The sequence below is a fragment of the Lepidochelys kempii genome, chromosome 20, assembly GCF_965140285.1.
Source record: "Lepidochelys kempii isolate rLepKem1 chromosome 20, rLepKem1.hap1, whole genome shotgun sequence".
In the NCBI taxonomy this organism is placed as follows: Eukaryota; Metazoa; Chordata; order Testudines; family Cheloniidae; genus Lepidochelys; species Lepidochelys kempii.
Genome location: NC_136399.1, coordinates 20,851,816 through 21,134,899, shown reverse-complemented (window position 1 = coordinate 21,134,899; position 283,084 = coordinate 20,851,816). Strand labels below are relative to the sequence as shown.

General features: G+C 54.4%; 5 protein-coding genes across 14 annotated transcripts; 3 read left to right on the top strand and 2 right to left on the bottom strand.

Annotated features, from left to right (window-relative positions):
• Window positions 1-81,982: 81,982 nt before the first annotated feature.
• On the bottom strand, window positions 81,983-100,257 carry COPZ1 (coat protein complex I subunit zeta 1). Its single transcript, XM_073318555.2, has 9 exons — window positions 100,135-100,257; window positions 90,212-90,280; window positions 89,385-89,466; window positions 88,718-88,809; window positions 87,897-87,952; window positions 85,242-85,319; window positions 84,411-84,462; window positions 83,484-83,522; window positions 81,983-82,131 (listed from the first exon to the last, which is right to left on the bottom strand). The coding sequence occupies exons 1-9, from the start codon at window positions 100,150-100,152 to the stop codon at window positions 82,084-82,086; spliced, it is 534 nt and encodes a 177-aa protein (XP_073174656.1). The 5' UTR covers window positions 100,153-100,257; the 3' UTR covers window positions 81,983-82,083.
• A 3,442-nt stretch (window positions 100,258-103,699) lies between these two features.
• On the top strand, window positions 103,700-108,131 carry LOC140900656 (protein mono-ADP-ribosyltransferase TIPARP). Of its 2 annotated transcripts, none has more exons than XM_073318251.2 (6): window positions 103,700-103,953; window positions 104,725-105,080; window positions 105,491-105,662; window positions 106,418-106,605; window positions 106,696-106,956; window positions 107,392-108,131. In XM_073318251.2, exons 2-6 carry the CDS (start codon window positions 104,737-104,739, stop codon window positions 107,831-107,833), a joined length of 1,407 nt encoding a protein of 468 aa, XP_073174352.2. In that variant the 5' UTR covers window positions 103,700-103,953; window positions 104,725-104,736; the 3' UTR covers window positions 107,834-108,131. The 2 variants fall into 2 exon arrangements, with proteins under 2 accessions (XP_073174352.2, XP_073174353.2); XM_073318252.2 differs by having other exon boundaries at window positions 104,586-105,080.
• Window positions 108,132-129,348: 21,217 nt separating this feature from the next.
• NFE2 (nuclear factor, erythroid 2) lies at window positions 129,349-159,169 on the top strand. Of its 2 annotated transcripts, none has more exons than XM_073318744.2 (4): window positions 129,349-129,737; window positions 141,510-141,591; window positions 142,930-143,133; window positions 148,530-159,169. In XM_073318744.2, exons 2-4 carry the CDS (start codon window positions 141,541-141,543, stop codon window positions 149,640-149,642), a joined length of 1,368 nt encoding a protein of 455 aa, XP_073174845.1. In that variant the 5' UTR covers window positions 129,349-129,737; window positions 141,510-141,540; the 3' UTR covers window positions 149,643-159,169. The 2 variants fall into 2 exon arrangements, with proteins under 2 accessions (XP_073174845.1, XP_073174844.1); XM_073318743.2 differs by having other exon boundaries at window positions 129,349-129,741.
• On the bottom strand, window positions 157,710-167,666 carry HNRNPA1 (heterogeneous nuclear ribonucleoprotein A1). 8 transcript variants are annotated; one of them, XR_012155731.1, is made up of 12 exons: window positions 167,162-167,311; window positions 166,690-166,806; window positions 165,720-165,866; window positions 164,361-164,571; window positions 164,114-164,206; window positions 163,924-164,019; window positions 163,493-163,564; window positions 163,014-163,133; window positions 162,485-162,610; window positions 161,633-161,791; window positions 158,117-158,191; window positions 157,710-157,825 (listed from the first exon to the last, which is right to left on the bottom strand). XR_012155731.1 is itself a non-coding variant. In XM_073318747.1 (11 exons), exons 1-10 carry the CDS (start codon window positions 167,294-167,296, stop codon window positions 161,640-161,642), a joined length of 1,269 nt encoding a protein of 422 aa, XP_073174848.1. In that variant the 5' UTR covers window positions 167,297-167,311; the 3' UTR covers window positions 157,710-158,191; window positions 161,633-161,639. The 8 variants fall into 8 exon arrangements, 6 of the variants coding, with proteins under 6 accessions (XP_073174848.1, XP_073174851.1, XP_073174852.1 ...); XR_012155732.1 differs by having other exon boundaries at window positions 161,633-161,695; XM_073318747.1 differs by having other exon boundaries at window positions 157,710-158,191.
• A 603-nt stretch (window positions 167,667-168,269) lies between these two features.
• CBX5 (chromobox 5) lies at window positions 168,270-229,360 on the top strand. The gene is given in 6 exon segments (XM_073319461.2): window positions 168,270-168,339; window positions 168,342-168,418; window positions 204,829-205,007; window positions 206,167-206,353; window positions 210,686-210,783; window positions 219,935-229,360. Coding segments are annotated over 6 exon segments (747 nt in total). The 5' UTR covers window positions 168,270-168,284; the 3' UTR covers window positions 220,086-229,360.
• The last annotated feature ends 53,724 nt before the right edge of the window (window positions 229,361-283,084 follow it).

Here is a 283,084-nt window from a genome sequence, read left to right as displayed (position 1 = left end):
CCCAACCCCCTGCCCTGGCCCTGAGCTCCCTCCTGCACCCAAACTCCCTCCTGGAGCCCACATCATGCACCCCCTCCCACACCCCAACCCCTGTGCCAGGTTGGAGCCCCCTCCTGCACCCCAAACCCCTCCTCCTTGGCCCCACCCCAGAGCCTGCACCCCCAGCCAGAGCCTTCATTCCCCTGCACCCCAATCCATTTCCCCAGCCTGCATCCCCTTCCTGCACCCTGAACCCCTCATTTCTGGCCCCACCCCAGAGCCTGCACCCCCAGTTAGAGCCCTCAGCCCCTCCCGCAGCTCAACCCCCTGCCTCAGCCCAGTGAAAGTGAGTGAGAGTGAGGGTGAGGGAGAGTGAGCGACGGAGGAATGGGGGCTGGAGTAAGCAGGGGCAGGGCCTCGAAGTGGCGGGGCCTCCTGACCCCCAACCCTGGCACCTTTCCGCACCAGAATGCCCCATCCTTCCAGCCCCTGGTTCCAGCCCCAGCCCCACTTCACCCTCCTGACACCCCCACCCACCCTGCTCACGACCCACTCTCCATACTTCCAGCCCTGCTGCTCTCCCCAGCCCCACTCTTCCCCCTCTGTCTCCCCCCTGGCTCCCTGCTCAGCCCCCCCACTCCCCATCCTTCCAGCCCCTGCTGCTCCCCCAGCCCCACATTTCACCTTCCTGCTCCTCATCCCCACTTCCCCCCACACTCTCTCCTCTCTTCCCAGCCTGCTCCCCCCTTCCCCCATTGCACTCCTCCCCCAAGGCGCTTTTCTGTCTGCTGAACCCCAGGCCGCACTAGCTCCCCACCCAGCTGGGACCTGTGCAGTGGGGTGAGATGTGAGGGGCAGCGACGCAGCAGGGAGATTCCTCTGCCTGCAGTCCACCACGGGCCCCTGCGGTTCCCCTCTGCCAGGCTGCTCCTCAGCAAACCCCTGGGCTGGACACTGCCCCTGGGGCAGCCCCAGCCAGCATGGGGGTGGTGGGGACGTGGCGTTCGGGGGATTTCAACCCACAGCAACTTTACTCTGCACCCCCAAGGGCTGCAGATCCCTGCAACCAGCACAAGTGCTGAGTCGCCCCCTCCCCTGCCCTGAGCCCCCTCGGTGAGCCCTGGGGCCAGCAGGCATCAGACTGGGCTCGTGCACAGGGCAGCCCAGGCTCTGCTCTGTACCACATGCTGAGCTGTGAAGCTCCAGCACCCCCCGCCCCATACTGCCCCACAGGGAGGCCCCTGTGTAGGGAGCCCAGTGATCCAGGGGCTAGGCCAGCAGTTGGGAGACAATCCACATGGATCCCTCCAGACTGCAGCCGTGATGGCTTCTCCGCATGGTCCTTCTACCAGCAAACAAGGCCCATTCGTGGGCAAGGCCCTGCTGGATGCAGCCGCCCCAGGTTGCTTTGGGAAGCCAGGTCTGTGCAGTCACAGACAAGCCCAGACAATTGATCCAGCCCCTTCCCACCACGTCCCCCTTCCTGGGGTGTTTCCCGAGCTCCTGAAGGGGAAGGGTCAGGCCCTGCCAAGCCCAGGCAGCACCAGGAGGGCAGCTGGACTGCTGGGTCTCATCAGCCAGACCCGAGGCCTCTGTCACTGGGGCCATATTGAGGCAGTTGCCCAGCACCAAGCCCCTGGCCAGGCAGCATCTCCTGCTGGGCTGGCACCTCCAGGGGACTGGCCTGACCAACCATAAGCCAGCTCTGGCCAAGGCTTCCCCCTGGGTCCCTGACCCAGAGATCTCAGGGATCTGCTCCCCCGCCCTGCAGCTGTCCCCAATGGGGAGGAGACCCCCATCCTCATTCATACTCTGGATTCAGCTCTCGCTTCCCCCCAGGGCCTAGTTGTTTCTCCAACCCTCGTACATCTGCAGCACTGTGATGAGAGGCCCATGGGCTGCCCAGCTGGCAGCAATCTACTGGGAGCCAGAAGGAGCAGTCAGCGGGAGGCGACTGGGGCAGAGTCTTCATGGGTGAAAGAGACCAGGAGCCGGGGCAGGGGGTCTGTCTGTGCAGGGGCAGCTCACCACGGGTATTACAACAACCCTCCCAGGCCACACAGCAGAGCTGCCGCAGGCAGGTCACACACACTGATCACCGCAGCCACCCACCTCCTCACCAGGAGGTGCCCCTGTTCCCTGCAGGGGTCAGTATTAGCCTCTTTTCACAGATGGGGAACCTGAGACAAAAAGAAGGGAAGTGAGTCAGTGCTAGAACCAGGCCTAGAACCCAGGAGTCCTAACCCCCAACCCTAACTTGAACCCATTAGACCTTACTGCCCTCCCCAAGCTAGGGACAGAACCCAGGAGTCCCGGCTCCCGGACCCCCGGTGCTCATCACCCCCCGAGGCTGGTTCCCTGAGCCCCCTGCTAGGATGTAGCTATTTCTTGCTGGCTTTAACATGAGCGGCCGCAGCCTGAATCCTCCAGCGTGTGTGGCTCAGATCAGATGGGGGGTGTCTTTCAAATGCCCCCCCCCTTGAGCCCAGCGCAGGGGGCAGGGGGCAGCCCAGGTTAGCTCCCAGTGAGGGGAAGCCGGGGAATGCCACAGGACAGGGCAGTTTGTGCAAAGAGCCACACGGTGGCGACCACTCCCCACATTTCCATCCCCGCTGCAGCCTCAGCACCCGGCCTGGGGCTGGGGAAGGGGCCACCGGAGCCAGGCTCGGTGCCAGCTGGGCAGGAACCCCCACACAGACTCTGACAGACCCTGCGCTCCCTGTGCCTGACGGTCATGGAGCCAGGCCACAGGAGCATGAGACCCCCGCCCAGCAAACGCCCTCGCTGGGCCCCAGCACCTTGTTGTCCATCACGCCCAGTGAACCAGCCAGCACCCGTCATGCCCACTGAACCCCAACAGCACCCAGTTACCTGTCATGCCCACTGCACCGCACCCCAGAGCCCCAATACCCGTCACACCCACTGCACATCTCCCCAGGGCCCCTGTTACCCGTCACGTCCACCGCTCCCCACCCCAGGGCCCCTGATACCCGTCACGCCCACTGCACCCCACCCCAGAGCCCCTGATACCCGTCACGCCCACCGCACCCCACCCCAGGGCCCCTGATACCCGTCACGCCCACCGCACCCCACCCCAGAGCCCCTGATACCCGTCACGCCCACCGCACCCCACCCCAGAGCCCCTGATACCCGTCACGCCCACTGCACCCCACCCCAGAGCCCCTGATACCCGTCACGCCCACTGCACCCCACCCCAGAGCCCCTGATACCCGTCACGCCCACCGCACCCCACCCCAGAGCCCCTGATACCCGTCACGCCCACCGCACCCCACCCCAGAGCCCCTGATACCCGTCACGCCCACCGCACATCCCCCCAGGGCCCCTGATACCCGTCACGCCCACTGCACCCCACCCCAGGGCCCCTGATACCCGTCACGCCCACCGCACATCCTCCCAGGGTCCCTGTTACCCGTCACGCCCACCGCACATCCCCCCAGGGCCCCTGTTACCCGTCACGCCCACTGCACCCCACCCCAGGGCCCCTGATACCTGTCACGCCCACTGCACCCCACCCCAGAGCCCCGATACCCGTCACGCCCACTGCATATCCCCCCAGGGTCCGTGTTACCCGTCACGCCCACTGCACTCCACCCCAGAGCTCCCAACACCCATCACGCCCACCGCACATCCCCCCAGGGACCCTGTTACCCATCACGCCCACTGCACATCCCCCCCCAGGGCCCCTGTTACCCATCACACCCACTGCACCCCACCCCAGAGCCCCCGATACCCGTCACGCCCACTGCACATCCCCCCAGGACCCCTGTTACCCATCACGCCCACTGCACCCCACCCAGGGCCCCTGACACCTGTCACACCCACTGCACATCTCCCCAGGACCCCTGTTACCCATCACGCCCACTGCACCCCTCTCCCCCAGGGCCCCTGTTACCCATCACACACACACCCCAGTACCTCTGTTGCCCATGACGCCCACTGTACACCCCTGTTAACTACCACGCACACTGCACACACACCCCAGGGCCCCTTTACCCATCACACCCACCGCACACACACCCCATAGCCCCTGTTACCCATCATGTCCACCTCCCCCTTCCCCCCAGGGCCCCTCTTAACCGTCACACTCACTATGCCCCCCCCAGAGCCCCTGTTACCCATCACACCCACTGCACCCTCCTCGAGGGCCCCTGATACCCATCACGCCCACTGCACATTCCCCCTGGGCCCATTACCCATCAAGCCCTCTGCACATCCCCTCAGGGCCCCTGTTATATCACGCCCACCGCGCACACCCCCCAGGGCCCCTCTTACCCATCACACCCACTGCACACACACCCCAGGGCCCCATTACCCATCATAGAATCATAGAATCATATAAGATTAGGGTTGGAAGAGACCTCAGGAGGTCATCTAGTCCAACCCCCTGCTCGAAGCAGAACAAATACCAACTAAATCATCCCAGCCAGGGTTTTGTCAAGCTGGGCCTTAAAAACCTCTAAGGATGGAGATTCCACCACCTCCCTAGGTAACACATTCCAGTGTTTCACCACCCTCCTAGTGAAATAGTGTTTCCTCATATCCAACCTAGACCTCCCTCACTGCAACTTGAGACCATTTCTCCTTGTCCTGTCCTCTTCTACCACTGAGAATAGCCAAGCTCATTCCTCTTTGGAACCTCCCTTCAGGTAGTTGAAGGCTGCTATCAAATCCGCTCTCACTCTTCTCTTCTGCAGACTAAATAACCCCAGTTCCCTCAGCCTCTCCTCGTAAGTCATGTGCCCCAGCTCCCTAATCATTTTCGTTGCCCTCCGCTGGACTCCCTCCAATTTGTCCACATCCTTTCTGTAATGGGGGGACCAAAACTGGACGCAATACTCCAGGTGTGGCCTCACCAGTGCCCAATAGAGGAGAATAATCACTTCCCTCGATCTGCTGGCAATGCTGCTACTAATGCAGCCCAATATGCCATTGGCCTTCTTGGCACCAAGGGCACACTGCTGACTCATATCCAGCTTCTCATCCACTGTAATCCCCAGGTCCTTTTCTGCAGAACTGCTGCCCAGCCATTCGGTCCCTAGTCTGTAGCAGTGCATGGGATTCTTCTGTCCTAAGTGCAGGACCCTGCACTTGTCCTTGTTGAACCTCATCACATTTCTTTTGGCCCAATCCTCCAATTTGTCTAGATCACTCTGGACCCTATCCCTACCCTCCAGTGTATCTATCTCTCCCCCCAGTTTAGTGTCATCTGCAAACTTGCTGAGGGTGCAATCCACACCATCCTCCAGATCATTAATGAAGATGTTGAACAAAACTGGCCACAGGACCGACCCCTGGGCACTCCGCTTGATACCGGCTGCCAACTAGACATGGAGCCATTGATCACTACCCGTTGAGCCCGACAATCTAGCCAGCTTTCTATCCACCTTATAGTCCATTCATATGTAACCCTTCTGCCCGTCAGAGTTGGCAGCAACAAGGGCCGGGTTCAATATCTAGGGGTTCCATTCCAATAACACAATGCAAACCGGCTCGAGCCCCCACCCAGTGACCTGGGACAAATATATACCACCCCCGCTGGGCGCCTCCAAGAGGCAATACTTCCCTTCTCGCAAGCACAGAGTCTGAGGGTAGCAAAAAGCCTTTTAATAACAGAGAGAAACAATGTGGCATTATGTTGGGGAAACACCACCAACAGGATTCATAACACAACCCATGAGCAAAAAAAAACCCACCCCAAGCAAATTGGGGCATGTCCTTTCCCTTTGGTTCTTGAGTCCAGGAACCCCAAATCACCCAAAGTCCCAAAAGTCCAATGACCCAAAAGTCTCTGTCCCTGGTCTGGGCCTGCCCTGTCCAGCTTTTCTAAATAGTCCTTAACCTGTTCTTTCCCCACAGAGAGCTGCTCACCTCCTCCCCATACTGTGTTGCCCAGTGCAGCAGTCTAGGAGCTGACCTTGTAACCGAGGCAAAAAAAGCATTGAGTACGTCAGCTTTTTCCACATCCTCTGTCACTAGGTTGCCTCCCCCATTCAGTAAGGGTCCCACACTTTCCCTGACCTCCTTGTTGCTCCTTGTAGTTGTTGCTAACATACCTGAAGAAACCCTTCTTGTTACCCTTGCTAACTGCAACTCCAGTTGTGCCTTGGTCTTCCAGATTACACCCCTGCATGCTCGAGCAATATTTTTATATTCCTCCTGAGTCATCTGTCCAAATTTCCACTTCTTGTAAGCTTCCTTTTTGAGTTTAAGCTCACTGAATATTTCACTGTTAAGCAAAGCTGGTCGCCTGCCATATTTGCTGTTCTTTCTGCACATTGAGATGGTTTGTTCCTACACCCTCAATAAGGCTTCTTTAAAATACACCCAGATCTCCTGGACTCTGGCCCCCATCACACCCACGGCACCCCCCCAGGGCCCTTCTTACCCATCACACCCACCACACATCCCCCCAGGGCTCCTGATACCCATCATGCCCACCGTGCTGCCCCCCGGGCTCTTTTACCCATGATGCCCACTGCACACACACCCCAGGCAGGGCCCCTGTTACCATCATGCCCACCACACCCCCCCCAGAGCCATTCATACCCAAAACTCTTTAAAAACATATTCCCCTCCTCTGAGATCTAGCCCAGCTCCCTTTGCCCCCAAGCCTCGGTTCAGGGTTTTCCCTTCTTCCTGGGGATCTCTGGTTTCCATCCTGGCTTCCTCAGCCACCAGCCAGGGACCCCAGAGCCCCAGGACTGTGCCCTGCAGAATCCTCCTAGCAGCTGCTCCCCCTTGGCTGGTTTGGAGCCTTCTTGGGAGTCACTAATCCCAGGGGGTCTAAGGTCCCCAACCCCTGGCTGGGCTGGCTGGGAGAGGGGATTCTGGCCCTGCACTCTCTCCAGGGCTCCTTGGCTGTGGCATAGAGGCTAAGGCTGCTGCAGGGGGGCCTGCTGGGACTGGGTTCAATGGCGGGGGGGCTCCTCACAGCACCTCCCACAAACTCGCTCCATTGCCCTTTATCAGTATTCTGCAAGGCTGCGGGCCCTTGAAGGCCCTTGAGGCCCTTGAAGGCCCTCTCCCAGATGTGAGACCCTCTTCCCCCCCCCCCCCCCCCCGTGACTGCTTCCCTCACACTCAGACCTTCAACCGCTTCCCCAGGACACGGTGGGTGGGGTAACTTGACCCCCCTGAACAATCAGCGGCCAGGCCCCCATCCCTGCAGTATCTAAGCACCCCAGAGGATCCCCTCAGGTCATTTCTAGGCAGCATCTGATTCCACCGCGCCAGGCGCTGTACACACCCACTGCCGGATTCTCCGGTGAACTCAGCATCCCATTTGAGCATAGAAATGTGGGGCTGGAAGGGACCTAGAGAAGTCACCTTGTCCATCCTTCTGCACTGAGGCAGGACCTAGCAAACCTAGACTGTCCCTGACGGGTTTGTCCAATCTGTTCTTAAAACTCTCCAGAGATAGAGATTCCATAACCGCCCTGGGAAGCCTGTTCCTGAGCTGGACTGCTCTAGGGATAGGGAGTTTTTCCTAATATCTAACCTGCCATGCTGTCTGGAGTGGCTCATGCCTGTGGGAGCCAACCCCAGGGCAGACTGGTACAAACCAGGACACAAGCCCCAGACTGGCTGTGTGTTCTACAGTTAGATTTCACCAACCACGTGTCAAGAGTGAACTCCTCACGTACTATAACAGCCTCAACATGGAGTCACTGACAGGCTATCCTGCCACCCAGCAAGCTGGCCTTTGGAACACACAGTTCCTTTCACCAAAAATTACACCAATATTCAGGTTACTCCCAGTCCCAAAGGGCCAGTCACTGACCCCAGCTCAAGTCCATCCAAGATCTCTAACCCAAGACAACGCTTGTAGCCAGTCCTATTGTGACATATGAAGGGGGGGGAGTAGCTCCCTTTGATGGACACCCAGCCAGCCAGTTAGCTGTAAAATCCCTCTTGGTCTGTTCTCTACTTGATTTACCTGTAAAGTGTTAACCAGCGCACAGGTAAAAGAAAAGGAGTGGGCATCTGGCCAAAAGAGCCAACGGGAAGGTAAAACTTCTTAAAATTGGGAAAGAAACTTTCTCTTTGTCTGTTGTTCTCTGGGCTGCAGAGACACGGAGCAGCAATGCTATAAGCAGAAATGCTGTGTAAGGTTTGAACCAGGTATGAAAAAGTATTTTCCATCCCTAGAAGAAATTATTTGGACAGGGAATGCTTAGTTAGACACTATCAGATTTATTTCTTATTTTGGCTTGTGGATCTCCTCTGTGTTAACCCCAGATGCTTTTGTTTGCTTGTAACCTTTAAGCTGAACCCTCAAGAAAGCTATTTTGGGTGCTTAATTTTTATAATTGTTTCATTTAAGATCTAGCAAAAAGCCTAAGTTCCAGATGTATTTTTCCCATTTTGTTTTTAATAAAATTTACCTTTTTTAAGAACAGGATTGGATTTTTGGTGTCCTAAGAGGTTTGTCCATGTTGTTTGATTAGCGGATAGAGAACAAAGGAGATTAGCTGCGGCTTTCTCACCTCTTCCCGGGGTGGGGGTGGGGGGTGAAAGGACTTGAGGGTACCCCACAAGGAGGAATTCCCAAGTGCGCCTTCCTGGGTTCAAAGGGGTTTTTTTGCATTTAGGTGGTGGCAGCGTTTACCAAGCCAAGGTCAGAGAGAAGCTGTAACCTTGGGAGTGTGATACAAGCCTGGAGTGGCAAGTATTAATTTTTAAAATCCTTGCAGGCCCCCACTTCCTGCACTCGAAATGACAAGGTGGGGATTCAGCCTTGACACCTATTATAAACTAAACTAAAGGTTTAACTAGGAAAAAGAAATGAGCATTATTTACAAGGCTAAAGCAGGTAAACGGACGCACACAAATGAGTTACAGTCTTAGGTTCCAAACAGTACTAGAAGCTGCTGCAATCTACAAGGGTTCGATGTCTTCTAGGGTTAACCCAAGCCAAGCAGCTGGGGATCCCTTGCTTATGTTTAGAAATCTTGCCCTCTTCAATGCCAAGGAGCACAGTGATAACAATTCCTCCTGGGCAGGGATTTGTGTTCCCTTCCCGCAGCAGTCAAGCCAGGATGTGCACGTCCCCACTTCGTGGGTGTGAGAAAAACAATGCACAAAGTCTTCTGACCACTGCTGTTCCTCAATGGTTTCTCAGGTGTCTAGGGGCCTTCTTGTGTAGGGCATGAGATGACACCTCTTGTGCTAAGCTGACATTTCACATGCTTCTCTCCGGATGGGGGGTTTCCAGTTTCAGAGCAAATACTTTTATGTTACCTGGTAACAGGAGGACAGCTATTGTAAGTGAGATGAATGCAGGCAGCAACTCACAAGCCCTTCATAAAGTCCAAATACGAAACCCGTCTCTATAAATCTAATACCAATTTTAACCATCCTAACCCCCGGCGAGCCAGCCTGGTTCCCAGCTCTGCATTTGGTGTGGTTTGGTGAGGCCCGGGGGCCTTGGCATGAGCTGGCACCTGGGTCTGGCAGCATCACAGCCCCTCATTGCAAACAGCTGATTCCTACCTTCAGTGGACATGGAGAACAGCTGATCCTCATTCTCTTTATAACGACCTTTGCCATGCCTGATGCCTGTGGCCAGGTCCCCCCTTCAGCCTTCTCTGCTTGAGACTCAACGGGCTCAGTCTTTCCTCGGAGGCTGCGTCTTCTGAACCCCGGATCATTTGTGTTGCTCTCCTCTAGACTCTCTGCAGTTTGTCCACATGGTTCTCGAAGTGCAGCGTTCCACGCCGGACCCAGCGCTGTGGCAGGTCCTGCAACAAGCGGCTGGGTTTTCCAAAGCGCCCAGTGCATTTCAGGGAGCTCCTGCTGTTTGGTGTTTTCCTTTAAATCCCCACTCATGGGTGGAAAGCACAATCTCAGCTCTCTGTTTCCACAGGAAAGGCAGCATCTAGCCCAGGCCTCGTGGCTGGGGAGGGGGGCTGAAAGAATGACCCCGTACAGTGCCGATCCCAAAGGCAAAGAAAAAGAACCCAACAGTTCGTTATTTGGGGGGGGCAGGGCAGAAATATCATGATTTCTAAGCCAGACTTTGGGGGTCTGACTTGCCAGGGAGAGAACTGGGGAGACCATGCCTGGGGGCTGAGCATTTGGGGATACCAGTCCCAACTGGGGGTGCTCGTGCCAGGAAAATTCTGGGGCACAGGCTAGAAAGGAGGATGCTCAACCTGCCGCAATGAAAGACTGCTGCTTTGGTTACACACACACGCTGCAAATGGCTACTGTAATGCAGGGGGTACGCATGGATGGGCATGTCAGAACGGACCATCATGGTCACATCCGACCCAGCAGGGCACAGGGCAGAGAATCCTGCCCAATAACTCCTGCACCAGCAGCCGGCGATATATCGAGAGGGAGGGAAGATGAGGTTGTTGGTAAAAAGAAACCTCGTGCTACAAAATTCCTCTCAAGATCCAAAGCCTGGGGAGCTGGGTTTGGACGCTGCCCTCCGGCCCCAGGGTCTGGGGGGTCTATTGCCCTGCACAGGTGTCAGGTATGGCTCTGGAGAGAGACGAATGTTCGTGTTATAGAACCAAGACTGGTCACCATGGAGCAGCCCACAATGCCCAGACGGGAACCACTGCAGGAGTAGGACATTGCAGCAACATGCTCACTATGGTCATCTCTGGATAGCGGCTTTCTGGCTTTGGGGCTCTGGGAGGGGAATAGAGTCTAATGGTTAGAGCGGGGGGAGGTCTGGGAGCCAGGACTACGGGGTTCTATCCAGAGCTGTGGGAGGGGAGTGGGGGTCAGGGTGTGTGAAAGCCAGAACTCTTGGGTTCTATCCCAAGCTCGAGGAGGGGAGTGGTGTGACGAAGTGGGACTGTTCTTAATGTTTCCTCTGAATAGTATGTGGGTGCCTCAGTTTCCCCTATGCAGTTCTTAAGTATCTAGGTGGTGGGGTAAGGGTGTATGATCATTGCAGAGCCTTAGAGGGCAGGTGTGTGCACAGGTCTGGACACAGAGAATGGCTGACACCCTGTTTCCTGGCAGCTGATGGCCTGGGCCCTTCCCCCCTGCAAGGTGAGAGCTAAAGGGTTGGAGAACAAAGGAATCAGGTGACCTCCTGGCCTGGGAAAGGGACAAAGCCCAGAGGAGGAGGGGCTGGAGGGAGTTTCAGTTTGGGGCTGGCTGGGGACATGGAGTGAAGTGCAGATGTGGCTGGCTCACTGCCCCCCAAAATGGACCCAGCTGAAGGGACCTGTTCTCTGCACCTGCTAGCTCTGTTTTAGACCATGTTCCTGTCGTCTAATAAACCTCTGTTTTACTGGCTGGCTGAGAGTCACATCTGACTGCGGAGTTGGGGGGCAGGACCCTCTGGCTTCCCCAAGACCCCACCTGGGCTGTCTCGCTGGGGGAAGTGCATGGAGGGGCAGAGGATGCTGAATGCTCCGAGGTCAGACCCAGGAAAGTGGAAGCTGTGTGTCCTGAGTCCAGCGAAGGGCAACAAAAATGATTAGGGGTCTAGAACACATGACTTATGAGGAGAGGCTGAGGGAGCTGGGATTGTTTAGCCTGCAGAAGAGAAGAATGAGGGGGGATTTGATAGCTGCTTTCAACTACCTGAAAGGGGGTTCCAAAGAGGATGGCTCTAGACTGTTCTCAATGGTAGCAGATGACAGAACGAGGAGTAATGGTCTCAAGTTGCAGTGGGGGAGGTCTAGGTTGGATATTAGGAAAAACTTTTTCACTAAGAGGGTGGTGAAACACTGGAATGCGTTACCTAGGGAGGTGGTAGAATCTCCTTCCTTAGAGGTTTTTAAGGTCAGGCTTGACAAAGCCCTGGCTGGGATGATTTAACTGGGAATTGGTCCTGCTTCAAGCAGGGGGTTGGACTAGATGACCTTCTGGGGTCCCTTCCAACCCTGATATTCTATGATTCTATGATTCTAAGACAGGCTGCTCACAGAAAGGAGACTTCCCCAGAGTCCTGACTGGCTTCATGGGGAGCAGTTCCAGAGTATCGCCCTGGGACTCCATGACAAGTGGGCTCTAGAGATTAGAGCACGGGGGCTGGGATCCACTCCTAGGTTCTATCCCCAGTTCTGGGAGGGGAGTGGGGGTCAGGGGCTGGGAGCCAGGACTCCTGGGCTCCCTCACTTTGCACCCCTCTCACTATGTGAAGGTGGGCGAGACCCTTCTCCTCTCCCTGCCTTGGTTTCTCCACCTGCGGGAAGGGCTCTGAGCTCCTCGCTGGATGGCATGAGATCAGAAACCAGAACTATTCCATCCAACCCCTCCACACTGGGCTGGTTATGCCCCACAGCACCTGGAGTGGGACAGCCCCAAATCAGCCTGCGTTGTTGCATCCCCAGCAAAAGAAGGAAGGGATCTTCCCGGGACCTGATGCTGAGCTCTGCCTCCCACCCCCAGCTGACTCCTTTACCGCAGCTGGGCGGCACTGTCTCTGGGGAATCCCCCCCCATGCCAGCTGCTGCCCCCACAGCCCCCCTGCACCGTCTCTCTCATGACAGGCAAATGACAGACGGGTGGGCTAGCAGCAATTCCAGCTCCCCATTAAGATGATTTCTCATCTCCCCGAGCAACGCACCAAGCCGCTTTAAGAAAATAGCATGGAATTTATAGAGCAGGGGTGGGGGAGGGGGAGGCTGACGCAGCGAAGGGGGGATGGGCATGCGGGGGGGTGACCTTGCTCCAGCAGGAGCCAACCCTGGAGCCGTCTCGCTGGCTCAGAACGTGGCAAGCCGGGAGCCTGGCATTGGGGCCTGGTCTGCAATTCTCGTTAGCTTGTTCACGCCACTAATGAGGCTCCGCTTGCCCGAGGGTCAGCCCCCCACCAGCCCTGGTGCTTTGGGACCCCATTCCGAGCTCCCTGCTTTCCTCAGACCCGCCTTCGTGGTCCCCGTGGTGAATCAAGAGCCTTCTCCTCTGCAGCCTCCCTGCCCTGCCAGCTCCCCGCATCCGGAGCCTTGTGGTCCCTTCCCCTCCAGCTCTGATGCCATGGTGACAGGCTCCCTGCACCACCAAGCCGCTGGCCGGGTGACGGGCTCCCCGCACTTCCGAGCCCCTGGCGTGCTGTTGGAATCCCTGGACCCCCTCAGCCAGTTTGACAGGCTCCCACACTGCTGAGTGCTTGGCCAGGTAGTTATTTTGTATCCAGCATGTCTGATCAAGGTCCATCCAGGGCTGGATCCTTGGATCTGCCAGGGCCCTGGGAGGGATCTACCTCCCCCTGCCATGCTTTCCCCAGGGGCTACAAGAGCCCCCAAACTGCTAACAACAGCAAGGAGCCTTCACAGGGGTCTCTGTGCTCCCCAACAGCCACACAGCATGACTAGAGTTCACGTCCTCTTGCCACAAATGCCCAGGCCCACCCCCACTTGAGCTACAGGAAAATCCCCACCAGTTGTTAGCAGTACAGGGGCTGTGACTCCCAGCTGAGCAGTGCCGTTTCTAGCCAACACAGGGCAGTGTTGATGCCCAGCCACAAAGCCAGGTTATTACAAGCAGCTTTTGTCACCACACCCAGGAGCCTGGTGGGGAGCTGTTCCACAGGAAGCAAGGGGGGTGGGTATCATTGCAGGGCATGGGGCTCCCTCCCTCTTTGTGAGAGGAGCACAATCGCTGCTCCTGTGCACAAGGGATGGGGGCAAGGAGACCGGAGGTGCCTTGCCGTGTGAATGTGCAGCACGCCAGCGGCAGAGCAAGGGGTGCCTGTGACTGCACAGGAGAGAATCAGAGCAGGGGGGCTGGGAGCCAGGACTCCTGGGTTCCAGTCCTGGCTCTGGGAGGGAAGTGGTATCAGGGGGAGGGGGGAAGCTGGGACTCCTGGTTCTATTCACACCTCTGCCACTGACTCCCTGAGCTGGGGTTAGCTCCTTCCCTGTTCTCTGCATCACTTTGCTGCTCCGTAACACAGGGATAAGCCCAGGTCCAGGGCGCTGGCAGGACTGTGAATGGGGGGCCGGGGAGTGAAGCAACCAAAACCAGCCAAAACTACGTGGCGTTGTGACACCCCTGCTCTGTTGCCGGGAAGGGGCTCTGCTGTTACGCCCCCCAGCTCTGATCAGGGGCCAAGGGGGGGGGGGCTGGATCCCTTGTTCCCCCATCCTGCCAAGTTAAGGTTCTCAATAGTGATGGGGGAGGGGTAATGGCCTTTTGCCCCCATCTTGCCACTATGCCTATGGTCAGGTCAGAAGGGGGCAGTTTCTCCAGCATGGGGTGCTCTAGCTTTGGCTGCCAAGCCCTTTCCAGATGGACAAACCTGTGTGAGCCATTCCCCTTTGGGGCAGGACTGGGCCACCCCATCTCCTCCCAGAAGCGAGGTGCTCTGCAGAGTCACTGGGGAACCCATTTTGCCATGGGGAGGGGGGAGAATCCCCACTGTTGAAGCATTGCGAGGGCAACCCCATCCTCATGCTGTGGGGTACTGGCACCCCAGAGGGGTCAGGAAGGGGCTGCGTACAGCACGGCCTGGTCAGCCCAGCGCCTTCCCTAGCAGCATAGGCTAGATACACACACAAATAGGTATTATGCTCGTGGTACTAATATAATCTGTATCGTATAATATTATACCTGCGGTACTAATATGGGCTGGGTAATCCTGCTAAATCGTACTCTGCTTCTCCTTGCTCACTTATGTAAGGCAGATCTCCCATGATGCCCTGAGACAAGAAGAGCTCAGCACCTGGCACAGGCTGATAGCTGGCAGATTGTTATGAACCCATGGTACAAGGGGGTAGAGGGAAGTGGTGGACGCTGCATGGATGCTTTGCAGTAGGAAGTACCTTTCTGCCATGAATGGATGGCATTTGACATTCAGATGGGAAAGTGCAGGAGGTGCCTGTGATGGGTTGCCCCCCAGGGTGCCACACGATGTACTGGGGTACCACTGAGCCCACTGGTTCTACCAGTCTGAGTTCCCTTACGCTGCCCTGCTGAGCCAAGCCCTCAAGCCTCCTCCAGCACACACACTGGTAGGGCCACACCCAGCTGCAGAAAGACACAGATACTGAGATCAGCTCTGCATGGGAAGACTCAGCTTGGGGATTGCCCAGCACTCAAGTGCACAGTCCCTCTGGAGTGTAAACCCAAAACTAATTGTTTTGAGCTGCGCAGAGAACTGTACAGTGTAAGCTCATTGAAATCTGCTCCCTCCCTCAATGTGGAGGAAGATAAGCACAGCTTTTTGCCCCCCCCAGTTATGAATTCCACAAACTGGTTTAGAGAGAACAAAAACAAGTTTATTAACTACAAAGGTTAGATTTTAAGTGATTACAAAAGATAGCAAACAGATCAAAGCAGATTACTGAGCAAATAAAGCAAACATGCAAACTGAGCTTAATACACTAAAGAAACTGGCTACAAGTATCAGAGTGGTAGCCGTGTTAGTCTTATCAGCGAAAACAACGAGGAGTCCTTGTGGCACCTTAGAGACTAACAAATGTATTTGGGCGTAAGCCCACGAAAACTTATGCCCAAATACATTTGTTAGTCTCTGAGGTGCCACAAGGACTCCCCGTTGTTTTGGCTACAAGTAATAATTTCTCACCCTAAATATTGTTTTAAGCAGGTTGCAAGAGTTTCTTGAAGACAGACTGCTCTTGCTTGCAGCTTAGAACTCCAGGTATTCCTTTCACAGGCCAGACAACCTGGGTCCAGTCCTTTCTTCCCCAGGTTAGTTTTAGGTGTTTTCAGCAATCATCTTGGGTGGGGGTTCAGTGAAGAATTGACCCCGATTAACTCACTTCCCTGCCTTAAATAGGATTTACATATGGCAGGAATCCTTTTGTTTCCCAGTTTGACCCCCACCTCCTTTGTGGAAAAATACTAGCAGTCCAAGATGGAGTCCAGTACCAGGTGACATGATCACATGACCCTGCAGTGTCAAAGCAGCCATAAATCCACAGGAAGACTCCCCAGGAAGGTGGGAGGTTAGCATCTTCAAAGTCCAATTGTTCTCCCTAATGGCCCATTGTCTAACCAGCCAGCCAGACCGCATTTTGTCTGGTGGGCATTCCCCAGGTGCAAACCCACTTGTAATTGTTACATAGTCGATATTCCTAACTTCAGATGCAGAAGTGATACATGCATACAAATAGGATAATCACGTTCAGTAAATCACAACCTTTCCAGTGATTCCCCACATGAGCCATCTTGCTTAAAGTATATCTCTGTTATGCCATATTCATATCGTAACAATATCTCTGTGAAGAACATGAGGCGTAGTGTCGTGAGCCATGCTGAGAACGGCCGTCCTAGCGAAGGGACTGAACACGCTGGGAGACTTGGTTTCCTGGGGGACTGGTGAGCTAGTCACCCTTCCTTCCCGCACCGCGTTGCTGGGGCTTTAGAGCACAAATTTGGCTGAGCTCGGTTATTCGGCGTCTTGAACATTCTTAATGTCAAACCGCTAGGACAGTCAATTAATCAGCTCTGTCCTTTCCATCAGCACCCAGCTCCTCCCTGCCCCATTGTGAGACAGGCCAGGGCCCCATGCCCAGCCTGCAATTGGCCCCTGACCCAAACCACTGCGGAGCTGGGGGTAACTGAGCCGGTGAGCAACGGGCTGTGGCTCTAAGGATTCTCTGCCTCCCTCGACCATAATACCTGGGAATTATCCTCCCCCACCCCCAAGTTGGGGGAAGGGACTCACACACAGGAGACGTGTTTGCCCAAGGTCACGTAGCCAGACAGGGACAGAGCTGGGCCTAGAACCTAGGAGTCCTGACTCCCAGTACCCCCACCCCCAACCACTAGACCCCACTTCCCATCCTGAGCTGGGGCCAGAACCCAGGAGTCCTGACTCCCAGCCCCTGCACTGCTCTAACCACTAGACCCCACTCCCCATCCCCAGTTGGGGACAGAACCCAGGATTCCTGGCTCCCAGGCCCCCCTGTTGTTGTTACTAGACATGGTCTTTTTTTCTCAGATTACACTGGTCCCTACCGGAATGCAGTGCAGGGCCTACAGCACACAGACCAGCAGTTCTGGGTCCATGCAGCAGAGGGCAGTGCATGCACACACAGCTAGGCAGTGCGACTCCTGTCTTGTAGGGGGCAGTGGTGCACACGGTCTCTCTCTCTCAGACACACACACACACACACACACACGGTGCTGTCTCTACACACATGGTTTCTCCCTGCTGTGCTGTGCAACTGGCCGGGGGCCCTCGAATCCAACTCCCTGGAGGCTGAAGTGGCCCCACCCGGCTCCAGGCCCAGGCTGGGCAGAATCAACCCCCCTGTGACGGCAGAGCTGGGGTGGCCGACGCTCCCCACCCTAGTGTGTTGTGGTGCAAGAGTGGTTGTGGGATGAGAACCCAGAGGGGGGTGCACAGTGCTGGGGTTCGAATCCCTCTGCTGGTGCCAGGCTCAGGCCAGGCCCTGTGCTGCAAGGAACCAGGGGAGGGACAGAGCCAGACATGGGACTCCCTGTCCCCTTGGGTCTCTCTGATGCCCCTGCCCACACCCCGCAGGGACTCACCCCTGGCGAGGTCGGCCCCCATGCCCATTGCATCCTCTGTCAATGGAGGGCCAGCTATGGGCATGGCACTTGGGACCGGGTGTCCCACTGGGCACAGAGCCCCTTCCCTGCACTCACATCAGTGCCCCTGCCAGCCTGTGTGGACCGCAGCCCTCTGCCAGGCCCCGGAGCCAGCCACCCTGCCCTGAGGGGGGATGGAGTGGGAATGGGGGGTGATTAGGTAGGGGCTTCCAGCTGAGGGCCCCCACTGGCCCCAGACACTCCAGCAGGGGACCCCAGCATGGGGGGTGGGGACATGACTTAGCCTGGCAGGTGCCGTCACTTGGCCACGGCCCTCAAAGCATTTGGCTGGAGCCAGGACTCCTGGGTTCCCAGCTCTCGGAGGGCAGTGGGGTCTAGTCTTTAGAGCATGGGGCTGGGATCCAGGACTCCTGGGTTCATCCCCAGCTCCCGGATGGCAGTACGGGTGAGTGGGTTAGAGCAGTGGGGCTGGGAGCCAGGACTCCTGGGTTCTGTCCCCAGCTCCAGGAGGGTGTTTGCCCTCAGTCAGGACCCTGGTTGCTGTCAGGGCTGGAATCCCAGTGCTCAGAGCCCCCCGCTTGTGACAAAGAAAGGCCAGCAGCACCTGGCGTGACCATGAAGCACCTTTGTTGCTGCAGCTGGGGGTGCCGGCCAGACACTGCGGTTCTCGGGGGCTCCCAGCCTGCAAGCCCACGTGCCATCACATGGGGGTGCCCTATAGCCTGCCTGCTACAGGGCTGCACCCTGGAGGCCATTAGCATTAGCCTGAGCCCAGCTATTGGCTGGTGTGCTGATAGCTTGAGGGGGACAAGCTCTGAAGCCCCTGTTGTTCCCCTCATTTGAGCTGGTGGAGGCTGATTATAGGGGATCAGCAGTGGCCCAGCTGAGATCAGCACCCCCAGGCTGCCCATTCAGCCTATGGCGCCCCTCCCTCCCCTAAACCCTAATCTCCAGCTCCCTGGGCAGGGGCTGAGCTGCAATCCACCAACATTCGCACCTGCACCATGGCTGCTGGGCCCAGCTCCTCCAGCTGGGGATGGGAGCGAGGCCAGAAGGTGACAGGACTTGTCACAAGCAGGTGTGGGAAACCCTGTGTGATGAGGGAGCCGGACAGTGTCACAGCCTGGGTCAATAGCACGGGGAAGGGTGACCCAGCAGGTCAGGGCAGAGCCAGGCATAGAACCCAGGCGTCCTGGCTCCCCTGCTCTAACCACTAGGCCCTATTCCCTTCTCAGGGCTGGGAATAGTGCCCAGGTCCCCGGCCATGTGTTTTGAGCGCCGGCCTTTGGTTTTGCTTTCTGCTGAGCGCAGGCATTTTCAGCCGCCTCTCTCCACGGCGCTGCCCCCGGGATGGCCGGCACATTGTTGTGCTTGGCAAAGGCAGCTTCAGCTGCCGTCCCAGCAGCCTGGGAAACGGCCTTGCTCCGTTTCCAGCAGCTCCCACCGAAAGGCCATAAATCTCCCAGCTCAGTGCCCTTCGGAGCCTCGGTGGGACTCCTGCCAGGGGGCCATTGGCTACATGGAGTGCTGGGGAGGGACCCGTGTGGCCAGTGGGACCTGGCCTGGGGGGTTGGCTGGACCTTGGCCCTGAGCCAGGGCAAAGGAGACTAAAGTTATGCTAATAGCGAAATCAGGTGAGGAACAGATGGAGGGGTGAGGGGGTGTGTAAAACCATTCAGGTCTGAGCTCCAAGGGGGCTTTGAAATATTTAGGGTCCGGGGCTGGGTCAGACCTGGCCCCGGGCTGGGGGAACCTGGTTAGAACGGCCGTGGGAACGCAGCTAACGCCGGCCTGGCCAAGCAGACCCAGCCCCTAGCACCAGGCAGGGGTCGCCAGGTCCTGCTCAGAGCAGGCAGGCCCGGTGCAAAGATGGGCCAAGCAGAGACAGGCAGAAAGCCGGCAAGCCAGAGAGCAGGGGCCTGACACAAGCTGGCCAGACGGGTTGGGGGCTGGGAGCGGCTGCTCGCGGTGTTCAGGGGAACCAGGCCTTTGGATGTCCCTTGGCAATAAACCAAACAGCACCACAGGCAGCCCCAGCCTCCACCGCTGTTCACCCCAGCCCCCAGCCTTCCCCCCCGGCCTCCCCGAATCTCAAATAAGAGGCCGTGACTCCCCCAGCCTTTGGGCAGAGATTTAGTGCCGGCTCCGAGCGCTGCTCAGCCCAGAGAGCGGGATCGGAGCCATCTCAGCGCCGCGCTGCCCGGCCGTCCCGCTCATGCACTCCAGGGAACGAGGTCAGCTCAGGCCCAATCATAGATTCATAGATTCATAGAAGGTTAGGGTTGGAAGGGACCTCAGGAGGTCATCTAGTCCAACCCCCTGCTTGAAGCAGGACCAATCCCCAATTTTTGCTCCAGATCCCTAAATGGCCCCCTCAAGGATTGAACTCACAACCCTGGGTTTAGCAGGCCAATGCTCAAACCACTGAGCTATCCCTCCCCCCTGGCCCCGTGGCAGGACTGGGCCCTGCAGCCGTTCCCAGGGCTCCAGCCCCTCGCCTGCCCCTGGGGTGGGGGTTGATTTCAGCCCCTGGCTCCCATCGAGGACCAGAACAATCCAACAGTCCCCCCCAACTCCCACATGGTGCTCCCCACGGTTGGAACCAGACAGGGCTCTTTCCTCAACAAGCCGCGCCCCCAGCCCCCATCTCATTAGTTTGGGGGGCAGGTCCCAGGGCTGTCTCAGGCCAGCAGCCAATCGGAGAGGAGACGCCATCGTTAATGGGGCTGAATCCTCGACCAGTGGAGCCTCGTCCATGAGGCTGGGATGGGAATTCTCTGCCCCACCCGTACCCCAAAGCAGAGCCCCCATAAACCCCAGCCCCTGAGAGGACACCCCAGAATATCAGGGAGTCGGCATTGCCCCCTGCTCTGCCGGTGCCCCTCAGTCCTGACCCGCAGCCCCCTGCTATCCCAACCCCCCCATCTCTGTCAGCGTCCCTCAGTCCCGACCTGCAGCCCCCTGCTTGCCCAGCAGACCCGTCTCTTGTACTCGAGTGCCATGATGTTGGCAAATGTTCCTTGGGGAACTGGCTGAGCCCCCAACCCCACAAGTTGCATGGTCCCCTCCCGTAGCCAGCAGGTCAAGGTGCTCCATTAACTCCCTGTGCCCTGGTGAAACGAGCTGGGGATTAGCCCCTCTTTGCAATACCTGGGGGACTCTGCCAGGTCAGCCCCCTCCTGCCCCCAGCTCACAGCTGTGCTGAAATCCTGTACTGCAGGCCTCCGGCTCCTGGGGAGGCTTCTGCCCCCTAGGGGCCCATGAGGGAAGGGCGTAGGGCCGGGGGGTGGGGGAGGCAGGGGGAGGATGAAGCGGTGGTGTGACTCTCCGGCTGCCTGGGCCAGTGCTGAAGCCCAGCGAGGCTCAGCGCCCCCAGGGGGCTTGGGCAGGGACAAGGCTCATGTGTGGCTGGATGTGTGCATAAGTGTGCAAGCCCGTGCCTGCAGGGGGTTGTGCTCACATGTGCACATGTATCGGTGTGTTACACGTGTGTATCAGTGCATTTGCGCATACGGCACATCACAACATGTGTGTATTTGCGGGTACCCGCAGACACCAGGACACTGACTCTGCTGAGCGGATCTGACCGCTGACCCAGCGGTGCCCAGTATTCACTGGTCGCTTACCCTGCCTCTGCCCAGCCCTTGAGTGCAGCCTGCTGGGTCTCAGGCCCAATGGTCAGGGGGCTCTGAGTGGGGGAGCAGAGGCTGCACGAGTGAGGGGCACCGGCAGAGCCGGCGGGGTGCCCAGGGCTGGGATAGCAGGGCGCTGCAGGTCGGGATTGAGGGGCACCGGCAGAGCTGGGGTGGAGCCCAGGGCTGCGATAGCTGGGGGCTGTGGGTCGGGATTGAGGGACACCGGCAGAGCTGGGGGGGAGCCCAGGGCTGGGCTAGCAGGGGGCTGCAGGTCGGGATTCAGGGGCACCGGTAGAGCTGGGGAGAGCCCAGGGCTGGGATAGCAGGGGGCTGTGGGTCGGGATTGAGGGGCACCGGCAGAGCTGGGGGGAGTAGGCCAGCACACACTGTCTGTTCTCAGGGTCTCAGTCTCCTCTCTGTTAACATTCACCCCAGGCACCGGGTGTCTGAGCCGGGCTGATCTGGGGGCTACTCTGCCAGCTCCTGAGAAGGGACCACACAGGGTCAGAGCCGGATGGGGGAGTCGCAAGGGGCTGGGAATGAGCCATGGCCCATTGGATCCTGGGATGTTTCCAGGGTGGACCATCTGGGGGAGAAAGGCTGGCCTGAGACCAGCGGTGGGGGGCTGGGAGACGGGAAGGGGAAGGGAGGGAGACAGAGAACCAATAGTGGGAACAATGACTCCCCACCCCCTCCCCAGGGGCCCAGAACAGCCAGAGACAAGACGCTGCCTCCCTCCCCCAGCATTCCTTGTCTCTGCCCCCCAGGGGCACTGGGGGAGCAGGAGAGGGGGGCTCTGACTGGGGGAACTGGGGGGGGCTCTGGCTGAGGGAGCCGGGGGGCTCTGCCTGTGGAAACCTGTGCCCAGAGTTTTCTGTTGAGGCCCATCGAGCTCATCTAACCCGACCCTGGAGGCTTCCCCCACCCCACGCTGGTGACCCCCCCTCAGAACTCTCCCCCACACCCTGCATGGGGAAGAGAGGAAACAGGGCTGGGCCCAGCCCAAAGATGCTGGGCGCTGGGTGACCCTGTGGCTCTCTCAGGACTCAGCCTCACTCCTGATTTACACCCCCCCCCGGCCTCACTCCTGATTTACATCCCATGTGATAGAGGAACCCGTCCCCCCACCTGGCCTCACTCCTGATTTACACCCACCCAGCCTCACTCCTTATTTACACCCCGTGTGAACAGAGAACCCGTCTCCCCATCCCAGCCACCTTCTGTGTCAGGAGCTGCAAGCGTCCAGCACCCCTCGGCCCCCCTCCTGCTGGGGACTGTGAAGGGTGGGGAGGGGTCTCTCCTGTGGGGCAGAGGGTGCATTTGCCTAAAGTGCCTCGCCCAGAGCACCTGTGCTGGGCACTTTACTGTGGATAGTGCCCTCCCCATCCATGTTCTCCCCCCGCCTCCAACGCTCCTGCCCATCTCCTACGGCTCATCCCCTTCCCCTGCCAGGCCATGACCCTCCAGTGCCCACCCTGCTCTCCCATCTCCCCTCAGCTGTGCTGTCCCCCGCACCCACCGGCTCCTTGGCATTCAGGCCCCTCCCCAGCACACCACGGGACTGTACCACCTCTGGTCCACACATTGTTTGGAGGGGAACAGGAAACATTAAATGACATGGGAGGGCAGCGGGGTCTAGGGTGAGGGGGGGCCTGAGAGCCAGGACTCCTGGGTTCTCTGGGAGCAGAGTGGGGTCTAGTGGGGTACAGTGGAGATGGGGTGGGGCTGGGAGCCAGGACTCCTGGGTTCTATCCCCAGCTCTGGGCATGGAGTGGGCTCCAGTGCTTAGGGCAGCATGGGGCTGGGAGTTAGGCACAGACTGGAGAAGCCATGAGCTCATCCCTGGCTGGGGCGGGTGGTTTATGGGCGCTCCGGCAGCTCCCAGCCGCCTGCTTTCCCCGTCGAATCGTATTTTTTGCAGCAGGGACAAAAGGAGCATAAATAATCCCAGCTCATCCCCTCTCCCAGCCGGGGCCAGCCCTGGGAGGGCAGGGGAGCCAGGCAGTGCTGAGAGGAGTGCAGCCCGACCTGCCTGGTGCCTTCACGGGGACAGCCAGAGAGAGGCACAGACAGCCGGGGCACGAGACGGCCGGACGGGGGGACAGAGCCGGTCTGACCTTTGCAATCCCCCTCAGCCCCGGGGTGCCAGGAACCCACGTCACCTGCAGCAGGGGCCCAAAGTTACCAAGGAGCTGGCTGGGGAGGGTTTGGCTGGGGGGGCGGGGGCTGGTTCTGTCCTTGGCTGTCCTCAGTTACCCAGCAATCAGTCACGCTGCCGCTTGACAGGCTGTTTGCTGAGCTGGGCTGGGGGGTGGGGCTGGGGGGGGGTTGTGTGATTCGGGGGGCTGTGGGAGGGGGCAGGGGCTCTGCGTAGTTGAGCGGGGTTGACTTTTAATTGAAACTATCTGGTTTCTTCTGTCTAAGTGACTGAGCCGCTCGAGGGGCCGGGGGAACCGACCAGCCCGGCACCCCCTGTGGAGCCAGCGCCCTGGCCCAGCCCTGGGGCCCCAGTCCTGCCTCAGCACCCCCGCCCCCCCAGAGCACTGCTGTGGGACCGAACGATTTCAGTGGTCATTCTGGGAAAGAGCCGAGAGGGATTAAATAAATCCAGTTCAAACGGAACAAAACTGAACCTTCCCCCCCCCGCCCCCCCAACTCAGAAGCACCTTGCAGCTTCTCTGAGAACCACAGAGAGGCGCCAGCCACCAGATCCCCCTCCAGAATCCAACCCCCACAGCTGGGGGCGCTGGAGCTGCCCCATTTGGCCATTTCAGATCAGGGCCCAGGGCTTGGGTTTCCACTGCACATCAAGCTGGGGAGCGCTGGGTCCCACTCCAGGCCCAGCCTCGCAAAACCAGCGCTTGGTGCATTTTGGATAGAGCTCGAGGGGGCGTTTATTGTTCGCTAACTGGTGGGGAGGAGAGTCAGGGAAGAACCGGTCCGCCAGGGATCGTTGTCTCCCACAGAAGAGCCTGTCTCTGAAGCAGCTGGCAGAGCTCCCTGTGGAAGAGATGCTAGTAAACCAGAGAGACAGCGTTGCCTAATGGCTCGGGCACCCGTCAGCAAATCAGGTGACGTTTGCTAATCCCACTGCTGCTGCCGAGCCAGGTGACCTTGGGAAAGGCTGTCTCTCGCTCTTGGCTAATCAGACTCTGGGCACGGGCTGCCGTTTCCTCTGTTTGAGCAGCGCCTGGCACAACAGGGCCCTGATGTTGATTGGGCTCTCTGGGTGTGGCTGGACTAGAGCGCATTAATATTAGATGGATCCCTAGTTGAAGCCAGTCTGGCGACCGTGACGAGCCAGAGGTTAGGAGAGAATCCACCCGTTTAGCCAAGGGCTGTGTTTTTTGCTGGCGAATCCTTTTTTTAATTTCTATTTTCCTCGTCCAACAAAAACCTGCTGTGGACCAAAGGCGTGGGTTGATTTCCCTGGATCCAGCGGAGCTGGCTGTTCCCGCTTCCTAGTGCCTAGCTTTTTAGCCTGCAAGAGAGAAAAGTTGGCCTTCTGTTCTTGTGGCAAAGCCAGAGCTGGAGCCAGTCAGAGGTGACTGGGAGTCCACGGGGGCGGGTGAGGGGGGTGTCTGTGTTGTTTTGTGGGTCTCCTACCCCTACCCGAGATGCTGCTGCAGCTCAGCCTCTGCTGCCCCAACGCTCACCTCCCAAATCCCAGACTCAGCTTTTCCCTCTTCCCAGAACGTGTCTCTAGTCCCAGCATCGCGCTGTTGTTCCAGGCCTTGGCTGTCACGCTCAAAGCCCTCGCTTCCTGCTCGGGGGAGCGGGGAGTTCTGGAATTTCTCCACGCCAAGCCGCGCATTCCGCTGGGGGCTCCTCCGCCAGACAGAATTCCTGTCTTCTGGACTGGCGGGCTGGGCCGTGGAAGGTTTATTATTCGCCACACAGGACAAGCCGCAATCAGGGTGATGAGCGAGGGACCGGGGGAGAGACAGGGAACAAGTGCAGCTCGCTCACTCCCACCACAGACAGCTAAAAGCCCTTCCGTGTGTCACTAACTCTCCGGGTTTGGAGGTTAAAAGCATCCATGTCAATTTCACTTCTTGTTTCTAGTCACGTTCCTCCGGGTTCTCAAGCGCGAGCTGGGGGCGCTGCAGGGGAAGGTTTGATTCCTAGCGCACAGCAGCCTGTGCAGATCTGGCTTTGCACGTGGGTGTGAAACGTGCGCATGTGTTTGTGTGTGCAGGTTTGGCTGCCTGGGTGCGTGTGTGAGACGTGCGCATATGATGGTTGTGTGTGCATTTGGCTATGCACACGTAGGTGAGATGTGATGTGTGCCCGTGTCTCGTGTGTGCATGCATGCTTGGCTATGCGAGCGTGTGAGGCGTGCATGGCTGACGTGTGTCAGTGTTTCTATTTTTGATCACACACACGTGTGTGTGATGCGTGCACACGTCTGATTTGTGCATGTTTGTGTGTGCATGATTGTGTGTGCAGCTACAGACTAGGGACCGAATGGCTAGGCAGCAGTTCTGCGGAAAAGGACCTAGGGGTGACAGTGGACGAGAAGCTGGATATGAGTCAGCAGTGTGCCCTTGTTGCCAAGAAGGCCAATGGCATTTTGGGATGTATAAGTAGGGGCATAGCGAGCAGATCGAGGGACGTGATCGTTCCCCTCTATTCGACATTGGTGAGGCCTCATCTGGAGTACTGTGTCCAGTTTTGGGCCCCACACGACAAGAAGGATGTGGATAAATTGGAGAGAGTCCAGCGAAGGGCAACAAAAATGATTAGGGGTCTGGAACACATGAGTTATGAGGAGAGGCTGAAGGAGCTGGGATTGTTTAGCCTGCAGAAGAGAAGAATGAGGGGGGATTTGATAGCTGCTTTCAACTACCTGAAAGGGGGTTCCAAAGAGGATGGCTCTAGACTGTTCTCAATGGTAGCAGATGACAGAACGAGGAGTAATGGTCTCCAGTTGCAGTGGGGGGGTTTAGGTTGGATATTAGGAAAAACTTTTTCACTAAGAGGGTGGTGAAACACTGGAATGCGTTACCTAGGGAGGTGGTAGAATCTCCTTCCTTAGAGGTTTTTAAGGTCTGGCTTGACAAAGCCCTGGCTGGGATGATTTAACTGGGAATTGGTCCTGCTTCGAGCAGGGGGTTGGACTAGATGACCTTCAGGGGTCCCTTCCAACCCTGATATTCTATGATTCTATGATTGGCTGCGTGTGTACAACGCATGCTAGTGTGTTGTGCATGTGCACATGTGCATGTGTGTGTGTGCACAGCTCTGTGATAGCCACAGGGCTGCATGTGGGAGAGCCACCAGAGCGGGGCAAATGCTGCCAAAAAATGTCTCCTGACCCTCCATTTGAATGTTTCCATGCGCTCTCTCTGGCCACACTCACAGCCTTCCATGCTGATTTCCCCCGGAAAGCCCAGCGACCAAACTGACTGGCAGGAGCAGCCGAGAGAGAAGCCAGCCTGGAGCGAAGATTCGAGCAGATTCAAGGGAAGCGAGGTTTGGATTTTGCATTTGTGAGCAGCCTTGCACGAAGGCTGCTCCAAGCACATGTCTCGTCCAACTGGGAGCAGAAATGGTGCCAAGTGACCTACCTAGCCCATCAAACCAGCCTCCAGTGCTAATTACAAACAGCTGTCCCAACAACAGGTCAACAATAAAACAAAGAGTTGACAGGATTTCCCCAGCCCCAACCCTTCAGAGATCAGGAGTCAGGCCCACAAAAGCCTCCAATGCTGCTTAAAAACCATGAGATTTCACCCCAGGGCCCAGTGTGCAGCCCAGACACTCTCCCCTCCCTCCTCCGCCTTGAATCTTCCACCCCCCGCCCCGCTGTCCCCCTGCTCTCACACATCCCACCCCACCCCCACTCGCGTGGGTGTTCCTCTGCCTTCCCCCTTACTTGTCAAGCACAATTTGTTTGAGTGGATGGTTTAATATTAAGGTTGCTACATTGTTGTTGTGTCCAGGGGCTAGCGTTCTGCCCCGTTACTTCATTTTATTTTTGTATTGTGATGTTTACATTGAAAAGTAAAGCTGAATAAAACCCTTAGCAAGAGACGTTGAAAGCAACAATGCATGTCGGGCTCTTTCTAGTCTCTTTTCGGGGTATGGGGGGGAGTCACATTTTCCAGCTTTTCTCTGCCACCAGGCGAGCTAGCTTTTCTCTGCCACCAGGGTTTTTTCCAGTGGGCGGAGAGTCTCCCTCTACCCTCCAGCTCTGGGAGCTGGGGCTGTAAGGAAGGTCCCCAGTATCCCCAAGCATGGTTGAGCTCTGAACTCGAGGCAGCTGCTTGCACATTAGCACAGGAGCCAGAGGCAACTGCAGTTGCTGGGCCAGGTTCCCAGCCAAGCCAGCTCCATCCTGGCCTGCAGCACTGACCAGAAAATACATGGTCCAAGGTCCACTCTGCAAGGCCAGGGAGGCAACGGGGCAGATGCTGTGCAGATAAACAGAGAGATCCTGCTGGTGGCGAACATTCCTGTTACAGCCAGGACTTGGGTCTGCTCTCTGCAGGGACTGGAGCTTATTTGCTGGCCAGGAATTTTATTACTCCTAAATACTAAGTACTGCTGTTTGACAGATCCCCAGCGTGCCACGTTCTTAAAGTCACTTTACGGCAAGCTTTTTCAGACAGGCTAAGCACCCACGACTGGGGCCAGCTTTTCAGTGGCTCTCAGCAGGTTGGATGCTGATCGCTGCTGGAATTCTGGCCCTCACTGTTGGCGTGGATCCCTTGGAAACCCACGTCTCTGGGAAATCTACTTTTTTTAACATCCCAGTGAATTTTGTGCTGCTGAAGGGGCCCAGAAACCGGAGCCGGGTGGCTCCAGACACACAGATTTGCATCATCAAAGCTTTCCTGGCGCTCTTAGCTACGCGCCATCTGAAACATGGCCCAAGGTCACTCGCACAGGGCCAGATTCTGCCACACTGGTGTAACTCTGGAGCAATTCTGTTGACTCCAGTGGTGTAAATCAATTCAGAGCCTAGTCCATTGGAAATGCTCCTGCAGAGCACTGACTCTAGCTACCGAAGCGGATTCCACTCTCTATTGAATGGTGCAAATCTGAAGTGACTCCAAGGAAGTCAATGAGTCCAATTTTCCCTTTCCTGTCATTTGCAACAGTGGAAAATGTGTGCAAAGTCAGTGCTAAACCAGTGGCTTTGCACACTCACTTTGCACACTCACTTTGCATGGGTCTAAATTACAGCAGAATCGGACCCTATGCGGGTGTTTTCGGTTGACATCACTGTGCTGGGAACAAAATCTGGTCCCAGTAACCTCAGTTCCACAGAAATGGTTCTGATACTGGGGGTCTCCCAAAAGAACCACTGAGCCACCAGGGGTGGTCCTGAGGCCAAAGTACTGGACTGCCAGGGCTGGCCACAGGCCTGGTTCTTCAGATATATCTGCTTGGCTCAGGTGTCTTTGCACTTTGGGATTTGTCTATGGGGCTCTGCAGAACTGAAGCATAGGCAGAAATTTCTCCTCATGAGCCCTGGCCCATGCTGCGCCCGCCCCATCAGAATACGGGGGGTGCAGGCCGGGGGGTGATTTGAGTCTGGGCTGTAACGCACGTTCAAAACTGATCAGAGCGGTAAATCACTCACTAAGAGCAAAAATGGATTTTTGCATGAGTCATATGGACATGGAATTCACGAGGTGATTTGTGGCTCCGGGTGCAATTAGCAGACACATTACGGCTCAGGAGCACAGCTGGCCGAAGCACGGAGGAGGATTCATGTGACAAGCCAGTGCCTGGCAGCTGTATGAGCTACACAGGGATGGGCTAGGTCAGCACTTGGGTGGGGGGCTGCTAAGGGGAGAGCAGCTGATCACGTGTGTGCCCCTGTGCCTTGCATGCAGAAACCAAGATTTTATTGTTCATGATCAGATCCATGCCCCCATGTGGCACATGGGGGCGCTGTGCTGCAGACAGCGGGGTGGGGGCTCAGCAGGGGGCGCTCTCCCCTGGCAGTCAGAGCTGACCCCAATGTTCCAGTGCCGCGCTAGGGGGCATTGCGCAGCAGGGAGGGGGGGCGGAGGGCAGCAGGGGGCATTCTCTCCAGCAGTCAGGGCTGAGCCCGATGCCCCAGTGTGGCACTAGGGGGCGCTGTGCTGCAGGGAGCAGGGTGGGGGCTCAGCAGGGGGCGCTCTCCCCTCCCAGTCAGTGCTGACCCTGATGCCCCAGTGTGGCCCTAGGGGGCACTGTGCTGCCGAGAGCAGCAGGGAGGGCTCAATAGAGGGTGCTCTCCCCCCCCACGTCAGGGCTGACTCCCAGCCACGAAAAGTAGTTGGATTCGGATCCGATTCTGCAAACCACAAGATACTGGGCCCGTCCGTGGGTCTGATCTGGGGCAGAGATGACTGGGACTAGGGGGGATATCAGGCTAGTTGGGCCCATGGGTCTGATCTGGGGCAGATGAGAGTGGAAGGGTGATACTGGGCTGCGTGGGCCCGTGGGTCCGGCCTGGTACAGAGGGAAATGTGTGTAGGAAATACTGGGCCATATTGGCCCATGGGTGTGATAGAGGTCAGAGGAGAGTGTGGGAGGGGGCTGTCACAGATCCTAGCAAGCTCCCCTTCCTGGCCACCTGCTAGGGCTCCTGTGCGGGGAACCCACCCCCCTCTGCTCCTGGAGCCCGAGTGGAGTCCAGCCGCAGCCCCAATCTTGGTGCCCCTGGGTTCACTGGCAGGGCACAGACTTTCCATCCGGCACCCGCCACTGAAGCCTGGAACCCGCTGTCCCACAGCGCTGGCCCCCACCATGCACAGACACACCCCTCTCGTATGCCTCCCACTGCTCCTGGTTACACCGGGACTTCGTCACCGGCAGGCAGGCAGGCAGGCAGGCAGGCAGCAGCGCCTTTGAAGTCGTCACTACCTCCCGCACACCCTGTTCAATCCACCACCTTGGTGCCCTGCCCTCACCAGGCAGAGCCCAGATCACTCCAGATAATGACTGTCCTGGATGCGACATCCCTGGGGAATCGGCTATGCTCCCTGCCCCCCGCCTACCTGCCCTGGCAGCAGCCTCCCTCCTCTTACCCTCCAGAGCAAAATCCCCCTCCCCACCCCACTCCGATCCCTTTGCCTGCTCCTCCCGGGGTCACCTGCCTCTTTCATTCTGTCCTGGGGGATATCAGGCTGGATGGGCCTGTGGGTCTGATCTGGGGCAGAGGGGAGTGTGGGGAGGGGCTTCTGGGCTAGATGGGCCCATGGGTCTGATCTGGGGCAGAGGGGAGTGGGAGGAGGGGTCCTGGGCTAGATGGCCCATGGGTCTGATCTGGGGCAGAGGGAACTGGGGAGACGGGTTCTGGGCTGGATGGACCCGTGGGTCTGATCTGGCACGAAGGGAGGAGGGTTCTGAGCTAAATGGGCCTGTGGGTTTGATCCAACCCCATAGTAGCTGGAGGGGCAGGGGGATTTTCCCTGCTGAATTTAGGGGGGACCTTCATGTCTCTTCAGGGAGGAGGAGCAATATCTGGCCCTGGCAGTGTCCAGTCAGAGCTGCCCTCTGGTGACAGTGAGGTGGGCGCATGACTAGATCGATACCCTTCCCCCTCACCCCACCCCCCCGTCCAGCAGAGCCGGCTTGAGGGGTGAAGCCTCCAGCCCCTTTCTCTGAGATCAGTCCCTCTAGCAACGAAAGGCATAACAGGATCCAAGGGCTGGAAGCTGAAGTGAGACAAATTCCTCCCCCCAACATTCCTCCCCCCCTCACAAATGTCCTCAGATCACAGCCATGAGTATCCATCCCCCTTGCACCTTCCACCCCAGAGCACCAAGCTGGCTTCACCCGTGACAGACCTGCAGCTGCCTCTGGGGTGGGACAGCACCACTGCACCACAGAGAGATGGGGAGGGTCATGGGAGTCAGAGAGATGGGGAGGAGATCAGTGGTGGGGGCAGAGAAGGGGGGGTCAGATAGGGAGGAAAGAGGAGGGGGCCATAGGGAAGGGGAAGGTCAGAGATGGGGGCTGGAAGAGGCAGTGGCTTGGTGGGATTGTTATGGTGCTTGAACTCCAACGTGGCAGTCCATTGTCCATCTGTCCGTCCGTGTTCTTCCACCCCCCACCCACGGGGACCCCAGTGCCCCTGGCCCAGGCACCGCCACCACTTTGCCCCCCCCAATCAGTGACCCCCATTATCTCTATTAACGTAGAGGAAGAATGAGGTTCTGGACTGTGGTGGAGCAGAGAGGGAGAGGGATAGGAGTGGGGGAGGGCATGTGCGAGAGGGGGATGCACGGGCTGGGGGCATTGAGCACGGAGCAGTCAGTGGGGAAGGAACCAGACCCACGGCAGAGTGTCCTCACAGCCTGCAAGTGCAGCGAATGCAAAGGGCTCCCTGCGTGCCCTCCCCAGGCAGTGATGATGTGGTCCTGTGTGACTCCCCCCCACAGGCAGTGATGATATCGTCCTGTGTGACACCCGCCCCCACTGGCAGTGACGACGCCCATGTGACACCCACCCCTGGCAGTGATGCTGTACCCATGCTGGGACCCCTCAGAGCCCATGCTCACTGCAGACCCTTTGCCCGGGTGGGGTGGGGGAGAGGGGCAGTATGGGAGCAATGACAGCCAGACACTGATGTCACCCCCCAAGGACAGGCCCGGGCCGGCGACGAGCTCCTGGCATCCCATTGGCTCCGACACTCCACACAGCTGGGCCCCCCACCGCCTGGCTGGACCCTGCCGCAGCTTCCCTCCCGGCGTGGTTCCCTGGGCAGCCTCTCCTCCTTCCCCAGCCACCCAGAGCTCGAGAAGTAGGACCCAGCAGCGTGGCTACCGGGCACGGGGTGGGCAGAGACCTCAACGCTGCCCTTATGGGGCCTGTGGGCCTGTATCACTCTTGAAGCCCATTGTGGGCAGGGCTGCAGGAGTGGCTGGGAACTGGGGCTGCATGGAAACAGGCTATGGCAGGGGGAATATTAGAGCCACTCCCCTCCCATGGCTGGAAAAAGGGCCCAGGAGTCCAGACTCCCAGCCCCTCCCGCCTACCCCTGCTCTAACCACTAGACCCCACTCCTCTGCCAAGGCTGGGAAAAGAACTCAGGCGTCCTAATTTCCAGCTCCCCACCACTGCGCTAGACCCTTGTTACCTTCCTGGCACAAACTTCACTCTTCCCCGAAGCCCTAACGAGTTTGCCAGTTCTCCACCATGCCCCCCCTTTGTTCCCCCACGAAGTGTGAATTCTGTGCCCCCCAGGCAGGGAGTGATTTCCCTCCACAATGGCTCTGGTGGGCACACAACCCCCGCGCTGCCTGTCAGAGCAGGGCATGATGCCCGTGTCTACCAGCCTCCGCAACAGGATGGTTTAGTGCCAACGCTGGGGCTTGTTTACTCCGGTGGCTGGTGAGAGCCTTATAAATAAGGCAGTTTATGGGGCTGCAGGAGAGCGCGGTGCCCCTAGGACAGATTCTCCAATGGGCCATTTCCCACTGCCAGGCAGCCCCTTCACCAGTTTTATTACTTAATTAAAGGCTGCTCCATAAATCCTCCCCGCTGCCCCCCCCCCCCCCGCCAGCACCACTCTGAGAGCAAGTGCAGACAGCCAATGCCCCATCTCCGCAGCCAAACCCCGGCTCCCCACCCTGCGCCCAGCTTTAATTAAGGGCTTGATTCATTTTTGATGAGACCTTTTCTTCACTGAAAAGTGTTTTCTTGTGGGGGTGGGATTTCTTTCTCTGTGGAAAAGGTCGAGCCCCAGCCGGGGTTCTTGTTCGGCTTCTCTCCCTTTGTCATTCCGGATCCTGGGATTTTTGATGCTGTTTCTTCATAAAGAAAAGGAACGAGAAAAAGAAAAAATGGGGGAGGTGGAATTTACCTCCCTTGGGAAGCAGAATGATCCCTGGGGGTTGTTAATTAACACACACACACACACACACACTCTATACATGAGTTTCATTCAGGCACATTCTTTGGCTGGCTCTGCAGGGATGGAGTGGGCCCCCCAAACACTATCCCATCGTGCCCCCCACACCATCACACTCCACCCTCCCACTGCTGCAATTCTGTTATCGGTTCTAAGTGGGGGGTTAGGTACCAGGATGGTGGCCCCTGCTCTCCCCAAAGGAGGTACAGTTGCGGCAAGAACTCCCCCACATGCACACACAGCTCCCCAAAAGCTGGCCTCACCCTGCCCTCGAGGGACAGGGCACCGAGGTCTCTCTGGCCCGTCTGTGCTGCTGCTGTCCTGGTGGCTTGATTGTTGTGGGGGAGCAGTTTTGTCCCACTGGGACAGAGACTCACTGAACTCGGCTCATGCCACCAGCAGGGGAGTCTGGTCACTGCCAAAATGGGCCTAGCCGGGCGGGCAGAGCCAAAACGAACCTCTGAGTCTCGGTACCAAGGAGCCTGGGGCTGCTGGTCCTGGCCACCCTGGAGGGCCAAGATGTTTGAGGAGCACAGTTTGCGTCGTAGGGAACCAGGTCACCAATAAACAATCACACCAGAAGTGGCTATGTCTGAAAGGCCATCCTCCAGGTTGATTGGTGCCAGGTAATTCGCAGACAGAGAACAGGGCCTTTCCAGCTTAGGAACTATCTCACCCTATCTCAGTGCTGGGGAAGGGATCCCTGTATAAATAGCCCCTGTGCCCCATCCCAGAGGCAGTTGCATCTCAGTGCTGGGGAAGTGTGACAAAGTGGGAATTTTTTGTAATATTTTAGATGCCTATGCATGCCTCAGTTTCCCTTGGCATTTTGCATTGAAACCCGGGGAGGGAGGACCAAAGGGTTAACACCGGTTGTGGAACACAGCAGGAGACAGCTTGGGGGGGGGGCACAGGGTGCCCCTGGGCTGTCTGGGAGGAATGACCAGGATTGTTAAGGAACTGGTTGAAATTCACCCACATGGACAGCTGGTCTAGAGAGACACTAGGAAGCCCAGGGTTTAAAAATCAACAGCAGGAAACCCCGGCAGGCGGATACGTGAGCCGAGCTGGAGACCAATGGGGAAAGGGGGTCAGGTGGCTGGAATAAGAGCTGCCCTTGGAGGATCGCCAGTCGGACGCTCACCTGGTGGAAAAAGAGACAGAGCAAGCGAGCCGGAGGCGGAGCCTGTCCCAGCCTGGCTGGCTCATGGCTGGCTTGGCCAGGATGGCCTATGGCTGAACTGCCTCTCTGCTAGCCAAGGACAGTCAGATTCAGTAGCCAGGGGACTATGGACTGTTACCTTGTCTGCCGGTGTTGCTGCCAATCCCCCCGGAAGGGGCCTGCGACAGCCTCCTGCAGGGGGGGCTGGCTGGGCTCAGCGGGGGTCGCTGCAGGGAGCCATGGGGAGATACAGGGCAGGCTGGTGTTCAAAGACCCAATCTGGGAGTCTTGGTGGCACTGCGTGATCCCGAGTCCAGCCCCAGATGGGGCTCTGGCCACGCGGCCCAGCTCGTCAGCGTCAGCCAGGGGAGATCCAGATCCACCCCAGGATCGGGGACAGTCTGAAGGCGGAAGAGGCAGCATCCCCCACCTTCTCAGCCAGGGCAGCCCCGCGACCCACCTCCCCCTCTCTGGGGTTGGCGCGGCAGAGGCTCGGTTTGGGTGTGGAGGAGCAGAGGCAGGCGAGTGAGTTACTAGGAGAGAGGGGAACGAGAGGTTCGCGAAAAGCAGGAACTGGACATGGAGCGGTGAGAGACGAGAGGGAGCGGGCAGCGGGGAGAGACCGCGGGGTGCCCACCCACAGGGGGCAGAGATGCTAAGTTGTTGGCCCCTTCCCAGGCGGGCGAGGTCTAGCTGCCTCCTTCACCATTTCCGAGGTTTGTGAGCTGAACCAAAGCCCCCCCTGCGGACTGGCTGCGTCTCACTCCCTTGCCGGGTCCCAGGGCCTTGAGGCCTAGGGCCAGGGGGGTGGGACCGAGCCTGGGAACCGGGAACCCTTCGAAAGAGCCTCGTTGCTCAAGCCTGGGCTGATGCCTGCGGCCGACGGGACAGGGTTTCAGGGTTTGCAGCAGAACAAGGGCTTACATCTGCTGAGGCTGGCACCCGGTCAGACGAGTGCCCCACAGGGTGGGGGGTAAAGGGGCCGGTGTCACTGCGACCTGATCGAGTGCCAGCAATTCTACGAGCCAGATCCCCCAAGCCGGAAACAAGCTTAGCGGATCAAGAACCTCAGCAGCCACGTAGCGCGGGCTGGCTGGCGGCTCAGCTTGTGAGCAGTGGGACCAGCTATGAAAAGCCACCCAAAAGGGACTGGCCTAAGCATGGGGCCTGGAAAGGGGAATTGGAGAGGCCCCCATAAATGGGGTGTGGGGAAACCCAAAGTAGGGGTGCTCAGCCTCCCAGGGTGAGTCATGTGACGGAGCTCCTGGCAGAAAGCTGGCACACAGCCAGCGCCTGGGGGGTGCGGGGGGTGCTGGCAGATGGGCTCCTGTTCCAAGCTTCAGTGCACACGTCCAGCCGTATTCTTACGGGCTCAGATTCTTCTGTTGCCCAGTGGCAGCAGCAGGAGGTGGTCAATGGTGAGACAGTCACGGGGTGGAGAGATTCTGGGACAGAGAAGGCCTTTGTCAAACCTGTGTGGTACAACCCCACCAAATGCTGAAAGGCTCCCTGTACAAACAGCCTCCCTGCCCCACCCCAGCGGTAGCCGCATCTCAGCATGGTGGGGCAGGAGTGATCCCTGTATAGCCCATCCAATCAAGGGAAAAGGTCAATGCTGTATGACTTTGGTATCCAGTCTCAGGATGCAGATGGTGCCCAGTGGATGCCCATCACCAGTGGTCTCTGGGCTACAGCCTTGATTCCTGTTGCTGCTCACGGGCCGAGCACACCAGGGCCTGACTCTCGGCAAGTGCTGCCCGACGGACTCCCTGACACTGGAGAATCCCTGTCCTGGTGTGTCCCTGTGTGTGTGTGTTTTGGGGGTGGGGGGTGAGAAAACCTGGATTTGTGCTGGAAATGGCCCACCTTGATTATCATGCACATTGTAGGGAGAGTGGTCACTTTGGATAAGCTATTACCAGCAGGAGAGTGAGTTTGTGTGTGTGGTTTTTGGAGGGGGGTGAGGGGGTGAGAGAACCTGGATTTGTGCAGGAAATGGCCCACCTTGATTATCATACACATCGTGAAGAGAGTGGTCACTTTGGATGGGCTATAACCAGCAGGAGAGTGAGTTTGGTGTGTGTGTGGGGGGGGGGGGGGCGGAGGGTGAGAAACCTGGATTTGTGCTGGAAATGGCCCAACTTGATGATCACTTTAGATAAGCTATTACCAGCAGGACAGTGGGGTGGGAGGAGGTATCGTTTCATGGTCTCTGTGTGCATATAATGTCTTCTGCAGTTTCCACGATATGCATCCGATGAAGTGAGCTGTAGCTCACGAAAGCTTATGCTCAAATAAATTGGTTAGTCTCTAAGGTGCCAAAAGTCCTCCTTTTCTTTTTGTCCTGGTAGAGTCTGTTGGCTCTGATCTCTGCTGGGGAGAGCAGGTGATGGGGGCTGTGGTCAGGGTGCGGGGTATGCAGGGCAGCTGGCCAGGGGCCAAGCAGGGATTTGGCTCCAGGAGCTGCTGGCCCTGTGCTCACCCCACACTGCCCCATGAGCAGCCCCACGGCCACTCCACACCAGAGAACCGATCCCCACAGGGGAGAGATGCATGGAGAGAATGGGGCAAGGGGCGTGTGCACAAGTGGGCAGGGTTGTCGAAAGGGACAAGAAGTATGAGCAGGCACCTTGAGATCTCAGTACACAGAGGGACCACAGCCCTGACACACGGTCCTCTGCTAACCCCGCCCTGGGCTTTCCCCCTCCACCGCCTCTGCCCTGCCCCTCAGTCCTCACCCACACCACCTCCCATGCTGGTCCCGGTCCACCACAGGGGATGGACAGGAGTGGGAGCATCTATGGGCTCAGTCCAGAGATGCTGGCTCCAATGGAAAGTGTTTTTAGCCAACCACTCAGGCAGGGTTGGAGCAGGAGTTGGGTAGCCAGGAATCAGAGCCTGGGATCAGAGCTGGAGTCAGAGGCCAGATGCCGGAGCCAGAAATCAGAGCCCAGGGACAGAGCCAAAGGCCCAATGCTTGAGCCAGGAATCAGAGCCAGAGGCCAGATGCTGGAGCCAGGAATCGGAGCTTAGGGTCAGAGCTGGAGTTGGAGGGGCCAGATGCCAGAGCGAGGAATCAGGGCCGAGGGACAGAGCCAGAGGCCTGATGCCAGAGTCAGGAATCGAGCCAGAGGCCAGATGCCGGAGGCAGGAATTTGAGCCCAGGGGCAGAGCTGGAGTCAGAGGCCAGATGCTGGAGCCAGGAGTCGGTTTCCAGAGCCGGGCCAGGTCACCTCGAGGGGGAGTTATCACAGGAGCTATCACAGCCGAGGGCAAATGCTTTTTGAGAAGCTCCCAGTCAAGCTGTGGCTGGTGCAGGTGGGCTTACGGGCCGGTCTGTTGACTTGCCATCAGTCAGGCAGCCGCTCCAGGCCAGCTGTGCTTGGGAGCTCTCCAGAAACTGGCTCTGAGTCCGGACACCGGCTAGGAGAGGCGGCTGGGAGCTAAGCGGGACCATGCTGCGGAGCCTGGCTGCTGGGAGAGCTGTGATTTGCGCGGCGGTAGGGTCTCGGGGCGTTCCCTGCCCAGCTGTGGGCAGCGCCCGTCAGCCCAGTTCATCCCGCCAGGCTCTGCCCTCTCCAGCCAGGAAGTGCAGCCGACCCCACTGGACCTGGGGAGCGGGAACAAGATGGCACTGTTTGGGGCAGAGGCTGGACATTCCCAGTGCATGGGGGGCAGGGATGGGGCGGGGACGGGAAGGGAAAAAAATCTTTTAGCCCCTTGCACCCTCCCTATGGGCCCTGGGGGGCAGAGAAGAGCCACAGTCCAGTGCACCCCGATCTCCCCCTATAGGCCCTGGGGGGCAGAGAAGAGCCAGAGAGGATCTGCCCCCTAGAGGCCCTGGGGGACCAGTGGTGAAATGGGCTAGTTCTGTGCATTCCAATGGCAGAGCCCTGTGCAGTGAGGTGGCGCCTGGCTTGAGGCCCAGCTGATGAATGACCCGTGGGGAGGAGTAGGGTGTGAGCGTATCATCACAGCCTGCCTAAGCGGGGCCGGGGATTCTGACCTCCCCTGGTTTCAGTGCTTGGCACTGGAAACTTTGTGCTTATTTGCGGTTCCCACTCGGGGCACTGGCTGGCCCCGGGCATCGCCAACAAGCCACAGAACCTCTCGCCAGCTCATCAGCATTTAAATTGCTCCTCTCTGGACGAGCACTCAGTGGCTCTGATGTAAGATGGGTCTAGGGGAGGTCTCAGCTCCGGCTTTCCCCTCACCACGCCCACACTAAGGGGCCGACTCAGAGAGACCAAGAGCTGCCCGGGCCATGGAGCCTAAGGCGCCGCCTGGACCCTTAGGGGAGTTGCCCCATACCAGCAGGGCAGTGGTGGGGGGAAGCTGGCACAGGGCTCCAGAGAAGCCAGGGCAGCGCCCCCCCAGTGCCTCTCACTTGCACTGAATCTGCAACTTCTTTTTAAAGCGAGGTTTGTGGTTTGCCATGGTGCAACAGTTTGCCAGGGTGCAAATCAGCTCATTACAAATTTGCATAGAAGGTTACGCGAGAAGCTGCACGAACCTTGGCAGCTTTGTTACGGGCCAGAGACTGAGACTGGAGCCCCTGACGAGCCGGGCGCTGCACAGACTGAGAGCAGGGCTCTGTGGTGCCAGGTGTGGTGCAGACCCCGGTTGTCCAGGTAACACATAGCCACGCAGTGCGAGACAGTCCCTGTCCCGAAAAGCTAGCACTCTGAACAGACAAGACAGGGAACACTAGGGGAAGGATTCAGCTAATTTTGTCCTGCCTCCCTCAGTTGCCCTGCAGCCTAATGGCTACAGGCTTCTCCTTCGCTTCCTGTCCTGACCTGCTGTATAGTTTTGCTGTGCACTGCTAAACAGCAGCCACACTCCACCCCAGAGGTGGCTGCATTACAAAGGGGACTTGTAGAGGAGCAAGTGGTCTCCTGCCCTTTTCTCCCTCCAGGAGGGCTCTGGGGTAGGGTGAACAGATAGCAAGTGTGAAAAATCGGGACGGGGGTAGGGGGTAATAGGTGCCTATATAAGAAAAAGCTCCAAATATTGGAACTGTCCCTATAAAATCGGGACATCTGGTTACTCTACTCTGGGGGGCTTGTATAATTCACTTTGGGGTCTGTGTCATGGGCGACAAAAATTGCACCAGTCTTTAAACTAAACATTTTCATGCTGAGTGCGTGCATGTGCCAAGGCAGCATGGCCTAATGGACAGGGCACTGGGCTGGCACTCAGGACACCTGGGTTCCATTGCTGGCTCTGCACTGATTCGCTTTGTGATCTTGGGCACTCTGTGCCTCAGTTTCCCCTCCCGCCCTGTGCCTATTCAGACTGTAGTTCTCTGGGGCAGGGACTGTCCAGTGCACCAGGGCTCAAGGAAAACAGGCAGACCGGCTCCCTGGGGAACCAAGATCATGCTGGGCCCAGTCCGCCCTGCACCTGGCCTTCCCCCATAAATGGGGCCCTGGCGTCACCACCAGCCACTCCCCCTCCCCAAACCTTTCCAAGCTGATGGCACAGCGAGGCAGCAGGAAGCTGTGACTTTAGGCCTCCGGGCCCGGTCACACTGGTGGTGACCTCCCATGGAGCAGGGTCCAGGCGACCATGCGGTGACCACGGGACAAAGGGATGCATCTGCGGGGCCACGGATCTCGCAAGTGCCACGGGGAGGTCAGCGATCGCGCAACGACTGGCCTGGGGCCCCGTCCCACCGGGCTGAGCCAGGCCAGCCCAGCGAGGGCGGCTGATTTATGGGAAAGCTGGCGCAGTAACTCATTGGCAATGAACAACCATTGGGTAAGAGCCTGGGTGGTGACCCAGACCACGTGGCCGGGCGGGTTGGCATCACCCCACCTCCCGTTTCCTGTCAGCTCAGAGGGCACAGCGGAGGGGTGGCACAGAGACAGGCCTGGTGCCCGGATGAGCCCCCAACACCCCAGGCACACTCAGACCCGGTGTCACCGGCCCTTTAGGGATGGGGATGGGGCAGGCTGGACACCAGTCAGAAGCCACCTGAGCTCCCACCCCCAAGGGGACCCCGAAGCCCAGACATTGCAGGGGGAGGAATCGAGGCACCAGGAGCCTCCTCCATGTGCAGGGATGGGGTTCGAGATGGATTTTGGGGGCTGTGGAATACCCTGCAAGGAGAAGTGGCACAGCCATGGGGGCCAGGGCGCGGGCTGCACCCCCAAAGCAGGTGGGTGCTAGTGAGAAGGGATGGGGGAGAGGAGCACAAAGGGGAGGCACTGAAAGTTTGGGAGAGTGGGGGCTGCTGGGGGGGCAGGCTGACTGTGTGGGTGGAGGGGCTGGCCGTGTGGGGGGCAGGCTGGCTGGCTGGCTGACTATGGGGGGAAGCAGACTGTGGGGGAGCAGGTTGGCTATGTGTCTGGGGGGGCAGGCTGTGTATTATGGGGGCTGGCTGTGTGGGGGCAGGCTGGCTGTGTGTCGGGGGGAAGCAGGCTGTGGGGAAGCAAGTTGGCTGTGTGTCTGGGGAAGGCAGGCTGTGGGGGGGGGTCAGGCTGGCCGGGGTGGGGAGCTGGCTGTCTGTATGTCTGAGGGGCAGGCTGGCTGATGGGGGGCCAGCTGGCTGTGTCTGGCCAGCTGGCTGACGTCAGCCCTCTTTCCCAGCTCCACCCACTCCCAGTGGCCCAGTCGGCTCTTGGTCTCCCAGGGCTGGTGGACAAACGAGGGGACCGTAAAGGTCAGTGAGGGATGGGGCCGCAGGAGACGAGGCAGAGGCAGAGTGCAGCCAGGCCCACGTTCCGGGGCAGGGCTAATTCCCCCCAGCAAAGCTGACTCTCCCGTGGGGCAGGCTTCCCAACCTGGCCTCCCCCTGCCCTGCGATGGGGCGATAGGTGGGGGCTGGGCTGGCTTCGGGTCCTGGGTCCCCGTCTTCCCAGCCCCCAAGCAGGTAGGACCTGGGGCAGCCTCCCCCATCAGCAGGGCGCTGCTGGGGAGACCCGCACTGGGGGCCACAGGAGATGGGTTGAGTTGCTCCTCCCCCTCCCAGCAGTAGGTGTCCAGCTGACGCCCCCCTGGAACATGGCAGGGCACCCCCTGGCCCCGGCCCTGGGTGCCGCCACCCTGAGTCCTTGGGTGCTGGGACCCTGGGTTTGGCTTAATGGGGCAGCTGTGGGGGAGGGGAGTCCCCAGACCCTCCCCATGGTTCGGGGCAGGGGTCTTGGTACTCGGCCCAGCTCATCTCTCTCCCTGGATTCCCCTGAGCTCTGTCCCTCAGGCTCGCCTGCCCCCCACCCACTCCCCATCAAATCACTCAAACCTCCTGCATCCATCAGCATGATGGGAAGGTACTGGGGGGAAGGGGCATTTTGGATCGTGTGATACATGACTGGGGGAGAAGAATGTGGTCTAGGACCCCTGGGTTCTATCCCTCAACTCTAGGAGGGGAGTAGGGTCTTGTGGCTAGAGCATGGGGGGATGGCTGAAAGCCAGGACTCCTGGGTTCTATCCCAGCTCTGGTTGTGTAGTTCTATCCCAGCTCTGGTTGTGTAGTGGGGTCTAGTGGTTAGAGAATGGGGGGTTGGGAGTCAGGACTCCTGGGTTCTGTTCCCATCTCAGGGTTTATTATTTTATTTATTTGTGTGAGGGTAGAAACTAGGCTCCTCGGATGCGCCCCCCCCCTGGTGCTGGGACTGTAGAAACACAGACCCAAAAGGCAGCAGGCCCCGTGAGAACAGGGAGGGCTGGGAGCCAAGACGCCTGAGTTCTGTTCCTGGCTGTGTCATTGACTTGCTGTAATCTGGAGCAAGCCGCTCCCTGCTCTGTGCCTCACTTTCCCCTCTGTGAAGTAGAGCTAAGGGTGCTGCTCCCCTGTATGTAAGGGAGCAGTATGACTGCTCAGAGCTCCGGTACGAAACTGCAGAAAAACCTGAGTGTCTCTGGATTAAGTTTAGAAGTGTGTGCAACAAGAGTGATGTAGTGGTGGGAGTCTGCTATAGACCGCCGGACCAGGGGGATGAAGTGGATGAGGCTTTCTTCCGGTAACTCGCAGAAGCTACTAGATCACATGCCCTGATTCTCATGGGTGACTTTAATTTTCCTGATATCTGCTGGGAGAGCAATACAGCGGTGCATAGACAATCCAGGAAGTTTTTGGAAAGCGTAGGGGACAATTTCCTGGTGCAAGTGCTAGATGAGCCAACTAGGGGGGGAGCTTTTCTTGACCTGCTGCTCACAAACAGGGAAGAATTAGTGGGGGAAGCAAAAGTGGATGGGAATCTGGGAGGCAGTGACCATGAATTGGTTGAGTTCAGGATCCTGACACAGGGAAGAAAGGTAAGCAGCAGGATACAGACCCTGGACTTCAGGAAAGCAGACTTCGACTCCCTCAGGGAACGGATGGGTAGGATCCCCTGGGGGACTAACATGAAGGGGAAAGGAGTCCAGGAGAGCTGGCTGTATTTCAAGGAATCCCTGTTGAGGTTACAGGGACAAACCATCCCGATGAGTCGAAAGAATAGTAAATATGGCAGGTGACCAGCTTGGCTTAACAGTGAAATCCTAGCGGATCTTAAACATAAAAAAGAAGCTTACAGGAAGTGGAAGTTTGGACATATGACCAGGGAGGAGTATAAAAATATTGCTCAGGCATGTAGGAATGAAATCAGGAGGGCCAAATCGCACCTGGAGCTGCAGCTAGCAAGAGATGTAAAGAGTACCAAGAAGGGTTTCTTCAGGTATGTTGGCAACAAGAAGAAAGCCAAGGAAAGTGTGGGCCCCTTAATGAATGAGGGAGGCAACCTAGTGACAGAGGATGTGGAAAAAGCTAATGTACTCAATGCTTTTTTTGCCTCTGTCTTCACTAACAAGGTCAGCTCCCAGACTGCTGCGCTGGGCATCACAACATGGGGAGTAGATGGCCAGCCCTCTGTGGAGAAAGAGGTGGTTAGGGACTATTTAGAAAAGCTGGACGTGCACAAGTCCATGGGGCCGGATGAGTTGCATCCGAGGGTGCTAAAGGAATTGGCGTCTGTGATTGCAGAGCCATAGGCCATTATCTTTGAAAACTCGTGGCGAACGGGGGAAGTCCCGGACAACTGGAAAAAGGCTAATGTAGTGCCAATCTTTAAAAAAGGGAAGAAGGAGGATCCTGAGAACTACAGGCCAGTCAGCCTCACCTCAGTCCCCGGAAAAATCACGGAGCAGGTCCTCAAGGAATCAATCCTGAAGCACTTACATGAGAGGAAAGTGATCAGGAACAGTCAGCATGGATTCACCAAGGGAAGGTCATGCCTGACTAATCTAATCGCCTTTTATGATGAGATTACTGGTTCTGTGGATGAAGGGAAAGCAGTGGATGTATTGTTTCTTGACTTTAGCAAAGCTTTTGACACTGTCTCCCACAGTATTCTTGTCAGCAAGTTAAAGAAGTATGGGCTGGATGAATGCACTATAAGGTGGGTAGAAAGTTGGCTAGATTGTCGGGCTCAACGGGTAGTGATCAATGGCTCCATGTCTAGTTGGCAGCCGGTGTCAAGTGGAGTGCCCCAGGGGTTGGTCCTGGGACCGGTTTTGTTCAATATCTTCATAAATGATCTGGAGGATGGTGTGGATTGCACTCTCAGCAAATTTGCGGATGATACTAAACTGGGAGGAGTGGTAGATACGCTGGAGGGGAGGGATAGGATACAGAGGGACCTAGACAAATTGGAGGATTGGGCCAAAAGAAATCTGATGAGGTTCAATAAGGATAAGTGCAGGGTCCTGCACTTAGGACGGAAGAACCCAATGCACAGCTACAGACTAGGGACCGAATGGCTAGGCAGCAGTTCTGCGGAAAAGGACCTAGGGGTGACAGTGGACAAGAAGCTGGATATGAGTCAGCAGTGTGCCCTTGTTGCCAAGAAGGCCAATGGCATTTTGGGATGTATAAGTAGGGGCATAGCGAGCAGATCGAGGGACGTGATCGTTCCCCTCTATTCGACATTGGTGAGGCCTCATCAGGAGTACTGTGTCCAGTTTTGGGCCCCACGCTACAAGAAGGATGTGGATAAATTGGAGAGAGTCCAGCGAAGGGCAACAAAAATGATTAGGGGTCTGGAACACATGACTTATGAGGAGAGGCTGAGGGAACTGGGATTGTTTAGTCTACGGAAGAGAAGAATGAGGGGGGATTTGATAGCTGCTTTCAACTACCTGAGAGGTGGTTCCAGAGAGGATGGTTCTAGACTATTCTCAGTGGTAGAAGAGGACAGGACAAGGAGTAATGGTCTCATGTTGCCGTGGGGGAGGTTTAGGTTGGATATTAGGAAAAACTTTTTCACTAGGAGGGTGGTGAAACACTGGAATGCGTTACCTAGGGAGGTGGTAGAATCTCCTTCCTTAGAAGTTTTTAAGGTCAGGCTTGACAAAGCCCTGGCTGGGATGATTTAATTGGGGATTGGTCCTGCTTTGAGCAGGGGGTTGGACTAGATGACCTCCTGAGGTCCCTTCCAACCCTGATACTCTATGATTCTATGATTCTATGATTCTCCCTTGGCTGGGGCTGTGCAGCTCATTGCACTCGCCTGGGGAGCTCTTGGAGCACCTTGGTCTGAATGGGACAGTCAGGACCCCACGCTGGGGGAGCTGTGATGGGCACGGTAGGGTGCTGGGGTTCCCCCAGAGAGCATGGCCAGAACACCAGACCAGGTGGGGCAGCTCCCAGTGTCAGGGATGGGGGGTGCCGAGGGACCTGCTCCCAGTGTCTGTGGGGGAGGTGCAGAAGGCTGACCCAGGCATGCCACCCACAACCATCTCATTTAGCTGAGAGTCCCGTGAGCTGGTCCCCTGGCTGGGGCCATGACCCTGAGAGGCACCAAGCGCCCCCCCAGCCGTAAATCTGTCCTTGTTTATCGGCCTGGTCAGGGGTCGGAGTTCGCCCTGCAGAGCTGGGGGAGGGGGGGCTGGCTCAGGTGGAGGGGCCCTGTCTGAGTGGCACAGACCCATCCCTTTGGGGTGCCCACACTAGGGTTGCCAATTTTGGGTGGGCGTATTCCTGGAGATTTCATCACATGACATAATATTTAATTAAAGATTAATCTTTTAATTCCTGGAGACTCCCAGACCATCCTGGAGGGTTGGCAACCCTAGCCCACCTCCCAGCCCCCTACCCTGGTTGCAGTGGGGTCGCCCTGGGCTTCCCTGGGGCAGAACCCTCCTTGGATCTGGACTGGATGGCACCAGGTGCTGGAGGCTCTGCCGTGCCCCGGCTGGGTTGTTCCAGGGCTCCATTCCCCTGATCATGTCCCCGCCTCGTCTGCTGCCCAGAGGCCATCCTGAGGCTGTAGCTGGGAGGCAAGTGTGTCAGCCCTCGGATCATCCCCCGCCAGCTCCCTAGGCAGGCAGGGCCCCTCGGTTAACCCCCCCACCCCCACCCACAGGGTCTGGGTGCAGCGGGCCACTGCCTGCCCCACTCCAGAGATGGCTGCATTTCAGCACCCTCCCCGCTCAGGCCACAAGCAGGTTTGCCTGAAGGATCCTTCTGGCCTTGGAGTCTCTGGACCCAGCTGAAAAGGGGTGGGGGTCCCTGGAAAGAGAGGGGGGCTAATGGGAGAGTTCAGTGCTGGGGGAGACACTTCCTTCCCCCTGCCCCGAGGAGCCTCGCCTCAGCTCCGTTTGGGCCCAGGTGACAGAGACCAGTTTGCCCCCCCTTGGGCCGGGTTGGAGCTTGGCCCCTGCAGGGCTAAAAGCGCCAGCTGGAGCTGGAGGAGGCACTCCCCTGGCAGGTAGCTATAGGAGGCTCTTACCTTGGGGTGGGGATGAGGCACAAGAGGGTGGCCAGGGCTCGTGCTGCACAGTGCGGGGCCCATGTGGATCTGGCGCTGTGGCTCCGTTCTCACTGGGGGAAGGATTCTGAGCAGTTTGGGTAACGGAACCAACCAGCCCCAGATGGACCCGGCCCTGAAGGTGGGTCAAGCCCTTTGCCCCCCTCTCTCTGCATGCCCTGCTCCCAGCCCCATGGGGAAACTGGCACCCCAAACCCAAACCCTCCTCCCACAGCTTCCGGGGGGTCCCATTCAGGTCAGAACCCTCAGCTCCTGCCCACCTTCTCTGTGAGGTCTGAGCAGCCTGCCATGGTGAGAGTGGGGCAGTAGGGGGGCTGGGAGTCAGGACTCCTGGGTTCTATCCTTGCTCTGGGAGGGGAGTGGGGACTAGTGGTTAGAGCAGGGGAGGGGGACCGGGAGTCAGGACTCCTGGGTTCTATCCTGGCTCTGACCCGCTGTCTGCTCAGATCGGGTCTCCTGCAGGGGGGACCTGCACCCCTACTCCCCTCTAGCCCCAGGGTCCATTTCACGCCTACTCCATGCAGGAAGTGGGGCAGCCACAGGGGGACGTGGTGCCGGAGGCCCTGATCCGGGTGAGGGCTCCTGCTGATCCCTGGCAGAGGCAGCACCCCAGCCCGGCCTGGTCCAGGCGGCAGGTGGGGCCGTTGGGGGGCTGATCACCAGGCAGGAGCTGGCAGGGCCGTAACAATGATGGATTCCCCGCGGCGCTGCCCTCTGAGCCGAGCCGGCTCCCGTTCCCCAAGACAGGCACTTAGCTGCAGTGCCCCATTAGCATCACTACTCATCAGGGCGGCTCATTAATCTTCTTACATCAGCACCTTCCTGGGGCATGGGGGTCACCCCAAGCCACTCTTAAAGCGACCGCCCCCCTCCCCTGTGCCGTGCCCAGCACTCGGCAACATGGCCCTGCCACTCCCCCCCCCCACCTCCAGATTAACGAGGCCCTTCCCCTCCTCCCCCCCCCACTCCCCCTCCCGCCAGTCCTGGACAGAAGGGAGCTGGGCCTCGGGCCTGGACAAAGCACAGGATCAGGGTGGAAAGCAGGGAGCTCCCTCCGTGCCCCCCCCCCCCCGCCATCACAAAGCCCCGAAGCCCTGCTGATGGGCAGGAATCTCCAGCAGGGGGAGTGCAACCAGGAGAGAGCGGGGGGCCCTGTCCTGGGGTGGGGGGTGGGGGCCATGCTGCTCCCGTGGCCCAGGGTGGCCCATATGGAACCACGAGCCTCAGCCCAGCAGGGCCCCAGCTCCCAGTGGTCACGGCACCCCCAGGCTCTCTGGCACCGGGGTCAATCCCAGACTGGAGCAGGAGGCCTGCAGCATGCGGGGGAGTGGGGGGGAGGGCAAATGGGCCCTCTCATGGCACTTTAGAGGTTTGGGCCAGTAGCCATGGCTGATCCCCACCCCCCATCCCAGCAGAGGCTGCGTGCAGCGAGCTACCCCCTGCCCCATCCAGGCCTTGACTGCTGCTGGCTCCGAGCTGCACTCAGCTCTGTGATGCATGTCGGCTCCTCTGCCCGAGGGCTGGGACCTGCCGGATCCCTGGGGCCCTGCCCCTTGGCAATCTTCTCTCCTGCAGCCACGCAGCCAAGTCTGCTGCCCCCCAGGTCCCCCCTCCACCCGTCTGCTGCCCCCTCTGCCCCAGCTCCCGCCTCTGCCCATCTGCTGCCCCCTCCACCCCCCAGCTCCCCCTCCACCCGTCTGCTGCCCCCTCTGCCCCAGCTCCTGCCTCTGCCCATCTGCTGCCCCCTCCACCCCCCAGCTCCCCCTCCACCCGTTTGCTGCCCCTCTGCCCCCAGCTCCCCCCTCCACCTGTCCGCTGCCCCCTCCGCCCCCAGCTCCCCCCTCCACCCGTCTGCTGCCCCCTCTGCCCCGAGCTCCCCCCTCCGCCCATCTGCTGCCCCCTCTGCCCCCTGCTCCCCCCAGCTGCATCTGCTCCTCTCTTTGCCCCCTAGGTCTCCCCCAGATCTGACTCCCCCTCCACTCTCCAGCCCCCTCTGGCTCTGTTTGTTCCTCTGCATCCCCAGAGCCCCCTGGCTGTGCCTGCTGCCCCCTCCATCCACCAGCTCTCCCCTCTGCCCCCAGCTCTCCCTCCACACATCCTCTGCCCCCTCCATGCCCCAGTTCTTCCTCTGCCCTGTCTGCTGCCCCCTCTGCCCCCCAACTCCCGTCCACCCATCCTCTGCCCCCTCCACTCCCCAGCTCCCCCCTCCGCCCATCTGCCTCCCCAGCTCTGCCCCCCCAGCTCCTCCCTCTGCCTGTCCTCTGCTCTCTACATCCCCCAGTCCCATCTGTGACACATCTGCTGCCCACTCTGCCCGCAGCTCCCCCCAGCTGAATCTGCTCCCCTCTTCACCCCCTAGGTCTCTCCCCACTCTGTCTCCCCCTCCCCCCCCAGCCCCCTCTGGCTCTGTTTGTTCCCCACTCTGCCCCCCAGATCTTCCTGGCTGTGTCTGCTGCCCCCTCCATGCCCCAGCTACTTCCCAGCTGTGTTTGCTCCTCCTTCTGCCCCCAGTTCTCTCCAGCAGCAATGTCTGCTGCCCCCCCCCACTCCCAAGCTCTTCCTCTGAGTTCCCCTCCCCCTCAAGAAGGCCCCTGCTGCCCCAGCCCTGGGCTCCCTGCCAGCTCTGTGAACTCATTTGCTCACTTTCCCTCTCTGCTGGACTCCCCCCCCACACACACACACCCCTGCATGGAGCAGCCTGTTGGTCCGAGTTGCTCACACCCATAGGAGATGCTCCAGGGTCGGGGGGTGTCCCTGGACATTCCCCCATTTCCTCTGCTCCCTCCCCTCTAGTCACCCGCCAGACCTGCCTGGGCTGCCCTGACCACACTCTGGCCCCCTCAGCCTTGGCTTGGCCAGCTGGGTTCAGCTGTCTCCCCTCCCCGATCTCTGGGGTGTGACTGGCCCCAGGGGAGAGCTGAGCAGGCTCCACTCCCAAGGGCAGCACCAGCTGGGTGGGTCTGGGGGAAAAGGGTCTCTGGCAGCATGGACCCGCTCCAGGTGGGACCTGCTGTGCCATGCCCAGAGAAATCCAGCCCTGCCAGGTGGGACACAGAGCCGGGAGCTGCAGGAGAACGGGGCGGGGCGGGCAGGGCATTTGTGTGTATGGTTACAAGTGCGGTGTGCAGTTGTGTGTGAGATGCTGGGGGATTGCTGGGGGGCTGCTCTTCCCCAAGGTGCTGCCACGTGGGGCATGCAGGGGACCCCATGTCTCCTCATGTCCAGCCCAAGGTTCCCCCTCACATTTCCGGGGGAGGCTGTGAGGGGATTAGTGGAGCACGCCCGTGTGTCCCCAGCATTGGCTGATATTGGGGCCTGGATGGGGTGGGTGGGCTCCTGGGGAAGGCAACAGGAGGGATGTGGGGGGGAGGTAGGAGGTACCTGGCCCCCCAGGCTATAAGCCCGTTGTGGGGTTTTGCCAACCACACGAATTCTCCCCCCACACACACCCCGGCCTCTTCCCTGCTGCAGAGCCCGGGTCCGACCCCGGCCCAGCTCAGGGGGAGGGGAGCACTGAGGGGTCCTGGCCTGGGAACAGCCATGTTTGGGGGAAACGAGTTGCCCGCAGAAGTATGCACATGGGGAGGGGTCGGGAGGGCTCTGCTGCGGGGAGGGTGTCAGGACCCTTTTATTTATGGCCCTTATTACAGGTTGGGAACTGGTGTTGCTGGCGCGTTAATTATGGCAGGGACGGCTCGTAAATTTCACGCCCGGGTTAGGAGGGAGTGAAACTTACTGGGCGAGAGAAGAGTTTATGAAAACATGAACTTTGGGGGATGCCTAGGGAGGGGGGCCTGCAGGGGGGGAGGAGAGCAGCGGGGGGCCAAGACACTGGCAAGGGGGATGTGAGCGCCAGCCATGGGAGATGCTTCCCCCCATGGCACCAATGAATCCAGAACCGGCTCGGGGGGGGGGGGGAGTTGAATTCATCGGGGTAATTCCCATCAGGTGCTCTGGAGGGGAGGGAATCGTTCCCTGTGGGGGGGTCATTCCCAATGCACCCACCCCTGTCCTCACCTTCTGTGTCTCCATGCCTGCACTTCCAGCCCTGGATCTAAGCCCCAGCGGCGCGGCAGGAGAGCATGGGTGGCTACCGGGGAGATGTGCCCCCTGCATGAGGGAACTGCTGTGGCAGTGGGGCCAGAGGGGAGGGGGGGATTTGGGCATGGCATGGGGAGGGCAGCTGGAGGTGAGCCAGGTCAGGGGGCTATGAGCAGAGGGGGGGCAGTGCGCAGGGGAAGGGGTGGACAGGAGGAGGGAGCCCTAGAGCCGCTCCCCCACCCTCAGGGGGTGGATCTGCTCCCCTGACCCACAGCGATTCCCTTCGCTCCCTAGTGCAGGGGTGGGCAAACTACAGCCCGCGGGCCATATCCGGCCCACCAGCCATTTTAATCCGGCCCTCGAGCTCCTGCTGGGGAGCCGGGTAGGGGGCTGCTCTGCATGGCTCCCAGAAGCAGTGACATGTCCCTCCTCTGGCTCCTACACATAGGGGCTACCAGGGGGCTCCACTCCACAAGCTGACCCACCCCAAGCGCCGCCCCCAGAACTCCCATTGGCCAGGAACCCATTGGCCCTGATCCCCCTCCCGCCCTCCGAACCCCTTGGTCCCAGCCCGGAACATCCTCCTACACGCCAAGCCCTTCATCCTCAGCCCCCCCCCAAGCCCACACCTTCTCCCACACCCCAACCCAATTTTGTGAGCATTCATGGCCCACCATAAAATTTCTATACCCCGATGTGGCCCTCGGGCCAAAAAGTTTGCCCACCTCTGCCCTAGTGACTCCCCCTCCCCCAGACAAAGGGAAAGAAACATTTCCCAATACACAAACAAACCAGTTAAAATGTGAAAAGGACTGGGGTAGCAGGGGGCTGTGGGTCAGGATTGAGGGGCACTGGCAGAGATGGGGGGGGCAGCCCAGGACTGGGATAGCAGGGAGCTTCAGGTTGGGAATGAGGGGCACTGACAGTTAATTTGCCACCTTTGAAATTTCCAGTGCCCTGTATTTGTTTGGGATTTTTAGCCTGGAGGGAAGCGGAGGGCGGGGGTCCCAACTGGTTGCAGGTGACCCCACTTTCCAATGGCGAATCCCCGAATGCAGGTGTGGGGGGGAGCGGAGGCGGGGCATACACATGAGGCTGCAAGAGACAGCAAAGCAACCGTCACCATGCTAGGGGTGATGGGGGCTCTCCCTGCCCCCAGGCAGGCTCAGATCACTCTCCTGGGCCCCATTCTTCAGCACTCACCCTGGTCCCTGCCCTGATCTCACTCCCCAGGGCACAATGCCGCTGAGGAGATGCTCAGGCCAGGGGATCAAGTGGGGGAGGTTGGAGTTTAACTCTGCCCCTCCAGTGGCCGGCTCCTTCCACACCATCCGCCTGGGGCTGGGAACCTGCACTCGCCCCAGAGCTGCAGGGGGAGAGCTCTCAGGGGGCCTGATTCCCCTCCCCCTACCTCGGTGTGGGGTTCGCCCCCGAGCAGAGTAGGGCTGATAGAAGCTGGGCTGAGGAGGAACGGAGCCCAGATGGGGGCACCAGTACCTCCCTCCCCTGCACCAGGCTCTCTTCTCTTCTCCCCAGCCCCCTCCCCCTGGGCAGTCCCTCGCGTCTTGCAGAGAGATGTGACCCCCAGCATCCCCCTGCCCCGATTCTCCGGCCCAGCTGAGCCTGTGGGGCTCTGGGCAGCATTCCCCCCTCAGTGCTATTGGCAGCCCGAGGGGCAGCTGACTGGGGCAGGAGGATTCATCACAGCTGCTGGGAGTGGATGGCTGGAAGAAGTGGGGCAGGTGGGACATGGGGCTCAGAACAGACCCACGGGGCTGCCACAGACCCAACATGCCCCCTCCTCTCACTAGCTTGGTCCTGGGTCAGCGTCCCAGTACAACGGGCCAGAGTCCAGTTCTGATGCCGGGCGGCTGTTGGGCCCTGGGGCAGATCCTGGCCTGAAGGAGCAGCGCCATGGGGGGCCGGGGGAGAGCTCTGTCTTGGAGCTGCAGGCAGGGTCCATCTCTCCCCCACCTGGAGGCGTCAGGCCAGCGCTCGGCAGGTGCGTGGGCATCGCACCTCATTTCCCACTCCCCCCAGTGCCAGCGTTCTGCCCAGCCCGCTGCTCCCAGAGAGGTGAGGGGCTCCGAGCAGGGTTGGGTCCACAGAGCTGGTCACCCCAAGGCATATTCACCAACGTGGCACTTCCTTCTTCCCTGAAGATGTGCGTTATTAGGATCATTACAGTAGCACCAAGGGGGCCCTCTCGGGCCAGGCACTGCATGGACACAGAGCTCACAGTTTGAACAGATGCACGATGGGAGGGGAAACTGAGGCACTGAGAGGGAAAGGAACTTACCTAACGTTGCACCACAGGCAAAGCTGGGAATGGAACCCAGGAGTCCTAACTGACAACTCAGTGCCCTCCTCACTAGACCACGCTGCCCCATTGCACACAAATTATCTGTAGGCAGTTCCTTCCTCCCCCCCAGTCCAGCCAGATGCTGCCCCCAGCCTTTCAACGTCACACCTGACGGCCCCAATGCAGCCCAGACACAGACACCACCATCCCAACAGTGTGGGCCCGGAGCCCCCGGTCCCAGCACTTGGACGCTGGGGCAGTGCTGAGCCAGGACATGACCAGCTCTTTGTCTTGCTGGGGCCACCATTGGAGGGAGATAGAGCCCCGCGCACTGAGCCATGCCCAGACTAGGACATGCCCCCAGAGATGCAGCTGGGGAGGCATATAAATCTGGAGTGACTCTGGATTCCAAGTGACAGGACTGAGAGCAGGCTCTGGGCAGGGGAAGGCACTGGGACACACACGCCATCCCTGATGCCTTCTTCCAGGAGTGGGTGGGGCTCAGGTGGGGTCTGGGCAGAGCCATGTCTTTAAGTTCCGCTCCCAACCCCTCACCTGGCACATAAATCCCAGGACAGCCATGTAAACCCAGAATGACTCCACTGAGCCCAGGGGGCCTGATCCTTGCCCCCAGTCAGAGTCTGGTCAAAAGCCCAGTGAAATCAGTGGGAATCTCCCCATGGAGGTGAGTCTTACACCCCAGCCAGGGTCCATCCGGAGTCACTGTACCCAGGTTCCTTCCACTGGGAGTCCAGGATCAGATCCTCTGGGCACCACAGGGCCAGAGTGGCAGCAGGTATAAAGGGCCCATTCCCTTTAGGCCTGATTCAGAGCTCCCGGCCATGGGGGGTAAACCTGGAGTGACATTGGCACCATGACCCAGCTTGGACACACAGCTCAGCAAAGCCCCTCCTGGTATGCATCCATCTCGGGGATAAAATCCCAGCCCCACCCTGCTCAGGCCAGGTAGAAGCTGAGATCCAGCCCCACCTGGCCTGAACAGCCCCACCGCACCCCCAGGCCATTAGAATCCCCCCGTCGAACCCAGCCCAGGGCCCCCATCCCTGTAACGCAGCGCCGGCCTGGCCTGTGCTTTCCCTACTGCATGAGCCAGAGCTGCAGCCATTTCTCCTTCTCGCTGACCCGCAATGAGCTGTGATTTTAAGGACGAGCGGAGGAAAAATCAATACCCCATCCCAGCAATCCAGCTTTTATGAGGGGCTCTTACAGAGCAGCTGCTATTCATCTGGGAGCGAAACACTAACGAAATGCACAGGCCACTTCGTGCCTTCTCCTAGGGGGTCAATTTACTCCAGCAAAATTGATTGGACTTTCTGGGCCATTGTAGATTTGCTGGGTTGCTGGTTCAGGTTCTTTCGTTCTTTCTTTTGCTTTGTTTTCCGCAGCTGCAGTGGGTCTGGCCTGCTTGGACAATACTAGAGCAAAGGCGGGGGGGCGGGGGGGGCAAAGGGTGAAGGTGTTCAGGGAGTGGGGTCCAGTGGTTAGAGTGAGGGAGCCAGGATTCCTGGGTTCAATCCCCAGGTCTGGGCAAGGAGGGGGGTCTAGTGTTTAGAGCAGGGGCACGGGGGACAAGGGTGGCTGCGTGCTCTTCCCAAATGTGAAAGGGGAGTGGGATCTAATGACAGGATCAGCGGATTGGGAGCCAGGACTCCTGGCTTCTCTACCCAGTTCTTCCTGGCTGGGAAGCTGCTGGCCCAGCTGCCTCAGGGGTCTGTTGGGATGCTCAGCTCCAGCTGGGCGTGCAGTGCAGCTGGGATGAAAAGAAATACCCCAGGTGCACTCTGAGGCTGCTCCCAGCCAGTCCCCTGGCAGGGGCTCTGTTGAGTGACTTTTTGCTAGTCAGCAGCAGTAGGTTGTTATCCTATGTGTGGACCAGCTACTAGAGCAGAGACCCCTGGCACCAGTTTGCTGCTCTGGGGGGTTCAAGGCCTGAGAGCCCCATGTGCTGGGAGCGCCCCGCACACTCCACAGAAAGTGCCCCCCCCCACTCCATGAGTCTGGCCCAGAGCAGGGGCTGGGTAGGGAGGCCAGGGGTGGGGTGGGTGTCTACCCTTGTGATGTCACCCTGCCTCCACCAATGATATCACAGCACCAAGCCAATCAGCAGCTTCTAATCTTCATCAGGAGAGGTAGGAAACAGCCCCTCCCCCATGCATGGTAGATTGGGGGACAGTGTGGGGAGCAAAATCCTGGCCCCTGAACATCCTGGGTGACTTGATGGCTGGTGTGGAGGGATGGCAGGCGCTTGTGATAGCGTGTGCGGAGGGGTGCGTGTGTGTGCACACATGGGCGTGGGTGCAGCTCTGTGCGTAGTGGGTGCAGCGAGTCCTGTGACCCGAGTGCTGGCTGTTCCAGCCTCACGGCGCCACCCAGCACGGGTGCTGACACGAGGCGGAAGAGAATCCTCGGCTCCTTGCAGAGGAGTCAATTTCCCCAGGTTTCAGAGGGGCAGCCGTGTTAGTCTGTGTCAGCAAAAACAACGAGGAGTCCTTGTGGCACCTTAGAGACTAACCAATTTATTTGGGCCTAAGCTTTCATGGGCTAGAACCCACTTCATCAGATGCATGGAGTGGAAAATACAGAATATATATACACAGCACATGAGAAGATGGGAGTTGCCTTACTAAGTGGGGGGGTCAGTGCTAACAAGACAATTCAATTAAAGTGGAAGTGGGCTATTCTCAACAGTAGAATACGAAGGGAGGAAAAATCACTTTTGTAGTGGTAATGAGGCCAATGTAATCAGGGTGGCCCATTTCAAACAGTTGACAAGAAGGTGTGAGTATCAGCAGGGGGAATTAGTTTTTGTAGTGACCCATCCACTCGCAGTCTTTATTCAGGCCTAATTTGATGGTGTCCCGTTTGCAAATTAATTCCAGCTCTGCAGTTTCTAGTTGGAGTCTGTTTTTGAAGTTTTTTTGTTGAAGAATTGCCACTTTTAAGTCTGTTATTGAGTGTCCAGGGAGATTGAAGTGCTCTCCGACTGGTTTTTGAATATTATAATTCTTGATGTCTGATTTGTGTCCATTTATTCTTTTGGTAGCTGTGCAGGTAAATGAGTCCCTGATGGTGTGGCTGATGTGATAAGGTCCTATGATGGTGTCCCTTGAATAGATATGCGGACAGAGTTGGCCATGGGATTTGTTGCAGGGATTGATTCCCGGGTTAGTGTTTTTGTTGTGTGGTGTGTAGTTGGTGGTGAGTATTTGCTTCAGGTTGGGGGGCTGTCTGTAAGCGAGGACTGGCCTGTCTCCCAAGGTCTGTGAGAGTGGGGGATCGTTCTTCAGGATAGGTTGTAGATCCTTGATGATGTGCTGGAGAGGTTTTAGTGGGGGGCAGTAGGTGACAGCTAGTGGCTTTCTTTGTTGGGCCTGTCCTGTAGTAGGTGACTTCTGGGCATTTCTGGCTCGGTCAGTTTGTTTCTTCACTTCAGCAGCTGGGTGTTGTAGTTATAAGAATGCTTGATAGAGACCCTGTAGGTGTTTGTCTGAGGGGCCTGCTCCGACATGGTGTGCTCAGCAGCACTGACAGCGTCCGGCAATAGCCCCGCAGCCTACAATAACACACCAGGGCTAACGAGAGACCCTACAGTAATGCACCAGGGCTGACGAGAGACCCAACAGTAACACACCAGCGCTAATGAGAGACCCAACAGTAACACACCAGCGCTAATGAGAGACCCTACAGTAACGCACCAGGGCTGACGAGAGACCCAACAGTAACACACCAGCGCTAATGAGAGACCCTACAGTAACGCACCAGGGCGAACGAGAGACCCAACAGTAACGCACCAGGGCTGACGAGAGACCCTACAGTAACGCACCAGGGCTGACGAGAGACCCAACAGTAACACACCAGGGCTAACGAGAGACCCAACAGTAACACACCAGGGCTAACGAGAGACCCAACAGTAATGCACCAGCGCTAACGAGAGACCCAACAGTAACACACCAGCGCTAACGAGAGACCCAACAGTAACGCACCAGCGCTAACGAGAGACCCTACAGTAACACCCCAGGGCTAAAGAGAGACCCTACAGTAACACCAGCACTAATGAGACACCCTACAGTAACACCCCAGGGCTAACTATAGACCCTACAATAACACACCAGCGCTAACAACCTTACCATAACACACCAGTGAGAGCCTTACAATAACACATTAGTCCTAACAAGAGACCATACAGAAACCCACCAGGGCTTGAGAGACCCTACAATAACCCACCAGTGCTAACCAGAGACCCTACAATAACACACCAGCGCTTGAGAGACCCTACAATAACACACCAGCCCTAACGAGACACCCTAAAATAAGACACCAGGGTGAGACCCTGCAATACCACACTACTCCTAACGAGAGACCTTGCAATAACACACCGTCGAGAGACCCTACAAAAACACACCAGCCATAAGTGTTACAATAACAAGCCAGTGGGCGTGCCAGGTGAAGAAAGCAATGTGTTTCTTGTCTGCATTTGGAACCAGAGTTCCCAGGGGCTGAGGAAATAATTTTTAATTGTTGGGAACACCCCCATCATAGTGACCTCACAAACGCATTCCCCTTCCTCCAATAATGGGACTCAGGATCACCCCGATTGCCAGGCACGGTGGTGCCACTGGGTCCTGGCAAGTGTGTAAATGCCAGTTTTACACCCATAAACACCAGTTCAAAACCCGCTGGCAAAGGGGGACCCAGGCTGACCCCATCCCCCTCTGGGGAAGTGACCCTACAGCCCCAAACCCTATGGAACCCCAAGTGGTGGGGTGGAACCGACTCCCTTTCACACATGCACACACTCACTCTCCCCCCCCGCCCTCCCCAACCCAGCTCCCACCCATAAATTAGCAGCACAAAGTACATTCCTGGCAGAGTGACCCCCCCCCCCGTCTGGCTCGGCTCAGTCGCTGGAGCCACATGGCAGGAGAGGGGCTGCTTTTCCACTTGTGCTGGCACCCATAAATCTTCCCCTCTTTGTTTGCAGCCTGGCGCAATCTGTTTCCATTCGTTCTAACCTGCTAAATCCATCTCCCTGGGCTGGAAGGAGCCGGCCCTGGCGCGGGGGGCAGACGGGATCTCTGCCCTTGTCCTGGGGGGGATTCCAGGGCTCTGCACCCACCCCACTTCTCGGCTTTAATCCCAGCAGTCGGGGCTTGGAGGCCACAGAGCCATGGGTCACCCTGCTCTGAGCTCTTGCTGGGGCTCAGCCCCATTGACCAGCCATGGGGCATGGATCTGTGGTTTTAGGTCCAAGGGGAGACGGCTCATCAGAGGCCAGACTGGTGGCTGGACTGGCTGGGGACTCTGACACCAGGGAGGGACATTGGGCAGGGACTTCGCTGGCTTTGTCTGTTCTTGTGAATTAGGATCCCCTTTAGGACATGGTGTGGCCTAGCAGTTAGACCGGGGTGGGGCAGCTGGGAGCCAGGACTTCTGGGTTCTATCCCCCACTTTGGGAGGGAAGTAGGATTCAGTCACTGGTTAGAGAGGGGGGTGGCTGGGAGCCAGGACTCCTGGGTTCATATCTGGCTGTAACTGGCCAGGAGACCTTGTGGGAGTCGCTTTGCCCCCAGTGCCCCACTGTAAAAGCCTGGGTGGACAAGGCAGAGGGTGGCCAGGGTAGCTCGTGCCCATATACTGGGGTGAGGGTCCCAGCGTAGAACCATAGGATGCCACAGGGGAGGGAAGGGTTTAGATTAGGAGGATGAGTCTCCCCTGGAGACACTTAGCAACAGTCCAACCCACTTGGTGGTCAGGAGGGGGGCCCTGCCTCACCCCTGCTGGATTTCGGGGGGAGTCCTGGGGGGGGGGGGAAATTCCCCAGCTGGATTTCAGGAGAGTCCTGAGGGGAGGAGAGTTGGGGCTTTAGTGGACCACATCCAGTTCTGCCAGGATTTCTGACCCCCGCCCCCGGCCACGCCTCCCCTGTCTGTGACATCACAGCGGGTTGCTGTGGAGACAGCAGCGATGATGACACACCCAGGGCGATGACCTCATCAGGGTGGGATAAGCCCCTGCGGTGTCTGATGCTGGGGTGGCAGGGCTTGTCCCACCCACAGACCACATTGCCACAGCTGGTCAGCCCTAATGCACCTCAGCCCTAATGCACGTGCGGGGGCAGCTCTCTGCCCCGAAGAGGGCTTTCCTGAGGGGCCTGGGGCCTGGATTTGGGCACCAGCTGCCGTGGGGTGAGGGGGGGATCTCGTGGCACAGCTGGGGAGAGGCGGCAGTTCCGGGCGGGGCGTCGTGCCTTCGAGGGGGAGAGCAGGGCGATTGGTAGCAGAGTCACGTCCGGCCCCGGGCGGGAGGGAGAACAGGGAGGTGGGGGGCTGGGGAGGGGGCAGCCTTGGGACTCCAGGGAGAAATTCCAGCTTTCCAGCTGCGACCTGACACCCTGGCTGCGGCCTATCAGGAGCAGGGTCGTAAATTACCCCCAGCCGCGCCGCCCGGCCAATGGTGGGGTGCCCATAAATCACCCTGTCGGGGCCCAGCCAATGGGGCGCGCCCCTAAATCAGCGCTGACGGCCCCGCTAGCCAATGGCGAGTGGGCGGCTGTAAATCTGCGGGGGGAATCGATTTGTGCTGAGGCCCTCGGTGAAGGAGCTGATGCAGCCTGGAAAGGGGGGGCTGGGGGAGGGGGAGATCAAAGGGGGGGCTGGCGGCAAGAGGAAGGGAGGACAAGGGGAAGGGGGGCTTGGTAACATATCCCCCCCGCTCCCCCCGGCACACACACTCTGAGGGAGCTGCCAGGATGCAGAGGTGCTGAGGCAGGAGATTTCCCCCATCTGCCCCCAGCCCCTTCCCTATCCCCCATTTCTCCCCAGCCCCTTCCCTGCCCCCATCTCCCCCCAGCCCCTTCCCTGCCCCTTCTTTGCTCTCATCTCCTCCCAACTCCTATCTCCCCAGGCCAGTCCCCCCAAAACAGGGGAAGATGAGGCTGAAAGACAGACAAAGGGCTGGAGGCAGCAGGACTGGGGAGGAGCTGGGGGGCAGAGAAGGGGCTGGGGGGATGGGAACAGGGGGAGATGGGGGGCGGAGAAGGGGCTGCAGCGATGTGAACGGGGGAGATGGGGGCAGAGATGGGGCTGGGGGGATGTGAACAGGTGGAGATGGGGAGCAGAGAAGGGGCTGGGGAGATGTGAACAGGGGGAGATGGGGGCAGAGATGGGGCTGGGGGATGGGAATGGGGGGAGATGGGGGACAGACAAGGGGCTGGGGGGCAGATGAAGTGGGAAATTCTCCATTTCTGCCTCATTTCCAAACTGCTTCTGGCTGTTCCGCTGACACTTGGGGCTGGTTGGGGGTCAGGGCAGGTGTGGGGGGAAGAGGGGCAGCTTCTGAGACCCCCAGTCACACCCTGAACCCATCCCTGGGAATTCAGTGCTCCTGTAAGGCCCCACACCTCCCTTCTCCCCCGCCCGAGCCCCAGGCCTGACAGCGCCAGGCAGAATTCACCCCCTCTCTCAGGGTCACCCCCAGTGGGCCTGCCCCTCCTCTCCTGTGTCGGTTCCCCTGAGTGCGGTGACACCCCCCCTTGTGTGTCAGTTCCCTGGGGCACAGTGAGTGACAGCCACCCCCCCCCCAGCCCTCCTGTGTCAGTTTCCTGGGCCTGGTTAGTGACTCCCCAGCCTCCTGCGTGTCAGTTCCCCTGCTCGTGACACCGCCCCCCAGGCCGATCTGGGGCCAGGAGTGTTTCACTTTGCACTGAACGGGACGCGCATTGGCCGGCCCTGCACCCCAGTGAACAGAGCTGGGCTCCCATGGGGGGCTGAGCCCCCTGCTCTCGCTGAGGGCTGTGGGGGGAGACAGAGGAGGAGGAACCTGACGCTCAAGGGGGGTTGCTTTGGGCTCCAGTAAACTCAATGCAGCATCCCTAGGTCTCAGCACACGGGACATTCCACCTGCCCCCTCCACCCCCCACTCTCCCCGCCATTAGAGGCTGAGCCAGCAGTGGTGGGGGGCCTCTGGCCTTCCTGGGGTCCAGCATTCCAGCCTCCTCATGCGTCTCGGGGCCTGGTGCTTCCCCCCGGCCCCAGCCTGGGGCTGTTGGCAGGATCCCCGATGCTGAATCACCCCCCTACTCCCCAGCACCCAGCTCTCCATGCCCACAGCTCAGCCCCCTGCTCTCATGGGCCAGGCCCCAGAGCCCTTCCTGGTCCGAAGGGCTGGCCCCACAGTTGCACACCCCAGTCCTTGTGCTGTGAAGTCACAGGCCAGCTGTCAAGGAGAGCGCAAAGCCCTCTCCTGCATCCTCACGTGGGGGAATGAGCTGGGGTCCCCAGCAAACCTCATGTAGGGAGCGAAGCAAAGGGACTGTCTCCACCCCCTCCAGTCCCAAACTGACGAACCCCACACCTTGGCTCAGGGGAATCTGCAGCTGGGCTCTGACAAAAGGCAAAGGCCAAGTGGTGAAAGGGCACAGGGACACCTTCAAAAGAGGGCACCTAGTCTGGTTTCACCATCTTAGAAGACAGATGGCTCTCTAAACTGGATCAGCCTTGGAACAGACCCCGCACCGGATGGAGCTCTGAACTGGATCAGCCTGGGGACAGACCCCACACGGGAAGGAGCTCTGAACCAGATCAGCCCGGGGACAGACCCCGCACAGGATGGGGCTCTGAACCAGACCAGCCCGGGGACAGACCCCACACGGGATGGGGCTCTGAACCAGATCGGCCCGGGGACAGACCCCGCATGGGACGGGGCTCTGAACTGGATCGGCCTGGGGACGGACCCCGCATGGGATGGAGCTCTGAACTGGATCGACTTGGGGACGGATCCCACACGGGACAGAGCTCTGAACCGGATCAGCCCGGGGACAGACCCCGCACGGGACGGGGCTTTGAACCAGATCGGCCCGGGATCGGTTCCTGGACAGGACACCGCACGCCCATCCCATCCCTGCTGTGTTCAGCTCGGGGGTGGTGTCAGGGGAGCAGGACCGAGACCCAGCCAGCAGGGGGCACTGCAGGCAGTGTGGTGAATCCCAGGCTGGTTGTGCAGCCCCTGACTCAGTCCAAACCTGCCATGACCCCAGGCGTGAGGCCAGGACAAGGCACTGGCTGGGCGTGGGGGCTACTGTTGCACCCTGGTGCTGGGTCTCCCGGCTCGCCCAGGGGCGCGGGGCTCAGCCTTCGGCCCTGTTTCAGCAGGACTGGGCCCTGAGCCCTGGAGCCAACACCCACTGGGTAAATGCAGAGCTAGGGCCCCTCTCTCCTGCTCCATTGCCATTCATGACAGCCCTGACAAGCTCCAGTCCCTACTCCAATGACTCACCAGGAGAAAGCGACTCTCCCACAGCACAGCAGCTAGAGGGCACCAAGGCACATGTCGGTGACCCTCCTTCGCCCCTTCACCCGGGGAGGGGGAAAGCGAACCTGGCCCTCCCACAGCCCAGGAGAGCGCTAATCCCCTGCGCTAAAGGGCCCAGGGCTTGTCTGACCCAAAGGGGATGTGTTCCAGTTCGCTGAGATTTTTTTTTTTTACAGGGTCGACTGGAAACAAAAAAGCCTCCTGGATTTCCAATCCAGGAAGTTTTTGGAAAATGTAGGGGACAATTTCCTGGTGCAAGTGCTGGAGGAACCAACTAGGGCCACAGCTCTTCTTGACCTGCTGCTCACAAACCGGGAAGAATTAGTAGGGGAAGCAAAAGTGGATGGGAACCTGGGAGACAGTGACCATGAGATGGTCAAGTTCAGGAACCTGACACAAGAAAGAAAGGAGAGCAGCAGAATACTGACCCTGGACTTCAGAAAAGCAGACTTTGACTCCCTCAGGGAACTGATGGGCAAGATCCCCTGGGAGAATAACATGAGAGGGAAAGGAGTCAAGGAGAGCTGGCTGTATTTTAAAGAATCCTTATTGAGGTTACAGGGACAAACCATCCCGATGTGTAGAAAGAATAGGAAATATGGCAGGTGACCAGCTTGGCTTAACAGTGAAATCCTTGCTGATCTTAAATACAAAAAAGAAGCTTACAAGAAGTGGTAGATTGGACAAATTAACAGGGATGAATATAAAAATATTGCTCGAGCATGGTGGAGTGAAATCAGGAAGGCCAAATCACACCTGGAGTTGCAGCTAGCAAGAGATGTTAAGAGTAACAAGAAGGGTTTCTTCAGGTATGTTAGCAACAAGAAGAAAGTCAAGGAAAGTGTGGACCCCTTACTGAATGAGGGAGGCAACCTAGTGACAGAGGATGTGGAAAAAACTAATGTACTCAATTCTTTTTTTGCCTCTGTCTTCACGAACAAGGTCAGCTCCCAGACTACTGCACTGGGCAGCACAGCATGGGGAGGAGGTGACCAGCCCTCTGTGGAGAAAGAAGTGCTTCGGGACTATTTAGAAAAGGTGGACGAGCACAAGTCCATGGGGCCGGATGCACTCCATCCGAGAGTGCTAAAGGAGATGGCGGATGTGATTGCAAAGCCATTGGCCATTATCTTTGAAAACTCATGGCGATCGGGGGAAGTCCCGGACGACTGGAAAAAGGCTAATGTAGTGCCCATCTTTAAAAAAGGGAAGAAGGAGGATCCTGGGAACTACAGGCCAGTCAGCCTCACCTCAGTCCCTGGAAAAATCATGGAGCAGGTCCTCAAGGAATCAATTCTGAAGCACTTAGAGGAGAGGAAAGTGATCAGGAACAGTCAGCATGGATTCACCAAGGGCAAGTCATGCCTGACTAATCTAATTGCCTTCTATGACGAGATAACTGGTTCTGTGAATGAAGGGAAAGCAGTGGACGTGTTGTTCCTTGACTTTAGCAAAGCTTTTGACACTGTCTACCACAGTATTCTTGTCAGCAAGTTAAAGAAGTATGGGCTGGATGAATGGACTATAAGGTGGATAGAAAGCTGGCTAGATTGTCGGGCTCAACGGCTAGTGATCAATGGCTCCATGTCTAGTTGGCAGCCGGTATCAAGTGGAGTGCCCCAAGGGTCGGTCCTGGGGCTGGTTTTGTTCAATATCTTCATAAATGATCTGGAGGATGGTCTGGATGCACACTCAGCAAGTTTGCAGATGACACTAAACTGAGAGGAGAGGTAGATACGCTGGAGGGTAGGAATAGGATACAGAGGGTCCTAGACAAATTGGAGGATTGGGCCAAAAGAAATCTGATGAGGTTCAGCAAGGACAAGTGCAGAGTCCTGCACTTAGGATGGAAGAATCCCATGCACGGCTACAGACTAGGGACCGAATGGCTGGGCAGCAGTTCTGCAGAAAAGGACCTAGGGGTTACAGTGGACGAGAAGCTGGGTATGAGTCAACAGTGTGCCCTTCTTGCCAAGAAGGCCAATGGCATTTTGGGATTTATAAGTAGGGGCATTGCCAGCAGATCGAGGAACGTGATCGTTCCCCTCTATTCGACACTGGTGAGGCCTCATCTGGAGTACTGTGTCCAGTTTTGGGCCCCACACTACAAGAAGGATGTGGAAAAATTGGAAAGAGTCCAGTGGAGGACAACAAAAATAATTAGGGGACTGGAACACATGACTTATGAGGAGAGGCTGAGGGAACTGGGGATGTTTAGTCTACAGAAGAGAAAATGAGAGGGGATTTGATAGCTGCTTTCAACTACCTGAAAGAGGGGGTTCCAAAGAGGATGGCTCTAGACTGTTCTCAGTGGTAGCTGATGACAGAACAAGGAGTAATGGTCTCAAGTTGCAGTGGGGGAGATTTAGGTTGGATATTAGGAAAACCTTTTTCACTAGGAGGGTGGTGAAACACTGGAATGCGTTACCTAGGGAGGTGGTGGAATCTCCTTCCTTAGAAGTTTTTAAGGTCAGGCTTGACAAAGCCCTGGCTGGGATGATTTAGTTGGGGTTGGTCCTGCTTTGAGCAGGGGGTTGGACTAGATGACCTCCTGAGGTCCCTTCCAACCCTGATATTCTATGATTCTATGATTCTTTGGGGCTGCCAGCAGGACCTGCATCCTGTCCTTCACCCAGCTCCTCTGCTGAGCCCCCCATCAAACTGGACTGCACACCCTGGGCTGCTTGTGTGCTCCTCCATCCCGGGGCAGCGTGGGTGCAGCCAGGAACAGGTTAAGCCAGGGGATTTCGAACCACAGCGACTTTATTCCGAGTTACTGATCTGTGCAACCAGCACAAGTGCTGTGACGCCCCCTCCCCTGCTCTGAGTCCCCCTCCAGGAGTCTAGGGGTCAGCAGGTGTCTGACTGCTCAGGGTCCCTCCATGGGAGCATGCTCTGAAATGCTGCCAGGTCCACCCGCAGGCAGAACTGCAGGGTCTCAATGCATGGATGAGAGATGGCATTCGGAGGAGGGATTTAGGTTCATTAGGAACTGGGGAACCTCTTGGGAAAGGAGGAGCCTGTACAGGGAGGACAGGCTCCACCTAAACCAAAACAGAACCAGGTGCTGGCATGGAAAACTAAAAAGGTTGTAGAGGAGTTTTTAAACGAAGGGCTGAGGGAAAGCTGCCGGGTGTGGAGGAGCACGTGATTCGGACAGAGACAGCCCTCAAGGGAGGATTTATGAACAGGGATTCTCTAGATCCTAGGAAAGAGGAGAGATGTTGGTAAAGTACAGGTTGGAACTGAAGAGAAACAGTCAAATGAAAAAGAGTCGCATTCAATTACCTCACATAATGGCAGACCGCTAAAGAGCGACACCTTTTATAAGTGCTTTTATACAAATGCTAGAAGTCTGAATACTAAAATGGGTGAAGTTCAGTCCCTGGTATTAAATAAGGATAATGGTATAAGAAATATCACAGAAGCTTGGCGGAAGGGTGATAATCAATGGGACACGGTAACACCAGGGTACAAAATACGTAGGAATGACAGAGTAGGTTGTGCTGGTGAGGGAGTGGCACCATATGTGTAAGAAAGTGTAGAGTCAAATAGAGTCAGAATCTTAAACGAATCAAACGGTACCATAGACTCGCTATGGAGAGAAATTCCGGGTTTGAATAAAAAAAAAAAAAAGAAAGAATAAGCTTTCGTGAGCTACAGCTCACTTCATCAGATGCATTCAGTGGAAAATACAGTGGGGAGATTTATATACACAGAGAACATGGTAACAATGGGTGTTACCATACACACTGTAACCAGAGTGATCACTTAAGCTGAGCTGTTAACAGCAGGAGAGCGGCGGGGGGGGGGGGGGGCGGGGGGAGAACCTTTTGTAGTGATAATCAAGATGGGCCATTTCCAGCACTTGACAAGAATGTCTGAGGAACAGTGGGGGGGGGGGAATAAACATGGGGAAATAGTTTTACTTTGTGTAATGACCCATCCACTCCCAGTCTCTATTCAAGCCTAAGTTAATTGTATCTAGTTTGCAAATTAATTCCAATTCAGCAGTCTCTCGTTGGAGTCTGGTTTTGAAGTTTTTTTGTTGAAGAATTGCCACTTTTAGGTCTCTAATCAAGTGACCAGAGAGATTGAAGTGTTCTCCAACTGGTTTTTGAATGTTATAATTCTTGACGTCTGATTTGTGTCCATTTATTCTTTTACGTAGAGACTGTCCAGTTTGACCAATGTACATGGCAGAGGGGCATTGCTGGCACATGATGGCATAGATCACATTGGTAGATGTGAACGTGAACGAGCCTCTGATATTGTGGCTGACGTGATTGGGCCCTATGATGGTGTCCCCTGAATAGATATGTGGATACAGTTGGCAACGGGCTTTGTTGCAAGGATAGGTTCCTGGGTTAGTGGTTCTGTTGTGTGGTGTGTGTTTGCTGGTGAGCATTTGCTTCAGGTTGGGGGGCTGTCTTTAAGCAAGGACTGGCCTGTCTCCCAAAATCTGTGAGAGTGATGGGTCATCCTTCAGGATAGGTTGTAGATCCTTAATAATGCGTTGGAGGGGTTTTAGTTGGGGGCTGAAGGTGACGGCTAGTGGCGTTCTGTTATTTTCTTTGTTAGGCGTGTCCTGTAGTAGGTGACTTCTGGGTACTCTTCTGCCTCTGTCAATCTGTTTCTTCACTTCCGCAGGTGGGTGCTGGAGTTGTAAGAACACTTGACAGAGATCTTGTAGGTGTTTGTCTCTGTCTGAGGGGTTGGAGCAAATGCGGTTGTATCGTAGAGCTTGGCTGTAGACAACAGATCGTGTGGTGTGGTCAGGGTGAAAGCTGGAGGCATGTAGGTAGGAATAGCGGTCAGTAGGTTTCTGGTATAGGGTGGTGTTTATGTGACCATCGCTTATTAGCACCTTAGTGTCCAGGAAGTGGATCTCTTGTGTGGACTGGTCCAGGCTGAGGTTGATGGTGGTTGTTGAAATCAGGTTTGAATAGTAAGAGTGCAGCAGTGGGGATATACTACCGATACCGGCCACTGACAGGTGACTGGTGATGATGATGATGATGATGGTGACTGTGAAATGCTCCGGGAGATTAGAGAGGCTATAAAAATTGAAAACTCAATAATGAGGGATTTCAACTATTCCCATCCCGACTGGGCACAGGTCACCTCAGGACGGGACGCAGAGATACAATTTCTAGATACCATTAGTGACGGCTTCTTGGAGCAGCTAGGCCTGGAACCCACAAGGAAGAGGCGATTCTCGATTTAGTCCTAAGTGGAGCACAGGATCTGGTCCAAGAGGTGAATATGACGGAACCACTCAGTAATAGCGGTCATACTATAATTCAATTTAACATCTGGCGGACGGGGTGGAATACCAAAGAATTCCACCACGGAAGTGTTTAACTTCAGAAAGAGGAATTACCCATAAACGAGGAGGCTAGTTAAATGGAAATTAAAAGCTACAATTACAAAAGTGAAATGCCTACAAGCTACATGGAAACCTTTTGGAAACACGCTAATAGGGGCTCAAATTCAACGTATACTTCAAATTAAAAAACAGTAAGAGGACCAAAAGAGTGTCACCGTGGCTAAACAGCAGAGTAAAAGAAGTAGTTAGAGGCAAAAAGGCACTATTTAAAAATCGGAAGTCAGAGCCTACTGAGGGCAATAGAAAGGGGCATAAACTGGGGCAAGCCTTAGAAGTTTTTAAGGTCAGGCTTGACAAAGCCCTGGCTGGGATGATTTAATTGGGGATGGGTCCTGCTTTTGAACAGGGGGTTGGACTAGATGACCTCCTGAGGTCCCTTCCAACCCTGATATTCTATGATTCTATGATTCTATGATAAGTGTAAAAGTATAATTAGGGAGGCCAAAAAAAGAATCGGAAGAGCAACTAGCAAAAGACAAAAACTAACAGCAATTTTTTAAAGTACCTCAGAAGCAGGAAGCCTGCCAAGCAACCAGTGGGGCCCCTGGGTGCCAGAGGTGCGAAAGGATCGCTAAAGGGAGATAAGGCCATTGCAGAAAAGCTAAATGCGGAGGATGTGAGGGAGATTCCCATACCTGATTCCCACTCTTTTTAAGTGGCAGATCTGAGGAACAATCCCAGACTGAGTTATCAGTAGAGGAGGTTTGGGAACAACCTGATCAATTAGGCACTAATGAGTCACCAGGACCAGCTGTATTTCAGCCAAGAGTTCTGAAGAAACTGAGGTATGGCATTGCAGAACTACCGACTGTACTGTGTAACCTCTTGCTGAGATAAGCCTCTGACCCAGCTGACTGGAGGTAGCTAATGTAACACCAATTTTTTAAAAGGGCTCCAGAGGCAATTCTGGCAGTTATAGGCCAGTAGACTGAACGGCAGTATCGGGCCCATTGGTTGAAACTATAGATAAGAACAGATTTATGAGACACATAGATGAACATGATTTGTTGGGGAAGAATCAATGGGGCTTTTGTAAAGGGCAATCATGCCTCACCAATCTATTAGAAGTCTTTGAGCGTGTGTGACGTTATTGACATAATCTGGGACCGTATAGAACATTGTTGCAACCAAGGTCCTGTAGTGGCACCAAATCTTGTATAAAGGGGGTCAAATAAGGTGTCTAAGACAAGGTTATTGTTGGCTGGTTATGATTATGCTGTCTATATGTGTGAATCATTTTTGTAGTTAAAGTTATGAATATTGGCTCTATACTGTGTGAATTTCAAATTTATGCTATGCTTCTGGGTGACACCCCAGACAAGTTGGTGTCAGCTCTACCTAGCCTGCTTGATGGCCCATTAAGGACCAACAGCTGGACAACTGACCCATTGAGAGAAGGCAGATATGCCCAGTGACTCAGCAAAGTATGCAGGGACTTGCCCATGTGACTCCAAACTCCATTTTGCTGTAATTTTCCATGGTAAGAACAAAGAGGTGTTCTTACACCTGGAAAAGACTATAAAAGGCTGATGCCTCATCTCCATCCTGTCTTCAGACCTGCTTCTGACCTCTCGAGAGACTTTGCTACACTGAAGCTTTGAACCAAGGACTGAAAGACCCATCCCAGCTGTGGATGTGCTCCAGAGACTTGATTTGAACCTGCAGTTTATTCCATCACTGCTGCAAGCCTGAACCAAGAACTTTGCCATAACTGGATGTAATGGATTCCATTTAACCAATTCTGGCTCTCATCTATCTCTTTTTCCTTTTATGAATAAACCTTTAGATTTTAGATTCTAAAGGACTGGCAACAGCGTGATTTGTGGGTAAGATCTGATTTGTATATTGACCTGGGTCTGGGGCTTGGTCCTTTGGGATCTAGAGAACCCTTTTTCTTTTTCTGGGGTATTGGTTTTCATAACCAGTTGTCCCCATAACGAGTGGCACTGGTGGGGATACTGGGAAACTGGAGTGTCTAAGGGAATTGCTTGTGTGACTTGTGGTTAGCCAGTGGGGTAGAACCAAAGTCTTCTCTGTTTGGCTGGTTTGGTTTGCCTTGGTGTGCACAGAAACCCCAGCCTTGGGCTGTAACTGCCCTGCTTTAAGCAGTTTGTCCTGAATTGGCACTCTCAGTTGGGTCCCGCCAGAACCAGCATCGTTACAGGGGGGTCAACAAGCATGTGCACAAGGGTGATCCAGTGGATATAGTGTACTTGGACCTTCAGAAAGCCTTTGACAAGGTCCCTCACCAAAGGCTCTTAAGCAAAATAAGGAGTCATGGGATAAGAGGGAAGGTCCTCTCAAGGATCAGTAAAAAGATAGGAAACAAAGGGTAAGAATAAATGGTCAGTTTTCAGAATGGAGAAAGGTAAATAGCAGTGTCCCCCAAGGATCTGTACTGGGACCAGTGCTGTTCAACAAACTCATAAATGATCTGGAAAAAGGGATAACCTGTGAGATGGCAAAATTTGCAGATGATACAAAATCACTCAAAAGAGTTAAGTCCAAAGCAGACTGCAAAGAGCTACAAAGGGATCTCACAAAACTGGGTGACTGGGCAACAAAATAGCAAATGAAATTCCATGTTGATAAATGCACATTGGAAAACATAAACCCAACTATACATAGAAAACGATGGGGTCTACATTAGCTGTTACCACTCAAGAAAGATCTTGGAGTCACTGTGGATAGTTCTCTGAAAACATCCACTGAATGTGCAGCAGCAGTTAAAGAAGCGAACAAAATGTTGGGAATCATTAGGAAAGGGATAGATAATGAGATAGTAAATATCATGTTGCCTCTATATAAATCCATGGTACCCCCACATGTTGAATACTGCGTGCAGTTCTGGTCATCCCATCTCAAAAAAGCTATATTAGAATTGGAAAAGGTACAAAAATGCTGAGGGGTACGGAACAGATTCCAGATGAGGAGAGTAATAAGACTGGGACTGTTCAGCTTGGAAAAGAGACGACTATGAGGGGATAGGATAGAGGTCTATAAAATCACGACTGGGGTGGAGAAAGTCAATAAGGAAGTGTTATTTACTCCTCATAACACAAGAACCAGGGGTCAGCCAATGAAATTAGCAGATTTAAAACAAACAGAAGGGAGTATTTCTTCACACAACACCGTCAACCTGTGGAACTCCTTGCCAGGGGAAGTTGTGAAGGCCAAAAGTGTAAGTGGGTTCAAAAAAGAACTAGATAAGTTCCTGGAGGATAAGTCCATCAGTGGCTATTAGCCAGGATGGTCAGGGATGCAACCCTGTGCTCTAGGTGTCCCTAAACCTCTGACAGCCAGAAGCTGGGACTGGACGACAGGGGATGGATCACTCGATATATTGCCCTGTTCTGTTCTTTCCTTCTGAAGCACCTGGCAGCGGACACTGTCAGAAGACAAGATACTGGGCTAGCCAGTCTGACCCAATATAGCCATTCTTATGTGGTGCTTGTCGGCACTGGACAAAGAGCAGCACCCGCCCTGCAGTGGGGTCTCTCCTCTGGGCCACATGCTGAGCTGGCAAACCGCAACGCCTGCCCCCATGGGGCTGGCCCCACCTGGGCACAGGCCCCATTGCCCCTGGGTTGGAGCCAGTGGGTGAGAGTCCTTTGGGATTGAAGGCCCCAGAAGGGAACCGGGATTGTTCTTCAGCTGGGGTCACCCCCGTTCCTGGGCAGGGCCCTGTGCAGGGAGCTGGATCATCAGCTGCCCCCAGCCAGGTCAGGGCCAGGCTCTGCACCTGAGCAAAAGGGGCCTCGCAGCTGGGATCGTTCAGCCCACTGTCACGGGGACCCACCAGCGATCCCAGAGGGTGAGGTGGGGACTCACCATCCATCCTGGATCCCGAGGTGCGGGGGACTCACTGCTGTCCCCACTGGGAGATGCTGGGCCCTGAGACACACACACCAGGAAACGCCCCAACGTCTGGGTTCTGTCACCCGACTCCGGGATCAAATATGGTTTGGGCCAGGGTGGCGGGAGGGGCTGCCATGCTCGCTTTGCACAGGGGAGCTTGGAAATGCAGCTCCTTGTCCCTCCTGGAGTCCTCCTCCGCCCCCCAAGGACTTGGCGCCTGGTGCCCTCACCAACTGAGAGCAGCCTCCTGCCAGGCACTGCCCAGACCCAACGGGAGACACTGGCTGGCCTGGAAGAGCTGGTAAAAAGAGGCTTTTCTCAACCTCATTCCCCAGATGGGGAAACTGAGGCACAGAGCACTGGCAGTGGCTGGTACCGTGGCAGGAGGTCCAAGGTGCTGGATTTAGGCTCTTATCCCCTAAAGGCTGTGGGTTCATATCCCAGCGCTGCCTGGTCTCAATAATCCCCTAATCTGGGATGGAGTCCCCAGCCCTGGCATGTCGGACCTGCATCCAGGACGTTTCTCTAAAAGCCCTGCTGTAGCTCAGGTGGGGCTGGCCAGCCAGAGGAGATGGTCACAGGGCTCCGGTCTGGCCAGGAAATCCCTAGGGCAGAGGCAGGAATTGGCCCCTGCTCTCCATCACGCAAGTCACAGGCCATGGCCCCAAAGCCAAGCCTGTCTGGGCTCAGGGCAAAGGCCAGGCAGAAGGAGTCTGTGGTCCTGTGTCCCCCGGCTCCCTGCCTCCCCGCTCTGAGGCCCAGGGGAGAGAGCTGGGCCTGCATGGCCTGTGAGGGAAGGGGGGGCACGGTGCCACTGTGCCCCTGGCCCTGCAGGGATGGGCAGAGCTTCACCCCGGGAGGAGGGACGGGGCAGCAGACGGGGTCGTCATCCCCCAATGGCCCCTGCCAACTCTGGGGCAGAGCTGAGAGTCTATAACCAGGCTGTGTTTGTGTATATCCCTTATGCATGGTGTGCAGGTGTGTGGTGTGTTCGCATATCATAAGAACAGCCATATTGGGTGAGACTAAAGTAGCTAGCCCAGTATCCTGTCTTCCGACAGTGCCAGGTGCCCCAGAGGGAATGAACAGAACAGGTAATCATCACGTGATCCATCCCGTCGCCATTCCCAGCTTCTGGCAAACAGAGGATAGGGACACCATCCCTGCCCATCCTGGCTAATAGCCATTGATGGACTTCTCCTCCATTAATTGACCTAGTTCTTTTGAACCCTGTTACAGTCTTGGCCTTCACAGCATCCTCTGGCAAGGCTGACTATGTGTTGTGTGGAAAAAATACTTCCTTTTGTTTGTTTTAAACCTGCTGCTTATTAATTTCAGTTGGCGACCCCTAGTTTCTTGTGTTATGAAAAGGAGTAAATAACACGCCCTTATTGACTTTCTCCACCCGAGTCATGATTTTATAGACCTCTATCATATCCCCCCTTAGTCATCTCTTTTCCAAGCTGAAAAGTACCAGTCTGATTACTCTCCTCTCAGATGGAAGCTGTTCCATACCCCTATCAGGAGAGCTGTATCTGTGTGTGCTCAGTGGGTGTGTATGGGGGGTGGGACGCAGGGCCCCAGATCTCCAGGTTCATTACTGTGACCTTTCTCCCATCACCCAGGAGTTCCCCTATTTCTCCCACCCCCACCCCTGAGCTCGGCCACCCCCCAGCTCCCTCACAGGAGTTGGAGCCTCTGCAGCGAGTGGGGATGAGGTGAGATGCCTCCTGAAGCTTTTCCCAGTGAGGGTCCCCCATGATGTGTCCAGCCAGTGAGGCCTCTCAGCGACATGCAGCTAGCGAGGACCCATGGCCAGCGAGGACCCTTTAAACCAAGGCTTCATCTGGGACCCAGCACAGACGAGGCTGCAGGCCAAGCTGAAGGCAGCATCTGCAGAGACACTAGCAGCCACCCTGGTGTCTCCTGGGGCCATCCCGGCGCTGGCCCTGACTCTGGCCCGAGTCTCCAGCCACTCCTGCCAACAGCCACTTGAGGCCCCCTGTCTTTGGGCCCTGCTGCAGCTGGTGCCGCGTTCCCCAGTTCGGCTGCCTCGGTTTCCCCAGGGCTGAGTGCTGTCTGATCTTCAGCTCAGCCACATCCTGTGCAGGGCCCCCAGCCATCAGTGCTGCGTCCATCCTGCTCTCACTTGTTAACTGTGCAACTGGGCCTGGCCCAGCTGGTGCAGTGACCCCCACCCCACCCCACCCCACTCCTTCGGGAGCGATCGGCCTTGTGACACCCAGCCCATTGGGCCAGGGAAACTGATCGGCCTTGTGACACCCAGCCCACAGGCAGCAGTACGAGGGGCTGGGGAAACTGAGTCAGGAACATTGTTCAGCAAAACCTTTCAGAAATCCCTAATTTCTCCACAGCCTGGCTTTCAGCTCCAAACTACCTCCACACACACACACACACCCCACCTTTATTCCAGTGAAGACAGGAAGGGCTGGTAGGTGGCTGGCACCTGAAGGTGCCAGCAGCTGTTCTCTTGTGGCAGGAAGTTCCACAGGGCACAACTGCACCTGGGAGTTATTAGGGGCTTCAAGGAGGAAGCAATGGGGGGAGCAGGCCCAGATGAGGATCCTGAGAATGCAGAGGGAGTTGGGGGGCTGCCTGTCACAGAGCCCAGCATCATTCTGGGTCATGGGTGGGGGGGAGCTTGTCGGCTCAGCCCTGCTCCTTGGGCCACTTGAGATCTGGAGAGCAGGGGGCTCTGTGCGGGGGAGGTGGGGTGTCCTGGTCGCTGGGGAGGGGGCAGCTTGGGGCCCCAGAGTAGTGGCCCAACCCAGCTGGGGTCCCGTTCGTCCCCAATGCCAGGATTTTGGGAGCGGTCAAGTGGCCCCAGGCTGGGAGCCTGGGCCTGGGGGGAGAGCGGGAGGCTGTTCTGGCTCGTCTGGGGGTGAGGGAGTGCTCGGTTCTGGGCTGACCTGGGGGGGACAGGACAGAGGTAGCCGGGGTGGGGGAGCCACACAGGTCACTGCTAAGGAGGGGCTGGAAGAAGGCATGAGGAGGGAGGTGCCGGGGGACCCCAAAACTGAACTTTGTTCCTGTGTTTCACCACTTCTCTCCCTGTTTGGCCAGGTTGGATCTGAGAGCTCATCCAGCCCCCCCCCCCCCCCCGACCGCCCCCCTTCATCCCCTCCCCCCCCGACCCGACCACCTGTCTGCGCGCCCCCCACCCCACAGACCACCGCTGCCCCTCCCCCGCGGCGCCGCACTTTGGCAAGATTTCACTCCAGAGCCCCCCCCCGCCCCAGGGTCCGGGAGTGGGGGGGGTTCGAGGGGGGCACCGGCAGAGGCTGCCGGACTAGACAGGGGCGGCTTGTTTTGGCGGCGCCGGGCGCCACCTGGTGACAAGAAAAGGCGCTGCAGACCCCCAACTAGTGGCCCGAAGCCGGGATCCTGCCTGGAGAGGGAGCCCCATAGACTGTGCCAGGCCCCCCCAGAACCCGGTGGGGCTGGACACCTGGGACCCCCAGGGGGCTGCGTCTCCCCCACTCACTAGTGGCCCCGTGACCCTGGAATTATGGGGCTGCTGACACCCCTCACCACCAGCCCCCTCCCACGCACCCCAGTTCTCCCCCTTGAACCCCGACCCGCGCCTGCCCCTCAGTGACCCCGCACTGCTCCAGCCACCCCGCCAATGGGGACAGAATGGCAGGGGGCTGTGGGGCACAGGGGCTGCTTCAGCGCTATGCTGGGAGCAGTGCAGGGAGTACATGGGGGGGTGATTTGGGGTGCAGCAGAGGTGGGGTTCTGGGGTACAGTGGGTGGATGCATTAGCCCAGGGCTGGGATACCAGGGGGCTGCAGGTCAGGACTGAGGGGCACCAGCAGAGCTGGGGCAGACCCTCGTGGGAGGGGGGGCTATGTATCTGCACAGGCTGGGATCTGGGGAGCCAGCTCTGCAGTGGCGGGGGGGGGGTCAGTGGAAGGTGGGTGGAGGCAGCACTGGTGCCGAGCAGGGGTTGGGGGAGGGAAGGGTCCAGGCTTGTCTTGGGGGAGGGAGAGGGAGAGCTGGGGTCTCCGTGGAACTCACCACTGCGCCCTGCTGTAGGCAATGGGGTGGCTTCCAGGCTCTGTCCTTAGCCCCCCACCCCCAGGGCCCTACTCCATGCTGGGCTCAGTCACTGGCTGGGGCTGGGGGACATCTCTACAAGGAGCCTCCCTGTGCCTGGCTCCCATCCAACCCGCTGTCCCCAGGTCACCCCCAGAGCCACGGGCCAGTTCAGCCCAGTTCCCTCCTGCTCACACACAGAGCCAGGGGCCCGTCCAGCCAGGTACCCCCCACCCCCCCACCCACACACAGAGCCAGGGGCCCGTCCAGCCAGGTACCCCCCACCCCCCCACCCACACACAGAGCCAGGGGCCCGTCCAGCCAGGTACCCCCCACCCCCCCACCCACACACAGAGCCAGGGGCCCGTCCAGCCAGGTACCCCCACCCCCCCACCCACACACAGAGCCAGGGGCCCGTCCAGCCAGGTACCCCCCACCCCCCCACCCACACACAGAGCCAGGGGCCCGTCCAGCCCGGTACCCCCCTGCCCACACACACAGCTATACGGGCCCGTCCAGCCCGGTACCCCCCTGCCCACACACAGAGCCACGGGCCCGTCCAGCCCGGTACCCCCCTGCCCACACACAGAGCCACGGGCCCGTCCAGCCCGGTACCCCCCCTGCCCACACACAGAGCCACGGGCCCGTCCAGCCCGGTACCCCCCCTGCCCACACACACTCCTGGGTTCTATCCCTGGCTCTGGCTGTGGGCGAGTCCCTCCCACTCCCTGCGCCAGGGTATTTAATCACTTTCCCCTGGGGACCCTGTGCTGAGTCCATGCCAGCTCCAGCTCCAGGGAGCAGTTCCCTGCAGGAGCCTGACCCCAGCCCCTGCCCTGCCTGGACCCCCACACCCCAAGCTAGCTCCGCAGCCTGACCCAACCTCCCAGGGAGGGCAGGGACACACTCCCCAACCCAGCAGCAGGAGGCACGTGGGCCCCTGGCCCCACATGGTCAGCCCCACTGCAAGGGGCTCAGCACCCCCCAAGCCTCCAGGGGGGCTCTGCACTCCCTCATTGCTCCAGCAGGGGATTGTGCTGGCCCCCAAGCCCTAATGATCTGAGATGGGGGCTGGCCTGTTATAAAGCTGGGTGTTTGGGGGATCAGGGGGTGCTGGGAGCAGGGCCTTGCTAGGGGGCCCCTGATGGGCCCCTGTGCTCCCTTCACAGACCCCAGACCCCACCACCTCCCTCAGCCCTCCCTGGAGCATTCTGAGCCTGCCCCTCGCAGTAACATGGGCTGCTGGGGTCTATGAAGGGAGCATGAGGGGCCCCTAGCAAGGCCCTGCACTCAGCACCCCCTGTGGCAGCACAAGGGAAGAATGATCCCCCCTTTAAGATCTGGACTCAGCCCCCGCCCCCTGCCCCAGGCAGGAGAGCTGCCCCCCACCCCAAACAGCCACGGTATCATGGGGGTTTTGGGGGTTGAGCCATCCACCCCAGCCAGCTGCTGCTGAGGGCCATGAGGCCGTTCCCAGTGGGGACCCCCCAGTCCATGGGGCAGGGGGACAGCCAGAGTCTCAGAGGCTTTTCCTGGAGCTCATGCCTCCAGCCAGTGCCCCCAACCTGCCCCCTCCCACCACAGCCATTGCCCCACCCAGAGGTGACGGGCTCCTCTGCTGCTCCTGGGGCCACGGGAGATTCCCCTGCACCACCCTGGAGTCATCACAGCTCAGCACCAACGGCAAGGGCCCCCTGTGTTAACAGCCACCATGCCCCACCCCAGAGGCAGCTGCAGAGGGGCCCCAGGTGGAGCCCCACGGGTAACACGGCCCTTTGCCCCCCACCCCTCAGGCTCTGGTCAGAATGAGATCAGCGTGTGGTGGGGGAGGGGGCAGCCCCAGAGGGTTTAGGGACAGGGAGGGGCCTGATCTGACCCTCTCCCTGGGAGTGACAAATGGGATCTGAAGCCCACCCGGATGGGGCCCAGGCAAGCCCTGGAGAGTGGAGCTGAGGCTGGGGGGGGGGGCGGGGGCAGGGATCTGAATTTGAGCCCCCCATAGTTCCCCCCACACCTCCCATTGGCTTGCCCTTCCCCAATCCCCATGTGTGATTCACACTGTTTCACTCCGACTGGCGTAAATGGGGGGGGGGGTCAGGCCAGAGGCATAGAGCCTCCATGTGCCAGAGGTAGGTGCTGGCACAGCCCGGCTCGGTGCCTCTGGTGTTGTCATGGGACACGCCCTGGGGGCGGGGGCTGAAGTGATGGGGGGGGAGTCCCCTTCTTCCCTCCCTGCTCCCTCATCCCCCCACCTCCCCCAAGGGCAATAAGGTGGGGGGAGGGAACCAGCTGGACCTGGGTTTCCCACGGGGACCTTCATGCCCCTTTGGGGAGCCTGATGCCAGGCTGGACTGCTGCAGTGGATATGGGGCGGGGCAGGCTGGGCTGTGGGTCCCGCCATCCTCAGTCCGAGCGCAAGGGAAGACCTGAGGCCTGGGGAGCAGCATGGGACCCAGCCGGGGGAACTAGGGGGAAGGCAGCCGGCAGGTAACACTGCTGGGATAGTGCCAGGCGCCAGCATTGCCCCCCATGCACTCCAGGGCCTTGAGTCACTGTCAGGGCGGGCTCTGGGTGGTAAATCTCACCCCAAAACAGCCCCTCCCTGCAACTCAGACCCTCAGTACTGCACTGGGGCATTGGGACCAACACTGATTGCCAGGGGAGAGCACCCCCTACTGAGCGCCCACCCTGCTCCCTGCAGCACAGCGCCCCCTAGTGCCACCCTGGGGCATTGGGACCAGCACTGATTGCCAGGGGAGAGCGCCCCCTACCAAGCCCCCCTCTCCCTGCAGCCCACTCAGTTCTCCTTGGCATGCTCACCCAAGTACCGGCGCAGCCTCTGCTGAGCTGCCAAGCCCTTTGGAGCCCCCAGGCCCAGCTCCATGGGGTCAGGCTTCAGGGCTGGCACCCAGCACCCTGCATTGGGCAGGAGCTCACCCCATCCCCCAGGCTGGTGGCACCAGCCCAGCCCTGGCACCACCTGCCCGACTTGGCTAAGTCGGGCTTTGGCTCTGGTGCTGTCTCCTTGGCCTGGAGCCCATCACCCTGGCTCCTGATCCCCCCAGGCCACTGATCCCACTGGCAGGGCTGCGCACTGAGGGAGTGCGGGGCGCGGGGGCGCAGAACACAGGTGTGACCGCAAGGGTCCCTGGCAAAGGGGAGAGGGGTCCGCCTTCCCCCTCCACAGGCCAGGCCTGCAGTGGCAGCGGACAGGCCGCAGGTGGCGCTGTTGGCCAACACATGTCAACATCATCCCCATAGCCCGAGGAACACCCTGGGGATGTGAAAAGGAAAGGAGGACTTGAGGCACCTTAGAGACTAACCAATTTATTTGAGCCTGAGTTTCGTGAGCTACAGCTCACTTCATCGGATGCATGCCGTGGAAAGTACAGAAGATCTTTTTATACACACAGAGCATGAAACAATACCTCCTCCCACCCCACTCTCCTGCTGGTAATAGCTTATCTCAAGTGATCACTCTCCTTACAATGTGTATGACAATCAAGTTGGGCCATTTTCAGCACAAATCCAGGTTTTCTCACCCCACCCCCCAACTCACTCTCCTGCTGGTAATAGCATGGGTCCCTAGATCCCTGCCCAGGGCTCACGGAGGAGGGGTGTGTGTGTGTGCATCATTATTAGAGTTGTAGCCACTTCCCACGGGACAGTCAGGCACAGCCCAGAGCAGTGGGCTGGAATCCCTCCCCCAGCCCTGGAGGGGGAATGGGGGGCTCAGCCACAGGGCCTGTCCCTGCCCCAGTACTAAGGCAGTGCCTCAAACCAGACCCCCCTTCCCTGCTGACAGGGCGACACAAAGAGCCCTACAGGACAGTTCCTCAGCTCCCCAGAACCCCCCACCCCTCTGCCCCCTGCAGCCTATAGGGCCGCCCAAGGAGAACACATTATTCACCCCCTCACTGCTCAGAGCTGGCATCAGGTGCCTTCTGGCACTGTGGAGACCCAGGGACCAGGACTGCGCAGCGGAGATGGGGGTCAGGGGCAAATCTGAGCCAAGGGAGGCATGCCCTGGCTGGGAGTGGGGATGTCCAGTGAAATCCAGGGGGCACCGGCTCCAGCGGGAGCTGGCACTGGCAGGGCAGCATCATTCACCAGCCAGCCTGAGCGCAGGCCCCTTGAGGATTCCCTGTTCTGTTCAATCCCTCTGCAGCAGCTGGCACCGTCCCCTGTCGGAAGCCAGGGTACCGGGCTAGACGAACCTATGGCCTGACCCAGTCCGGCTGTAGGAATCCCAGAGCAGTCACTGCCTCCATGCCACATGCCAAGAGCAGCTGGGGGGCAAAGACAGATGGGTAGGTCTGTGCATATTGGGGCTGGCACAGTGGATCCCAAAAGGGGGCACGAATGCCAGAGCACGGCATGCTTGTAGATGGGGGGGGCTGGGGCACCTGGGAAGGGGAGGTGAACACCAGGGCTAACACCCCCCGTGCTCCTGGCGATGGCAAAGGCAAGGAAGGTGGGACTCGTGGGGACACAAAGGCGAGAGAAGGTGGCCCCCTCGAGGCAGCACGAGCCATCTCAGCCTCTGCCCCAGTGAGGGAGCAGAGTCACCTACCCATGACACCTTGGCACAAGGTTGCCAACCTGCAAGGACACTGGCCCTCCCCTGCCACGCTCAGCTGCAGAGACCCACCATCTGCTCCTGGGGAGGGGCGCTTTATTGGGGGAGAATTTCACTGGTAGGGGAATACCCCCACCCCCGCTACAGACGATGCCTGGGGAAGACAGAGGGGACCCTGGGGGGAGCAGATCCCCCCTCCCACCAGAGGAGCATTTTGATGCAGAGGTGGGGGCTGTGGGAGGCAGGTGGGGTGGGGGGAGCTCCGGCCCAGCTGCCTTAGAGTGAGCCGCTGGCTGGAGCAACAAGCCGAGTGCCCCCGTTAACCAGACCTTCCCTAGGGAAGAAACCCTACGGGGGCCCAGACAGGACGTGCCAGAGGGAGGCCCCCCCCCAGTGACGCTGAGATCCAGGGAGCAGGGTCCTTCCCATGGCTGGGGGGCATCTCCCTCATTCGCCCCCCCACAGAGCAGTGTTCCCTCCAGGGGAGCACCAGCTCCGATTGAATCCCTGCCCTGTACCAGGCCCAAAGCCCACAGCCTTGTCCAGCACCTGCCAGCCTGCCCGCCAGGCCCCTCCACTTGGGCCGTGCTGGGCCTGGAGAGCCGGGAGCTCATCAGGGGAGATTTATGAGCAGTTGAAGGGGAGCAGCCGCTCACACCACGCTCACACTTTGCGCAGCTCCCTGCCGTAAATCAGCCATGGCTGGAGGCCGAGACGCCCGGGCTCCCGCAGAAGGATCTGCAGGCGCAGATCCAGGGGGCTGCTGGAGAGGAGGGCGCCCACCTCTGGGTACAAACCCCTTGGACGACTGGGATGATCCTGAGCCCTGGGCACATCCCTGGGGCAGCGACAGCAACTCAGGAGCCGGCTTGGGAAACCCGGCACAGGCACCAACCGGCCTGGAGCCAGAGCCAGGGAGGTCAGCGACTCCGCCTGGGGCCGGAGGGCGCAGCACAGGCGGGGCCCAGCAGGAGCTGCCAGCTGCGATTGGAGCTGGACCTAGTGACACAGAGGGGCCTCAAGCCTCTCCCCACAGCTGGGGAGCAGCGCTGAGCACCCTGCTGATCTCACTGCTCGGAAGGAAGGGGACCCGGGACAGCAGAAGGATGCTTTAGGGGGATGCTTTTAGCAGGAGCCCAGGGGGTCACAGCAGGGTCTGCACCCACCTGCCACACAGCTCCAAGAGCCTCTCCTCAAAGCTGGCTTGGAGCAGGGGTTACCCATGGGGCCTCTCCCCAGGGATGGGGGGAGTGGGCAGCGTGCCACTGAGCCAGAAGGGCCCAGCCCAGCACGGGGCAGGAAGGCCCAGAGGGGTGGGGCAGGGGAGCTCCGCAGGGGTTCTGTCAGCCATTGACCCCAACTGTAAACCCTGCATGTAATGGAAACCACTTCAACCTGGGAGGGCAGCTGCACCCCCTAGTTCCAGCATGGATGGAGCTGTGACCTGGCCCTCCAGGGATCCAGCTGTTGGCAGGGATCAGGGTCAGTGCAGTCACCTCTGTCCAGCTGCCTGCTCCCTGTGCTGGGGCCTGACACAGACCCTCTGAAGCACCCACTCTGCATGACCCACCTCCAGTGGGGAGAGTGCCCCGGGCTCCAACTGAACCCAGGGGAACTGGGGGGGTGTCCCCCCTGCCAAGATCCAGCCCATGGCACCCAGAAAGCCAAGGGCAACTAGAGGGAGAGGGTCAGCAGCCTGCAGCTCCCGTTGGGTGCAAGGTGGATCCCCCCTGCCCCCACCATTGAGCATGATGGGGAACCCAGCCCCCACAAGTGCGATGGAGAACACTGCCCCCCCCCATGAGCGCAATGGTACAGCAGGGCGCTGAGCACTTTGGAGGCTGGCTACAAGTGGCTTTGCCCCGGCACTGCACAGGCTCCATGGCAGAGCTGGGCCAGGAGCACCAGTAACGCTGGCCCCTCATTGCAGGGCAGGGGGACCCGAGAGCCATGGGGCTGCCAAGCTGGGTGTCCGGGAAAGGCGGCTAACAGCAAAGGCACCTGGGCAGAGTGTGGAGGAGACGCCCCTCCCATGCTGGATCCCCGGCTCTCCCCTGGCCTGGGGAGCTGCTGGGCTCCAGAGCCCACCCCACACTGGCTGCACCCAAGTGGCAGCCCCCGGGAGGAGGTAAGCCCACGAGACCCCCCCATCAGCAGCACCTGCCCCAGGAAGGGCCTCAGTGGGTGGATTGTAACTGGCTACTGCAGTGGCAGGGAGTGCACAGGGACCCACCCCCTGGAGGGAACAGCCAGTGGAGATGGAGGAAGCAGGATGATGTGGGGAAGCCCTGCCCTCACCACACCCCAAAGAGGGCACTAGGCCAGGACAAACAGTCGCCACAGGGGGCAGCAGTGAAGCAGGGTCCAGGGTGTCATCCCATCCCATCCCGGGCTTGGTTTCAGTAGCAATGAGTCTGGGGGACCCCCTGCGAGCCCTGGGATGGGGCAAATGTCTGGGCTGGGCAGCAGCCACCTCCGCTGACCCTGAGGCGAGGTTCCCCATTGTTCAAGGGCTGGGAAAGCAGCAGCTGCCCAGAGGGTCAGAAAAGAGCCAGACACCAGATCCAGCAAAATCCTCCAGCGTGTTAGGGCGCCAGGCAGTGCGTCATACAGGACAAGGGGGTGGGACACAGTAGAGATGGGGGCAGCAGTGGGATCCGTGCCCTATCGCAGCAGAGACCACTTGATCTGTTCTTTGGCTGACTGCAGCACCTGGAAAGCAGAGACAGGGGGTGGCTCAGCTGGAGGGGTTGGGTGGCAGATCCTCTTCTCCCCTCCCCTCCAGTGACCTGCTGGCCTGGCACCATCCCCCTCCCCTCTCCTGCAGAGCTCACCAGCCCCACTGCTAGAGCCAACCCCCTTCACCATGGTGACCACTGGCCTCAACAGCCCTGCAGGGGGCATGAGAGACCCCACAGCTCTCTGGTTAAGAGCAGGGGCTGATGCCAAGATCCAGGGCCCCAGCTGACTGCTGTCCCTCCAATCCCAGAGGGAGCTACCTGCATGTCAGGCTCTTTCAGAAGCCCTGGGCCCTTTGACTACAGGGGCCTTGTCTGGGCGCCACTCCGCAGGGGGCAGTGTAGCTGTGGTGGAAGGGTCCGTGGGCCGGCAGGACAAAGGTTTGCCAGGCTGGATCCAGCAGGAGAGACTGGCTGGAGAACAGCTGGGTCAAGGGACGCGCTCTATTACTACCAACCCGGCCTGCAGCCACGGGCACCAGCTGGCACCAGGTAAGCAGGATCTGCCCCTGCCATCCCGCAGGGCTCCATGAGTTTCTGGAGTTACAGGCTGTTCCCCATGCCTGGGCCAGGCACTGCCTCACAATGGGGCAAAGGGAACCGGATCCAGGGTTAAGAGCTGTCTTGTGGCTCGGCCCAGCCTGTACTGGGACAGGCCCCTGACAGGGCACAGGCAGGGCACTCTGTCCAGCTGGACAAGCTGCCATCTAGAGCTCTGGCCAATGAGCAGCGGGCCTGTCTGGAGGCAGAGCAGCCCTGGACAGGAGAGCGCCGGGGCAGCCCCTACCAACAGGCTGCATGGCACAGTGTATCTAAGGGCCTGGCCTCAGAGCACCCAGCCCAGAAGGAGCTGGGTTACCGTGGGGCCCACAGTATTTCTTAGGCCCTTACTCTAAGTTAGTGCCACCCTTTGTGTGCCTCGCTGGCTTTGGGCTCCCCAGGGCAGAGGCTGTGCCCACCGCTAGGTCTCGTGCAGCACAGAGCATGCTGGGGGCGGTTAACAATTGCTGCACATTGCAATCCAACTCCATGCTGGGAAGTGGTCAGGAGGGCACCCCCCCATGGACCGCATTGCCACTAGGGGGCACTGGAGTCTGCAAAGAAATCAGGACCAGGCCCCTGGGGGGGGAGGGGGGGAGGAAGGAAATCCCTGCTGGTCTGCCCTGGGGAATCCCATGCTAAGCTTGGGTGGGGCCTGGGCTGGAGATGGCGAAATCTGGGGATGGGAAGTTGCAGAGCCCTGGAGGCGACCGGGGGACAGGCCTGCCCAGGCTGGGGGAGTGATGCCGGTGCGCAGGGAGGGTGGGGAGAGGGACAGGGATGTACCTGAGAAACTGTCTGCTCTGTCAGGGGGACGTCTTCGCCCTGCAACAGACATGTCATGGAGCACCACTTCCAGCCCCCCAGTGCCACAGGAGGTGCTGCCCTGAACCCCACCCCTCCATGCTGCAGGGGGCACTGCCCTCACCCCCCACCCCAATGCTGCAGGGGACACGGTTCCCCCCTCCTTTCCAATGCAGGGGGCTGGGCAAGGTGGCCAGGCCCTTCCCCACTGCTCTCAGGGAGTCAGGCCCCAGCTCAGCCCCAGCCTGGTTCGCAGCCACCCCAGCCCCTAGGGGCTGGAAAGCAGGAGCGGGGGCTGCCTCTGGGAAGGGCAGGAGTGCAGCAGGGGGTACACTGTGCCCTGAGGCATCGTGCTGCCCCTCCCTCACCCACCCTGTAGGGCAAAGCCATTCCAGGGGGAGCAGGCTCCTGCCCTAGCGCTCCCTCTGGGTGCCCAACAGGGGGCAGAATGGGCAGTTGGCATGGTGATGGGCAAGTCAAGGAGGAGGAGCCTACTGGGACAGAAGCTGGGCTCTGCTCCCCAGGGGGAGGGGCTCTCAGATTGTGTGGGGGGGAAGAGCAGGGTGCTGCTGACCAGGGGGAGGGGCTCTCAGAGTGGGGAGGAGCAGAGGGCGGGGTGCTGCTCCCCAGGGGGAGGGGCTCTCAGAGTGGGGCGGAGCAGAGGGCGGGGTGCTGCTCCCCAGGGGGAGGGGCTCTCAGAGTGGGGCGGAGCAGAGGGCGGGGTGCTGCTCCCCAGGGGGAGGGGCTCTCAGAGTGGGGCGGAGCAGAGGGCGGGGTGCTGCTCCCCAGGGGGAGGGGCTCTCAGAGTGGGGCGGAGCAGAGGGCGGGGTGCTGCTCCCCAGGGGGAGGGGCTCTCAGAGTGGGGAGAGAGCGGGGCTGCTCCGGGGAAGGGGGGCCGCACTCACTCACCCGCACAGCCACTCGGTGCACCACCTGCTGGGGGTCACTCTCCAGGATCACGCTGAGGGAGGAGCACGTGGCCTGTTAACACTGTGCCAAGTGAGAGAAGCCCCTGCTCGCGGGGCCCCCCGTGCCCAGGCTGCCGCCCTGTGCCGCACCAGGGGGGCACCACACTGATGGCCCAACGGGCTTGTGACAAACCCTCCATCCCCAACGGCCGGTCTGTGAGAATCTGGGCGACTCTGACCAGCTTGGGACTGCCCAGAGAGCTGGGTGGCCAGAGGAGGGATGGGCGAAACGAGCTGGGGGGGAGGGAGGGGAAGGCAGCCTGCAAAGGGTCAGCGTGGCCAGTGCAGGGAGAGGGGGAGAGACATGCAGAGGGTCAGCCTGGCCAGCTGAGGACAGGGTATCTAGGCAGCCAGGCCCTTCGGAAGAATTTAAACCTCCCTCAATTCAGAGAAATGTCACCTTCCCAGGGCTGGGCATTTACAGTGGGCACCTCTCTGGGAACACGCTGCAACCAGTGTGTACATGTATATGCCCACGCCCACACCAACCAGCTGGACATACGTGATGACAACAGCCAGCTGGAATCGGGGGGGGGGGGCTGGCAAGCAGGGTGTTCCAGCCCTCCCCAGGGAGCACTTGCCAGCTGCCAGTGCTGATGCCTGCCCACCACCCCTCAAGCTGGGCAGAATGCCCCAGCACTCAGGCCCTGGACACAAGAGCCTGGTAAGATGGGCCTAGGACAAGCTGGGTGGAGGGAGGAAGTTGCAGCCTTGGGCCCCATGGGGGGAGTGGGAGCCGGAGCCTCATTTCTGTGTGGACACTGGTGCTCACCCTCCATCCACGATCTCATCCACTGCCAGGAAGAGACCCTCCATGTTCTCCAGCAGGGCACGCTTCTCCACGTTCTTCCTGCCGAGAGACCCGCGCCCTGTCAGGGAGAGCCCGGGGCCTTGGCGCCAGACCCACCATACCTGGGCACCAGGCGCAGCCCACACACCATGCTGCAGGGCAGCTCAGGCTGCCACCAGAGGGGTGTCAGGCCCCCTGCCCGGCAGGGGGAACTTCGGAGCTTCCTGGCGAGGGGCTGCCTGGCTCAGATACGTCCAGTATGGGATGGGGAGAGGAGACTCAGGTCTGACCCACTAGCTCCCTGTGGGGCTGCCAGGCTATATGGACTAGGGACTAGATGGGCAATGGTTCTAGGTGGGCTGGGCCCCAGTGTGCTGGAGGGGGAGGGGGGCTGACAGTGTCTCAGACCTCCGTTATGAGTGTAATTTAATATCTCACTGAAAGGTGACAGGGCCAGAAAGAGTTAATTAACTCACAGACTGACCTGACCCATGGCTTTAGAGATTGGTTAGGAAGAGATGGAAATGAACAGAGCTTTGAAATGCAGCCTGCATTGTTAGAGATAGAAGGATAGATGTCAGCTCAGGTCTTGTGATGTCAGCAGACAAGTCTTGTCTGTTGCTATAGCTTTGATTCAAACATCAAAAAAAGGAATATCGTCATTTAGGAGAACACTTGAGTGAAATCGTATTACTGTCTACATGTCTCTTGGAAGGTCGTGGTAACCTGTAGCTGACCTGTTTAATGGATAAATGACCCTGGGCTAATCGCCATGATGTGTAGGAGAAGGAAAGTTAAGCCTCTTGTCTTCTCAGGCCAAAAGGCTGCTGGAAATGTATAAAACCCTTGGGACAGGATCCTTCTTCATCTCAGATCTGCTTTGGGTTTCAAGAGGGGGAAACCTTAAGCCATAAGGACTGAGATCCCCAGTCACTGACTGGAGTCACCCTGAATATGGACATTGGACTATAACCTGTGGACTATTTCTAAAAGGACTTTTGGCAACTACAAGCTCATCTCTGCTCTGTATCTGAACCACAGGAAATGAATTCAAGTCTGTCTGTATACTGATCTTTTAACCAACTCTCTCTCTCTCCTTTTTTAATAAATTTTAGCTTAAATAACAAGAATTGACTATAAGTGTGTATTTTGGGTAAGATCTAAGTTATAATTGGACCTGGGTGTGTGTCTGGTCCTTTGGGATTGGAAGAACCTTTTCTTTTCTATGATGAAACAAGATTTTCAGAATTTATCATCATATGTTTGACATGTGTGTCTGTCATCGTATGTTTGACATGTCTGGATGGAGGCCTGAGGCTGGGGATTTTAAGGGAACTGCATTAGTTGGACTGCTGAGTAACCAGAGAGGTAATACAGAAGTTGTTTTGGGCTGGCTTGGCAAATCTAATTGGAATATCCACCAGGTTTAGGGGTTTGTCTGCCCCGTTTTGTTTGCCGTTCACCCTAATTGAGTGACCCCAGCTAGCTCCCACAGTCAGCATTGTTACACCCCCGTCCCGAGCACATGGTTCCTCCACATCCCTGGTCTCCAGTGGGGCTATTTCTGCCAGCAGAGGATCTGGCCCACTAGGCCCCTCCCCTGCTCTGATCCAAACCCGAGGAGGAAAGGTGACCCCCAGGGTTCGTGCAGAGTTTGGAGAGCGAACCCTGGACACAATCGAGTTCAAGCCGCCCGGAGCGAGACCTGACCGAAGCGCTGACCCAGCCAGGTGGGCAGTGTTTGGCCAATAGTGCCTGGCGCTCTGGACTCTGCCCTAGATCAGCCAACCCCCTTGCTGCCCGGTGACTGCACCGGCCCCCCAATCTCCAGGCTAGGGCGACAGGACTCTGATCTTATCTGTCCCGTTCTCAGTGGGGCTGGTGATCCTGCCAGGAACTGGGGCACTGAGGGGCAGAGCTGGGGCCCTGCTGGTTCATTCCCCTGCTGGGCTGACTGGGCTCCCATGGCTGGGGACGGCTTCACTGCCCCAGAAAGATCCCCCTCGTGGAGCAAGCAGGACACAGGGCTGTGCTGGCTCAGAGGGGCACAGTGGGGAGTGGACCTCTATCCTGGGGTGCTGAGCAGCCATCAGCAGGAATGGCGGGTGCTGGCAGGATCACACCCCGCCGGCCGTCTGCAGCTGGTCCGACGCCCAACAGGAGACATCGCCCACAGCCCCTTCCTCAGAAACATCCAGTTGGTACAAACCACTGGTGTCACTGGAGCCTTGCTGATTTACACCTGGCCCAGGCCTGGCCCGAGGGGACTGAGGACTCAAAGCTGACCCCCCCATTCCAGGCCTTTCCGGGTCACCTCATCCTGGCTCAGGTCTTACCCTGCAGCCCATCACCATGGCATCTGGGCACCTGCCATGTCTAATCAGCAGCAACAGGAGGCCCCTAGTGGCCCAGTCTGAGCAGGGGTGGCCCTGAAGCCGGTGCTTCCCTCACTGTGAGCTCTGGGGAGGCTCCCAGCAGTGTGCTGAGCCCCTGACTTCCCGCGCCAGAGCCCCAGATGGTCCTAGACTGCCCAGACTGACCCTCCAGCCCCCCATCTCCCACTGCTGGGGGAACTCGAGCAGCAGGAGAGCCCTCCCTACACCCTGCTCTGCCCCGCCGCCCCTCACGGGGCCTTACCTCAGCATCTGGCTGAGTGAGTCGAAGAGGCAGTTCAACACGGCCATGAGCATCAGCTGGAAGAGGAGACGACGCAGGTCAGGGAGACCAGGCCCTGCCCCAAGCGCCCCCCTCACACAAGCCCGCTGCTGACACCCAAGCATAGGGCACTGGGGAGGGGCCATCTGCTCACGGGGGGCTGCCCCTGGCAGGAGAGATGGACAGACGAGGGGGCAGAGCATTATCACTGCTCTGATGGGGGGCAGGGGCAGCCTTTAGGGCCTGATTTGCAAAGGGGCCCAGTGCCCACAGCCTCCACTGGGAACAACAGGGGGTGGAGGATGGTGGGGGATTCCCCACAGCTGCCCATGGGGGTGTCTCCATCGTTCTCCATGGAGTTGATTGGCATGGAGCCCTTTTGCCGATCTGGTGCACAGTGTGGCTGACTCCAGGGCCCACTGCCCTGCCCCACCCCCCTCACAGCGTGCCCAGGGTCAGCTCCCTGTGTGGCAACCGAAGGCTGCCCCCCTGGCACTACAAGAACGCTCTGCCGCAACCAGGCCACCCACGCCCACATGGGGCAGGCAGCGGAGCACCAGCTGGGAAAGCAATGGGGGGCTGCGGGCGATGCCCCAAGTTGCAGGAGCCGGCTGCGATGCCCCGTCCCTCAGCAAGGGCCAGGTTTCTCTAGGCAGGCGCCCGCCTCCAGTTCTGTACCCACAATCCCCTGCGGGCACAGAACATCCTGCCCCCCAGCACCCGTGCTGGCTAGGCTGCCCTGACGCGAGGCTCTAACTCCTCCCTGAGTGTCCCCAGGCCCGGGGGCCCTGGCAGGAACGAACCTCGTTCTCGTAGGAGCTGCCGATGACGTAGAAGTACAGGTCGATGCTGCTCTTGTAGACCACGGTCAGCCCCTCCAGGAGGGCGATCTCGCCTGGGAGTGGGGACAGGCCCACACGTGAGGAACAGGCCAGCTCGTGGGAAAAGGGGCTTTGCTAGGGTGGGCTCACCAGTGCCCGCCTGCTGGTGAGGCAGGGAGGGGAAGCCAGCATTCATGGGATGGCACCAGTCTCGGTTTTAGGTGGGCATCCCAAGACCACCCTGGTTCAGAGCATCATCGGCAGGGAGGGCATTGGGGTATTCCCCATTGATTCCCCTGAGTCTGGCTGCTGACTCAATTGCATGGCCCTGCCTTAACAGAGGTGCCCATGGTGCCCCTGTGACCCAGATCACAGTGTTTGATCCAGCCCCCCATGGCACCTCTGGGACCCAGAGCATGGCACCCAACCTCCCACCCTGCACATGGCACCCTGGGGACCCAGAGCACAGGGTCTGACCCTCCCGCCACATGGTGCCCCTGGGACCCAGACGCGGCATCTGCCCGTGCCCACCCCACTGCAGCGATTGGAGCTGCAGGGCCCATGAATCGAACCGGCAGGGAGATCACAGGCAGCGGCCCTTCCCCCTCGGTGTCCCGTGGTCCCCATCCTGCCAGGCCAGGGCACATACTGTCTGTCCGGTGGGTCTTGTTGAAGATGTTCTTCTCAAAGGCTTTCTGCTCCTTAACGGTGGGGTATGTGTCATCATAGTACTGCCAGGAGAGACACGGGCATTACTCCTGACCCTGGCACAGCTCACCCGGCACCTGTGCAATGCCAGCCGGGCCCGGAGACCAGGCCAGTCCAGATGGGCACAGCCTGCAGCCTGGCACTGGGAAAAGGACACCAAGCTCCCACACCAAACCTCGGGTGTGGATTCTGGGCGCCCAGACACCCACGGCAGCCAGAGAGCATCACGCACTGCAGGACCCGGAGGGGAAGAAGCAGGGCTTGTTTTCCTGCACATGTCTGTGAAACTGTAGGACCAGGAGTGGGTACAGGTCAGGACTGAGGGGCATTGGCAGAGCTGGGGACGAGCCCGGGGCTGCGGGTTGGGACTGAGGGGCACTGGCAGGATGGGGGGAGTTTGCTTTGCCCTGTGTCTGGTTCCAGAGTTGCTCCCCTCAATCCCTACTTTCCCAGTTCTGGAATTCACTCACAAACGAGAATCTCAGGCCCCTGCCTGCCCTAGGGTAAGGTCGTGGGACTCAGAGCGCAGCAGCTGACGAGAGCGTGGCATCTGATGCCCCCCGCCCCACCCAATGGCACCCCTGGGACCCAAAGCGCGGCATCTGATGCCCCCCCGCGCGGCACCTTTGGGACCCAAAGCCATGGCATCTGGCCTCCCCTATGGCAACCCTGGACCCAAAGCACAGCCCCTGTCCCCGTCCCTGCCCATCCCACAGTGCCCCCGGGACCCAGAGCACGCCCCACGGCATGCTGCCTGCGGGCACTCACCTTGGCAAAGAGGCGGTCGCCATCGTTATCCAGGATAAGGACGGCTTTCACCGTGTACAGGGATGGCTCCTGCAGAGACACAGGCCCAGTCACTGCCCAGAGCTGCCATGGCCCTGCACCACTCCAGCCCACCCTCCCCACCCACAGGGAGCTCAGCCTGCCAGGGCAGCACGTGGGGCAGCCACGGCCCAGAACCGCCTACGCTGGGAGCTCAGAGGGGCGGGTGCCGTGGCACCAGGATTAGGCCCACACATGCTCCCTGTGTGGGGCTGGGGGTGGGGAGGGAGCCGGCTTGACGGACCACCCTGGGGCATGGATCTCGGCACATCTCGTGGGGCCAGCTCCGATTCCGCCCCAGGTCAGCAGGGCTGGAAAATCAGTCCCACCCTGACGGCTGTTCTCAAGCTGGTGTCCAGCAGACGTGCGCATCGCCCCCAGATGGGCACTCAAAACAGGGCTGGACTTACCTCCCCCAGACGGCGCCAGCTGTGGGCCCTGCTGGGGGAGGATGCCCCCGCTCGGCAGACAGAGATGCTGCTGCCCCGGCACCTCTCCCTAGGGGTTTGCAGACCAAAGAGCCATCCCCAGCTGGCGTCGGGGGTGCTCTGTAACCAGTCCAGCTCTGTCACGGTCGCTCCAGGCCCAGCTACCCCTGCCTCCCACGCCCTCTCTGCGCCCAGCACACGTGCCCACTCGCCCCATGGCGAGCATGGACAGGGGCACCAAAGGACCCCGCAGAGAAGCATCAGAACGAGTATGGAATCAGGGGGGAGCCTGGCCCCCACCCCACAGATTCCAGCTGTGATCAGGTCCCACATTATTATACAAACCCCAACGGCCCATGGCATGACCTAGATGAATGGCTGGGTGTCTGCACAGCTGGGGGGAGGGGAACGTTCTGGGGGGGCTCCCCCCATCATTGGGTGCCAGCATCCATCCATCCCCACCACAGGCCTAACCCCCTCTTGGCTGCCCCTGCCCTGGTGTGCCGGCACCCCCTACTCAGGATCCTCCAGGGCCAGACCCCTCCATGCACTGGTGAAGCCCCCCCATTGCCCCAGGTGCGAGCAAGGCTACCCCGGGGCCCCAGCCCAAGCTGCAGACAGGCCCAATGCCCCATGCCCGGTAACACACAGGCCTGCAGGCCCGAGCACCCCCAAGCCAGCTCACTGCCCCACCTCCCGGCAGCCTCCCCAGCCCTGTGCTCTCCCTTTCCTCAGCCAGCAGAGGGAGCTCCAGGCCCACAGCAGTTGCAAACATGGCTCACCAAGGATGCCCAGCTGGTGCTTTGGCGGGCGGGCGTATAAATAACCGGCTGCTATCGGGCGAGCTGGCTTCCTGCTGCCACCCCCCTGCTCTGCACGGGGCAGCTCTAGCAACCGCGTTTATCACTCCCCACCCCGGCCAGCCACTTCCCCCTGGGGCCCCGCAGCATGGAGCAAAGGCAATGGCAGCTTTGACAGCTTCAAAGACAAGGAAAGGAGCGGGGACTAGTGGTTAGAGCAGAGGTGGGCTGGGAGCCAGGACTCCTGGGTTGTAGCCCCTAGTTCTGGGGAGGGAGTGGTGTCTAGTAGTCAGAGCAAGGGATCGGGGGGCAGGACTCCTGGGTTCTATTCCCATCTTGCCCCTGCTTTGCTGCTCAGTGTCAGATGATGCAGATTACAGGTGTTATTTGCACTGGGAACGGAGTAAGTCGGGAGCCGTATCCCCTCTGCGCAAGGACACGGGACAGACGAGGGGCCCCAGCACTAAGAGGCCATGAATGCAGAAGGCACAAGGGGGGCAGCAGCTGGCAGTACAGGGCTGGAGGGGACAATGGGGGCTCTGTGCCTCCTGAGGGCTGGCTGCCAGCACAGGGCTTGGGGGAGGGTGGGGGGGTGGCCGGGGCAATGGGGGCTCTGGGCTCCTTGGGGGGCCGACTGGCAATGTGGGGCCAGGGCAATGGGGGCTCTGGCTCCTCGGGGGCCGCTGGCTGTCACCCAGACTGACGAGAGCCCCCCATCGCCACCAGGATCCACCCTGGTCCCAGCCATTGGCCGGGAAGCAGAGCAGCCAGCCCCAGGCCCAGCAGGGCTCATTGTGATACCCCATTGTGAAAGCCTGCGCAGGTCCCACTGAGATGAGGCCTTGGCCCCAGGCTCTAAGGACTGATAGGTCCCACCTAGCCCCAGGCCTGTCCCCACAGAGCCCCCTGAGTGAAGGGCCATGAGGGAGCTGACCCTGACTAAGAGGGCAGAGTGGGCCAATCCCCAGCCCCTCTACCCAGCCAGCACCACCCCAGGCACTCGGCCCTTCATGGTCTCTCTGCCGATGCTCAGCCCAGCCCCAGCTCATTCCCCATGCGGCTTCCAGGAGGGGGCAACTGGTGCCCACCCTGGCTATGGAGGCGGCACAGCCCTTCCCCTCACCTCCTCCCAGCCCGGAGGTCACGGGGCCACAGTCCAATACATGCCAGGCCCCCCAACCACCAGGCCCTTTGTTATAGCTCCCATCTACCCTAGTGAGGCACGGCTCTGTGCTGGTGACCCATTGTGGCTCCTCCCCACCGCACATGGCCTTTGCCCCATGCAGACCCGGCTCATGGCAAGTCTCCATCCACCCAGGCTGGTGCCATCACCGCAGCGCCCGGCCTGCTGAGCCCTGAACACTGATGGGATCCTGCCCGTGCAGCACGGCACCCCTGGCACCCGGCAGATCGGGGGCATCATTCACTCAGATGCACGTGAGAGGCGGCACGCCCCTTGTCTCCAGGCCATGCTCGGAACTGGACACACACACAGCTGGATTACCACCCGGATTTACACTGGCACACCACCGTGGGGGGGGGGGGGGGAGGGAGAGACTGGCTCCCTGGGGGGAGGGGGCGCAAGATGGGGCAGTTTAGCTCCTGGAATGGGGCTTGCTTGTCTGCAGAGGCTCAGGAAGGTGAGCAGCACTATTGGGGCTGTTAGGGGCTCAGGCTGGCAGCATCGAAGTCTCCCAGCACACTGGGGCAGGATCGAAGGGATTCAGCCCATTAGGGGCCCGGCCATTTCTGTGCTTCCAGCCCCACGGCTCAGGAGACCCTCAGCCCCCCAGAGTAAAAAGAACAGGGTTTGCAAAGATCGAGACCCGTGTCACATGGAGATCACTCCCTGCACCCCACCGCCAGGCCTCAGGGCACCGCCAGGCCTCCTGAAAGGCTCCTGAGTTGCCAGCGGTGAAGGGGCTGGGAGCCAGGGGAGCCTGTTGTTGACGTATCAGGTAGTCTAAGCAGTCATCTTAGTGTGCGGCAGAGCCCCACACAGGCCAAGACCCACAGCTCGGGGCTGCAGACCACAGAAAAGGGGTGGAGGCACCTGGGTGGCACAGCAGAGACCTGGGGGACCCCAAGTGAGATAGATGCTAAAAAGCTCTCGAGACAAAGTTCTGTGATGCACTGACCTCCACATAGCCACAGTCGGAGTGTATAACAGAACTTCACCTCAAACGCTGCGGGCTCTGCGTGCAGCACCCCCACCCCATCCCAGGCCCCCCGTTACTGCCTGGGGCCCGGCAGCAGAGCAGAAGTGCAGAAATCCACCCACCTGCGGATCTGAGGAGAGCAGGGCGGTTCCCAGACGGGCATGGCGGCCTCTCCTCAAGCTGAGACTCTGCCAAGGAGAACCAGCCCCTGGGGGGAGGCTCCCAGAACCAACCCTGCACTGGAGCCCACGTGGTGCCAATTGCCCGTGACGCCCTCTGCTCCCCATGGAGGCTGCTGGTGCCCAGCACATCCAGGATTGGGCCCTTGCCTGTTGTGACGCATGGACTGGCTTCCACTGGGCACAGCATGGGACTGCCCCACTTCTGAGAAGCCAGGACCCCGCGGGCTGCCTGGCACCAGCCCAAGGGACCCCTCCCCATAGCTGCTCATCCTTGTGTCTCCCAGGGGATGGGGGAGAGGACAGGAACTGCCAGGTGGCCAAGTTCCCCAGCTGACTCCACAGCCCTAGGGAGCCTAGCTTCATGGGACTGGCCTTCCCCCAGAAGCCAAGCATGGCTTAGCCTGCAGGGAATTGGGCTCAAGTCTGCAGCCCTTTGTCTCCAGAAGGGCCCTGTCAGAAAGCTGGGCTGATCCCCACCCCCAGCCCAGAAGACTGAGACAGTGTGGCTGAACCTGCCAGGAGCAACCAGGCTATTCGGGGGTCTCCATTTGTGGGACACCCTAAGGGGCCTGATTGGTGGGTGCGCAATCTAAGGGCCTGACTGTCAGAGGTGCCAAGCACCTGCTGCCCCTATGGGCATCACTGCAAGTGGGTCTGAGAATCAGGCCAAAAACTCTTTAGGGCTTGTCAACATGGGGAGTTAATTTAGATTAATTCCATGTGTGGACACTCTTACTCCAGTCTAAGAGTGCCTTACTCTGAATTAGCTTAATCCACTTTCAAAGTGGATTAAGGGTTAAACTAATATTAACCTACTAACTGACACATGGAGTTAAACTGGAATAGATAATCACCTTTACATTAACACCCTGCTTTATTCTGGATTGACTCTCAAACGTACCCCAGCCGTTAACTGCATCCCGCATTGGTGTGACTGTCCCGAGATTCCCCTCCAACGTGGGGGCTCAGCCGTGTTCTTCTGGGTGCAGCTGGGTGGACAGCTCTGGAGAGCTGCATTCCCTTCAATGCACTACCCCCACATATACCTCACCCCGACCAGGGCCAGACCCTCTCTGGAGATGACAAAGGAGACCAGTCTCCATTCGCTCCTTGACCGACGAGAGGGCAGCTGTACATGAGCCAAAGGAACCACCTTGAAAAACCACAAGCCTCTTTTGCATCCAGCTAGTAATTTACAATAGCTGCTGCCCTGCGCTGGATTAGAACCGGCAGCCTAGAGCTGAAACGGCTGAGTCTTCCCAGCCCAGCCCCTGCTCCATCCATCTCCCCTCAGAAGGGAAATGAGAAGCAAGCCTGGCAAAGAACTCAAGAGGAGCCCTGGAGGATTTACACTTCTCTAGAGCCATGCTGTACTGCAGAGCAAAGCAAATAAATACACATTTTAAATCTATAACGAGCGCTTCCGGAGGGCAGAGGGCCTGGAGATCGAGAAGCTGCCTGAATTTCTCTCTGGAGGTTTTTAGTTTGAGCCTCAAGCAACCAACCATTAAAACGAGACGTTAAGAGTTACGGCACAGTTTATACTGATCATTTAATTCAGACGTTTCAATAAATTAGACTTCATTCAATTCAAGTAGGTGCTCAACAGCCCAGATGGTCAGCGCCGTGTCCGTAGCCACAGCATCAACCTTTGATGGCTGCCAGGACCCTAACCAGGGGATAGCACCAGAAAAGAGATGCCAGAAGCCAAGAAATACAGGTGGGGCTTTATTATTATTATTATTATTTGCAAAGGCGACTGGAGAACCTGTCTGCAGATAAAGGAGAGGGGCAAAGAGCTGCTGAAGCAACGCGGAAGGGCACTTTAGACCGGGTATTGTCAGGCATCAGTGGATCTCCAAACGCGTTACAAAGGAGGCTGGCATCATTATTATTTCACAGATGGAACAACTGAGGCACAGGGCAGGGAAGTAACTTGCCCCAGGGAACCCAGCAGCAGGCCAGTCGCAGAGCTACAAGTGGAAACCAGGAGTCCTGACACTCAGCTCAGTGCTCTATCCACCCACAGGGAAGCATGCAGCAAGTAGCCGGGCTTTTCGGGTAACGCAGCTGCATACCTGACTTGGAAGAAAATCGTACACACAAAACGACTTCCCACCTTCAGAAACAATTCCCTCCGGACGACTCGGCTCTGGTGCACAATATATTAAGAGCCTAAAGCCCAGGATCTTTCTGCACTGAGATAAGACAGGTGCACGTCCCTGGCTGTCAGAACTGCTGCTGGCCAAGACAGACAAAGCCACCAGAGGTTTTTACTCCCCTAGATTCATTTCCCCCTCAGCTATCATTCCCTAGCACAGGGCAAATGAGAGAGTCCAGCCCTGTCACCCCCTAGGCCGAGTTGCCCCATCTGAACGGGCTCTGACCTAGATCAGGATTCCTCTGGCCTAAGCACCGCAGAATCGGAGCACTCCGGCTTGAGTGTGACCCCTGGGAAGGGGGATCTCCACTACACACACAGGAACCTGAGGCAGGGGGCAGAGTAAGTGACTGGTCTCCGGAGTCCAAGTCCAGAGCCCCTAGCCCGCCCTTCCTGTGCTTCAGAGCCAGCTGTAACATCAGCCTGGCCTCCGCTAGAGCCAATCCCCTAGGACGGGCAGGCAATGCTTTGGAATGGTCAGGTGCAGCGTAAAGGAGGCAGAATGCAGTGGGGCGGAGGGGTAGTCCCACCACCCAGCTGTAGGGGCAGGAGGAGGGTGACTGGAGCACTGAGTGCGCTGGACGTCCTGGGCTCCCAGCAGCTCCCAGGCAGCCATGCCAGGCCTGGGTGAGCTAGAACAGCCTGTGGGCTGCTCTCCTTTGTGTAGGGGGCCACGCGGGAGCTGACCACAATGAGGGAGGCACAACTGTGACTTCAGGCTGCCATTCCCCTCCCCACCCTGGGTTCATGCAGCAGAGACTCGGGCCCCGGTTCCACACACAGAAATGCCTTGGCTGTTTGGCAAGTGCCACGCGAACTAGCTGGAGCTGACCAGGCTCTCAGAGGGACAAGAACCAGTCCAATCCAAACCAGTTTGGCGCCAGCTTGGATCCACGAGTTCAACCAGCCCTCTCCCCGCTGGCCCTTCTGAAACCTCCCAGAATCCAGCATGCCCAGAGTGTTAGCATGTAGGGAGCAAGCCCACCCCAGGTCTCAGAGCCAGGCAGCCTGGCTAGAGGGACAAACTGGGCTTAAACCGCTTCTGTGGAGTAGCCTCCACAGCCAAGGCTTGGAGAGAACATCAGGGGCAGGCCGCTGGCCCAAGGGGCCCTCTGCTCTTCCTGGTCAGCTGCCTGTGTCCCACTGGCCATGCCCAACTCCCTCCCAGCTCATTCACACAGTCAGAACCAATCAGTCCCATTCCCCCGAAACAGGGCTACACCTGCGCTGGGAACGTCCAGGACAAGGGCTGCTCCTGCCCCAACTCTCCAGGTTATTTCTAGCCCTGGCAGCTGCAAAGATGACAGACACTGAAATCACACCTTCCTGATTGCAACCTTGAGCCCTATGCCAGGTGGACAGCCCCTCCCACCTGTGCAGAGTCAAAGGAGCTTCTGGGTGCAGGAAACACAGCTTTCCCCCCGCTCCCAAGAACTGTGCTTTGCTCCAATCCCTCCCTCCAACACCCCACATCTCCCGGGGCCAATGGAGGAACATTCCCTGCAGTCAAGGCCCTGAGTACTGGGAGAAGCAGGGGGTCTAAGCTGGGCCTAAGGCCTGCAGCAAAGAGTCCAGATTTCTGAGGAGGCAAAGGGGAAGTGACACGGCAGCTCCGGGTGCTTTCGGGGGGCGGGGGAGGGGAATTTTATTAAATCAGAAACTAAGCCTACCACCCCATTCAGCACAGTGACCCCTGGTTTATTTACTACACTGGGATCATTTCACATGGCCCTACACTGCTGCATTTTCAGAATGCTGTGAGGTTTTGCTCCAACCACACACAAGAATGTCACAGAAGTCATCGGTTCCAGAAGTTTGGACAGGAGAGGAAGGAATTTTGCCTTTGAATTTTGCACCATTTAAACTGTAAGAGTCAACATGGTGCACCAAACAGGGGCTGGTTTGCCCCTGTCTGACCTAGCATCCTAGGGCCTCGACAGACTCAGGCCTAAGTTATTCAGTTTTTCCATGTTCTCCCCTGAATGCGAGGTTTTGAGATACTTGTCTCAGAGCAAGCTGCAATGGTGCAGCTGGTTTTTGAGGAGGGGCCCTGCCCTCCCGCACAACTGTCCTGTGTTACAGAGTAGCACCCTGGGCCCCACATGACAGTCACAGCTGCTATCTCAGGAGCCAGCCCCCAGGGTTAATGGTCTGTCCAGATCATACATATCCTCCCCCACAAAAGCTGGAATCCCTCCCCCGGCCCAGACAGAAGGGGAACTCCCACCCAGAGCAGGAGGTAATCAACCCCCACACAGCAAGTGTTACCCTGCATACGCCCCTGCTATCCTCACACCAAGGGGTGATACAGGTCAGCCCCCCCTCCTCCCCCCGAGCCAGGTGCACCAGCCCTGGGGCAACCTCTCCCCTGCCAGAGCCTTACACAGCCCAATCCCAGCCACCATGTGCGTAGCAGGGGTACCCAATGGTGGTGCCCATTCTCCCCCTACCATTCCCAATGGCAGCGCCCATTCCTCCCCTTCCTCAAATAGCAGTGCCCACTCCTAGATTCCAAGGCCAGAAGGGACCACTGTGATCATCTCATCTGACCTCCTGTACAACACTGGCCATAGAACTTCCTCAAATAATTCCTAGAGCAGATCTTCCAGAAAAACATCCAATCTTGACTTAAAAATTATCAGTGATGAAAAATCCACCATGACCTTTGGTAAGTTTTGCCAATGGTTAATTACCCACACTGGTAAATATTTATGCTCTATTTCCATTCTGAATTTGTCTAGCTTCAACTTCCAGCCATTGGATGGTGTTATACTTTTCCCTGCTAGACTAAAGACCCCCATTATTAAGTATTTGTTCCCTATTTAGATATTTATAGACTGCAATCAACTCACCACGTAACCAACCATCTCTTTCTTAAGCTAAGCAGATTGAGCTCCTTGACTCTACCTCTACAAGGCAGGTTTTCTAATTCTTTAATCAGTCTCATAACTCTTCTCTGAGCTCTCTGTCAATTTATCAACATCCTTCTCGAACTGTGGGCACAGACCTGGACACAGGATTCCAGCAATGGTCACACCAGTGCCAAAGACAGAAGTAAAATAATCTCTCTGCTTCGACTCAAGATTCCCCTATTTACGTATCCCAGGGTTGCATTAGCCACTGGGGCCACAGCGTAGCATTGGGAGCTCACATTCAGCTAATTATCCACCATCACCGCCAAATCTTTTTCAGTTACTGCTTCCCAGGATAGTCCCCCATCCCGTAAGTATGGCCTACAGTTTTTGTTCCCAAATGTATACCTTTACAGTTAGCTGTATTAAAATGCATACTGTTTGCATGCACCCAGTTTACCAAGCAATCCAGATCACTTTGAATTAATGACCTGTCCTCTTCATTATTTACCAGTTCCCCAGTCTTTGCGTCATCTGCAAACTTCATAAGTGATGATTTTATGTTTTCTTTCAGGACACTGATAAAAATGTTAATTAGCACAGGGCCAAGAACCGACATAGGAAGACCCCACTGGAAAAACACCCACTTGATGACAATTCCCCATTTACCGTTACATTTTGCGACCTATCAGTTAGCCAGTTTTTAATCCATTTGGCATGTGCCATGTTAATTTTATATCATTCTAGTTTTTTAATCAAAATGTCGTGCGGTACCAAGTCAAACATCTTACAGAAGTCTAAGTACATTACATCACCACTCTTACCTTTCTCCCCCATACCCCCCAAAGGCGGGGCCCATTCTGCCCCCGCTTCTCCCAGTGGCAGAGCCCATTCCTCCCCCCACCCCAACAGCAGCGCCCAACCCCCATCCCACCCACTGGGGGTGCCCATCTTCCCCCCTGGCAGTGCCCAACACCACCCTGTCCCCCAACAATGGAGTCCGTCCCCCCCAACAGCAGAACCCAATCCCCATCCCCCAACAGTTGAGTTCATCCCCATCCCCCACACTGGCGGGGCCCATCCTTCCCCCATCCCCCACACTGGCTGGCAGTGCCCATCCCCCACACTGGCTGGCAGTGCCCATCCCCCACACTGGCTGGCAGTGCCCATCCCCCACACTGGCTGGCAGTGCCCATCCTTCCCCCATCCCCCACACTGGCTGGCAGTGCCCACCCCCCTGGTCCGACCCCACTTCTCCCCCCGCCGGCCGGAGCCCGCTCCTACCAGGATCAGCGCCTCCATCTTGGCCTCAACGATGCTGCCGACGTGGAGCAGGAGCGTCAAGGGCCGCGCGCCGTTGGCTGGTCGCCTGCCAATCGGAGCTCCAGACCCCGCCCTCGCCCCATTGTGGCTGTTCATTGGCTAACCTGTCTCTCACATTCAGCCAACCAGAAATTCGATTCCAATGACTGGGCGTGGCCCAGAAAGCCCCGCCCCTCAGCCTTCGTAGCTAGTGGTCGGTGATTCGAAGGCGCCCTCTCGGTCGCTCAGTCCCCGCCTCCCGGGCTGGGGTGGAGGGGGGCAGCGTGGAAGGGCGGGATAGTTCCCATGGCGACCAGTGAAGCGGTGACGTAATGCGTCTCTCCAGCCCTGTGCAGTGGCTGGCGGGATCACATGTCACATGACCGGAAGGAGCCTTTATCCTCTCTGTGTGGGCCCCCCTCGGCGTGGGGTCATGACCCTAACCCGGGCACCCTGAGCTCTCCGGGGTCGTGACCTTGAGGGCGGGGGGGGGGGCAGCCATGCTGGCTCCCATGGGGCTTCCTTGGTGGGCGGGGCCTGCAAACCCCACCCCTCTATCCATGCAGGCTATCAGCTCCTGGGTGGGACACGCCCTCAGCCGGCCCCCTGCGGCGACCTCCACACATCACTTCCCCACCCCGTGCCTCAGTTTCCCCGTTTGCGCAATGGGGTGATGGGACCGACCTCCGGTAATTGTGATCTGCCGAGCAGGGCAGTAGGTAACACCTCTTCCTCCTAAGCCCTCGTTTCATGCCCCTTAGATGGCCTTAAATCTAGGGTGACCATATTTCCCAGTGGGAAGATGGGACACAGTGCAGGGCTGGCCCAAGCCCCTACACAAGGCTGGGGTCACCGCTCACCCAACCCCGACCTCCCCACTTGCTCAAGCCCTGCCCCCGCGTGGGGCCGGCATTACCACTCCCCCCCCCCCATGTTCCTCCACACCACACCCCACTTTTCTGACAAAAGTCAGTCTTTATCCCATTTGTTTTCGCCAACTGATTAAGTCACCACGAGAAAATGGGACAAATGCCCACTTTTGCCAAAAAACTTGGGACGGCCAGGACATGGCTTAAAAAAGGGACTGTCCATGCCAAAACATGACGCATGGTCTGCTAAAATCTGAGGGCGAGTGTGCGTAAAACCCCGACTATGTGCTAACCCCAGTCCTAGGACCTGCTGCAGTTTGGCCCAAGATGGGGAGTGTTAGGGCCTGCAGCTGTGATGCACCAGCATCGAATGCTGCCAGGGGAGAGAGACACCCAATGAGAGGGCAGCTCGGGAGGTTGAGCGGCTTGGCCTCTGGCAGGGAGGAGGCAGTTGGAAGGTGGTTAAAAAAGAAGGAGGTAAAAAGAACTGTGCATGTTTGAAGATCTGTCTCCCTCACCTGGAAACCCAACTCATACCTGGCTTAGGCCAGGCTAGGGATGCTTGCCTACGCATGAATCATAGAATCATAGAATATCAGGGTTGGAAGGGACCCCTGAAGGTCATCTAGTCCAACCCCCTGCGCGAAGCAGGACCAATTCCCAGTTAAATCATCCCAGCCAGGGCTTTGTCAAGCCTGACCTTAAAAACCTCTAAGGAAGGAGATTCTACCACCTCCCTAGCTAACGCATTCCAGTGTTTCACCACCCTCTTAGTGAAAAAGTTTTTCCTAATATCCAATCTAAACCTCCCCCACTGCAACTTGAGACCATTACTCCTCGTTCTGTCATCTGCTACCATTGAGAACAGTCTAGAGCCATCCTCTTTGGAACCCCCTTTCAGGTAGTTGAAAGCAGCTATCAAATCCCCCCTCATTCTTCTCTTCTGCAGGCTAAACAATCCCAGCTCCCTCAGCCTCTCCTCATAACTCATGCGTTCCAGTCCCCTAATCATTTTTGTTGCCCTTCGCTGGACTCTCTCCAATTTATCCACATCCTTCTTGAAGTGTGGGGCCCAAAACTGGACACAGTACTCCAGATGAGGCCTCACCAATGTCGAATAGAGGGGAATGATCACGTCCCTCGATCTGCTCGCTATGCCCCTACTTATACATCCCAAAATGCCATTGGCCTTCTTGGCAACAAGGGCACACTGCTGACTCATATCCAGCTTCTCGTCCACTGTCACCCCTAGGTCCTTTTCCGCAGAACTGCTGCCTAGCCATTCGGTCCCTAGTCTGTAGCTGTGCATTGGGTTCTTTCGTCCTAAGTGCAGGACCCTGCACTTATCCTTATTGAACCTCATCAGATTTCTTTTGGCCCAATCCTCCAATTTGTCTAGGTCCTTCTGTATCCTATCCCTCCCCTCCAGCGTATCCACCACTCCTCCCAGTTTAGTATCATCCGCAAATTTGCTGAGAGTGCAATCCACACCATCCTCCAGATCATTTATGAAGATATTGAACAAACTGATGTTTGTTCAATACTGAACATGCTCTGATCACAGCAGGTGCAGGGTGGTGAGAGATCAAGCCACACCATAGTTGAACACCTGGGAAGAACAAACTCCCACACAACGTTCCTCAAAGGAGGTTGCCATTGTTTGCAGTAGCCAAGAGCTCATCCTGCCCACCGTTGGGCTCCATGTGCAAAATGCAGCACAGCCCTGCTATTGACAGCGTGAAGCGAAAGAGAAAGCAGGGCAAGGCAGAGGCTGAGCCAAAGTCATTTTTGTGTTGTCCAGCAGATGCAAATCCTGGTGGTACAAATATTTACTCCTTTAAGGGAGTCCTGAGAGTGGGGGAGGGAGAAGCAGGACTCCTGGTTTCTATCAATGGCTCTAGGTAGGATGTGAGGTATAATGGGTTAAAGTGGGGCAGGGAATCAGGATTCTTGGGTTCAGTTACCTACTTTACAGCTGTTCATATGCAGTAAGGGTTCCACTCCCAGTGCTGCCCCCCAACCTGCTGTGGATAGGGTTACAAGCTGTCCAGTTTTCAACCAGAACACCTAGGTGAAAAGGGACCCTGGTGGCTCTCATCAGCACTGCTGACAGGGCTGTAAAAGTCTGGTTAGCGGCACAGCCGGAGCCTACACCCCCCCACACACACACTCCAAACCACTCAGCCCCAGTATGGAGCCCCCTTCTGCACCCCAAACCCCTCATCCCTGGCCCCACCCCAGAGCCTGCACTCCCCAGCCAGAGCCTGCACCCCCTCCCACACTCTGAACCCCTCAGCCACAGCCCAGAGACCCCTCCTGCACCACAAACCCCTCATCCCTGGCCCCACCCAAAGCCCACACCCCCAGCCGAAGCCCTCAACCCCCATGTGCCCCAACCCCCTGCCCCATCCTAGATCCCTCTCCTGCATCCCTCATTTCTAGCCCCACCTGGAGCCCCCCACACCACACCACACCCCAACCCATTACCCCAGAGCCACCTCCTGCACCCCAAACTCCTCATTCCCAGCCTCACCCAGAGCCCTCACCCACCTCCTGCACCCAAATCTCCTGCTCCAGCCTGATGACAGGAAGGGAGAGAGCAAACAACCCATGGAGGGAGGGGGGATAAAGCAATCAGGGGCGGGGCCTCAGAGAAGGGGCAGGGCCGGCATGATGTTCAATTTTGTGGGATTAGAAAGATGACAACCCTAGTGGTGGGGCTTTGGGCCAAGCCCTGAGCTACTTCTCTCCCTGAAATCCAGAGGGGGTGAGAGGCTTAGAACAGGAGTTAGGGGGAAGCCCCAGCCCCCCCTTTTCTGTGCATGCAGGTGGCATGCTGAGGGGTTGGTGGGAGAGAGCTCTATGACTCAGCGGGGCCAGCAAAGCAAAAGCAAAAGTAAGAGTCTGCAACTACAACACTCCAGCAGAGGAGGTGAGAGGTGGGGCTGGGGGATCAGCGCACCCCAAGGGGGGAGGAGGAAATGTTCTGTCTGCCCCGGGGACCCAGGCCCATGTCTCCCGTCTCCCTCCCCCCCTCCCGCCCAGGGTCAATGCCATGAGGCTGCTGAGAGGGATGGGGCACTCTGTCTCCCTTAGGAGCCTGACAACTGGGCAGTGCTGCCTCTGTGGCTGTGTACCCCCTGGCCTCCCCTCTGTGGGCCCAGTTGGGATCTGCAGGGGCTTCCTTGGTCTCTGGGGGACTCGGCTTCGTGGGAGGGGCTGCTGATTGGAGACTCGGTGTAGTTCTCCAATATAATAAGGGGGGGGGGGTGCTGTAGCTCCCATTGCAAACTGGTGGGACTGCAGCAGGCCAAGGTATTGAGGCTAGTCGAGTGGGCTGGGGTTCCTCTCCCAGCTCTGCCACTGACCTGCTGGGCAAGTCCAGAGCCTCAGTTTTCCCATCCGTAGACTGGGGATGACACCCCTATACACACACCCCAATGCTGGGGTGCTCTAGAGCTGGGGCCAGCTGTTGCCAACACTGATGCGCCCCCCGCCCCGCCCGTAGCGATTCTCTGACCCCGGGGGTAGCATCCCCTTTAAGATCCTTGCTCTTCCTTCCAGCACCAGTGCCCCTCCAACCAATGGCACCCAGATGCCCCCCGGTATCCCAAATCCCAGGCTCAGTCTGCCCCGAGCCCTGGCCTGGCTTCCCATCAGGTCCCATCTCTGCCCTGACTTCCGCCCCCTCATCCTGCCTTAGGGCCTGATCAAGATGGCAGAGAAGCCCAAGCGCCCACATCTGGGATTGGCTCAGTACCCCCTGCTGCTCACACTGGAGCCCGAGGGGCATGGCCTGGGCGGGCAGGTCCTGGAGTTGGCTGGTCCAGAGGAGGTCCATGTCCACCAGAAAGACGGCATCCTGATCTGCGACAGCTTCCTGCTGGGGCAGTGTCTGGAGCGGGAGCGCTGCCCGCGCCACCACACCCCCAACCCCTTCCACTGGCAGATGCGGCGCCAGGCAGATGGGGTGTGGCTGAGCATTGGCACGTCGGCCCAGCAGCACCTGGAGAACCTCTACTGCAGCACCAGCCACCACAGCGTGGAGCTCGTGGACAAGTACGTGGCTGATTGGACGTGGCCCAGCAGGGGGTGCCGTGGGGAGCGGGGCGGGAGCGCTGGCTGTGGGGGGAGCTCCCGGGTGCTCCAGTCCCAGCCCCCTACCAGGAGAATCATAGAATATCGGGGTTGGAAGGGACCTCAGGAGGTCATCTAGTCCAACCCCCTGCTCAAAAGCAGGACCCATCCCCAGTTAAATCATCCCAGCCAGGGCTTTGTCAAGCCTGACCTTAAAAACTTCTAAGGAAGGAGATTCCACCACCTCCCTAGGCAACGCATTCCAGAGCATTGGCTGAGGACAGAGGGAGAGAGGGAGGCATCGCCCAGCTACTCACTGCCAGCATGGGGGGGGGGGGGCGTTGCCTGTGGTTCCTGCCCCTTGGTGACTTATCCGCTGCCCCCGCTTCCAGGGCCGGCTTATCCTGGACCCTCAACCTGAACTCCATGGACCTGAAGCCCACCCAGCTTTATGACCGCGTCCGGCGCCTCTCCAACAGCGGCGACCCCAGCCGCAGCCCCTACTTCCCCGCGGAGTGGCAGGTGTACTGGGAGGAGTGGGGCGAGTGGCTCATGTACGAGGAGGTGAGGGAAGGGGGGTGATCCCAGGAGAGCAGCGGGTGTGGGGGATGCAGGGGGAGAGAAATGGAAGGCTAGGCCTGGATGGTCCGGGGTGAAGAGCAGTGTGGCTGGGGGGACCTGGGGTGCCTGAGGAGGGGCAGAGGTTGCTGGGAGAGGGGCTGTGTGGCTGGGGGTGACATAGCTGAGGAGGGGGAGGGGTGGCCAGGGGAGCAGCATGGCTGGGAAGGGGAAGGGGCTGTGTGGCTGGAGGTGTGGCCTGGGTGGGTGGGTGGGTGGGGGATGGGCATGGTTGGGTGGGCTGTGTGGCTGGGGTAGCTGAGGAGGGTTGTGGCACTGCCTGGCTGGGGAAGGGGCTGTGTGGCTGGGGTAGCTGAGGGGTGGCCAGGGGAGCAGCATGGTTGGGAAGGGGGAGGGGCTGTGTGGCTGGAGGTGTGGCCTGGCTGGGTGGGTAGGGGAGGGGCATGGTTGGGGGGGCTGTGTGGCTGGGGTATCGGAGGAGGGTTGTAGCACTGCATGGCTGGGGGAGTGGCGTGGTTTGGGGAGGGGCTGCGTGGCTGGGGGAGTGGCGTGGTTTGGGGAGGGGCTGCGTGGCTGGGGGAGTGGCGTGGTTTGGGGAGGGGCTGCGTGGCTGGGGGAGTGGCGTAGCTAAGGGAGGTGGTGGGGCTGCGTGGCTGGGGAGCATCGTGGCCGGGAGTGGGTGCGTGGCTGGGAGGAATGTGGCTGAGGGGCGTCCCGTGATGGCGTCTCTCTGTGCCCAGCCGGTGCGATGGGAGCTGCTGGCGGCCTTCGAGAAGGGGATGTGGAACCACGCCTTTGAGCTGCGTGGCCAGCTGTACAATGTGGACCTGAAGAAAATGACCCAGCGCAATGTGCGTACGGGCTTCACCCGGCGCGTCCTGCGCCGCCCAATCTTCCGCCCATCCTGGCGCCTGGCGCCCCACCTGCGGTGAGTGCTCTGGCCAGGTGCCATCCCTGCCCCTGGGCACCCAAGAGGCTCCCGCCACTAGCCATGCCCTTGTGTGTCTTCTCTTGGCAGGACAGGTCCAGGCGCCACCCTCTCTTCCCCCAGCGCCATCCCTGGGGAGGACCCCCAGGGCGCCTACTGGGGCCCATACCCTGCGTCCTGGGTCCCCAAGGCCCCAGTGGGCACCATGTACACGCTTGCAGAAGTGGCACCAGCAGAGAGGGCCTATGAGACCACATGCACGCTGTTCCACAAAACTCTGGCAGAGGACAAGGCTCTGGTGCTGGCCGTCTACCGGGTCCGGAATGACCACCTGTGGCAGAAATACTGTGGGTAAGTAGGGCAGACATGGGGCTGGGCTGGGCATGGGGGGCTGCTAGTGGGTTCTGGACTTTCCCTTGGTGCCCTCGTATCTGGCTGCTGCCCCAGGGCTGCGATGGCGGCTGGAACTGTAGCGCAAGTGCACTAATCCTGGGGCGTGGTTCCCCCTGGGCTGGGAATGGGAATCGCCCAAAGGCTGGTGTTTTGTGGTCTTGGTCCCCATGCTCTGGGTCGTGGATGCGGCTGGGCTGGAGCCACGAACCCACCTGGGGCACCCTGCCCGTCCCTAGCCAGCTGGCGATCCCGGCTTCTTACTGTGGTGACTCCTGGCTGCTCTTGGTGCCTGACCCATCATATCCAAGCCTGGGGCAATGCACCAAGGGAGCGGGTGGGTGGGGCTCCAGATTGTCAGTGACCCCCTCCCCCCCAATCTGTCCCGCCCTCCAGCCAGAAGAAGTTCATGGCCCAGATCCGTCCCTGTGCGTCACGGTGCTTCCTGGAGAGACACCTCTTCCACGGCACCATGGCCAGCAAAGTGCAGCCTATCTGCGAGATGAACTTTGACCCCCGGGTGTCAGGGGAGAACGGTGAGGCTTACGGGCAGGGCAGCTACTTCGCCACCGACGCCTCCTACTCCCACACTTACGCCAAGCTGGGCGAGGACAGCCTGTGCCACATGTTCCTGGCCAAGGTGCTGGTGGGGCGTTGGGCGCGGGGCAAGCCCAGGTTCCGGCGCCCCCCACCAGCACACGACGGCCGCCTGTACGACTCCTGCACGGACTGCGCTAAGAAGCCACAGATCTTCGTCATCTTTGACAGCTGCCAGTGCTACCCCTACTTCCTGATCCGCTACAAGCTGCTCTCCGAGCCCGTGGCCGTGGACTCGTGATGGGGACTACTGGGGGTCAGAGGTCAGGTTGACAACTTTGTACTTCAAAAATAAGGGACGGTTTTCTTAGCCCCACCCCTCCTCCTGAGATCATTATTATTATTTAACAATACTAAGAAGGACTCACCTACATTCACCAGGGGGATTTCTGCTGCTTTTAGCAGCACTCAGTGACTCCCAGTCTTGCCGTACAGAGATGGAAAAAATAAGGGATGGCCCTTATAATAAGGGACTGTCGGCAACCCTAGTCACAGGTGAAGAGGGCAGCTTGCTCCCAGGGGGTGGGAGTGTGTGGAAGACCCTGAGTCCCTCACCCCACCCTTGGCACTGACTGGAATAGAGCTTGGTGCTGCCACCCTGGGCCCTGGCGCCCCAGGTTGGAGGGAGGAGTCAGGGCCGTGCGGGGTCAATCACATTGTCTTTCTGCTCTCAGCGGGCAGTTGGCGCCATGGGCCTGACACAGGCCTGCCGTCAGATCCTGCTGCCCAGAATGGCTCGGCCTGCTCCCCCGGCACCAGGGACGGGGAGAAAGTCACTGAGGAGCCATTGTCCAGGGTCACTCCTGACCTGCACCCACCCCCCCAGGCCCTGCGAACTCCCCGACTCCATGTGCCCCATGGCCGTGGGCACCGGGGTGCTTGCGAGCCTTCCCTCTGGAGAAACATGGGGTTTACCCCAAGATTTATCCCAGCAGTGCACTGCCCACAGTCTGGGAGAGGGGGGTTGTGTGATGTTGGGGGGGGATCTGTCACAGACTCCAGTCATCAGCCCCCCATTGCCCCCCGTTGCTGCTGGGCTGAGGAGGTCCAATCCATGGGCTGATGTCAGGCTGGTACCTCCTGTGAAGCTGGCCCAGCTCCCACCCTCTCAGCCATCTCCCCCCACAGCCCTGCCTCTGCCAGATTCCTGGTGGGAAGTAAGCACCGCTGCGGCCACATCTCTGGGGTCCTCTGCTGTCAGGGGGATGGGCCTAGGTCCAAGTCGTCCCTCTACCCCCAAGCCCAGGCAGCTGGGGTGTTGCTGCTTCCTGCCTAAGCCCTGCAGCAAAGTCCCCTCTCCTTCCCCGCCCCCATCCCCACAGCCCAGATCATTCCCTGCCCCCTGAGCGACAGGTGCTGGTCCCCCTGGTCCTGGTGTGTCAAGGGAAGAGTTTTGGGCTGCATCACTGGGGTCAGGAGGGGCGGCACGGCTGGGGGAATCCCCTTTCCCAGCACTGCCTCTGTTTCCTGAGCATCAGTCAGGGAGGTTGCCATAGGGATGCAGGGGGCCCTGTGTGAGGGCGATGGAGGGCCCAGAGGAGGAAGCAGGGAGCTGTGGGTTTGACACCAGCTGTCCCAGGTGGTGGGGCTGGAGCTGCCGGGGTCTAGGGCCTGGCTCGCTCACAGAGAGACTTCCCACAGCCCCCAAACCACCCTGCAATTGTCGCTAACCAGGCTCCCACCCCCAGCTGGCAGCCTTGTGGGGGGGCAAACAGCCCCAGAGACTGAGCCCTGCGGGGTGGCAGGGACCCTCAGGTGTCAGCTCTGCCCCAATGTCCCCCTTGTTACCAGCTTTGCCCGTTACTTTCGGGTATGCTCATTTATTAGGGTTACTCTTCGGCGGGAGGGGGGGGTTTATACTTCTATCAATGTGCTGCTTGTGTCACTTGTGTTCTCATATGGAGCTCTGCTTCTCCCTGCTGCAAGTCCCTCCCAATGGAGCTACCCTGCAGGACCTAGGTTCCCCAGGGCTGGGTCCCTCCAGCCCCAGAATCAGACGAACACACACACACAGTAAGAGAGAACATCTGAGAGGACCGGGTTAATCAGCACACCCAAGCTGACCCCTTATATGTCCCTGGGCTCAGTGGGCTGGGTCAAGCAGTATTTCCAAGCTGTCACCCACATATGGCCTTGGACTCAGCAGGTTGGGTTAAACAGCACCTCCAGGCTGCCACCCTCCTATGCCATGGGCACTGGATCAGAGTGCGCCTGAGCAGATGGGGTCAAGCAACACTTTCAGTCTGCCACCCTCATATGCCCCGGGTTCAGCACGTCTCTAGCCCCACTTTCATGTTACACTTGTTCTGCTAGTAACCCACTTGATGAGCAAACCCCACGGGATTTTTGGGCATTGTAGGGATCTTTTAGCTTAGGTACGAGGAGCGTGGCTGCAGAGCAAATGAGGAAACCAAAAAACACTCATGAGCTGGGGGGGGAGAGAGAGAGAGAAGCAACCAGCTTCATCATGAAATTTATTTATTGCCAGGTAGTAACCAAAGAGGAGCCAAACAAACAAAGCAGTTATAATATTAAATCTAACTTAAATTTAATTATAAAAGTCAGGTTTACAAACCTATAACTGATCACAGGGTCAGAAGGCTATACCGAGAGAGAGCTGGGTTCTCACCACTCCGTGACGTTCGAAACAGTCGGGGTTCCCAGGTGGTGGTGGTAGCTGAGGGTCCAGAGTTCTGGAGACAGGCAGAGCCCCCAGCACGATCAGTCAGGAGAAGACGAAGCCCCAGTGGAACTGATGCAGATTTTGGATCCAGGCATCAGAGGACTTACTTGAGCATGGATTCACCAAGGGAAGGTCATGCCTGACTAATCTAATTGCCTTCTATGATGAGATTACTGGTTCTGTGGATGAAGGGAAAGCAGTGGATGTATTGTTTCTTGACTTTAGCAAAGCTTTTGACATGGTCTCCCACAGTATTCTTGTCAGCAAGTTAAGGAAGTATGGGCTGGATGAATGCACTATAAGGTGGGTAGAAAGCTGGCTAGATTGTCGGGCTCAACGGGTAGTGATCAACGGCTCCATGTCTAGTTGGCAGCCGGTATCAAGTGGAGTGCCCCAAGGGTCGGTCCTGGGGCCGGTTTTGTTCAATATCTTCATAAATGATCTGGAGGATGGTGTGGATTGCACTCTCAGCAAATTTGCGGATGATACTAAACTGGGAGGAGTGGTAGATACGCTGGAGGGGAGGGATAGGATACAGAAGGACCTAGACAAATTGGAGGATTGGGCCAAAAGAAATCTGATGAGGTTCAATAAGGATAAGTGCAGGGTCCTGCACTTAGGATGGAAGAATCCAATGCACCGCTACAGACTAGGGACCGAATGGGTAGGCAGCAGTTCTGCGGAAAAGGACCTAGGGGTGACAGTGGACGAGAAGCTGGATATGAGTCAGCAGTGTGCCCTTGTTGCCAAGAAGGCCAATGGCATTTTGGGATGTATAAGTAGGGGCATAGCGAGCAGATCGAGGGACGTGATCGTCCCCCTCTATTCGACATTGGTGAGGCCTCATCTGGAGTACTGTGTCCAGTTTTGGGCCCCACACTACAAGAAGGATGTGGATAAATTGGAGAGAGTCCAGCGAAGGGCAACAAAAATGATTAGGGGTCTAGAACATATGACTTATGAGGAGAGGCTGAGGGAGCTGGGATTGTTTAGCCTGCAGAAGAGAAGAATGAGGGGGGATTTGATAGCTGCTTTCAACTACCTGAAAGGGGGTTCCAAAGAGGATGGCTCTAAACTGTTCTCAATGGTAGCACATGACAGAACGAGGAGTAATGGCCTCAAGTTGCAGTGGGGGAGGTTTAGATTGGATATTAGGAAAAACTTTTTCACTAAGAGGGTGGTGAAATACTGGAATGCGTTACCTAGGGAGGTGGTAGAATCTCCTTCCTTAGAGGTTTTTAAGGTCAGGCTTGACAAAGCCCTGGCTGGGATGATTTAACTGGGAATTGGTCCTGCTTCGAGCAGGGGGTTGGACTAGATGACCTTCAGGGGTCCCTTCCAACCCTGATATTCTATGGGTAGGGTTTTTTGTAGAGAAACAACAATGGTTCAAGGGAGAACACTAGATTTGTGTATATGTAAACAAGGGAGTATACCAAAGTTGTTTTGTTGAAGCTAGACAATAGGAACTGATCATTCCTGGCTATGGGCTGTGTTCCTTGGAGGGCGCTCACAATACAATTAGGGAGCTTCACTGTTTTGGATACCAATAAAGGATTTATTACTAGAATTGGTCTGATAACAACTGAGCTGGGTGTGTGCAGGCATGGGTTCATTAACATCTGGAGCAGAGATCCTCCATCATGCAGTGCTTCCCTGTAGTCCTCGCCTTGGAATCTCTGTTCCCTGTTCTGTATGCTAATGGAGATACCTCCTTGTCCTATCTTCCATTCAAATGAGGCTAGGGGAGTTTCCTTAATCCTGTCATCCTTATCCCAGGGGTTTAGGTGTGTCTCTCACTGCCTTTTCATTGCCTTTTGTAAGTCTTCTGATTGGTTTTTGTTCAAATAGAGGCTGGGGTGGGGAAGGTCTTCTGTGAGTCAGACAGGTTGGGTACTGTGCCCTGGTTCCCCAAAAACACAGAGCTGCTAGGTAACAAGTCCCTCCGTTGATGGGGTGCTCGCGCTGAGGGAGTATCCCCATCACAGCCTTACTCCGTGATACCGGGTCTGATCTTCCATCCATTGCAGCTGCCGCATCAGTCGCTGGATCCAGCAAACCAGTAGAACCAGAGAAATTGCTAGTATAATTTGGAAATCGATTATCACCACAATGGGGTGAAGCATGATATTTAAAAGACCTGTTGCACTGGGGCTCCACCCAAGCAGTCTTCCACCAGGAGTGATGGCCTGTGTTTTTAACTGTAGCGGCTAGCCTAGAGATCGCCTGGTTGTGGTGCTGAATCTCGAGTTTGTCTTTCTCCCCCAAAGTTCAGAGCTTCTACAGCTCAGTTTGTAAGGAGCGATGAGTTAATAGTCCCTTACTGGCAGTGAGACCCATTCCCAGTGAAATGGGGGAAACCTCTTTGTAGAGCTCAGGAGAGGCATTTAAATGTTATACAGTCCATATAGGCACAGTAAACTTAATATCACAGCTAACTATAGTGGTTACATTACAGAAACAGCGGTTAACGTAAGGCACCATTGGATTGAATCCAATGTCCATTAATCAATACAATATTACATCTCATTCTTACACACATACATGCTTTACCAACATAGATAATAACAGACCCCTCTTCCTTGATAACATGGAAGGAACAGGTTTCAGAGTAGCAGCTGTGTCAGTCTGTATCTGCAAAAAGAAAAGGAGGACTTGTGGCACCTTAGAGACTAACCAATTTATTTGAGCATAAGCTTTAGTGAGCTACAGCTCACTTCATCGGATGCATGCTTTTTCTCTCCTGCTGGTAATAGCTCGCCTTACCCGCTCACTCTCATTACAGTCTGTATGGTAACACCCATTGTTTCATGTTCTCTGTGTATATAAAATCTCCCCACTGTATTTTCCACTGTATGCATCCGATGAAGTGAGCTGTAGCTCACAAAAGCTTATGCTTAAATAAATTTGTTAGTCTCTAAGGTGCCACAAGTCCTCCTGTTCTTTTTATGGAAGGAACAGTGAGACTTATTCCCAGGTTGTGGGAAGAAGCATTCATCATGTTCCTCCAATGCTTGGTCTTCACAGATATAGCCCAAACCTTCTTTTCTCCTACACCCCTTTACAGTTCCACACATTATCTTTCTGCCAGGCTCAAACGTTAGGATCTCTGGAGTACATTACTGAGTTATCATTAATCTGTTATCCCAGCGGGACTACTGGGTGGATTACTCTAATTTCTTTGCCTGCCACTGTTATCAAGAATAACTGCAAGCTTTGCTGGTGGTGATTGTACGAAGTGTTAACTGGTCTCCACCAGGGCCGGAGGACTAACTTCGTTACATGCGGCAGAATCAAGTTGATTGCCTCCATGGGAATTTGTCCTACTTTGGCTTGCCGAATCATTCCCATGATTACGTGCTGGGTGAGAGGCTGAGTTTGCTCACACACTGAGGTCAATGAGACATTATTCTGTAGGAACTGTACACCAGACATCATTTACTCTTCATCTTTTTCTATCAGTCTTTCCCACCCAGGAAATACCTTACTTATTAACTACTGTTCCTCACTTAACTGTTTCAAAGATGTTGTTAATGGGGTATATTTCTTTACTATGTTTTCGGTGGCATATGATAGTTTATTAGCCAGAACTTCTATATTTGCAGCAGCATCTAAAGAGATTCCTATTCCTACAGGTGCAATCTAATCACTTAATTCCCCTTTTACTCTATTTACATGGTCAGCCCCTTGCCACATTCTTACCCGTTCATCCCAACCCTCATGGCAAGTTCCAATCAAGGGAGCGCATACAGGTGCTATGCAAGAGATATTCATGCCCTCTAAGTGGATTTGAACCTCCTTCAGAGAAGTCTGAGGTTGAAGAACCAAATGTTCTTGTTGATCCAATTTTAACACGTGGGGTCCTGAAATTGCGGTGCTTAAAAGTTGGAGGGAAGCGAGGTTTGTGATCAGAGGGTCAAAATTTAAAACTGTTTTTTTCGGTTGTTGTTGGCCCAATTCTGTTCTGCACAAACCGGGCTCATGGAATCAATGTGCCCATAGAATTTAAACCAAATTGTTGGCATGAGCTTGTCACAGTGTGTGCCCTTTAATGGAACTACCCAGTCTGGGGGACCTTGCTGAATCAGGTCATGTCCAGCTAAAGTCCAGTTCAGCAGTTCCCAGTTTATGGGGAACCGTGTGATATTCTTGCCTGGTGGTGTGATCAGAGACAGCTGCAGTTCAACTCCGGGTAACGGAGGTGTCTGGGTTCCGATGACAATGATGACACATAGGGGTATGGTTGCTCCCCAAACAGCAGAAGAAACCAGGACTATCCTGCACCTTCTGCCACCCAGGAGGCTGTCACTGGTTGCGTTTGATGGTGTACATCCCTTTTGAGACCACAACGGCTTACAGAAGAATGGGACGGAGTCTGCTGTGGTCTTAGTTTCATAACAAAACTTGAGTGACTCCTCGGGGCACTCTGCGTGCAATTGGCAACGCTTTCCTAGAGGCAACCCGAGGAGTTGCTGACAGCATAGAACAGGTAGCGACGCTGCAGGGCCAGTTGCTCCCATTCCCATAGAATCCATGCATGTGGCACAGCAATTTTACTTCCTGGGCTCCAGCTGGCAAGCCCCTCCAGAGGCTCAGAGGGATCACAGGTACAGCATAGAGCCTGGACCGCATCAGACTCCAGACACTTATGAACAGCAGGGGGCTGGTGCAACGGTGGGATGTCATGGCTCATGTTCAGGACCTGTGAAGGGGCAGAGAAGAGAGAAGAAATTCTATGCCTCAGGGGCTCACACGAGATACAGTAAGAGGGGATACACACACACCCCGCCCCCCGTCCATCCTTGCCACCGTTAGGCTGGCTCCATGCACTGGCTGTGTTCTCTAGCAAACAGCCCTCCTTGGTATGATTTCAGCAGCATAGCGTAGCATTAGAGACCACTCCAGTGAAGCTGGCAGGGGGGAGGAAGAAAGCTACACATATGAGGCTTCTTAACTGGACTGTATGGACCATTCGGCACATAAAATTGGGAGGTGGTTGCACATTCCTTGGCAAATACCAGACATTTTGCAGTATGAGGTTTCCCACCTTTCAAGTCCTTCTTCTTAGGTGCAAGTCTGTATCTAAGGAAATGCATTGGAGGGTTTCTGCCCCGCCCCAGTGAAAGTGTCCACATCACAAAACCCATCACGCCCCTCAGCCCCCTGTGGCCCAAACACGGAACACAGGTTGGGACGTAGACCCAGAAAGGACACAGAACTGTATTCAAGCAGGAGGATGGAAAAGCTCAGTGGTTTGAGCATTGGCCTGCTAAACCCAGGGTTGTGAGTTCAATCCTTGAGGGGGCCATTTGGGATCTGGAGCAAAAATTGGGGATTGGTCCTGCTTTGAGCAGGGGGTTGGACTAGATGACCTCCTGAGGTCCCTTCCAGCCCTGATATTCTATGATTCTATGATTCTAACAAAACCCCATATATACTGGGAGAGCCTGGGACCAATATTGCAGGGGGAACATGAAGCAGTGACCTACGTGAGGGTGGCCATAAGTTGAAAACTTCTCTGGCCTTTTCCTGCCTCAGTATCGGGGTAGGCACTGACAAGCGTGTTTTCCAATGGTCCCAAGCCGTTCCTTCTTGCTAGCCAAGAAGGGTGGCTGGCAGGACGGAGAAGACAGTTATAATATCCCTTGAGGGTCAGGTGTTTTACCCTTCCACTCTTTGAGCGGTGAGGAATGAAACCATTTCCACCAGGATTTCCTGTTTTTTCCATTCAGGATTTCTACCTGATAAACACTAGGGCTGGCCCGATTCACAATAAAGCACAGGCCATCCCAGGTGTGTGTCAAAGAGTGCTCCTTCACTGAAAACTGTCTGTACATCACTGCTTGGCCTAATTGTTACCCGCACAAAATTCTCTGTTACTTATACACTCTAGGGACACCCACCTTTACCCAGTTTGTAGGACTCCAGGCGAAAGGCTAACTTTACTCCTCCGTGGGCTCTGGGCAAACAGCCTTTCCCTGTGGACTCAAGACTTAATCTTTTGTGAGTTTATGGGGTCTTCCACCAGCGAAAGAGCCCCACACTGCAATACCCCACTCAATCTCCACCTATTAACAATCACCAAAACAGAATGCACACCCCATACACACAACGCTCACCACTCCCAACAAGACAGATGAATCCTTCCTGATGGCCAGCCAGGATCAGGTCCATCTGCGGGACTCCAACCTCCACACAGTACCACCGGCAGAGTGCCGAGGTCTGGCAGCTCCGATCCTGGGGCTGTTTCCTGGAGTTGGTTCCCTTAGAGCATCCCCTTTCCCAGGGGTATTTCCCCTTTTTCATTACTCATCTCTCTAACCTGTTGTTTTTTTCCTGTCTCAAGTGAGCAGCCAAGGGTTTTTTTTCAGCCCTATCTACTTCCCTTATCTCATTAATGATCCCTACCAAAAGCCCTTTCACGCAGTCACAGTATTCCTCTAAAATCTTTACTTTTAAGCACAACTCTTTAACTCCTTATTGCATGGTCCTACAGTTATTCTAACACGAATCTTAACTTAAAAGTTACAGGATGTTACCAAATATTCTATGAGAGAGAGACCTCGCTAAAGGAGCTTAGTCTGAAAAAGGAAGAGACAGTTTGCTCAGGTCCGTGCCTCAGTTTACCCACTCCACAACAACTACTCAACAAGTACCACGTGATTAGGGTCACGTGCTGCCTGCGTTCCTCCACCAATTTGTTACCAGCTTTGCCTGTTACTTTGGGTATGCTCATTGATTAGGGTTACTCTTCGGGGGGCGGGGCGTTTCTGTAATTCGATCAATGTACTGCTTGTGTCACATGTGTTCTCATACGGCACTGTACTTCTCCCTGCTGCAAGTCCCTCCCAGTGGAGCTACCCTGCAGGACCAAGGTTCCCCAGGGCTGGGTTCTTCCAGCCCCAGAATCAGTCACACACACACACATTAACAGAGCACATCTGAGAGGACCAGGTTAATCAGCACTCCCAAGCTGTCACCCTCATATGGCCTTGGACTCAACAGGCTGGGTCGAACAGCACCTCCAGGCTGCCACCCTCCTATGCCGTGGGCACCGCACCAGAACAGGGTACGCCTGAGCAGGCTGGGTCAAGCAGCACTTTCCATTTGCCACCCTCATATGCCCCTGGACTCAGCAGACTGGGTCGAGCAACACTTCCAAGCTGCAATCCTCCTAGGGCAGTTTTTTGGGCAGTTTTTCAAAGAGACATTATTAAGGGCACAAGAGCAAATTATCCCACTGCGTAGGAAAGATGGGAAGTCTGGCAAGAGACCACCCTGGCTTAACCAAGAGATCTTCAATGATGTAAAACTCAAAAAAGAGTCCTACAAAAAAATGGAAACTCGGTCAAATTACAAAGGATGAACATAAACAAATAACACAGGTATGTAGGGACAAAAGTAGAAAAGCCAAGGCACAAAACGAGATCAAACTAGCTAGGGACATAAAAGGAAACAAGAAAACATTTTACAAATACATTAGAAGCAAGAGGAAGACCAAGAACGGAGTAGGCCCGTGACTCAATGCGGGGGGAAAGACAATAACAGAAAATGTGGAAATGGCAGAGGTGCTTAATGACTTCTTCGTTTTGGTTTTCACCAAGAAGGTTGGTGGTGATTGGATGTCTAACTTAGAGACTGCCAGTGAAAATGAGGTAGGATCAGAGTCTAAAATAGGGAATGAACCAGTCAAAAGTTACTTAGACAAGTTAGATGTCTTCAGATCACCAGGGCCTGATTAAATGCATCCTAGAATACTCAAGGAGACTGAGGAGATATCTGAGCCATTAGCAATTATCTTTGAAAAGTCATGGAAGACAGGAGACATTCCAGAAGACTGGAAAAGAGCAAACATAGTACCCATCAATAAAAAGGGAAATAAGGACAACCTGGGAAATTACAGACCAGTCAGCTTAACTTCGGTACCTGGAAAGATAATGGAGCAAATAATAAAGCAATCAGTTTGCAAACACCTAGAAGATAATGAGGTGATGAGTAACAGTCAGCATGGATTTGTCAAGGACAAATCATGTCAAACCAACCTGATAACTTTCTTGGACAGGGTAACAAGCCTTGTGGATGGGGGGAAGCAGTAGATATGGTATATCTTGAATTTAGTAAGGCTTTTGATACTGTCTTGCATAACCTTCTCATAAACAAACTAGGGAAATACAACCTAGATGGAGCTACTATAAGGTGGGTGCATAACTGGTTGGAAAATCATTCCCAGAGAGTAGTTATCAGTGGTTCACAGTCATACTGGCAGGGCATAACGAATGGGGTCCTGCAGGAATCAGTTCTGGGTCCGGTTCTGTTCAATATCTTCATCAATGATTTAGATAATGGCATAGAGAGTACACTTATAAAGTTTTTGGACGATACCAAGCCGGGAAAGGTTGCAAGTGCTTTGGAGGGTAGGATTAAAATTCAAGATGATCTGGACAAACTAGAGAAATGGTCTGAAGTAAATAGGGATGAAATTCAAAAAGGACAAATGCAAAGTACTCTACTTAGGAAGGAACAATCAGTTGCACAAATACAAAATGGGAAATGACTACCTAGGAAGGAGTACTGTGGAAAGGGATCTGTGGGTCATGCTGGATCACAAGCTAAATATGAGTCAACCGTGTAACGCTGTTGCAAAAAAAGCAAACATCATTCTGGGATGTATTAGCAGGAGTATTGTAAGCAAGACACGAGAAGTAATTCTTCCGCTCTACTGCACACTGATACAGCCTCAACTGGAATATTGTGTCCAGTTCTTGGTGCCACATTTCAGGAAAGATGTGGACAAACTGGAGAAAGTCCAGAGAAGAGCAACAAAGATGTTTAAAGGTCTAGGAAACATGACCTATGGGGGAAGATAAAATTGGGTTTATTTAGTCTGGAGAAGAGAAGACTAAGAGGGGACATTATAACAGTTTTCAAGTATGTAAAAGGTTGTTACAAGGAGGAGGGAGAAAAATTGTTGTTCTTAACCTCTGAGGATGGGACAAGAAGCCATGGGCTTAAATTGCAGCAAGGGTGGTTTAGGTTGGACATTAGGAAAAACTTCCTAACTGTCAGGGTGGTGAAGCACTGGAATAAATTGCCTAGGGAGGTGGAGGAACCTCCATCACTGGGGATTTTTAAGAGCAGGTTGGACAAACACCTGTCAGGGATGGTCTAGATAATACTTAGTCCTGCCTTGAGTGCAGGGGACTGGACTAGACGACCTCTCGAGGTACTTTCCAGTTCAATGATTCTATGATTCTATGTCCCAGGTTCAGCACGTCTCTATCCCCACTTTCATGTTACAATTGTACCGGTAGTAACCCACTTGATGAGCAAACCCCACAGGATTTTTGGGCGCTGCAGGGATCTTTTAGCTTAGGTACGAGGAGCGTTGCTGCAGAGCGAATGAGGAAACCAAAAAACACTCACGAGGGGGAGAGAGAGAAGCAACCAGCTTCATCATGAAAGTTATTTATTGCCAGGTAATAACCATAGGGGAGCCAAACGAACATAACAGTTATAATATTAAATCTAACTTAAATTTCAGTATAAAAGTCAGGTTTACTAAACTATAACTGATCACACAAGCCAGGGTCAGAAGGCTACACTGAGAGAGAGAGAGAGCTGGGATCTCACCACTCCGTGAAGCTTGAATTGGTTGGGGTTCCCAGGTGGTGGTGGTAGCTGAGGGTCCAGAGTGCAGGAGACAGGCAGAGCCCCCAGCACGATCAGTCAGGAGAAGATGAAGTCCCAGTGGAACTGATGCAGATTTTGGGTACAGGCATCAGAACACATACTTGAGCATGGGTAGGGTTTTTGTAGAGAAACAACAATGGTTCAAGGGAGAACACTAGATTTGTTTGTATGAAAACAAGGGAGTATACCAGAGTTGTTTTGCTGAAGCTAGACAATGGGAGCTGATCATTCCTGGCTATGGGCTGTGTTCCTTGGAGGGAGCTCCCAATGCAATTAGGGAGCTTCACTGTTTTGGATACCAATAAAGGATTTATTACTAGAATCACTCCTGAGCTGGGTGTGTGCAGGCGTGGGTTCATTAACATCTGGAGCATCATGCCGTGCTTCCTTGCTTTTCTGGTCCCAGAGTTCAGCGCGGTTCTTGCCTTGGAATCTCTGTTCTGTATGTTAATGGAGGTGCCTCCATGTCCCATCTTCGATGCAAATGAGGCCAGGGGAGTTTCTTTACTCCTGTCACCCTTGTCGGAGGGGTTTAGGGGTGTTTCCCACGGCCTTTTCATTGCCTTTTGTAAGTCTTTCTTCTGATCAGTTTTGGTTCAAGCAGAATCTGGGGGTAAGGTCTTTTGTGAATCAGACAGGCTGGGTACTGTGCCCTGGTTCCCCAAGAACACAGAGCTGACAGGTAACACCCCCCAGGCCTGGGAGCACCTGTGGGCCTTGCTTAGGGTGGGGTCATAGGTCTCACGCCCCTCCTCCTACTGTCCTGCCATCGGGGCCCATGGAAGAGTCTGGACACAAGGCCAGGGTCCTTCTGGGAAACACCCCACAACCCTATCATTAAAGACCAAACCACAGCAGAGGCACGGCAGGGCTGGAATGGGGGGACAGGGCTGGCATGGGGTTGGGTGTGTCGCTGGGCTGGCATGAGGGTGGGGGGCATGGCAGGGACAGCATAGGAGTGGGGGCAGGGCTGACCTGGTGTGGGGGGTGCGGCAGGGCTGACATGGGGGTTCATGGTAGGGACAGCATGGGCGGGGCTTGGGGACCAAACAGGGCTGGTGGGGGAGTGATGGGCCATCACAGGAAGGTGCTCCTGTCTCAGAACTCTGGGTGAGATGAGTTTGTGGGGGCTCAACCTGGTGCCCATGTGTCCCCAAAACCAGAACCACCAGGGGAGCAGAGCAGGCATCACAAGCCCAGCCGCCCCTTGTTGAGCGATAGAAAATTCCCCCCTCCCCCACATACTGAAATAGGACCAGTCCCCCACCCCCTGCACTCTGTGGGACTTGGCATCTGGCTCTGCAGCCAGTGCTTGGACCCACACAGACCCTGGCATCAACTAAGGCAACGCCCCTGAGTCCCGACCCACAGCCCCCTGCTACCCCAGTCCTGGGCTTCCAGCCCCAGCTCTGCTGGTGCCCCTCAATCCCGACCCACAGCCCCTTCCTACCCTATTGACAGTGTCTACTGGTTGAACTGTCCCTCTTTTTTCCCTGGTGCACATAGGCTGTGGATGAGAGCAGCTAATCCCATGTCCTGGGGCTTGGCCTGGGGATGCTAACCTCAAACCGCAGCAGAGAAAACCCAGCACTGCCCCCCTCCCCCACATGGATCAGCCCAAAACCGAGATGGCTGCAGGAGGACTTGTGGCACCTTAGAGACTAACCAATTTATTAGAGCATGAGCTTTCGTGAGCTACAGCTCACTTCATCGGATGCATCACGAAAGCTCATGCTCTAATAAATTGGTTAGTCTCTAAGGTGCCACAGGTACTCCTCTTCTTTTTGCAAATACAGACTGACACGGCTGTTACTCTGAAACCTGTCATGATGGCTGCAGGGTGGCCCTGGGAATCCAGCTGCCTTCTGACGGCAGGGGGTGCTCTTTGCTTGCACAATCCCCTGGCACAGAGGAGCTGAGCCCCTGGGACAGTGGTATCTAGTGGTTAGAGTGGCAGGGGCTGGGAGCCAGGGCTCCTGGATTCTATCCCTGACTCTGGGAAGGGGGGGTGTAGAGGTTACAGTGGGGGTAGGGAGCCAGGGCTCCTGGGTTCTATCCCTGGCTCTGGGAAAGGGGAGGGGCCTAGTGGTTGTGGGGAGGCAGGGCAGGAAGCCAGGACTCCTGGGTTCTATTTCCAGTCCTGCTCCGTAACCACAGTGAGGTCCCCACAGCTCTCAGTGGCGGGGGCTGCTGGAGCCGTGGGTCGGGGTGGGGGCTCTGGTTGCGGAGGGGAAGCGCTGCGTGTCAGGGATACCAGCCCTGCAGCCTCCCCGGCCGGTTGCAGAGGAAGCTGGGCCGGGCGCTGCCAGGGGCGGATACGCTGGGCCGTGCTGATAAAGGTTGCGTTAGACCAGGCAGCCACCCCTCCGCGAGACCAGTTACATAACGTTGCCTGGGCTCTTTAGCAACGGGGCCAGGCAGGGTGTGGGACAGCTGTGCTAGGTCCCCCCTGAAGCTGAAGGGGCGGTCCCGTCAAGTCTGTGCCCCCCAGAGCCACTCATAGAATCATAGAATCATAGAATATCAGGGTTGGAAGGGACCCCTGAAGGTCATCTAGTCCAACCCCCTGCTCGAAGCAGGACCAATTCCCAGTTAAATCATCCCAGCCAGGGCTTTGTCAAGCCTGACCTTAAAAACCTCTAAGGAAGGAGATTCTACCACCTCCCTAGGTAACGCATTCCAGTGTTTCACCACCCTCTTAGTGAAAAAGTTTTTCCTAATATCCAATCTAAACCTCCCCCACTGCAACTTGAGACCATTACTCCTTGTTCTGTCATCTGCTACCATTGAGAACAATCTAGAGCCATCCTCTTTGGAACCCCCTTTCAGGTAGTTGAAAGCAGCTATCAAATCCCCCCTCATTCTTCTCTTCTGCAGGCTAAACAATCCCAGCTCCCTCAGCCTCTCCTCATAAGTCATGTGTTCTAGACCCCTAATCATTTTTGTTGCCCTCCGCTGGACTCTTTCCAATTTATCCACATCCTTCTTGTAGTGTGGGGCCCAAAACTGGACACAGTACTCCAGATGAGGCCTCACCAATGTCGAATAGAGGGGAACGATCACATCCCTCGATCTGCTCGCTATGCCCCTACTTATACATCCCAAAATGCCATTGGCCTTCTTGGCAACAAGGGCACACTGCTGACTCATATCCAGCTTCTCGTCCACTGTCACCCCTAGGTCCTTTTCCGCAGAACTGCTGCCTAGCCATTCGGTCCCCAGTCTGTAGCGGTGCATTGGATTCTTCCATCCTAAGTGCAGGACGCTGCACTTATCCTTATTGAACCTCATCAGATTTCTTTTGGCCCAATCCTCCAATTTGTCTAGGTCCTTCTGTATCCTATCCCTCCCCTCCAGCGTATCTACCACTCCTCCCAGTTTAGTATCATCCGCAAATTTGCTGAGAGTGCAATCCACACCATCCTCCAGATCATTTATGAAGATATTGAACAAAACCGGCCCCAGGACTGACCCTTGGGGCACTCCACTTGATACCGGCTGCCAGCTAGACATGGAGCCATTGATCACTACCCGTTGAGCCCGACAATCTAGCCAGCTTTCTACCCACCTTATAGTGCATTCATCCAGCCCATACTTCCTTAACTTGCTGACAAGAATACTGTGGGAGACCATGTCAAAAGCTTTGCTAAAGTCAAGGAACAATACATCCACTGCTTTCCCTTCATCCACAGAACCAGTAATCTCATCATAAAAGGCCCCCAACTCACCCAACTGGCCCCCCACCCACCTTTCGGGCTGAGCTGCTCCAGAATCTGGGTACAGGGTGCTGCTCCATGGGGCAGGGTCCAATCCCAGGGGGAGCCTGGGCAGTGAGCATCCCCAGGACTTGAACCTGGCATATGTCTGGGGTGACAGCGGGAGTGACTGGGGCTAGAGTAAGTGGGAGGGGGGCAGGGGGATGCCGCACTGGCTCACCTGCACACAGCCCCAGCCCCACATTGCTGCCAAGCCTGGCAGATCCTTATTCAGAAACCTGTTCTCCAGCAGTGAAATGCAGCCACCTCTGGGGTGGGTGGGGTGGGTGCTTCAATGCACTGAACAAAAGGGCCTGACTTTGTCCTGGTGGGGTCGCCACCCCCTGCGGCCCCAGCCCAGCACTGGTTCGGCCAAGCATCTCTGGGGCTAGGGAGCTGAGCCGCTCCCCTGCTGCTGCATCTGGTGCTCCCGGCCCCGTCCTCAGACTACGAGTCCCAAGATCCCCTGGGCAGGCTAGAGGGAAGCCCCAGAAATAGGCTCGGGCCCTGGGGGTTATAAATTGTCCATATGGCACAATACACAGGAGGTGGCACAGAAACCACAGTAACGGCCTTCCTGTGTGTGCGGGGGAGGGGGTCGCACAAGGGAGGAAAAACATCCAGAGCCTGTGATACCCTGGCTCTGATACCATAGTGTGGCATGCCCCAGATGGACTGCCGTGGCACCCGTGTGCGCCGCGTGTTACAGGCGTGCACTGCCGTGGCACCCGTGTGCGCCGCGTGTTACAGGCGTGCACTGCCGTGGCACCCGTGTGTGCCGCGTGTTACAGGCGTGTGCTGCCGTGGCACCCGTGTGTGCCGCGTGTTACAGGCGTGCGCTGCCGTGGCACCCGTGTGCGCCGCGTGTTACAGGCGTGTGCTGCCGTGGCACCCGTGTGCGCCGCGTGTTACAGGCGTGCGCTGCCGTGGCACCCGTGTGCGCCGCGTGTTACAGGCGTGTGCTGCCGTGGCACCCGTGTGCGCCGCGTGTTACAGGCATGTGCTGCCGTGGCATCCCTGTGTGCCGCGTGTTACAGGCGTGCACTGCCGTGGCATCCCTGTGTGCCGCGTGTTACAGGCGTGCGCTGCCGTGGCATCCCTGTGTGCCGTGTGTTACAGGCGTGCGCTGTCGTGGCATCCCTGTGTGCCGCGTGTTACAGGCGTGCACTGCCGTGGCATCCCTGTGTGCCGCGTGTTACAGGCGTGCACTGCCGTGGCATCCCTGTGTGCCGCGTGTTACAGGCGTGTGCTGCCGTGGCATCCCTGTGTGCTGCGTGTTACAGGTGTGTGCTGCCATGGCATCCCTGTGTGTCGTGTGTTACAGGCGTGTGCTGCCGTGGCACCCATGTGCGCCGCGTGTTACAGGCGTGCACTGCCATGGCATCCCTGTGTGCCACGTGTTACAGGTGTGTGCTGCCGTGGCACCCGTGTGCGCCGCGTGTTACAGGCGTGCACTGCCGTGGCATCCCTGTGTGCCACGTGTTACAGGCTTGCGCTGTTGTGGCTTCCCTGTGTGTCGCATGTTACAGGCATGTGCTGCCGTGGCATCCCTGTGTGTCGCGTGTTACAGGCATGTGCTGCCGTGGCATCCCTGTGTGCCGCGTGTTACAGGCGTGCGCTGTCGTGGCATCCCTGTGTGTCGTGTGTTACAGGCGTGTGCTGCCGTGGCATCCCTGTGTGCCGCGTGTTACAGGCGTGCACTGCCGTGGCACCCGTGTGCGCAGCGTGTTACAGGTGTGCACTGCCCTGGCATCCCTGTGTGCCGCGTGTTACAGGCGTGCGCTGTCGTGGCATCCCTGTATGTCGCATGTTACAGGCATGTGCTGCCATGGCATCCCTGCGTGCAGCGTGTTACAGACGTGCTGCCGTGGTATTACTGTGGACATGTGCTAACATGGGATTCCTATGTTATGTGCCCTGCATAATACATTACACACATGGTATTTCTGTGTGGTGCCCATTACAGCTAGATGCTGACCCAGGATTCATCCTTAAGAATGTTGCAGGTGTGTCCTGTGATCTGTATTATTGCTATAGGAAGCAAGTCACGGTTATGTGCTGTTAGAGCATCTCCACACCATACATGTCACAGCTGTGTAACTACTCGCTCATGCCACCAGGGTTCATGTGTAAGGCATGCGGCAAAGGTGTGGTGTGATATTCCTATGTTCTGTTTGCTGCAGTTCTATGCAGCTCTGCTACTCCTGAATCTCCTCATACCAGAGCTTGACACCCATATAACTTCACTGACTTTAACAGAAAGATTCCTGGTTTACACCAGTGTGAGAAGAATCAGGACCATGACCGAGCAGTCCCATGTATACCTATTGAAGATTTATGCTGCTCTAGCATTCATGTATATTACGTGTTGCAGTCATGATGATCGAGCATTGACATGTACTGCCTGTGCAGATAGATGCTGCTCTAGTATTCACATTGGTTGCATGTTGCAGGCGTGTGCAGCTGCATGATCCCCTATTAAGCCATGTTGGGGGGGGGTTGCATGTTATTTACATGGGGGCAGGTATGCACTGAACTAGCATGCCTGCACCATGCATGCCACAGACACGTGCTGCTGAGATCGTTCCATGTGAGCCCCAGTACAGACGGGTGCCTCATGTCATACCCATGATATGCACACGCATGCACTGAGTGAAGACAGGGCACACGCCAGGGCTCACAGCCCGGGAGCGGCATGTGCAGCAGAAAGACTGCCTGCGCCTTTAAGACAGGTGCGTGGGGATGCCTGGTTACCTGGGCCCATAAAAGGGCCTTTGTCTCTGCCTTGGCCTGGGCCAGCCCTGGGGGAGGGGGAGCCCAGGAGAATGAAAGGGCCGAGATTCAGGCAACCCTCCCCCAGCCTCAGCCCTGGAGCCCCCACTGCCCTGGGACTGTTCAGGTATCAGATCCCTCTCCCGCCCCCTGCCATGCCCTGGGGTGCGGGGGGGTGCACTTCCTGCTAGGATGCACTCCCTAAGCGCTCCTCCAGGCTTCCACGGGCCCCCCCCCCAAAACTGCAGGACACGTGGACTCACAGCCTGCACCCACTCACTGGCGGTGCCTAGGAGCCAGGACTCCTGGGTTCTATCCCTGGCTCTGGGAGCAGGGTCTAGTGGTTTGGTGGGGGAGCCAGAACTCCTGGGTTCTATCCCTGGTTCTGGGAGGGGGGTGGGGATGGCTCTCTGTGACAAGCAATGGGGCCGTTTGCTCCTCGATGGCCAATGTGATTCAAGCTCAACCCGGCAGCAGTCGCTCCCCTCCCAGCACCAGGGGCAGAACTCAGGAGTCCTGGCTCCCAGGCCCCCTGCTCTAACCACTAATCACCCTCCCTTCCTTGAGCTGGAGATAGAACCCAGGCATCCTGGCTTCCAGCCAACCCGAGGTAACCCACTGCACCTCATTCCTGTCTCAAAGCTGGATTAGAACCCAGGAATCCTGGGCCATGAATGTACAGCACCCAGCACAAGGTGCAGTAAGAAATATCCATGAGCGCTAATGCCTGTGTTTCCAGCCAGGTGGCTGATGTGATCCAGGGGGAGTCACAGCCCCTCTCTATGCATCAGTTTCCTTTCCTAGATCCCACTCCTCTCCCAGAGCCAGGAATAGAACCCAGGAGTCCTGGCTCCTAGTCACCCCTGCTCTAAGCACTGACCTCCACTCCCTACCCAGAGATAGGAACAGAACCCAGGAGTCCTGACTCCCGGGTCCTGCGCTGTAACCCACTAGACCCCTATGCAGGGCTGTCTGTGAGCTCTTTGGGACAGAGACTCACTTGGTGTGTGCAGCGCCTGGTGTGGTGGGATCCTGTTCTCTGCTTAGACCCACGGGTGCTATGGGAAAAATCAGAAATACTCAAAGAGTGTAAACCATTTTTATTATTTATATTCCGGGCTCCCCTAGTGCTGCACAGACCCAGAGTGAGACACAGCCCCCGCCCCAAAAAGCTCACAAGTCTGACTAGATAAAAGGTGGGAGGGGAAACTGAGGCACAAGCAGGGAAGGAGATTTACCCAGAGTCACCCAACTGGGAATAGAACCCAGGTGTCCTGAGCCCCAGGCCCACATGGCAGCCCCAGCCAGACTGCCATTGGCTTAGGCCCTGTAGCCTCCTCACAACGAGGCCTTGTTGGCAAGGGCCCTGTTTCCCCTGTGTCCTGGCCCATGAGCTCTGAGTCTCCATGGCAACCCACACCGATGGCACCAGCTCTGGGGCCAACGGCAGGGAACTCCCAGGGGTGAGGGGGTTCACTCACCATCCGGCCCAGGGAATGGGCCCCCTACCCATGGGGACAGTTCTCCATGGAAAGCCCCTGCCTCGGAGACAATGTGTCTGACTCATTGTGCAATCGGCCAGTTTTGGTTCCTTCTCACGGGCCTTGGCCAGGCGGCTGCAGCCTCCCCTTCTGGCAATGGCCTGGCGATTCCTCCCCCCAACCTCACTCCCCTCCCAGAGCTGGGAATAGAACCCAGGAGTCCTGATGCCCATTCCTCCTGCCTCCCCCACACAACCCCTCTCTGATCACCAGACCCCACACCCCTCCCAGGGCTGGGGATAGAACTCAGGGGTCCTGACTCCCAGTCTCCACTGCTCGAACCACAAGACCCCACTGTCGTCCCAGAAGTGGCCCACTCAGCCCTTGGCTGCCCCACTGAGACTGTAAGGGCCTGTTGTTTGTAGAACCCAAGTGGCTTGCATGGTGGAGTGGAGTTGGTTAGAACAGAGGGAGCTGGGAGTCAGGACACCTGGATCCCACTAGCCATATCTGCCTCAGCTTTTCTATCTGACTTTCAGCCAGTCCCAGCCCTTCTCCGTGCCTCAGTTTCCCCATCAGTACAATTGGGTAATGACTGGCAGGGGGGTTAACAAATGTGCAAGATTCTCACAAAAAATACACAATGGATGATGCTGGTGCCCCCCGCATCATGCCCTCCTGCACCCTGTGGTCACCCTGCTGCCCCCCAGCTAATCCCAGGATTGCTGTGCCCCCTTTGGTCACCCAGCACCCCCGGCCACAGACACCTCTCTCCCCTCCCTGCCACCGGTTCCTGTGAGACAAACTCAAGCTGTTTTATTGACTAAAATGAATTTGCATTGAACACCCACCTGGGTATATTTGAGACTTTACTGAAATGTGGCAAAAAGTCACAAAAATTCTTGGACTCCAGTGGGGGGAAAAGAAAGAAAGAAAGAAAGAAAGAAAGAAAGAAAGAAAGAAAGAAAGAAAGAAAGAAAGAAAGAAAGAAAACACCTCTGTGGATGAACCCATGTAACATTTCAGCTGAGTTGGGGGCTGCGTCTGTGGGTTTGTGTTTGTCTTTCTCAGGGCTCAACGATCCCTTTTAAAGTTGTCTTTGTCTATGGAGCTCTGTGTGTGGCTGTGTGTGTGTTTGTGAGGCTCTCTCTGTGTGTGTCTGTGGCTTTTTATGTGGGGGAGGCAAGCTCTGTGTGCACATGCTTGTGGCTGTGTTTGTGCGTACGCACAAGCGTGTGTGTGTGTGTGTGTGTGTGCATGCGTGGCACTGCGTGCAGGAGTCTTTGCGTGTCTGTGTGTTGTTGGGGATTGTGTCGTCTTGTGGTGCGTGTCTGTGTTATCACCGTGTGCCATGGAGCGAGGGCTCCTGTTTCCCTGCAGCGCAGCCCCCGGAGGCCGGGGGGGGGGGAGCGTCCCCTAGGGACACTGCTCTCTGTGGCTTCCCCTCCACACCTCGCAGGGGGGGCGGGAGGCCGTTAGACGGCGGGGCAGGGCTGGCCCCGCTTATGTAATAACAGGCAACCCCAGGGAGAGGCGCAGAGCCTCACAGAGGAGAACACGGACGAGAGCCCTGCCCTCGGTGTGCCCCACAGCCCAGCAAGGGCCCCCCAGGGCTGCCCAGGATGGAGGTGCCTTGAGAAGGCCCCCCAGCTCGCAGCAGGGAGCACGCTCGGCTTCCCCAGCACCTTGGGGTCCAGCGGGAAGGCGTGACGGAGACAGGGAAAAGAGTGAGACCCCCGCGCGCCCCCCGGCTGGGGATCCCAGGCAGGTAGGAGCCAGCAGTGATGCCCGGCCCAGCCACGGCCTCTCAAAGGAGACTTTGTTCAGGTCCCCGCGGCCGTGCAGCTCTGGCAGGTGCTGGGAACCCGAGATCGCAGCTGGGGGTGGGAGATTTTCCCAAGGCAGATGGGTCACCACTGGGCGGGGGGGGGGGGGGTGGAGATGAGCCCTGTCCTGCCTCCAGGGAACTGCTCGCTGGGGTGGTTCAGGAGCACCCCACCCCCAATGCACCAGGATAGGGGCCCCAGGCTCTGGAACAAGGCAGGGTACAACCCCGACACCAACCCCCGGATTCCAATGCCACCCCCCACGGCACGAATCCCCAGCCCTGTTCAGCCCCTCAATCGGGGCCTGCATCCAACCCCCTGACCAGGATCCCTGTCCCTGTCCAACACCCCCACTCCCCTCCCCCAGATCCCCATCTCTATCCGGCCGCCTGAGCTGTGGGGAGGGTCCGACCCAGATCCCGGTCGGAAACCTGCTGCTCGGGCCGTCTCTGTGAGCTGGCTGAGGACACATGGGACTGGGGTCAGACGTGGGGAGGGTGTGGGGCCCACAAAGAAGCTGGGGCTATGAAGCCCTGGGCATGTGGGGTGGAGATGCTGCAGCCCCTGGGGGTTCTGATCAGACAGGCTCCACCCTGCTGGGTTTGGGGGTCTGCACTCAGTGGCCTGTGGGGCAGTAGTTGCGCTGGGGGGTCCTGCGGAGACTTGCCCCGACTGCCCATCCTGGGGCTTCGGCGGGGGTAGGGTTTGTGTCTGAGAGGGCAGGAGAGAGACGGCAGGTCAGGAGGGTGATTGGGGGGGGACTCAGCCTGGGGGCAGCCTTCTCCCGTCTGTGCCCTTGTGTCTCTGGGTGTGAGTTAGTGACTCGCTGGAGGTGAGTGGAAAACACAGCCCTCCTCCCCCCACATCACCTTCTGGTGCACAACACACATCCACACATCTTACACACACGCACACTGCACACACCCACCCCTACACACAGAGTGCACACGCACACGGACACGCTGTATCACACACACACCCCTACACACAGAGTGCACACGCACACGGACACGCTGTATGCACACACACATACACACACACACACTGCACACACACACACACACACACATACACACACACACTGCACACACACACACACTGCACACAGAGTACACACGCACACGGACACGCTGTATGCACACACACACACACACTGCACACACACACCTACACACACACTGCACACACACACCTACACACCTACACACAGAGTACACACGCACACAGACACGCTGTATGCACACACACACACACTGCACACACACATACACACACACTGCACACAGAGTACACACGCACATGGACTCACTGTATGCACACACACACACACACACATACACACCCACCCCTACACACAGAGTGCACACGCACACGGACACGCTGTATGCACACACACATACACACACACACACACTGCACACACACACATACACACACACACTGCACACACACACACACCCCTACACACAGAGTACACATGCACACGGACACGCTGTATGCACACACACACATACACACACACACTGCACACACACACCTACACACCTACACACAGAGTACACACGCACACAGACACGCTGTATGCACACACACACACACACTGCACACACACACACACACACACCTACACACAGAGTGCACACGCACATGGACACGCTGTATGCACACACACACACACACACACACACACACGGAGCCAGTGCAGAGGTCAGCAAATTCTCCCACCAGCTAGGTGAGAAGCAGCTCTCAAGGGGGAGCTCACAGGCATTTGCACTTTCCCCTTGGTGTGGGGTGAGTGGGATGGGGGTGGGGTCACTGTCAGCTCTTCTTCCCCCAGGGCTCGTGGCCCTGTGGCTCTAGCATTTGTTTCTGTGATGCATGCAGCAGGTTTCTGCTACTGGCAGGTTGCTGAGAGTCGAGCGTTTGCTCTGAAGGTTGAACCCAGGTCTGTGGCTTGGGTGGGACCTTGGTGGAAAAGGACAATCTAAATGGCCAGGCTGGGGCGGGGGTGTGTGTGTGTGTGTGTGTCACACACGTGCACCACTGCCCTCTCCTGGGTGCATCCAGCACTGCTACCCATGGCCCATAGACCCTGTAGTGTGAAGAATTGCAGGAGATTTTCCATTAGCTTGTGTCGGGGTTTGGGTTCTTGGGGCAGAGTGCTAAACTCGCTCCCTGCAGCTGCCGTGTAGTTCACGAGGCCCTGGCTTCATTACAGTGTTTTCTATTGAAGTCAGCAGGGCGGGGCTTGACCGTGTGCGGGAGAGAGTGTGAACCAGCAGAACTCCCTGCCACATGATATCACAGAGACACAGGGAAATGGGCATGGCACCTGCGGCTGCAATAACTGGTAATAAATAGAGAGGCTGGGGTTGTAGGGCTGAGTTGATCCAGCCCCTTGGGCTGCTGGGCTGTGCAGCAGAACCAGGCCTGGGCTCCAGGGACAGTGTGGTCGGCTGGACACACTGCGGGGAAGGGGTCTCACAGCGGAGCCAGGTCCTGGACTTAATAGCCCATTGGCCTTGCCCTTCCCTGGGGCTGTTCCTGCTGCCCCAGGGACCCTGCTCCAAGCCTGTCTCTTCCCAGCCTTTTCCTGGAAACCTGTGACCAGCCAGTTAGCGCTCACCACTGCCCTCTCCTGGATGGCTGCAGGTCTGCTTCACTGAGTGTCATAACCCCCTCACCACCAACAGCGATTTCTCTTCAGTTCAAGTGGCTGGGGCTGCACGCTTAGAGCAGCAGGGGCTGGATTCTATCCCTGAAGGGTCCCAGAGGGTTTCCTGCTGACACAGGAACCTCTTCCCCACTGCCCAAAAGCAGCCACTTCCGGGGTGCAGCACCACCCACAGCCATTTAGCATGAACTGGAAACTAGGCAGAGTTCAGGGGGGTTGGGCTCTGTTTGCTTTTCAGATTGGAGGTGTTGCCAGAGCCCCACACTGCCAGGCAGAGGGGCGGCTGGCTTGGTGGAGGCGCCCGGGGATGTGCCAGTGCTGGGGATGCCTGAGAGCTGGGTGAGGAGGCTGTTGGAGGTACCAAGTTACAATCTAGCCGTGGGGATGATGCCCCCCGCCAGACAGGCCATCGGCAGCTCTGCGGCACTGGCTTACTGGATGTGCCCAGGCCCTGGCTGGGTAGCCATGTACCTGACTAGGGGCCAGCCGAGCCCAGCTTTGCTGGCTGCCCTTTGAGGGGGTGGGCCCTGGGCCTCGCGCTGAGGGGTGATAAGGGGGTTCCTGAAGCTCTCTCTCTTTCTGAGGATCTGAGCCTTGTGGCAGCTTTGTCCTCAGACTGGTAACAAAGAGAAACAGCAAAGGAAATATCTCCCCGCAGAGTCTCAGCTCACTCCTGTCTCCAAGGGCGTGTCACGCCGGAGCAGGCGTCCCTTCTCTCTTAGCCTCAGCAGAGCAACACGTGCAGCATAACGGCTGAGCTGTGTGTCATACACCTTATATTGCTAACAGCTAGTGGGGATTCTCCTTCAGCACTGGGGGCAGAGGCCTGCCTTCCTGGGGGATCCAAGCCCTCTCCCTGCCCCAGCTCTGGCTCATGGCTTTGAGTGCTGATTTGGCACACAGAGTTGGAAGAACCGTGCCTGCTTCCGCCCCCTCTAAGCCAAACTCGGCACTTAGCTAGGCCGGTGTGAAGCTGGACTCGCCCCACTCAGGTGCATGGTGTGACTCTGGATTTACCCCAGCGTCACTGAGGAGCAGCTGCCTCTACAAGTCCCAAAGCTTCCTTCCCAATCCAAACCCACACAGGCTCCCACCCCCAGCCAGCTGCTCCGGCCAGGGGCAAGCAAGCCAGATTCTAGCCAGACTTCTGCATCATCTCCATTGGTGACTGCAGAGAAACAACCCAGCCGAGGGGCTGGATTGAACCCCTTTGCTAGGAGCAGAGATGCGGCTGGATGCGCCCCTGAGGCTGCACTGCCAAAACCAGGGTGGGAATCTGCGGCCGGCTCCACCCCCACACACACACTAACCATAATCCCCATCAGGTCCCTCCCTCTGGAGCCCCTGGGCTGGCCCCAAGGCTCCAAGCCAGTGGAGTGAGACTGAAGGCCAATCCTCCTGGGCAGGAGCCATTGGCTCAGAGCAGGGCTCGGTCCTGCCTGGGTTGGAAGAGGGGCCCTGAGACAAGCCCCCCGGGGCATCACAGGAGTCACACCCTAGACCCCCCAGAACCTCATGGTAGCTGGATGGGACAGATGCCTCCAGAGGCACTCCCTCCCGGATGGACACCCATGTGAAAAGAGCTTCCCTGGGAGCAGTACAGGGGCTATGACACAGAGTGCAGCGGTGTGGATTCCATCCAGTAGAGGACAGTGGAGCTCACACACTGACACATGTGCACACAACACCCACCTGCCTGTGTATAAGCCACGCCCACTCAGTGTGGCGCTCTGTCCCCTTCTTGTGGTGCCTAGGCCAGGTATGGCTTGATAGACCTAGTACGGCCTTGCCTAAGAGCTGATGTTTTAGGCTTAGGGACGAAGATCCGGTTGCAGGTTTGATCCCCACTGCTGATAACCCACACAGGGCGTCAGCATTTCACATGCTTGGTACAAGCTACGTCTCAGGCTAAGTGGCAGAACAAGCAATGGTCCTGGGGGAACCCCCCGACCACTGAGAGTCTCTGCCTGTCTCTCCCCTTTGCCTGTCTAGCCTGCCCCAGCCCTGAGCAGACCAGGCCGCACCTACCCAGCTCTGGGTTCAAGCCCCAGGCAGCCCCATCCCAGCACTGACTCCAGCCTGAACCTGAACGTCATTGGGAGCTTGAAAAGCCCACCGAGCACACTGCTGTGCATGCTGGTGTGTTATTGTAGGGTCTCCCTGAGTACTGGGCTGCACATGCTGGTTTGTTATTCTGCGGATCTCCCTGAGCACTGTGCCACATAGGCTGGTTTGTTATTGTAGGGTCTTCCCACAACAGATACAGGAGCTGGGCAGAATCTTGTAGCAAAGCCGTGGGCACTGGGAACTCCACGCCCAGCTCCACGCTGCATGTCGTAGCTGCATGAGACATAGAACTCAGATCCTACTGGTGTCAAAGCCGCCTGCACTAAGGGAGAATCCCCGTCAGCAGTGCAGGGCCTCTGACAGCTGAGCAGTCCTTATCCTGCCTAGCAGAGGGCAGTGGTGCACACATGCTCACTGGCTCCTGCTAATGCTAAGGTTGCAGGACGCCAGCTGGGAGGCGCAGGGGTCCGGAGGGAAAGTATCCCCATCCTGCTCCACTGGGTGACATCTGGAATGGGTGGGGGAGGGGATGTGGGTCTCACCTGGTGGGGGAGTATGTGAGACCCAGCAGCTGGAAGGCAGGACAGGGTGGGGCACTTGACTGAGGGAGCAGGCAGGGGTCAGCACTGTTGGCGGGGGCGGGGGTGGAATCTCAGCTGTCAGAGCCGTTGCAGGGTCTGGAGCAAACTGCCCAGCTCTCACTGCCATGGTAACAATCCTGCCAGGCTTTTCTCTATCAATCTCAAAGCGCTTCACGGAGCAGGCCAGCGCTGTGATCCCTATTGTACAGATGGGTAAACTGAGGCACAGCTTGCCTAAGGTCACCCAGCAGGCCAGAGCCAGGGACAGACCCCAGCTCTCCTGAGTCCCAGTCCAGTGCACTACCCGCGAGGCCACGCTGCCTTTGATGCTACAAGGGCAGTGACCGGTGTTTGCAAGTGGCTGCGCTGGGTGGATGGCTGGGGGATGCTGCAGAGTCTGCACCAAGGATCCTGCTCTGTGAGCCCAGCACGGTGCATGGTGCTGATCCCATGGCAGGGAGGCCTGGGCCAAGCGTGCTGGGCAGGGCCACCCTGATGAGCCAAGAGGGCTGGGCAGTGGCCGGGGCTGGTGGGGAGGCGCCTCCTAAGGAACCCCCCCCCGCCCCGTCCCACACCCTGGGCCCAGGAGCAGGGGCGGGGGACATGCCCTGCAGGAGCCAGGCACAGCGTTAACCAAGAGAGGGTTTTGCCTTGTGCAACATCCCGCCGGGGCCTTGGGAAATCGTAGGGGGCCTGTGTCGAAACACGGGCGGGAAACCAGGGGCCCCAGAAGGTGATAACGGCCCACAGGCTGCGGTGGGGAGGGAGCCACTCAGTGCCTTAACCCTCTGATCCCTGCATCTCCCTGCAATAAAAGCGCCCTGCTCCCTATAGGGCCCTAGCATCAGGTGGCAAAACTGCTCTAACAAAGGGCTCACGGGCAGAGCTGGGGCTAGAACCCAGGAGTCCTGTCTCTCTGCCCCATGGCTCTAACCCCCAGACCCCACTCCCCTGCCGGAGTCAAAGGAGAGAACCCAGGAGTCCTGGCTCCCAGCCCCATGGCTCTAACCCCCAGACCCCACTCCCCTGCCGGAGTCAAAGGAGAGAACCCAGGAGTCCTGGCTCCCAGCCCCATGGCTCTAACCCCCAGATCCCACTCCCCTGCCAGAGCCAAAGGAGAGAACCCAGGAGTCCTGGTTTCCACTCCCTTGGGCTCTAACCCACATGGAGAACGTGGCTTGGAATGGGAGGGGTTTGACATTTAGGCCTGGCAAAATGCCCCCACTGGTGGCGCTGAAGGGGGGACTCGGGTTTGGGATCTGACGCCGGTGGAGGGAGAGTGAATCTCATGTTGCTTCGGTGCAAATCTGCCCCCAGCTGGCATCGGGCTCAGCCCTGTGGGGAGCTGCCCCTGACCCAGGGGCTCTGATCCACATGGAGGGGAGCTGGGTCAAAACCAGACAAACGGACGGATGCGAGAGACGGACAGAGTCCTGCATCCAGGCACCACCTGGGCTGCTCAACAGGAAGTCCCCAGCATGCCCGCAGGACAGCACTCCCCACCCCACACCCACAGCTTCTCCACTGGCTCACCCCCCTGGTGAACAGGCCCATTAACCCCGTCCACGCTGCCTTCGGTGGAAACCAAGCACTGGTGGCAGAAGGCGGCAGAGCTGAGGCCCCCTCTGCTCCCCCCAGCCTGGCCTGCTGGTCCTGGTGGGATGATGCTGCAGCCAGCTGCTCTTCCCGCTTGCTGGAAAGCACCTGAAAGCAGAAGTGAGCGCAGCGGGCGGTCTGGCTGGGCGTTCCTGCGGCCGGGGAGTGTTTATTGTCCCAGGGCAAGAGGGATGAGACAGCTGGGGGCATCCACAGGGCATCCACAGGAGACAGCACAGGGCACTCTGCCAACCTGCCCCCACAGTGAGCTGCCTCTTGCTCCCCAGCCCCTCCAGGGCCCAGCCCAGTGCACCCGCAATGCCCAAAGGCAGCAGGTTGAGAGCAGGGAACACAAGGACAGCGCCAGGGTCAGGGCCCACCTCAAGGATTTGGGAGTGGGGACAGGCTCCCCATGGCCAGTTCTGATTGGTTACTTAAGTCACATGTGTGTGTATGGTGGGCGTGGGGGAGGGATTTTCGGAGAAAAACCACCAACCCCCATATTTCTGGGATCAAAGGGGTTGTTTCCTCTTTCCACATTCCGTTGTTTTTTTATTATATGTATTTTTGGAAAATTACAAAATGTTTGTAATAGCTTTGAAGGGGCCGTTGGGAGCGTCTCGTCCGCCGTCTCGCGTAGCACCAGCCAGAAACCTTCCCCCACCAATTCCTCCCTGAACCAGAGTAGGCCTTGGAGGAAAACAGCCTTTCAAAGTTGCCAGGGATGGAGACAAAAGCGAAGGGGGGAAAAGCAAACCAAGAAACCTCGCAGATTTGGAGAATTTTTTTGGAGCTGAATTGGCCTCTTTGGAAATGCAGCAGGACAGAGAAGATCCAGTGAAGGTCCGAACTGAGAACCGAGGCCGGGTGTTGGGGGTGGATTTTTCACACCCCTGAGTCCCATAGCTGTCGACCAACGTTTTAAGTGTTGTCCAGGCCTCCAGCCCCAGAGGTGGCTGCATTGGACTGTAAGCTCTCTGGCACAGGGACCATCTGTCTGTTGTGTTTATACAGCGCCTGGCACGCTGGTGTCCTGGTCCATGAGTAAGGCTCCAAGATGCTACCGTAATACACCTAACAAATAACTACAGAGAGTAGGAGCCTCCGGAATGCCCTTCCCCGGATGCTGGATCCCTCCCAGTTCAAAGAGGAGCTGAGACATGAGTCTGTAACCGGTAGGGGAATTAGTCCTGGGAGCAGCTTCCCAGGGGACTGGTGGATTCTCCATCATGTGGAGGCTTTTGGTTGAGGATGGACATGTGTCTAAATGATCTGTGCCCATCAGTTACCAGGTTGGATGCAGGGATCTGAATGGGCCCTTCTGCTTTTATCGCCAAAAAATCTATTTATGCTCAGAACCACCTCACTAGCTTCCCAGCGGGGCTCGCAAGCCCCACCGTGCCCCCATGGCGGCTCAGTTGCCAGAGCCTGTCAGCCTGGGGGAACTCGGCTGAGACTGGCCCAGGGGATCTTTTATGGATGGCTGGGGGGCAGGTGTCTCTGTGATCCAGGGACTGGCCTGAGTCCCTGCAAACTCGTTTCACAGACATGGAAACAGCCGCAAGGTGGTAGCTGCTGGCACTGTCTGCTGGGTTTGGATGGGTGGTCATGGGGGAAGACGCCGTGTCCCGTTATCCAACAGCTGCCTCTCTGGTACAGCAATGGGTGTGGCCCACTTGGTACCAATCAGCTGTAAAACAGTCTCTGACCTGCCTGGTCAGTTACATGGGACCCGCCTGGATGGCCCTTGGCAGTGCCCATCTCTGGGCCACTGGCGCTGGAAGTTTTTGGAGTGGGGGTGCTGAGCTGTACCCCTCTTATCCCTGTCCGCGTCTATCACTGCCCTCTAGAGCTAGGGCCAGGAGCAGAGCTATGGCTCCGGGAGGGGGGGACATGGACAGGGGTAAGGTGGGGGAAACACAGCTAGGGGTGAGTGTAGAGCCACGGGAGTGGGGTTGGCAGCCAGGACCTCGCATGCAGGGCCGGTGTCCGGGACCCTGGGGCCAGCAGTGGAGCCCCCGGGGCCAGAGGCTGAGCGGAACCTGGGGCCTGTGGCCAAGACCCTGGACAGCAGCGGGACCAGCAGCTGGGACCCCGGGCAACAGGGGCGCAGGGCCGGCAGCCGGGATGCTGGGTGCAAAACCTCGGGGTGCTGCCACACCTCCCCGCATCTCTACTTCCCGTGCCTATGCTCTGCCCCCCCATGCTGATCTGACCATACCCAGCATCCCCCTGGCCTCAGAGCTCGTCACTGGTTAGACCCACCCCTCGCGTCTGGGTGGCACCTGGCAGGTGCTGTCTGGGGATACCCAGAGCCCGGCCCTGCAGAACAGCATCCCAGAAATAGGGCCTGGGGGTCCATATGATCCCAGTTGGGTTGTCGATGTGGGTGATGCTGCCATGCGGAACTGGGGGCAGGTGAGAGGGGACTGCACTGGTAGAGGGGGGCTTTGTGCCTGGATTCTGGTGGGATTCCCATAGATGAAGTATTCAAACACTCCCCTGGTTGGCGATGGGTGGATGGAGGGAAGGACAGCAGGTGGCCTGAGCAGGGTGTGCCTTTGTTTCTCACCCTTGCGTCATCTCCTTGGTTTCTTGCCCCAATCGTGTCTGTAGGTTCGGGGCTGGGCTGATTCCCCTTCCCCCACGTCTTTCCTGTGAATTGCCCCTCAGGCTTCCCCAGTGCACGGAGGGGGAGGCATGTGCTTTCGGACCCGGTTTCACGGCCATTCTGCGCTCAGGATGCAAATTACCGCTTCAGGCTCAGCTGAACCCCCAGGATGTGGGGAGCCAGGCTGGACTTTCCAAGGAGCTGCTGCCCAGCATGCCCCCAGCAGGACCATCTCTACTGAGAATCTGGCTCTGACTGGGTGCCCACCCTGTGAAGGCCGGCCTTATCATAGAATCATAGACTATCAGGGTAGGAAGGGACCTCAGGAGGTCATCTAGTCCAACCCCCTGCTCAAAGCAGGACCAGCCCCAACTAAATCATCCCAGCCAGGGCTTTGTCAAGCCTGACCTTAAAAACCTCTAAGGATGCAGATTGCACCACCTCCCTAGGTAACCCATTCCAGTGCTTCACCACCCTCCTAGTGAAAAAGTTTTTCCTAATATCCAACCTAAACCTCCCCCACTGCAACTTGAGACCATTATTCCTCGTTCCGTCATTTGCTACCACTGAGAACAGTCTAAATCCATCCTCTTTGGAGCCCCCTTTCAGGTAGTTGAAAGCAGCTATCAAATCCCCCCTCATTCGTCTCTTCTGCAGACTAAACAATCCCAGTTTCCTCAGCCTCTCCTCATAAGCCTTAGCCTTGGCGCTGGGGTGGGCTTAGAGGGGAATGAGAAGGGGATGTGGGGCAGGGGAGCGTCAATCTGCCACAGTCTGTGCCTGCAAGACCCACAGAACCAGTTGGGCCAAGGGCAGGACCTGGGATCTGTCCATTTGGGCCCCATGGAGCCAGCCTGGCCATGGAGGGTGGGGGAGCTGGGGTCTCTCCTTTTGGGCCCCAGAAAACCAGCCCAGCTATGGGGGGAGCCGAGATCTTTGCTTTCAGGGCCCACAGAGTTAGTCTGGCTATGGGGAAGAGCCGAGATCTGTGCCTTTGTGCCCCATGGAGCCGTCCTGGCCATTTCATTTGTTAATTTCTGGGGTGGCACAAGCCCAGTGGGACTCAGCTCCATTGGGGGGTTAAAGACACCGACCCGCCCGTACAGGTAACCTCAGTATCGGGGGGGGGGGAGTCGTAGGGGTCATTGCTTGGCAGAGCTGAATGGAGTGGCAGGGAAGTTCCCCTGGGAGGGCACTGCCAGCAGGGAGGGGGTAACATGGGCGCTGGGTGGGGCTGGCAAGTGACGGGGCCGTTTCTGCTTTTCTTCCCGGCAGCCCAGGGCCTCCCCTGCCGCAAGGAGCCTCTTGTGAAATCACTGGAGGGAGGCAGCCCTGCCCGCACGCTCAGGCGCTGGCATTAGGGAGGGCTGGGGACCCAGGGAGCGGGGCGGGGGCTTAGCAGGGGGGCGCTCTCCCCTGGCAGTCAGCGCTGGCCCTATTGCCTCACTGTGGCTCTAGGGGGCGCTGTGCTGCAGGGAGCAAAGTGAGGGGCTCAATAGGGGGCGCTCTCCCCTGGCAGTCAGCGCCGGCCCCATTGCCCAAGGGTCGCGCTAGGGGGCGCTGTGCTCCAGGAGGGTGCAATGTAAATCCAAGACCTGGCCGTTCATGGTCATTAGCGTGGCGCAGTCTCTCAGGGCGGGAGCGTGAGTCCCAGCATCATGGCCAGTCTAAGTCGGTTCACAGGGGCCCCCCTCCATGACCCACCATCAGCTCCTGCTGCAAAACAGGATTATTCTGTGCGTATCAGCAGCACCTAGAGACCCGGACAGAGATCAGGACGCTGCAGCGCCAGGCGCTGCACAGACAGAGTGAGAAATGGACCCTGCCCCAAAGAGCTCCCAGGCTGAACAGAGACAAGGAGGGGAAACTGAGGCACTGAGCAGGGAAACAGCTTGCCCGAGGTCACGCAGCAGGCCAGAGTCAGGAACAGAACCCCGGCATCCTGTGTTCTGGTGCAGTACACTACCTACTAGATCACACTGCATCCTTTGTGCTTTGGGCAGTTTCACGCGTGTGCCTGGCCCTGGAGAGAGACTGGGGACGGTCAGGGCTGGGAGGGTGTAGGTAGAGCACAGTGGGGTTCAGGGAGCTGGCTGGGCATGAGCCTGACAGCCGCTGGCCGGGGTGCATGCCGGGGCCATGCAGCTGCGGGTGATAAGGGCCCTTATCTGTGTGTTGCAGGAGCAGAGCAGGCCTCCTCGCGGCTTCATGAATGTCTGATTTTGCCAGCTGCGGGCTGCAAATTCACAGAACCGGCTCAGAGGTGAGGGGAGCGACCAGGGAGGGGAGGCTTATCGGGGCACCAGACGGGGTGGCCACGCCTGGGGTCGCCGTGGGGAACATCCCACCGGGGCTGCAGGAAGGAAACGTGGTGCTCTGGAAAGGGCCCCATACTGCAGCCTCTGCCCCCAGCCCCCCAGATGCGGTGGGACACCATGGAGGGTGGGAGACTCTGGAGGGAGCTCAGGAAGGGGTGGAGGGGGTGGAGAGATCGCCCCAGGCAGAGGGGGAAGAGAAATGAGGAGGCATGAGGCTGGGGTAGGGTAAGAGAGTAGCAGCGGGGCGAGTGGGGAGTGGAGGCTGGTGGGCATGGTCCTGAGCTCACCCCACATCCCCGGCTGGGTTGGGAGATTGCCAAGAGCTCAGTTGCCAGAGCTCAGTTGGAATCAGGTACTGGAGTCTTTCCTATGAATGCTCCCCCCACCCCATGCTATAGCCAGGCCTGGATCCAGTCCCCACTGAACTTCAGGAAGGGGGTGCCCCCCAGCCCAATTCTGTGCAAGGAGTTAGAGCCAGAACCCCTCAGGCCACCCAGCTCCAGACTGTGACCCCTGACCCAACCCCTCAGACTTGGGGGAGTTGGGATCTGGAGCCAGTCTCCACAGCGGGGCCCACGGGGAGCCTGGCCCCTCCATACACTTGGTCCAGCAGGCCTGAGGGAGATGCACAGAGCAGGGTGATCCTGGACATCCCCACTTCCCCGGCCATGCTGGACAGAACAAGCCTCAGGCCTCTAGGGAACCTGGGAGCTGCAAAGAGCCTTAGGGTGCCTCCTTAGGGTGCTTTATGTCAGAGAGAGCTCTCCAGCTCCCAAGAGAGAGAAATAGCTCAGATCACCAATCAGCAGATGGGAAGGCTGGGGGAGGGTGGGGGCGGAATCCTATCTCTACCAATCAGCAGGCAGAAAGGCTGGGGTGAATCCTGTCTCCACCAATCCCCAGGCAGGAAGGCTGGAACGGATCCTGTCTGTACCAATCAGCAGGCAGGAAGGATGGGGTGGATCCTTTCTCTACCAATCAGCAGGTGGGGAAGTTTGGGGTGGATCCAGTCCCTATCAATCAGAAGGCAGGAAGGGTGGGATGGATCCTATCTGTACCAATCAGCAGGGAGGAAGTTTGGGGTGGATTCTGTCTCTACCAATTGGTAGGCGGGAAGGCTGGGATGGATCCAGTCCCAACCAATCAGAAGGCAGGAAGGTTGGGATGGATCCTCTCTGCCAATCAGCAGCCGGGAAGACTAGGGTGGATCCTGTCTCTACCAGTCAGCAAGTGGGAAGGCTGGGCCTTTATCCAATCAAATTCTTTCTTTCCTTGTGCCACAGAATTTCGCTGCCACGGCCGGTTTTGGGGTGGCCCTTCTGGAGCAGACGCTGGGCAGGGCCTGGGCCGGCAAGATGCCCCCTTGCCCTCCCCAGCAGGGCCGGGCCCGGACAACGCTCCTGCCTGCGCCACCGGTGAGTGAGCCTGGCCAGCAGGGGGAGATGGAGCTGACCTGGCAGGAGATCATGTCCATCGCGGAGCTGCAGGTGAGCCCCAAACAGAGCCTCTGCTTCCCTCCCCCAGCCAGGCCGGCTTTGGATCCCAGCCTCCTTGCTTGCGGCAGTGGCAGTGCCTGGTGCTGTTAGCCCCCTTCTCCGTCCTGCTGGCCGAGCCGGTCGCTGCATCCAGCGCGGAGCCCTGCGATCTCCTGGGAGCTAGACAAGCTGGAGGGGCAGTTATTGTAGAAGCTATGCTGGGGTCCCAAGGCGCTGTGTTGCCAGGTCCCTGTCCCCACTGGGCTACTGCCACCCACCTGGGTGCCTGTCTCCCAGGGAGTTTGCTTGGCATCTCCCCTTGCAACGGGGCCTTGTTCCTGGGCGGCTGCCTGCTCTAGGCTCACACAAGTGACACGAGGTTGGACAGGTTCAGAGCCCAGATGCTAGCGGGCGACTTGCTCCCAGCACCTAGAGAGGGGAAATTCTGATCTGGGTCGAAAGTCACGCGGGTTCCCTTGAGCCTGGCACAGGGAGGGGACTCATGGCTCAGCCCCCACCCCACCTTGGCACGGACACTGCCAGCTCGAGGAGGGGAGTGCACTGGCTGGCTCTTGGCCTGGCCTTGATAAGTCAAGGCTGGACTAGTGGGGCGCCCCTGCGATGGACCAGCTGCCCCAGCCAATCTGGCCCTGGCTGGAAACACAGAGCTCACCCCAGACCTGATGTTTGGGTCTAATTTCTCCCAACTGCTCCCCCCTCCTTTGGCCTCAGCCCAGTTCCCAGTGGCGCTAACCGGCCCCCAGCGCTGACCGAATCCCCGTCCCCATAGCGGGGATCCCTGAGCGAGGGAGAAATGCTGCCCCTTAGTGGCTGGGCCCACCAAGAGGATAAGGGAGCTGCTAGATGTGCGGGCCAAGGGAGCGTGCCCTCCTGCTGGTGAGTTCTAGCCCCACCTCCCTGAGACTCTCTGCAGCCCCCGGGGTCCATTCCCCCAGGCACCGGTGACCTGCTCAGTGTGGGGAGGCAGCCTGGGCTCTGGGGACTCACAGCCCCCAGCCCAGCACCCTGTCCTCCCAAGGCCCCGGCAGAGCTGCAGGTATTAATTACATGCAACCGCCTCTTTAATCTTCCCAGTGGGATGGAGCCGCTCACCTGCCCCTGCGCCAACACTGCCCCATTCACTGCAGGGCCCTTGCTGTGGTGTTCAGCTGGTGGGGGTAGGGCGGGGGGGCCGGCCGCACAATGGGGCGTCTGTCTGATGAGATGAATTGGCTCCATTGTTCTGGTAGGGACGATATCGTGCTGTCCATCTCTGTAAGGCAGGCACCTGCTGCAGGGCTGGGCGTCTTCCCATCATGCTTTGGGCCTGCAACCCCCTCCCCGAGGGGCAGCGTGATCCCAGCATGCTCCATTCCTCCTCCAACCGCAGGAATGACATGTTCCAAGCATGTTCTGGGTCCCCCATCCCACCCCAAGTAGTGGGGCAATCCCAGCATTTCTGGGTCCCCTATCCCACCACAAGGACAGGGTGTTCCCAGCATGCTCTGGGCCCCCCCATCCTACCCCAAGGGGGAGGGCTCTAGGCCTTCCCATCCCAGACCAAGGACTGGCACATTCCCAGCATGCTCTGGGCCCTCCTATGCCACCCCAAGGGGCAGGATGTTCCCAGCATGCTCTGGGGCCTCTCATCCCACCCCAAGGGGCAAGGTATTCCCAGCATGCTCCATTCCTCCAACCCAAGAAGTGGCATGTTCCCAGCATGCTCTGGGCCTCCCATTCTACCTCCACGGGGTGGTGAGTTCCCAGCATGCTGCATTCCCCATCCCCACAGCCTTAGGCGTTCCTGACCCCTTTCTAGGGCTGGCAGTGCTGCAGAGTGTGGGTAGAGGGGCAGACAATGCTGGCGCCCTGACCAGCCTGGCAAGGGTGCCTGTAAATGCTCAGGAAGATTAAAGAGGCTACAAAAGCCGAAAGAATTTTCTGTAGTATCTGGCTGGTGAATCTTGCCCATACGCTCAGGGTTCAGCTGATCGCCATATTTGGGGTCGGGAAGGAATTTTCCTCCAGGGCAGATTGGAAGAGGCCCTGGAGGTTTTTCGCCTTCCTCTGTAGCATGGGGCACAGGTCACTTGCTGGAGGATTCTCTGCTCCTTGAAGTCTTTAAACTACAATTTGAGGACTTCAATAGCTCAGACACAGGTGAGAGGTTTTTTGCAGGAGTGGGTGGGTGAAAGTCTATGGCCTGCGTTGTGCAGGACATCAGACTAGATGATTATAATGGTCCCTTCTGACCTTAGTATCTATGAATGTCCCCCCAGGGCAAGATGCAGAGATAAAATTCCTCGACACCACTAACTTCCACCACTGCTTCTTGGAGCAGCTAGTCCTAGGAGCTAGTCATGAGGGGAGAGGCAGTTCTTGATTAGTCCTAAGTGGCACAGAGGATCTGGTCCAAGAGGTGAATACAGCTGACCTGCTTGGGAATAGCAACCACTGTGTAATCCTTGTAGGGGGATAACACAAGAAAGCCCACCACGATGACATTTAACTTTAAAAAGGTGAACAACACACCAAGGAGGATGCCATTTGCTGGACATTAAAAGGAGCTGTCACACAGGTGAAATGCCTGCAAGCAGCATGGGGACGGTTCAAAATCACCATAGTAAAGCCTCCAACTAAACAGATACCCCAAGCCAGGAGAGACAATCAGAGGACCAAAAGAATGCCACCAGGGCTAAGCAGTACAGTACGAGGCAAAAAGGCATCCTTTAAAACCTGGAAATCAGGTCCCAGTGAGGGTAATAAGAAGCCGCCCAAACTCTGGCAGATTAAGCATAAAACTAAAATAAGGCTGGTCAAGAAAGAATTTGAGAAGCTGCTTGCTAAGGACGCAAAAACTAACAGTAAGACTGTTTTTAAATACATCAGAAGCAGGAAACCTGCCAGCCAGCCAGTGGGCGATCAAGGTGCTAAAGGAGCACTCAAGGAAGACAAGGCCGTTGAGGAGAAGCTAAATGAATCCTTTGCATTGGTCTTTGCTGCAGAGGATGTGAGGGAGATTCCCACACCCGAGCCATTCTTTTTTTGTGACCGATCTGAGGAGCTGTCCCAGACTGAGGTGTCAGTAGAGAGGTTTTTGGAACAAATTGGTAAATTAAGCAGTAATAAGCAGGGGTGAAAGTAATATTAAACTCTTACCGGTATGGGGGCCCAGCTCCTGGCCCCTGGAAGGTGCAGAGCCTTGGGCGGAAAGGGCGGGGCTGGGGGGTCAGTTTCCCCCAGCCAGCCCATCCATGCTGCCTGGCTTACGCCGCCCAGCTTGCACCGGCTGGGAGCCCCGGGCCCTTTTAAATTGCCAGCCCCGGGGCAGCTGCCTCTTTTGCCCACCTTGTCGGTGGCTCTGCCGCAGTGTTTAACTTCGGCTGCGTAAGGGCAGGTACTGACCCCGTACCGGCCTGTACCGGCCTACTTTCACCCCTGGTAATTAGTCACCAGGACCAGATGGGATTCACCCAAGAGTTCTGAAGGAACTCAGATATGACATTGCAGAACTACTAACTGTGGTATGTAACCTACCACTGAGATAAGCCTTTGACCCAGCTGACTGGAGGGTAGCTAATGTAACACTCATTTTTAAAAAGGGCTCCAGAGGTGATCCTGGCAGTTACAGGCCGGTGAGCCTAACTTCAGTGCTGGGCAAATTGGTAGAAACTAAGTGAAGAACAGATTTATCAGACACACATATAAACACGATTTGTTGGGGAAGAATCAACATGGCTTTTGTAAAGGGAAATCATGCCTCACCAATCTATTAGAATTCCTTCAGGGAGTCAATAAATACGTGAAAACAACAAGGAGTCCAATGGCACCTTAAAGACTAACAGATTTATTTGGGCATAAGCTTTCGTGGGTAAAAAACTACTTCTTCAGATGCAACGTGGACGCAACTAAATACGTGGACAAGAGTGATCCAGGGACATAGTGAACTTGGAGCTTCAGAAAGCCTTTGAAAAGGGCCCACACAGAAGGCTCTTAAGCCAAGTAAGCAGTTATGGGATAAGAGGGAAGGTGCTCTGATGGGTCAGTAAATGCTTAAAAGACAGGAAACAAAGGGTAGGAATAAATGGTCAATTTTCACAGTGGGGAGAGGTAAATAGCAGGGTCCCCCAGGGATCTGTACTGGGACCTCTGCTGTTCAACATATTCATAAATGATCTGGAAAAGGGGGTAAACAGTGAAGTGGCAAAGTTTGCAGAGGATACACAATCACCCCTAGTTAAGTCCAAAGCTGATTGTGAAGAGCTACAAAGGGATCTCAGAACTCGGTGGCTGGGCAACAAAATGGCAGATGAAATGCAATGTTGTAGATATATGTAATGCACACTGGAAAACATAATCCCAACTACACATATATAATGATGGGTCTAAATTAGCTGTTACCACTCAAGACAGTGAGCTTGGCATCACGATGGAAAATGTCAGCTCAGTGGGCAGCAGCAGTCAAAAAAGCGAAGAGGATGTAAGGATCCATTGATAATGAGACAGAAAACATCATAATGCCACAATATAAATCCCTGGTACGCCCACGCTTTGAATAATGGGGGCAGTTCTGGTCGCCCTGTTGCAAAAAGGATACAGCGGAACTGGAAAAGGTTCAGAGAAGGGCAACAAAGATGAGTGAGGGGGTGGTTGGAGCAGTGTGAGTTAGGGGAGGGGTTGATGGTGAGTGAGTTGGGGAGGGGAGAGTGGGTTGGGGAGTATGAGAGGGGAGAGGGGGGAGAGGGGACAGGAGTTTGCAGAAGGCGGCTGTGGGAACATGAGTTGAGGGAGGGGAGGTGGTTGGAGGAGTGTGGGTTGGGGGAGGGGTTGGGGAGAGTGAGTTGGGGGAGGGGAGCTTGAGTTGGGGGAGGGGAGGGGGTTGGAGGAGTGTGGGTTGGGGGAGGGGAGTGTGGGTTGGGGGAGGGGAGAGTGGGTTGGGGGAGGGGAGGTGGTTGGAGGAGTGTGGGTTGGGGGAGGGGAGGTGGTTGGTGGAGAGTGAGTTGCGGGAGGGGAGGGTGTTGGGGAGCATGAGGTGGGAGATGGGACAGGAGTTTGCAGAAGGAGGTTGGGGGAACATGTGTTGAGGGAGGGAAGGGGACACTGGTCCAGTCTGGATCCCCGTGTTGCTTTTGCACCAGTATTTTGGGCCTAATGGGTGGTGGGGAGCGTGACTGTGGGGCTATAGGAAGGAATTGGGAGTAAGGACTCCTGGATTCTATTCCTCAGTCTGCCACTGACCCTGGCTCTGAACATGAGCAAGCCGCTTACCCTCCCTGTGCCTCAGTTTCCCTACCCTGTACTATGGGGACAACATCCCAGATCCCTCAGGCATGGAAGGCCTGGCCCAGCGATGCCTCGGGGGAAGCTCCTAGCAGCCACTAACCAGCCCGTGTCTCTCAACCCCACAGGGCCTGGATGTGCCAAATGAGACCCCCTACGACCCTGCAGTCTACACCCTCATGCACCAAATGGCGCCCGCTGCCAACTACGGGCACTGTCCAGTGCTGGGGGATGGCCTGGTGCCCAGCTGCAGCCAGCCTGCCCCAGTCTATGACCGCCACTATCTGGATGTCATGGCAGCCCCATGCCCCCGGCTAGGGATGGGCCCCGTGCCCCCTATGGACCCCCCTTATGGCTACACTGGGATGCTGATCTCCTCCAGCCTTGACCCGGGGCCGGCAACCACCGCCCTGGGCCAGATGGGCACCAACAAGACTCCGTCCCTGTCCGGGCTGCTAAGCGAGTCCCAGGGGGAGGCCAGCGGGCGGGCTGAGGGGGGCCGGGCTGAGGGCTACGGACCCCCGCCCCCCTGCAATGCCCAGGAGGACTTGGAATCAGATTCGGGCCTGTCGCTCAACTACAGCGACGCCGACTCCATGGAGACCGAGGGGCTGGAGCCCAGCAGGCTGCGGCCCGACTACGCGGAGATGTACCCTGTGGACTATGGCCCGCACTACCCCTTGCTGCCCACCTTGCAGGAAGCGTCCCCCTTCGCCATGCAGCCCCCGGAGCCGTTCAAGCCCCAGCCGGAGAAGGGCCGGGCGCCCCCGCGGGCCGAGCTGGCCTGCAGCCGGGACGAGCGCCGCGCCTTGGCCATGAAGATCCCCTTCCCCACCGAGAAGATCGTCAACCTGCCGGTGGACGACTTCAACGAGCTGGTGTCCAAGTACCAGCTGACGGAGCCGCAGCTGGTGCTGATCCGCGACATCCGGCGCCGCGGCAAGAACAAGGTGGCGGCCCAGAACTGCCGCAAGCGCAAGCTGGAGAACATCGTGCAGCTGGAGCAAGAGCTGGAGCAGCTGGGGCGGGAGCGGCAGCAGCTGCTGCGGGACCGCTGCGAGGTGGACAAGACCCTGGGCCTCATGAAGCAGAAGCTGGGCCAGCTGTACCGCGAGGTCTTCCTCATGCTGCGGGACGCTGCGGGGAAGCCCTACTCGCCTGACGAGTTCTCCCTGCAGCTCACCACTGACGGTGGCATCTTTCTGGTGCCGCGCAGCAAGAAGCTGGACAGCGGGGACTGAGCGGGGCGGCCCCTGGGGCCCCACAGCTAGGCCCTGCCTGTGTGTGGGGTGGGGTCTGTGTTCTTTCCCAGCAACCAAACCTGCTTGTGGGGGGGCCCTTTAGTGCCTTACACACCTGGAGGCATCATAAGGGCATGGGGGGGCCTGTCACTGCCTTACACACCGAACCCTGGAGGTGTCATATGGGAACAGAGGGGCCTGCCAGAGCATTACACACCCAAGTGAACCCTAGAGGTGTCATATGGGGATGGGGGGACCCTGTGGTGCGTTATGCGCCCACGTCCCGGATGTGACACTGTTAGTTTCTGTGATGATTGCCCCAGCCCCCTTCACTCCCCTGCAGAGACCAGGCCCGCTGAGTCCCTTGCCCCCTACTCCCTGATCTCTGTCCTAGGGGGTGTTTGGGGCAACACTGGTGACTGCAGGGAAGAACAGCACTTCTCATGCCCACTCACCCCATGGAAATGACCCAGCCTGGAGAGAGGGAGAAGGATGCTGCCCCATGAGCCCCAAGGAGCTGGCCCAGCCGTGGGACGGGGGGGGGGGGGCGCGGGCGGGGTGGCGCGAGCCCCACAGAGCTGACAGAACCAGAGTCTTCCTTCCTGTGCATCCATAAGCTTGTTTGTCAGATGCCCCTTTGAAAAGTCACTGAGAGCAACAGGAGCCCAAGGTCCCTGAGGGCAGGGCTAGAGGGGCTGGGGAGGGGGCAGCCGGGGACAGGAGGGGGTCCCTGAGGGCAGGGCTGTGCAGGGTCAAGAGGGACAGGGACAGGAGGGGGTCCCTGAGTACAGGGCGTGAAGGGCAGGGGGCTGTGCAGGCCCATGAAGGAGGGGATAGGAGGGGGTCCCTGAGGGGGAGCAGAAGAGCCTTTCTTCCGGGTGATGCTGGGCAGGGAGAGGCCGGCCTTGGGGCCTCTGGCTCGTGGCACTGAGCCCATGTGGCTGGGAACGGAGCCAATCCACCATCATGGTGGGCCGTATGAGCAGGAGCTGAGCACAGCAGCTGAGATCCTGTGGCCCGGAGGCCAGTCGGAGGACCCCAGAGCTCAGAGGGTTAAATGTGGGGAGCCATGGCCCCAACTGCCCTGGTGCAAGGTGCCCCCGGCAGCATTTTCCCCATTTGGACTATTGTAAATAGAGACCTGACCCGCAGCTGCCAACTGTCCCGCAATAAACAGCGCCCGGAGGGACCTGCTGGGAGCCCGCGTCTCCCTGCCCGTCACTGGGGGTCACTCACCGATGCACGGGGTGGGAGGGGGAGGCGGACGGTGGGAATAGGCTGCAGCCTGTGTGATATGGGAGGGCATGCGTGTGTGTGAACAGTGCAGGGGGGCGTGGGGGGTTTGTGTGTGCGGGCAGTGAAGGGGTTGTATGTGTGTGTGTACGTGGTGGGAGTCTCTGGCTGTGTAACACAGCCAGCACCTGCATTGGTGGGGAGTCTGTATACAGTCCGGGGCTTGGGCGAGGGACGCTGACCCACTTCCCAGCGCTGTAATTCCATGGGCGCAGGTTGCTCCTCCTGGCTCGCCCTGGGTCATGGCTCTGCACAGAAGCCTGCACAGCCTCCCCGCAGCACGCCTGGCCTCAGTGGGCCGGCAGCACAGGCCAGTGCCAAGCGGAGCTGCCCTGCGCTACCCACACACATGGAAACTGGATCGGAGCTGGGAAAAAGTGGGACTTGAGGCAGTGCTCCTAGGCAGGTCATGTGGTGTGGACAGGGAGTGGGGCAGGGTGTGGGGAGAGCATGTGGGGCAGTATGAACAGGCTGTGGGGTGGGGCAACTTTCAGGATCAGGATCTCTGCTCCCCCCCTTCTACGTCACTTGTCCTTGCACCATTTCTGGCTGATCCCATTCCCACCGGGGGCATTTGCGGTCCATTCCTGGGCTCTGCTTTTTGCAAATATAAATCTCCAAGCTGTGTTGAGCTCATAAAGCAAAGTGTGTGTGTGTGTGGTGGGGGGGAAGGAATGATCTGACTGTGCCCTGCTTGGGCCTCCCCATAAGACACTGCAGAGCCCCCTGTCCATCCACCTGTCCCTGATCCATGGGGCTCTCAGACACTTTGCTGCCCAGCCCTGGCTGTTGGGCTTTGGTTCTGGGTGTATAATTAATGAAGATCACAATTATTGATGGCCCCAGAATGGGTGTGTGGTGTGTGCGCATTGTGTGGCATACGCATTGTGTGTGCACATTGTGTAGTGTCCACTGTGTGGAATGGGTGGGTGTTGTCTGCATTCTGTGGTAACATATAGTGCGTTGTGTATGTTGCATGTTGCATGGTATGTACATTATGTGTACATTGTGCAGGGGGGTGCATTCTGTGGTGCGGTGTTGTACAATAAGTGTGTTGTTTGCCCACATTGTATGGTGTGATGTTTGTGCGGCGTGGGTAGGAGGTGTGTGTGTCGTGTGGAGGTGTCACGCAGGTGTATTGTAGGGGAGGGTGGGTGTTGTGTGGTGTTGTGTGGGTGTGTTGTGAGGGTGGGGGGGGTGCATTATGTAGTGTGGGTGCATTGTGTTTCAGATGTCCACATAGCTGCTGCAGTGGGTGAACCAGTTCCAGCTCTCTGCATGGTACCGTAACTGGGATAACTAACATGGAACAATACCCCCTCCCCAAACTCGCCGTGGAGCACCCAGCCCAGCCCAGCCCAGGGGCGAGAGGAGACAGCACATCAGCTTGGAGGACTGCGGGATCTCTATAGTGCAAGCAGTGCATCCAGGGGCTTCTCCATCCCCACAATGGTTTGGACTGACGGCCACCATGTAACCAACTCTTTACACCGCCCTCTCCCACCAGAATTGAACCCACTTATAAGCTTTTATCCCCACCCCACTCTTTGAATATAGAATCACAGGACTGGAAGGGACCTTGAGAGGTCGTCTAGTCCAATCCCCTGCATTCATGGCAGGACTAAGTATTATCTAGACCACCCCTGACAGAGGTTTGTCCAACCTGCTCTTAAATATCCCCAGTGATGGAGATTCCACCACCTCCCTCGGCAATTTATTCCAGTGCTTCACCACCCTGGGAGGTCAGATTGGGAGGTCGTCTCAAGGTGGGTTCCACAGGGATCCATTCTGGGTCCCGTGTTATTTAACATCTTTATTAATGACCTGGATATAAGAACAGAGAGCCTGCTGATCAAATCTGCAGGTGACAACACATGAGGAGGGGGAGGGAGGGTTACAAACACTTTAGAGAATAGAGCTAAAATTCAAAGGGATCTTGACAAATTGGAGAATTGGTCTATAGCCGACAAAATGAAATTCAACTAAGAGAAATGGAAGGTGCTACACCTAGAGAAGAAAAACCCAATGCACAAATACAGAATGGGGGATAACTGGCTTGGCAGCAACACTGCGGAGAAAGATCTGGGAGTTGTGCTGGATCACAACCTCAACATGAGTCAGGAATGCGCTGCTGTTGCAAAAAAAGCAAATGCAGTTTGGGGGTTGCATTAACAGAGGCAGAGCACGCAAATCTCGGGAGGTGATAATACCGCGCTACTCGGCCCTGGTGAGGCCTCAGCTGGAGTACTGTGTCCAATTCTGGTCACCAAAGTATAGACAGGATGTGGAGAAACTGGAAAGGATCCAGAGGTGAGCAACAAAGATGATCAAAGGGATGGAATGCCAGCCATATGGGCAAAGGCTGAAGGAACTCTTTAGTTTGAAAAGAGAGATTAAGGGGGAGGGGACATGATAACGGTCTTCAAATACTTGAAAGGCTGCCATAATAAAGATGGAGAAATTTTTCTCTCTTGCCACAGAGGGCAGGACAAGAGGCAATGGACTCAAACTACAGCATAGCAGATTTAGATTGAATCTCAGGAAAAACTTCCAAACTGTGTGAGCAGGATAATGGAACAGACACCGTGGGAAGTCATGGTGCCTCCTTCACAGGGTTTTGAAAAGAGGCTGGATAGCCATCTGTCCCGGATGGTTAGACACAAGTCCTACATGTTCCTTGCGGCCCCTCTCATGGGTCAGGGGCTGTGTGGGACGGAACGCGGAGCTGATTGCCCAGCAAGGGATGTTTCAAGCCCAGTACAGCCTGTGGGCGGAGGCCCTTGCTGTTTCCAAGGTTGTACTCCGAGCATCTGGCGCTCCCTTCCCACGGAGGGAGTGTTACACACTCACACTCCGGTCACAGTCCCAGCTGACGCACGGCAGGAAGTGGTGCAACAGCTTGCAGTGGCCAGGCGGGGGCGGGCCCAGCTGAGCCCTGTGCAGCAGCTGCCCTTGCCACTCATGGTGCAGTTGATTCAAATGCCAATTGTTCATTCATTGGGAGGAAGGCTCCAGGGCTGCATTGACCCACATCCAGTTGGGGTGCATGACTCGTCACGGCAGCTGAATAGAGCAGATTCCTCTGCTGGCATCACAGGGCAAGAGATTAGGAAAACAACATTTACTGCAGCCCTTGCTGAAAGAGGGGCTGTAAGCATGGCTTTGTGGGGTCTTTTCTTACAGAGCCAGCACAGGCTGCTGCTCGGCCTAGTCACCAATGTATTTAGTCAGTAACATGGGACAATCAAAGCTTTTCAGAAGCTTGTCCCTTAGTCTCTCTAAATTTGGGATGTTTAAAATCACGCCGTGTCTGCCTGAGAAGCCAGTGACGGTGCATGGGACTGGAGAGCAGCTGTGGTATGACTCACACGCTGCCGAAACCGCACAGAACCTTTGAGAAGAGAGACTGACCATGTAGACTGGAACAACACACGTTATAGGTTTCTATCCCTTCCTCCACTTGGCCCAGCCAGCTCATCCCACCCGCTGCTGTCCCACTTTTTGCCCCACCCTTCACCTACACCTCTGCTTCACTCCCCTCCTGATACAGACAAGTTTTAGGGCTGTGGTTCTCAACCAGGGGGACACTTAGCCCTGGGGGTACACAAAGGTCTTCCAGGGAGTACATCAACCCATCTAGATAGTTGCTTAGTTTTACAACAGGCTACGTAAAAAACACTAGCGAAGTCAGTACAGACTAAAATTTTACACCGTGACTTGTTTATACTGCTCTGAATACCATGCACTGAAATACAAGTACAATATTTATATTTCAATTGATTTTTATAATTATATGGTAAAATGAGAAAGGAAGCAATTTGTCATTAATAGTGAGCTGGGACATGTGTGTTAACCAGACAAGCTCTTCTCTTCGCATCTCGCATGTTAGTGAGTCCACCTCTTAACTCCCCTTGCTTCTCTGACTACATACAACACGCTCGCTGGGGTTCCAATCACATCCTAGAATCTCTCCAAACCCACAGCCACTCAAAGCTCTCATAGAATCACAGAACTGGAAGGTACCTCGAGAGGTCGTCTAGTCCTGTCCCCTGCACTCAAGGCAGGACTAAGTATTATCTAGACCATCCCTGACAGGTGTTTGTCTAACCTGCTCTTAAAAATCCCCAATGATGGAGATTCCACCACCTCCCTAGGCAATGTATACCAGTGATTAGCCACCCTGACAGTTAGGAAGTTTTTCCTAATGTCCAACCTAAACCGCCCTTGCCGCAATTTAAGCTTCTTGTCCTATCCTCAGAGGTTAAAAACAATATTTTTTTCTCCCTCCTCCTTGTAACAACCTTTTACATACTTGAAAACTGTTATCATGTCCCCTCTCAGTCTTCTCTTCTCCAGACTAAACAAACCCAATTTTTTTCAATCTTCCCCCATAGGTCATGTTTCCTAGACCTTTAAACATCTTTGTTGCTCTTCTCTGGACTTTCTCCAATTTGTCCACATCTTTCCTGAAATGTGGCACCAAGAACTGGACACAATATTCCAGTTGAGGCTGTATCAGTGTGCAGTAGAGCGGAAGAATTACTTCTCGTGTCTTGCTTACAATACTCCTGCTAATACATCCCAGAATGATGTTTGCTTTTTTTGCAACAGCATTACACGGTTGACTCATATTTAGCTTGTGATCCAGCATGACCCACAGATCCCTTTCCACAGTACTCCTTCCTAGGCAGTCATTTCCCATTTTGTATTTGTGCAACTGATTGTTCCTTCCTAAGTGGAGTACTTTGCATTTGTCCTTATTGAATTTCATCCCTATTTACTTCAGACCATTTCTCCAGTTTGTCCAGATCATCTTGAATTTTAATCCTACCCTCCAAAGCACTTGCAAACCTTCCCAGCTTGGTATTGTCCACAAGAAAACCTTTTGTAGTGATAAACACCCATTTTTTCATCGTCTGTGCGTATAAAAACCATCTTCTGTATTTTCCACAGTACGCATCCGATGAAGTGAGCTGTAGCTCACGAAAGCTTATGCTCAAAGAAATTGGTTAGTCTCTAAGCTGCCACAAGTACTCCTTTTCTTTTTGCAAATACAGACTAACATGGCTGTTACTCTGAAACTTTGAAAGTGTACTCTTTGTGCCATTATCTAAATCATTGATGAAGATATTGAATGAAATCAGCTCCAGAACTGACTCCCTGAGGGACCACGCTCGTTATGCCCTTCCAGCAAGAGTGTGAACCACCGATAACTACTCTCTGGGAATGACTGAGTAATGGTCTCAAATTGCAGTGGGGGAGGTTTAGGTGGATATTAGGAAAAACCTTTTAACTAGGAGGGTGGTGAAGCACTGGAATGGGTTACCTAGGGAGGTGGTGGAATGTCCTTCCTTAGAAGTTTTTAAGGTCAGGCTTGACAAAGCCCTGGCTGGGATGATTTAGTTGGGGATTGGTCCTGCTTCGAGCAGGGGGTTGGACTAGATGACCTCCTGAGGTCCCTTCGAACCCTGATAGTCTATGATTTTCCAACCAGTTATGCACCCACCTTATAGTAGCTCCATCTAGGTTGTATTTCCCTAGTTTATGTCATGCGAGACAATACCAAAAACCTTACTAAAGTCAAGATATACCACATCTGCCACGTCCCCCCTATCTACAAGGCTTGTTACCCTGTCAAAGGTAACATGACCTCTTCCAAGCCTAAACTGAGAATCAATGCCCCAGCCTCATCAACACTGACTGCTCTTCTCAATATGTTGTCTTCACTTGGCTTTTCACTTTCTCCTACCTCTCTAATCACTCCTTCAGAAGGTTTGGAGGATTCTCCTCACCCCCCTCAGCTTTCTATGGGGGTTTCTAAGGCAGCATTCCTGGTGCCCCTCTCTTCCTGCTCCACACAATCTCATCCACAAGTAACACCTCCATATGGATGATTCGCAGACCTACCTCTCTACGCCAGATGTCTGCTGTCCAAACTAACATGTCCAAGATCTCATGGGTGTCCCACAAGGCCTAAGGTTAGCGTGAACAAGACAGACCTCCCTGTCACCCAAGCCCATAACCTGGGTATCATCTTCACCTCAGCCCTCTCTAGAGCCTCACATTCTGCTGATTCTTGCTGTGTAAGAGAAGAACTTTCCTCTCTATCCACACAGCAAAATTCATATCCAAGTTCTCATCTTGCACCTCAATTACTGCAACATCCTTTTATGGGGCCTTGACGAATGCAATCTCAGCCTGCTCACATCCATTCAAAATGCTGCTATAAAAGTCATTGTCGTAGCTTGTTGCTTTGACCGTATCTCACCTCTGCATCCTTCCACTAGCTCCCCATTTTCTCTCACATCAAACAAACCACTTGCCTTCACTTCCATGGCCACTCACAGCCTACCTCTCTGGCCATCATCTCATTCAATATGGAGATGACAGCTTCCACCTCTGACTGCCTAATGATGGCAGCCTTTCATCACCCATGTGTCAATTTCAGCCAAGCCATTCTTCCCCCATCACCCCATGCTGCCCATCCTGCTTGGGAGGGGCACCTCACAGCCTTTCCCTTGTTTACAAAATCTTAACAGTAGTGAAGCAGCTACTGTGCTAAATCCATTGTCTCATGTTGACCAGTACTGCCTTATTGCTTCCTCTTTTCTGTATTGATTGACCTTGTCTCGTTTCATACTTAGAACGTAAGCTTGTTGGGGCAGGGACGGTTTTTGTTGTGCATCTGTACAATACCTTACACAATGGAGTACTAACTCAAGATGGAGGCTTCGGGTGCTACTGCAATACAATAAAACTTTCAGCCACACTAGATTTATTTTAAAAAAAATAAAATCTTTATTTAAAAAGATGCGTTCCAATATGAACGAGTGAACACAGCTACACAGCAGCTCTGCGACTCTCCACGGAGACATCAACTGGGCTTCCGGCTAGATAAGAGAAAGTATTGCAAGGAAGTGAGAGAGCACATGAGTAGAGGGCAGACATTACCACAAGTCATTTGGGATCACTAGTAGGTCTGCTTCTTGTGTGGGCTTCTAAATTGTTTCACATTAGACAAAGCATCCCTTATTCCTGTTTGAGGGTTGAAATCTACCCCAGGCCCAAAGAGGTAGTTTTCCCAACAAAGCATACTAGAGCCATGAAGAGAAGACACCAGGCATTATCAGCAGTCATAAACAGAGTTGCCTACAATGAGAAACCCCCACAACAGTTCTCACCTTTTAAAGCAGCCACTGCAGACGTACACGGAGTCCTCTAGTTTAGAGGGCAGGCTTAGCACTGGGCATTTCCTCCTACAAAAGTGAAGGCACACATTAGATTCTCCAGCATAGCTGCTTTCCAGTACATTTAAAAGCTACCCTGCATGACCACCCCATTGCAATTTAAAGAGTTAACTACTGGCCAATTTGAGTGCCCTCTGAAAGGCACAGACAGCGCACTAAGGCAGTTTATAGCACCTGGACTGCAGTGCTAAGCAAGTGGGTAAACATTAAGCAGCTCCAATAATAATGGCAATAGAATGAGAGGCGGTGACTTGAGAATGAACGTGCCAAAATAGGTGGGCGAGCATTACTTTCAGGCCAGTGACCAAGTAATTTAAAGTCACTATATTCCAGCCATCTGGTGCTTGCGCTTACAGCACTGGGCGAGTTTAAAAAAGCAGCCCATCTTGTAGATTTCAAGACAGCTAGCCTGACTACTTGGGTTCATTATACAAAGCTTTAGCAAAGTACTCGACAAATTAATTTCAGGCAAAACCATACGGACATAAGTAAAATCTGTTCTTACCTACAAGCACAGTAATAAAACCTTGCCTTCTGGATCTGACTGCTAGTCCTAAGAGCAAGGATCTTTACTCTTGTCTGCCTCCTTCGATGGTCACTGATACTCCACTCCCTCCTAGAGTGCAGAGCCTGCACCTGGCTTATCTGTGTACACTGGACTCCACACACAAGTGTCTACTCTCTCTCAGCTGTAGAAGTGTCTGAACTCGAAGCCATTCGTGCTATGCTTGCTAGCAGCTCCTAGTAGCTCAACATCTGCATGTCTCCTGGATCTTTAAGCTACTTAGTTCTTGGCTCTTGGAGTGCCTTCCTCTGTTGTGGTATGCTACCATGTCCTCAACGTTATCAAGCCATGCCAAGAGTATACTCCATGAATCCTGAGGTCTCGTCTCCCTCTATAAGTTTAGGATCCACCTGCTATTGCAAACTCAGCCACATAAAACCCAATGGAACTAAAACTTTTTTTTTTTTTGCATTCCACATTAATACACTTCATAATCATTCAACTGAAGAGATCGGTTAGAAATATGCCAACATGATTTAGACAGAGGCCTGCTTCAAACAGTTACCATGGGGCTAAGTTGCTCTTTATCAAAGGATTGAGATCACCAGTGAATGCCTGATTTGAAATACCAGTAGAACTGAGAGCTCTGCAATGACTCCCATGTTCTGCAATGCAGCAAACAGAAGGAAACTAAAGCTATGCTTTTAGGCAGCTGGAGGAAGCAGCAGTTTGCATAAGACGGGAACTGCAAAATGTAGATTTTATACTCATTTACATCAGAAAGCTCAGGTCTTCACTGTGCTGGAAGCTTAGAACGGAAGAAGGGGTGCCAGTTCAGAGTTTTTATCCCAACTACTTCAGCAGTTGGAATTTAAACCTTTAAAACACAGGCAGTAAGATTTTAATGTTCGTCAAATTACAGGGCTGGGGAAGCTTGTTCATCCCACCTCATCTCCAGCCCTCTCATACACACCAGCAAAGATCTGATATTCCTAATGAGGAGCAGAAGAAGCTGGTTTACATTTTGGGGCTATCCCCTAAGGTCAGCTTCTTCCTCTGCAGTTCCCCTTTAAAACAGGCTGAGGCACAGTTAGTTACCAACCAGTTTAAAAACAAAAAAGGGAGATTCAGTTACAGCAGTTGAATGGCTATGTTTATACACAGGTTTAAAACTGCAATGGAATCACACTGCATCAGTCAGAAAATGCCTCAGATACCATTCAGACAACTTCTGCAGAACCCACTCAGTGCTTAGAAGAGGCAGAGATTAGAGTTTGGTTTCAGCAGTCTGAGAAACTGCAACTGTTTCTCAAAGCTGGAAGCTGTATTTCAGAATCAACCCATTTGCTGAGCACTTGTGTTAAAGAAAAATGCAATGCAACTTTCCCAGCATGAGGCCCAAGCTGATCCACCTATGGTCACGATGCCACTGTCTAGCTGGTGGAAACATTTAACATAGGCATCTGAACTGGATAGCTTTGCGAGAAACAAAAGCGCAGCTTGCTTTCAAAGTAACCCTGGATGCACTCAGCTTTCCTTTATCATTACACAAGTAAGATTTCACGGCCACTAGACTGGCCTCCATTAGTATCTCCTGCTGCTTGCTGTGAATTCGGGGTGTGCTTCTCAGCAGAACTAGACCCCCCCACCCTCACTGCTAGAGGGTTTTAGCATTGCTCTTCATTTTCCAAAAGTAGGAAAGGAGTTTTAGTTCCCACCTCTGTCAGCCATTAGGGTTTGGTTAACTGGATAGAAGATCCATACCAATGAGAGTTAATGTCCCTAACTTTGTGAGATAACCCAGGGACAGTTTTATGGGAAGTTTTGGCTGGCAGGGACTGGTCCATTACACTTCAATTTACAGCCTAAGCTACTCAACATCAACTGACTTTTGTTCTTGTATAGAGCAGGATCCTAATATACTTTGTTCAGGCAAGTTAATCTTGTTTGGTGAGAAAGGGTTTACATGGGCATATACACCATGCAAAGAATTAGCCCCTTTTGGTTGCTGTAAGACAGTCTCTGGACCCATCTACACTAGCAGACTTTGCAGCTGTAATTCACCAACAGCTGCATCTGCGGCAGCTGGAGTACAGGATACCCAAATTCTGTCTACAAGGGTTACACGGAGGCAGCACACCGAAATCTACAGATTCCATTGGTGGTTACAGCTGTAACGTTTGCTAATGCACCCATCCTCTGGCATTAGTATTCAGGACCCAGCCCAGGAGGCCTGACATGGCCCACAAATGACTGTTCCTGCCCAGTGACACTGCAGTGCACTATTGCTGAGCTATACCTGGTCTAGTTACATGCAGGTACTGCTGCATTCATATAGCTAGGATGGCATTCAATTGACTTATATCAGACTAACTTACACAGCACATTTAAAAAAAGACACATTTATTCAGCGTCATGATCAGTCTATTACAATTAGCAATCAACAGCATGGGTGCGGAAAAAAATAAAATAAATTCTACATAAAAACCCTTATTGGAATGCTTTGCACTTTCCACAGAACAGAAACTAAAATAACCTGTTATACAATTAGTCACAAATACAGTCCTTATGTTTGCAAAGGAGAGTTTGTCTAACACATGTCTTCATGTAGCAGCTACACCCTGCCACAACTGTGTTTGGCTGAGTTCACAACTGTTGTAACCTGTAGCTTCCCTGTCCCTTCTCTGGCTCTCCTCTCCTGCTAAGCTTTGTTTCCTGTTGAATAATATGGAATAAAGTTGTTAATCTAAACACATTGAGACTCAAGGCTACAATCCAATAGCAAGTTCGTTCCCACAGATAGCTGATCGGAATATTAGCTTAAACAACCACATTTTACTGAAATTAAGTCTTTTTACTGTGTACTTGCTCAGCTACATTAGTTACTATTACGGATTCACTAGCATGATATGTTTGACTGAGAGGTGCAACGTCCAGATGCTTACCTGGTAGTTAAAACCGTCTCCCACCGCCATAACTACCGCCACTACTGGAGCCACCGTAGCCACCTGAGAGAGCAATTGGAGACGGCGTTATAGCAGTGGTTTTCAAACTTTTGTTCTGGTGACCCCTTTCAGATAGCAAGCCTCCGAGTGCGACCCCCCCTATAAATTAAAAACACTTTTTATATATTTAACACCATTATAAATGCTGGAGGCAAAGCAGGGTTTGGGGTGCAGGCTGACAGTTTGCGATGTAATAATCTTGCGACCCCCTGAGGGGTCTCAACCCCCAGTTTGAGAACCCCTGTGTTATAGCAAACACAAAGACTGAGGGTTTGGCAAACCTGACTGTAAGGTAGGGCAGAGGATTAGATTCAGGTAAGCCAAAATTGCAAAGGACTGCTTTTGATCCCAATTGTATGTTTGAATGTCTGCAATATAAGCATATTCTGAAGCATGAATTTGTTCCTGTTAGATATTCAAGTTGTAATACTCAGCTAGAATTACATTTGATTTATTATGATTATAGCAGTCTGTGAGAGGTTAAATGGACAAGGATATTTTCATGTCAGGAGAAAAGCTTTTTAACTGTGGGCTAGTGACTGTTCCTGTGGTTAAAGCTAGATAATTGTAGGCCCTCTTGGGAACCTGCAAGTGGGAGGGTGGAAGCCTGCCCACTGCTAAAGGACCTCCCCCAGCCTAAGGGGAGGATCCACAAAGTCTGGGATCTCAATTAATTGTGGCAGACAACTAGGCAGGTAGATTTTAAGCTTGTACCACAAGTGTGATATTGGCTTAGGCTTCTCTCATGCCTACTCCCCTTTATAAGGACGGACCCCTCATTCTGAGACTCACCACCACTGCTGTACGGACCAGAGCTCCTGCCTCCAAAGTTCCCTCCTTTCATAGGGCCAAAGTTTGAAGATTGGTTGTTGTAACTGCCAAAGTCATTGTAGTTTCCACCACCTCCAAAACTGCTTCCTAAGGAGTGGAACAAGCAATGGGAAGACTGTGATCTGTAATACCTTTCTCAGCAACAGTACACTTTGCAGGGCAGTTTTTGCAGCTTGATTTTGAGAACTCAAAGGCAGCCTCAAGAGTGAGGACGTTCTCTTACCTCTGCAACATGGCAGGGGAGGGAGAGAGCTGGCCCAAGGGTGGAGACGACACAGAACGGAATTTTGGGAAACAGGAGGTACAACATACCATGTGATAATGGGGAGGTTCACCTAGCATAGGAAGTTATGCCCCATGTCAGTCTACTAGTAATGAAGGCTTTTGTCATGGAACTGTAGCAGAGCAGAAAGAACTGGCATTGGCTGTTTGAAAGCCAAATAGTCCACTTCTGGGCAAGGTCCCCTAGTGACAGTGGGGGGATACTTACCTCCACTGCCGCTGCCAAAGCCACCACCTCCGTTGTTATAGCCGTCATAGTTGCCACTGCCACCATAGCCTCTGCTTCCTCCAGAGTAGCTAGGCCCACCACCGCCGCCGCCACCATAACCTACAAAATAAAAACACAAGACTGCTGAATTCCAGCATTTCACAACCCAGTCCACTGATGGAATTAGAAACTCCCCAAAGAACTGATCACAGCATGCACTTTGGTAAATCAATATATTTGTACAGAAAATTTGTGACCAATCAATGTGACATGCTTAACACAATAATTATTCTATCTGGATGGATCCAGTTGGGTCCATGCTGTAGTCAGTTTGTATCAGCCATCCGCCAGGCCAAGGGATTGTAGTTTAGTCACTTTCCTCATGTCACCAGTGCTTCTTCATGGGCGTAGCACCTTTGAGCCTGGAAACAAGGCAACCTGGCCGCTGACATGTCAGTAAAGTTATGCTTTGGCCTTACCCTCATTGCTAAATCCATTATAGCCGTCTCCACTGCCTCCATAGCCACCACCGCGGCTGCCACCAAACCCACCTGAAAAGAACAAACCTTTGTGTTCAGTCTATCCAGGAAGGGAAACTGTCAGGTGATGGCGCCCAGGGCACACGGTTTTGTAAGCCAGTTTTACAGAATGAAGCAGCTGTATAAATTGATGGAGACTGTTGCAAGGAATCAGGGATTCCAAGGTCTGTCTGAATGAGCCCTTGTACTATGTTAGAACGCCAAGAGCCAAGAAAGGAGAATTGCACTTAGTCCAACGTCCAAATCAACAAGTAAAATCAATAGCCAGAACTGCAGCAGCAGGTGTGTTAACCTATGGGCTAAAACTTTAGTTTTGTTAGCCTGACAGTATCCTTTTAATTTTAGTCAGAATGACCTCTCAAGTCACTTACCACGACCACTGAAGTTGCTGCCACGGTTAAAGTTGTCATTTCCACCAAATCCACCTCCACGGCCACCACCACTGAAGTTCCCAGAGCCACTGCGACCTAGAAGAGAGAGTAGTGTTTGTGAATGGCACAGCTAATTATCAAGGGGCCATTTGGATTAATTTCAAACTGATTTACAGAAACTGGCACTCACCTCTCTGGCTGGATGAAGCGCTGGCCATTTCTTGCTTTGAAAGTGCTTTCCTCACTTCGCAGTTGTGGCCATTCACAGTGTGATACTTCTGAACTGAAAGGGAAGAATCAGACATTACTAGGTTGTTATTAACTGTTACATCCACAATTGCGTCCTGATTTTAAGCCAAGGACAATTCCCCTTCAAATACTATAAATTCTTCACTGGTTTGCAGAGTTTTGTGTAACAGACTCGCTGGGATACTTACTAACAATCTTGTCCACAGAGTCGTGGTCATCAAAGGTGACAAATGCAAAACCTCTCTTCTTGCCACTGCCACGGTCTGTCATGATCTCAATCACTTCGATTTTGCCATACTGTTCAAAGTAGTCTCTCAGGTGGTGCTCCTCTGTGTCTTCCTTAATCCCACCAACAAAGATTTTCTTCACTGTAAGGTGAGCTCCAGGCCTCTGAGAGTCCTATGCAGGACAGAATAGAGCAATATGAAGTATTATCTGAGATGTATGAATTTAGGACACCACAAACACTGGTCTGAACAGCAAGGCTCCGATAGCTCAAACAAAGAAAGCCAACACTCAGAATTGTGGTAGTTGTACACTATGACTGCGAACAGAAGTTAAAGGCTAGTGCACAGCTGAAATTTTGTCCCCCTTCATAATCAATTGTAGTGACTAATGGCATGGTTCTGCTTTAAGAATTTCAGTACCATCTATGCCAAACTTGGACAAACATTTTGGCCCGAGGGCCACATCTGGGTATGGAAATTGTTTGGCGGGCCACGAATGCTCAAGAAATTGGGGCTAGGGTGCAGGAGGGGGTGCGGGCTCTGGGGTTGGGCCAGAAATGAGGAGTTCAGGGTGTGGGAGGGGGCCCTGGGCTGGGGGTATGTGGGCTCCAGCTGGAAGTGTGGGCTCCAGGGTGGGGCATGCAGGAGGGTGCTCCGGGCTGGGATTGAGGGGAATCAGGGCTGGGGCATGGGAAGGACTCAGGAGTGCAGGCTCTGGGCAGCCCTTATCTCAACCAGCTCCTGGAAGCAGCGGCATGTCTCCACTCCCGCTTATCGGTGGAGCATGGCAGCCCTGCCCTGCAGCTCCCATTGGCCAGTTTGCAGTCAATGGGAGCTGCGGGGACAGAGCAGAGCCCCCTGGCTGATTCTGCACAAATGAGCTGGAGGGGGGACATGCCACTGCGCCCAGGAGCTGCGGCACTCGCACACAGAGAGGCCCTCGACCCCGCTTCCCAGCTGGAGCTCGAGGGCCGGATTAAATCAGCCCACCCCGATCTATGCCATTGACTAATGTCCTTTTTTGGGGGGCGGGAGGGGCGGCACATTTTCTTGCTGTCACCAGTGCACTGGCAGTTACAGCCAGCGCGATTAATGTAGGGGGAGTTCTGTGTGTGGGGAGTGGCTGCTTCCCCAACCCATGAAGAGGACAGGAGCTATTCTTCTCAGTTTAAACCCTTGATTATAGCCACACCATATTCACAATAACCTCATCCCACACCCTACACAACCACACAGGACCATTTAACACTATCACCAGTGCGTGAACAGCCAATTTAAGGCTACAGAAACATCATGATTAGATTAAACATTAATTCATACCTCTCTGGATACAGCCCTCTTTGGTTCAACAACTCTGCCATCAACTTTGTGTGGTCTAGCATTCATGGCAGCATCAACCTCTTCTACTGTAGAGTATGTAACAAACCCAAAGCCCCTGGAGCGCTTGGTATTTGGATCTCTCATTACCTAGAAATGACATCTCCATTAGTGACCGAAGTAGATAATGTGAAACAAGCAAAGTGGCATACAGATGAGAACAAAGGAACATCTAAGGTTATAATCTAGCATTGGTTTTGTCCTACAAGTTACTGAAAACCTTTGACTGCCAGAAGCTGGGACTGGATGACAAAATGGATTATTCAACAATTGCCCACTTCCGTTAATTCCCTCTAAACTAGCATTTGACATCAGCCACTGTTGGAAGATAGGATACTGGGCTAGATGGACCACTGTTCTGACACAATATGGCCATCCTTATGTACAGTGAACCCTTCAGAGCAACACTAAGTATGCAACTAGACCAATTCCGTACTATTCCACTATCTAGGAATAGTGATTTAAGGACTCTTAACTGGTAAGTAAAAACAAAATTCTTCATTTCTCCCTATTTCATCAAAAACCAGTAATGCCACAGAATGAGATTCCTTCACCCATTTCTGAGTTTTAATATCAAATACATATAAGTTTATTTGCTCCCTTCCTACTCCCCCGCAAGGAAATGTTTTTACCCCGTTTGACAAAAAGTATTTTGGAAGGCTTTCGTTACAGTGTGTATGGTAACACCCAATGTTTCATGTTCTCCGTGTATATAAATCTCCCCACTGTATTTTCCACTGCATGCATCCGATGAAGTGAGCTGTAGTTCATGAAAGCTTATGCTCTAATAAATTGGTTAGTCTCTAAGGTGCCACAAGTCCTCCTTTTCCTTTTACTAAGTTACTGTAACACAGCTGTCCTGCCCAAAAGCCCTAGAGTGCTTCAGCTATGGCGCTGGGACCAAGGCACTCACCACGCAATCAGTGAGTGTGCCCCACTGCTCGAAGTGGCCACGGAGACTCTCATCTGTTGTCTCGAAGCTCAGGCCACCGATGAAGAGCTTGCGCAGCTGCTCGGGTTCCTTAGGGGACTAGAGAGGAAGAACAAGCCATGAGATGGGAACAAGATAAACAGCCTCCTGGAGCTAACAATACCCGTTCTCCCCCACCCAAGGGAGCACTGATCTAGACTAGGGCAGCAGGAATTCCCTTCCCCACAAGGGGATCAGAATAGCCTAGCAGTAGGGGGAAAAGCCACCCCCATTACACAGTGGCTTCCAGGCTAGCCACAGCTCCGGCCCCTCAAGCTGCTGAGCACTGAGAAAGAGGGGGCCAGCCTCCCTGTGCACTGATCACCGGGCCTACCCCCCCCCCCCCACGAGGCCTTGTATCCTGCACGGCCCAGGCGCCTAGCGCGGGAGAGGGGCGAGCCGAGCAGACACGCACGCGCACACGAGGTCCGCCACGCGCCGCTCGGCCGGCCGCCATAGCTCGCAGCTGGTTCTGCACAAAGACGGGCGCAGGCACGAGGGCTCGGAGCGCGGGAGGGCCCACACCCAGAAACTGGTCTCCGCCACGCATGCGCGAAAGGGCCGCCCACAGGGGGCGAGAGGAGGGCCGCGCACGCGCGAAAGTTGGGAGGGAGGGGGCCCCTCCCCGCCCTCGAGAGCGCCCGCGTAGCGTGCGGACCGCCGCAAGCGCAAGCAGGGGCCTCGCAAGTTAGACCGAAGCCTAAGAGGCCCCGAAATCAGAAAAGAGCCACCGGAGCAGCAGGGCCAGCGGAAGGCCGCGTGGAGAAGATGGCGGCCGGAGTCCTGGGGCTTGGCTCACCTCGGACTTGGACATGGCGGCGGGTGGAGGGGGGGGTGCAGGCCTCCGTCTCAGACTGCTGCGCGCGCGATGCTTCCTCCGTCAGGCGCCGATACAGAAAGGGCTGAATGACGAGTGCGTCGCCGCCTCACTCCACCGCCCCCCTTAGGGCTCCGCCCGCCGCGCGCTCCCATTGGATGAAGGGGGTCGGGTCACACCCCCTCACATCCGATTGGATAGTCACGAACGACAGACACATCTCATTGGTGGTGGAAATCCTGGACCTACCCCACTGCGGCAGTCTACTGGCTAAGGCAGCCTAAGCCCCGCCCATTAACGTATCTCATTGGGAGTCCATGCCTTCCCCCCCCATCTATCTTTCCCGCTCCACTCGCGAGAGACTGTATCTCACCTCTGATTGGTTTGCTGATGGACAATCACGCTCTAAACTGCCCAATGTTTGGCCGTTGCTGCCAAGCGTTGAGTTTGACTGGCGGGCTGTCTTGTCAATCATTCGATGAGGCGAGGGTGTCGATTACTGTGGTGGGAAGAATTAAATGACCTGTTTTGTGTCACTGGCACTACACCGCGAGCATTAGCCCTGTGAAACAGACCGGACCAGGGCTTATACCTCGCAGCGTCACGGAAAAGGGAATAAAAACGCACCAGCCAGAAAGTGCTCATCTGCGCATGCGCTGAGATAAACCCAAGGGCGCTCCCATATGTGTACAAATGGGGGAGGGAAGCGCATTGGCTGCGCATGCGCAATGTGGAGAACCAGGCGCCTGCGCGCTGGGGGGGCTGTTTTGGCGGGCGTTGCGCAGAAGCAGCCTCGGCTCTGAGGGCCTGCGAGAAGGGGGCGTCGGTGCCGTGCCGGACCCGCTTCGTACCCAGGTACCCGGTGGGTGGGAGGCTTGCTGAGTTAGGGCATCGGTTTGTTCGGGCGGGAGACCCGGGGGGGGGGAGGACAGGGGCTCATTGTATGGAATGAAAGGGGTTAGGGGGCGGGATCGCGACGCCTGATGTACAGGCTAGCTGGCCAATGGAGGGGCGGGAGCGGGGCTAATGTAGCATGATTGGCAGCACGAGGCACCAGTGCCAACTGCGCGGAAGAGGGAGGGCGCGGTAGCTGGGAGCGACAGCCTTCTCCGCTAATGAGGCAGCCGCAGAGGCTGAGACTGATGGCGCGGCGGGCTAATGGGCGCGCGGTGTCTCGGGGGGTGCTCCTGAAGCGCATTAGGGGGGGGTGCTTCAGCCTGATGGGCGGGGCAGCGGGCCAATCGGGGCCCGACGTCGCAGTGCCCGCCTCTGGACCCCATGAGATGGGGGTTGGGAGATGGGGTGCACCCCCAAAGTGCAGGAAGGGACCTGGGAAAGGTAGGGGTCCCTGGCCACATCGTCCTGGGTTCTTGACCCGTGCCCTGCGCTGTCCTTCAACACCCCCGCTGCTCCCCCTGGAAGCGACCCTGCTGTTTCTCCCTGGTTGGATTCCGTACACCGCTGTGTTTTGCAGCCCCTCCTGCTCCCCCCCACGATCCCCTGCTGCCCCCCCCGATCCCCTGCACTGCCTTGTCCTGTAACCCTCCCCCCCACGAATCCCCTGCTGCCCCCCCCGATCCCCTGCACTGCCTTGTCCTGTAACCCTCCCCCCCACGAATCCCCTGCTGCCCCCCCCACGATCCACTGCACTGCCTTGTCCTGTAACCCTCCCCCCCACGAATCCCCTGCTGCCCCCCCCACGATCCCCTGCACTGCCTTGTCCTGTAACCCTCCCCCCCACGAATCCCCTGCTGCCCCCCCCCACGATCCCCTGCACTGCCTTGTCCTGTAACCCTCCCCCCCACGAATCCCCTGCTGCCCCCCCCCACGATCCCCTGCACTGCCTTGTCCTGTAACCCTCCCCCCCACGAATCCCCTGCTGCCCCCCCCACGATCCCCTGCACTGCCTTGTCCTGTAACCCTCCCCCCCACGAATCCCCTGCTGCCCCCCCCGATCCCCTGCACTGCCTTGTCCTGTAACCCTCCCCCCCACGAATCCCCTGCTGCCCCCCCGATCCCCTGCACTGCCTTGTCCTGTAACCCTCCCCCCCACGAATCCCCTGCTGCCCCCCCCCACGATCCCCTGCACTGCCTTGTCCTGTAACCCTCCCCCCCACGAATCTCCTGCTGCCCCCCCCCCCGATCCCTTGCACAGACTTGTCCTGTAAATCTCCTTCCCCACTGTCTCTCTCCGACTCTTTGCAACAGCCCCTGGATCCTCTGTGCTGCCCTGTCCTGTAACCTCCCTGGGATCCAAAATCCCCCCCCCCGCCCAACCTTCTGTAACCCCCCCTCCCCCCTGCTGGGTTCCCCACAACATCCTCCTTTCTACTGCTTAGTTCCTCCTAGATCCCCTGTAAATCCTTCTCTCCAAAATTCCTCCTACTCCCAATCTCCTGTAAACCTCCCACATGCACCCCCCACCCCAACATCCCCTGTAGCCTCCCCCCCCGTCAACCTCTTGGATCCCCTGCACTGCCCTGTCCTGCAAACATCCCCTCCCAAGATCCCCTGTAACAGGCCTCCCACCTCTCTACAGCTTCCCCCACCACTTGCCCACCACAGATCTCCTGTATCTCTCCTCCCCCCCACCCCCCCTATCACCTGCCACACACCCTCATGCTTGTCACTCCTCCCTGGGATTTCTTGCAACGTCCCCATTCCCTGCAACTCCATCTCCCCTGCTACCCTCCCCCACAGCCCTCCTTGTCCCACCTGTCCCACCCCCCAGATCTCCTGCAAACATACCCCCGCAGCCCATCTCCCTTATCCCCTGCAAAACCACCCCCCTTTAGCCCTCCTCATCCTCCCAAGGATCTCCTGTCTCTCTCTCCTGCAGCCCTTCTCCTCTCCCTGAATGCACCTCACAGTCTTTCCTCTCCTCAGGATCCCCTGCAACTGCCCACCTACAGCCTCCTGATTAGGGGGGGCTACAAACCATACTCTGCACTGCAGCCCCCTGCGTGATCTCCAGCAGCCCCCTACAAACACCACTTAGCTTTTTAGCCCTCCCTGCTATTCTTTGCAGGATGTTCCTAGCCCTGCAACCTCCCAACACATCCCCTATCTCTAGAACCCTCACAGTAGGCCTGCTTCTAGCCTTGCAAATCCCTATGTAGCTCTGCTTGAGATCCTTTGTGAACATCTCCTCCACTCTCATTTTTCATACCAAAGCCCTGATGTTCCCAGGATTTCACCTGAAAACCCCATATTGCTCCCAGTCCTGCATATCCCGCAGCTTCTCTTGTGCCTATGTGACCTCCCAGCCCTGCAAGTCCCTGTAGACACCCCTCTTCCTCCCAGTGCTCTCTTTATTTGTAGTTATACCCCCCCATGTTGCATGCCTTCATTTCACATCCAGATCCAGTTTAAGTCTTCAGAGCAGTGATCTTGTCTTATGAGCCCAAACTCTGCCACATTCATACAGGGTTCCTCCTAACCAAGCGCTTCCCCCCCCACTGCAACTCTAGGTTAAATATTGTATGCACCGCTATTGGCCCATCTACATTCTTGGGAATACAGTAGAACCTCAGAGTTACAAACTGACCAGTCAGCAGCACACCTCATTTGGAACTGGAAGTACACAACCAGGCAGCAGCAGAGACGGGAGAAAAAAAAAGGCAAATACAATACAGTGTTAAATGTAAACTTAAAAAAAAAAAAGGAAAGGAGCATTTTTCTTCTGTCATAGTAAAATTTCAAAGCTGTATTAAGTCAATGTTCAGTTGTAAACTTTTGAAAGAACAACTATAATGTTTTGTTCTGAGTTACGAACATTTCTTAGTTATGAACAGTCCCCATTCCTAAGGTGTACGTAACTATGAGGTTCTATTGTAGTAGTTTCCAGACGTGTTCACAGCATTCTTGGTTTTGTAGACACCATGACTCCAAGTGCACTGAAGTGTCCTGGGACATGGTCTTGTACAGTGTTACGGTATTTGTGTTTGCACATGTGAAAATTAATCTGGAATAAGATAGAACGTGAAGTTACAGTGGTTCATTATAACTATCTGAAACCCACTAATACTGTAGTGGTGTTAACTGCCTACTTCACTTTGAGTGGTCTCTTGCAACATGTGTTAACTCCTTATCTGTTCCACCCTTGTATTTAGCTATAACACTCTCAGTACCTTTCCCAGACCTGAAGAAGAGCTCTGTGTAAATTTGAAAGGTTGTCTTTTTCGTCAGCAGAAGTTGATCCAATAAAAGAGATTACCTCACCCATCTTGCCTGTCTAATATCCTGGGACCAATATGGCTACAACAACACTGCAATTTACTGTGGGTTAACTATTCCTGATTAATTCCATGTCTGGATGCATTTATTCCAGAATAAGCGTACCTTGTTCTGAATTAGTTTAAACATGGAAAAAGGCATGCTTATTCTGGAATAAGTATCTATATAGAGAGGTAATCCATTTTAAATTCACACACACACTACCTTATTCTGGATTAATTTTCAAGTGTGGATACAAAGCTAGTAGCAACAGAAGGGGCAGATGGGATTTGGATCTTTATCTGTTGTATGCTATAGGACAGTGGTTTTAAACTTTTTTTCCTTTGTGGGCCCCTAAATTTTGAATGGAGGAGTGGACACCTTTGGAAATCTTAGATATAGTCTGCAGACCCCAGGTTGAAAAACACTGTTCTATGGTTATAACAGCGTTTCGTGGATCCCTTAGACATAGCCTGCAGACCCCCGGGGGTCCGTGGACCAGCAGTTGAAAACCACTGCTGTAGCAGTTACCATGCTCGGGCACTCAGATACATGTCACTGCTCTATATGTAGCAAGATAGAACCAAGCTTTAACCCTGTATGTAAAGAAAAAGTAGCTGGATGTCTTTGACTGATTTTTACCACTCTTGTAACTGTATAATAAAGCAAAGGTAATCTAATTTCATACTGATTGTCTGAATTCTTATTAACTCTTCCTTTGCCGTTGCCTCCAAAATTGGTCTATGTGGCAAAATTGTCCAGGTGTCTAATGAGGGACTCAGAGAGCCTTTTCCCCCTCTAAAGGAAGGCAGGACTTCAGAACTTGATGAACCAGTTACCTGCTTTTGTTAGGCAAATCCTATGCTTGAGGGTTTCCTTTGAGGAGACTGTATTCTGCCCACCTATTTCAGAACAAGAGGCAATGAGAATTTATGGTGGGAGTGGTATTCCTTACTGAAATACTGGGTTTATTTCTTACCCCCACTGTCTAGTTACCATGATGTTTGGAAACCAAGTTATATACACACGCACATGTTAAATTAGACCAGGTAACTGGAGCCTATGCTTTAGAACTTACCCTTGTGTAACTTTAATTTCTGTATGCTTAAGTACTTGTATGGCTCTCATCACCCTGGTATCTGAGCACTTCCTAATACAATAACAGACGCTTTTTTTAATATTTGTCCAATGCTATTTTAAAACATATTACTAAATATGTTTGTATCCCTGCACTGTGTGTTAGTTGTATATCCTGAAGCAGAGAGAGCCCTTGTAATTTAAAACGCCTGAGCTACAGATTGATAGTGGTGGTTTTATTTAATAGTCTGCTTGGTATAATGACAAGACTAAATGTGTTACTGTTCCAAATGTTAAGCCACTTGCTTGTTTCTGTTTGATCTGTAACTAGTTTTCATCCTCTTAATATTGGTTTAACCATCTTCTGTAAGGCTTCCATGTCAGTAACTTCTCAGCAAGATAGTTGCCACCAGCTTGAATTTCAGAAATTCAAATTTTTACTTCAGATTTAAACCCAGTTGACGAACAGTCAGAGCAGTAATTTTGGGGAAGGGGCTAGGATCTTTGAACTCGGAAAGGAGGCATTCTTCTCCAATTGATCTCCTAATCCTAATAACATTTGTTTGTGTGTGTTGTAATTACTGTTCACGTAAAATGAGAGAGTAGCTCCATAAAGCTTTTGGAGATACATGTTAGCTTCAAAATGTTGGAAGTGGGGCTACTTTTGTGCATCAGAGCTCCAACGATCCCCCTTAGAATAAAGCAGCTACTTTAGAAATGTATAGATAATTCTGATTTTTATGTTTATCCAAAGGGAACTATAATGGATATTGCAACAACATGCACTCATCTCTATAGAGCTGGTTTTGTTACCATGTGCTGCAAATGTTTCTTTACCAGACACACACTTGGATGGATGTTTTTCATTGCTTGTAACTAAGGGCAAAGTTAGCAGTCTTCATGAGTGGAGAAATTACGATAGAAATAAAGTTCTGCCCCTTATCTTGTACCAATCACTCACAAAATCTACATCATTGCAATGTTAAATTTTACATTAAGGGAGTTCTAGTATTGCAAATGCAACCAAGTTTGCCTGACACAATGGAACACCATTTCATTTGTAGTGCAGATGGGACCTTACCAGTGTCCCTTCAAGACTTTAGTATGATGCAGGGACTCTTAATGTTCTGGTCCAAAATACAAAATTGACCTAACCGGATCTCCTGGCATGGTTATACTTCTTGGATAGAAAGATCCTTAATATGAAGCCCTTTCATTGTGTTACTAGAGCAAGTTGGGCTAGGAGCGAACTTGGGAGGAAGGGAATTCTGTCTAAACTGGGACAGTACTGCTGAATGTAACTCCTCCATTAAAAACTTTGGGTTGGAAGAGCAACCATTGCCCCTCTGCTTCCTCCACATGAGCCTTTTGAGCCATTGGATCTGTGGAAGTAGGAATACAATAGTCCTCTTGTGCTCTGGCCCAAGTGTATTACGCTCATTGCCTCAGAACGTAGAGGTTGCAGAGGCAACATTTGTTAGTCTCTACGGTGCCACAAGTACTCCTTTTCTTTTTGTGAATACAGTCTAACCCGGCTGCTACTCCGAAACATTGCATGGTTTCTCCAGCTGTGCATCCATATTATTGGGGCTTTCTGCATAAATGTCAACCCAGAATAGATAGATGGTGTTTGCAAATGCTGAAAATCATAGAATATCAGGCTTGGAAGAGACCTCAGGAGGTCATCTAGTCCAACCCCCTGCTCAAAGCAGGACCAACCCCAACTAAATCATCCCAGCCAGGGCTTTGTCAAGCCGAGCCTTAAAACCTCTAAGGATGGAGATTGCACCACCTCCCTAGGTAACCCATTCCAGTGCTTCACCACCCTTCTAGTGAAATAGTGTTTCCTCATATCCACCGTAGACCTCCCCCACTGCCACTTGAGACCATTGCTCCTTGTTCTGTCATCTGCCACCACTGACAGCAGCCTAGCTCCATCCTTTTTGGAACCCCCCTTCAGGTAGTTGAAGGCTGCTATCAAATCCCCCCCTCACTGTTCTTTTCTGCAGACTAAATAAGACCAGGTCCCTCAGCGTAATTCTCAGTTCCTTAAGCATAATTAAAATGCTTCAACCAAACAGGAGTAAGAAAGGTAGGACCTTGCTACTTTGTCCTATTCGCTTAAAAATGTGGACTCTATTCTTTGCCATTCCAGTCACTTAAAAAAAGACCAGACAGCCAGATCTTTTAAACTGGCAACCCTATTAAACCAAATCTAAAAGCCAAACTAAGGAGGAGCCAGGTAACTTGTTGTTGTAATGCTACCCCTCACCCCGCTCTCCACACTTTTGTTTTCAGAATTCCACCAACCTGACTCTCAATTTTGCCAAAACAAAGTCCTCATAAGTCCTAAAACAATAGAAATGTTTTCATGATTTTTAAACAATAATTATGCTACTGGAAACAAGTGATTGGGATACAAACATTGCATAAGAGTGTTATTTCAATATGCAGCACTTAGAAGCTAAGAGGAAAATTGGCCACCCCCACCCCTCCAAAACTGACTTCCTGGATTTTTATTGTTCAACCTGAGAGAAGAGCAAAAAGTAGACTGGATTTTTAGAATCTTTCAGTTTTAACGAATCTAATACTTGATAAAATTCTGATAAAGTGCATTCCATTTAGAAGAATCGCTGAAATAAGAATCAGCTGCATATAGTGATCAAAACCAGTGGGACAAAATCATTCCTATAAGAACATAAAATATTCCACTTGTAAGAATAACTGCTTATAAGAATCAAATTATCCAGTACAGATATGATTCATATAAAAGGAGTGCACTGTATTTGTATCTCCAAAACTTATGCCTTTCAAATGAAATCTGACATGCAAAATTAGTTCACTGATTGGATGTTTTTTGCTAACTTGATCAGTTCAAATAATTAATCATGGTTACCTATATTTTAAATTGTCCTGTTAAAACACCATTGAGATTAAACTGGCAGATTTATATCCGATGACTGGCGGATAGCTAATGTACTGCTGAATTTTTAAAGTTTCTAGGTGATCCTGGCAATTACAGGCCAGTAAGCCGAAGTTCAGTACCAAGCAAATAGGATGAAACTATAGTAAAGAACAGAATTATCAGACACACACATGCCACAATATGTTGGGGAAAAGTCAACATGGCTTTTGTAAAGGAAAACCATGCTTCACCAGTCCATTAGAATTATTTGAAGGTGTCAGCAAACATGTGGACCAGGATGATCCAATAGATATAGTGTACTTGGACCTTCAGAAAGCCTTTGACAAGGTGTCTCACCAAAGGCTCTTAAGACAAATAAGCAGTCCTGGGATAAGAGGGAAGGTCCTTTCATGGATCAGTAACTGATTAAAATATAGGGAATAAAAGGTAGGAATAAATAGTCAGTTTTCACAGTGGAGAGAGGTAAATAGCAGAGAAGCCCAGGGTCCTGAATTGGGACAGGTGCTGTTCAACATATTCATAAAGCCTCTGGAAAAAGAGGTAAACAGTGAGAAGGAAAAGTTTGTGGAGGATACAAAATTACCCAAGATAGTTAAATCCAAACCTGACTGTGAAGAGTTACAAAGGGATCTCTCAGAACTGGGTGACTAGGCTAGAAAATGGTAGATAAAATTCAATGTTGATGAATACAAAGTGATTCACATTGGAAAATATAATCCCAACTATACATACAGAATAATGGGCTCTAAATTAGCTTTTACCATTCAAGAAAGAGATCTTGGGGTCATTGCGGATGGTTCTCTGAAAACATCCGCTCAGTGTGCAGCAGCAGTCAAAAAAGCGAACAGAATGTTAAGAACCATGAGAAAAGGGATAGATAATAAGACAATAAATATCATAATGCCGCTAAATACATCCGTGGTATACCCATGTCTTGAATTCTGTGTGCAGTTCTGATCACTCCATCTCAAAAAAGATATATTAGAATTGGAAAAGGGACAGAGGAGGGCAACAAAAATTATCAGGAGTATGGAACAGCTTTCACGTGAGGCGAGATTAAAAAAACCAGGACAGGTCAGTTTAGAAAAGACCTAACTCGCACTTCAAAGTGCTGCCGCTGGAGCGTTCCTGCTGCAGTTATTTGAAGTTTCCAGTGTAGCCATGCCCAAAATAGCGTAGACATGGCCTTAAGCACTGCTGTCTAACCCTACACAAAGTAGGTTTCAGATGACTTGCCTAGGTCTTGCCTAGGCTTTAAAGGTGCGTTAGAAAATGTTCACTTGACATGCTCTAACACTCAATTGCGGACAACGCAGAGTTGACTTTTACAGTGCTAAGCTGAAGTCTAGGGTCCCCTCAGCAACCGAGACTTTTAACTCACAGGTTGCCATGTATTAGAGACACACTACCTTGACTCTTAACACGTGTTAGCTAACATCTTCAGATCCTAGTATGTGTGTACAGTGCCTGGCCCAGTGAGGCATTAATCCTTGACTGGTGTTTCGAGGTGCTAGCAATACCAATAATAAAAGTATGATCAAGGGATGGCAGAGGTTATTGGGGGCTAAATTTTGACGCTGATGTAAGAAGGTGCAATTCTGTGAACATCAGTGGAGTTGCATCTGCTTATTCTGTAACTGAATTTGGCTCCATAGCTGTATCTATGGCAACTTAAAATGTTTTTGTTAGTGGAACATGTAGCTGCAGCTACTGTTAAGTCTCTTCAGAATTAACAGTCCATTACTACAACTTGCTGGAACCTGCTTTCTTTCAGTAGTATATACTACGTTTAAATGCAAAACATTTTTACTAATGAGACATTTAATGTTGGTAGCACGATTAAAAGCCCAGGAAATGCAAACATCAACTTTCCATCAGGAACATTAACTTCGTTGCATTGTGCATTCTATACATTTTATACAGGTGAGCAAAATATTAACCTACCACGCTAAACCTGAAACAGAAATGCAAAATACATTTGTGCAATGAGTCAAGTTAATGTTGTTAACACTTTAACTCTTGCATTTCCTGACTTAATATTGTGACAGTTGCACATAATGTTGTTGTAGCACAGTTTTACACATTTAATTTCCATTTAAAAAAAAAAAAAGACCAAAACAGAAAGGGAAGACAGGGAGAGGAATAGAAATAACCTGGAGAAGTTTATTGTATCCTTGAATCCAGTAGGGCCCTGATCCTACAATTCTGTACTCCCACAAATTATCCCATAGGCCATGCCGATTATTGTGGTATTTTTCAATGGAGTTAAGTTCAGACATTCTTCAAGGTGTTAATCTGTATCTGCTGCACCATTGAGGGTATGTGGACATAACTTAGGTTGACATAATTTTGTAATGTCGACGTACGGGCACCACAATCATTAAATCGCTTTTGCATGTCCTCACTGTGCTCCTTGTGTTGGCAGTGTGCCCCCTCACCAGGAGCACTTACAGTGATTTAACTCTCAGCATTGGGCATTGTGGGATAGCTTCTGAAAGCCAGTAACAGTTGATGTAAGCAAGCAGTGTCTATACTGACACCGTGTTGATGGAACTATGTTGACCTAAGCACTACACCTCTTGCGGAGGTGGAATTAAGTTGGCATAGCGCGCAAGTTACATTGGCGGGAGCGATATTTTAGCGTAGACACTTACAGAGTTAGGTTGACACAAGGCATCTTATGTCAACCTAACTCTGTAGTGTAGACCAGGGCTAGGGGGGATTTTCAGTGGAGTTAAAGTACTCAGTTGAGCTAACTTCACTGAAAATAAAGCTATAGACACTGGCTTTATGGTTAACCATGCACAGCTAATGCCCCTTTAAGCAGGGCTGCCTGCTCTTATCCACACTAAGGGCAGAATCGTATTTAAGATTGTTAACTTGTTTTGAAATACAGTGCATTTTCTGAGTGTAACCAAGACTTGGAAACAAGGGTTTGCCGGATCAAGGCCCTATTGCACAGGAATGCGAGTTCATTTATCTCCTAGGGTATCTCTATATTAGGAAAACCGGTTCTTTTTAAAAATTGAATTAGAAAACTCCTAGGCTATGCCTTGGACCTTGTCTAGTTTAGGAGGTGTGATGTTAGTATGTGTTAGCTAATGTGCTACATAACGCATTTGAAAAGTGCTGTTTAGACCAGGGATGGGCAAACTATGGCCCGCGGCCTGGATCTGGCCCGACAGCCGTTTTAATCCAGCCCTTGAGCTCCTGCTGGGGAGTGGGGTTTGGGGCTTGCCCCGCTCTGGTGCTTCAGCCAAGGAGCAGGGTTGGGGACCACTGCATGCGGCTCCCGGAAGAAGCAGCATGGTCCCACTCTGGCTCCTACACGTAGGGGCAGCCAGGGGGTTCTCTGCATGCTGCTCCCGCCCCAAGTGCCACCCCCACAGCTCCCATTGGCCAGGAACTGTGGCCAATGGTTGCTGCAGGGGTAGCACCTGCGGACGGGGCAGCACGCACAGCCGCCTGGCCGTGGCTCCGCATAGGAGCTGGAATGGGGACGTGCCGCTGCTTCTGGGAGCTGCTTGAGGTAAGCGCCACCTGGAGCCTGCGCCTCTCCCTGTGCCCCAACTACCTGCCCCAGTCCTGATCCCTCTCCCACCCTCCAAACCCCTCGATCCCAGCTTGGAGCACCCTCCTGCACCCCAAATCCCTCATCCTCAGCCCCACCCCCGAGAGCCTGCACGCCCAGCCAGAGCCCTCCCCCGGCCCGGAGCCCCCTCCTACACCCTGAACTCGCCATTTCTGGCCCCAACCCAGAGCCTGCACCCCCAACCAGAGCCATCACCCCCTCCCGCACCCCAACCCCAATTTTGTGAGCATTCATGGCCCACCATACAATTTCTATTTCCAGATGTGGCCCGAGGGCCAAAAACTTTGCCCGTCTCTGGTTTAGACAATGCCTTTAACACATGCTAGACTGGCCAAATTAAAGCATAGACTCCCCATTGGAGTACCTAACATCACACCTTCAGCTCTTCATTAGGAAAAAGATGTATTTTTAATTTGAATTAACTAACGATGAGGTAAATCCTAATGAAGAGAAAGCTGTGTTTTCCCATGCATTAGATGGTTGAGTTGAAGACTTGAAGAACTAGGGTTTTCCTGGATCTGCTGGCTTGAGTTAAGAACACATCTCTTGTCATAGTGAAGACAGACAAGGCCTAGGAATAATGATGTGTATTTAACATGTTAAAATTCTAGTGTAGATGAGGCATGATGTAGTTTTAGCATGTTAGCTGGTGAAGGCAAGCCCTAAGACTCCCCCTTAGATTCTTATATTTTAAGATCAGAAGGGACCATTATAATCATTTAGTCTGATCTCCTGCATGAGACAGGCAGTAGGACTTCCCCAAATTAATATTGCTTCAAGTCCAAGAGCTGTGGTTGAAGTTGAACATGACCTTTAGAAAAACATCTAATTTTGATTTAAAAATTTCCAGTGCTGGAGAATCCACCATGACTTTTGGTAAGTTGTTACCAAAAGTTGTTAATTGCTCTGAGGGTATGTCTACACTACAAAATTAGGTTGATTTTATAGAAGTCGATTTTTAGAAATCAATCTTAGACAGTCCATTGTGAATGTCCCCACTAAGCACATTAAGTCGGCGGAGTGCATCCTCACGGCTGTGGCTAGCATCGACTCACGGAGAGTTGACTGTGGGAAGCTATCCCACAGTTTCTGCAGTCTCTGCTGCCCATTGGAATTCTGGGTTAAGCTCCCAATGCCTGATGGGGCAAAAACATTGTCGCGGGTGGTTTTGGGTACGTCATCAGTCTCCCTTCCCTCCCTCCATGAAAGCATTTGCAGACAATCATTTCGCGCCTTTTTTCCTGGGTTACCCGTGTAGATGCCATAGCACAGTAAGCATGGAGCCTGCTCAGCTCACCGCTGCTTTTGCGAGCATTGTAAACACCTCATGCATTATACTGCAGTATGTGCAGAACCTGGCTAAGAGACAGCAGCACGAGGACGATTGGGGGGGGGGCATGGACACAGACATTCCTGAAAGCACAGGATGTGGCAATTGGGACATCACGGCAGCAGTGGGGCTCTAATGACAGTTGAGAAGCAAGTGGTGATAGCCCTGTGGAAGCTTGCAACGTCTGACAGTCAGGAATCAATTTGGAGTGGGCAAATCTACTGTGGGGACTGCTGTGATTCAAGTAGCCAGTGCAATCACTGATGTTCTGCTATCAAGGGTAATGACTCTGGGAAATGTGCAGGTCATAGTGGATGGCTTTGCTGCAATGGGTTTCCCTAACTGTGGTGGGGCGATAGACGGAACGCATATCCCTATCTTGGCACTGGACCACCTTGCCAACTAGTACATAAACCGCAAGGGGTACTTCTCAATGGTGCTGCAAGCACTGGTGGATCACAAGGGATGTTTCACTGACATCAACGTGGGATGGCCGGGAAAGGTGCATGACGCTCGCATCTTTAGGAACTTTGGGCTGTTTGAGCAGCTGCAAGAAGGGACTTACTTTAGCTGCATTAGGGACTTACTTCCCAGACAAGAAAATTACAGTTGGGGATGTTGAAATGCCAATAGTTATCCTTGGAGACCCAGCCTACCCCTTGCTCCCATGACTGGCCAGTTTCATGACTGGCCAGGCTACGGTGTGACAGTTGTGTGTGTTTCTCCTTGATACAAGCCCGCCCCCTTTGTCAATTTTAATCCTCTGTAGGCCAACCACCCTCCCCACTTCGATCACAGCTGGCAAAGGAAATAAAGTCACTATGGTTTTGAAACCATGTATTCTTTCTTTATTAATTAAAAAAAAGGGGGGGGGGGATAACTGATAAGGTAAGGTGCGGTGGGGGAGGAGGGAACGACAAGGGTACGTGGCTTATTGTAGCCACACTACAAATCAAAACCGTTTGAATGACAGCCTTCTGTTGCTTGGGCCATCTTCTGGAGTGGAGTGGCTGAGTGCCCGGAGCCACACCCGCCACTTTCTTGGGCGTCTGGGTGGGGAAGATATGGAACTTGGGGAGGAGGGCAGGCGGTTGTACAGTGGATGCAGTGGCGGTCTGTGCTCTTGTTGGCTTTCCTGCAGCTCCACCAGATGCCTGAGCATGTCTGTTTGCTCCCGCATTAGCCTCAGCATTGTATCCTGCCTCTTCTCATTGTGCTTACTTAATGCTTTCCTGGACTCTTCCACTGAATGCGTCTATGCATTCAGCTGTGTCCTATCAGTGCTGGAGGACTGCATGAGCTCGGAAAACATGTAATCACGAGTGCATTTTTTTGCCTTCTAATCTGCGATAACCTCAGGGATGGAGATGATAGCGGGAGCATAGAAACATTGGCACCTGCAGGGGGATAAAAAGGGAGAGTAAAATTTAAGATAATACATTTCTGAGAACAAAAGGGAGACTTTTTCACAGTGAATCAAGCAATTCACAGCAGACAGCACATGTGCTTAGGTACAAGGTCGCATTTTGTCTTTTATATTGAGCTCCTGCTTGTATGGTGACACATCACACATGCCTGGGCAACAGAATTTGGTTTCCAGGCAGCCATGGTAAGCCAAAGGGTATGTGGGTTTGGCTTCTAACGCCTTCATAACGTGTTTCAGAGTAACAGCCGTCTTAGTCTGTATTCGCAAAAAGAAAAGGAGTACTTGTGGCACCTTAGAGACTAACCAATTTATTTGAGCATGAGCTTTCGTGAGCTACAGTTCACTTCATCGGATGCATTCATCGGATTCATTCATAACGTGGGAATGTTTTCAGACTGCAGCATCCTCCTTTCCCATAGCAAGCAATGCCAGTTGGGTTTGCCATTTGAAAGGAGGGGCTGTGGTTTTCAGGTGGATGTGCAGCACACACCTCCTCCCACCTCTCCGCGTGGCTATTTGGGATGATCCCTTCACCCCTCCCCCCACCACGTGGCTATGGGATGATCCTTTTTAGCCAAGTGCAAACAGCCCAGCATGAATGAGGTCCTTTTACTGTTCCCTTACAAAAATTCCCCTGTTTCAACCAGGTGACCATGAATGATATCACTCTCCTGAGGCTAACACAGAAAGATAAAGACCAAATGTTGCTTGAATGTGACCAAAACCCAGGACCATTCACTGCCATACTTTGTGCTGCAGTGATTCCAGACTACTTGCTACTGGCTTGGCGTGGTAAAGTGTTCTACCGTGGAGGATGAAATAAGGCAGCCCTCCCCAGAAACCTTCTGCAAAGGCTTTCAGAGTACCTCCAGGAGAGCTTCATGGAGATGTCCGTGGAGGATTCCTGCTCCATCCCCAGACACGTTAACAGACTTTTCCAGTAGCTGTACTGGCCACAGATGCATCCCAAGTCTTCAGGGCAAATCAAACATTAAACACTATTGCTTTTAAACCCTGTACTGTAGTTACAAATGTGCACTCACCAGAGGTGCCTTCTCCGCCTTCAGGGTCGGGGATCCCACCTTGGGAGGGTACTGGCTCCAGTGTGATGAAAGGGTCCTGGCTGCCGGGGAGAATGGATTCACGGCTTTCCTGCTGTGCATTCTCCTCCACAGAATCCTCCTCCAAGTTGTGTGAGACTTCCCCCTTGCAGGTGTCCATGGACAGTGGTGGGATAGTGGTAGGGTCACCCCCCAGAATGCCATGCAGCTGATCATAGAAGCAGCATGTATGGGGCTCTGACCAAGAGCAATCCGTTTGCCTCCTTTGTCTTTTGGTAGGCTTGCCTGAGCTCCTTGACTTTCACGCAGCACTGCTGTATGTCCCTGTTGTAGTCTCTGTCCATCATGCCCTGTGCGATTTTTGGTATATATATTAGCATTTCTTCTTTTTGATCGGAGTTCTGCCTGCACAGATTCTTCTCTCCATACAGCAGTCAGATCCAGTGTCTCCCATTCACTCCATGCTGGAGCTCGCTTATGATTCTGGGAGGACTGCATGGTCATCTGTGCTGCTGAGCTTGCCACACTGACCAAACAGGAAATTAAATTCAAAAGTTTTTCCGGGGCTTTTCCTGTGTACCTGGCTAATGCATCAGAGTTGAAAGTGCTGTCCAGACCAGTCACATTGGAGCACTCTGGGATAGCTCCCAGAGGCCAATAACGTCAATTTGCGTCCGCACTACCCCAAATTTGACCCAGCAAGGTCGATTTTAGCACTACTCACCTTGCCGGGGTGGAGTACAGAAGTCGATTTTAAGAGCCCTTTAGGTTGACGGAACGGGGTTGCTTGTGTAGACACATACATTGTAAAATCAACCTAACGCGGCTAAATTCGACCTAACCCTGTAGTATAGACCAGGGCTGAGTGTTAAAAATGTGTGCCTTATTTCTAGTTGGAATGTACTTAGTTTCAACTTCCAGGCATTTAATTTTGTTATACCTTTGTCTGCTAGATTGAAGAGCACTTTACTGCAAATAGGTACTTATACACTGTGATTAAGTCATGCTTTAACCTTCTTTTTGCTAAACTAAATAGATCGAGCTCATTGAGTCTCTCACTGTAATGCATCTTCTCCAATCCTTTAATTGTTCTTGTGGCTCTTCTCTGAAACCTCTGCAATTTATCAGCATCTTTCTTGAAGTGTGAAAACCAGAACTGGACGCAGGATTCCAATAGCCAAATATAGAGGTAAATAAACCTCCCTACTCTGAGTCAGTCCTCTGTTGATGCATCCAAGAATTGCATTAGCGGTTTTAAGCACAGCATTTTACTGGAAGCTTATATTCAGCCGATCATCCACTATGACTCCCAAGTCATTTTCATCTTTGCTGCTTCCCAGGATAGAGTACCCCATCCTGTATGGATAGCCTGCGTTTCTAGATTTTAGTTTCTAAGCCTGTGGTGTTTGTACCTTACATTTGGCCTTATTGAAACGCACATTGATTGATGCGCCCAGCTTACCAAGTAATCCAGATCACTCTGTCAGTGATCTATCCTCTTGGTTATTTACAGCTCCCCCAATCTTTGTGTCATCTGCAGCTGTATCAGTAATGATGTTTTCTTTTTCTCTTCAGGTCACTGATAGAATATTAAATAACATACGGTCAAGGACTGATCCCTTCAGGACCCTAGTACAATTAATATTATCCTCTTTGTTAATTTTTTTTTAACCGAGTCTTGTATCAGTCATAAGAATGGCCATATTGGCTCAGACCAGTGGTTCATTCAGGCCAGTATCCTGCCTTCCTGCAGTGGCCAATGGCAGATGCTTGCAGTGGTTCTCAAACTGTGGGTCATGAGCCCGTTTTAATGAGGTCACCAGGGTTGACGTTAGACTTGCTGGGGCCAGGGGCTGAAGCCCAAGCCCCACCAGCCAGGGGCCGAAGCCCAAGCCTGAGGTCTTCAGCCCTGGACAGTGGGGATCAGATTACAGGCCCCCTGCCTGGGGCTGAAGCTCTTGGTCTTTTGCATCCCAACCCAGGGTGGTGGGGCTTGGGCTTTGGCCCCCGCACCTGGGGCGGCAGGGCTTGGATGGGCTCAGGCTTTGGTCCCCCCTCCTGGGGTCGTGTAGTAATTTTTGTTGTCAGAATAGTTTATTGCTGTCCAATAAAGTTGTAGAGCTGCTGTGAAGGAATGAACAGTACAGAGCAGTTATCAAATGATCCATTGCCTGTGTTCAAGCCCCAGTTAGAAGCTTAGGGGAAACCAGTTGCATCCCTGACCATCTTGCCTGATAACCATTGATGGACCTATCCTCCAGAAACTTATCTAATTCTGTGTTGAATCCTTTTATAGTTTTGGCCTTCACAAAATCCCCTGGCAATGAGTTCCACAGGTTGACTGTGCTTTGTGTGAAGAAGTACTTCCTTTTGTTTGTTTTAAATCTGCTGTCTATTTAATTTCATTGCGTGACCCCTGGTTTTTGTGTTATGTGAAAGAGAAAATAACACTTCCTGCACACCATTTGTAATTTTATAGACCTCTATCATGTCCCTCCTAAATTTGCCTCTTTTTCTAAGATGAATAGTCCCAGTCTTTTTAATCTCTCCTCATATGGAAGTTGTTCCATAATCATTTTTATTGTCCTCTGTATCTTTTCCATTTTCAATATGTTTTTTTTTTAAATGGGATGACCAGAACTGAACGCAGTATTCAAGGTGTGGGTGTACCATGGATTTATATCGTGGCATTGTGATATTTACTGTCTTATTATCTCTTTCCTAATGGTTCCTAACATTGTTAGTTTTTTTGACTGCCACTGCACATTGAGCTGATGTTTTCAAAGAACTATCCACTATTACTCCAAGATTCTCATAGACTCATGGATTTTAAGGTCAGGAGGGACCATCAGAAGCCTCTAGTTTGGCCTTCTGCATACTGCAGGCCACAGAACCTCATGAACCCACTCATGTAATAGACGCCTACTAGCTAATTTAGAATTCATCATTTTGTACCTATAGTTGGGATTATGTTTTCCGTTGTGCATTACTTTGCATTTATCATCATTGAATTTCATCTGCCATTTTGTTGCCCAGTCACCAGTTTTGTGAGTTCCTTTTGTAACTCTACACAATCAGCTTTGGATTTAACTATCTTGGGTAATTTTGTATCCTCTGCAAAGTTTGCCACCTCACTGTTTACCCCTTTTTCCAGATCATTTATGAATATGTTGAACAGCACTGGTCCCAGTACAGATCCTTGGGGGACACTGCTATTTACCTCTCTACATTCTGAAAACTGACCATTTATTCCTTCCCTTTGTTTCCTGTCTTTTCATCAGTTATGATCCATGAGAGCACTTTCCCTCTTATCCCATGACTGCTTACTTGGCTTAAGAGCCTTTGATAAGAGACCTTGTCAAAGGCTTTCTAAAATTCCAGGTACACTATATCCACTGGATTACATTTGTCCACATGTTTGTTGACCCCCTCAAAGAATTCTATTAGACTGGCGAGTCATGATTTCCCTTTACAAAAGCTAGATTGACTGTCCCCCAACAAATTGTGTTCATCTGTGTCTGAATTCTGTTCTGTACTATAGTTTCAACTAATTTGCTTGGCACTGAATTAAGGATTACTGGCCTGTAGTTGCCAAGATTGTCTCTGGAGCCTTTTAAAAATTGGTGGCACATTAGCTATCCTCCAGTCTTTGGTATAGAAGCTGATTTAAATGTTAAATAGGTTACATACCACAATTAGTAGTTCTGCAGTTTCTTATTTTATTTTCATTAGAACTCTTGTGTGAATACTATCTGGTCCTAGTGACTTATTACTGTTTAATTTATCAGTCCGTCCCAGAACCTCCTTTATTGACATCTCAATCTACGACAAATCCTCAAATTGATAATCTAAATGAATGGGTCAGTCATTCCATTATTTTGCCCCGGATGGATGTCAGGCTGACAGGCCTATAATTACTATATCGTCCTGTTTTACCCTTCTTAAATATTGGCACAACATTGGCTTTCTTCCAGTCTCATGGAATTGCTCCAGTGCTCCAAGACTTATTTAAAAAATCGACATTAAAGAGTCCAGCAAGCACCTCGGCCAGTTCTTGTAAAACTCTTGGATGTAAGTTAGCCGGGCATACTGATATAAAAAATATTAACTTTAGTAGCTGCTGATTAATATCCTCCTTAGTTACTGTTGGAACAGAAAGTATTTCATCATCATGATATGTATGTATCACCTTGCTTGTTCCCAAATACAGATCAGAATTATTTTTATAGTACACTTCTGCATTATTTATTGACAACTTGATGTTTATTTTGACTAGCAAACATGAATTAAAACTACGACTTGCCATATTTCCAGTAGGGTTTCTTAATACATTTTTAAAAATAAACCTCTTTTCTAGTGCAGGCATGGCTTACGATGCAGGCTAACAGGTCTGAATTAGCCTACCACATTTTAGGTTAGGGGAGAGGCTAGGCTAAAGCACAGCCAGCTAACATGGCTTCAAACATACTTAGGCTGTATCTTAATGGAGCTTTTCAGTTGTGTTACCTTTAACTCGATTAACCTTTTTTTTGCCTGTCAAGAACAGGACTTTAGGCTACTTTCTAGGTTATGATAGGACTAGCTAACGTGATTGTGAAGATTTATGCTGTGTCTGCACTGGATGCTAAATGGTGTTTGAAATCGTGTTCGATAAGGCAGGTTACCTAAGTCGATTTTAAAAAGCACCTTGTTTTTTAATTTAGGAATTGGTCTGCACATGGTTTAGAAAGTGATATAAAGTAGCCCCCTAGGGTGGAAACTGTTATACAGGTATAAACTTGTTTACATACAGCAGTGTCCACACTAGGGGGTTGTACCGTTTTACTATATTGGTATACCAGTAGACTATACCATCAAAGTGCTCCTAGGGTGGATGCAGCTTATACTGGCAAAACCTGGCAAAAGCACAGTTATCTAGGTCGTCCCCTTTTCCCCCCACCCCAGTGAAATAAGCTGCCTTTGCTGGCATATTGTGCGTACTCTAGGGGCATTTGCTTGCATAGCTATGTCTGTCTGGGATCACACTCTGAACAACATAGCTGTTGACAAAAGTCTAGTGTAGAGTTGGTCTATGTGTAAGACAGGGCTGAAGGATACCTATGGACTTCACAACATTTGCTTCTGAGCATTCTTAGTAAAATAATTTCCAACAACTTTTGTTAAATCAAAAATGTTTTTCAGACCAAGTAGAAGCTCTCGTTCTCAGCAAGAACCACATCTGTTCCAAGTTTCAAATTGAGCCTATTTTTGCTGTAGCTTTTATGTATTATTTTAAGGTGGTATTACAATGGGAAAAGTGATTTTTGTCTCTACCATGTCTCATACTGCTGAAGGGACTCTGGCCACTTTTTAGAAAATTTCCTCTGGGCAGAGACCAAGCACAGAAGACTTCAATGAATATTTTTATGAAGTTGTAAGTATGGGACAGACAGGGTTTATAGTGGAAAATGTTTTGGAGCATTGATAATTATAGTGTCTGCTAGTCCCCATTAGAATAACTGCAGTCTCTGCTCTGGCCTTTCTTCAAAAACATTTCCATTATTCTGTGCTACTACAGCTCCCCATGTGGCAGCAATAGCGAGAATGCTGTTGTAGAAAAGATGCTGTCAGCTGCTGTATTTTAACCAACATGTTGTCTAGTCTTGTTCATTGTAGTAGCTAAAATGCAGGTGGCTGCTTTGCACTAGTGGTCCTACTGTTGCTTCTGCCATGGTGTTTGAGCAACGACAGGAAGATATTTTGGTGGGAGGACTAGTATAAACAGTGGCCCTGGGGCCTGAGGGTATGTCTACACTTACATTTTATAGCGCTCTAACTTGCTGGCTCAGGGGTGTGAAAAATCATCCTTCCCCCCTCTCCCTGCGCACAACCACACTCACATTTCAAAGCGCTGCCGCAGGAGCGTTCCCACGGCAGCGCTTTGAAGTTTCTAGTGTAGATATACCCTAAGGTACGTACAATTACTGTACCAGTTTTAACTATTTTGGCTAGGAGTATGATTTTCCTTCTGAAATAGTTAGATCAGTACAGGTCCTAGTGTAGACCCACTTGTGTTTGTGTAAAGGTGCCGCATGCTGCCAAAGGAGAATATCCATATCAGTATAACTGCATCTATATTAGGGGGGCTGTAACAATTCAACTGCAGCGGTACAATTCATATGTGTAGACAAGGCCTGGTATTTGTAGTCATAAGCAGTGAAACAGCACCATAAAAAGTATGAATTTGCCTTATTTATCTCAATTTAGTGGAAATGGCAAGGTCTGGTTTTTCTCATTTGGAAATTAATGCTCATAGAAGAGTCGCACATCTTGATTCACTAAAATGGGGCTGTAATTCATTTAATGTACACATCATTGTGAACTTGTAAAACTCTGAAATGCATGTTTAACACAAAATGTTAAGGTTTTAGATGCAGGTGGGGCTGGGTGGCTGCTGTCATAGTGATGCTGTGTTCTTGCACTACTCTTGCCATGGGAAGAAGGCTCTATCTGTGGGTTACTGTTCAAGGCCACATCTACACTGGGAAAAAAGCATTTTTTAACATGTTAAATACATCTGTTTTCCTAGGGCAGATAAGGATTTAGGGCTGGATTGTATTAGGTGCTTGAACTTCATTAGGATTCAGTATCTTGCAAGATGTCTGCTGTGTTTTAATGTTTAACCTGGCTTTGTTTCTTTGTTCAGCATATCTTACCTGTGTTGAACACTGTGTGAGAACACTTTAGAACATTAGCATGGAAAGAATTTTCAAAATTGCAAAAAAGATAGCTAAAATCCTGGTGGAGACAAGGAACTGTAGTTTTTATCTTGATGTTAAAAGTACATCTTTTTGCAGTGAAGACTTAGGATCTTCCACTGATGTTCATTGATGCAGATTTGCCGTTTCATTTAGTTTGGACAGTTAAAATAGATGAATTTGTTTTATTTTCTGGTTCTCCTGCCCTAGCCCGATGCTGTTGGTTTTTGGGTTGCACACACTGCAAGAGAATGTTTATATGTTAAATATTTCTATTAATGGGCTTTGTAAAATGTTTTTTATCCAGAACCTGTATTGGACCTAAAGTACCCCTGCAAGAGGGAAATAACCATATTGAGTTTGTGTGTGTATGGGGGTGGGGGGGATGTGAGAGAACCTGGATTTGTGCAGGAAATAGCCCAACTTGATTGTCATGCACATTGTGTAAAGAGTTGTCACTTTGGATGGGCTATCACCAGCAGGAGAGTGAATTTGTGTGGGGGGGTGGAGGGTGAGAAAACCTGGATTTGTGCTGGAAATGGCCCACCTGATGATCACTTTAGATAAGCTATTACCAGCAGGACAGTGGGGTGGGAGGAGGTATTGGTTCATATTCTCTCTGTATATATAAAGTCTGCTGCAGTTTCCACGATATGCATCTGATGAAGTGAGCTGTAGCTCACGAAAGCTTATGCTCTAATAAATTGGTTAGTCTCTAAGGTGCCACAAGTACTCCTTTTCTTTTTGCGAATACAGACTAACACGGCTGTTACTCTGAAACCTGTCATATTTGTAGGCTGATTCAGGGTTGGTGATTAACTGTGGTATACAATATAGGAAGAACAAAACGTATTACGTTTCTCTAAATCAGTGGTTCTCAACCAGGGGTACATTTACCCCCCCCCCCCCCCGAAAGACCTCTGCATACCCCCAACGGTACATCTACTCATCTAGATATTAGCCTAGTTTTACAATAGGCTATATAAAAAGCACTAGTGAAGTCAGTACAAACTAAAATTTCACAGGTAATGATTTGTTTATATTGCTCTGTATACTATACACTGAAATGTAAGTACAATATTTATATTCCAATTGATTTATTTTATAATTCTATGATAAAATGAAAAAGTAAGAAATTTTCAATAATAGTCTGCTGTGACACCTGTTGTATTTTTATGTCTGATTTTGTAAGTTTAAGTGAGGTGAAACTTGAGGATACACAAGACAAATCAGACTCTTGAAAGGGGTACAGTAGTCTGAAAAGATTGAGAGCTACTACTCTAAATGAACGATCTCTTATAGCCTTGTAGATCTGAAATGGGAACTTCCGATTTCTGTAAAAGTAGCCTTCTCTTGTATGAAACTGGCTTCTTTTGGTGTCATTTAAATAACAATATATCTGTAGCACTGAGCATACTTTTATGATATTGTGACACAATAACTCACACTTAAACATCAAAAGAGATACTTCAGAGGGCCCGCAAGGTTCAATAACTCTGTGGTTTGTTTCGCCTATCATCGGCCATTATATTTTTTACAAGCTCTTAAATTGCTACAGAGAGAAATTGTTTTGGATTGTAATAGATGGTTAAGAAGCTGCCAAGGATACCTTGTTGTATGGGGTGGAAACAGTTTAATACTATTTTGGTTTTATTTATCTAAGTTCTAGACAATATTGCTTAAGTATAATTTGTATTACAAATACACTGAAGTGATAGCAGGACACAAAATTATACTGTGCATTAAAGGGACATTGTCAAGGGCTTCGAAACATTTGGAAGCCTCTCCTTAGAGGAGATTAAATTTTAGTCATAGTTGTTTGAGCTTTCTCTAGTCCTTGCTGTGAATCCCACACTAATAAACATCCATGATTTGATAGATGAACCGGCTGCTCAGGTTGCAGAGCTCTGCATTTGTGAATTATCCCTGTATACTATCACTGCAAGCAAGCTCCTTTTTAATAACAACAATCATAATCTTAAAAATAAGAAGAAACTCTTGAGAGGCTTGATCCAACTCCCATTAAAGTTAGTGTAATATGTTTCATTAACTTCATAGGGAATTGGATTCATTTCTAAATTAATGTCTGGCGATTTCACGTGACTTTTTTTTTTTTTTTTTAAAGATGAAGAGTCCATGTTAGAGTGATGGAAAACTTGGGAATTAAAAATTCTTGACATCTGTGTAAGGGCGTGGGTGGGTAAATGTGCACAAATACAGTTAGCTTCTATGCTGGCAAATCCAGAAATTCAGAATTAATATTTTGAGAGAAATTGAGTAAAATTTTAAAGAAACATTAGGGTTAGTCTCATTCTGCAGAGGCTAGCAACAGGTCTGAGAGCATCATGAATCTAGACAAAGGTTTAGGGTTGTTGGAGTTTGATTATTCTTCTGGCTTGTAGATCTGATGAAGATGTGTTAACTTTCTCAGGAGGATGTTAACTAGTGTCTACTAAAGTTAGACATTTTTAAATCAGCATGTCCAGATAACTTGCATCCAAGAGTTTTAAAAGAGCTTCCTGTAGAGCTCACTGGACCATTAATTTTGATTCCCAATAAGTCTTGGAACATCGGGGAATTTCCAGAAGATTGCAAGAAAGCTAGTGTTATGCCAATAATTAAAAAGGATAAACAGGATGACACAGGTAATTATAGGCCTGTCCCTCTGACATCGATCCTGAGCAAGATAATGGAGTGGCTAATACACCACTCGATTAATAAAGAATTAAGGGAAGGTAATATAAATAATGCTAATCAACATGTGTTAATTGAAAATAGATCTTATCAAACTAACTGGATAGCTTTTTTTGCTAAGATCGCTAGTTTGACTGGTAGAAGTAACAGTATTGCTGTAATATACTTAGACTTCTGTAAGGCGTTTGACTTGGACATTTTTATTTTAAAAAAAAAACAAAACCTAGGAAGATATAAAATGAACATGGCACACATTAAATGGGTCTAAAGCTGGCTAACCGATAGGTCTCAAAATGTAACTGTAAAGGGCAAATTGTCATTGAACAGGAAGGTGTGACGCTCCCCAAGGCTGTGAGGTACCTTGTTACCACCTGTTCATGGTGTGAGGAAGCCTGCTGTCTGTGCCTGCTAGGAGTCAGCTCCCCAACCCCACTGGCCACGGGCAACACAAGCACTCCCCAGGCAGGCCTTGCTGTCTCGCTTTAGATTAGCTATAAGTATGCTCCAACTTTCGAGCCTTCCACGCATCCCCCTGGAGTGACCAGCCCTTAGTCTATTAGACATTGACAGAATTCACAGACCTGCTGCTCCTAAAGGAGCAACATGCACCAGCTTACAAGTTTCACCTCAGGATCATCTCACTGTTTAACACACAGCTCTTACATGTCTATAGTGAAAACAAGTAAAAGTGTATTTAACGAAGAGTAGAGATTGAAATGATAGCAAGTAGAAATATTGGATACAAATGGTTACATGTAAAATAAAAACATAACAGGCATTCTAGAGCCCAGACTTACTTAACTAGTTACCGTTGTTACCCTGAAAACAGATTTCTAGCTAACCTATTATTCCCACCTGGGTTTACCAAGGGTTCCCTCGAGAGGTGAAATTTAAATATCTCCTTAAAGGTTTTCCCTTAAAACCACCCACCTGTGCTCCTCAGTCTGTTTTCCTCAGGTATGGGTGGCTAAGGAATTTCCCAGAGGACATGGATACAGCCTTCTGATAAATAAACGATTAACCTAAAACAGTATTTTTACTAAAACAAGGAACCTTTTTATTGGTGCAAATAATAATCCCTAATACAATAATAATCTAAAATACAAATCCCTTGCAAGTTAGAGAGCACCCCAAACTGTAATAACATACAGTTTGAGATCATTCTAAGTGGCTGCGCCCTGCTTCAGATGGCCAGTCTTCTGCAGGACACTGACAGCAGCTCTTAAATGTTTCTTAAATCTTACATATATACATTCCTTTTGCAGCTTACACACATACATACACCTTTATTAACCGAAGCACACCCATATATACACTAACACTATACTGTACTATGTGCGATTATAGCTGACAAGCTTACTCTGTCTCCTAACTTCGCTGTCTTCTCCTCAGGTCTCTCTTTCCTTCCTCTATTCAGGGGACACCATCATAGGGCCTAATCACATCAGCCACAATATCAGAGGCTCGTTCACATCTACCAATGCGATCTATGCCGTCATGTGCCAGCAATGCCCCTCTGCCATGTACATTGGCCAAACCAGACAGTCTCTATGCAAAGGAATAAATGGACACAAATCAGACGTCAAGAATTATAACATTCAAAAACCAGTTGGAGAATACTTCAATCTCTCTGGTCACTCGATTAGAGACCCAAAAGTGGCAATACTTCAACAAAAAAACTTCAAAAACAGACTCCAACGAGAGACTGCTGCATTGGAATTAATTTGCAAACTGGATACAATTAACTTAGGCTTGAATAGAGACTGGGAGTGGATGGGTCATTACACAAAGTAAAACTATTTCCCCATGTTTATCCCCCTCCCCACCCCCCACTGTTCCTCAGAGGTTCTTGTCAACTGCTGAAAATGGCCCACCTTGATTATCACTACAAAAGGTTCCCTCCCCGCCGCACCCCGCTCTCCTGCTGGTAATAGTTCACCTCACCTGATCACTCTGGTTACAGTGTGTATGATAACACCCATTGTTTCATGTTCTCTATGTATATAAATCTCCCCACTGTATTTTCCACTGAGTGCGTCCGATGAAGTGAGCTGTGGCTCATGGAAGCTTATGCTCAAATAAATTTGTTAGTCTCTAAGGTGCCACAAGTACTCCTTTTCTTTTTGCGAATACAGACCAACACAGCTGCTACTCTGAAACCTTTCCTTCCTCTGTGTCCCCGTCTGTGTCTCTGCGTTCCAGTGGCAGGGCAGGGCAGGACTCCTCTGCTACTGTCCTGCTGCTGCTGCTTCTTTACTGGCAGCTCCTAATCCTCCGGCTGCCTACTGACACACTGACTTTTATACTGTCCTGTCAGAACTTTCTTGCACAACTGCCCACATTTTAAACTGCCGGGTCTGTTCTTAGCTTGCAGCTGTTGATTACCTCAGTGTTAGGACCTTTCCCCTACTTTGGTTTTCCTGCCAATTCTATTTTTGGTGCTGTGTGACCTGCAGCTTCTAATGGCGGAGTGACTCTTGCTTATTTAAAATGGAAGCCAGGGATACAAAATGGAATCTGGGGAATTTCTCTGGTATCAGTCCCTTCCTTAATGGTTTCAAGATATTTATATATCTAGCCATCACCTACTAGTGAATTCGATGGGTGTTTGGCGTTGTCCAAAGTTGGCTCAAGTCTCTCTTTTTGAGACTGAGCATATGTTTCTTTTCATTGGCACAATACCTTACTTCCCCAATTCAGCCTCACTAGAAGGATGTAATCATTTCAGCGCTCTCTACAACTGTTTAAGCTTTCTTTTAATTCAATGTATTAAAATAAGCATCTCAGTCACCACCAGTATCTGAAGCATTAAGATCACTATAATAGATGCAAAATTGCTTGCATTCCTGTTTGTTTTATTTTAATTTCATTTTATTTGTAAAGTGACATATAATGATCATAACTCTGTGTATATTGGCTTTGACTCGTTATAACAAGTTCTTGCAAATATAATATTACACACACACAATTGTTTAAACAAAACTAGGGTAAAACTGTTTCATGACATATTTATGAGTTATATTTAGAAAAACAAATGGTTGGCTGTAAATTGCTCACATTAAATTTTAATACATGTTTTACAAGTTAATTTTAAATTTCTTTTAATAAACCCATTACAATTTCCAATCTTTTTTGAACTATTTGTAATTTAACATACATTTTCTTGGTTCAACAACACACTAATATAATAAATAATATACAAACAATTTGTACAAAATGGAGCCTGGGGAATTTCTCTAGTATCACTGTCATGTCTTGTAATATTGTTCAACAGTGTTTTTCAGCCAGGTGGGCTCTGATCCTTTTTTCATGAAACAAGCCACACTCTCAACTTGTTCTCTCTAGTGAAGGATCTTGGATGTCTCCTTGCATTCTCCTGTTGTACCAGACTAGTTCTTTAATGTTTGACATCAACAGGACACCCTTCTGCTGTGTGTTCCCTCCTGTAGATTTTTGTGATCTCTTGTCAACTTCAGTCTTGATTAGCTGGTGGCTTATATGTAAATAGACTTACAATGACCAGCCAGGGAGATAAATGTCTACTGCCTCTTGCTTGAACAATTCCTGTTTATCACCTTCTAGTTACTTGTTTTACCTTACATATCTTAAGAACGTAGTTTTCAGTGTAGATACATAACTTTTTAAATAATATCCTTACATACATTTCAAAGTGATTATGACGACCAGCAGGCTGTGGGCTCTCAGTAGAGCCTTTAAATGCCCTCTTTGGCTAACTATTATGTAGATAGGGATCCCCGGGGTCTCATAAAAACTCCCCATAGACCCCTTATGCCTTCTGCCAGTTGGCACCAAGGGGTCCCTTGGTCAGAGTGTGTTTCTAGCTGTGTCCTGCAGGGATTGGTTCTTGGCCCTACCCTGTGTAACGTTTCTGATAATGACCTTGAAGAAAACATAAAATAGTCACTGATAAAAGTTTGCAGATGACACAAAAATAGAGGGAAGGTAAATAACGAAGAGGACAGGTCACTGATACAGAGCGATCTGGGTTGCTTGGTAAGCTGGATGCAAGCAAATGATGTGTGTTTTAATATGGCTAAGTGTAAATCTTTGAACAAAGAACATAGGTCATACTTATACAATGGGGGAATGTATGCTGGGAAGCAGTGACACCGAAAAAGACTTGGGGGGGATGGTGGATAAGCAGCTTGAACACAAGCTCTCAGTGTGACGCCAGAAGGGCTAAATGCAGTCCATGGATGTATAAACAGGAGAATCTCAAGTAGGGGTGGTTAGGCCATATTACCTCTGTATTTGGCTTTGGAGTGACAACTTCTGGAATACAGTGTCCAGTTATAGTGTCCACAATTCAAGAAGGATGTTGATAAAATGGAGAAGGTTCAGAGAAGAGCCAAAAGAATGATTTAAAGGATTAGAAAACCTGCCTTATAGCGGTAGCCTCAAGTAGCTCAATCTACTTAGCTTAACAAAGAGAAGGTTATGGGTGACTTGATTACAATCTGTAATTACCTATGTGGAGAACAAATAATTAATAATGGGCTCTTCAGTCTAGCAGAAAAAGTATAACACAATTCAATGGTTGGAAGTTGAAGCTAGACTAATTCAGACTGGAAATAATGCATACACTTTTAACAGAGAGAATAATTAACTATTGGAGCAACTAGCCAAGGGTCGTGGTGGATTCTCCATCATGACCGTTTTTAAATCCAGACTGGATGTTTTTCTAAATGATCTGCTCTATGAATTATTTTGGGGGAAGTTTTATAGCTTGTGTTATACAGGAGGTCAGACCAGATGATCACAATGTTCCCTTTGGGTGTGGGAATCTATGAATAATTATGAAAAGTCCCAGTTCTCTAAACATGCAACTCTTTAATGATCATGGGTTAAGGAACATGTGGTATTTAATGCTTTTTCAAACTGTAGCTAGTTAGCAAAGATCCCCTTATGTCCAAAATGTACTATGTGCTTTATATACTGTAAGAAGACAGGTCTGTGCCCCAAGAGTTTACAGTCTACACAGATAACATAGGTCTTGTCTGGATGCGTATTAGCTGTGATCCCTAGGGATTACCTTGACCAGCTAATCTGTTAAAAGCACAGCTGCATTGTCTTCACTAGAATTTTAACATGTTAACAAGTACTTGTGGCACCTTAGAGACTAACCAATTTATTTGAGTATAAGCTTTCGTGAGCTACAGCTCACTTCATTGGATGCATTCAGTGGAAGATACAGTGGGGAGATTTATATACATAGAGAACATGAAACAATGACACACACACACACACACACACACACACACACACACTGTAACCAGAGTGATCAGGTGAGGTGAGCTATTACCAGCAGGACGGGGGGGGGGACGGGGACCTTTTGTAGTGATCATCAAGGTGGGCCACTCCAAGCAGTTGACAAACGTCTGAGGAACGGTGGGGGTGGGATAAACATGGGGAAATAGTTTTAATTTGTGTAATGACCCATCCACTCCAGTATGCCAACATTTTTATGGCTGACTTAAGACAACGCTTGCTCAGCTCTTGTCCCCTAATGCCCCTACTCTATTTGCGCTACATTGATGACATCTTCATCATCTGGACCCATGGAAAAGAAGCCCTTGAGGAATTCCACCATGATTTCAACAATTTCCATCCCACCATCAACCTCAGCCTGGACCAGTCCACACAAGAGATCCACTTCCTGGACACTACGGTGCTAATAAGCGATGGTCACATAAACACCACCCTATACTGGAAACCTACTGACCACTATTCCTACCTACATGCCTCCAGTTTTCATCCAGACCACACCACATGATCCGTTGTCTACAGCCAAGCTCTACGATACAACCGCATTTGCTCCAACCCTGCAGGCAGAGACAAATGCCTACAAGATCTCTATCAAGCATTCTTACAACTACAGTACCCACCTGCTGAAGTGAAGAAACAGATTGACAGAGGCAGAAGAGTACCCAGAAGTCACCTACTACAGGACAGGCCTAACAAAGAAAATAACAGAACGCCACTAGCCGTCACCTTCAGCCCCCAACTAAAACCCCTCCAACGCATCATCAGGGATCTACAACCTATCCTGAAGGATGACCCATCACTCTCACAGATCTTGGGAGACAGGCCAGTCCTTGCTTACAGACAGCCCCCCAACCTGAAGCAAATGCTCACCAGCAAACACACACCACACAACAGAACCACTAACCCAGGAACCTATCCTTGCAACAAAGCCCGTTGCCAACTGTATCCACATATCTATTCAGGGGACACCATCATAGGGCCCAATCACATCAGCCACAATATCAGAGGCTCGTTCACGTTCACATCTACCAATGTGATCTATGCCATCATGTGCCAGCAATGCCCCTCTGCCATGTACGTTGGTCAAACTGGACAGTCTCTACGTAAAAGAATAAATGGACACAAATCAGACATCAAGAATTATAACATTCAAAAACCAGTTGGAGAACACTTCAATCTCTCTGGTCACTCGATTAGAGACCTAAAAGTGGCAATTCTTCAACAAATAACTTCAAAAACAGACTCCAACGAGAGACTGCTGCATTGGAATTAATTTGCAAACTGGATACAATTAACTTAGGCTTGAATAGAGACTGGGAGTGGATGGGTCATTACACAAAGTAAAACTATATTTCCTCACGTTTATTCCCCCCCCCCCCCCCGGTTCCTCAGAGGTTCTTGTCAACTGCTGGAAATGGCCCACCTTGATTATTAGTACAAAAGGTTCTCTGGTAACAGCTCACCTTAAGTGATCGCTCTGGTTACAGTGTGTATGGTAACAGCCATTGTTACCATGTTCTCTATGTATATAAACCTCCCCACTGTATTTTCCACTGAATGCATCCGATGAAGTGAGCTGTAGCTCACGAAAGCTTATGCTCAAATAAATTGGTTAGTCTCTAAGGTGCCACAAGTCCTCCTTTTTCTTTCTGCGAATACAGACTAACACGGCTGCTACTCTGAAACATGTTAACAGATTCTCCTTGAAAATCATTTGAGGCTGTGCAATGACCTAGTCTTGAATGGTTTTCTTAACCAAATTCTACCTCAATTCCACTAGGAGCTATGAACTATGCTTGCTGAACATGACTGTCAGATCAAGGTTGTGAAAGTCATTTCCAGAATGGTCATCTCTTGTGGTGTGTAGAGAGAGACTAGATTTTTTTTTTTCCCACTGCTAGAAGTGAGAAATTTTAGGGTTTCTTGGAGGTTGAGTGATTTATCAGGATAATTACCACTTCTATCCTGGAGGTATGGGAATATTTAAGGATTATTATGTGCTTTGAAATCCTTACCGGGACCATATAATGTTTTGTGTTTGTGCAGCATCTAGCACTTTGTGGGTGCTACCAGAAACAACGTAACCAAACTTGATAGACAACAGTGGCATGGGAAATGTATATTTTGTTTTGGATATCTTAACCTTTAGCTTTGTGTTACAAACACTTTTTTACTAGTTTATTTTGCAGTATTACCAAAGTATTGTAAATACTGTCCCTGTATTGCCTGTAATAGCAGATGCCACATAGGCTTCCATAAAACTCCTACAGGTTTCCAATTGTTTAATTTTGTCCATCTTCCTCCCTTCCAGGAAGATTAGAGATATCTGCCTTTAGAAAAAGGCTGCCAATGGATTCTCTAGTAGCAGTACTTAAGACTCCAAAATTGAAAAGTGATTGTGCTAGTTCACAAGATGTCCAGCTGTTGTAGACATATACAAGGGAAAATCCCACTAGTTATTTCTCTCTTTGGATCTGGGTTGCATCTGGAGTTGACATTTGAGTTGCTGCAGCTCCTGTTCCTGTTCTATAATGTTTACAAGAATCTGAGCCTGCTATTGAAAAGAGCTCAGAGCTCCCATTAAGGCATGAAAATAAATGGCCAGTTTTTCAAAAGAGCTCAGCACATTGGGTAGACACTGGGTGTGGAGCTGTTTTGAAAACCTGGAGCAGTGCACTTTAGCAAGGGGGGGCCTTAGGGAGTGGTCTTGTACATGTGATTTCATAAAGTTATTAACGTAATAAATTACCCACACTTAGGTATGTTCAGGATGCCCATTACCATGGTATCATAGCGCAACCAACTACATTTTATGGCATTTTTTCCCTCTTCACCTTTGTTCTTTTAAAGTTTAAATACAGATTTGTTTCCTCTTAATACTCTAGCATACATTTCTATAACATAGTTTTGTAGTAGAATAGCAAAGCCTATCTTAAACAGGTTTAACAAGTGACTTGTTTTAAAATCAAACTACATTGAGTCTGCTAATTTTGTGGTTCTTTACGTTCTGGATTAAAATAAGATGTTGAAAACATGTAATCCCCAAACTTTCTGAGGTTCTGAAATAGGTATCACCAAATGAAATTAATAGGCAGGAGGTTTAAAACAAATAAAAGGAAGCATTTCTTCACACAACGCACAGTCAATCTGTGGAACTCCTTGCCAGAGGATGTTGTGAAGGCCAAGACCATAACAGCGTTCAAAAAAGAACTAGATAAATTCATGGAAGATGGGTCCATCAGTGGCGTCCCTAACCTCTGTTTGCCAGAAGCTGGGAATGAGCGACAAGGGATGGATCACTTGATGATTACCTGTTCTGTTCATTCCCTCTGGGGCACCTGCCACTGGCCACTGTCGGAAGACAGGATACTGGGATAGATGGACCTTTGGTCTGATCCAGTAGGGTGGTTCTTATGTTTTCAGGCAGGTAACACTAGAACAGTGTTCTCTTTCAGGGAATTAATAAATGCACTCTCTTCTGAGCCTTATCTTGTAAGGAGCTGAGAGCACCTTTAACTCTGTGGTGCTTGTTATTTTGCAGAATTGAGCTCTTAGACTGCAGCACATGCTAACGCTGAGGTGGGGGTGAGCAGCAGGCTGCTTACCAGCTAGCTAACATGGCCTCAGCCAAATGATAACATGACAGAAAGACAGATGTTGCACATAACTATAGGCTGCGGCAGAGAGGGTAGTTTAAGGTGAGTGTAGGATTGTAGCCACATCTGGTCACCACCTGGACAGACTGAGGTCAGGTCTACATTACAAACTTACATTGGTATAGCTACATTGCTCAGGGGTGTGAAAAAATCCACACCGCTGAGCGACCTAGTTACGCCAACCTAACCCGCAGTGTAAACAGCACTATGTTGACGAGAGGGCTTCTTCACTGACATAGCTACTGCCTGTCGTACAAGTGGATAACTACGTGGACAGGAGAAGCTCTCCCATCGGTGCAGTAGTGTCTTTTCTGAAGTACTACAGTGGTGCTGGTTCACTGGTGCAGAGCTGTAACCCTCAATTAAATCACCACGCTTTTTAATAACCCTGGGGGAGGGATTGTTTGTAAAGCAGTTTAGTTGCAATTAAAGTAAAGCAAGTTCAAGAATAAGGCCTGGCCTAAATTAGAAAACTGTGTTGCTCAGGGATGTGAAAAATCCACATCCCTGAGCAATGTAGTTAAGCCAACCAAGTCCCTGTATCTTTTTTTTTTTTTTTTTTTTTTTTCCCCTTCTCTCCAGGAAAGGCCAGACTTTGATATGTGAAAGTAGTTATTCCAAGGCTCTGTCTTTGTGTTAAAACTTCCTTGTGTAGACCAGGCCTAATTCTATACACTAGAAAATGAGGTTGGTTTAGCTACATCGGTCAGGGGCATGGCGTTGTTAAGACAACCTAAGTCCTTTTCTAGATACTGCTAGGTCGACCGAAGAATTCTTACATCAATATTGCAATCTCAGGGAGGTGGATTACTTACACTGTGGTTGTGCTGCTGTAACATTTTAAGTGTAGACAAGCCCTTAGTGTTGTAAAACATGCACAATGAGCTGTGTGAATGGGGCATAACACCATTAAAAATGCTTTTAAAGTGTGATTCTACTTTGAAAACAGACTTTGTGGAAATGATTCCATGGATTTCCAGGTTTGTTTTTTTGTGTCTAGCGCATGAGCCAGTTTTACAAGTAAAAAGGCTCAGCAAACTCCCGTTGAGGTCTGTGAAGAAAATTAGGCTAATTGTGGACCATGAATCACCATCAATAAAGATTCTGCATTTGTAGTTAGCAATTCTGTTGATGCAGCAACCAGGTTAGGATTCCTGTTCATGCTCCCAGGTTCACTGAAATAGTGCAATTAAATTGGGTCTGCTGGTGGTTGGCTTGTTTCAAGCTCTGTCCATTTGCCTTTTCTGCCCTCAGGCAGCTTATTCATCCACTCCTGGGCCAGAAGTATACTAGTGCCTCATAGGACTAAATGCATAACTGTTTAATGAACATTAGCTGTGTGGCCTAAACTGACACAAGCCAGGAAATTCCAAGTTAAGAACTGGGAGTCTGCTTTAACTTGGAATTTCCTGGTTTCTGTCTAAATCACATGTTGCGTGTTCAGGGGGTGAGTTGTTGAATTCCTCTTTTAAAGAAACAACAACTGAGGTTATAAAAATATGCATTTACCTCGGAGCTTGGAAAGGTTCCCAGTTTGGTAAGCCTGTGTACTAAGAAATACTGTTGAAAAGTCAACATTTTAAACTGGGACCTTTTTTCTAATTAGCTATGCCACGTGCAGCAATGACTGTTCTGTGTATGTGCAGTGGCCGAGTTTTATACTAGAGGGGATCTGTAATTTAAAAATAAAATGAAACTTAATACCCAATGCAGTTGGACCACACAAGGTTTATGGACTAATAATTTGTTAGACTTGTTAAACTGGAAGCAGAGTAAAGTTATAGGAGCACAAATCTGCTATAACCACTTTTTTCACTCTTGTACCTCAAATGGTATAATTGATTCCCCCTGCCTTTATTAATTTTTGTCTAAAACTTCACTCTGGGACAGAAACCTCATAACCCCATGTTTGTCTGGAATGGTTTTTATTGCCAAGTTATAAATTCCTGGAAAAATGCCATTTTATATCTAACATTGACAGAACTTTAACTATTGTCCCATGAATACGTGCCTTTAATGGCTACAGCCCAGTAATCACAGTAGTAACGTCATAGTCAAGGTTGAAATAGCCCGTTTTTATTTCTCAATTACCTGAATTCTAGTTTGGGGCTGAACTTTCCCTTGTTTCTGACCCATCTATGTTTTGGAAAGTGATGATATCTGTTCAGATCTTTTAATAATACTTGCATAGCAGTTTTCATTTAAAGATCTCAAACCTGATTAATTTAACCTCACTACTCTCTTGGGAGATAGCTAAGTATTATCCCTGGTTTGCAGAGAGGAGAAACTGAGGCTCAGAGTTTAAGGTCCTGTCTGTGTTACCCCAGTCCAATTGTTTCTCTTACATCAGGATGCAACCTAGTTAAATTGCATCTGGACCTTTCAATATAGGGTGACATGGTCTAGTCTTTTAACATAGTCATGATTTCAAACTCTGAGCCTCGTTTTCTCTCCTGTAAAACAGAGATAATATTTGCCTTCCGAGGAGGATAGGGTGGTTATATCCATTGGTATCTGTAAAGGTGATGGTTGTAGAATTGGTTCAAGAACAGTCAAGCCCTCTCTACACGGAGGAAACTGTTTTTTTAAAAAAAAAAAAAATGGCACCACTGCGAATGTTCAGCTCCACTGCTGCTGGAAGCCCTAATGTAGACGGACCACTGGCATTTAACGCCATCTGATAACCCTTGCTCATCCATGCTGTGGCTTCCAACATTGCTAACCTTTGTGGTGCTGAACTAGTGTTCAGAATTTCTATAAAAATGCCCCCAGAATAGGTAGGGCCCCGTTGTTGTTGTAACTGGGTCCCCGGATGTGGTTGTATTTGTAGTTCTAGATGGGGGCATTCCTGCTGGTCAAATCCACAGAATATGTTTATTTACTGAACTCTGCATCCAGCCCAGGGTAGACAGGCCTTCCAGAGATTAAAATGGATCAGTTTAGCTATCCTCAACAGCTCAACTGGAAATACCAACTCGCTTCAAAAATCTTGCAATTCTGGACAAAGTCACTTTGTCAAGTCCTTAAATGACAGGCTCATAGTCTTGTTCACGCTCATTCTTCCCCTTCTGTTTATAGTGGCCTTTTAAGCCCTGATCCTGCAGTGAGCTCTGACCATGGATCTCTCTGCAGGGTCGGCGCTTTAGTGACAAGAGTTGGAGAAACCTTAGAGGGTCCCAAATGGGTGGGTGATACCTTGGCTGGGAGCAGTGCTGAAGCCTGCATCAGTGCCAACAATTAACAACATTTCACTTCCGATTTGCAGGAATTGGGTGGCCTTGGTGCATTAGGTGGAACTTCCTGCGCTATGGGAAAGAAAACCAAGAGGACAGCAGATAGTTCGTCCTCTGAAGATGAGGAGGAGTATGTTGTGGAGAAGGTGCTAGACAGGCGTGTTGTGAAGGGTCAAGTGGAGTATCTTCTCAAGTGGAAAGGATTCTCTGAGTAAGTCCAACTTTCCTTCTGACTTGGGCTATCTTCTTTAGCAGCGCTCCAGGCAGTGCTTCAAATTTGACCTTTGCTGCCCTCATTCAAGCTTTCCTAAACACCTTCAAGGGTGGAGCTTGCCTTCTTCACTCCAGATAAGAGTGGCGTGCATCCATTTAAATGAGTGGGTCACGAGGAGAGGGCCTGGGATTGTGAGTGGGTTGTGAAACACTGGCAAAAGTTACTTTCCCTTTGGCATCTGCGTTCCCTCTCTCACTTCATGGAGTTGGTAGTTCCACTTGAGTTGTTCACCAGCACTCTCGTCTATAGTCTTCCTCCTCACTTGAGCACCAGTGACTGACTCCCGGGTGAAGGTGCACCTGAGCAGTTATTGTCTAGACTTATTGTGGAGATGCTATTGACTGCAGCTTGGGTAAATGGCTGTTTAGAAGAGGGATACTTCAAGTGCCTTTTTAAAAAAATCTCCCCTTTAACTTCCTCTTAATCTGCCCCAATGGGGAAACTTTTTGCAGGTTGTGTGTCCTGTGTGTTTTTCATGGCTTTTGGCCAGACCATTGGGGAATCTAGTAGTCTACCGTGAAACACAGCCATGACTGAAAATGTGCAAGGTTTTTATCTTGGCATGGGTTGTTTAAATGGATGCACACTGCTTTATACTGCGGGCGGGGGCAGAACATTTAACACAGATGATCAGAAAGGAAGGTTCTGGGGGGAGGGATTGGGAAGTATGTATTTGCATAGAAAATCTGGTAGAACCTTGTTTAGTCAAACCTGGTTTATCCATACGTCTTCACTTAAGATAATGACCTCCATTATCACTGCAGTGAAGAGCTCTGCAGACTTCCAGGTGATTCTAGAATAATCAAATGCATTCTCTGTCTCCTGTTAGTCTGAGATTATGCTTCATTTTGAAATCTTCACCTTATGAGTCACTTAGCAACACGGCAATCTGTGTTCATGAAGTGCAAGGGTATCTAAAGTATTGATACTGCAGGTGTCTGGGCTCCCAAAGGAAATGGGGAACTCAGCTTAAAACGCTTGCTAACAACTAACTAACTTTGCCTTAGAGTAGGTCAATATCTATGATCTTTGGATGGCAGCATTAAAACTTCTCCACCTCTGTTTTGATTGTTGTTGCCCATCTTTTCCATGGCAGGGAACACAATACTTGGGAACCCGAGAAGAATCTGGACTGCCCCGAGCTGATTTGTGAGTTTATGAAAAAATATAAAAAAATGAAGGAGGGTGAGAACAACAAATCAAGAGAAAAATCCGAAAGCACAAAGAGGAAATCCAGCCTCTCCAACAGTGCCGAGGACATCAAAACCAAAAAGAAGAGGGAGGTGAGCTTGCAGGATTTTCCTTCACCCCATTCCGCCACAAGTTTCTAGCAAAGCAGCAAGCCCTGTTCTGCACAGAATATATTGATCTGTGCTGGTGGAAACCATCTCCTACCCGCAACCTCCTAAAAATTACATGAGAGAATTATAAAAACGAAAGAGTCAAGAGGGTGTATTCTGTTAGGCAAACTGGCATAGAGCAACACCTCAGTTTGGCTGTGCTTCAGTCTGCCAGCTTTGTACAACTTTCAGGAAAGCTGCCCTAGAATAGGATGAACTAAATGCTGCCGCTGACTCCAAAAAATTGAATCACTAAAAATAATTAGGGTCTTAAATATAATAAAGATTAATAAACAAACAAGGAGCAAACTACAGTAGGCTAGGACACAAGAAATACAGCTTATTGTTTGACTGAAGAAAGAGACTTTAAATGCTGATTTAAGCTTGACATAAGTATTTTAAAGTAGATCTTGCCTTAAAACAATACATGCCTAAAGCAAGAGGCTTTCCTGTATGTCTCAGTCTGCAACAGTCATTTGGGGCTCTAGGGAGGATGCAGCAGTAAAATGCCTGCTCTCGCTGCCCTTAAGTGTTTCTCAAGCATTCATTCACTGTCATATCTAGGAGCAGATTTTAGGGAAAAGTTCATTGTGGGGTTTTTTTTACATTTCTATCTGTTTGTTGTAATTTCAATTTAAAATTCGTATTTATATTGTACTATGTGCAGTGACTAAGAGGCTACATTAACTATCTTGAGCCCAAATGCATTTGAATATCTAGAAGGTCTGGCATAGTTAGGATTCCAAGCAACTTCTGTGCAAAGTAGGACCCATCTCCTCTGCCCTTCCCTTGCTTTCGTTATTGATTACTGCCTCCCACTGGAATGTGGCTGGGCACTTCTGCTCTTCTCTTTGGAGAGTTGTTGCAGCATCTCCTGAAAGATGCATCTCTTTGTGCAGTTGACAAGACATGGTCTCCTCCTGACACCCACAGCTGGATGTTGTACAGATCTCCACTGTGACAGCTCTGGCTCCTGAGTGTTTGGCCATGGACTCGGTCATCTGCACCAGCCAATAGCTGCCATGAAATACATTTTCCAAGATGGGCCTAGCTAGTAAGGGCTTCAAAGGTCAGAGGTGAAATCCTGGCCTCCTTGCAATCAGTGGCAAAACTCCCATTGATTTCAATATGGCCTAGATATCACTCCAGAACCTTGTACCTTTAAAGTAGACCTGGGAAACCAGAGTAACTTTTATGGAGGTCATGGCCTTAGCCTCGTTGAGACAAAGCACTATTCACAGCTGTGAAGATCACAAAAGACTGACAGGCCTTTCTAATCTGTTAGCAAATATTTAATGAAACCCAGCCATTTAATTTTCAAACTCTGGAGGCCAGAACTACAGTATAGGCCGATGGACAGTAATTCCCAGGGAAACTGGGGAAGGTCAAGCAGCTATAGAGGGAGTATCATGTAGCCCTACTTACCTAGACTACGGAGGTAGTGGGTGGACCTTTCATGGTCAAGAGAGGAAAGGAAATCAAGGAATACAACAGAGCGGCAGAAACATGGTGCTTTCTCTTAGAACAGGAGCTCTCTGTTTCAAAGTGCTGCATAGACTTTTAACCACCATTAAAAGCCAATGGGGCATTGAAAATAAATCCCCAGACGTGGCTTTGAAAATGTAGGAAATCCAGACAGGTTGCTGGAGGTAATGATGACTGTTGGTTAAATTACTGTCACTGCAAGCACCTTGATACTCAATTATGATGAGGGCAAGGGGGCCTTGTTGGCTGAAGTATAAAATAAAAATGTTGACTCCCTTTTTAAAAAAAAAAAAAAAAAAAAAGAGGTTTCCCAGATGTGCAGTCCAATGCACAAAACGTGAGAAGATGGGTTATTAAAGCCCATCTTTGTGGAAAAGACTAATATATGGAATCTTACATAAATGAGGAACCGTTGAGCAGTATTTTATGTCTCAGATTTTCCTTTCCTGAAGAAACTCTCCTGCAGAACTGTCTTCTCGTTGCTTTTTTTACAACCTTATTTGAAGAAATGCCCTGCCCTTTACAGCTGTGTCTGTACAAAGTTATGGCTAAGTCATTGGAGATTCAAACCCATATTGCTACTGTCTGCCAGTAATGAAATGATAAGGGGTAATAAGGTCATATATTTCATATCCAGAAGGTTACCCTTAGTGTGTAGGGATTACAGTTTTATAACCCATTATGTATCCTATTTAAAGTTTTGGAACTAAAGCTTTCCACCAGTATAATGAGCAGTTTGATTTCTACAGCTTAGCTGAAGCATCTTGTCTTCTGATTCCAATGTTCTAGCTTGGCACAGTTTCCCAAAGAGATGATGCAAATATCAACACACACTGGTATGGGTCTTAAAAATCCATGCCATGCTTGCATCCACCAGTACTTTTCATGGCAATTGCCATGTATCTGAAGCTGGAGTCTCCCCTGCTGTGTTACCTCAGCCATGATAGTCCATGATCGAACATTAAAAGGCTGGAGACTTGCATACATCTTCTGGGGGCAAAAAAGGAATAGCAGATATTTCTTAATCATTGTTACAAGGGACATTGTTTTGAAATCTAGATAATTTTTAAAAAAAAGAATTGAAAGTAGTTTGAGATAATGTACCTGTCCCCAAGTCCCCTGTCAATTTCTGTGGTTTAGTCACACTTTCTAAAAAATGTTTTTTTCCTCTCCTTTCTTGTGTAAAGACAAAAGGGGAAGCTGGGTAATTTATAGGAGAAACAGTGAAACTGATGATACACAAAGTGTTGTGAAATGCACAAAATATACTCTTGGGAAATTTCCCCCCTCTAATCTTTCAGTGATGGTAATCTCAGTTATTGCATGTCACAATAATAGGGCCACTATTTCAAACAGAAATATGATTTGTTTGTTAAGCTGTGCCCCTTACACCATGTGATCTCTTGTGTGGCACCTGCAGTAAAACATCCTTGAGGTACACATCTTTGTTTACCCCTAAAATGCTCCTCTACCCTCCACATCTCAGCTAGATCTAGTAGCTGAGCTGTCATAACCAAATATACCACAGAATGTTTAGGGTTAGATTTTTAGAAAGCGCTGAGTACCCCTGTTTGGGGTCAAACATATATTTTTGAATGTGCTTAGCTGCTGTGTAGGCACCTAAATGAAGTGGAGAGACTTTCAAATGCGCCCAGCTCCCATTGTTCTCAAAGGCAGTTGTTTGGGTGCTGAGCTCCTTCGAAAATTTAGCCCCAACGCTGTAGTATTGCAGCTGAAGATAGTGATGAGTTCCAGCCATGAAGTTCTCCTCCAGACCCACACTCTTCTAAAGTTGGACAGTGTTCAGGTCCGTCCTTTTGGTTTAGACCTATTTCTAATATAAAAACTAAACACCTGTTGCAGTGCAAATTGTGATGCAGTAGCTTAGATTTTTTTTGTATTTTATTCGTTTACTGAAATTGGTGCATTCCCAGTGGGTCTCCTAGTCACTAGTGAAGTAGCCAGATTTTGCTTGGGTCTGTATTCTCTCATTACCCTCTAAGCGTTTCTTCATTTGGCAAATGTTTTTAGTGCATCCAAAGCCAAACTGGCTGCCTCTTTGTTTGCCTCTTGATCTGCATAGCAGTATCTGTTGTACAGCATGGCAAGCAGCAAACATGTGTATCTGAGAATAACATGTGCTCCTGCAATGAAAGAGAGAACCTTCGCCCCAGACACTATGGCCTGTGGTGACTGAAAGCTGTCAGGCCACCTAACAGCCATCAGATGGTATGTGCGAGGAGCTGCATCACCCCTGCCTCCCTCACGCGCTCACAAGCCCCATCTCAGACTGTTAGTAAAAATGTACAAATTGTCCCATTGTTGGTGGCCTCAGCCCAGAGACCTCATGGACAGAATCAAACTCTCCTCTTCCTTTGGAGTTGGTGGTAGGCTCGAGAAGCTAGCATCCCTGTAGCCAGAGCTATACCTCTTCTGGGGAGAGCAGACTTTGATCTTTGGGGATGTCTGTTATCAATCCAGGACCTCTCACCAGCTGTTAATTTAAACTGATTGCCCTAAAATAGGGGCTTGGCTTTAGGGATTTCCTTGTTTTCCCCTCTCTCCGTGTTCATTATTATTGACTCATGAATTGTAGATTCCAAACAATGACTTGGAGAAGTTAAGGAGTCTAGCCGTCTTTTTATAACCTCACCATATTTCTACATGTCAGAGGGTTGCCAGTGCCCTTTTAAGTCTGCTTCATTCTAAATTGTCAGGATGTAAAGAAACAGCCAAAGATAATATAAATCATTATAATTTTTTTTTTTCAACCCATTCTATCCTTGCCAGAGCAACGATATTGCCAGGGGCTTTGAAAGAGGATTAGAGCCAGAAAAGATCATCGGTGCCACAGACTCCTGTGGAGATTTAATGTTCTTAATGAAATGGTAAGTCCCGGAGTATCGTCATCTCCCCCCCCCTCCCCCGGCCTCCCTTTCAGATTAGTAGCTTGGATGGTTTTCTGGTCTGTGCTCTCGTCTAACACACCCAGGGAAGGAATGGTCCCAAGTGAGCCACTGTAGTAAACAGGACTAGGGCAGCTAGGTAGCTCCACTTTCTTTTGTGTGGCTTCATTCTCTCTCATTCAGGCTTGCCCCTCCTATCTTAGGTTTTACCTCTGCTGTGCCACTGACCTGGTGTTCACTGGTTCGGGGGCTGGCTCGCTCCCCTGTCCCAGAACACAATCAAGTTCAAGCTTCCTGCTGGAACCAGCAACTAGGCAGTTTCCAACTCTGCTCCTCCTGACCCCCCCACCCACCCAGTGATAGTGCACAGGAAATCCTTTGAAAGAGATTCCCATTTGGCTTTCTTGGTTCCTTTGCTTTTTTCAGCTGGATTGGCATCTTGCTGGGCCAATGTAGCAGGCAGCTAGTGGCCCCTCCCCCACCCTCTGCAAAGACAAAGAGCTGGGAGCTTCAGGCACAACAATCCTGCAGCTTTGCTAGGCAGGAGAAGGCTGCAGCTTTGTTTTGCCTGCCTGCTCCAGTTCCCAGCCCTGCCGTAAAGAGTTCCCTGGCTCGTGGCACCTGCCCTCGTTGGCCCAGAGTCCAGCACAGAGTGAGCCCTGGCTCTGCTTTGGCTTTTCTGAAGCCCAGCAGGACAGAAGCAGATTCACTCAATTCCCTCACATCAGCAGGCAGAGTCTTGTACTTCCCACAGGTCTCAGGGTCCTCTGCCCGCAATATGCACCAAATCTAAACATTATAAGGACAAAGTGACGCACACTGGGTGTTGCTCTTACAGCTGTTAGTTGAGCCTATCTTCTGGTAAGCTCTTGTGCATATAGAAATCCAACAGTTCTCTTTGTTCTGTACTCGCTAGTTAAAGGTGAAAAAGCACCTTACGCATACATTACCAGGTGGCTAAAGATGTTGTATTAGAGGAGTGTAATGATAAAAGCTTATTAAGAGTGAGCACACTTCTACATTGTAAATTCACGTGCTGTATGAAGAAATGTGTAAGGCAGCAACTTGGTCATCTTGCAGGCTTTTGCCAGATGCTGCAAACAAGGAGTGAAGGCAACATCTGCAGAGGCCTCTCTGGTCCTGGGATATTGTCTTTACAAATGGAAAACAAAAATTTTGCCTCTAAAACATTCACTCTGATCTCAGCCAGGGGGTTTTGCTGCTGCCATTTCTGCACTGGGGGGAGAACATCTGCACTTTGACTGTTCAGTCTTGTCCTAATTCACCGTTACCCTTCTACATTTTGGGTCAGATCAGTAGAAGAGTTACACTGCTGTGTTCTGCAGATGGATTTAATTGGGGAAGTTAATAATTAAGTGGGCTTTCAGGTTTGGATACCTTCTCACTGGGTTGTGTTCCTGAAGGTAGAGCCAGCCCCTGATATGGTGATTGACAGGTCTCCTCCTGCCACCTCAGTTGCACAGCACAGATTACACCCGGTGTAGGAATGGTGATACTTCGGGAAGAAGGTGTGCATAAAAGTATCCTATATAAATGGACTATGTTTATGGAACAGAGGGGGAAACTGCAAGTGATCCCACAAGATGAAGATGGCAAAATCTTGGTAGATGAGAGAGGCAGGGAGAGAGAGCTCCCTGGTGAGCAGTGGATACTAAACTAATGTTGTTCTTAACATTACCAAAGTGGACAGCATTACATTGATTGGGGTGGAAGGTGATCGTGGGGAGCAGGAAATGAAGTTTCCTATAATCCAGTACATGAATTGAATTTATCTGGCAGTTTTACTTGATGGTAGCGCTGGGGCAGCTGTTGCTCCACTATTCAGTTCTTCTTCAAGTAGCGTCCCGGCGGGTGCTCCACTGTAGGTGTGCTTGCGTCCCTGTGCTGCCGATCGGAGAACTTCACATGAACTGTCTCTCCCTTCCCCCAATGGGGTGTGCTCAGCTCACCGGGCTTCAAGAAGTCCCTCTCTTGTAAAGTGGCTGTCCCTATCGCAGACAAGCACTCCCGATGTATTTGCTGCCTTGGGGAAGGATACATCCAACAAAAGTGTGGTCTTTGCCAGCAACTCAGGCCCCCGTCCTCTAAGAATAGAGAGCTCAGGCAGGTTATCTTCATGGAGTCAGCTCTCCGACCCTCTCCAGACCTGCACCACAAGTCACCTGGCAGATGTGAGTCTTCTCGACAACCCTTAACACTTAAAGACTGTGGGTCAAAGAAAAAAGCTGCTTCTCACAAATCATCAAAAAAGAGAGCGAGAAGTCCCCACAGTGAGCACCGAGATAGCTGTAAACATTCTCTGGCAAACTCAGTATCCTCAGTACTGCTGGCACCGAGACCTTTTCAGTCCTGTTCCTATGGCTCATGGAAGTCCTCAGTGGCAGGTACCGTTGATAAGCCTTTGGACCCGATGGGCATGGGCGCTGAGTCAGTGGCACCGAGGAACAAACACAGGAGTAAGCTCTCCTCCAGGAAGGCATTACTGGTACGCGATCCTGCATTGGTACCGTACTTGATGCTTCATCCAGCACCAGAGTGACTGGTACTGCCTAGATCCCATCCCTGTCCCGTCCCCCCTGGCACTGCTGAATTCCGACATTTCAGGGACCTCTGTAACAGACATGCTGTGATGGTCTCCTCTTTAGTGCCGGTACCGCCACACAGAGTTTTCGTTCGGCACAGGAGTCTTCCCCGCTGTCCTGCCATGCTCCCCCGCCCTCCAGTGAGGGCTCGGACAGTGAAGCTGAGGAGATGACATCTCAATACTCCTCACAGGCTCCTTGTGGTGCCCAATATCAGAAGAGCCCTCAAGGATACCCTCAAATGGCCCCACCACCACCACCTTGATATGGCAATCCATGAGCACCACCACTGATGTCTATGCCACCACCCCAGTGGCCATACTGGGACCATTGGCCTGCATATCACCACCATGCCTTTTGAACCTCTAGCCCCACTCGAGAACCCATGAGTTACACCCCTTCGGCCGCGATGTCCTAGGCCTCAGAACCACTGGAAGAAATTGTGGAGGAATAGGAGGGTGGCATTGATGAAGAAGTGACCCTGAGGACCATTTCCTCCTCTTCCCCGGATGATGCCGTTATGCCTCCCCTGCTGTTTCTGGCATACAATTTTTCCTCTTCCAGGACCTAGCAAGATGTCCTAGCAAGGGAGACCGAATTCCTCTTTTCCCACCCTCCACTCAACTCCATTGTGGTGGATACTGTTAACTCCCATGGCTGTCAACACCAAATGAGGTCCACTCCCTATGATGGACTGGAAGCGTTTGGATCTTTTTGGGAGGAAGGAGTACTTCTTGGCCACGCTCCAATTGAATCGCCCTCATGGTGAAATACAACTACGTAAACTATTCAAAACTGAATGATTTTATTGAATAGCTGCCCAAGTCACATTGTGACCAATTTAAGGTCATCGTTCAGAAGGGACAGCTAGAAGCAAAGACAGCACTATCATCTGCATTTGACACAACTGACACTGCGGCCAGGTCCATCTCCACAGTGTGTTGCTTTTCACCACCAACACATTGCTCATAGGGTGGTGCACGTTGCCACCTGATGTGCTGGGGTCTCATTGAGCCTGCCCTTTCCACCAGCCTTACGACACAAGGCAAATGGTCACTCACAAAGATATCCCTTCACATCAACCTCCTCAAACTAAGAGCAGTCAGGAATGCCTGCGCCCACTTCCTCCTGCTGAAAAAAGGACCACAGACGAGTCCTAACAGACAATGTAGCCTGCATGTACTACATAAATTGACAAGGGGAAGCCTGGTCACCCTCCCTCTGCATGGAGGCAATGAGACTGTGGAACTCCCGCAATGTCACACTGGCAGCAGCCTACCTCCTGGGCACATAAAACTCAATAGTGGACAGTCTTAGTTGCAAATTCCCACTGTGACAGGTTGGACCTCCCTTTTGGGGTGCTACCTGATGTGCTGGGGTCTCACTGAGCCTGCCCTTTCCACCAGCCTGGGTTTCCTCACCCTGTTCTTGCTGTGCTAGGCTCTCAAGCCTTCTCCAGCACACACATAGGTAAGGCCATAACCTGCTGCAGAGACGGACTGAAATCAGCTCTATGTGGGAGGACGTAGCTAGGAGGATGGCCAGCACTCACATGCACACCTCCTTTGGGATATAAACCCAAAATAATAATGTCTTGTACTGAATAGAAAGATCTGCACAAACTGGGTTTTGAAATAGACAAGAAATACCTTTATTAACTACAAAAGGTTTATAAGGGATAGAAAACAGAACAAAGCAGATTACTGAGCAAATAAAACAAAACATGCAAACTAAACTTAACACACTCAAACAGGCTACAAAATGTAATTTTTCACCCAAAATGTTGTTTTAGGTAGGTTGCAGAGTTTCTGTAGCTTAGGGTTCCAGTTATTTCTTTAGACTGGACCCCTGTCTCAGCCTTTCCCTTCAGGTGTTTTTAGCAATCTTCCTTCTTGGATAGGGAGGCAATGGAGAAGAGTCCTGATAGCATTACTTCCCAGCCATAAATAGAATTTACATAAGGCGGGAATCTTTTGTTTCCACTGGAAAAATACCAGCAGTGTCCACGGTGGTACTCCATATCAGGTGACCTCATCAGATGACCCTGCAGTGTCAAAGCAACATCCCAGGAAGCTCCTCAGAAAGGTGGGAGATTAATATCTTTAAAGTTCTATTGTCCTTAAATGGCTCATTCAGGCTGATTGCTTACTGTCTGGTGGGTGTTCCCCCTCATGTACACACAGTTGTAATTGTTACATAGTCAATATTCCTAACTTCAGATACAGAAATTATACATGTATGCAAATTGGATAAACACATTCAGTAGATCATAACCTTTTCAATGATGCAAGATGGGTCATGTGAGGCATAAAACATATATCTTAGTTATGCTATATTCATATCACAACAATATTTCTATGAAGAATATGGGTGTAATGTCACACCCACATGACCACAAGTGAGAGCTAAACCCAGTAGTACTTCAGTCTATTTGGTCGCTGGGAACACCGACCACAGTCTTGTTTGCCACTTAAACCTGTACAAGAAATGTACATGCTACTGCTCTAGAGCAGGGATAAGACAACACTCCCAAGGTGATGCTCTCCTCCTCCTCCCCTGGGATGGGGACCTTCTTTATGTCTTTCCTTCTTTTCCCCTACTATTGAAGGTTCTGCTGAAAATAAAAAGAAATGGAGCACACATCAGTCTGGTCGCTCCTACTTGGCTGAGACACACCGTGGTCCCTTAACTGTCACAGTGCATAACGTGCCTGACGATCCCTCTCCCTGCACTCCGTACCTCCTCTCCCAGGACCTACATGCTGGCTTGGGGGTTCTCTGCCTTAAGGCATGGATCCTTGGTTCAAACACCTAGAAAGCTCCTGTTTGAACGATGTGCAAGAGGTATTATTACACAGTAGAAAGTCCTCAACACGAGGTACTTAAATCCAAAAATGGTCCAGGTTTCGGATTTGGTATACTTCACAACAAATCTCCCCAACATCCGTGACTACTCCACACATCTTAGACTATGTTCTGGCCCTAAAAATATTGGGGCTGTCTCTGAGCTCTCTCTGAGTCCACCTAGCAGCGCCAACAGCCTTCCACTATCCAGTAGAGGGGTGCTCAGTGTTGTCACACCCAACCACCAAAGGATCCTCAAGGGTACAATGAACCTTTTCCCACAACCTCAACTTCCTACTCCCACATGGGACTTAAATATGACTAGGGACTGACTAGGCCTCCCTTCGAACCCATGGCCACCTGTTCGCTTACATACCTGTCAGTGACAACGGCCTTCTTGATAGCAATTACCTCAGCCGGGAGAATAGGCGAAATAGTGGCTCTGCTGGCACATCCCCCCCTTCAATGGTATCCTTTTAGGACATGGTTACGCTCAGGCTGCATCCAAAATTCATTCTGAAGATAACTTAAGGTTGATTCATCTTTCAACCTTCTATCCCAAGCCTCACCAAGACAACAGGGAAGCTAAATTACACACTCCAAATGGCAGGAGAGCCCTAGCCTTCTGCCTGGGCAGGATGAAAGCTTTCAGAAAGTTCCCCAAGCTTTTCCTTTCCATTGTGGACAGATCCAGGGGCTCACCAGTATCATCCCACGACTCTCCAAGTGGGTCTCGAACTGCATCAGACAATGTTACCAAGTTCGCAGTATGACCCCTCCAGATACTACTCTTACACACTCCACAAGGTTGATCTCCTCATATATCGCCTTTTTCAAGAATGTTCCTATCTCCGAGATCTATAGAAGTGTGACATGGGCTGTGACTGGAGTCCTGGGGAGCCACGATGAAGTTACTCAGTTAGGGTGAACTGCAAAGAATGGGGCAGACAGTCCCCGAAGCTGGTGGATATTCCAGTACTTAGATTTACCAAGCCAGCACAAAACAGCTTCTATAATACCTCACTGGTTACCCAGAAGCCAACAACACAGTTCACTTAAAGCAACCCAGCCTCAGGCCTCCACCGAGACACCCAAGTGAAATATGATGAGGATCTTATTCATCATATTAAAAGGTTCTACCAATCCCAAATGATAGGACACATTACCTCCCAGGTTAATGAATATTTCAGATCTTACCGAATTATGCGCTTACAGCCAATTCTTATTAACTAAACTAAAATTTATTAAAAAAGAAAAGAGTGAGTATTGGTTAAAAGATCAATCTACGTACAGACATGAGTACAGTTGTGAGATCAGATTCATAGTATAGATAGTGAGTTTTGTAGTTGCAAAGAGTTCTTTCAGAATTAGTCCATAGGTTATAGTCCAATGTTCATATTCAGGGTGATCCAGATTAGGACTGGAGATCTCAGCCTTATGGCTTAAACTTCCCCTTCATGAAGCATTAAGCACATCTGAGATAAAAAGGATCAGGATCCAAAGGGTTTTTATACAGTTCCAGGTCGTTTTTGGCAACTCGGAGTCCTTAGGCAAACAATAGGCAATTATGGAGCTTTTGAAGTTGACCTATTTCCTAAGCATCACCGGTAATTAGCTACACAGATTATCATGAGGCGGTTGCCGGTTTTCCACCATTCTCAGGTGATTTGCTATACATTTCAAAGAGAGATGAATACAGTGATTATGGTTCATTTAAATGTTAGTATTTCCCTTTGAACTGTCTGTTTACATAGCTAACATCTAACGATATGAGTACACACATACAATTAGTATCACCTCTGATTTCTAACTGTATAGGTTTGCATTTCAAATTTCTAGCCTAACCACCATGGAATGGCCCTAATTACCATTCGCATACTTCTGTACATGTCTCTAAAGGTTGGCTCTGGGTCATTTAGCCTGTGAGCTGCTTAACTCTTTCTGGCCATTCATTACACTTTTTGTATAAGATTTGTTGCAATTATATAACAGTGGTAGCAACAATGATTTGCATTATTATACTCTAATCAGATAATGTCACATGGGCGTCAGTCCACACTTTCGCAGAACGTTATGCGATCACTGGGGACTCTGCCTCCAATGCCATCTTCAGCTCCATAATACTGTCATCTGTAACTGACCTGACTCTGAAGTTCCAGCCCTCCAGAACGGGTACTGCTCGAGAGTCACCTACAGTGGAACGCCCATAGGGACACTACTTGAAGAAGAAGTTACTCATCTGTGCAGTAATGACCCACCCTCCTCCCCTCTACTTCAGAGTTCTTGTCAATGACCGCGGAAGAGAAGGAACTGAGGGGGCTTAGCCCGTGCACGTTGATTAGCCTCATGGCTCAGCATGAGGAGAAACAGCACGCGTGGGCCCAGTAGACACTGCTACCAAAGTTCTCTGATCAGCAGTGCAGGGACACAAGCACACCTACAGTGGAGCACCCATAGGGACACACATCTCAAAGAGTCATTGTTACTGGACAAAGTGAGTAACTTCTTCTTTTATGGTGAACGTACAGTTTAACAGGACATTTCTTGCCTTACGTATATGGGTATCGTTGTGTTGGCTGTTCCACCCCAGAGACTATTGCTTGTGCTGCACAAAACAAGAAATTGAAAGGGCACTGTATTGGTCCCCAAGCTAGTGAAGGTCTGTGGAGAGTTCCTAAGGAATGCTATAACTCGCTAACACCAATGGTAGTTGGGGTGGTCAGTGTTTAGTCACATGCTAAAGTGATTTTGGGAATGGAAAGCGTTCCATAGAAACCGAAGCTGCTTAATAGTCTAGCATTGACATCTGACTAAAGTTGTTTCTGTGAGCCGCATTCACAGTGCTATGTGCTTTCAAGGCACTGTCCAAAACTAATCTGCACACTGAGTGAGAAGGATAATCTAGTGGACAGGAATTTAGGAGACCTGGGTTCAGTTACTCCCAGACTCCCTTTGTGTCCTTGGGCAAGTCACTTAGTGTGTCTGCCCTACAGGTTCCCATCTGTGAAATGGGTACGATGCTTCCCTTCCTTGCAAGGGAGCTGTGGAGATCACACCCATTAATGGCTGGGAAGTGCTCAGGGGTTGTGTGAGAAGAGCTATGTATATACATAAAGAGACAGACACACATCCTGTGAAGGAGGGATGTATCTCTGCGTGTGTGTGTGTGTGTGTGCATATTCACGCTGTTCCTCACAGCAGAGTTTTATAGTCCTATTACAGTAGAACCTCAGAGTTACGAACACCAGAGTTACAAACTGACTAGTCAACTGCACACCTCCTTTGGAACCGGAAGCACACAATCAGGCAGCAGTAGAGACAGAAAATAAAAGCAAACAGCGTACAGTACTGTGTTATACTAAAAATATAAAAGGAAAGTTTAAAAAAAATATTTGACAAGATAAGGAAACTGTTTCTGTGCTTGTTTCATTTAAATCAACATGGTTAAATCAAGCATTTTTCTTCTGCGTAGTAAAATTTCAAAGCTGTATTAAGTCAATGTTTACTTGTCAACTTTTGAAAGAACAATTATAATGTTTTGTTGAGAATTATGAACATTTCAGAGTTATGAACAACCTCCATTCCCAAGGTGTTCGTAACTCGGAGGTTCTAAGGTAATGTTGAAAGCTGGCCAGTGGGAGCCCAGAGCTAACAAGGAACCTAGTAATACTCTCTTTGAATCTTCAGGAAAGACACAGATGAAGCAGACCTGGTCCTAGCAAAGGAAGCCAACGTGAAATGCCCGCAGATTGTGATAGCGTTTTATGAGGAGAGACTGACCTGGCACGCGTATCCAGAGGACACGGAAAACAAAGAGAGAGAAGCAGCGAAAAGCTAAAGTGCCATCCTGGGCCATCCTTAGCTGTACATACACATCCACCCGACCCGACCACATCCATTGAAATGTGCTTATTACTGTGCTCCCAGGAGAAACCTTGTTATTGGTTCAGTCATAACATAAATGGTTTGCTTCATGTTCAGCTTCATCTCTAGTGAAACCCACAACATTTATGTGCTGTGTCTCCTCTCTCTTCCCCCCACCCTCCAGAAAACAGTTTTGACTTCTCACATCCTCTTAAAGCCTCCAGGGGTTTACAGAGTTGTTGGTTCCCTTTGGTTCCATCCCTTTTTGCCGCTTTAAATGCTGAGAATAGCAGCGATGCTCTTCCTAAACAGAACTAAGTGGAGTTATCCTGTCCAGGTGCACAAATGGCTGTTGGCTGGAAAAGCAATAGGAGCTGTCTGCATTTGGGAAATCCCTCCTGCTAATGCAACACAGGGCAACATCCTGAGATGGTCAATGTGGCCTTTGTATGCTGGCTTGTGTGTTGTTACATAACTGGCAAAGTCTTGTTGGGACTATGCATCTGGACTCCATCCTGGGGGACACCAATTGTCCTGGGTTGTGATGCCTTCCAGCCTGTCTCGTGCCTAGGATAGTTTCCAGGCTAGTGTTCTCTTTGCAAGCCCAGCCTGCATTAGTATTGGTTCCCAGATGCAGAGCGAGTCCCCTTCCTCCAGGAGGAGTCTAATATGTGGGAGATAGGAAAAGCAGAGCCTTCTTAACTTTAAATGCGATTGTGTATCCCCTGTCGGGCGCAGGTGGAGGCCTGCCACTGCTTTTGTATGATCTTATACAGTATGTATGTATATATTCGTTTCTCATTTGGGCTGTGTATTTCCATAGTGTGAGCATATCAGGTGGCCTGGCTTTGTGCCAAGGCACCTGATCTATTTCTGTCATTGGCTGTTGCTTCAAAGGCCACAAGCATTGTGTTACCAAAGTGGCTTCCCCCTTGAGGATCTCTCCTTCCCTCCCCCATGAGCTCTGCCTTGGAAACGTGGATAGCTGATCTGGTCTGGTATGCACAGCACTTCTCCCTGGAAAATATGCCCTAGGCTCTAGGACGTGCCAGTGGAGCAGAGAGGGCATTGCTGTTTCCCAGGGGGATGAATGCTCGTTTTGCAAGGCATGGGTATCTGGGACAGTCGCTCTGCTGCCCAAGAGAGCTGGCAGCACAGTAAGGTGGTGCAGAACTGAGCCGTTGCAGCATTAGGCACTGCTCTCAGGGGTTCCTTTTTCTTTCCCTACCTGAGTATGGTGAGGCCAGAGTGGAGACCTGACCTAGGGCTGGTTGCAGGGTCTGCTCCTTAGCATCTCGGCACAGCCCTCTTTTGCTTTCCAGCATCATGTTCACTCTTCATGCTGATCCTACATCCTGTGTAGTTTAGCTGGACTTGGGCTCTCTTGCCTGTGGCGGTCTCCTTGCCCGCAGGAACTGATGGATGTCTTAAGCTCCCCGCTCCTAATGTTGCAAACAGAGTCCTCCTTTATGACTAGAAGTAATAAAATTATGGTATTGCGGTATCGACACTGGTTTCTGGTTGGCTCGTTCCGTGTGCAAAGCTTCTGCAAGAATGAGAGAGAGTTGGTTTTGTGACCTTCACTGTGGCTTGGAAAGGCTTATTGCATAAAGTGGGGACCTGCAGGTGGATGAATTGGAAAGGGGTTGTGGGTTTATTCTCTCAAATGAAAATATCATTGTTGCATCCTGACTTTCCTCAGTCCAAAGGCCTGGTCCTGTTCTTGTTTATCTTCCGTCATTCCCACCCCTTTGCTACCCTGATTCTCTCCCTTTATAGTGAGCTTTGAAATCTTGAATGGCATTGGGGCATATCTGTAGACTGGGTACAGAGGGAGTTTTATCAGTGCTGACTCCCTTCCTGGCTCTTGGACTCTGCTTAGTCTTTGTTGTGGGCACAGAGAAGTTTGCTTGTTCTGCTTTTCTAGAGCACGTGACGCAGTTTGTTCTCAGCCTTTGTGTCTGTCTGTCTCTCTTCTGGGCACAAGCCCTTTCAGTATAATGTTCATACTGTTGGATGAATTCTGCTTGCAAGCAGTTCAGATGCTGTGGGGGAAATCCAGGCACCCTGGAAATCAATGCCATTGACTTCTGTGGGGCCAGGATTTCACTCTGTCTCTAACACAACTTCTAGTTGAGCACATATCACTAAGCAGTATTTCCACTTCACTGACGCACCTGCCATCGTCTTCTGTGCCTTTTGGAGGTGTGTGCAGGCAAAGGGTTAGCATGGCCATTGCTTAGAGCAGCATACTCAATACATCATTTACTTTTGAAAGTTCCCATTGGCAGGGTCAGTATTTCTAGTTGCGTTGTCCTGGCTGATGTTGAAATTTAAAAAATCTGCCTTCTGAGCCACACTGCCAAACAGGCCAGCCAAGCTGCAGCTGCCAGCACACAGAGTAGAAATGCTGATGTTCCTAATGCTGCACACTTTTTCATATGTGCTGGGAAGTGCTCCTGGCCCTGGCACCCTTCCAAGGCTTCCGCTTAGCAGCGTTCCTGGCATCTCTGTAACTGCCTTTGCTCATCATGAAGCGCCTGTGGTCTCACAGCCTCTTGTTCCAATAACCGTGGGGCTTGCACGGGTACCTCTGGCACTAGCGCAACCCACAGAGATTGAGTGTGTGTTTATGGGGTTATGACATTTTTTAATTTGCTTTTGAGTGACCTTGGGCTAGTCAGAGAGCGCTCCCAGAGCCAGGGCATGTGGTGATGACGCTTTGGGAGGAGTTTGGGGATTCCCGTCATTCTCACTTGGTTAGGATTTGCGTAGGTTTAGGGCTAAGCCTGACGCATCTGTATTTGGATCTGAGCTGGGTAGCATGGGCTCCTTGCTGTGTAGCATGTTATCAAACATTGATGCTCGTATGTGAATTGCTGTAGGATGTAGTTGGTACAATAGGTAATGGCAACAGCTGGCTACCTTCCAACTGCATTAGTTTAGGGGCTTCCCCACCTGTAATGTGGGGGGAGGCGGGGATATCGAAAGAAGCTTTTACAGGGCGGGATGCAAGAGCATAGCCTGGCTGCAGTCTATACCACTTGGTGCGCTGCTTTCAGGTATTAGCTCAGGTATAGAAAAAGCTGCTGGCATATCAACCTGTGGCTTCCACTTCTTCTTCTGGCCCCCATTCTCCCAGCATCACATGCTCCTTGTTCTTCCCCTTCCTCTCCAGCCGTTCCAGCAGGCAGACTTGTTGCTGTTGCTTTATCCCTGCCTCTGCATGGATTTCTTTTCTCTGAAGGGAGTCAGCTAGCCTTCCCGTGATTTGCTGGAGTCTTGATCTTTGCCAGCTCTGTTTTCCTCTTCCTCTCCCCGCAGCCCCCAACCTCCTACAGCCCTTTGCACCAAACTCGGAGGGAGCAAGGCAGCTGCTGTACAGCAGTGCTTCTCAATTAGGGGTACACGTCAGTACAAAGTCAGTACAAACTAAAATTTCATACAGACAATCATTTGTTTATACTGCCCTATATACTGTATCAGTGTTTCTCAGCCTGGGTCTGACAGGATGGGTTATGGGGGATTGCAAGTGCAGGGCCGTCATTAGGGGGGTGGCAAGCAGGAGAGCTGCGAAACAGATACATGCTGAAGCCAAAGCATGAGTCCCGCCTCCCGGGGCTGAAAGCAGACCCTTGAAAGGGGTACAGTAGTCTGGAAAGGTTGAGAACCACTGCAGGAGTTGCAAATAAAGATGGATTAATGCTCTTTCTGTGCCTCCGTGTCGTCTGCAGATGGGAGTGGATAAGTGTGTGGGAGTGGATAAGCCTGCTGGCGATCTCTGAGCTAGTGTGAAATGCTATAGAACATGGAGCAGCACGCAGAGGACAGGCACTGTTAACAGGAGACCGGCCCCTTCTTCCCGCACAGACTGTCTCTCTTTAACTCTTTGCTCTCTGGAAGCAAATCTAAGCGAAATCCACCATTGATTGTGTTGTGACCTAAGTTCCCTCTAAGCTGCGTGGCTGCTCAGCAGCCTATTAAGCATCGCACAGACACTCGGGGCTGTGGTGGGGAGAGATGCCTCTCTCCTAGCCCCGACCCAGCCCGGCCCAGACAGTACCAGGTTTATAATGGCACCCGACTCATGCTAAGTAGGGGCCTCGCCTGCTATCCCAGGACTTCTCTCTCCGTCCCCGCCTTCCGTCACCAGCAGTGACGGGGCAGGAGGCAGAAAGGAGCCCACAGCCACTGCTGCTCCTCCGGGCCGCTGGTGGGGGATGGGAAGCCCGCATCGGCGGACCATCGCTGGCGGCCCGGACTGTGGAAGGACCTGCTGTGGACAGGGAAGAGGTGCTTATACCGTGGCCCCAGCCCCGGAGCTGCTGCGGTGGGGAAAGGCGCCTCTCCCCCGCAGCCCAGGTGCTGCTGTGGGGGGAGAGAGCTGGGGGGAGTTAATGGAATCATAGAATATCAGGCTTAGAAGGGACCTCAGGAGGTCATCTCGTCCAATCCCCTGCTCAAAGCAGGACCAATCCCCAGCTAAATCATCCCAGCCAGGGCTTTCTCAAGCCTGACCTTAAAAATTCCTAAGGAAAGAGATTCCACCACCTCCCTAGGTAATCCATTCCAGTGCTTCACCACCCTCCTAGTGAAAAAGTTTTTCCTAGTACCCAGCCTAAACCTCCCCCACTGCAACTTGAGACCATTACTCCTTGTTCTGTCATCTGCCACCACTGAGAACAGTCTAGATCCATCCTCTTTGGAACCCCCTTTCAGGTCGTTGAAAGCAGCTATCAAATCCCGCCTCATTCTTCTCTTCTGCAGACTAAATAACCCCAATTCCCTCAGCCTCTCTTCATAACTCATGTGCTCCAGCCCCCTAATCCTTTTTGTTGCCCTTCGCTGGACTCTTTCCCATTTTTCCACATCCTTCTTGTAGTGTGAGGCCAAAACTGGACACAGTACTGCAGATGAGGCTTCACCAATGCCAGATAGAGGGGAATGATCACTTCCCTCGATCTGCTGGCAATGCTCTTACTTATACAGCCCAAAATGCCGTTAGCCTTCTTGGCAACAAAGGCACACTGACTCATATCCAGCTTCTCGTCCACTGTCACCCCAGGTCCTTTTCTGCAGAACTGCTGCCTAGCCACTCAGTCCCTAGTCTGTAGCGGTGCATGGGATTCTTCCATCCTAAGAGCCCCTTGTTGAACCTCATCAGATTTCTTTTGGCATAATCCTCTAATTTGTCTAGGTTCCTCTGTATCCTATCCTTACCGGCCAGCGTATCTACCTCTCCTCCCAGTTTTAGTGTCATCTGCAAACTTGCTGAGGGTGCAATCCATGCCATCCTCCAGATTGTTAATGAAGATATTGAACAAAACCCTGCAAAACCTTCTCTCCCTGCATAGCCCTGAGGCAGCCTGCACCCCAAACCCCTCATCCCCAGCCCACACCCCCAGCCGGAGTCCTTACACCCCAAACCCCTCATCTCTGGCCCCACCCCAGAGCCCACACCCCTAGCTGGAGACCGCACACTCTAAACTCTCTGCCCTAGCCCTGAGCCCCCTCCCACACTCTGAACCCCTCAGCCCCATCCCCACCACATGAATTTTGTTATGTGCACCAATATGGTACAGCATCACTTACATATTGATGCACATAAAATTCATTCTGCACATGTGTGGAAAAAATTAGAGGGAACACTGGTTGTGACCAGAGCTGGTTGCAAATACTCCCCATGAGCCTATTGGACTCTCATTTTAGCTGTGCTGCATGTTCTAATAGAAGCAGTAAAATGGCTCTGGATAAAAAGCCTGATATGAATCAGATTAGAGCCACATGGCTCAGCAGGATTGGTATGTCAGGTGCTGTTTCAGCAGTCAGTCTTGAGGGTAGCTGTTATGTCTTCTCCCTTCCAGCCTGAATTATGCCCCTTTGGGAGATGCAAAATGGTTCTTAAGTTGCTTCAGCATTCGAAGTGGCTTCTAGACAGAGTAATAGATTGTGTTGGTTGCAGCCTCAGGCAGCATAGTATGTAGTGTCATCTCCTGTCAATAGGGCTGTCCTGGACCTCCCTGCAAGCTCGTGCGCCAGGCAGATCTCTGCCTATTGAGTCTGCCCCAGATCCCTCCCCAGTCGCTCCCTTGTAACTGCTCTTGAATGCTCAGTCCTGCTGTTTTTCCTATTGCAGAGAGGAAGCTTCTCTGCAGCTGGCCAGCCACCTTCCCTTCTGGCTAGATTTTGTTTTGCTAATTTCCGGTATCAGTGTTGCTCAAAAAGTAGATGAAGCAGCTGGCATGGGAGGAAGGGGGTGGGTAAAGAAGTGATGTCAGAAACCCCTTAGCAAACTCTGAGTAGGTCGTGGGAGGTTTTCGGAGTTTGTGGCCGAAACCAAATACTTAATGCTAGACTGAAAAGCTCTCCGGGCATTGCTTATTTTGTGTCCCAGCCTGCATGTCTAGCTATGAGCAGTACCCTGGTCCTAATCCTCTTCTTACAGGGTGTTCGGGGCAGGAGGTTAAGTGCCAAACTAAGTTCCTGGAATGGCATGTACCATCTGAAAGAGGAGACGTTTTCCTTGTGGCATCTATTGGGAACCAAAACTCAACCCTTTTCCTTGGCCCCATTTATTGCAAACAGCCCTCTCAAATTGTCCCTCGCTCAAGAAAACAGCTTAGTGTCTGTGAACAAGCTGCCCATAATGGCGCGGTTTGAAACTAACCTAATTAAACGAGTGTGAAAGGCTGTGTGGATGCTGCACTTATTTAGCTTGTTAAGAATTGGCGTAAGCCAACCTGAGATAATTGTCAACACAAGTGTTCACACTGGTTCTGCAAAATAAATTGAGAAAGGCTAAAGCCAGACTGAGGGAAGCCCCGAGAATGCAGTACGTACTGCATGCCTCCCGTTGTCACATGCGGTCTGATTCCCCCCTGTGTGTACTACGTTTGGGGGTGGGGGGGATGGACACCAGGATTGGGATCCTCTTGTTGCACCATAGTTTTCAAGTTGAAGTCTGATGCTAGCTAGGGAGGTCAAAGCGATTTCCCCAGCCAGCTGCCATTTCAACGCTTGGTTTGTAGTGGTGGGGGGACCAGGGTAATTTTCAAACACAAAGCGGGGTCGGCTCCGACTGGGACGGGGCTTACATGTGGCACGCAGAAGGGGAACTGAAAACCATTTAATCTTGGATCCTAAATCTGCCCCCCCTCCCCCCTCACACTGCTCAGACAAACCTGACCAAAGGCAAAGGAGCGAGCCTCTGAGTGAGAACCCGCCCAAAGGAATGGCTGGGGGTGCGGGATGCCCACATCACAATAAGGAAGCTGCACTGCAGATGGAAGTCACTCTTCCGTATCTGCCAAGACCTAGGTTGAGGCTCCTGGTCTCCTGACGTGCAGTTGTCACTGAACAAGACCCACAATCAAACACTGGTCGTGCAGGGCTAATTTTCAATAAAGCTGTGGGACAGGCCACAGCTGTTGCACCTGTTTAAAAATGCCATTTTGAGGGGGACTCTATCTCCAACTCTCCCAAGGAGGAACACCCAGAATCCAGGGCTGTGGTTGGGTAAAATGCTTTTCTGACCTCTCTTGCTCTTTATTTTAATCCCTTGTAAGTGGCTGTAACCCAGTGCAGTCAAGGCAGCTAGAACTCCCTGTGCCAACTCAAAGCTCCCCAGCCCTACTGCACTGGGCAGTCCTCCGACGCGTATCCACACTCTCCTTTGTGGGAAACGATCCCCTTGGCCAATCTCCTCCCTCTGTCAAGTTGCTGTTCCTGGTGGTGTTGGTGGGTTTTTTTTATGGCAAAGCAGAACGCTAATTTTTTGTCAAATTTCTTTTGTTGTTGTTAAATAGAAGGGATCTGGGGAGCGATCATTCTGAGATATGGGCGTGGTCTCTGGCCAACTTTGTAACTAGTGTGTTTTTTTAAAAATCTTTCTTTTATATACTGAGCACTTCTGTGTGGACACTTTTTAGGCCGAGTCAGTTCTCAAAGCCAATTGCCAACGATTTCAAGTCTTTTGTGCTAAAGGTTGGATCCGCCCTGCTTTTAAACAACTATTAACTTTTAGAGAGTCTAGTTCCAGTCTGTCCTCTCTGTCTGTTCCATGGAGATTGCCACTTGCAAGGACTGGTAACTTGCAAGTGAAGTGGGGAAATTAATTACATTTTAATTAAACACATGAATTTTTGTCACAGATGTTCTAATTTTATCTGGGATCACAGCTGAGCCTTCTCTAAGCTGGAACATGATGATTGTCTTCCTCCTCTTATAAATTGGTCTCCCCCTGATTAAAAGTCTGTTGGTGAGGCATGATTTGCTAATGATTAAAACTTGCTCTGATCCCACATGTAGAGGCAAGACAGAGCCTTAGTTCAGCCTAGTGTTGAGTCTCCTAGCGCAATTGTTTTGTAGCATACATGCCTCCTTTTGAACAAATGTAGAGTCCATGCTCCTATAAGGGTGAATCTGCAAAATACAGGGCTACTTTCTACTTGTCAGTTTCTAGTATTCCAGGGGGCTAGGTCCTGCCATTCCATTTGGGGGCATCTTTCCTTCCTAGCCAATCTGAGCTTTTAGGGGTTCAGCTCCCACATTTTTGATCCCCCTCCCCTGAACAGGGGGTGAACCCCTTTTTTAAAAAAAGTACATCTCTGACAAAATGAGACTCTTCCCCTGGAGAGTTCAGAAGTCATTGCTCAGCAGGCTGGATCATTTCAAGGTCTGACACATTTTAGTCCTAAATTATTTTGACAGTGTTACTTTTAATCTATGGGCCCAACCTCCTCTCCTGCCAGCCATCCCAATCGCTGCTTGGTGTGAGTAAGGGCTGCAAGATGAAGCACGATTGGAAGAGACTTGAGAAGAACCCATGGCTGCTCCCGCCACGTGCCAGGTGTGTGTTTCCTTGCTGTGTCACCATTGTGTTGCCTAGGCAGTAGGTGGCACAGCACTGTTGGTGTGGGGGCCGTGGGCAGCATTCAAACCCATCTCTCTGTTAGAACTGACTTGCTAGGGAAGAGTGGGACTCTGTCCTCCAGACCTTAGCCAGGCGCTACTGTGTGGCGCAAAGTGTCTGTCTGAGCTGGCGTGTGGCTCACGGCTCTCCCCTCTCCCGTGTGATGTTCAGTAGCGTAGCCCGTCTCTCCGCTAATGTATGTTATGCTTTTTTTAAATAGTGATGTTTTTAAACTAGGGATTTTTTTCCCATCATGAGACTGACATGTTACAAAGGCCCCCTGTCCCTTCGCACTCTTTCATACTCTTGTATTGGTTCTAATAAATGGTTACTTTTCAGTACAGTATCCTGTGTGGTTTTTCCTCCCTTGCTCTTGTCTCTGTGTGTGTGGATATAATTGTCCTGCATAGACACCCCCAACACGCACACCCTGCTCTTGGTGCATCACTCAGTCATGTGGGCGAAACAGACACATCAGGCCAGATTCTAAGCTGGTGCAAAGCACCCTAGAGCAGAGGTGGGCAAACTACGGCCCGCGGGCCACATCCAGCCCATGGGTCTGTCCTGCCCGGCCCCTAAGCTCCTGGCCCAGGAGGCTAGCCCCTGGCCCCTCCCCTCCTGTCCTCCTTCCCCCGTAGCCACACCGCTGCGCGGGCAGCGCTCTGGGCGGCAGGGCTGCCCGGTTATGCAGGACAGCGCGGCAGCGTGTCTGGCTCCGGCTGGGCGGTGTGGCTCCGGACATGCTGCTCTGAGTGGCATGGTAAGGGGGCTGGGGGGTTGAATAAGAGCCAGGAGGTCCCAGGGGGCAGACAGGGAACAGGGGGCGGTTGGATGGGGTGGAGGTTCTGTGGTGGGGCGGTCAGGGGACAGGGAACGGGGGGGGCGGGTCCTGGGAAGGGGTGGTCAGGGGACAAGGAGCGGGGGGGGTGGGTGTTGGATGGGTGGGAGGTTCTGAGGGGGGCAGTCAGGGGGCGGAAGTGGGAGGGGGCAAATAGGGGGCAGGGGCCATACTGTTTGGGGAGGCACAGCCTTCCCTACCCAGCCCTACATAGAGTTTTGCACCCCAAAGTTTGCCCACCCCTGTCATAGAGCCATGGAAGCTACGCCGATTTAACCAACGTCCTTTCAGGCACAGTCGGAGCAGGAAATTCTTCCCTGTGTAAGGGGAGTGTTGCCACCTTACTAACATTCAGTGGGGGTGTTTTAGTTGCTAGCTCCCAGTACTAAAAAGGGGGAAGGGTCGATGGGGAATCAGGACCCTGAGACTGACAGCCCCCAGGAACAATGGGGAGAGGTGAATGCTCCAGGTCAGCCTGAATGACTGGGCAGGCAGGCTAATCGGGGGGCCAGGGAGGTCCCGTCCTCTGTGTGAGCTGTATTTGCCTGGGTCAGACAGAGTGGGGCTGAGCTAAGGAGAAAGCAGGGGCCCAAGCTGAGCTGGGGAGCAGAGCTGGGCCAGATCCAGAGGGGCCAGAAAAGCAGCCCAGAGAGAACAGACCCTTTCCTGGGAGCAGAGCTGCAGCCCCAAAGCCAGAGGCACCGCCCAGAGAGAGCAGACATGCCCTGGGAGCAGAGCTGCAGCAACCAGAGCCAGAGGGGCCCGAAAAGCAGCCCGGGAAGCAGGTCAGTGCTGGGAGCAGAGTCGCAGAAGCAGCCTGCAGAGCAGACCTGTCCTGGGAGCAGAGCTGCAGCAACCAGAGCCAGAGGGGCCAGAGAAGCAGCCCAGGGAGCTGGAGGCAGAGCAGCAGCAGCAGTGCTGAGACGGAGTGGTGGAGCTGGGGCTGGAGCAGTCCGGAGCCGGGTGCGGTGAGCAGCTGGGGAGACCGAGAGGGACCCTGGGCAGCGGGCCCAGCACGGGGAGACGCCTCAGCCAAGAGGCTCTGCAGGCCAGGCTTGGATCGTAACCCCGACAGGGCGGGGGCGACACTGGGGAGAAGGGTCCTACCACTTAAAGCCTGAGAGCGTGTGGCCACCACCAGAGCGAGTGTCCAACCCACAGCATCCCTGCAGCACAGCCAGGGCCTGAGCAGGAGGCCTGGGACTTACAAGGACCAGACTGTGAACTGCCCTGACGTTCCAGAGACACTGTTTGTGATGTTCCCTGCCACAGAGCGGGCTGATGTGTTTCCTTTAACCTTTCCCAGTTTTCCTTATTTTTTAAAATTAATTGTTGATTAAATAACATGCTTTAACTTGTATGTAATGGTCAGTGGGTCAGAGGAGTGCCCGGTGCAGAGGGAGTACCCCGGAGTGGGGACACCCTAGCCCCTGTCCTAGGTGACCACAGCAGGGTTGGGGGTCGAGCCCCCCAGGAATCCTGCGCCCAGCCTTGTTGGGGTTACGAGGACTCTGCTAGACAAGAGAGTGGAAGGGGAGTCCTCAAGGGCAGGAAGGCCACTGGGTGAAGGAAGTGTGGGAGTGAGGACTCAGATCCTTTTGCTAGCCCACTTCACCGGGGTAGTGCAGAAGCCAGGAAAGTTCCCCCCAAGAGCGTGACTATTCCCCCGCTTACACCTGCGGTGAAGTCAAGGCTGGTGGAAGCTGCTGTTTCTCAGCCCCACCGACTAATGTCCTGTGGGGATATAAGGGGCAGGCAGTTATGGGGTGATCTCCCACACACCTGGCCCCCCCTCATGTGCCTCAGCCCTGCCCTTGGGCAGGACTGTCCCTTTCCTTTGCTGTGTCCCCTTCTGACCTGATCTCTCTCCTGCGTTGGGGGCTTCCCATGGAGATTCCTTTCACCTCTCCCTTAGGCTCCTCCCACAAGAGGGGCCTATGGACAAGTCACCCTCCTGTGCCCATGCTGGCCCCACAATCCCGGCACAGCCGGCTGGTGTGACTGCTAGATGGTCAGCAGTGGGAGTTAATGCTTCAAAATGTCAGTGGTGTCACTAAATTCCAGTGTCAATGCAGCAGCCAGGTCTGTGCTACACAGTTTGATGTAACTAGATCGCTTAGGGTTGTGAAAAATCCACTCCCCCAAGCGAAGCAGTTACACCAACTAACTCCCTGTGTAGGGCTTCTCCCGCTGCCTCTTGCGGAGGTGGAGTTATTGGCCAATGCCAGTTTGCAGTGTAGACTCAGGCAGTCAGTCCCATGGGGTTGCAGATGGGTGGTTCCCTGGGCAACCTGAAAGGGTGATTACACTGCAAGCTTCAATTCTTCGGGGTGGCATGTTCCCTAGAGGGGGCTGCAGCCATGTGACACACACCACCCCCCCCCCCCAACGCAGGCTCAGTCCCACGGGTGCTAAATCTGATGCAACACTTCCTGCCTCGGGGCATCTGGCTGGCCGGCCTCCTGGGTTCCAGTCCTAGTGTAGAGCATGGAGTGGACTCTAGTGGTTAGAGCAGCGGGGGCTGGGAGCCAGGATTCCTGGGTTCTTTTCTTCCTGCTGTGCCCAGCGGGTCAATGGCGGAGCTAGGAGCATGCTGTGCTGGCGGCACTCAGGGCTTTGTAAAGGCAAGTTCACGTTGGCTCTGCTGCAGGGGAGTGAATGGAGCCACATGGGGGACAAGCTGCAGCTTTCACAAGTGGCCTCTGCTGGGGCTGCCCAGTTTGGGAGGGTGTGGCCTGATTGCTCCCAGCACCCAAACTTCATGGGTTGCAGGTCCCAGCACCTCTGTCCCTCAGGCCCCTGCCCAAGCACGGACACTAAATGGCTTGCTTAGTCTACAGAGGGACCCAGGAGTCCTGACCTCATTCCTCCCTCAGAGCTGGGGAGAGAATCTGGGAGTCCAACCTGGAGCACCAGCCTGCACACCTGAGCGTGTCTGTGGGCATGTGGGCCCTGGCTGCAGTGGCTTTGGCGAGGACTTGCCTGTGGGCTCAGACAGGTCTGCGTGCTGCTCCCCTGCCTTGCTGTGGGGCCGGCAGTGCTGTGGCTGGTGCCAGGGGGACGATGGGGCCGTGAGGGTGGCTGGCAGAACATGGAAGGCTGTCGGAGTTCAGCTCTGTGGTTTCTTTGTGGGGCTGTTTGGAGGACGGGGGGAGACTGGGAAGTGGAGCCAGGGCATTGGAGGGGGCAGCAGGCCATGGGGTGGGAACTGGAGTGGAGAAGGGGAGAGACTTCAGGGAAGCGGGTGGAGGGGGGGTGATTGGCTGTGGGGTTTGAAGCAAATTTGGGGTGGGACAGAGCTTCCTTCACAGAGCAGTTTACACAGACAGATGCTGGGACACCATTAACTGCAGGGGCTGGGAGCCAGGACTCCTGAGTCTATGCCCGGCTCGGGGAGCGGAGTGGGGTCAAGGGAGGTGGGGCTAGGAGTCAGGATTCCTGGGTTCTATCCCCAGCTTGGTGGGGGGCTCAAGGGATGCGGGGCTAGGAGCCAGGACCCCTGCGTTCTCTTCTTGCCCCTGCCATCCATTCATTAGCTGTGTGCTAGCTCGCCAGGACTTGGTCCTCAGCTCACCTCGCCCCTCCGGCTCCAGCCCCCCCTTGCTGGGCTCCTGTAGAGGCTCCATTATCCCACCCCCACCCTCCCCCCTACTTTCCTGCACACAGGAGTCATCCCAGAGCCCCGTGCAGCCCGCAGGCCAGGTGGCTCCCTAACCCTGTCCTCCAGCGACACCTGGTGCCCGAGCTGGGCCTTGTGCTTGGGAAGGGAGCAGGCATCATCCGTGCTGCCCTGGGCGTGAGTTGGAACGGAGCGGGCTGGCAAAGGGCAGTGGCCAGTGGGGTTCGTTGCCCCCCGAGGGGCCTACAAGGCCCTTGTTCAAATGCTGGTGCAGGCTTGAGCGCCTGGGTTCTATCCCCAGCCCTGGGAGGGGAGGCGAGTCTAGTGCAGTGATTTTCAACCTCTTTTCATTTGTGAGCCCCTAAAAAATATTTTGAGTGGAGGGGTGGGACCCCTTTGGAAATCTCAGACACCCTCTGTGGACCCCAGGGGTCTGTGGGCCCCAGGCTGAAAACAACTAATCTAGCGGCTCAGAGCAGGGCGGGCTGGGAGTCGGGACAGGTGTGCTCTATCCTGAGCTCTGCCATGGACTTGTGCTGTGTGACTGTGGACAGGTCCCCTCCTCTCTCTGTGCCTCAGTTTCCCCATCTTCTGAATGCACCTCAAACTACTTCAGAGGCTGTGGAAGAAAAAGGGGGGCCAAAGTGCTGCGGGGTCTCTGAGGGGGGGTGCCAGGGAACAGTCACCTTGGTGTGTTGTTGTTTTACTGACAATTGAATGAACTTTGAAACAGTTTCATTGAACTAAAACCCGCACATCTGTTCCCTTTCTCTGCCAAAAGCCATCAAAAGGCCTTTATCCTGCACGCTCAGACTGCGAGAGGTGTTTCATTACATAGTAGAATAACCACATGAAAATAATCAATAACACCCCCATGTACCCAGGGCAAATATGTTCTGATTTTGTGATATTTCATATTTTACATAAGATTTACTTAATATTTACACATTATTGGATTCATTCATTCATTTCTTAGCACGCCTTTTATTATTGATATTTTATATTTCTTATTAGAACAGGACTCTCTGTGTTCATACAGGACAATGCCCAAGTGGCTATTGTACTCTACATATTTAAGGTACTATTGTAGTCTACATATTTAGCAGTAATAATAGTATATTAATAATCAAATAATGTAGTAATAATCATGAATATAGGCCTACATTTCTGTATATGATATTTTAATGCAATTTATATTTAGAGGGTGTTTTAATTGTTACTCGTGCCATAATCTACATGTATTGGAGTTATTAGATTGACTGGTTTTACTATAATTAATCCATTTGCTCTGACCTTTTATAGCTGTGCGTTTTTTGCGTTGCTGTCCCTAGAATGGCCACTGGGTGGCGCCTGTCCCTGCTGGAGGCTGGGCGCTTTTACAGTCTCTGCAGAGGAACCAGTTGGAAACAGATCACTGCTCCTCCCCAGCGTGGGGAAGCTGCGGATCCAAGGCCGTGTCCCCGCCCCCCCAAGAGATGCAGCCAGGCCGCAGGGAGTCACCCAAATGGGACTGAGGGGCACCAGCAGAGCTGTGCATGTAGGAGCCCAATGGCACAGTGAGGGCAAGGGCTGTACTGGCATTGGGCCCCCCCATCACTGCACTGTCCCAGCCTGGGCTCCCCCCCTCCCCAGCTCTGCCAGTGCCCCTCAATCCCAACCTGCAGCACCCTGCTATCCCAGCCGTGGACTCAAAGAACCCAACAGTTCTCCCAACTCTTTCTCCTCTCCTCTACCTCTCCCCCTTTTATCCATCAGCTCCTGCTTCTCTCCCGTCCTCTCACTCTCCTTGCACCTCCCTGGCCACTGCTCCCTGGCCCTCCCCCCTCCTCTCCCTGTTGAATTATGGGAAACAGCAAGAGGCATCATAAAATATTATGAAGACATCTGTAGCGCCGGGCGGGTTTATGAGACGTGACCCTTGCTGGCACGTTGTAAACCCCGTCAGGGCGCAGCCAAGGCCCCCATCTGTCTGCCGTCCACGGGGAACGCTACAGAGAGATGCTCTGGATCCCGTCTATCCCTTACCGTGGCCAGGGAGGCAGCTGCTGGGATGGAGATGACAGGCCAGCCCCATCAGGCACTGCCCAGCTCTGCCCGTGGCCACACCCCTTTACTAATCAGGATCCATGATGCATTAATTATCGATGATTCAGTATCACAGCCCTTTCCCCCTCTTTGATCCATTGCTTGTCCCTTGTCCCAGCTGCTGGCAGCTCCATGGGGCCCCTGAGCTGAGACCCATCTGAGGCGGGGCTGGGGGAATTTGGGGTATTTCCTATCAGAAGGATAGTGGGGCTTCTGGAGATTCTCCCCATTCCAGTGAGACCGAGTCAGTTTCATACCCTGTGGCCGTGGCCCTGGGTCACCTGAGCTCCAATGGGCGGTCACCCGGCCTTGTGCGCTCACGGCCCCACAAAGACACCCTCTCCTGCCCCAGCCCGATATCCATATTCACGGCCTGCACCACAGACACCAGGTCAGCTCCACCTACATGGTCGCTCTGCTGGCATCAGAGACAAGACGCCTCGGCCACTGCCACTTGAGGGCTCCCAGGGGGTTGAAAGGAGCCTGTCCTAGGGACATACACCACAGGAACAGAGTCCTGGTGTGAGCGGGGAGTGTGCATGGAGCAGTCTGAGTGTGAGCGTGCAGGGGACAGTCCATGTGCATGCATGAAGCAGCCTCACAGAGCCAGAGGCCGGGTCACCCGCACTCCCTGCCCAGCAATACCGACATCCTGGTGACTGATCAGCCCTGGGGTCTGTCCACACCACTCCCCCAGTCTCTGGTACCAGCTAGGGTGACCAGACAGCAAGTGTGGAAAATCGGGATGGGGTGGGGGCTAATAGGTGTCTATGTAAGAAAAAGCTCCAAAAATCGGGACTGTCCCTATAAAATCGGGACATCTGGTCACCCTAGTACCAGCTGCTTTGAAGGAAGGTGCAAGACCCGCTTCTGTCACAGGCTTTGCTTTCCCAAGAGGGGGTTGGAACCCAGGAGTCCTGACTCCCAACCCACCATTCTATCCCACTGGACGCTACTCCTCTCCTACAGCCAGAGAGAGAACCCAGGAGTCCTGACTCTCAGGCCCGTCCACCACCCCCTCTCCTCTCCTATTGTCCGTTAGAAGGAAAACATCTTGTCCAATCTATGAACGAGACGGAGTCACGTTCTGCAAGGGGGAGTCCCTCCCGCTCATGAAATAGGAGCTAATTTGTGCATCGATCGCTTTATTTATATGTATATTTATTAGGAATTAAACGGGGCTCGTTAGTCAGCGGTAATTGGCCTTGGCAGAATTCCGAACACACAGAACTGTCCTGTCCATGAGAACCGCCCAGGATCCTGCTGCTGGATCCAGGTGGGGCCAATGCCTGGGGCCTCTTGCCCAGAGCTCACGCCGGGATCGGGGCCTTGATTCTTCCTGAGTCCTCTCGGGTGCCGCAAACCTGTCGGCAAAGCTATTGGACCCAGTTTCCTTTTGGGAAAGGCCTGGGGAAGAGCAGGTCGAATAGCCAGAAAAGAGTGGGTGAGACCAGCGTCAGGACACCTGGGTTCTGTTTCTGGCCCTGCCACCGACCTGTTGGGTGACCGGGCCCTGCTCTGTGCCTCAGTTTCCCATCCCACCCTGTATGTATTTGGATGGTGAGCTATTTGGGGCAGGGGCTGTCTCTTCCTCTGTGTCTGCACAGCACCCAGCACCCTGGCCCCAAGTTCAGCTGGGATCTGTAGATGCTGTTGTCACACAAATAATTAATAACTGATCGGCAACCGCTTCCCCAGCTGCAGCCCCCTGCTCCGCGGGCTGTGTCTCACGGAGGCTGGGTTATTTGCTAGTCACAAGGATTCGTGAAAATACTGGTGCAAGCACCTTCCATCTCAGCACTGCCTGTTCATCCAGAATAGGCCTTGTTCATGCCGTCATAGGCAGGAAGATCGTCTAGTCTGACCCCCAGCAGAACCCAGGCCTGAGGATTTCACCCACTTACCTTGTACTGAGCCCCGTAACTTACCTGGGCCAAAGCATTGTCTGGAAGGGCCCCGGGGAGCCATCCAGGGATGGAGACTCCGCTTCGCTCGGACATTGGTTCCCCTCATTAATCCCCTCCCTGGAAGCCCCATGTGCTGTATTTCTCAGCTGAGAGTGTCTGGCTGCCAGCCGCTGGCTCTGGTTCTGCCATTAGCTGCTGAATTAAAGCGCCCCTTAGTACACGGGGCTGACGTCCCCAGAAGGGCCTTAGACACTGATCAAGTCACCTCTGGATCAGCTGACCCACGTAAGCACTGTCGGGCTTGGACTACACTTAAAAGGTTGTCAGTCCACAGGGTACATGGGTCAGGGTGTGGGGCAAACCAGGCTTGCCCGCAGAGACGCAGCAAGGTCAAAGGTGTTCCTACCGTGAGGGGAAACCCCACCCGGCTGGTGGCGGAGGCTGTGACTACCCTGGGGGGTTTGGCCAGCTTAGCCCTGCTGCTATAGCCCTGCAGGGCAGACGTGGCCTCAGGCTCCGGCCGTCAGTCGCTGGTCCCGGCCCTCGGATTGTGTGTGTCGTCGTCAAGTCATGGAGCAGGAAGCGTCACGGCAGAGCCTTTGCGTGTTTGGTGACTGGTGGCTTTTGGGGGTGTGTGTGCAGGGGGGCGGCTGATGGGGGAATCCAGCCACAGACGCGTCGCTGGCCAGAAAGCGGGTGCATCTGTCACTCCTGTCAATTGTAGGGCGTGATCTGCCAAGCTCTAGGGGTGGTCGGCCATCAGGGGGCACGGTCCCTTGTAGGAGAGACCACCAAGGCAGGGGCTGGAGGCAGAGGAGGAAGGAGAAAGAGAAGGAGATTCTGTCTGCAGTGTGGAAGGTGCATGCGTGTGCACCTGGGTGTGTGCGTGTGTCGATGTGTGCAGACGGGGGTGTATGTGCACATGAGTCTATATCCGTGACCGGGCTCTGCACACACAGCTGAGCCTTTCGTTTTTTCATTCACAAACCAGTGCTGCTGTCTTACTGTTCCAGGAGCCCCATGGGCCTGAGGGCCACCCCCAGGGATGGCCCCGTCATTGTGGGCTCCCCCCCATCCCCCAGACCCTCCTCCCCGCTGCGTGTGGTGCTCAGGCCCCATGGCTCATTCACTCCTCGGTCTCTGTTGATGAGGGCACCGTCAGTGCCATCTTGGGGGCGTGGGGGGTTGTGTGGCAGGGAGGTAGTATGTCCTAGTGGGTAGAGCACTGAACTGGCCCTTGGGACACTGAGCTCTATTCCTGGCTCTGCCAGGGCCTGCTGGGTGACTGTGGGCAACTCATCCCCGTGCTGTGCCTCAGTTTCCCCTCCCGCCCTGTGTCTCTTCAGGCTGGGTGCTTTGGGCAGGGACTGTCACACTGGATCTGTGCAGTGCCTGGTGCAACAGGGCCCAGGGCTGTTGTGACACACATGGGAATAATAATAACCAGAAGAGTGAGACCCAGCAAGCTCATCTCACCAGGCTGCTGTGGGTGGGAACAACCTTCAGGGAGGGTGTAGCCCTGATCCCTGCCCCAGTGCCAAGCCAGGCCTGGGGTCCCTAGTGGAAAACCGGGCGGCAGGGTACCTCCCAGGTGAGAGAGACTCACTGTTCAGCTGAGTTTGGGCAGGCCCAACGGGCCCTCAGAAAAATGACCCTCTGCCCCCAGCTTGGGCACGTTTTGGCCAAGGGTCTCGAAGCACCAGAATGAGTTCATGTAACAGGCTGAGTCATGAGTCTCCAAAAACCCCTGCCCCTGCTGTGGGCCAGAAAAATAGCAACACCCTCAGTCTACTAAGGGGAAACTGAGGCACAGAGCAGGGAAGGGATTGGCCCAGGGGCATCCAGGGCATCAGTGGCAGAGATTAAATCCCAGGAATCCTGATTCACAGTCCTACTGATCTAACAATGAGCCATTACTCTCTCCAAGGGCTGAATACAGAACCTAGGAGCCCTGACTCCCAGACCCCGCTCTAACCTGTAAGGTCCCACGCCCCTCCCAGAGCTGGGTCTAGAGCCCAGGTGTCCTGTGCTCATTGGAGGGAGCTGGGATTCCCTTGGGATTTGTCTCTGCCAGGGGCCAAGTGCTGTCATCCGCCACGGTCACGAGCTGTGACACTGCATACAGACTTGGCTGCAGGCTGCCATGGGGGCAGATGGGGCCTTAGAGCAGCTGCCCCAGCTGCCCCTCCCCTGACCTCGATGTGTCACCATCCTGGTAACGCTCCCTATGGTGACGGTGACACTGGGACGTGAGTACCAACCCCAGGGCTGACTGTTAAACACCAGGGTCCATCCTCACATCAGCTGTGACTTCTCCACATCGCTTTCACCAGCCAACTGCACTGGGTGCAAACTCCTTAGGTGCTTTAACAGCCTTAGCCCAGAGTCACAGACAGTCACCTTGGGCTCTCCGGGCTGGGTCGCCTCCCAGGTAACAGGGGCTTCTTTAACCAGCAAGCCCTATTCAACCGTTAGAGCTAACCCAGGCCAAGTAGCTGGGGATCTCTTGCTTGTGCCTAGAAACACCTGGCCTCTCCCTCCCCCCGCCATGTCCAAGCAGCGTAGAGATGCTCAGTTCCTTTGCTGGGGTTTTGATCCCCCTCCTGTCATGTGCCCCGAGCAGCAAACTCAGCTGACGGGAGGAATCCACGGTGCACGACTCACCTCAACAACAGGAGTCTTTAGCTCTTCTGCCGATGGATTCTCCATCCAGATGTGGTGCGTTTCCAGCTGTAAGGGCCTGGCTGGGTCTCCCCTGGCGTGGGGCGGGATAGTTTCTGTTAATGGCCCTCCCCTGTACCGTGACTCAGTCACAAAGGCTCCAAGTCCAGCCGCTCCGATACCACATCCCCACGCGGAGCACAGACATGACGCGTGAGATGAATCCAGTGACAAGAGTCTACACACTGAATACCGATTCTATTGCCATCAACCCACCAGTGAGCCGGACAGATCCCAGCTACGTCCCTGTCAGTGTCCCGCGGAGACACGGCGGCATTGGCGTGAGCTGGCCTCTGGCTGCAAGCCTCACAACCCTCCATGCGAGCCCAGTTCTGGGGAGGAGGCAGCCAGGCCAGGAAGCAGACTCCCCCCCCCCACAACCCTGCTGGCTGCAAGGTTGGGTGGAGGACAAGGCAGCTTCGCTCCAAGGTGTCCAGCCAGGATCTCGCAGAGACGTGGCTTTCCTGTACAGGCTAGGAACCCTGGGGCTGGGTTCCTGGTCATGGAGGGGGCTAGTTAAAGTGTGCCTTACAAAGGAGGTCAGTATCATTCTCCATGCTATAGAGATGGGGAAACCGAGGCGCATGGTGGGGACTTGCACAAGTTGCCCAGCAGGCCAGTGTCCCAGGCCTGTGCACTATCCACTAGGCCACACTGCCTCCCCTGCTGTGGAGTCTGTGTGTGGTGCTGGAGGGGGAGTGGGTGGCACGGTGGCCCCTCACCCTACCCCCTCATGGCTTCCCCTTTACAAACCTCACAACAACTATTTTAATGAAAAGGCAACAGCCACTTTCCTGATGCACAGCGCCGGGCCTCCCTTCTAGGGACAGGTGTCCACGGCTGCACAGACGGACAAGCTGAGGCAGGGCCGGACAGCTGGACAAGCAGAGGCTGATGGGCGCACGGAGCAGCACATGCCCAGCCCCGGTGCTGCTGGGCTGGAGTGTGGCGAAAGGAGAGGACACAGCCAGACACGACAGCAGAGACCTGGACACATGCACACACACAGCTGGAACTCTGCCTGTGATGCTCGCGCTTAGGTGCTCAAGGGTATTGACGGGTGGGGCAAGTGTATCAAGGACCCTTCCCCTGTACCCCTGGGCACCAGTTCAAATCCAGCCCCCGTGAGCAGTGAGTGAGAGGAGGGAAGTGTGTAGTGCTAGTTGCCTTGTGCCATGGACCAGGACTCAGGAGGCCTGGCCTTCTCTGCTTTGCCACTGACCTGAGGGGAGAACTTGGACAAGTCCCTGCTTCCCCCCGTGCCTCAGTTTCCCCTCCCACCCATTGAGCTGTGAGCTCTATGGGGCAGTGCTGGCCTCTCACATTTACTGTACCCTACACCCACTCAAGGTGGCTGGGCCATATGTAGAAGTTGGGGAGTGAACTGCAGCCCTGACTCACAGAGGTGACTTTTAGGTCAGGCAGGAGGGACGCAGGTGTTTAGATCCATGGGTCTCCAGTTTGACCCCTGAGGCCACCAATAGGCAGGGCTGGCGGCATTGCCAACTATTACGGTTACCCAATGAATCCCATAACACAACCCTATTTTCAGTCTCTTGTAACTTTGCCACACATTAGCCATTCAGGCTGAATTTTCCCACACTGGGCGCCTGCTTCAGGTGGGATTTGTCTGAAGAATTTCAGTTAACGTGGGTTCTGAGAATAAGACTAGGGAACCAGACACTGTTTTGCCCAGGTTAAAACAAGTCTGGTGCCCTTTTCTTTGAACAGCTCGAGTGCCCCCCTGGGCTGGGGCAGGGACTTGAAATTTGGCAGGGGGGTGGCCAATGCGTCAGGGATGTACCTTTTGCCATCCCTGGGAGAATCCACCCAAATTTGGCTAAACTGTAAGCCTTTGAAAAAATCACAGCTTGCACATGCTCAGTAGAGACTTAGATTTTAGCAGCTGAAGTCTCTGAAGAGTCCGTCCACGCTGAGCATGCTTCAGCTGAGCACGACTTTCCCTGCAACTGCCTGATTCGAATGCAGAGGGGACAAGAGATGGACCTGGGGACGGAGTGGAAGAGATCGGACCAAGGAACCTGGGTGGGGGTGAAGCCTGGGACTGGAGGCTGGCAGAGGGGGAAGGAAAGTGGATGTTGGGGATACGGAGCCTGGGACTGGGAGAGATCTGACCGAGCGGGACGGTGCAAAGGGAGAATTGAGCCAGCCTGAGCAAAGAGACTATGACAGAGAGGTGGGTGGGGATGAAGAGTTTAGGGAGGTAAATTTGGACAGGAGCCAGGGGGGATGGGAAATGTGTGTGTGGAGGGGCAGAGGGCCGGGTGGGGGTGTGGAGGAGAAGAGAGAGATTGGATCACACTTGGGGGGATGGGCAGAAGGGTAGGTGCTCACCAGCGCGACTCCCCTCCAGAGCCAGGCATGGGCCCCCCAGGAGGAGGCAGGGGGGTCTTGTCGTTAAAGACTGTCTAATGGAGCTGAACAAGGGGCTGGAGCCGAGGCTGGAAGCCCCCCTCACACGGCCATTCCCTGATTCGAGGGCTTGGCTTTGCCCCTTAATACGGTGCTTGAGGATCACAGCAGAGCATGGCCAGCCGGCGGGACCCTGGTCCTGGCTGGGGGATGGTCAGAGCCCAGGTGAGATTCCCCTCACCCCCTACCCTCATGGCTACTCTATGTGCCCCAGCTTCTCTCTCCCTCTCCCTTTCCTGCACCTTCCCTCCTTCCTTTCCTCCCTTCAGAGCTCTTCCATCCCGTGCCCCCTGGCCTACCTGCCCCACTCCCTGTGCCCTATGGGACCGGCAGGCTTTTATCACCCCTGGGATTTGGTGCATTCCTCAGATCAGCTGGGCCAACCCCGATCTGCAGCCCTGATCTCTACAAGCTCAGTGCACTTGATGGTGGCAGCCGTTGCTATGGCAACGCTAGGTAGGTGGGTGAGGGGGTGGGTGGCGGGGGGGAGTGGGAGCAGGAATTGATCCCACAAATCATCCTTCCTGCCCAGGGCCTGCTTTGGGGAGTCAGTTTTCTCTGGGGTTGTTTGCTCTGGCACCGTTAACCCTCCCAGGACCACGCTGCTGGCTGAAGGGGATGGGGAGGGCCTGGGGCCCCCAGTTACCAGGGCCTGAGAGGAGAACCTAGTGGTTAGAGCAGGCGGATTGGGACATGACTCCTGGGTTAGATCCCTGGCTCTGGGAAGGGAGTGGAGTCCAGTGGTAAGATCAGGCAGGGACTAGGAGCCAGGACTCCTGGGTTTTATTTCTGGCTTTAGACAGTGAGGGGTGGCTGACAATCAGCATTCCTGGGTTCTCTTCCCAGCTCTGGGAGGATCAGTGGGTGGCTGGGAGTCAGGACGCCTGGGCTCTAGCCCTAGCTCAGAGAGGGGGAGTGGGGTCTAATGGTTAGAGCTGTATGTAGCTACGTTCTGTTCCCAGCACTGGGAAGCACCCTTACCTAGCAGGGTCAGCTAGGGCTTAGGTGGACGGGCAGGAGCCCCGGGTTACATCCCTGGCTACTTTGCTGCCATAAGCAGGTCACTTCACCGCCCTGTGCCTCAGTCTCCCCATTTCACCCCCTTTCCCATCCCCTTTGTGAACATCTGGGTCTGACACTCTCAGTTAGCACTAAGGATGTGGTGCCAGGTCATAGCATCGCTTCCAGCTCCACTCTCGGGGGCGGGGAGGGGGGGAGGAGAGGAGCATCTCTCACTTCTGCCAAAGAGGGTATCGGTCCGGCATCTGAAGCACCCCATAGACACAGCTTCTCTGGAGATGGAACCAGAGCCCCAGATCCAGCACTCCCCACTTTCCCTTTGCCAAAGGGATGTGGATCCAGGTCCAGCTGGTTCTGACCAGGAATGGCAGCTGGGGCAGCATTTCTGGTAGCGGGAGGGGGCAGTGTGGTGGCAGGGACTCAACAGGGAGTTTGCTCTGCTCCTTTTCACCATTCCAGCCCTGATACCCCAGTGATGGGAGCATAAAAAAAGTCTCCAAGATAAAAGTCCCCCCCGCTGCCCTATTGCCCTCACATCCCCCTGACTCCCCACCTCCTCCTGCCCTAACCCACCACTCCACCCTGCACTCCCCACTCCTCCCTCTTTTCATTTGACTCCCCAAAATGGAGCAAAGGATTCTGGGAACTGGGCCAGTAGCGTTCTGGGTAGAGTTGCCACCAGGTTGGGTATTCCCAGCTGCTGTGGTGGGGCACGCCCTGATCCATGCTCACAGAGCCATGGCACAGTGTGGCCACGGTTTGAGGTGGCTTTTGAGGTGGTCTCAACTCCCAGCTGCCTCCAGTGAGATCTGGGCCATCCCCTGGATTCCCACCCACATCTGAGCAAACCCCCAATGTCAGAGCCAGGCTCTTTCAAAAGCTCTTAAGCCAGATCCCAGCTTGCCCCAGCCCCCTGGTTTGTGACACTTTGGGGGGGGGGGGGGGGCTCATCTCAACTTTCCAGTTAGTAACAACCCCTCCAAACAAGCTTTGTGTGGCTGCAGCAGAGGTGCAAAGGATCCTGGGAGACAATGCCAAGAATTCTGGGAAATGGGTTCCTAGGAGGAAAAAGCTGGTGACTTGAGTGGACGTGGGTCTGAGAGCCCAGGAAGGCCCGTCAGGCTGCGCAGCAACCCAGCATGGAGCCCCCAGCCCCCTATCAAACCCCCCAGGCCAAGAACCATTGATTACAATGGACGTTAGGAGTCCAAATACCTTTGAGGATCTGGGGCTAGCCCCCCGAACTCCCATGGCAAACTCCAACCCATCCCCTACCAGACCCTCTATCCACCCACACCAAACCCCCAGGATTCCCCCAGACCTCTCCGAACCAGGGGCACCTCCTGGCTGGCTCCCCAAAAGCATTCCCCTGACCTGAATGTCCCAGCCAAGGCCTAACGAGGCGGGTGCTGCGCCCCGTAACCAGATCTGGAATTATCCCCCGATAAAGGTGGTGAGCACATCAGACTGACGGCTTGATGGGGGATGGAAACACAAGCGCTGCTGCTTGGCACCGTCCCAAAACCAACCACCAACCGGCTGCGCCTGGCGAGCCATCCATCAGCACGGGCACTAAACATCAGCATGAGTTTTTAATAAGCAATTGGTATTTAACTGGCTAAAAGGTATTAAATGTCAGAGCCAAGAACTCAGGAGCCTTCCCCGGCTTAATGTTCTGGGAACGCCAGCCATGAATTGCTTCTGGTTTATGTTAATTACACTGTGCTGGCATGGCTCAAACACGGAGCCTGGCAGCAGGTGAGGGGGGTCAGTTTAGTGGTGCGGGGAAGGTGCTGCACGCCCAGGTGTGGAGATCTCAGCTGCGGCCTGATGCATCTGTAGCTGTTGCTGCTGAGGGGAAGGAAGGAAGGCCCAGTGATAGGGGGTTAGCCTAGCTCTTGGTGGACCTGGGTTCAAATCCCTGCTCTGCCACAGGCTTCTTGCATAAGTCCCTTTGCCCCAGATTCACAAAGGTCTTTAGATGCCTCGCTGCCCCTGCAGCTCTGCTGAGCAGGGTGCGAACAGGCTGTGGAGACAGAACTGCCCCCTCTTCTTGGGCTCTGGTCTGACCCTGAAAATCACAACTGAGCATAGGCGCCGACTCTGTGGGTGCTCCGGGGCTGGGGGAAAATGAGCGGGTGCTCAGCGCCCAGTGGCAGCCAAGCTCTCCCTGCCCAAGCGCGCTTCCTCCCAGCGCTTCCCGGCCACTAACAGCTTTTGTGGGGGCTTAGGGACTTCCCCAGAGGGAGGAGGAGGAGCAGGGATGCGGCACGCTCAGGGGAGGAGGCGGAGAAGGGGCAGGGGTTGGGGATTTTGGCGAAGGGGTGGCATCGGGGCGTGGCAAGGGCGGTGCAGGGGCGGGACGGGATGGGGTAAGGGGGAGTCTAAGCACCCACCGGGCAGAGGGGAAGTCGGCGCCTATGCAGCTGAGTCTGTGTGGCTGACAGGAGCCCACCCACCTCTGCCCTGGGGGAAAAGGGGCCTGAGTTCGGGCCCCTTTAATTAAATTTCCCTCTCAGGTATTTCTCTGGGTGCCTCCCACTCCTCCATGGATGCCCAGGATGCTGAGCAGGCTGGAGGAACTAAGGCCCTGATCCTTGGGTGGGGATTCCCACAGAAAGAAAGTCTCTAGCTACGTGTCCCCACACATTCCCCTCTACCTGTTTATCTCAGGGGTTCATTTTGCTGCCCATCACCATAGTATCTGACCGGGAAAACCGAGAAGTCTGCTGCTTGCCAGGGGCTAAGATTCGCGATGTGACGGAGAGACTGTCGAGACTCATCAAGCCATCGGATCGCTACCCCTTCCTGCTTCTCCACGTGGGCACCAATGATACTGCCAAGAATGACCTTGAGCGGATCACTGCGGACTACGTGGCTCTGGGAAGAAGGATAAAGGAGTTTGAGGCGCAAGTGGTGTTCTCGTCCATCCTCCCCGTGGAGGGAAAAGGCCTGGGTAGAGACCGTCGAATCGTGGAAGTCAACGAATGGCTACACAGGTGGTGTCGGAGAGAAGGCTTTGGATTCTTTGACCATGGGATGGTGTTCCAAGAAGGAGGAGTGCTGGGCAGAGACGGGCTCCATCTTACGAAGAGAGGGAAGAGCATCTTTGTGAGCAGGCTGGCTAACCTAGTGAGGAGGGCTTTAAACTAGGTTCACGGGGGAAGGAGACCAAAGCCCTGAGGTAAGTGGGAAAGCGGGATACCGGGATACCGGGAGGAAGCACAGGCAGGAATGTCTGTGAGGGGAGGGCTCCTGCCTCATACTGAGAATGAGGGGCGATCAACAGGTTATCTCAAGTGCTTATATACGAATGCACAAAGCCTTGGAAACAAGCAGGGAGAACTGGAGGTCCTGGTGATGTCAAGGAATTATGACGTGATTGGAATAACAGAGACTTGGTGGGATAACTCACATGACTGGAGTACTGTCATGGATGGATATAAACTGTTCAGGAAGGACAGGCAGGGCAGAAAAGGTGGGGGAGTAGCACTGTATGTAAGGGAGCAGAATGACTGCTCAGAGCTCCGGTACGAAACTGCAGAAAAACCTGAGAGTCTCTGGATTAAGTTTAGAAGTGTGAGCAACAAGAGTGATGTAGTGGTGGGAGTCTGCTATAGACCACCGGACCAGGGGGATGAGGTGGATGAGGCTTTCTTCCGGCAACTTGCAGAAGCTACTAGATCGCACACCCTGGTTCTCATGGGCGATTTTAATTTTCCTGATACCTGCTGGGAGAGCACTACAGCGGTGCATAGACAATCCAGGAAGTTTTTGGAAAGCATAGGGGACAATTTCCTGGTGCAAGTGCTGGAGGAGCCAACTAGGGGGGGAGCTTTTCTTGACCTGCTGCTCACAAACCGGGAAGAATTAGTAGGGGAAGCAAAAGTGGATGGGAATCTGGGAGGCAGTGACCATGAATTGGTTGAGTTCAGGATCCTGACACCGGGAAGAAAGGTAAGCAGCAGGATACGGACCCTGGACTTCAGGAAAGCAGACTTCGACTTCCTCAGGGAACTGATGGGTAGAATCCCCTGGGGGACTAACATGAAGGGGAAAGGAGTCCAGGAGAGCTGGCTGTATTTCAAGGAATCCCTGTTGAGGTTACAGGGACAAACCATCCCGATGAGTCGAAAGAATAGTAAATATGGCAGGCGACCAGCTTGGCTTAACGGTGAAATCCTAGCAGATCTTAAACATAAAAAAGAAACTTACAAGAAGTGGAAGTTTGGACATATGACCAGGGAAGAGTATAAAAATATTGCTCGGGCATGTAGGAATGAAATCAGGAGGGCCAAATCGCACCTGGAGCTGCAGCTAGCAAGAGATGTCAAGAGTAACAAGAAGGGTTTCTTCAGGTATGTTGGCAACAAGAAGAAAGCCAAGGAAAGTGTGGGCTCCTTAATGAATGAGGGAGGCAACCTAGTGACAGAGGATGTGGAAAAAGCTAATGTACTCAATGCTTTTTTTGCCTCTGTCTTCACTAACAAGGTCAGCTCCCAGACTGCTGCGCTGGGCATCACAACATGGGGAGTAGATGGCCAGCCCTCTGTGAAGAAAGAGGTGGTTAGGGACTATTTAGAAAAGCTGGACGTGCACAAGTCCATGGGGTCGGACGAGTTGCATCCGAGAGTGCTAAAGGAATTGGCGGCTGTGATTGCAGAGCCATTGGCCATTATCTTTGAAAACTCATGGCGAATGGGGGAAGTCCCAGATGACTGGAAAAAGGCTAATGTAGTGCCCATCTTTAAAAAAGGGAAGAAGGAGGATCCTAGGAACTACAGGCCAGTCAGCCTCACCTCAGTCCCTGGAAAAATCATGGAGCAGGTCCTCAAAGAATCAATCCTGAAGCACTTACATGAGAGGAAAGTGATCAGGAACACTCAGCATGGATTCACCAAGGGAAGGTCATGCCTGACTAATCTAATCGCCTTCTATGATGAGATTACTGGTTCTGTGGATGAAGGGAAAGCAGTGGATGTATTGTTTCTTGACTTTAGCAAAGCTTTTGACATGGTCTCCCACAGTATTCTTGTTAGCAAGTTAAAGAAGTATGGGCTGGATGAATGCACTATAAGGTGGGTAGAAAGCTGGCTAGATTGTCGGGCTCAACGGGTAGTGATCAATGGCTCCATGTCTAGTTGGCAGCCGGTGTCAAGTGGAGTGCCCCAGGGGTCGGTCCTGGACCGGTTTTGTTCAATATCTTCATAAATGATCTGGAGGATGGTGTGGATTGCACTCTCAGCAAATTTGCAGATGATACTAAACTGGGAGGAGTGGTAGATACGCTGGAGGGCAGGGATAGGATACAGAGGGACCTAGACAAATTGGAGGATTGGGCCAAAAGAAATCTGATGAGGTTCAATAAGGATAAGTGCAGGGTCCTGCACTTAGGACGGAAGAACCCAATGCACAGCTACAGACTAGGGACCGAATGGCTAGGCAGCAGTTCTGCGGAAAAGGACCTAGGGGTGACAGTGGACGAGAAGCTGGATATGAGTCAGCAGTATGCCCTTATGCCAAGCAGGCCAATGGCATTTTGGGATGTATAAGTAGGGGCATAGCAAGCAGATCGAGGGACGTGATCGTTCCCCTCTATTGGACACTGGTGAGGCCTCATCTGGAGTACTGTGTCCAGTTTTGGGCCCCACACTACAAGAAGGATGTGGATAAATTGGAGAGAGTCCAGCGAAGGGCAACAAAAATGATTAGGGGTCTGGAACACATGACTTATGAGGAGAGGCGGAGGGAACTGGGATTGTTTAGCCTGCAGAAGAGAAGAATGAGGCGGGATTTGATAGCTGCTTTCAACGACCTGAAAGGGGGTTCCAAAGAGGATGGATCTAGACTGTTCTCAGAGGTACCAGATGACAGAACGAGGAGTAATGGTCTCAAGTTGCAGTGGGGGAGGTTTAGATTGGATATTAGGAAAAACTTTTTCACTAGGAGGGTGGTGAAACACTGGAATGCATTATCTAGAGAGGTGGTAGAATCTCCTTTCTTAGAAGTTTTTAAGGTCAGGCTTGACAAAGCCCTGGCTGGGATGATTTAATTGGGGATTGGTCCTGCTTTGAGCAGGGGGTTGGACGAGATGACCTCCTGAGGTCCCTTCCAACCCTGATATTCTATGATTCTATCTGGGCATCTCCCATGTAAAATCCACGGTAACAGCAAAATCCCCAGTGGGCTCCATGGTGTCTTGGGCTAGTCTTCCTCTTTGGGGTAAATACGGTCGGGTCCCGCATTGTGCTGTCTTAGCAGTGTCTGGGCACTGGGACTTGTGCCCTGGGCTTGTGTCCTCTGCTGTTCTGCTGGCCAGGCCACAAGGGGTAGAGTTAATTCTCCTGCAGTGTCATAGCCTATGCCGGCTCCGTGATGTGGGGGGGAGCTCTTCAGGGCAGGGCCTGTCATTTGGTTCTGGGTTTGTACAGTGCCGACCACTGTGAGGTCCTGGCCTGTGACTGGGGCTCCCAGGTGCTACCATAATACACCTAATAAATAACGCACACTGCCTAGCACACTGTGGTGCTGGGCCATGAGTGGGGCTCCTAGGTACTACCATAATACACAATGTACAGCACCCACCAGAATGGGATCCTAGTCTCTGACAGGGGCTCCTACTGCAACCCAAAAAATGCATAATTCCAGGAGCTCTCCCCATCCCCTGCCATTCTGGGTGAATTTCCCTTTATGCCAACGGTCCCTGCTCCATCCTTCCCTGCCCCGTGGCCTCCTTCTCTGCCAATCTGTCCCATCATCACTTGGGTGACTGCTCCACATTTATCTCCTTGAGTCTCCACCCCAGCCGTGGTGGCCCCAGCCCCCCTCCAGCCCGGTGGTGACTGTTTCGGCGGGAGTTAGCTGACCGCTGTAGGGGAATGAGCTGGGCTTGCAAAGCTGGGGGAGGTGAGTGAAGCATTGTGCAGCAGCAAAGGGGTGTGTGTGTGTTGTGGGGGGGAGCTTGTGCTCAGACCCAGCGGGGCAGAGCCTGGGGTGGGACGTGATCAGGATATTGCCCATGGAAGGAGCCTCTTTTTGCAGTTGCCAATTACCTGGGGGTGCCTGCAAGCTTTGGAGGAAAGGGATGGGGCGGGCGGGGGATTCAAAGCCCCTGTTTGAGGGTGTTTTGTGGCCAGGGAGTGTGGAATCTGCCATCGCACCTGCTCATTCCATCGGGGGCAGGACAGGCAGCCTAATGGCTAGGGTGCTGGAGGCGGGGTCAGGACACCTGGGTTCTCTTCCCGGCCCTGCTGCAGGGGTTCTGATGGGGGGACAAAGCAGAGTGTTTTCTAGGTTGGCTGTAACGCTGAGAGGGTTTCCGACAAAACCCTACAAATACAGTGCCCCTCCCCCTGCCCCCATAGACGCTGCAATACCAGGGTGGGAACATGTAGGGCCAGTTCCTGCAATGCCTCTATTCACCCCTAAAGCCCCCCCCATGGCCTTTCCATCCCCCAATCCCAGAGCCCAGCTGATTCCCTAGCACGGGGCGAGGTCAGCGACTTGAAAGGGCTGTTCTCGGTTTTGTCCGTGTCTCCCCACAGTGGCAGAGCCTGGAGGGTGTGGGGTCAGTGGGAGGGGACTCCTTGCTCTCCCCGGTGCCCCATTAACCCAACTCTATGGCTCCCTTGGCACAGTAATCTCCCTGCGACTGATGGGCCCTGGTCCTGAGTCTGATGTCCATCTTGCCTAGCTATGGCTGGGGGACAGCGGGGGTGGGGGGCGGGGAAGCTGTCTGTGCTGGCATCTCATTCCCTCCCCTTCAGAAGGGAGAGGAGGGAAGCAATGGGCTATATAGGCTGCAAATTACCTAGCCCTTGAAGCTGCCAGGCTGTGGGGTGGGGGTGGGGGGTGTTGATACAGGGACAAAAGGGCCTTGGTCTAGATCCCCGCCCTGTGTCGCGGGAGGGGCTGGCAGTGCCATGATAGAGCGAGGTGTTATTGAATGGGGGGGAGGATCTTCAGTGCGAGGCGGGGGGCACAATGGTGTCAGCAGCAGCCTCTTCACTGACACCATAACAAGCATCTGAAGTGCAGAGGCCTGGACTGGAGGCCCTGAATCGGGGGGGCTGGATTTGGGAGGGAGCCCTGGATCAGGGGAAACCCAATTGCCTGCTGGTATCAGATCCTGTCAATGGATTATCACCCACCCCCGATGCTTTGTTGGGGCTGGGGGGTGGGAAAGACATAAGTTTATACCCAGCTCCATGGCAGGGTCTAGGATCTGGGCCTATGCCATCTCCGAGTGGGGAAGTGGGGTCACCACCCCAAATTATTCAATCTTCCCCCTTCCCTGGCAGCTCATGCCCCCGACTCTCACCATGACAGGGCTTTTCTAGAGATAGCCCTCATTGAACCTTCAGACGCCTGCTGATAAGGAGTTGCAGTTCAGTCTAGTGGTTAGATTGGGAGTCTGGGAGGGGTGGTTAGGCCACCTGGCTCTATTCGTAGCTCTGGGATGGGAGTGGGGGCTAGTGGTTAGGGCAAGGGTCCTGGGAGCCAGGACCCCTGGGTTCTATGCATGGCTCTAAGAGACCTGTTCTGGACCCTGAGTGATATTGGGCAAGTCCCTTTGCCTCTCTGTGCCTCAATTTCCCCCAACCCTGTGTTTGTTCAGACTGTCAGCTCTCTGGGGTAGGGACTGTCTCTCGCTCTGGGTCTAGGCAGGGCTGAGGGCCCTGAGCTCAGCTGGGACCACTAGATCAGTGGTTCTCAAACATATTTGACTGGGCCCCTTCTTTGTGTCTGTAGTCACATAGGCCTCCCACCAAGTACACATAGAATTATAGAATATCAGGGTTGGAAGGGACCTCAGGAGGTCATCTTGTCCAGCCCAGCTCTGAAGGCAGAGCAGAGAGCAGTGGCTGATGGCCAGGTGCCCAGCTCTGAAGGCAGAGCGGAGAGCAGCGACTGCTAGCTGGGTGCCCAGCTCTGAAGGCAGAGCGGAGAGCAGTGGCTGCTTTCTGGGCACCCAGGTCTGAAGGCAGAGTGGAGAGCAGCGGCTGATGGCCAGGTGCCCAGCTCTGAAGGCAGAGTGGAGAGCAGCGGCTGCTGGCTGGGTGCCCAGCTCCGAAGGCAGAGCGGAGAGCAGCGGCTGATGGCCGGGCGCCCAGCTCTGAAGTAAGGGAGGTAACATGAAATATATTTGTCAATATCACTTTTCACAGCAGACTTGTTGCCCCATTTCCACCCTTACTTCTGCACTGGTGTTGCCACCCTGCGGCTGACAGCCGGAGCCCCACCGCCTCCAGGTGAGGGATTCTGGGGGAAAGAGCCTGAGCCCGGGATGCCCCCCTTCCTCCCCCCCCCCCCGCAGTGAGGGAATGAGGGGAATGGGGAAGTAGAGCCCGAGCTTGAGTGGATGAGCTCCAGCTGTCCCCTTTAGCCCCATCTCCCTGGTGAGCAGGGCCCTTCTGCACAAGCCCCAGCCCCTGGGAGCGGACAGTGTGTGTGTGTGTGTGTGTGTGTGTGTGTGTGTACACACATGTGGGGGCTGGCTCATGCCCCAGCTGTGGCAGCCTGCCAGGGGTTGCTGCTTGACACCAAGGTCCCAGGGCCGCCTCTGGAAGGGAATTCTTGTTGCCCGGGCTCCCTCCACAAGGGCTTCACCGAGCTGCGTCTGGCTGTGTTAAAAGCTACTTTCCCTGTCAGAGATTTTCAAATAACATTTCGGGCCTTGCTTGAATGTTTGGCTCTGCTTCATTAGTGCTAACGAAGGCTGGAGTCACCGGCACCCGCCCTGGGCTCAACCGCGTGTAAACTCACCCGAACAAAGAACCATTGCCAGGGGCTTGGGCAGCCAAGGGGGCTGTTTATCGCCCTGCACTGGCGCTAACTAGCAAGAGAGGTGGGCTGGAAGTGGGGGAAGGGGGTGCTTACACTGCTGGGGGGTAACTGTGTCAGGATTTTGTGAACACCGCCACCCCCCGGGCATCGGGTTGTCTGGCTGGGGTGGGTCTGATTGACTCAGGGACTTGGTTTCCTAGAGAGAATCTCTTTCTCTTTGCAGCACGAATAAATGAGGCGGCAGGAGCACTGCAGAGCCTGGGCCTCCTGCGAAGCCGCTGAGAAGAGTTGTGCTGCAATGTCACCATGGCGTCACTGCAGCGTTGCCGGGGCGATTGCCATGGCGTCACTGCAGCGTTGCTGGGGCGATTGCCATGGCATCATTGCAATAGTGCTGGGGGCAATTGTGTCGCTGCAGCATTGCTAAGGCCGTTGCCATGGTGTCACTGCAGCGTCGTCAGGGGCGACTGCTGTGGTGTTGCGGAGGCAATCGTCATGTTGTTGCTGCAGTGTTGCTGGAGGTGGTTGCCGTGGTGTCACTGTGGTGTTGCTGGGTCAGTTGCAACAGAGTCATTGAAGCCTTGCTGGGGCGATATCCGCACGGTCACTGCAGCATTGCTGGGGGCAATTGCCGGGGGTCATTGTAGTGTTGCCAGGAGGGATTGCCATGGAGGCAGATTTCACCCCCGCCCCGATCCCAACCCGGATCTCCCAGCCCGTGGCTCCCCAGGAGCCCAGATCCCTCTATGCTGGACACACAAAAGCCCCTTCAGAGAGAGCCACCCCAGCATTTTAACCTTCCGCTAACCTTCGGGAGCAGCGAGGCTGCCTTCAGCAAAGACTTTTCCCTGCTGAGGGGACCTGGCCAGAGCAGCTTGGACCTGGGGGGCTTTGCACTGAGTAGCATGGAAGCTGGGACTGGCTCACCCTGAGGGGAGGCTGCTGGGGTCTCAGCGCTGAGTGAAGGGGCTCCCTGGCCTGAGTGAACTTCCCTCCTGCTAGGCTGAGGCAGGGAGTGGGGTGGGAGTGGAAGTGGGTGGGCAAAGCTGCAGGAGACCTGCTTTTTCAGTGAGGAGGAGCTGCAGAGCTTGGATGGGGGAGAATCAGGTGTGTGTGTGTGATCATGCAGGTGTGTGGGGTTGTGTGCATGCGTGTGAATTCATGTGTACTTGTGTGTGAACGTGCGTGTGCATGACATGTCACCCTTTAGTGAGTGAGCTGAGACAGACTCAGCATCCCTGTACTGCCTCCCATGGTGACGGCAACTCCCCCCCCACCCCGCACCAGGCGCTAAGGGCTGTGACTTTGGACGAGGCTCTGCTCCGAGCTCCCTGGGTGTGATTTATCTGCTAGTCACGCTTGGTGTCTGCAGCACCTGGATTCATTATATTTATGCCTTCCTCCCCCCGCCTCCTTCTGCCCCAGCCAGCAGCTCCCGGCGCTGCCAGCCTGGCAGAGAAAGGCCCTTTCCAGTACGTCCGGGACTGCTAGGGCCCATCGGAGGCTTTTAGCCTTGCCTGCTAATTACCGGGGACAGGGTGTTTAAAGGGGAACTTTGGAGCACGGTGGGCCAGCAGCGGAGGGCTGGGGGGGAAGGGGTTTGTCTCCAACACATGGCACAAAGGGGGAGTTAGCTACAGAAGAGGTGTGATGGCAGAGGGCCAGAGCCAGAACCTCCTCTCTGGCTTCGGACCCACAGTCAACTCCCGAAGGGGCTGAGCCGAACACCCTGCCCGTGGGGAGAGCTTGGGTCTTGGATCTGGGGTCATGCCCTTTGCAGGGATACAGCGTCTAGACCCGGCACTGGGTTTCAGCTCTGTTCAGAACAACGCGGGGATGGGAGGAACGGCGTCCGGGGTGGTGGAGCTCCCCTTTGTTAAAGCATCAGGGGGTAGCCGTATTAGTCTATATCCACGAAAACAACAAGGAGTCCAGTGGCCCAAATAAATCTGTTAGTCTTTAAGGTGCCACTGGATTCCTTGTTGTTTTTGTTGAAGCAACTCTGTAAAATGTATGTATGTTTGTGTCCCTGCTGCCCCCTGCTGGAGGGGATGAGCCTTGCTCTGTGTGTGTGTGTGTATGTGTGTGATGCCCCCTGCTGGAGGGGACGATCTCTGCTCTGAATGTTGTGTGGGAGCGGGGGGGGGGGGGTGAAAATACAGTGCTGAGATAAGATGCACCATCTGTGCTGAATCCTTCTTTTTTACTGTACTAAACTCTTGCTCTCAGTAATTTCTGGTGGCAGTGAGTCCCGAGGGTTAGAGCTGCACTGACTTATAATTGTGCCCAGCCCGACCTACCAGGTCAGGACAGGAAGCCAAAGAAGGCTGCTGTATCTGGGAGTGGATTTGGGGAGGCAAAAAGTAGCATTAGGTCTGAGGGTGGGGTTAGCCATGGCACTTGTCTGAAGGAAGAGCGCCCCCTGCAGTATCCGCATGGCCTCCCCATGGAAGGCTCCCTGCCTGCCCTGGCTCAGTACGGCTCCTGGAAGTGGCCGGTGTGTCCCTGCGGCCCCTAGGCACAGGGACAGCCAGGGAGGCTCCGCACGCTGACCCTGCCCCGAGTCCCAGCTCTGCAGCTCCCACTGGCCTAGGGGCCAGAGGGACGTGTCGCTGCTTCCGGGAGCTGCCTCAGGTAAGCACTGCCTGTAGCCCACACTGCACCCCCTCCTGCCCCCCAACCCTCTGCCCCAGCGCTGAGTCCCCTCCCGGAGCCCGCACCCCCTCCCACACCCCATCCACCTGCTCCAGCCGTGAACCCCCTCCCACACCCAAATTTCCTTCCAAAGCCCGCACCCCCTCCCACACCCCAACCCCCATCCCTGAGCCCCCTTCTGCACTCTGAACCCCTCGGCCCCAACCCAGAGCCCACCCCCATCCCAACTCCCTCATCTGCACCCCAACACCAGAGCCCTCACCCCCAGCCAGAGCCCTCACCCCCCCTACCCCAACCGACTGCCCCAGCCCTGAACCCCCTCCCACACCCAAACTCCCTCCCAGAGCTCACACCCTCTCCTGCACCTCAACCCCCATCCCTGAGCCCCCTCCCGCATCCTAACTTCCTGTCCTAGCCTGGAGCCCCCTCCCACACTCCGAACCCCTCGGCTCCACCCCTCCAGCCCAGAGCCCCCTCCTGCACCCAAAACCCCTCATCTCAAGTCCCACCCCAGAGCCCATGCTCCCAGCCATAGCCCTCACCCCCCTGCACCCCTCATCCCTGGCCCCACCCAAAGCCCGCACCCCCAGCTGGAGCCCTCACCCCCTCCCGCATCCCTGTCCCAGCCTGGTGAAAATGAATGAGGGAGGATGGGGGAGAGTGAGTGACGGAGGGAGGAGGGATGGAGTGAGTGGGGCGGGGCCTCAGAGAAGGGGCAAGTCAGGGGCAGGACCTCAGGGCAGGGGGCGGGGCAAAGGTGTTCAGTTTTATGCTATCAGAAAGTTGGCAACCCCAAGTCTGGGAGGGGCCTCAGGCCAGCCTGAGGCCGGTGGCTCTGTCTGGGTAGCTCAGAGCGAAATCTGTATGTTCTGTCGCGAGCACCCCGTGGTTTGAACCCCTGGCAGGGACCCAGCCTCATGAGTCACATCCCCCCCTTCTCACATGCACAGCTGCCCCCCTGCCACACTCAGAGACATCAACACGCCCGTCTGCTCACACTTGCTCTCTTGTGCATGTCCCTATGCATGGCCCCAGCCTCTCCTGTCATCCTCCCACTCCCTCCAGGACACACTCAGCAACACAACCACACTGCCTGACAAACAGACTCACATACGCCCTCCACACGTGTGTGCGCGCACACACACCTGCATCTGTTCATGCACTAACCCGGCTCACAACCCAATGGCATTACGTGGGGACATTTCTGCGCTGCCCTCCCCTGAACTCCCTGCCCGTTCCCAGCCCTGCTGGGGCTTTGCAGAGATGCAGCGATTCCGGGGCGGGTGGCGGGGGGAGGGAGACCCCTGGATCAGAGCAGGTGCTCAGCTGCTCCCTGGGGCTGAGGGTGATTCCGGGCAGGAGGGGTGAGGGCCGGGCAGCTCATCAACCCGCAGCTCATCCTTGCTGAAAGAGCAATCCCGCCGGGGTGCGTGATTGATGCCCACATTATGTTGCTATTCGCGGGTAAAGGCCGCTCCATGCAAAATATTGCTCATAAAATTAAAATGAGATGAATGGAGCCACTGGAGAAGCCGTTCATCTCCCAGGCTCCTCTCCCGTTAAAGAGGCAGTGCACCGAGCTCAGGGCCGTCCAGGGGCAGGCCTGGGGGAGAGGGGCACAGGCCGGGAGAAGACACTGGGGGGATGAGAGGGAGTGGAGGGTGTGCAACAAGGGAGTCTTGGGGGAGTGTTTGTGGGGACCGGGTGGGGGGGGTGTTTCGAGGCATGTGCTGGGGGGAGATGGTGCACAGGTGCCCTGTGTGTGCACTCTGGGTGTGTCTCAGGGTGCCTGTGTCTCTGGGTGTATGTGCATGTGTGTCTCCAGACTCCGGGTGTGTGTAGGTGGGTGTGTGTGCGTCTCTGGGTGCATGGCTGGGACAGGTTCCCCTGCTGCCCTCCCTGCTCCCCCACTCCAGCCCCCTTTCCCCAGCCCCAAGCCCAGGCCCAGCCGAGCCCCCAGACTCCCCGCCCAGGCCCCACCCCGCAGTGACTGATTCCAGCTGGCTGAATGCAGGCACAGACCCTCCCCGTCCCTGGAGCCGTGGGGGCACTTTGGGGCCTGGCCCAGGGGCCACATTTGCCCCACAGAGAGACCTGGCCAGAGACCGTCAGCTTGACACACCCAGCTTCATTGCAGCCTCTCTCTTGGCCGGCGTCCTGATGCCATCTGGCCCTAGAGGGGCCTGTCCACCCTGCGGAGTGCATCCAGAGCCAGCTTCCCCTGCAGCCTGTGGGGGAGACACATGCTCAGACACAGCGCCCCCTGCTGGGTCCCTCTCACAGTGCCCCGTCCCGCCCTGGGTGCTGAGGCACAGCTGGAAACCCTTGGGGACTCAGTGGGTCCCCGGCTGGTGCCTAGCCCCTGTCGGAGGAGCCGAATGGCACCATGGAGTAGCTCCCTTACAGGAAACCGGGCTGAGACCCCTCTCCTGCTAGGCAGCTGGGGTCCAAGGGGCAGTCCCTGCCCCAGAGAGCTCCCATTCTGACCAGACCAGGGTGGGAGGGAAACTGAGGCATGGAGAGGAGAATGTCACCTAGGAGGCTTGGGGCAGAGCTAGGAATAGAACCCAGGTGTCCTGAGTCCCACCCTTGGATCGCCCCCTCGGCTGAGCCATTTCCACCACATTGGGGCAGTTGGGACTGGAGGCCGGGGTCACATGGTATCAGTTCTGCCCCACAATTCTCACAATGACAAGTGTTGCCTCCCCTCCCCAATGTGCTCACTGGCGTGGGGCTGGAGCGGACTGGCTGGAGCGGGTGCAGTTTCATGGCCCCTGGTGCCCTGGGACTGGAAGAGCGGGGCTGGGAGCCCCGGGCCCAGGCGGGATGGCCCCCCGCAGACCCGTAATAAAGCTGTTGTCAGGCTCCCCCGGCCCACGAGTCCTGTGCGGGGGGAGGAGCCCCAGCTGCCCCCGCCCCTGGGATAGGCCCCGACCTGTGGGCGAAGAGGAAGAAGTCGTGGGCATGCTGGTACTGGAGCAGCTGCTGGCGGTGCTGGATCAGAAGGGCCACACAGAGCAGCACCTCGAAGGAGACTCTGTCCTGGTGCGGGGCCAGCCCGTCCTTCCCTGCAGGGTCGGGGCAGGCGAGAGCAGGGTCAGCAGAGCCTAAAGCCAGCACAGAGATGGTCCCTGGGCACTGGCAGGGCCGCGGGGGATGGAGTGGCCCAGGGTTGGGCTAGCTGTGGGTCGGGACGGGGGGTAGAGCTGTGGGAATGGGTGGGGGGAGCCTAGGGCTGGGCTAGCAGGGGGCTGTGGGTCAGAACGGGGGGTAGAGCTGTGGGAATGGGTGGGGGGGGAGCCTAGGGCTGGGCTAGCAGGGGGCTGTGGGTCGGAACGGGGGGTAGAGCTGTGGGAATGGGTGGGGGGAGCCTAGGGCTGGGCTAGCAGGGGGCTGTGGGTCGGAACGGGGGGTAGAGCTGTGGGAATGGGTGGGGGGAGCCTAGGGCTGGGCTAGCAGGGGGCTGTGGGTCGGGACTGGGGTAGAGCTGTGGGAATGGGTGGGGGGAGCCTAGGGCTGGGCTAGCAGGGGGCTGTGGGTCGGAACGGGGGGCGCCGCAGAGCTCTAGGTGGGGAAGGAGAGCCCAGGGCTGAGACATGGGGTCTGTGTGGAGGGGGAGCGAGAGGGGTGGCGGCTGCTCCTCACCTTCCCTGCAATTTGGCAACAGCCGGGCTGCCAGCTCGGTGGGGTCCCCCTCCAGGGCACTGATCTCCATCACCCGCAGGGCATCCTCGTGCCCCAGCTCCCTCTGGAACCGCAGCAGCAGCCAACTGGGGAGGGCGGGGGAAGGGTGTGAGGCGCCAATGCCATGCACGGGCCCAGGGGCAAAGGCAGGTCCCTTCCCTTGAGATCCCTTCTTCTCCCCCATCAGCAGCCCCCTGCAGCCCCAAAATGCACCATCCCTGGCTCCCCTCCCACCTCCACCCCCCAATGGCCAGCCCCACTCTCTATCCACTGCCTCTTCCCATCACCAGCTCCCCAGCCCCCCCACCGCCGTGCTCCCTCCCCCTCCCTCTGGGTGTGGGGGGAGGGGTTGCTGCAGATTTTCCATGTTTGTTTCCCTGCAAAACGTGCCAATTTCAGCTCTGGCAGGGACTGAGCTCCAGACTATTGTAGATCTCACGGCCAGGAGGGACAATTGTGATCATCTGAGAGCTTCCCCCAGTGGTTCCTTCTTCCTGAGCAAGAGGGCAGCTTTTGGAGACACTCGATCTGGATTTAAAGACTCCAAGTGCTGGGGAATCCATCCCATCCCTACCCACCCTGACACCCCGCTGCTAAACCCTGGTAATTTATTTCTTGTCTGGGTTGGTCAAGTGTCTGTTCCCAGCTGCTGGATCTGACTCTGCCTTTGGTTACTGGATTGCAGACGCCGGTGCTCTTGGAAATCTCCTCTCGGTGGAGAGGCTAGTCCGCCCGGATCAAGCTGCCCCATTCACCTGCTCTCGGAGTCGAAAAGCTCCTGGCGCTAAAGGCCTGAAGCAGCCCCAGTCTGAGCGAAACAACCAGCTGCGTTAGCGGAAGCTGACTCACAGGCGTCAAGGCACAATCTGGCCACCAGGGGGTGACAGAGAGCCACATGCCACCGCAGGTCAAAAGCCCATAGAGGCCGCTTGTGCTGCCCATGGGGATGGTGACCCCCCTTCCCCTCCCCCAAAGCCCTGGGATGCTGCTGTTGGAGCAAACAGCCTAGGCCTTACAGTTGGAGCCAGGGGAGCCCTGGGTTGTGGGGGCTCCTCACCTGAGACAGAAAAGCAGCCGCTCCTTGGAGGTCCTGGCGATGTGGTGGTACAGCTCAGGGTCCACGTGTCGCAGCAGCTCCTCGGTGGTCTCTGCGCTGGACACACAGCCCGCGCTCAGCCCCTGCCCCCTGCCGCATGGAGCCGGGGGGGGGGGTGCTTTCCCGCCGGCACAATGCAGCTGCCTCTGGTGTGGGGGCGCAGCTGCTGTTTAACACACACAGCTTAGAGCAAGGGGAGGATGTCGCACTGAATGGCAGCTCCCAGGGGAGTTTGCCCCAGGCACTGGGATTAGCCCCCAGGCGGCCAAAAAGAGCCAGGGGATTTTCAAAGCTCACAAGCGACTGGGAGTGGAGTTATATATCCCAGCCAAAAGGGGGCACCCCACACACTGGAGTCAGCACTGACAGTGAGGGGATAGTGCCCCCTACTGAGTGCCTGCCCCACTCCCTGCAGCACAATGCCCCCTAGTGCCACACTGGGGCTCTGGGGTCAGCACTGACTGTGAGGGGAGAGCGCCCCCTACTGCATAATAATTTTTTGCCTTTACCCATCCTTCTGCCCAAGGAGCTCAAGCCAATTTACCAAGGGCGTGGGAGGAGGAATTACTCCCTCCTTATACAGATGAGCTTATTTCCACAAAGTCAAACAGCAAACCAGTGGCAGAGCTGGGAATGGAACCCAGGAGTCCTGACTTCCAGACACCCCCCACACTCTAACCACTAGATATCACTCCCCTCCCATAACCAGGAACAGAACCCAGGAATCCCGACTCCCAGACCCGCCTGCTCCAACCACTAGACCCCATTACCTGCCCTGCCACAAGCACTTCTGTCAGCTCTCAAGGTCTCCCACCAGCCATGGACCAGGCAGGGCCCTTCTCCACAAGAGCCCAGTTGAGGGTGACACAGCCCCTACCCCACCCACCTTGGCTCGCAGCATCGCCTCCCCCTGGGCTGGGCTGACCTGCTGTGCTCAGCCCAGCCCTGGCAGAGGCCTGGCACTAGGGCTGGTGTCCCTCTCCCACAGGGCCCTGCTGCTCACGGATCTTGCGGGCCACGCCCTGGGCGGTCAAGCTGGGGGCCCAGTGCCGCATGTAGTTTACGAAGCACCAGAAGGCATCAAACTCTGAGTCCAGTGTCTCCAGGAAGTGGCTGGCAAAGTCGGTCATGCCCTGGCAGTAGCCGATGTCTGGGGAGAGGGGGAGGGGGCATCAGGGGGAGGGTGGGACAAGGGGATGGGGAGAATAGGAGTAGGAGGCAACAGGGAGACAGATGGGGGCAAAAAGGGATCCTGGGGGGTCAAGGGACAGTAAAGGGGGGAAGTCACAAGGCACTGAGAGGGGAGGTGGAAGTGGGGGAATCAGGGGGCAGCAGGGCGGTCTGAGGGGCAGGGGGCAGTGAGAGGCTTGGGGGAAGGGACAGTGGAGAGGGAGCAGGGAGCAGTGGAGGGGTGCTGGTGGGGCAGGGAGCAGTGGAGGGGTTCCGGGGGGCAGGGTACTCACCCTGGTGGAAGGCGGCAAATGTGATCAGAATCTCCCTCAGGTACAGCAGCTTCACCAGCCCCTGGCGCCTGCAGAGAGACACAGGAGGGGTGTGAGCCCAGTGGGAGCATGGCCCCATGGGGGGCGGGGGGGGGTTGAGCCCAGCGGGCACGTGGCCCCATGGGGGGGGGGGTGAACCCAGTGGGTGCATGGCCCCATTGGGGGGGGGTGAGCCCAGTGGGTGCATGGCACCATTGGGGGCGGGGGTGAGCCCAGAAGGAGCATGGCATCATGGCGGGTGTGTGTGTGAGACCAGCGGGCACATGGCACCATTGGAGTGTGAGCCTGGCGGGCGCATGGCATAGGCTGTCCATGTGGGGGTGCCTACATGGCATCAGGGTGGCTGTTCCTGGGGGCATGTGGCAATGGGGCAGGGGGGGCTGTGCTGGTTAGCATGTAGGTCTGGGGTAGCCTGAGTTGTGAGGGGCCTGTGTGGCATGGGGGTGGGAGCTGTTGTTGGGTGAGTGGCACTGGGAGCTTTGCCTGGTGAGTGTGTGGCATTGTGGGGTTCATGGAGGGGCCTCCGTGGCAGCGGGTGGCTGCTCGGTGGGTGTTTGGCACGGGGCGGGGGGGCTTGTGGGGAGCCTGCATAGCATTGGGGAGCTTTGCCCAGTAGGTGCATGGTACTGGGGCAGCCTCATGGAGGATCCTGCGTGGAGGAGGGTGGCTGTGCGTGAAGGGGGTGTGGCACTGAGGGGACTGTGCCCGGCAGAGGCGTGGCACTGGGATGGGTTTGTGGGGAGGGCTGCATGACACTGGGGGGCTGTACCCAGCACAAACATGGCACTGGGGGGGGGCCTCCTGGGGGGGCTCCATGGCAGTGGGCGGCTGTACCTGGCGGGTGTGCAGCACTGGGGGGAGGTTTGTGGGGGAGCTGTGTGGCAGTGGGCGGCGGTGCCTAGCAGGGCGTGGCACTGGGGCTGTGGCACTGGTGGGTGTGGCAATGGTGCCTGGCGTGGCATGGCATTAGGGTTGTGGCATTGGCGTGGCAGTGGGCAGCGGTGCCCAGCATGGAATGGCACTGGGGGGTGGCAGCGGGCGGCGGTGCCTGGCAGGGCATGGTGCTGGGGGTGTGGCACTGGCATGGCAGCAGGCTGTGGTGCCCGGCAGGGCGCACTCACTGGAAGAAGCTGCGGTGCCGGTCGGTGCAGGGCAGGTCGGCATCAATGTCCCTCAGAGATGCCCAGAACTGGGGCTGGCTGATGCTCTGGAGCCACAGGCCGTGCTGGCGGGGGAGGGGCTGCATTAGTATTCGGCTGGGCCCTCGGGGCAGGGGCTCCTGGTGCTCAGGGCATGGGGTGGGGGCTGGGGACCGGGACTCCTGGGTGCTACTCCCCGCTCCAGGAGCGCCCACCCCACCCATTGACCATGGAGCCCAGTCCCTGTGGCCTATGCAGCCCTGGCGATCCCTGCTTGGAGTGCCTGTGCCAGGGGGGCAGATGCCCGCCCCTGAGGGGCTGCACCTTGGTACCAGCTCCTGCCACACTGCCTTCCCCTTGGCCATCGCTGCTGGCTGCTCTGTGCCACCCCGGGCTCCTGCCTGCCAGGCCCCAGCGAGCCAGCCACCCCGTCCAGCCACGCCTGGCACAGACGTCTCACCACCGCAGGCACCTTGGCCGCTTCCTTCTCCTGCTGCTCCTCGTATTTCTCGATGGCCAGGGACAGCTCCACTGTGGGAAGGAGAATGGGGTCGGCTTTAGCCACCATGACCAGGCTCAAGCGCTTTCAGGAGGCGGAGCTCTGTTGCTCCGCCCAGTGGGAGGAGCTGTTTGGTGGGAGGAGCTGTGGGGCTATATATTGACTGTGTTGTGTGTCCATGTCAATCAGTGGCTGGGCTGGTGGTTAGGAAGAACTGACCTGCCCCTGCCCCTGCCCCGAGCTGGAGGAAAGAGATCTTTGCTGAGTGAACTTGGTCTCTAAAATGTGGGGGAAGCGGATGGGCCTCATCCCCCCGAACTCGGTCCCTATTGTACCCCCATCCCCCCATTCAGTTCTGCCTCCGGCTCGGTCCCCTGATGTCTTGCGTGCTGGGAGCTGGAGGGCTGGTTTGTGGGGGCACTTACGGTCTGACTGCACCTCCATGCGCCTGGCGCTGGGGAACTGCTGCTTCCAGGCGTTCTTCATGCTCCTGTAGCGGGCGACCAGCTGCTGGTCCAGCTGGCGCCGCTCCTCAGTGGTGGAGTCCGCGGGGTACACACCAAAGAGAAACTTCCAGGTGACCTTCCGCTCGCTGGCATCTGTGCCTGGGCCCCCAGCCCCCCACAGCGCATGAGATGGGGCTGGACTGGACCACGGAGACCCAGCTACACACTCATAGAACACTGACTATGTGGGGGCAGGGAACCAGGACTCCTGGGTTCCCTCCCTGACTCTGGGAGGGGAGTGGTGTCTAGTGGCTAGTGCAATGGAGGCTGGGAGCTGGGACTCCTGGGTTCCCTCCCTGACTCTGGGAGGGGAGTGGTGTCTAGTGGCTAGTGCAATGGAGGCTGGGAGCTGGGACTCCTGGGTTCCCTCCCTGGCTCTGGGAGGGGAGTTGTATCTAGTGATCAGAATGGGGGGAGGGGTTGGTAGCCTGTTCTGGGGGCTGATGGGAAATGTAGTCAGCTCCCTAGTGGGGCAGCTGGAGCAGAGCCTCAGAAATTTTGTGGTTTTTTATTTCTATTCACCCCTGAGATCTCTGACCAACATGTGCCCATTGATACATTTGCTGCCTGTCTGGCATGTAGCTGCTAACCCACTGTGCCAACCACTATGGCTTAGCAGTGCCCTCTTTCTTCACAGTAGCAGACCCCAAAGCGCTTGACCAAGGAGGTTAGTTTCACTATTGCCACTGTACAGTTGGGGAAACTGAGGCACAGAGAGGCACAGTAACTTGCCCGAGGTCACCCAGCAGGCTAGAGGCAGAGCTGGGCACAGAACCCAGGCGTTCTCTGCTGGATGTGATGGGCAAAGCTTGTCTCTAGGGGGCAGCTTCAGCCAAGTGTGGTTTGCTTCCCTGCCAACAGCGCCTGCTCCTGGCCCCACCCTGCAGTGGGACTCAGACTCTTGGCATCAGTGCCAGGGGCTGGGGCGAGAGGTGTCAAATCTAAAGGCTCCTCCCACCGCTCCAGCCCCACACACACCTGTCTCATAGATCACCTTGCGCAGCCCAGCCAGGTCCAGCCTGCCGTCCCCATCGAAGAGGCTCTGGATGGAGCGGGTTTCTGGGAGCTGGAATTCTGGCCCGTGGGTGCAGGTACAGTCACCATCAGGGTGTCTCCTGGGTGGCTGCTCCTGGATCCAGCTCCAGCACCCTGTTCCCGCTGCGCCCCTCTGCCACACGGCCACGATGCCCCTACTGCAAGGGAGCCAAGGGCGATTAGTGACTCCTAGTCAGGAATCCCCTCTGCCACAGCGCCCCCTAGTGCTGCATGGGGTCAGTACTGGCTGCGATGGGAAAGTGCCCCCTACTGAGACCCCACCCTGTTCCCTCCAGCACAGCGCCCCCTAGTGCTGCATGGGGTCAGCACTGAGTGGGAGGAGAGAGCTCCCCCTACTGAGCCCCCACCCCACTCTGTGCAGCACAGCGCCCCCTAGTGCTGCACCGAGGCATTGGGTTCAACACAGGTTGCCTTTGTGTTTAACAAGGAACATCTCTCTCCACCCAACACACGCATTAACCATCTCTCTCCCCCCACAGCCCGGCTCTAGGCCCAGGCCAGGTGCCTTTCTCCGGGGAGTCCCCTGACCTGGTGGGGGCACCGTCATGGTGTCTGGGCCATGGGTGGAGGGCCCGCAGGAGCCGGCAGCGAGATACTCTGTGGAGGGCGCGCTCTGCCAGGCGCAGCAGGATGCCGATGGAAGCCCTGGGGGGGTCACATACAAACAGGAGTCAGGGCCAGGGGCCGGCTCAGGGTTCCTGTTTCCCAGGTACCCGCCGCTCACCTCAGGGCCCTGAGCCAGTACAGCAGGAGTTGGAGCACCACCCCGCCCTTCATCTCCCGGAGCCCCACACTCTGCTTGGTGCCACAGGTGTGGGGGATCCTGGTGCAGCGGGGGCCAGGGGCTGCAGGGGGCCAGTCACAGCCTTCCCCCAGGCCATCCTCCCCCATTGCTCACACCCTGGGGATGTCACAATGGGGCCCTTGTGCAGCCTGTTGCTAGGGAAACTGCGGGTTCCACCATGGCTGGAAAGTCAATGGGCCCATCTGGCCTGGCGTCTGGCCTCCTGCTGTTGCCATGGTACTGTGGGGAGGAGCTCTGATCTCCATAGGAGAGGCCATTTATTCCAGTGTCAGAGGAGATCAAGGGTCCATCCAGCCCGGTATCCTGCCTCGTCCTGAATTCAGATTCACCCCTCATCTGTTTGGAGCCGTGGATTCTGCAGCTTGGCTCCCAGTCGGGCAGGTGCTGGCAGGAGCTGCGGGTTGTTGCCTTCACCCACCTCTCTGGGGTGTCTAAGGAGGATGGTGTTAGGGGTGGGGGGTGGCGCTGTTCTCCCTTCTCCCTCTGTGCTTGTAACATACCAGCTGAATGCCTGGGCACATGTCACCCTCTTGTGGCCAGGTCCAGCTACTACACCAGCCTGCTCCTCACGCAAGCTGTAGTGTGGCTGGTTCGATCCCTGGGGCGGATGGATGCGCCCCTGGGGCCGCTACTCCTTACCTGGGGTTTGGTCCCCTGGAAGTATCTGCTCCCAGATGTGCCGGCTACCTCTGTGCCAAGGAGTCGCCCCCAGCAGAGGAGGCTGGGCCAAGGAGTGGCTGGGGATCAGTTTGCTCATTAGTGCTGTGTTCGTTAAGGCTCCAGCCCTGTCACAGGAGACCCTCCTCCCACATGCAAGGGATAGTCAATGTGACCGCCCCCCGCCCCCTGGGAGCATAGAATCATAGAATATCAGGGTTGGAAGGGACCCCAGAAGGTCATCTAGTCCAACCCCCTGCTCGAAGCAGGACCAATTCCCAGTTAAATCATCCCAGCCAGGGCTTTGTCAAGCCTGACCTTAAAAACTTCTAAGGAAGGAGATTCCACCACCTCCCTAGGTAACGGAGCAGAGTGAAACGAAACCACAAATCATCCCTGTGGAGCTGTGTGTGTGGGAGAGAGGTTGAGGTGTGTGTATGTGAGAGCTGGGGGGGGGGGGTAGGTGTGACACACTATGGGGCGTGGGTGTGACACTGTGTGGAGGGGGTGTGGGGTGGTGAGGGCTGTAGGGTGTGGGTGTGACACTGTGGGGGTATGGGGGTGTGACACACTATGGGGCGTGGGTGTGACACTGTGTGGAGGGGGTGTGGGGTGGTGAGGGCTGTAGGGTGTGGGTGTGACACTGTGGGGGTATGTGGGTGTGACACACTATGGGGCGTGGGTGTGACACTGTGTGGAGGGGGTGTGGGGTGGTGAGGGCTGTAGGGTGTGGGTGTGACATTGTGGGGGTGTGGGGGGTGAGAGCTGTGGTATGTGGGTGTGATGCTGTGTGGAGGTGTGGAGGGTGAGAGCTGAGGGGCTTGGGTGTGACACGGTGTGGAAGGGTCATGGGGGTGTGACACACTGAGGGTGTGACGTGCTGTTTGGAGATGTGGGGTGCGCATGTGCATGGAAGCACCACGGCCCTCTGCTGGATGGAATCAGAGTCGCCTCCCATGTGTCACAGGCCCTGCACTGCTGGTCCCGAGGGCGGCTCCCCGGCAGTGCAGGGGTGGGGATTGCAGGGCAAGGGATGGCATTTCATCCCACAATGCTTCTTGGGCCACCTGGTCTGACACAGGCCGGGAGCTGGGGCCATTGCCCAAGGCTGAGGCCTGGGGATCCGTGGCCCCTTACCCAGGCTCGGGCTGGAGGCAGCAGCCGGGGCTGGCGGCTGAGCCGAGGAGCCTGGTCCCTGAGCCGAGAGGCGAGTGTAAATTACCAGCCCCTGCGCTGGATGATTTGTGCTGTGATTAAGCTGCCTCCCTCGCGGCGCCGCCAGCTCAGCCAGGCTCCCGGTGACCTATGGAAGGGATGGGGGGGCAGCCGGGGGAGGGAGATTAATGTTTCATCAAGGGCAAAGCCCCCACCCCCCGACTCGCTGGGCCGACCGCCTGGCTGCAGAGCGGGGCTTGCATACAGATGCGGCGTCCAGCTCCAGCCCCTCCCGGTAGGAATCTGGGGCGCTCTGCGGCTAAGCACTGGGGGGCCATGTCCTGCCATGCCATCTGGGCCTGGAGGGGGCGCTAGGTACTAATTCATGTTGGGATTTTGGCCACCTGGTTAATAATAAACCCTCCGGACGGGAGCAATGCCTCCCCCCATTGAACCTTACCTGTGATCCCCTCCCCAGATTAAGTCAAATCCGCACTGTGCCCTGTGAGGCAGAGATGGGCACTGTGTGGGTCACAGCCAGTCCGATACCAAGGTGATGGGTGCAGTGTAAGAACCAGAAGCAAAAGACAGCCTTGCCTAGTGGGTAGGAGCACTGAGCTGGGACTCTGCCACTGACCTGCTGGGTGGCCTTGGGCATGTCCTTTCACCCCTCTGTGCCTCAGTTTCCTCTCCCACCCTTTGTTTATTCAGACTGAAAGGTCTTTGGGGCATGAACTGTGCCTCACTCTGGGGTTGTGCAGCCATGGGGCCCTGATCTCAAATGGGGGCTGCCCAGAGTGAAATTGACCAGGCCATGGTTTGCTGGTACAATCAGCAAAGGAACAAAATTGTTCCCCTGAATAACATTCGGCAGCAGGGAGTGCCACAGGTGAGCCTCTGAGGGCTGCTCCTGCTGCCACAAGGTCACACCTAGTGAAGGGGTGGCTGCAGCACAAGGTGAGCAGGGCAGGACTCATCCAGCTGGGTCTTGCTGCTCTCTGGGGTACCCCTACTCCCTACTTCTCCCCCCAGGGTCCTTCTGTCTCCTCCCCAGAGCAGGTGGGATTTGTGTTCTTCACACAATAGACAGTCAACATGTGGAACTCCTTGCCAGAGGATGTTGTGAAGGCCAAGACTATAACAGGATTCAAAAAAGAACTAGATAAGTTAATGGGGGATAGGTCCATCAATGGCTATTAGCCAGGATGGGCAGGAATGGTGTCCTAGCCTCTGTTTGCCAGAAGCTGGGAATGGGTGACAGGGGATGGATCGCTTGATGATTCCCTGTTCTGTTCATTCCCTCTGGGGCACCTGGCACTGGCCACTGTCGGCAGACAGGATCCTGGGCTAGATGGACCCTTGGTCTGACCCTGTCTGGCCGTTCTTATGTTCTTATCCTCCTTGCTGAGGGGGAATTCCAAATTGCTGTCTCCTGGACCCAGTGCAAAGGCAGGGCCGAGCCCAGTCCCTAGTTGCCTGCACAAAAACTGTTGGAGGTCAGAACCGTCTAGTGGTTAGAGTGGGCTTGGGTCGAGGTTGGGATCCAGGCCTCCTGGCTTCTATCCCCAGCTCTGCCCCCTGCCAGGCTGGCTGTTACCTGGTGCTGACGCCTGTCTCACTATGTGCTATCGGTACAGGACAGAGCTTGCAGGCCCAGGGGAGCGAGTGCAGGGAGGGGGAAGGGACAGGGCAATGTGGTCCAGGCCTGCACCCCCATGGCCCCTGCCCGTCCCCTTTGCCCCCATCCTGTGTCCCCATAGAGGGTCGTCTGGGGCCATGGCATCTGCCAGCACAGTGAAGGCGGTGGAGGGGGACGACGACTATGGGGAGATGAGGTAGTCATAGTGCCCCCTGGTGGCAGAACGGGATCACTGCAGGGGCTCATCTCCCCTAAGTCTTTCCAGCTGGGTTTTGGGCTCTGTTGCTCCCCGAGCAGAAGGAGGGGGGCTGGCTGGGCGGAGGCTGTGGACGATGGCAGAGGGGAGGGGGTGGATTTATTGCTCCTGATAGTGTGGGAGCCATCAATGGCACTGGCAAGAAAGCGAAAGGCTGGCGTGAGCTCCCAGCTCTGCCGCTGCTCCTCAATCCCACTGCACGGCCCCCAGCTGGCCCAGCCCTGCCTCCCTCTCCACAGAATTCTGCAAATGTCCAAACTGCCCCAGCTAATGCCCAAACTGCCCTGACCATTCCCTACACCCTCCCCGTAGAAGCGGACGCTGCTTGCAGCAGGGACAGGGAAGATCACAGGCCTTGAGGCCTCTGACAGGTTTGTGAGAAGAATCCACCTCCAACAGCCAATAGGACACTGGAGATGGGGGTGATGGGAGACAGGGATTTCCAGCTATTCATGGTCCCAAAGGGTCATAAGAATGGCCAGACTGGGTCAGACCGAGGGTCCATCTAGCCCAGTATCCCATCTTCAGACAGTGGCCAATGCCAAGTGCCCCAGAGGGAATGAACAAAACAGGTAATCATCAAGTGATCCATCCCCTGTTGCTCATTCTCACCTTCTGGCAAACAGGGGCTACGGACACCATCCCTGCCCATCCTGGCTAATAGCCATTGATGGACCTATCCTCCATGAACTTATCTAGTTCTTTTTTGAACCCTGTTATAATCTTGGCCTTCACAACATCCCCTGGCAAGGAGTTCCACAGGTTGACCTGCTTTGGGGGTGGGGGCGGGGGGAGAGGACCGGGCTATGCTGAGTCAGAACAGTCCAGGGACCAGGGTTGTCAAATTTGATTGGACATATTCCTGGAGGTTTCATCACATGACATAATCTTTAATTAACGGTTCATCTTTAATTCCTGGAGACTCCAGGACAATCCTGGACGGTTGGCAACCCTATGAGGGACTGATGTTCGTCTCTCAGGAGATGTGGCATTATTATCCCAGCAGTGTGGAGAAGAACCAAACCCAGACTGTGGCCCCACTGTGCTGGCCTCTGCAGACACTGAGAGACAGTCCCTACCTCAGAGAGCTACAGTGTGAACAGACAACACATAGTGGGATGGGGAAACTGAGGCACAGAGCAAGACAAGGACAAGGGCAGCAGCAGAGCCAGGAATCGAACCCAGGTGTCCTAGCCCAGCACCCTTCCCACTGAGCCACACTCATGGATAGCAACTGCTACATGGCTTTGGATATTCTGTGATTCCCTTGTGGATCCCAGCCCCCACCACTCCCATGGATTTCAGTCCCAGCCTCTTGTAGGAGAGAGGGAGGGCTGCATTGCAACCCAGCAGAGCCCTGGGCCTTGGAGATGCACCTGGCAAGTGAGAGACCCTTAATCCTGACCCACAGCCCCCTGTTATCCCAACCCTGGCTCAACTCTGCCAGTGCCCCTCAATCCTGACCCGCAGTTCCCTGCTGTCCCAGCCCTGCCCCCCCCACTCTGCACCTGCCCCTCAATCCCAACATGCAGCCCCTGATATCCCAACTCCGGGCTCCCCGCCAGCTCTGCCGGTGCCCTTCAATCCCGACCCCAAGCCCCAGCTATCTCAATATAATCCATCACCCCCTTTTATTCTCTGCCTGGTGCAGATCATTCATTCCCTGCTGCATTTTGCTCCGCCCCCTGCCTCCCCCCCCCACCGACATACTAATGTTCGAACTGCTGGCAGCGCCCCCTGGGGGCAGTCTGGGGAGGCACAGATCCACGGCACAGGGACAAGGTTGCAGCATTCTCACCTGCCCAGGCATCGGAAGGGGGGCAGAGAACGCAGCGTGGGGAGGGGCATCCCCGCAAAAATAACCATTCCCACAAGGCACGGAAGAGGCTCCCTTCCCCCCGCCCACAATTAACAATGGACAATCTGGTCTTGTAATTAAGACCAGCACTAATCAAGCTAATTAATATGAAGCAGGTGCAGTGGTCGGGGTTCGGCGGGGGGAGGCTCTGGATTTAGGACTGTCAGAGATCTTTCCCCCCCCCCCCCCCGCTGCCAAGAGGAAGAACCTCGTTAAGGGAAGTAATTAAAGCCACTTTCAAGATGCCAGCAACTTCCTCTGTGTGTGGGCAAGTGAGGGTGTGGGCGTCGGCGAGTCCTCAGCTGGCCGCCCAGTCACCTCGAAGGGCGTCCCAGGGGTCACTGCTTGGATGGGACAGAGCAAAAGCCATGGGCTGCGGGGAGCGGGGTGGGGGCGCAGCAGGGGGCTCTGGGCTGCAGGGAGGGGGCTCAGCAGGGGGCGCTGGGCTGCGGGGAGCAGGGAGGGGGCTCAGCAGGGGGCGCTGTGTTGCGGGGAGGGGGCTCAGCAGGGGGCGCTGTGCTGCGGGGAGCAGGGAGGGGGCTCAGCAGGGGGCGCTGGGCTGCGGGGACGGGGGCTCAGCAGGGGGCGCTGGGCTGCAGGGAGGGGGCTCAGCCGGGGGCGCTGGGCTGCAGGGAGGGGGCTCAGCCGGGGGCGCTGGGCTGTGGGGAGCAGGGAGGAGGTTCAGCAGGGGGCACTGGGCTGCGGGGACGGGGGCTCAGCAGGGGGCGGTGTGCTGCAGGGAGGGAGTTCAGCAGGAGGCGCTGGGCTGCAGGAGCGGTACGGGGGCTCAGCCGGGGGCGCTGTGCTGCGGGGACGGGGGCTCAGCCGGGGGCGCTGTGCTGCAGGGAGGGGGTTCAGCAGGGGGCGCTGGGCTGCAGAGAGCGGGGAGGGGGCTCAGCCGGGGGCGCTGTGCTGCAGGGAGGGGGCTCAGCCGGGGGCGCTGTGCTGCAGGGAGGGGGCTCATTACAGGATACTCTCCATTCTAGAGCCACAGAACGCCCGGGCACAGCTCTGGCAGGTGTTGCAGGGTTGCTCTGTGGAAGCTGTCCGGGGGCGGGGGGCTGTCGGGGGCCCAGTACACAGTGTTATGGGCTCATGCCCATCCCGGAGGTCTCGGGATTTTGTACCTCCAAGGTAGCCCTCCCACCCCCCACTGCAGGGCCTGATCCCCTCAGGGTGCAGCTGGTGGGGATGAACCCACAATGAGTTGGGTCCCGTGGGAATGGCCAGGAGCGGGCAGAGAGAGGATCCACAGCCTCTGTGGGAGGGGGGGCTTGAACTTCCCTTGGGCTCCCCCACTGCTCCTCTGATACATGGAGCCCCTGCCCACAAGCAGCCCCTCCCCCAACACATCTGAGGACCCCTTCATACACACAGCCTCTCGCGTGCGCGCGCACCCCCCTGTATCCACCCCCACAGTCTCCTGCCCCCCACCATTTCCTCCTCCCCCTTCCTCCACCCCTTGCACAGGCACACCCAGCATCAGACCACCAGGATATCCACTCCCTCCAGCAGCTGCTGCAGCTTCTATTCCCACCCAGCTGGGGGCGCTGGGCTGCTCTCCGCAGACCCCCCACCCCAGCAGGTAACGTGAGCTCTGTGTGTGTGTGTGGGGGGGGGTCACGTTACTCCTGGACCACAGCTGGGGCAGCTCTTTGTAAAGCCACAGCTCATCTACCCTATGGGGGTGGGGGGCATAGGTCTGGGGGGTGGTCTGCTGGGAAGAGCAGGGGGCTGGCACCTGTCACGAGCTCAGTGGGACCCCCGCTTGAGCCCCAAATCCCTCTGTCCGGCTGGGACAGGAATGTCCTGCTGCTCCAGCCCCCCGGCCGGGCATTCACACGGTGCTGGGTTACAGCAGTTGCAGCTCCCAGGCTGGGGAGTGGGGTCTAGTGGTTAGAACAGGGGGTGGGAGCCAGGACTCGAGTTCTCCCTGCAGCTCAGGGAGGGGAGTGGGGTCTCGGTAGGAGGCTAGGTGCCGGGTGAGCAAGAGTCTATGCCTGGCTCTTCCACAGTCGCAGAGGAGGTGGCCAGACAGATGAGATCTGGGAAGGGTGATTGGGGGCTCACACCGCATGATCTACCGCAGTGCAAAGTGGGTGTCAATTGACACATGTTGCCAGGCAACAGAGAATTGGGGCTTGGGATTGCCATGGAGACCTACCTGCCGGGACAGCAGGGACCACTCATGCCTGTTACTGTGGTGATGGGGGGGGGGAGGGATGCTAAGAATTGATGGGGGGGGGTGTTACCTCCATGTGGAACATGTAGGTGGCTCTGCCCCCCTAAGGGGTAACCCCCCTCCCAAGGGCCTGCAGATACCCTCAGCCCCTGGCTGCTGCCCCAGGGAGATCCCCCAGGCAGAGTAGGGCCTTGGGACGGCTGTGGGGGGGCAGAAGGTCCCATCCCTTTCCCCAGGGTGGTGGGAGAGTCAGAGCCTGGCACCTGACCCTTGTCTAGCCTCTTCCGGGGGTGCTTCCTGGACCAGGTCGGCTCAGGATCAGCCCCCATTTTAGGGAGGGTATGAGGCAGAGAAAGGAAGTGGGTGGGATGGGCACAAGAAATCAGCAGGAGCCCCTGAGAATTCTCCTCCCCCCAGAATCCAGGGGAGTCCCCTGGCCCCCCCCCCCCCACCTGAATACAAGGAGATGAGCACTGACAAAAACCTGGCCCATAATGACCTGCCCAAAGTCACACAGCATGGGGGGAAGCTGGCGCTAGCACCCGGAAGTGTTGCTGCTAAGCACCCTGCCCTGGCTCACTCCTCCTTTGAGGGTGCATCAGAGCCATCCCCTTCCCGATGGCCCCCCTATGCAAAACTGGACCCTGGCTGGCTGGGGGACAATGCTGGTGACAGGAGCTAGGGGTCGATTGTCCTGCGTCTTTCCTGTCATTTTTCCCCACGACAAAAATGAGTCCAGCTCCCCCATCCCAGCCCCTCATCCCATCACCCCTCTGGAAATTCCATCAACCTAGCCCATCACCTCCCCCCCAACTCAGCCCCCATCCCTTCAGCCCTCCCCAGTTCATCCCACCACCCCTCCCCCTCCTCCAATTCCATCACCCCTCCCTCAACTCAGCCCCCATCCCATCATCCCTCTTCCAATTCCATCACCCCATCCCATGACCCCATCCACCCACTCAGCCCCCTCATCCCATCAGCCCTCTCAAATTCATCACACCATCCCATCACCCCTCCCGCTCCTCCAATTCCATCACCCCTCCACCAACGCAGCTCCCCATCCTATCACCCCTCCTCCAATTCCATCACACACTCAGCCCCCATCCCATCACCCCTCCTCCAATTTCATCCCCCGCCCCATCTCAGCCCCCATCGCATCACCCCTCTTCCAATTCCATTACCCCTGCCCCATCTCAGCCCCCCCATCCTATCATCCCTCCTCCAATTTCATCCCCCGCCCCATCTCAGCCCCCATCGCATCACCCCTCCTCCAATTCCATTACCCCTCCCTCAACTCAGCCCCCCATCCTATCACCCCTCCTTCAATTCCATCACCCCATCCCATCACCCCCACCTCCTCCAATTCCACCCCCCACCCCACCTCAGCCCCCATCCCATCACTCCTCCTCCAATTCCATCCCCCGCCCCATCTCAGCCCCCATCCCATCACCTCCCCTCCCCTCCCCTCCCAGCCCCACTCCTCCCCGCCCGGCCCCTGCAGCAGCGCCCGACCCTCTTTCATTCACAAAGCGCCAGTCTTCTCTCCCCCTCCCCTTGTCTTTAGCGCAAGGACGCCGCTTGCGGTTCCCAGCTCGGCCACAAGGGGTCTCCCTTGTGCTACCAAAGCGCAAGGCGGCCCCTTGGCACCTCGCCGGCGGGTTACCTGGGCCTGCAATTGTAAAACCCTGGACGTGGGGAATGGGTAAAACCCCTCAGAGAGCCCCCGCCCGTCCCCCAGCCAGGGCAAGATACAGCCCCCCTGTTCCCCCCCAAGGGAGGCAGCACCCTCTAGGCTGCACGTTTTGTTTTGGGGGGAAACCCCCAAGATTACCCCAAAACCTAACATTTGTCAAATAGATTCCAGCCCCCCCTCCACTCTGCACTGTGTTTGTTTCATTGGCCTTTAAGGCGCCTGGATGCCAGGGGGTGAGAGGGGCTGCAGAGAGACCCAGGAGTGTAGCTGGATGAGAAGAGGCCCGAAGATCTCAGCCCTGGGTGCTCGGCGGGATCGGGGGCACTGCTGCTGTCTGTGTAATATGGGAAACACAGAGATCCGCTGAGGATCTGACTGTGGGCTGGGTCTCTGAACCCAAGTGCCCGCTTGTAATGGTGGTTGGGTTGTCTCTGATAGTTACATGGCAAAGACTTGTGACCCCTGTTAAAACACCCTAAATAAATCAATAGTTTAAAACACAAAGAAACAAACAAAAAACCCTGGGGTAACTGTAGTGTGTAGAGCAAGGCCACATCCCACACTGGAAGGGGGATAATCTATACTGGTATGAGGCACCTTTATAGTAGGGGAGCTGTGTTCAGACCAGGGGCTGTACTGTTAGACTGTGAAAACAAATCACTGCCCTAACTGGGAATAGTAGTGGGACAAAAGCTGTGTGTACAGCAGAGATCTGCCCCAGGGCCGTTCTCAGCTCAGACCTTGGGCTGGTGACAGGGAAACTCAAAAGGAAACTGACTAGAAACAAAAGTGAAATTGACCAGTCTGTTTCTGTGGCCTGGGCTGTGAGTAAATAAATGGGCATTTGCCAGCTCTTGTGATTTTCATTGTGACTCTTGTGATTTACTAAAAGCCCCAGCTCCAGGAGTCAGGTGATCACAGGTGATATCATCTGTCATTAAAAGAAAAGAAGAAGTGCATTTCTAGTCTTCATAGACTTGGAAAAGGTGACTCAGAACCCAGAAGGCAAGTGACAAGGGGAGGACGGTTGATGGAGTGAGGTTAGGGTTAGGGTTTACAGGGGGAGGGGGGCCCGGACAAGAAGCCAAGTTTTATTTTTTTCTTTAAAAAATACCCCCCTCATAATTGTTAACCAAATCTCATAATTTTGGGGCCAGCGTCAGGAGCTCTGAGTGCTTGGGGTTGGAGAGGCGGAAATTAGGTTTGGAAGATGTGTTCGGCTGTAACAATCTTTGGGGTGACTGACGCTTTGTGTGGGAGCACCCTTAGCCCTTGGGGGGTGGGGGGGTTTGGCTGGTTTGCTTTCGATGGGTGAGTTTTCAGCCTGGTCTGTTACTGGCTGATGAGGCAATCTTTTGGCCATGGGTTTGACTGGGCTGTTCGCACTGCTCACGTTCCTTGGTCCTGGTCCAGCTGTCCTCTTGGCTGCAATTGTGAGACAGGGCCTTAGAGGATTCCCAGATGTGCTGCTTAGATATGCCACGTGGGGCTGGATTTTTTCAATTGCTCAGCACCCACACGTGGCGCCAGATTGTCCAAAGTGCTCAGAATGCACCTCTCCCCCTGCCTCCGAGATCAGTGGGGAACCCCTCCAGCCCGCAGTGTCCTGGGGGCTGCTGAGTGCTATCTGGGCATCTGGCCACTTCTTGGTGGAGCCTAAATGAGAGCTGAGCTGGTTATGAAAATCTGACTACTCAGGCCATAAGCTGGGCTCCCAAATCAGAGACCACTTGAACATGTTGGGTTGAATCTTCAGTGATAGGCCAGAAACCTATCCTTTGTCTGTCTGTCTGTCTATCTATCGATCTATCTCCATCCACCCTAGCTATCTATCTATCTATCCCAGACTCATGCCCAGCTTTGCCCCCCCTCTTCCTGGAGTGTAAGTGTTGGGCCGATTTAGTAGCTCCAAATAATGAGTTAAAAATCTCTCTCTAATCCCCCCTCCCTGAATTGAGGGGCATTGTTGATTGCTGCAGTGACAGCCAACAGGGAGAGGACAGTGGTGGGTGGCAAGTGCCAGTCAGGGCCTCTCTCTTTCCTCTGGCTCCCTCATTTCTGGGCAGTGCTGCCCACCTGGGTTTTGTCTCTTTCCGGGCTCCGGCTGTGTGTGGGGAAATGCCAGGGTGTCCAGGCTCCCTCGTGCAGCTCAAGGGGAGGGGGCAGATGAGTGCCAACAGTAGGGTCCCTGTCCTGAAGCGGGAGGGGGCTTCCCGGGTATCTGGGGAGTGATCGTGCCTCAATCCAGGCCTCGCCCTGCCTCACTTACCCCAGCCTGCCTTGGGGGTTCAAAAAGGAAAGCCTGGCTTGTCAAGGCACGAAGGCGGGGACCCAGAGACGGGTGGGGAGGTGGGATATGGACCGAGATGTCCTGGCAAGCAATTTCCCCAGCTCATTTCTCAGTGCTAATGAGCAGCGGTTCAGCCATTGGGCACTGATTGCTCTCTGGCTGCTAATGCGTCGCTTCCACTGGCTGGGAAATGCAGTGAAGCTCAGCGGGGAAACTGAGCTGGTAATTGCTCGCTGCCGGAGTGCCGGGGCTCCAGTGCCATCCACACGTGTCTTCTGCAGACTCCTCCCGGGGGCAGGGCTGGGTGTGTGTCTCTGTGCCTAGAGGCCAGGGTGCTGGGAGTAGTATAAATGCCTTAGGTGGGTGGATGGACAGATGATGCTCACATATTCCCTTGTGGTGGTGGGAGATTGACAGCCTGGGGCCTGGCACCGGTGATATAAGCGAGCCCCACCTTTAGGGGCACCTCGGGGGTAGCGGGACTCATTTGTGTTTCCCTCCCCTGAGACTGCCAGTGAGGGGCTTTCTTGGTGCTTGTTGCCAGGCTGGGACCCTGGGCTGAGTCCTGACACACTCCCCACACAGGGAGGAACTACCGACTCTCGGTCAAGGCGGACGGGACAGGATTGGAACCGGCGGCCTAGGGAGCCCTGTACCCTGAGCGATCCTGCCCCTCCCCTCCCTGCTTTGAGGCAGTCATTATCGGAGCAGGCTGAGGGTAGGGGATGGGGGAAGAAGCTGGGCTTGTGACCAGGAGAACTGGGACCCCTTTGGGCCAGGCTGGGTCAGGTTCCTCAGGGGTTTCCATCCTGGTTCTGCAGACCCAAGAGGTTGGGATCAGCATCTAAGCCAGTGTTCAGTCTGACCCCAGCCCCGCAGCCCTGGATCCAGAAGTGAATTCGAAACCAGCCCTGCCCTGTGTAATGGACCAAGTTTAAAGCCCAGTGGGAATGGACCACGATCCTGATCTGATCTGGGCTCATCGGCCCGGGCTGAACTTTTTGTAGGTCTATGGAAACAGGCTTTCGGCATTGATCAGTTCTGGGGTCCCCTCCCGCATCTTCCAGCTGAGAACTGATCTCAAAGTGCTTTTGAACAGGAAATGGCTCACATGTGTCTGTGCAGCCTGCCCTCTGGTGGATGGACTCAGAACTACACACTCATGTGTCACGTGCCCTATCGTGCCCAAGGCTGATGGAGAGTCTCCTCCAGTTCCAGGCTCAGGCTGCACGTTCAGAACAGAAGGACCCAAGTTCTGTCCCATTTATTAGCACATGGGGACAGATTTTTAGAAGGGCGCAGCGCCCGGCAGCTGTTTTGGAAGCCTGACCTCTGCGTTTTCATCTCATCTAAGAGATACTCCATGTTGCAGCATGGCGCCCCCTAGCACTGTGCTGGGGCGTTGGGGTCAGCACTGACTGGGATGGGAGAGCGCCCCCTACTGATCTGCCAACCCTACTCCCAACAGCACAGCACCCCCTAGTGCTGCGCTGTGGAACTGGGGCCAGCACTGATTACAAGGGTGTTCTCCGAAGGCTCTGAGTGCTGACCCAGGCCCAAGCTCGCATTGCTGAGGAGATCAGAGAAGTGCCAAGCCTGAAGTGCTGGGGCAGCGATGGCAGATACATCCCTTGTCCCCTGCGGCCCCCTCCCCACAGCAGGTGTCCCACTCTGGAGTGCTTCATTCACCTCAAGCTGTCTTCAAAGCCAGGCCGCAGCTCCCGAGCACCCTTTCCCTCAGGCGTGGCGGTGGGGGTGCCCCATTGTTTTGTTGCTTCCTGGCAGCATTTTATTGGAGTTATAATGTCACGTAAAACCCCAGAGAGCTCGTCCCTGGGTCCCGCGGGGAGTGGGGGGGAAGCAGTGGCAATAAATCAGCAGGGAGGCAAGTATGACACAAGGGTTGGTGGCTGGGAGCACCACAGGCCTGGCTGCTGTTTGCTTAATTTCCTTGTTTTGTCGTCTGTGTTACTCACACAAGCTAGAAACCGGAAATGGGGCGGGGGAGAGGTTGGAGCCTGCAAACACCTCTCTATTTATCCATCCATCCATAGCTATCTATTTATCCTCATGCACAGCTATTCACCCTATCTATCTATCTATCTATCTATCTATCTATCTATCTATCTATCTATCTATCTATCTATCTATCTATCTATCTATCTATCTATCTATCTATCCTATACCTGTCAATGCCCTGTAGATCAGTTTATAGTGTTTCTAACTCCAGGTGGAGCAGGGACCATGACAGGGGCCCGTCATTAATTCGTGAGCTCAGAGGCATGGGGTGATCTCCCCCCCGATTTTGGGGGCAGGTGGTGATACTGACTGAGGTTAGGGTGTCAAAGACGAGTGCCCTTGGCCAGTCCCTTATGGAGCAAGCAGCCAGCTCCTATCACACTACGCTGGGGCTAGAATCCAGGAGTCCTGGGGCCAAAAGCCCAGCCCTCAGCCCCCGGGACGTGAGCATCGAGGATTATATTATCACAGGGCCTCCTGGAGCTAGGGGGCGACAGAGGGGCTAGGAAGAGACACTCCATCCAGCAGGGGGCAGTGGTGTGCATGTTATGTGCTAATTTACATTGCAGGGGAAGGGAGCGCCCCCTAGCAAGACACCTCTCCCTGTCCAGCACTGGCTGGGGGCCACCTGCACTATGCTGAAGAGCTATTTACACCCAACTGCTCTCAGCAAGGAGGGCTCCCCCCCAGGCCTCCACCCCCGCCTTGTGAAAGGGAATGGGGCCAGATCTGGGGGCTCCCTCCAACTGTCTGAGCCCCATCAGCTTGGGCCCAACAGCCGTTCCCCTCCCGTGGGCTGTTTGGGTGCCCATGTGGGAACTGAGTTTGCTGGGCCTCAGGCCAGGTCCCAGCTCCCTTCGCCGGCAGCCCCAGCTGAGAGGCCGAGGAATCTGAGCTCCCTTCTTCCTCCAGAGGAGGGTCCCTCCAGCCCGAGCTCCTGGACAGTGGGGTGTGATGGGGGCCTGCCCCACCTATGCGCAATCTCACCCCCCCCCACCCGCACCGAGAGAGGCCTTGATCCCTGAGTGCCCTCTTGGCTGGTTTTGTTAAGCAAGGGATTTGATGGAGCTCAGTGGAAACTACATGGGCATCCTAGGGACCAGGCCTCCAGTTAGGGGGACCAGACAGCAAATGTGAAAAATCGGGACAGGGGATGGGGAGTAATTGGAGCCAATATAAGAAAAAGACCCAAAAATCGGGACTGTCCCTATAAAATCGGGACATCTGGCCACCCTACCCAGTTACAAGGAAACATCCTTCACCATGCCCTGAGCAGGGCAGCTCTGCAGGTCAGAGGGTGGGGAGGTGGGATGAAATGAAGAGCTACAACAGCAGGTGTCGGGTGGAAGGGAGACTTGAAAGGAGCACCTATGTAGAGTGCCTTGGTGAGAGGAGGGTTCAAAATGAGGTGGCACCTGGCAGCAAAGGGGACTTATGGAAAGTGGACCCATGGGGTGCCTGAAACAGACATCCACACACAGCACTGGGGTGAAGCACCGTGAAAGGGGGGACTCGTAACAGACATTCACAGGGAGTACTGGGGGCAGAGGGGACTCAAAACAGACATTCACAGGGAGCATTGGGGTGCAGGGGGAGGCTCTTTCTCTAGTCTCTCAAAGGGTGTCCTTCCCCCAGGTTGGTTGCCAGTAAAATGCAGCCACTAACCTTTAACTGGGCAGTAGGGCAACTAGAATTGGATGGTGAGTGTGTGTGTGTGTGTGGCAGGGGAGGAGAGAATAGTCTTCCCCATCTTGGGAAGGGTGGCAGGGGCATGGGGGAGGAGAGTAAAGCCCCCATGGTCTCCAGCAACCCCCCTCCCCCGCAAGGCAGCTCAGCCACCTCTCAGAGCAATTCTCGGCCATTGAGGCATGTCACAAAATCCTGGGTGCAGACCTGGCAGGGAGGCTTCACACAGGGCACAGGCTAGAATTTAGAACAAGGCCAGAGAGTCCTTGATTCTGTTCCTAGCCTGGGAGGGGAGTGGGGTCTAGTGGTTAAAGTGGGGCTGGGGGGAGCTGCGAGTCAGGACTCCTGGGGTCCATTCCCAGCTCTGGCAGGGGAGTGGGGGGCGTGGTTACAGTGGTGGTGTGGTGGGCAGGAGTCTGGTGTCCTGGGGTCCATTCTCAGCTCTGCAAAGCAGGCGATGGATTCTCTCCCACCTTTGCTAAGTGCTTTGAACCCCTCCGCTGTCAGGGAAATGCAGAAGGCTCCTGCTGGTATTTACCCCGTCTGCGCCCTCTTTGTTTGTGGGGCTCTCTGGGAGCCCCCTTGCTGAGCTTGGGGGGTGGGGAGTGCTGCGCCCAGACCTGCAGAGCCTGCGGCCCCGGCATGCTTGAGCCATGAGCGAATACCGCCTGGTGATCAGTGCAGCCGGAGTGTTTGAATCTGAGAACTGTGGGGGCCCTGGCCGCAGTTCAAAGCACTGCGAGGATGCGGCTTTCATGTGGCTCTTCAAAGCCTGCTGGAGAGATACCCCTTCCCCCACCCACTTCCCCTCCATCTGCCTCCCCACACCCCCCAACCAGAGAGAGGGGCCTCACTGGGTTCCATCGGCCGGTCGCCTCCTCAGTGGAGATGAGTCCTGAACTCTCCCTCCTCCATGGCAGGAGGGGGGTCTGGCTGGCTTGGGGAAAGGGCCAGCACAGGGGGCTGCTGGCCCCAGCTCCAGGGAGACTGATGGGAGAAGGAGCCTGTCTCCTCTAGGGCCAGGGATGGGCTATGGGGCTCTGCTGGGAGGGTGATCTCCTGGAGGGTGGGCGAGGGCTCACCGCCATTAGGGACTGAGGTGGGATCCCATCAGGGAGAGGGGTCTCCTGGAGGAGGGGAAGGGTTGGAGGAAGCCTGGTTTAGAGGTAAGAGTGCAGGACCCTTTGGTCCTCTGCCAGACTCATGGTGTGGCCTTGTGCCTCAGTTTCCCTGTGTGTGATTAAAAAGCCCACCTAGCCTTGATGCCTTGCCTTTG

Bases quoted from the DNA above. Each gene is read 5' to 3' on its own strand.
- COPZ1 (XM_073318555.2), bottom strand. The intron at 83,523-84,410 runs GTGAGTGAGTGC...TGTCTGTTGCAG, and splicing joins TGCACCGAGTGGCTGTGCGG to GGCGAAGACGTCCCCCTGAC. The intron at 82,132-83,483 runs GTACATCCCTGT...TCTGCTTTCCAG, and splicing joins CAGAGCAGACAGTTTCTCAG to GTGCTGCAGTCAGCCAAAGA.
- LOC140900656 (XM_073318251.2), top strand. From the start codon at position 104,737: ATGGCAGAGAAGCCCAAGCGCCCACATCTGGGATTGGCTCAGTACCCC. The intron at 105,081-105,490 runs GTACGTGGCTGA...CCCCGCTTCCAG, and splicing joins AGCGTGGAGCTCGTGGACAA to GGCCGGCTTATCCTGGACCC. The intron at 105,663-106,417 runs GTGAGGGAAGGG...CTCTGTGCCCAG, and splicing joins AGTGGCTCATGTACGAGGAG to CCGGTGCGATGGGAGCTGCT.
- NFE2 (XM_073318744.2), top strand. From the start codon at position 141,541: ATGTCTGATTTTGCCAGCTGCGGGCTGCAAATTCACAGAACCGGCTCA. The intron at 141,592-142,929 runs GTGAGGGGAGCG...CTTGTGCCACAG, and splicing joins TTCACAGAACCGGCTCAGAG to AATTTCGCTGCCACGGCCGG. The intron at 143,134-148,529 runs GTGAGCCCCAAA...TCAACCCCACAG, and splicing joins TGTCCATCGCGGAGCTGCAG to GGCCTGGATGTGCCAAATGA.
- HNRNPA1 (XM_073318747.1), bottom strand. From the start codon at position 167,296: ATGCGTGGCGGAGACCAGTTTCTGGGTGTGGGCCCTCCCGCGCTCCGA. The intron at 163,565-163,923 runs GTAAGTGACTTG...TGTTCTTTTCAG, and splicing joins CAGCAACTTCAGTGGTCGTG to GTGGGTTTGGTGGCAGCCGC. The intron at 163,134-163,492 runs GTAAGGCCAAAG...TTTATTTTGTAG, and splicing joins TAATGGATTTAGCAATGAGG to GTTATGGTGGCGGCGGCGGT.